General features: G+C 34.1%; 5 protein-coding genes and 1 pseudogene across 33 annotated transcripts; 5 read left to right on the top strand and 1 right to left on the bottom strand.

Moving 5' to 3' along the window:
- The first annotated feature begins 6463 nt into the window (after positions 1-6463).
- Positions 6464-45502, top strand: LOC143244180 (protein yippee-like 1). Of its 6 annotated transcripts, XM_076488398.1 has the most exons (10): positions 6464-6976; positions 7628-7727; positions 11401-11491; positions 13445-13512; positions 14625-14656; positions 15069-15199; positions 15565-23382; positions 24526-24612; positions 31703-31818; positions 31912-31950. In XM_076488398.1, exons 1-7 carry the CDS (start codon positions 6865-6867, stop codon positions 15682-15684), a joined length of 654 nt encoding a protein of 217 aa, XP_076344513.1. In that variant the 5' UTR covers positions 6464-6864; the 3' UTR covers positions 15685-23382; positions 24526-24612; positions 31703-31818; positions 31912-31950. The 6 variants fall into 6 exon arrangements, with proteins under 6 accessions (XP_076344513.1, XP_076344516.1, XP_076344512.1 ...); XM_076488401.1 differs by lacking the exon at positions 31703-31818 and having other exon boundaries at positions 6464-6955; XM_076488397.1 differs by lacking the exon at positions 31703-31818.
- A 4684-nt stretch (positions 45503-50186) lies between these two features.
- Positions 50187-89186, top strand: pasha (microprocessor complex subunit partner of drosha). Of its 2 annotated transcripts, XM_076488396.1 has the most exons (18): positions 50266-50284; positions 51091-51188; positions 55027-56844; positions 60088-60230; positions 61411-61528; positions 62396-62473; positions 68431-68500; positions 69887-69947; positions 72188-72269; positions 75002-75103; positions 76682-76780; positions 78889-78977; positions 79548-79648; positions 80873-80972; positions 82213-82269; positions 84564-84647; positions 86126-86236; positions 86872-89186. In XM_076488396.1, the coding sequence occupies exons 3-18, from the start codon at positions 55134-55136 to the stop codon at positions 86962-86964; spliced, it is 3099 nt and encodes a 1032-aa protein (XP_076344511.1). In that variant the 5' UTR covers positions 50266-50284; positions 51091-51188; positions 55027-55133; the 3' UTR covers positions 86965-89186. The 2 variants fall into 2 exon arrangements, with proteins under 2 accessions (XP_076344510.1, XP_076344511.1); XM_076488395.1 differs by lacking the exon at positions 51091-51188 and having other exon boundaries at positions 50187-50284.
- A 4740-nt stretch (positions 89187-93926) lies between these two features.
- LOC143244179 (fructose-bisphosphate aldolase-like) lies at positions 93927-100817 on the top strand (annotated as a pseudogene). The gene is made up of 7 exons (XR_013024938.1): positions 93927-94044; positions 94262-94381; positions 96724-96991; positions 97924-98084; positions 98901-99159; positions 99301-99500; positions 100270-100817. The product of XR_013024938.1 is annotated as a fructose-bisphosphate aldolase-like (transcript).
- A 6638-nt stretch (positions 100818-107455) lies between these two features.
- Positions 107456-180849, top strand: LOC143244175 (GAS2-like protein pickled eggs). 2 transcript variants are annotated; one of them, XM_076488392.1, is made up of 5 exons: positions 107456-108470; positions 134731-134838; positions 136991-137084; positions 137367-137445; positions 138748-140099. In XM_076488392.1, the coding sequence occupies exons 1-5, from the start codon at positions 107787-107789 to the stop codon at positions 139031-139033; spliced, it is 1251 nt and encodes a 416-aa protein (XP_076344507.1). In that variant the 5' UTR covers positions 107456-107786; the 3' UTR covers positions 139034-140099. The 2 variants fall into 2 exon arrangements, with proteins under 2 accessions (XP_076344507.1, XP_076344508.1); XM_076488393.1 differs by lacking the exon at positions 138748-140099 and adding an exon at positions 180717-180849 and having other exon boundaries at positions 107458-108470.
- On the top strand, positions 139039-140099 carry LOC143244176 (uncharacterized). The gene has a single exon (XM_076488394.1). It carries the CDS (start codon positions 139039-139041, stop codon positions 140053-140055), a length of 1017 nt encoding a protein of 338 aa, XP_076344509.1. The 3' UTR covers positions 140056-140099.
- On the bottom strand, positions 163516-236855 carry LOC143244174 (protein retinal degeneration B-like). 21 transcript variants are annotated; one of them, XM_076488372.1, is made up of 23 exons: positions 236720-236824; positions 231467-231540; positions 204130-204588; positions 196136-196268; positions 193559-193762; positions 192253-192510; positions 190797-191237; positions 189472-189579; positions 187017-187109; positions 186223-186559; positions 185306-185510; positions 182917-183245; positions 180682-180851; positions 180050-180220; positions 173519-173677; positions 173208-173356; positions 172310-172423; positions 171215-171331; positions 169946-170094; positions 169082-169231; positions 168236-168419; positions 167021-167149; positions 163516-166006 (listed from the first exon to the last, which is right to left on the bottom strand). In XM_076488372.1, the coding sequence occupies exons 3-23, from the start codon at positions 204205-204207 to the stop codon at positions 165764-165766; spliced, it is 3921 nt and encodes a 1306-aa protein (XP_076344487.1). In that variant the 5' UTR covers positions 204208-204588; positions 231467-231540; positions 236720-236824; the 3' UTR covers positions 163516-165763. The 21 variants fall into 21 exon arrangements, 19 of the variants coding, with proteins under 19 accessions (XP_076344487.1, XP_076344496.1, XP_076344489.1 ...); XM_076488381.1 differs by having other exon boundaries at positions 204390-204588; positions 236720-236798; XR_013024937.1 differs by lacking the exons at positions 231467-231540; positions 236720-236824 and adding an exon at positions 217266-217512 and having other exon boundaries at positions 167021-167163.
- Positions 236856-244850: the final 7995 nt, after the last annotated feature.

Here is a 244850-nt window from a genome sequence, read left to right as displayed (position 1 = left end):
GGTCAATCCCACTATTCGTTGGTAAAAGAGTAGCCCAAGAGTTGGCGGTGATGACTAGCTGCCTTCCCTCTAGTCGTACACTGCTAAATTAGGGACGACTAGTACAGACAGCCTTTTTATAGCTGCGCGCGAAATTCAAAAACAAAAGATATTGGATAATAATTTAAATATTCTTATCACATAAACATAATTAAAGTTTCCCTAACTGGCATCCGGGCCGTGTTATATATTATAATTAATCTCGGACGAGTCTGCGGGTTATTATGTTACGTATTAAGATTTTAAATAACTGGAAATTTAAATTTGAATTTAGAAGTTAATTAAATGTCAATGTGTATCAAATTTATGATTTTTGTCAACAGGATTGATACACTCAATTTTCTTTCTTGACACAAATACATTTCAATATATAAACAACGATACAATTTATAATAACGGTTATTACAAATAGTTATTAAAAATATTGATTTATATGCACGCGTTTTACAAACTATGCTGAGTCTTCTGATCTAGAACTGAATATTTTATTAACTGTCGAGGTCCATGACGAGCGAGTTAATTCTGAATTCATGTTGTTACACCTCTTTTACGCTAGCTTGCTTGGCTTGTCTCACGCCGCTTATAAGCTGGCTTTTTACCCCAGAAAATAGTCAAATTCTGTAGTTTTCCGCTTAGCGTTAACCATAAATTGTAGTTTCTGAGGCTTATAGTATACTACGTATAGCTAACGAACAATATTCTGTTATTGTCTCTTGGTGTCTTATGATGGCTTACTTTTATATACCCGTTAGGCGAGAATCTCGAAAGTTCAACCCTTAAGATATCCGTTGTCATTGCAATAACGTTATTTACACCCTCTGCCATAGTTTATAAGGTATTGGCTTTTACATACAGGTAGAAGTTTTGAACTACATTTTGTAATTAAAAATGACGTTATTAGAGGTATGCTATGTTACACCTATAAATCTTTATGAATGTTGAAGTTCTAAGGGTAATATATGAAATAAAAATATGTATATGTGATATTTAATAAGAGTGTATTTAACTTAATCATATATTATTGTACAACTGTGATTCTGTTTGATTTTTTGTATATATGCTTAATCTTTTTCACACCAACTAACGCACTAGACTTGTGGTTCCAAATTGAAACTGACCTAGGAAGGTCGAAACATTGTTCTCTCCTTATCAGTAAAAGTGTTAATACCCATACCAGCCGTTCTGAGATACATTTTTAGCTCGAGGTAGTTCACAGTTTCAACATTAGATCGAGCGACATTCCTTTCGATGACGTTCTCGAAAGTTTGAGATATGTTTTTATTTATTTGTACTTTTGGCTACGCCACTAATTTCTCGAACTTTCTCGTTTCTTAGGTTTTGTATATAAATACCTGTCGACTCTTCGAATCCGTCAGTAATTGAAATAACTGAAGGATGTTGTGATCAAGTGTCTGTGAGGTCTAGTAAAGTTGAGTGAATTATTTTGTTGATTTTTTAGTCCTTGTGCATAAAAATGGGAAGAATTTGAACATTAATAAGAAGTGTGGGAGTGAATAAAAGGATGGCGAACCACAGACCAGTGGCAAAGTTGCGAAGAAACGGAAATATTACAATAGTTATCTATATTTTGGTTTTACTTCGGCAGATGTCAATCATGAAGAGTGTCCGCAGTGTGTATTATGTCTAAAAGTTTTAGCTCCAGAGTGCATGCTTCCAAGAAAACTAAAACGCCGCTTAGAGACCAATCATCCTAACATGAGTAGTAAACCCCGTGATTACTTTACCAGAAAGTTAAAAAAATTGAAAGAACAAAAAGATACATTTTTGAAATAAACATCAATACCATCCTACAAGGTGGTATATAGAGTCACGAAATGTAAAAATCCTCACACCATCGCAGAACTGATTTTACCGGCTGCAGTGGATTTGGTGAACATTAAGGTTGGTAAATCTGCGGGAAGACTGCTTTCAAAGGTGCCTTTATCCAACAATACTATCAGTCGTAGAATCCAACACATGGCTGAAAACCTCAAAGATGAGCAAATTGAAAAAAATGAAAGGGAAAGAATTCGAGTGACATCTAGATGAGGTGACGAATAGTAACAAGGATTTTCATTTGATTTGCTACACACGGTTCGTGGATGGTGATAAAGTTGTGGAAGACCTTCTCTTTTGTAAAGGTATCACTGCAGGTACAAAGGCTCAAGACTTGATTGAGATCCTTGACACTTTTATGAATGAAAACAATTTAGACTGGACTCAGTGCATTGACGTCTATACCAATGATGGTCACTCTAAGTCCAGCTGTTATGGAGGATTGCAGGCACTCATACGAAGCAAAGCTCTTGATGCACCGTGTACCCACTGCATAATCCACGGGGAAGCCCTTGTGTCAAAGTACCCGTGTCCTCCACTGAACCTAGTCCTGGAAAGTGTGTTGAAAGTGGTGAACTTTATAAAAACTCGGCCACAAAAGGTGAGGTTTTTTTTAAAATGACTGTGTGAAGATATGGATCTGAGCACGCATCTTTGTTGTACTACTGTAGCTCGAGATGGTTCTCCCGTGGGAATATACCGTCCCGTGTGCTCGAATTACGACAAGAACTCTACTCTTATTTCGAAGTCGAAGAACACGAATGTACTAAAACCTTCTTGGATACTGAGTTTTGTCAAAATTAGCAAATCTGTGCGATCTCTTCGAAAAACTGAATGCGCTGAATCTCTTTCTGCAGGGAAGCAACACGCACATTCTGAAATTCGCAGAGAAGGTTTCAGCCTTCAGTAAAAAGTTACTACTATGGTGGAGAAAAATGAATGAAGATGGTGACAAAGACTGTTTCCCCCTGTTGCGGCAGTTTGTTACATCCAATGAAGTTGATTTGACCCACGAACTGAAATCTGTTTTTGAGGAGCACCTAACAGCTCAGTAACTGGTTTGAAAATTACTTTCCAAAAGATATGGAGATGTTTACATGGATCCAAGAATCATTCATGGCTAAGACACCATCTGAATTTACCTCTGCAGAAGAAGAAAATTTTATTGAACTTTCTTGTGACAAGACTTTAAAAACAAAACTTGGCAGCATGGAACTAACTGAGTTTTGGATATCAGTAAAAGATGAATATCCGCTGTTAAGTGCTAAAGCTCAGCGCATTCTAATTCCATTTGCAACGTCATATCTCTGGTAAGTTGGGTTTTCAACGATTGCTGTGATAAAAAGCAAGTACCGCACGAAAATCAATGTGGAACAGGAAATGAGGGTAGCGGTGGCCAATCTGGTTAGCCATTCTATTAGTAATTGTGGTTGTTTAAGAATGAAATAAAAATATTGTTTTTACTTTCAGTTTACGTGTATTATTCTTTCACACGGCTATTAAGTTGTTAGGACACAAATACTTATTAAGTGTTAAGTTGTTTGGACCTAACTACTTAATAAACGGAATGTTAGGTTTTTCTTCTTGCCTAGGGGCGCCGTGAACCGAGAAAGTTTGGGATACGCTGCACTAGACCTCAAACAAACCTACCCTAACCGTTACCCGATAAGTGTTTATTTTGAAAAATACTCGGTGGTTCCTATCGCTGGCCGTCCATAATTTTGATGTGATACACCGTCCACTGCTAGTTCTTGGGCTATTTTTTACTAACACAGAGTATGATTCACTGTCGTATTGTAATTCTCCCCATGGCTGAAAAGTCGAGCATATTTGAAAACGTGATTCGAACGTGTGACCCTCATATTACGGGTTGAGTATTTTAATCACTAGGCCATGTTAGCACTCGTGAGTTTAATGATTCGCGTACCTAAATGTAAAGCTAATACAAAAATGGCTAGAAAAAAAAAGTTTTTAAAATAGAAGATATAATTTATGTAATGGACTTGTATATCTACCGAAACGAGTCACTTTAAGTAATTAATCCACATTTTTATATTGTCATTGAGATTCAGAGAATATGTTTAAAACGTATTGTATATGGCTATAAGTGTGTACTTTCATCATGGACGTCGGCAGTTTTATCTCAAGGTGAATATGGGTGATATCATATTGGCTTAAGTCAGTTGCAGTCTAGTACATGGTCCATAGTGAGGCTTGTGTTAGACTGGAAAAAAAAAACAGCACATCAAAAAACAAAAGAAGTTATGAGATATGTATTTACAGCGCCATCATCAACAGGTTTTGAAGTAGTAGAAAAAAAAAATTTCGTGGCCATCGTGACGTGCCCTCTGGCGTCGTTCATGTGTGTGAGCATACTTTTTATTTAAACAATTATCTTAAGCCACTCACGATTTATCGAGAAAGGCAAAAATATTATTTATTAAAGTTTACACTAGTTAGTTCCAACAGAAATACAATATAAATAAACTGGTGATAGACGTGTAAAATCAAGTCCATCAGCCTCCTAATCAGAATTTTAAATAATGGTCCGCAGATAACTGGTGTGGTAGCATTGAATAACAGCTGTTGGAAATTATCACTTTCTATTACTTTTTAATACGATTTACAACGCTAAAATCAGGAATTCGATTCCCTTTGATGGGCTCAGCAGATAGCACGATGTGACTTTGCTATAAGAAAACACACACACTTTTTAATATACTATTGACGTTCAAAAAAATGCACGTTCGCTATATAAATTTTAGTTGAAAAGAAACTGTGCTTTGTTAATGTCTTTTTAAACTTTACTGCCATCTCTTGACAAACTGGTGTATACTTATCACACTAATATAACAAATGCGCAAATGCGAAGTTTACTTTGCCAGATAACAAATGAGTCAGCAAATTAAGGCTCAGTTTAAAATTATGTTTTTTCGAGTTGTTAGTTTTATCTTTTATATCCATTGATAAATGTGGGGGAGTTACGTACAATTCGATATTTTGCCATTGTTATTATTATCTTTAAATCTTAATTGTATCTTTTCACTGGAATTATTATACATTAATAAACTACAAACCTGCATATATCCTTTCTGTAAAACAAGAGACTCTTTGGCTTAAATCGTTACACCTTATTTTCCTCAAAATCCATCAAGATTCAATATTTATAACTTACATTATTGAATTTTCATTCTGAACGACATAATTTATGTGCATGTACGTGATTTAAAGCATCATAGGGCAAGACTATTCAACTTAAGAGAATCAACGCCTAATTTTAATAGAGAGGCATACGGGATTGGATTTACAACGCTACAATCAGAGGTAGATTCCCCTTGATTGATTCAGCAGATAGCCCAATGTGGTTTTGTTATTAGAAAAACACACACACACATACGGGATTTATCAATTAAAGCTATTCGATTGTATTGCCATTTTGTGTCCAATTAAAAACTATTGTAAATAGCTAATTTGATAGCATTTAACGTATTAAATAATTTAATTATTTGGAATTGCTGGATAAATATTGTTGGAAACTGTTATCATTAATTACTTAGGAAATGCTTTATTTTAAAATAAGAATATTGTACGTGAATTAGTTGCAATAATAAAATATGTAATTTGAACACATCGCGGGAACTTGCGTAATTGTTTGTTTGTGCGTGTATTCGAGTATTCATACTTTTAAAAATATATGATTTACTCAGTTACAAACAAATCTACTGTGACAACTCATAAATAGTAACAAAATTGATAGTATAAAACGTAAGTCAATTTCATCTTTACAGATGTGTTATAAAGTGTGTGATAGGAAATAAAGAAATGACATATCTCTATAAATATTGGTAGGCCTGGCATGGCCAAGCGCGTAAGGCGTGCGACTCGTAATCCGAGGGTCGCGGTTTCGCGCCCGCGTCGCGCTAAACATGCTCGCCCTCCCAGCCGTGGGGGTGCATAATGTGACGGTCAATCCCACTATTCGTTGGTAAAAGAGTAGCCCAAGAGTTGGCGGTGGGTGGTGATGACTAGCTGCCTTCCCTCTAGTCTTACACTGCTAAATTAGGGACGGCTAGCACAGATAGCCCTCGAGTAGCTTTGTGCGAAATTCCAAAACAAACAACTATAAATATTGTACCAGATACAAATTTCCGAATTTTTTATTTATTATTAACACCATCCAATATTACCTGTGTGTTTGTGTTTTTCTTATAGCAAAGCCGCATAGGGCTATCTGCTCAGGCCACCGAGGGGAATCGAACCCCTGATTTTAGCGTTGTAAATCCGGAGACATACTGCTGCCAATATTACCTAATTTTAATGATTCAGTGCTAATACAAGTTAATGTTTTTTTCCAGTTTTAAAATGCAAAGTAAACATCTGGATTTCATGCCTTTTCATAAATCTATTAAAATTTAATATACAATTTTAAACAAGTAATATCACGATCGATAAAGAAATATATTGTAACAAAGTTGTATAAATCTAGACATACTATATATATATATTATTCGACGAGATATATTTTTTACATTACCCATAACACACTGGTGATGATAAAAAACAAAGAACGTTTTCATTGGTTAAGATATACTGTGAGACACGTGAATGCGAGATCATTGAATGAGTTGGATGTAGGTTAATTTGTAACATATGCGTTTTACGTATGTGTACTATAGCAGTATTTTGTCTTAGGCCTAACATTAAGTTATGCGACTTTGTAACGTCCAATGTTCTAAGTATGTTTACAATCGATGATGTTATCACTTGGCTTATCTGTACGCTCGTGACATGAAGTATGGAATTCGTACATAATATATATATAAACTTGGGACTTTCTGGAACCATATCACTTCTACTGTTCTCATTAACCGTAATAGCAGTTGTACTTCTTTATGCATTTGTAGTGTACGTATATTGCCCTCAAAAATCATCTTTATCCAAATTTGGGAAAAGGTTTTAATTGTAATTGCCCATCCTGATGATGAATGTATGTTTTTTGCTCCTACCATTCAACAGATAAAATCAACTTCAAGACATCCAGAAACTTTTACAGATATTTTTATTTTGTGTTTATCTATAGGTGAGACAGAGCAGTTAATACGTAAGTTAGTGTTTTGTTATTTGTAACTGTCGCTCTTATTTTCTTCCACCTGTAATGTCAAATGTTTTTCATTTTGCAAATCTTATGACTATTTAAGTGTGCAGTTACAAGTTTGACATTTTAACCTTTTGGAACTTCTAATTGTTACTATTGCTAAATATGCATGAAATAAATTTGTATGCTAATAATATAAAAAAAAAAAAACATTTACTACTACCTTAAACTCAATACTAAGTTTGTCATGCATAGCATAATGTAACTGCCATGGAAATTGTTGATGCTTTTTAGCTTGGGGTCTGGCATGGACTGGTGGTTAGGGCACTTGAGTTGCAACCTGCAGATAATAGGTTAGATTCTTTGTCACCAAACATGCTTGCTCTTTCAACCATGGAAAGATTATAATGTGACAGTTAATCCAAATATTTGCTAGTGAAAAAATAATCCAAGAGTTGGCAGTTGATGAAGTTACCTAGCTGCTGTTCCCGTAGTCTATCACTGTTAAATTAGGGACATCTAGAGTGTAAAATTCTAGAAGGACAAAAGAAGATGATAAACAGGATTAATCACAGGAACTTAAATAAAACATGCCACCACTACTTTTTTTTTTTTTACCAAAATGTATGTATATTAACAAATGTTTCTTCACTTTAGGTGATTTCTATAAACAAGGTAATGTCAGGAAGAAGGAACTGATACAGAGCTGTAGTATTCTGGGAGTGCCTTTAGGAAATGTTTTCATTATTCAACATACGTATGTATTCAACAACATTCCATCAAACAGACTTAACGTAAACAATTTGTAAGAGGATTGTAATTCCTCAGTTTCTCTTGGCTTCACTAAACTAGATTATTTTCTTATGGGTAATTGTATAAAAATTGTTAAATACAAATGCTGGAATCTCCTTTTTTAAAGATTCTACACATGAAAATCACCAATGTGTATATATATTTCTGGCCTACATAACACATGACAAACAAGTAATCATTTGATCCTAAAAACCTACTCATACACTGCCCCCAATATTTAAAAAACAAAAGTATAAATTAAACCTTCCCATTATTATAGAGGAAATTACAACATCTATATTCTTGCAAGGTGCTTACCTCCACAGTTGATTATTGCTACTCAATTCATAAACTAATTAATTGTTTAGAAAACTTGAACTGTTGTTAACTGAATCATTGTCTTCTACAAATCCTGTGCCATTCTGTCCTGTAGTTTTCAGAACTCGAAGACCATCATCGTACCAACCTCGCAGATAATGTTGTAAATGTCAATGAGATCACCCCTACCTTTCTTTTTTCAAGATGAAATGCATTAAGATATCTTAACCTATTTCAATAAAATGACCTTTCATTGGAATTAACATAGTAATCCTACTCTGAACTGTCTATAATAAGTCAGTATTCTTATATATGTGGAGAGAAAACTACACAATAAGCCAAGGCTGAATTATGTTAAATGTGTGCACTTACTGTAATTAAAGGCCATTTGTCAAACTTACCATTTTGTAATACTTCAACATTGTTATTACAGCTGTAAACATCCAAAAGTATAATGCTATTTGAAAAATTTGCTAATTATGCTCCTTATAAGTTCCATCAGTGTAAATAAGGAATAGCAGATGTCTAGGTAGTGGTTCTCGAGGCACACCACTGTTCGTCTAAAAAACTACCAATAGCAATGTTTTGCACACATCTTCCTCCTGTCATTACAAGTTTTCATACAGGTTTTTGTGGCGAAAACGGTCTCACTTTATCTTTTCAGCTAGAATTGTTAATTTAATAATAATAATACATTATTAAAGAACTATTTAGCTTTATTTTGGTTAATGAAGAGGGCTTTCCTGGTTTGAAGACTCCAAAATTAACATATAATGCATGGTGTATATATAACAAAATTTAAGGACAACAAGGGATCTATTGGTCCATTTAGGCCATACCATCCACTAAACTAAACTCTTTTTATTAAAACCAAAACCAAAATATTAAAGCCAACCCTTATTGTTCAAGTATTTATGAGGCCTTTCCTTGTATTTATTGCACACCTCACATCAAAAAGTAACTCATTCCAATGGCCAGTTACCCCTTTTAGAAAAAATATAACAGTCTCAGCTGATAATTACTCCTACCCTGTTGTTTTATTTGAACCTCAGACAGAGTGGAGATGGTAGATTTCAGGACTTTTATGGAGCTGATAATTACTCCTATGCTGTTGTTTTATTTGAACCTCAGGTAGAGTAGAGATGGTAGATTTCAGGACTTTTATGGACAGCAACTATTTGTGGAAATAGAGGATAATGATATTTCCACTTTTATATTTTTTATTTCTAGTCCTACCATTCTCACCATTAAATATAACATTTTATACCTTAATAACAATCTTAAACACCTTAATCAGATTCCTTCTAGCACTTCTTAATTTGTTTCTCAAGATAAATCTATTTCTTAGATTACAAGTTGTCCACACTTTCTATCCCAGGCAACAACCCTCCTCTGAACCCTTTCCAATAATTCAATGTCCTTCCCAAGGTAAAAAACCCAACACTGAATACAATACTTTCAATGTGGCCTAACCAGTGACCTACACTTTAAGCTAACTTGAGTTTTCCAGGTTGAAATGAGGGTAGAAGTTAGTTTATTTTTAATAACCTATAAGAAAAACCAACAAAAAAATGTTTGTCATGAAGACAAACAATAGTCATTGCAAATTTAAATGACATGGAACAATATTAATAACACTTGGAAAATAGTTTATTTGCATTCTGTTTTGAGCAGAATACTTTTCCTCTTGTGTATTAAAGCCTCATGAAATTTCTTAAAATGGAACAGTACATGTATCATTACCCTCTCAAAAAAAGTATTATTATTATTAAGCCTCTATGTGAAGATTTTTTTCAACAGTCAGATAACTGAAATCATAATATTTGAAAACAAATTAGGTGTAAACGTATAAGTTAAGTGTAAAGATAACTCCAGGATTTAAACAAGTTATTCAAATCACATATCTAGAACTGTTCTTGATGTAAAGATTTTGTTGAACTCTACAAATCAAACCACAAGAAATGACTGTTTCTAAATGAGAAGTTGTTAATTATTTTTATTATTGTATTGACATTCCTTTTTTTTTCAGTTTAAAGTTTTCTATAAAATTCTGTTCAACTAATGAATGTCATGTCTTTGTATTATTTTCTGTAAATGAAAAATGTTCTTCAGTTTTATTGTGCTATTTTTTTCATCATTAAATCTTTTCTCAACTTTTAAGTAATTGTACCAGTTGTTTTTAAACCAACCTTTTCTTTACGTTTTCATTTTAAAATTATGAAAGAATGGATGATTAAATTCTGGAACAGTGGTTCTTAACCTGGGGATCGTTTGAGGTTTCTTGGGGGGTCATGGAAGGTTTGGGAATTATTGGGGAAATCACAGAGCAGCTTGTAATTTTTGTGGCAAGTGCCTGTAACTGCCCACCAATGAGAAACACGCTGAAGTGCGGCAGTTGAACCTTGTCGAGATGCTTGTTGTGCAACCACCTGTCTAATTTTGAGTAAATATTTTCATATATTGCAACATTTTGAATTGCATAAATTTTATTTAACTATATAATATTAATACATCGAAATTAAAATTTAAATATCAATGTTTCCATCGTATTTAATATATTTTCTCATTATATATATATATATATATATATCAATCCTCACACTGAGTGAATAAGTAGGTTTTGTATGATGTTCAGTAATTCCATGGATTTTGTATTTGTTTAGCACTTGTAGCATTTCTCAAGGTCATTTATTTGTAATATTTTCAATAAATTAGGATCTTTATATGGTTTTGATTTATTCTACCTTTACGCAAAGTTCACCATTACAAAAATTATTATAGGGGTCACAGTAATACTCTGGAGAGTCTCGGAGGGTAAGACGATGAAAAAGGTTAAGAACCACTGCTCTAGAATGTAGCATTAGGTTTTTATTTTATAAACAAGAGTCTAAAAAGATATATATTTGGGATGGGAAGACTCGTATATATCTGTTTTCTTCCCTTTCGAAGATATAAAGTAATATTTGGCATAAAACTAGCAAATGTTTGGATGAGTTATGTGTGAAAACTGTTTGATTTATTACAGAATAAAAAAATCTGTAAATATTTGTGTACTTGTTTCAATTACTGGTCAACAATGCTGCAGTAGAAAGAACTAAAGGTTTAGATGCAGTCACATCTTAGGTTTGTTCACATGATATAGTCACCTGAGTATTTGAGTTGTAAATCACCTTAACTAAGTTTGTGAGGCAGTCATATTTATAATGCATGCATCTAGCTGTGTGTCTAAAATAAAGACTTGTGTCTGGATGTAATTTGTTAAAATATAATAATTAATAACAAAAGACATCTCTTAAAATGTATTTTTTTTTTTTTTTTAGCAAGATGCCTGACAGTCCTCATTGCATTTGGAGAGATGACCTGGTAGGAAGAATCATTCTCAAATATACAAACATGCTGTCTGCAGATGTTGTAAGTAGATAATGTTTGGAGACTATTTTGAAAGCTTTCTGTCAGAAAAAAAAAATTAAAGTTTGCCTTGAATATGATTTTTCAAAAGTGTGAAAATTAACCCTGAAATTTTTTCAATTAAGAAACACTAAATATTATCTGTTACAGATCAGAGTACTTAAACATGATCATGTGGTGAATATATTTGTTTATCTCTGTTGAAATTACCTCTTTACTCCTAAACACTCGTTAAGCCTCACTTGGAATATTATGTACAAATTACGTCTCTTTACTCAAGAAAGGATAGTTACTTGTTGCTAAGGGTTTAAAATAGAGGTATCAACCAGGATGACCTCAGGGATGGAAGGATCATTTTATGGGTTAATCTAAGATCTATCAACTTATTTTCTTTTGGAAAAAGAAGGTACAGAATTGATCTGATCAAAGTTTACAATATTTCACAATCAGATTTTAAGCTTCAGATTTCTGCATACTGAATTTTGAAGAGAGTAAGACTTTAGATTAAGATTTGGATTGAGAGTTGAGTTTCCTTTTCAAGAAATATTTTATTATTTTTTTAACGGGAGTGATTAAAGTATTGAATGAGTTGTTGTCAGCAGTAATGGAGGGCCAGCATCTTGTGGGTTTGAGATTGACTGTTGATGATTGTTTGAAAATTAAAGGGTAGGTTTAACTTTTGCTTCTTTCTTACAATACAATTTTCATTTATTAGAAAACTATAAAGTAGGATTCCAAGAAACAGAGTGGTTATATAGTCCTGTGAAACAAAATGGGAACTTATGGTATAATGTTTTGTGAATGAAAAAGAACTGACATGTGCTAAAAAACTCGAGGACACTGGCATGGCCAGGTGGTTAAGACACTCAACTTGTAATCTGAGAGTCATCACGGGTTTGAGTCTCTGTCACACCAAACATGCTCGCCCTTTCAACTGTAGGGGCATTATAAGTGACGGTCAATCCCACTTTTCGTTAGTAAAAGAGTAGCCCAAGAGTTGGCAGTGGGTGGTGATGACTAGCTGCCTTTCCTCTAGGCTTACACTCCAAAATTAGAGACAGTTAGTGCACATAGCCCTCATGTAGCTTTGCACAAAAACAAACAAACAAAACATTTAAGAAGTTGATTTCTAGGCTCACCAGATGGTGTTTGATATTTCTTGAGTTCAGAGAACCATATTTTATAAAAGTTTCATAGCTTAAGCTCATGAATGCTCTTAAATATATTTATTTTAAACTTGTTTGAATTACTTCCTTTTTTCATTATTCCAAATAAAAGTAATATTTAGATTTTTTAATTAATTGATCTCAGTTTCAAAAGTTCATTTTCTAGACACTTATGTCGATCAATTTCTGACCCTAAACTACTGTTAATTACAAGATATTTTTTCTTTTATTTTATATTTAATAGGATGCAAGAAAGCAGTTTTTATAAAAAAAAATTTACTTAAACCATAATTAACTCAGAAGCACATATTTACTCTTGTAGGCCTGGCATGGCCAAGCACGTAAGGCGTGTGACTCGTAATCTGAGGGTTGCGGGTTTGGGCCCGTGTCGCGCTAAACATGTTTGCCCTCCCAGCCGTGGGGACGTTATAATGTGACGGTCAATCCCACTATTTGTTGGTAAAAGAGTAGCCCAAGAGTTGGCGGTGGGTGGTGATGACTAGCTGCCTTCCCTCTAGTCTTACACTACTAAATTAGGGACGGCTCGGTGCAGTGGGCTAACAACCTACTCTCTTAAATGCCTGTTGAAGAATCCGCAAGCGATTGCGGCCCTATGTTCCTTGATGGAATCTAATGGTGATAACTAACATATTTACTCTTATGTACATTTATATCTCAGAAATTTAGTTTCTAATTTTCTAGATAACAAACCATTTGTGCTATACCATACATTGTACCAGAATTGATTGTGTAAAAGTAAGCCATTTAGTGTGAAGTGTTTTCCCAATAGGTGATCTCTTTTGATGAACATGGAGTCAGTGGACATCCAAACCACATATCTCTATTTAACGGCTTAAGGTACTCACATTTATTAATTAGACCATTGTTACCTACAACCATATACATTTATTCCAGTTTTAATAATGTTATTCAATGTAAAAAACTTTGATTTAAGTGAGATTAATAAAAAGCTTTATAAATATATGAATGATAAAGACTGGTTTTTAATTTTTTTTTTTAATTAACTGATTAATAGTTTCAGTTTAGACGATGTAACAGCTGAGATGGACCAATAGGTCACATGTTGTTGCAAAATGTTATGTTTTGATAAAATAATTTTCAAGTATAATCCTGTGAAAAGAATAGTAGGCAACTTCCTTCATTAAAAAATTGTCATGCACATTAGATGTAGACATCAGACTAAGATTAAATAATGTCTCATGCATGTCCTGTGGATAGTGTAACTGAGGGAAGAAATTTCATTAGATACTACTCACTACTGGTTGTCTTGGTTAATAAACTCAGAAGATATTGACAATCTTTAGATGAGATGTGTATACAAGCAGAAACTACTGAATGTTTTCAGATATGATTCTTAAGTTTGTTTAACACAAACTGGAGTTTATTATGAGACAGTTCTTTAAATGTAAATAAAATTATAACCAATGTTTCCAGAAGGTAACTTTACTAGCTTAATCTTTTGCCGTTACAGCTTTATCAGGTGCTATTAATATCCTACAAATCCACTAATCTATTTAAATTTAACTGGGTTAGTGAATTTGTGGGATATCGATAACTCGCGAGAAAGCTGTAATGGTAAAAGGTTGAGCTAATAAAGTTACGTCCTCGAGTTGTAGGTAATGATTTTATTTACATTTTAATTTATGACCTTTATCAGATCAGAAGGTGTTAATGGTCTTCAGGTATTTACATAATTATTTTGATTGATTTAGTTTCTATTAATGAAAATTGAATTTTATGAATTCTCTTTTAAATTTGACTAAACATATTTTTGTACAATTTATCAGAAGTTTACTGGTGATGGTAGTATTCTGTGCAACTGAACTAGCCTAGAGGAATGACTTTTGAAACATTTTAAATATAAACTGATGCATAAACATGTACAAATTTATCAGTTCAAAGCTGTTATCTTGAAATTCTGATAGCAGTGTATTTGTATTTTAACTTAGTTATCTAACAGATGAAGACCTAGTACCTGTAGGTATGAATATCCCATTTTGTTATTCTCTGAGTTAGAGTAATACATATACATTCTCACTGATATTTTTTAAATAAGTAAATAAAGGTTTCAAGTGTTCCTCTTTACTATGTTTAATAAACTACAGATGGACTTAAATTATATAAGCTGTATTTATTACCTTACTTCTATTTATTTCCTGAACTTTAATTTGTAAATGACTGTTTCAATGAATTCGTAATCATTCACATATTAAAACTCAAGGTTTTTGATATAATTTTTGTAAAGATCTTTTAAATGCAAGAATACATATTAATATTTTGTATCTTTAGTTTTATTTGAATATGATTCAGAAATAGGTTTTTATTCTTTGTTTTTTTATCTCAGCATATTTTTAATTGAACCATCCATAACAGTTCCAGTTTATTTATTTCAGGTTGCAGGTTTCTTGTGCTGAAAACAGTGAATAAGCTGAGAAAATATTGTAGCATTTTTGATTTCCCACTCAGTTTCTGTGAAGATGATTGTGTCTTAATTTCAAGTCCCCTTTACATTCTACGTGCCCAGGTGAGAACTTTAAATATTAACATGGTAGTCACCAAATAACACCTGAGTGAGATTTCGAAAAGTTGAAAAATGGTTAGAACTTAAATAAAGTAGCTTCAGAAGCAAATTCAATTGGCTTGGGAAACTGCAGTATATGTATTTACATAGTAAATAATGTTATTATTGCTAACTTTACCTTTCTATATATACGTTTACCCTGAGTCGATAGGAATCTCTGGTTACTGTTAAAACTACTGGAAAATGACATAAGAAAAACAAAAGAAACTTGCAAATAATTTTAAAGAAACCTTGTTTTATCCTGAGAATATGTTACAACCTTGAGATTCTATTTTTTTACCAATAAACCCAAACGTTTCTTTTTTCAGAAAGCAATGACAGCCCATTATAGCCAGCTAGTGTGGTTCAGATGGCTGTACATCTTGTTCTCTCGTTACATGATTATCAACAGTCTCGTTGAACTAAAGAAGAAGAATAAAACAGATTAGCTGTACAAAAATTGTTTACCTAATCTGTTAATATTTTATTTTCTAAGCAAGGATTGTGTAAGGGTTTACATGCTAGAAACACATGAAAAGAGTAATTTTTTTGCTATGTACTAAGACCCATTGCACTTATCCTTAAGAGTATTTTGTATTTCATATAATAAATCACAGTTTTTGAAGATATACAAAGGTTTGCACTCAAGGTTCATATTGCCCATCATCCTCACAAGTGCTACATTTAAGTACCACTTATATTTTAAGCAGTTGAAAATTTAATTTTGTCTTAAATCAGTCTTTTATGATACATAATTTTAATTACATGTCTACATACTGTAAGTACAAGAAGTTCTTATGTATCTAGAAATATTCAGGAACTATTCCATAAATAAACTTACATTTAAATTTGCAAAAAATAGAGGTAAATAGCTCACTATATTTTCCTTGTCTTTTTATTTTCTAATTTATAACAATAAAAGAGTTGGAAAAATTATTGAAGTAGTTTTATTAGGAAACACGTAACTGTAATTTTATCTAAGTTTGTAGTGTTGAATTGTACAAAGACTGATGTAATAAATATTAAAGTATATATTATATACTTTAATAATACTTTTGACAAATGCTGCTTATTGTCATTACATACAGCCAGATATATAAATATATATATTTGTGTGCAAGAGACAGTGAATCTTAAACATGTGTGTTCTAAGTCAAAAAACACATTCATTTTGTGAAATGGTACAAATGTGGTTAATTATGAGTCATTGACACTAATATTTTGTGTAGTAAATAGGGTAGGTCAGTGTTTCTTAAACTCTTTTGTTTGCAGACGACCTGATTTTTTTTTTATTATTTATATCTCTGTGGACCATCACAGGACCTATATGGCTGCTGCTTCCGTTTTATTGACCACCTGAGAAAAGTTGGGGTAGGTGGTTAAGTAACTTCATAGAGATTAGCAGAAATGAACCATAAGCTGATGGCACATTACTATCTGGCCATGGTAACAGGCTACATGTAGCTGACCACCTGAGAAAAGTTGGGGTAGGTGGTTAAGTAACTTCATAGAGATTAGCAGAAATGAACCATAAGCTGATGGCACATTACTATCTGGCCATGGTAACAGGTTATATGTAGCTGACCACCTGAGAAAAGTTGGGGTGGGTGGTTAAGTAACTTCATAGAGATTACCAGAAATGAACCATAAGCTGATGACACATTAATATCTGACCATGGTAACAGGTTATATGTAGCTGACCACCTGAGAAAAGTTGGGGTGGGTGGTTAAGTAACTTCATAGAGATTACCAGAAATGAACCATAAGCTGATGACACATTACTATCTGGCCATGGTAACAGGTTATATGTAGCTGACCACCTGAGAAAAGTTGGGGTGGGTGGTTAAGTAACTTCATAGAGATTAGCAGAAATGAACCATAAGCTGATAACACATTAATATCTGGCCATGGTAACAGGTTATATGTAACTTACACAATTATTACGTCTGAATAAATGAGTAAAATATATAGTGTAATTAACTAAGTGCTGTATATTCAATATGATAGCCAATGTACCTGTTTAATGCACAGGGAATAATGTAGAAAGCCAGATCCAAACACACATGACCTCCCCCAGAAAGGGGGTATTAAAGCTACATTCTCTGATTAGAGTAAGTCATTCTGCAGTTTGACATTTAGAATTTGATACAAAATGCAGGAAATATATCAGGTTGAAACTCTATCCTTTTTATGTCACTCTATAGAGGGCATTAAGTGTGCATGACAGTTATGAGGACAATCAGTCTGGCAGTTCATCACTTGTAAGTAGACATACATACAGACTTTTGTCAAATAGCATTCAGTTCATAAGCCTAAAAATAGTTACATATGTTGATGTTTGTTAGCAATGGCCACCATCTAAATATCTGAAGTAATCACATATGTAGAATTTTTTAAGCAAGAGCCACCATCTACAAATCTGAAATAATCACACAAGTAGACATTTTTTTGGCAAGAGCTACCATCTACAGATGTGATTCAACTTAAATGTTATTTGTACAACCAACAAAGTATGAAACACACGTTTATACCTGTTGTGAATGGTCACTATGAAACTTGATGTTTTGGCATTGAAACTCTGAATCCATTAACTTTCCTAAAGTTCCTAGTAACAGTTCTTTGTGTAAGTCACTCAATGCTTGAAATGATTAGCCAGTTGGTTAGGTTTTTGAACTGAAGGTATATCAGTTCTAGCCAATTTTTATGGAAACTTTGAAAAACTTACCATTTGATTTCATGGCCACTAAAACGTCATTTTTTTGTCTTCTGTGCACTGTGTATTGGAATATTTAAAGCAATTGCTTCTATATTAACTGGACTTTTGTAGCTCATTTTCATCACATTCTCATGTTGTAAACACATTTTCCATTGTTGCTTGCTACAACAGAAGATCAAACCACATTGCCATTTCAAAGTGTGTAAATGTTTGATTTCATTAATGCTTAGTTAATGGAAACTGTCGTTACAATTGTCCATTTAGGATGTGGGATCTGTTTTGTAATTACATTCCACTGCATCTGCCACCTTAGTATACAGGTCATACCTGAAAATTGCTTCAAAATTACCATTTGCAATGTTTTAAAATGCTTGACCATAAATAAAACAAGTTACCGTTTAGATAATGCTATATTCGTATACTCATTGTGTGTGTGTGTATTCATAAAGGGATCATCGATATAGTCATTAAATACATTCATAATGAAACCACTAGTTCACGTTTAAACTTGTATCTGTATATTACATCCAGGCCATTTTAATGCAATTTATTGCAAAGACAAACCATCCTGTTAAAATAGTAAAACTGTCCAATTTGAATATTAATCCTACCCTACTAAAATTTATATCCTTATCTGACCTTATTCACCATCAAGTACGAACGTCGTTAGGATATTATCAACTCATCTTGAACAACTGAATCAGATAACCTGTAACTATCCTTGTTTAAAGTGAAAATAATTTAGTACTGCAGTTCATTCTGTTACCAGTATTGGTCGTTTTATAGCTGAACAAGGGGAGATTTTGATATCAGTAGTGTAAGTATTCTATTGGTAAGTTTATTATATCAAATATTGTGATTTGTTTATTAGATGACACTTGAAAAGACAAACATTCCATGGAATAAGAAACTACTTAAAGTGTCAATATAATCTTGAGAAGTATACTTAAACCTAATTGGGTGTTGATGTGATATAAACATTTAAATCGTTGTGAAAAATTTTAATCGATAATTTTACGTACATCTGTTGGTAAAAATGTATATATTCACTTGTGTTCAGAATTATTGAACAAGAAAAGTGTCCAACTGTTGTGTTTTGTTTTATATCCACCAGTATATTTTTATCCTATTGGTAATCTCAGCAATGTTCAAAATAGCTCTGTTTGTCTGGCCAGGTGGATATTAGGAGTGCCATTTTGACCTGGGGGTTACTTTATTAGATGTCCAGGAAATTAAGTCTGTGTGGTATTGTTGTTTTTTGAGGTTACAATGTAAACAAAGAAAAGTCTATTTTAACAGTATCTTGTCTGATGAGTTCCTGTGTTATTTAATAACCATGACATTCAAAGAGTCACTCAAACCACTCTTTTGTGTGTATATATATATATGTGTGTGTGTGTGTGTGTATTGTTTTCAAGCTAATGAAATGACATTATGCACAGGGGAGGGTCATTTGCCCCTATCTATCCACCCACCTGCCCTATTTAAAGGGTAACCGTCGTGAATGTTCTGTAAAATTGTTTCATAAATTACAGTTAATAAAAACGAATGCACTTTATTGAAAGCCTTTTACTGTTTCTGTTAATAGGTGTATTCATCTATTAAATCTTCGACAAACGTACAGGCATTATATAATCAAGTCACACTTATTCTATCCAAAACGTGAAAAATCATTAAATCTCTGACGGTCTCCGGTTAGCTTAAACTTCCGTTATTCGTATCCACCTAAAAATTAATTTGGGGTTTTGGTTTGAATTTTGTGCAAAACTACACCAGAGCCATCTGCGCTAGCCGTCCCTAATTTAGCAGTATGAAACTAGACGGAAGGCAGCTAGTCATCACTATCAACTCTTGGGCAATTCTTTTCCCAATGAATAACAGGATTGACCGACACATTATAATGCTCCCACGGTTGAAAGGGCAAGCATGTTTGGTATGACGGGGATTCGAACCCGCGACCCTCAGATTACGAGTCGGACGCCATAACCCACCTGGCCATGCCCGGCCCCGCGACTGTTTTATAGTATAGACTAATGAGTGTTGGTGGTTATTTCACTATTTTTCAAATGTCATACTAAGATAACTGGATAATGAATAAACTGTTTGTTTTACTATCAAAATATTGCTTGTTTGTATTGTTATTGTACAAATGTTTAGTAATATAATTACCGAATAAAAAAGTATAAACATTGGGTCAGGTAAGAATCCTAAGTATTGAAAAAGTTCTAACAAATTATCTGCCAATATTTAAGAGACAACTACAAATAACACTTCACGGCGAAAGGTCACAGTCGGTCATGCCATTTGGTGGAAGCTTTGTATCACCCAGACATCCAATCAGTACAGTACATAGATAAATAATATAGTAATACAAATACCCCCTAAATCGTAATGGATTTAACATTATTAACCCAGCTTGGTGGTTATTAAAAAATCTTAAAATATACAAGAAAGCTTATGTAAACCGTTCGAATTTCTTCTAAGCCACCAGTGGGCTTTCCTTTTTCTTTTTCCTTTTTTCAATAATAAAGCCTCTTGACTGCAATATATGGATCGGCATGAACAAGCGTGTTTAGGGGTTCGAGTTGTAATCAGAGGATCGCGGGTTCGAATCCCGGTCGCATCAAACATGCTCGCCCTTTCAGCCGTGGGAGTGTTATGTGACGGTCAGTTCCACTATTTCGTTGGTAAAAGAGTAGCCCAAGAGTTGATGGTGGGTGGTGATGATTACGAGGGCTGTTCAAAAAATACGCGGACTGTTTGCATTGCGCGGCTCCAGTTGGTTCTAGGGGAATCCGCTTGGTGTCGCTAGGTTCGCACAGATCAGCTGATTACGACGCCATTTCCCGATTGCAGATATCTTCATTTGTGTATTAGCTATGCGGTTTTAAGTGAAGTGCGATTTTTTCGTTTGGCGGATTTCAGAATGAATGACCTGAAGGAGCAACGACTTGCTGTGAAATTTTGTGTTAAACTTGGAAAATCTGCGACTGAAACTTTTGCTATGCTTAACACGGCTTACGGTGATGTGTGCTATGAAGCGTACGGCATGTTTCAAGTGGCATGAACGTTTTAAGGATGGTTGACAGTCCATTGAAGATGATGAGCGTCCTGGACGTTCTTCCACGTCAACTGACGACCCACACGTCGACAAAATCAACACCCTGGTGCGGGCAAATCGACGTCTGACTGTCAGGGAGCTTGCTGAAGAGTGTGGGATATTAGTTGGATCTTGTTACGAGATTTTGACCGAAAAATTGAAGATGCACCGCGTTGCTGCGAAATTCAGCCCTCAGAACTCGTGAGTTTTTGGCCAAACACTCGATCACTGTTCTTCCCCACCCCCCCTACTCACCTGACCTTGCTCCTTGCGATTTTTTCTTGTTCCCCAAACTCAAAAGACCCTTGAAAGGAAGAAGATTTGAAACGATTCCCGAGATTAAGGCAAATGCGACGAAGGAGCTGGAGGACATTACAAAAGAAGCGTACCAGGACTGTTTCAACAAGTGAAAACACCGTTGGGATAAGTGTGTGCGTTGGGTAGGAGAGTACTTTGAAGGGGTCCCAGACCTGTAACTTCTAAATAAAGTACATTTTGTTTTATGACGTCAGTCCGCGTATTTTTTGAACAGACCTCGTAGCTGCCTTCCCTCTAGTCTTACACTGCTAAATTAGGGACGGCTAGCGCAGATAGCCCTCGAGTAACTTTGCGCGAAATTTAAAAAAAAACAGACTACAATATATTAACTTAATTACAGAAATAACTGTCAGATTGATGAATTATATATAATTAGATATATTAAGAATAAATAACGTTCACTAAAGCAATGGTTTCTCTCTTTTGCCTCTCGCTAGTACGGCGGTATGTCTACGAATTTACAACGCCAAAATCAGAGGTTTGATTCCCCTCTGTGGGCTCAACAGATAGCCCGATGTGGCTTTGCTATAAGAAAACGCACACTCTTTTTTTTATTTTGCCCAGCATGGCCAGGTGGTTAAGGCATTCGACTCATAATATGAGGGTCGCAGGTTTGAATCCCTGTCACACCAAACATGCACGCCCTTTTGGCCGTGTATGTGTTATAATGTGACGGTCAATCCCACTATTCATTGGTGAAAGAGTAACCCAACAGTGGGTGGTGATGACTAGCTGCCTTCCCTCTAGCCTTACACTGTTAAATTAGGGACGGCTAGTGCAGATAGCCCTCGTGTAGCTTTGCCCGAAATTCAAAATAAACATTTTTTCTTTTTTTTACTACGTGTTTGCTTGTAAATAGTAAAATAATAATTTACGTTTCAAGTATTAGTAATTTACAAAATGTTTGTCGATAACGTATTTAGATATTTTGTTTTAATATTTTAGAAGAGGCTACCTTATTTGAAAGACAATATTGTTATTGTCTTGGTGGTTCGGTATTTTTGAAGGTATCGTAATACTCATGGGCAGAATATGTGTTGGGCAGGGAGAAAGGCATAAATATATTTAAACAAACAAGTTATCAACAACCTATTTCGTGATTTTAGATATTGTGTATCTTACTTTGATTGTACAAAATATACCAGGCTATTTTCTTGGCAGTTTTAGACTCGACTCCACGCCTATATGAAACTTATATCTCATTGTCCAAAGTTGAAAAACAAGTTATTTGTTTTTTGAAATAGGAGAGGGCAATTATCCTCTCCCTCTGTAATCCCATCACTGACAACATTCTATTGTTTTGTCTGTTTGTTTTGAAGTTCGTGCAATTCTACTACATTAAATATTCGTTAATTTGGTCATCCAAGATAAACTTACTGGCGATTTGTTTATTAAGCGCAAAAATTCACAATGAGCTCTCTGTAATATTTTCATCGCTGGTATCGAAACCTAATTTTGAGCGTTATAAACCCTCAAACTTAGGGGCAGCTCACACTTCAGGCCATTTTCAAAGAAATGATAATATTTCAATTCTAATATGTCGAATATATATATATATAATTGTAAATTGAATGCCTGGAAATAATATTTGAAAGTTGTAAAGTAAAGGATGACCGTTGACCCATCTATCTATGTTCAAGTGTGTTTACAAGTATATTAACTGTTTTTATAATCTTTTGGACCGTAAAGTTCAACGCCCATGAAAAGCTATGCAATTTTCATTTTGATTGGAGATAGAGTGACATTGGAGGAAGTTGCGCACTTGAGAAAAGCACACGCAGTGTTTTGGTTTGCGCCAGAAACAGCTGTTTCGTACTTGCTTTGTTCAATGGGAATGAACCACAACAGACTGCTCTAGCGTTATGTGACAAAGTGAAACAAAGAAAATAGCTGTAGACAAAGAGACACTTTTTATTTTCATTTTAAATGGTGTTATTGTCGTTAGCAGATGAATATTTACCAAATATCCATTTTTTATAATAACGAAAACTGGGTGGATTAAAAAACAAACAGGTAGGCCTAACAAATGGAATGTTTTTTAAAAAAATAGTTAACGTAATACTAGTCGTGGTAATAATATAGATAAAACTTGACAGATATCAGTTGTTTTTGTTTCATTTTATGTAAAATTATGTATCTGAATAAATAAATAACATTTTTCGAAATTATGAATCAGTATGTTATGCGACTGACTTAGTAATAGTAATACTTATTACAGTTTACTTTAAATTGTTACTATTTGTCTTTTCATTCAAATATTTTTATGGTTTATATTTCATACTAATGGGAAATGTTCATTCGATCAAAGATCAGACTTTTGATTTTGATTTCAAGTCAGCATTGGGGTAGCAGAAGGCCCACATCAGACATTTTTGATACAATTACTGATTAAGTATGATACGTGTGCTATACTTTATAAATGTATTTTATGGAATGTTGTAAAGATATAATTAGACTAGGTAAAATTAATTAATCAGTGTATGTTAAGAAAAAAATTAATGGTTATGCTGATACATCAGAAATGTGATATGAATATTTGGCACACGATAGTAGCTTCTAGTTCTGTTTTTGCAAATTATTATTAATTCTGCCAAAGAACAAATTTACATCTGGTCTTCTGGGGTCTAAATTTGTTGCTTATAACATTCTAATTGATTTCTCGTATTTTCATTTCATTGCTTAGACCATCTGAAACTAGAAACTAGAATGTCCAAACACATTACTACAATTATGACAAAAATTTCAACCCTTATAGGAACAATTTCAGATGTTTGGTTCCCCATTCTTCCAACACATTATTATAATTCCTAAAATGAAGGATCAGAAATTGCATGCATTACTCCAAATGATAAGTTGGTAGGGAGACTTGCATGCTATGTTACTTAAATGTTTTTTATAAACAAATTCCAGAATTCAAAAAGAGTTAATTGATAAGTTGTTTTTTCTGTTTTTTTTTATGGTAGAATTGCTCAAAGAATTAAAAGATAGACAATAAATATTGTCTGATAGTAGCTGTAATTATTCTGTGTGTATGAATAACAGTCTTCTGGTGGACTGTTTTGGATATCTTCAGAGATAGGAATACTTAGAGTATCACTGATTATTCTAAGATGCTGAAAAAAACAAATTTTGTATAAAATAATTTCTTCAACTTAGAGAGAACTGGACAGCCTTGCTAGTAGTTGAACACTCAGAATATTCCAAGATGACATGGCACACACAGATATAGAAATCTGTGTAGAGGTTAGAATTTGTCACAAATAATTCTTGTTTTTTTTTATATAGAAACAAAATATTGCTAATAGCAGCACCTGTTGATAAATTAGACTTATGTATTTAAGTAATATATAATAATGAGTGTTAAATAAATTGTGGGTTATTTGTTTGGAGTACATGAAAATTACATTTCACCAATTTAAAGTAGTTCATGCCATAACAGTTGTTGTTTGTGAATGTTGGTAAGAGAAGTAGTGTTTTAGCTATATATCAGCAGGCCTGATGAGTGCTAGTGTCAGCCAAAGGCCTTGTCAGTACTGGACACAACAGATATAGCCTGATTAACACACTTATGTTTCTGTAGAGATGTACTATTTTTCTATTCTTTCTTCTTATTCTGTACGCCTTTAAATTTACTACCATTCATTCATTTTCTAGAGGATTGGCTGGAAATTTGATAGGATATATCTTGATCCAATATGGCCAGACACCTTTTTAATTTATTTTTACATTCAACTTTTTAACTGTTTTATGGGATCAGAGGTCAATCCAAAAATGTACATCTTAGTGTTTGTATTATTGTATTTATAGAAATCGTAAAAATGAAATTGTCTTAAATATAAATTTCCATGTGCCCAATATATTGACCTGCAAAAGAATTGGATTTGTCATTTTGACTTCTTTTAAGAGGGGTGGGGTTGGGGGTGGAGAAGAAAAGTTCACACAAAAAAAAGCATAATATTGGGGCGTTTTGGTCAATTACTTCGCCATACTTTGACTAACTGACATGGGATTTGGTGCAAGTGTATACTTTAAGTTCTTAGCAGTGATTTATAGTTTTTTTTTCAAAGTTATATAAGTTGGAGTTTGTCCACTGATCTTATATTTATAATTTAACATTATAATAAATGTTATATTTATTTACTTTCAATTGTGAGTTGTTAGAATTACATACCTGAATGATGGACATTGAATAAAATTCTTTTTTTTTAATAATTATAATTAGGGTACATTTGAAACATATTTGTTGTTAACTTATATTTCTGGACTTTAATGTAGTTGTATAATGGTAAGAATTAAGTTAATATCTAATACCATATAATTATCAAGTCACTGCAGTTAGTATAGAACTTAAGAATTTAATCTAAGAGAAAATTTGAGTGAAAATGTTAACTCTAACCTAAGCCTCTTTCAATCTACTGAAAATATATTTACTTCTGAACTAATGCTTTTGAAAATAACACTTGAAAGAGGACATTTTTTTCTTTGTAATTTGCATTGTAAGCAACACAGCATTTATTTAGTGTTTGGGTCATTTTGTAATTTAGTATGAAATGATTTTATAAGTCTCTTTTAGTTGCTACAAATGACATTCATGGAATTGATGAAGTAAATACTAGAAATTAATTAAATTTACTCATTGTCATAAAGGTAATCTGTTAAGCAGCATTTGTTTTACATGTAGTTGCTATGAAATGAAGGCTTAGCTTAGAGACAATCTGAACTTAGGACTGGTCTTGTGACAACTTGCACTGTTAAAAATGTATTTAAAACAAATATATGTAGTAGATTCACTACAAAAAAAAGTTTTCTTTGTTTATGTTTACCTAATAAAGAAAAATCCATCCTCATAACAAGGATCATATCTCAGTTTTTGAGATTGTTTTGTACATACTAAAGTAAGGACACTAATTTAAGCCTTTACTATTGTCACCATCAAGTCTACAGAAATAGTCAAAAGCATGTTTTCTATAGAATAAATAAAGCAGTATTGATTTTTGAATTTAATACTTTAGCAAATAATAAAAATTGTATACTTTTATAACATATGATCCAGAGATGCCAACCATCACGATTTGAGCGTAATCATTACGAATTTGGTGTATACATTACGACTATACACTAACAGACAAATATTACGACTTGTTGCAACTCCCAAATTATTATATATTATATAGGCCTATACAATAAAGTAATAAATTGTTCCCCCAGGGCTTGAAAGGGGTGAAAAGAAAATTTCTAGTGAGATACAAGTAAATTTAATAAATAAAAGACATAGTCCAAATGGATACTTGCAATAATCATGTTTGTGCTGAAATAATAAAAATTATTTGCATCTTTGATGTTTACCAATAGTTTAAGTGCAGTGCTTCTCCATACCATACTGGGTACGTGGGGGAATCCATAGTTACGTCATCAGAGCTTGTCAGCCACTCAGCACTCACGTAGATGGGTATTTCTCGTTTTCTAAGCGGCATAGAAACACCAATGCGATCGTTCACAAGATAGAAAAAAAGAGGCCTCATTCACCAGATTGTCTTGTTTCTGGCAAATCTAAAAGGACTAAAACTGTGAATCAAATATTTAGGAAAGAGTATAGTGCAAAATATCTGGTCATTGCATCAAAAGTCAGTGACAATCATGGGTTTTGTACAGTTTGTCACATCGATTTTTCTGTGGTGCATGGCGGGATAAACAATTGTTCCAGACATACAAAATCAGCATCTCACCAACAAAAGGCTGAGGCGAAGAAAAAAATGATGCAGATAACGACATTTATGAGTAAGAATTCAGAATATGAAAACATAAATGCAGAAGTGATGTTCATGCAATTCATCATTGCTCATAATTTACCCCTAGCTGTAGCCAAATCATAAGGACATTTATTCAGAAAAATGTTCCCAGACCCTGATATAGCAAAAAAATATGACTGTGCTAGAAATAAAACTAAATCCATTGTACAAATGTTGGGTTGTGAAGATGACAAAATGATTTCAAGCATACTTATTAACAGTGTTTACAGTTTAGCCATGGATGGATCCACAGACATGGATGACTTAAAACTGTATCCAGTGGTTGTATGATATCTGTATGGGCTCTGTCTACAATCATTACGCTCAGTCATTTGAAATAGTTGATACCTCTGATGATCTATTTTATCACATTCTATCACTAAACTTCTCAAACATGCAGATAAAATATTTTGGGGAGGGGAGGGTGAAAATTAATTTTTTGAAAAATTTTATCTTCCAATCAATTTCCCAGTCACAGAATACCATTTGATTAAATATTCAATTCACCTTTTAGTCTTTCATACTTCTGAGTGACAGTTGAAACAGTCATCACATGAATATTTTATTCAGTAGAATATAGAAAGTTAGCAGTACAATCTTACTCTTTAATTATTATATGATGGTAAGCTGAACTAACTTTAATAGTTTTGAAAAACTATAAGCAACCAACAAGTTACTGTTACGGTACATGTGGTACCACATTAAGTTTTGAAAAGTTATTGTTTTTATTCCTCTACTGTTGTAGAATTTCCATGAGTAAAGCCTCTTCAGTGGATAATGTATGGGAGATAATTGACACCTGGTGTGACAAATTATTAAAAACAAATGTGTTTTGTTTTGTTTTGTTTTGTTTTTTGTGAAGAAATTATAACAAGAAATGCCAAAATGAGAATGTCTTTTATTGCTAAGCATCTTCAACATTTTTGTGCAGAATTATTAGCTTTGGTCAGAAGCTTAGAAACATCACACTGATGACTTTATACACTCAATATCTTTATTATTCAGTAGACTTCCATATAGCACCGATATTTTAGCATACTTACTTTAGACGTATATAACATGATAATGAACAATGACTAAATTTAATCTAATTTGAAATGGATCTGAGAATACTATAAAAATAGACTGTGTATCAAAAACCATCCAGCAGAAAGAAACTTCTTTGCATCTTGAAAACATTAAAAGATGAGGCTAGAGGTTTCGGGCCTGGCGTGGCCAGGCATTTAAGGCACTCGACCCGTAATCTGGGGGTCACAAGTTCGAATTCCCATCACACCAAATATGCTTGCGCTTTTAGTCATGGGGGTGTTATAATGTTATGAATAATCCCACTATTTGTTGGTAAGAGTAGCTCAAGAGTTGGAAGTGGGTGGTGATGACTGGCTGCCTTCCCTCTAGTTTTACACTGCTAAGTTAGGGACAGCTAGTGCAGATAGCCCCCATGTAGCTTTATGCAAAATTCAAAACAAACCAAACTAGAGGTTTCTAACATATATTTAGATTCTTGTGAGATATATTAAACTTAACAATACCAAGAGTAGTTCATCAAATTAAGTATGAAATGATAGAATGTGTAACAATAGATTTTAAAACCCCTTTGATCAAAGTCACAAAACTTTTCAACATTGAACATAGATAGTATTTAGTACATGTTATAGTCAAATGACTTTCGAATTAAAATATCATATTGTTTTAAGTTAATGTTATTGAAAATAAAACATTTATTGTTAAAATATTTGTCTGTATTTTTTCAATACTTAAAAGTTATTAAGTTAAGGACACACTATTTATAGTTCATAATTGTTTAAAAGATATTTGTCTACTTTTTTATTAATAAATCTGGCTACTTTCTAATTAACAGAAAAGTAACTGCTAGCTTCTCTTCTGGCTACTTTCTAATTAACATAAGTAACTGCTAGCTTCTCCTCTGGCTACTTTCTAATTAACATAAAAGTAACTGCTAGCTTCTCTTCTGGCTACTTTCTAATTAACAGAAAAGTAACTGCTAGCTTCTCCTCTGGCTACTTTCTAATTAACATAAAAGTAACTGCTAGCTTCTCTTCTGGCTACTTTCTAATTAACAGAAAAGTAGCTGCTAGCTTCTCCTCTGGCTACTTTCTAATTAACATAAAAGTAACTGCTAGCTTCTCTTCTGGCTACTTTCTAATTAACAGAAAAGTAGCTGCTAGCTTCTCCTCTGGCTACTTTCTAATTAACATAAGTAACTGCTAGCTTCTCTTCTGGCTACTTTCTAATTAACAGAAAAGTAGATGCTAGCTTCTCTTCTGGCTACTTTCTAATTAACAGAAAAGTAACTGCTAGCTTCTCCTCTGGCTACTTTCTAATTAACATAAGTAACTGCTAGCTTCTCTTCTGGCTACTTTCTAATTAACAGAAAAGTAGCTGCTAGCTTCTCCTCTAGCTACTTTCTAATTAACAGAAAAGTAGCTGCTAGCTTCTCTTCTGGCTACTTTCTAATTAACAGAAAAGTAGCTGCTAGCTTCTCCTCTAGCTACTTTCTAATTAACAGAAAAGTAGCTGCTAGCTTCTCTTCTGGCTACTTTCTAATTAACATAAGTAACTGCTAGCTTCTCTTCTGGCTACTTTCTAATTAACAGAAAAGTAGCTGCTAGCTTCTCCTCTAGCTACTTTCTAATTAACAGAAAAGTAGCTGCTAGCTTCTCCTCTGGCTACTTTCTAATTAACATAAGTAACTGCTAGCTTCTCTTCTGGCTACTTTCTAATTAACATAAGTAACTGCTAGCTTCTCTTCTGGCTACTTTCTAATTAACAGAAAAGTAGATGCTAGCTTCTCCTCTAGCTACTTTCTAATTAACAGAAAAGTAGATGCTAGGTTCACTTTTGTCTACATTTTTAACAAAACAGTAGCTGCTATTTTTGCTTTGTCAACTTTTTGTTAACTGTAACTGTTAGTTTTAGCTTTCATCTATTTTTTGTTAACAGTAGCTGCTAGCTTCTGCTTTTGTTTACTTTTGGTTAACATTAGCTGCTATGTCTATTATGTCCACTTTTTGTTAACAGTAGCTGCTATGTCTATTATGTCCACTTTTTATTAACAGTAGCTGCTATGTCTATTATGTCCACTTTTTGTTAACAGTAGCTGCTAAGTGTTTTGTCTACTTTTCTTTTGTTGATGGAATAGTTTTTGCTAGCTTCTGTTTTGTGCTGTTCAGTTTCATGTCTTTATGATTACAAGATTCTTATCTTTACCACATTGTAACTGATGTCAGAGCAGGTCAAGTTAATAAATGAGCAGTTGATGATAAAGGAAGTTGATTAAAATTCAGTTTAGAACAGCAGGAAAATGCAAAAGCCAACAAACATTTTATTAACAAAATAAAGCAGTCTGTAATACAACATAACTGAAGTTATTTTGTCTTTTTTTTTAAATAAAATCCCCTTTAAAAAAAAAATTCCATGATAGGAAAACACAAAAATATTATGGTAAAAAGAAAGTACTTTCCATGCTGTGTAGCAAAATCATTCATATACATAAGTGATGTAACTAATCACGTACACAAGTCCTTGTAACAAATGTTTTCAAAACACGACAAAAAATATTTGAAGATATCTCAAAGACCTTCACAGACTTTACACTCACCACAGTGAGTTGCATATGAAATAAACTATCATTACGTTGTAGTTACAAATGTATGACCAGGTATTCAATAAAATGAGTCTACATTAAAAAGAATTATAGAATTACATGCCTTGTCAATATTTTGTCACTCTCATCAGAGAATGAAGAATTGAAGGTGTTGGGTGACTCGGGAAAATTGTCTTGACATTTAAGACATGCTTTAATATGAAAGTCATCAGTATTGAACTACTAAGTATGTATTAAAGTTGGACAATGACTAAGGAGGCTTATACACCTCTGAAGACTTTTACCAGCTGATGAGTGCATTAATTAAAAAGGCTCAACCTTTAATAATAGTAATGGAGATTTTTTTTGCTAATAGAAAACTAATATAAGTGTTCCTTAGAACAAATTGTATCAATAGGCTTAACTGTGGTTAACTACTTTGGGCTATGGAATATGATGTAACTATTTTATTCAGATTGTATGTTTTAGAATTATTTTCATTCATTATATTAAAATTAACATAAACATGTTTTATTGTTTCTTACTTATTTGAAGATAATGGCATGTACTTTATTTAATAAAAGTTATTGAATTTGTCATTTTATTTTGGAAATATGAGAGTAATTTTACACCCATTCATTCTGTCTTCTGAGAGAAAACAAGTAACGAAAAACTACTTGTAATGAGAAGTAAAAATTATGTTTACATCTTGTCAGGACAGTTTCTCATTTAGTCACAAGTTTAAAAAAAAAATTAAATATTGAATGATTTAGGTATTTCTAATGTATATCAGAACCACTTTATTTTTGTTTTATTTTAACAAGTGTTTCACCTGTTTTTCATGTGGTATATAGAACTGTGGTTAAATGTTGCACCTTAAAAGTATTGTCATATATATGAAGTGATAGTCCATGTACAATTTGAAATCTTTTTTCAGCACAATTATGTTTTTCAAGACTGTGGTAATAGTATTTAGTATGTTGTTAATTACTCAAGAACTTTGTGTTACATCTGGCTGATCTTTGGGACTGTTTATTGGAGTGGGAAAAAATGGTGAGTTTATCGTTTCAAAATCAAAACTGTTAAGTAAACATTAATTACTTAAACAGGAAACAGATTGTATTCTGGACTTGTTTGATTTTATAGACCCTGCAATACAGTAATCATATGAAAAGAAATGTGGATGTGTCAAACTACCTACGTTCTTGGATTTTTCTAAAGTGTATTCCCTTCCTAAATAAATGAAGAAAGTATAGACTGGAGATACACATGTGCTGATAAAACAAACGGCATAAGAAGTTGCAAGTGAAAATAAGTACATGTACCATGGTGAAAAGGTTCCAGGCTTACCTACCAAATTGTCATCGTACATACAGTTGTATACACTGTAGAGCTCACTTAGCCAATCATGATGAGCTGATTTCAAAGGTAAAAGTCTGTTTAAAAACAAATTTGACTTGGTTGCACATGTACACTGTATATGGTGAGGTATAAGATAGTACTTGTGATTTTCTCTTTAAATTATAGTGTTCTATGTTTTCTTTCAGTCTGATGTTTCAACAAAATTATCATTAGTCTATTCATATGTATACAAAAACTAAATACAGATTAGTGTGATAAGACTAAATACAGATTTGTGAAATGTTAAATAATTTTAGACATAGAATAAAAAGCTGTTGTTCTTTCAGTTTAGTATTTCATAGTAATCTGTTCACTTACTTTAATCATCAAGTTCTGTTCTCTAAACCCAAGTTGTACAAGTACTTGTTGAAAATATTTGAAAATTGCTGTTTGTACATTGTATTTCCTGATTTTGAAATATATTTACTGTCTTTTTTGTTTATACAGCTTGGAGGTACTTCACAGTATTTATAGATGCATAAATGTTTGAAATCCAACAGCTAATACCAACACATGATGTATTAGGTCTCTATTTAAAAAAAAAACAACCACTTTTTTATTCAACACTAAGTTAGAGAGTGAATTATAATGCATGCATGTGTAAACATTAATGCACATCTTTATCAATGACTCATTTTTACTTAACAGTTTGAAGTATTACATAACATTTGAATTTTAATCAATAGAGAGTGTGGTTATAGTTATAAAGTCTGTATTTTGTATCCAATAATCTCTCAAACTTAAGACTTAAAGGGTTTGAAAATTTGTTAGTATTCATGTAATATGTACTGAGATGTACAGGAACAGAGCCAGCACTACAGATTTGGCAGGGGTCCCTTTATCGAAAACAGCTGGGGTCCTCTTCACAGAATATAGGTGATTTACCTTAACCTTAATAAACTTATGATTAATGAAGTGTTTATTCTTAAAAAAAGTAGATGCTTTTGGACATTCTTGATTGGAAAAACCATCTGAAATAAAGTACTTAATAGAATCTTAAAGTTAGTAACAATAAAACTGTAATCCAAAGAAAGGTTCTAAAACACTTATTTTGATAAAAAGAAACTAAAATACAGGTTTTGTGTTATAGATGTGTCACATGTGTGATTTCAAAGTTAACTTCTTTAATGTTCAGTTTCTTCTTAAATACTTACAGTTGCATATGTGAATAATTATTTCTTCAACATCTTAACTGTGGTAAACTAAAATATGATTAAGTTTACTGTTATTTAATAGACTTTTTCACATACTAAAAAAAAGATAATTTGTTTTACTATGTTTCATACAAGTGTGTTTATTAGGAATACAGCATAGTTGCCATGTTATTTATAAACTGTGATATAATTAAGATAATTTGTCACAGTTGACATCTTTGGACTCCATGGTATATTTGAAGTTTTAATTTGTGCATTTGGAAAAAAATTAAAACTATTTAATGTCTGGGGAAAGAAACAGTTTTGTAATTTCAAGCTGGGTATTTATAAATTTAATCTTTTTCCCATAGTCATTCCAAGGAAGCCAAGGCCGAGCCTATCTCTTCAATTCTGTGTGAGTACTTTGACTGGATTTGTTTTAGGCTTAAACATTTTTATCTTGTTTCTGGAGTTTGAAAGGTTATTTATTGAAAGTAACAAGAGCCATGTGTCAGTGAACTTTTTGGCTAAATTTATGACGTGCCTTTGTCATTTGAGTAGCTAAACCTTACAGAGTGTATGTGCACAAAATGTGGTTAAAACTAAGTTTTTGTAACCTATTGTATATATATTTCAGTATTTGATGCTGTAGGTTCTTGATGGAATCACCTCTTGGTTTTGTTTTCTTTTGTTGTTTTTTAAGTAAAAGATAAATTTTTATGCTTAGTTTAATATAGAAGCTAAGCCTTCACTTTGATAGGGATACATTATTTTATTAAATGCATTAAAAAAATCAATGAAGAAAACTTCCTGAAACTAAAACTTGATTTTAGAAGGGTTAAATATGTGAATATGATTAACAAATAATGTAGTTTTTAAAGTTAAAAGAATGTAAATTCATATCGAAATAGAACAAAAACAATTTGATATTTAAGGAGTGTTATTTCCAAAAGGTTAATGTATATTACAGACTTCAAAATTGAAATGTAAACACTCATTCCTTTGGCTTATAGACATTAGCTATCAAGACAAGTAGATAAGGTTGAATAAAGTGAATTTGCACATGTTGTATAATACAGAAATTACTGAACCTTTTTGTTTTTTAAGACTCCTGGTAAGAAGGCATTTGGATAAAAAACAGTTAGCTATAAATATAATAGCCTGCAAACAGATTAACGTGAAGGATATCCTTTTTGTTGTGGAAGGCAGGAAAAAAAGTTCGTTTAGTTAGTTCCTTTATTACTTGTTATATATTTTATAATTTACAGTGTTAATGTGGGTTGTGGACCGGCTGAAGAGAGGGTTCTCTTGACTGGCCTCCATGCTGTTGCTGACATCTACTGTGAATGCTGCAAGACTACACTTGGTTGGAAATATGTAAGGCCTTTAGTGAACTAAACTGGCTTTGTACTTGATGTGTTTTCTTAAGAATAATAACAATTGAGCCCCACTTTTTTTTTCCGAAACAAATGCATGATTACATTTTTTTAATAAAGAAAATATTTTTTCTTACAATTGATTTTTTTTCTGGTCAGTAGTTTCATCACTTAATTTTAAATGAAAGTTTGTATGTTATTAGAAATTCACTAGTGTTGCATTGAGACTTGAGAGCAGTGCCTACATGGAAGGAATACTATTGTGAGAAAGGAAATGAAGTGTAATTAAAGACATACGAAATATCATGAACTTTGTGTTAAATCAACAACAAAAAAAGGCTTCTGATGAACCTGGAATTTAAACAGTAAAAAAATGAATGAATATTAACTTTTCTAGTAAATCCTTCTGAATGAGAGAATAAGAAGTGGATATTTATACGTATTGAACTATAAGTGGAGGATTGTCATATTTATCAAATTGTTTAAGATAATGTTTTTCACTTGAAAGACTGTGCATCTACAGTTCAGTGTTCCTGTTTCTTTTGTCACTTCCCTTTTATCACTATGGAAGAAGCTGAGGGAGATGATAGTTTAACCTAGTCTCATTTACAATATCAAAAACCAACTGTAGCAAGTGTTTCTCATTTGCTTAAAATCCACAGAGGGAAAGTGTTGAAGAGCTAGCTCATTAAAACATTCAGGATCTGATGCACAGCAAGAGTGAAAGAAGAAGGCGGTGCAGAAACATTCCATATTCTACATCTGAAAACCAGTAAATATCTCAGTGTTTACTGCATTTATTAATAAGTTTTCCTGATTGTTCATTATAAACCCAAGTAAAGGGATAGGAATAAACTCACTTTCTACAAGGGGAATATTTTGAATATATGTGTTTAATAATGTGTTTTGTTTTGTTTGTTTTATATAGGTATGTGAAGAATTGTGTTAACATACAGTGCCTGCATGAGATGCTTATTTGAATAAAGTAAAATTACAAATTAAAATGCAACCATCTGTCTAGTTATGAATTTACCCAATGTTTTTTTATACACTTATTTGTAGGAATCTTTCAGGTGAGGGGGAGATTACAGTTGCATTAATATTTCAGATTAAATGGTGACTACTATACATGTACTGTATAAACAATTATTCTTCAATAGGCAGTAAATAAATAGATTTTATCATAAATTGTTTTATTTAAGAAAATAATGAATTACCGAAACTTGTTGTTAACAGGAACATGCTTTCGAGTCCAGCCAGAAGTACAAAGAAGGGAAATATATCATTGAGCTGGCCCACATGATTAAAGAAAATGGGTGGAATTGATGCTGGTACATTTATTGGATGGAGGTTCTATTTAAGGCAAAAGCAGAATAGACTTTAAGAATCCATGGACATGTATTGATTGTGCTGTTTATGTTGTTAGAAGAATAATTGGTGTACGTATCTGCTTTCTTATTGGAGGAGTAAACCCATCATCCACTCTTTTACAATGAGCACCAAGTGTATCATAAGTAACTTACCGTTAAGGTTAACAACTTCCAAGTTTTGTACAGCAGTCGAGCATGCTGCTGGCACTTTACGACAAGTGGTGTTGCTTTCTTTCTTGTTCAATTCTAATGTGATCTGGCTTCACCTTTCTAAGAGTTTTTGCAATATCAAAGTGTATTTTTTATTCAGGCTTTCAGTGCTTGTGAATGTCTAGCACTGTACATTCATCATCTGTAGATAGGTGTTAAAAAGTAGTCACACTGAGGTAATGAAAATCACTTTTTTGTACATGTCAGTCATCATGTGTCAGTGTATATCTCTTACATAAGGTTGTGTTGGTTCTATTCAGTTTTTTGTTGTTGTCTTTTTGTTTAATCTTATATTAAGTGTTATAAGTCGTATATTTTTTTAAATTGTAAATACATTTTTTTTCTGTGTGCATTTTTTTTATTATCAATTTTGCTCTGGCTTCCAGGAAAGAGTTTCATATTTTGTATGTAATTTCAAGTGATTTTCAATTGTTCATAGACAAATAGGTACTAACATAAGGTTTTGTCTTTCTATCAAGCAACAGGCAGTATATGCATCTCTTATTAAAAGCAGTCGGTATGTCAGTATCTCATAATGGAAACTATTATACACTTCTGTCATTTTGCTTAGGTTTAAGTCCCTGTCTTGCATTATGTTTAACATATCATCATCATATTAACTGTGTTAAGCCTTAAAAAATTTATAATTTTGGCAGTGTGTGTTAGTTTTTATATCAGTGATTGCAAAGCTGCATTGTTAACCATTTTTAGTATAAATACTTAGAAATGGTCCTCCAAGTTATCAGTTAAGCAGAACTGATAAAACTAAATTGATATCTGCCTACATTGAGTATTCAGGTTTTGTATTTAGACTGTTTGGTGGAATCAAAGCTATTATTAGGGATACAATATCAATAGTTACTGGTAGAGATATATTGTAAACTCACTTTGATTTAATGAGATTGGAATTTCAGCAACTTTATAATTATTTTTTCAACTTAAGTGAACTAAGATGCATATTCCAGTGCAACAACTTGTAAGTAAACTGATGCAGTTAAAAAAAAATCCATGCCAATTTATAATTTGACAAATATAGTCTTTTGGCAGTTATATTTCATTTACATTTTAACAGGATATATCAGCTTAGAAGTGTTAGTAGCCACTTATCTCTTTAGTTAAACTAGTTCACATGCTAGTGTATTAATCTGGCTTGTGTAATACGAGTCAAAGAAACTTAAACACAAATACTTTTATAAATATTAAAGATGAAAATTAGAGCTATTAATTTTTATTACTGTGTATAAAAGAAACTAAAACTTAAAAATAATATTTTGAAGTTGTGTATTTCTGAATCTCTGAATTGTGATACTTACTGTTAACAAAGTTGATTATTCTTAGTAAATTTATTAACCATTTCTGAATACCCAGCACTAAAACTAAAGCTATCAGTTTTAATCAGTGCATTTATTACTTATCTTCCTTTAAGATTTTGAACTTTTTTTATGCTTACTTAAAATAGGAACATACTTAGAGTTCATTATTCTGTTTTTTCTTCAATACTCTTTTCTTTGGTATGTTAAGCCTTATTAAATTTGTATCTTTGAAACTTTTATGCTTTTTTCTTGTAATTTGCAACATTTATTTTTATTGTTTTTGCAAATACTGGGTCTTTTTTTTTAATTATTACTTTCCAAAGCTTTGTTCTTTTGTTAGAAATTCTAGAAACATGCAATGTGGTGAGTATTGACCACGTGTCAGTGATATTTGTCATCTTCTAGGGTAAAGTGTAAAAAAAATGCTGTAAAGACAGGCTAAACTTTAGATACTTCTATGCTTGCTTTAGGCATTTGTTTACAGATTTTTGTGTTATTTATTTATGTAAATTCATTGTAAATGTAAAAACTGGAAAACATAGTGCTCAAATAAACAATACTGTAAATTACCGAACACAAATGAATTGTTATTTTTAACTGGATCTTACTTTATTTCTACTACACTATATATTGGGCCAAGTAGAAAATAAAATTAGTTTTGCTCACATTAAAAAATATTGGAAAACTTTATAACAAAGATCTTGTACCACTGAATAGTTATTGATGAGTGTTTCTATTTAAAACATGACAAACTGTTAAACAGTTTTCATTTAACTGAGCTATAAACCCCTTTCTGTTCTGTTTTTCTTTCAATCTTAATATATACAACTTCAACTATTAATGATAGACTTAATTCTGTAACAGCTACATTGTAAGGTTTTCATTATCACAACTTGTATAGCAATGTTTCAGATATTTCCCAGATAGTGATGGTGTCTCTGGAATAGCTGATATTATCCTGTTGCTATTTTTCAGGAAATATGGACTTTTGTAACCCATTTCTGGTCAATGTAACAATATAATCAAAATTCTGATACAGCTCACTGTATGTAGTGCAGGAAGTTATGGTAATTGTCAAAGTTTCAATAACCATGGTGTGTGAAAAATTAAACATATTTTCCAAAGACACAACTTTAATACCAAAATTGTCCACATTTCCTTTTGAAATCCTAATATATACACATAGATCTCTCCCTAAAAACATAATCTCTTGATCATTTTAATTTTTTCCTTTACATCATAAAGTTAATATTTTGGTTTCTTGCAAGAAACTGGTGAAACTTGTAGCCATCTAAGATCAGTATTGTTAAGGAACAGTTTTTGTCTTTTGTTTTGGTGTAATTAAGTTTTGTTTGAATCTTCTTTTTTTATATAATTATATACAGAACTAGTGGTACACATTACATTATCTTGATACCAATAAAATTTGCATGTTTGGCAAACATTAAAGTTTAAACTCTCTGAGGACAATTATGAATTTTTATATATCTTCAGATATTCACACTTCCATCTACACAACATCGAAAGTCATGGTATCATTTGTCTAATACAATTGTTGAACATATTTTGAGCAAAAACTAATAAATGAAAACTTCCACAAAATATAGGGAATCAGCCATTAAGCCAGGTAGGGGTGGTCAAGTTACAATGTGAATATTTTTAATTTCTTGCTTGAATCTTTTTTAATGTACTTTTGTATACCTATTCAATGACCAGGTGACTAATCAGCATTCTTCATCGATCAGTTGACTGCTGAACAGTTCATTCTGGCATTATTGAATTTGAAACAAAATATCAGCAAAACTACTTAGTTTAGGCTTGTCCTCATTCGTAAATTATAAGTTTGTGAATGAAAATAGAAATTAGTATATTCATTAATAAGTTTTAAGCTTAAATCCTCACAAATCGTAGCTGTTAATTTAATTTGGAATGTAAGATAACATAATTAGCTTGCTACTGAATCTGTTGTATGTATATTTACACTAGATTTTATAACATCTTGTCATGTTAATTAATTACCCTTTGCAGTGTTGTTAATGAGTGTATATTCAGTTTTATTCCTACTGCTCTATGTTGGCATGGAAGACTAGTTGGCATAAACTGGAGATAAATACATTTCTCAAAGTTCTTTCTTTAATCAGTCTCATGGTATTTCAGTAATATAATGTTCTTTTTAACTTTTAATTACCATATTTGCAGATAACTCTCAATGCCAGGTTTTTTTTAAGATACACAAATAAGAAAAGAGAAGGGTGCATTTTGATATTTATTTATCACAAAGTTGAATGAGGAATAGTTTTCATTCAAGAAGTTCAAAACTTCATTATAATTAAGCAGTAAGTGCACTAAAGGGACGCATGTTCCTGATGACGGACGAATTAACAAATTAGAGTAGACTAAATTAACTTTGTGTTAAATACACTTTATGAAAACGTGTGTTTATTTTTATTAGTTTAAAGTCTTATTAAATTGTTTTCAAGGAACTTGTATGTTTATCAATCATTGTTACATGGAAGAACCCAACCAAGTTGTGTGAATATTACAGCAACAAAAATATTTTGATAAACTAATAATTTATTTTGAAAAATGTATGCAAAACTATATCAGATTTAACCCACTGACTGCCGATTTGCTGCTTAGATGTTGTATGTATTCGACTTAGCAGTTTCAGTGTTAAGTGTTCATCTTTTTTGTGCACATCCTGTTAAGTATTTCAGATTTTTTTTTAACATTTAATTTATCTTTTTTTCCAGTGTTTTTCTCCTTGTACAGGTTTAAAGTAAGTGGAATAGTATTGTTACCCTTGATGTTTGTCAACCATTACTGCAACATTGCTGGTCCACAGGATTCCATAAAAACAAACTCAAAGAATATTCATATGTAAATGTTACTGGTTTGTCATTATCTTTGCATTTTAGTGGTTTCCAACAATCCAGGTAGGCAGTGAGCCAGTCCCTTGTATCAAAAAACATTGAGAAACACTGGTTTTATAGTACAATTTGATACGTGTACTACTTATAAACTAGTTATGCTAATGATAGATTTGTTATTTTCTATTAAATGATTAAGTGTATCTAAAGTTTGGGGAGTGAAACCTGCATGAAGTTATTTTGAAATACTTCTCAAAATAGAATTAAAACAGTTCAATTATCTTTAGAATAACCTTTCTTCTAGTGGGATTACACCATGACACTTCATGCATCCTTGAACTGCAGAAATGTAGTTTATTCTATATTTATGCATGGATTGAACTACCTTCTCTGACTGTGTGTGTGTGTGTGTTTAGTTAAGGATATATTAATATCTGAGTGAACAGTTTGCTTTCAACAGATAGTTTTAAACTATTCATCTACACTAAAAAAAATGTGTTGTATGGTACTGATGTCATAATGACTCCACACTCTTTCTCTATATTATTATGGCTCTTTTTCTCTTTCTCATTATTATATATCTTTCTCTCTTTCTCCCATCACAAATGAGGTTAGTTTGTTCATAACACAAGTTAAATATAATAGTAAAATTTATCATAGCTAAAATTTTATTGTAGTGTTGAGATATATAAAACCTTAGCAATATTTGATAACTTTGTATGTTAAGTGGATCGTCTTTAAAATCACTAATTGCGTTCTTAAGGAACTACTATTTTTGTACTAGTTATTTCTTATTTTTACTTTACCTAATAACTGTGATGTAGTATTCATAAATAAAAAAAACTACTGCATAAATTTATTGAAAGAATAGATTAATTGCACCAATGTACAAGTTATGTATTAGGCCAAACAAATGTTGTATCTAGTAATGTGCAAGTTGAATAGAAGTTGAAAAGTAGGATTTTTTTTAAGGAAATTGTGTTGTTTGTTTTGTATGCCAATTGCTGGACAACAACTCTGGTGTTAAGTTTAGTTCTTTTTTTAAATCTCGTGAATCTTATTTTAAATGTTGACAAACAATTTTAAAGTCAGTGGCAACTTAAATTTCTTTTTGTACTCTCATCTTCATGTTATTTTTTATTTAGAATGAGTATGCTTCTAAAGTAGCTGTACACTCAAAGAATCACTTGGATTATTATGAGATGGATTTCAATATTACTTTCAAAGTCTCAAAACTTGATTACAGAATGGTATAACTTGAAAAATATTGATTCAAAATGGCCAACTCTATAATGTTTTGTAAAATGAATCCCTCAAATAATTTTATTTTTAACAAAAACTCAAGTTTAGAAAAGCACAAAATTAGTTTTGTGTCTTTAAGCCGAAGTTCAGCCATTTTCTCAGTTGCATACTAGTAGCCTGTTAACTGGCAGATGGTATGTTTTCTTTCCCTTTGCCAATAACAAATGAAATGTTGTTTAAATACTGTTTTCTATGAGGTCAAGAGCTAAGTTACAACAATTGATGTTTTCCCTTGTTGAATTATCAGTAATGTGATAAATAAATAAATAATAATAAAAAAAAGGTCCATGGCCATTTGATCACTTTTCTCTGAATACCTATTTTGTTGTTAACTTCACCATAACCTATTGAAATAATTAAAGATAGGTTTATAAACCAGACTTGGGTAAATAAAAGTTTCTTTAAGGTTTGCCATGCTTCTACAGTTTGTTTTACAGATGAAGGGTATTGTCCATTTTTGAATCTTTGGTCACCTCTGAGCACTGAGGTAAGTTGGTAAAATAGCTTGTGATTGTACCATATAGGGTATTCTGTCGAACTGTATAGGTTACAAAAAACTTGGTTTTGAAAGACATTTTTCTAAATAAAATACCAGTAGTTATTTACTGTCATATTTTCTGATAAGAAGTGTTATATGTCTTGTGCATCAAAGAAATTTCAACTGACAAGGATCATTTCCACTGGCATTTCATTATGTGAAGCCTTAACTCTGTTGAAATAAATTCATTTTCTGACCTATAATTTTGCTTATATGCAACTATTTCATTTTTATATACATCTTAAAAGGTATCTAATCTCATCTTTTCTAAATGCATGTATACACTTATTAGAGTTGCAAATAGCTAACTTGTCTGATAGTTTCCAATTTTGAACACTTCAAAGAGAAGTGGTTTGTTGTAGTAGGTGTGAAAGTAACAGTTTCATTCTTATTACTCTGTGATCTTTTGATCGTTTTGTAAAACTTGAATATTAAAATGTAAATCATCATTGCCTTAATTCAGATGTTTCATATTTCATTACCTGAATCATAATAATGGAACTGCACTAATAATGTTACTGAATTGCTGTTTTGCTCGTGAATGTAAAGTACTTTGAGAGAAAAAAAAAACTGCATTGTGATAAAAATATAGCCCACAAGGTATTCCATTTTTGAAGTTCAAAGCTGACTGGCACTTGAATATAAGAACTTACTTAAGAGTGAAAGATAGAGTTAACAGTTTTCGTTTCTGTGTATATTTAATAATGAATTAGCCAAACTAGCAGCAACAGGTATTATTATAAAATCCCCCCCTTTTTGTTTTTTTAATGGGAATAACTTGTGATTAGAGATAAATGGTGGTGCAACTCATAAGTTACGATGTGACACTGTGAGTATGTATTGGATCTGGTTCTACATTGACCATTCATAAAATGTTTGTTATTTCTAATATATTTTCACATTGGTAGGAAGTAACCATATCTCTCTTCTCTGTATGTGGAAAGTTGCTCTGCATGGAACAAAAAATGTGTGACACAGATATAAATATATATAGTAGAAAAAATTAATTTGTTTTATCACCAGAAATAAGAGAGTGCATTATTTCTGTGGTAGAGCTCTGGATTTTGGGTTGAAATCTATGATCTACCACAAAATATTCCCACACTTTAAGCTATGTTGTACAATAGAATTGCCAGTCAAACTTAGTGTGGGTGATGGGGTGCTGATGAATGGGTGCCTTCCTTCTGGTCAGTAGTTCAGAATTAGGAATATGATTGCAATTAGCTTTAGTGGATTTACTATAGATACAGAATATTTCCAATGGTAATATTTGAAAGAAAGAAAATCACTTAGATAATAGGTCTGTACGAACACAAATTACAAAATGAAGTCAGTTTATATGCCTTATTCTCTTTCTAGTTAATATGTATTGGGTATGAATTTTTTTAAAGAAGCACAGGACTTAGTGACAATAGTTTAATAATACAGTTAAGTCTGTTTATTTGTTTGCTGTCATATAAACCATATTTTCAAAGAACCTTTGTAATAAGTGTTAAAAAGATGTCCTTTCTCAGCAACTTGTACAACAGGCATCATTTGATTTAGGAGTTACTGTTATAAAAATAAACATTAAAAAGTAATATCAAATAACTAGATTTCAGTTTAACAGAGCAAAGCACCATTCTTAATATTCATCTAAATATATTTGCAAAGTGATATATTTTATGGATGAATTCGAAGTTTCACTCTCTTTTTTCTTTTTTTTTAACTCTATTTCCGTAAAATATCTAGTGAGTATAAAAATCAATTAGCAACTGTTTACATGACGAATAGGCCGGGTAAGCAACAACAACAAAAGCTGTCCTGGGATAAAGTTTTGTTCAAACAATTTTTCAGTAACATGACTTACTAAATATAAAAGAAAATTATAAAACTATCACTTTCAATAAGAGCAACCCCATTCGTTCCTGATGAAGGTTTTGCCTTTCTAACGTAATTTACCAGACTTTTGATCTTGCAGGTTTTTACAGTTGTGAAGAAAGACTTTTTAGGATGCCCCTAGTGGCAAAATATAGTATGTATGCAGACTTACAACGCTGGAAACCAGGTTTTGATACTTGTGGTGGCAGAGCACAGATAACCCATTGTATAGTTTTGTGCTTAATTACAAACAACTTTTTTTAGGATAGTAATCTATACGGTTTAATATTGTGGCTTGAAGTTCACCATCTTGGCCACCGATCGATTAATAAAGTGACACCCAGTTAAGGTATTCTTGGTCAAATATATAGATTTCTGAAATTGTTCGACTATACGGTGGTGTTGATGATGTATTATGACGTATTTTATGACATTTAGATTTTAAAAATCTCCAGTGTTGTTATGCCTTGTAGATCTGCATTGTTTTCATATTAAGATATAACAGAGTCTTATTTTTTTTCATTGTATGTGAGAAATACCTTTATTTGTAATTAGCTGGCATTTATAACTAAATATCGTTTGTTTAACACCAAACATCATAGCCAATAGTTGTTCTCGTCTGTTCTACAAGTAGATACTTCATCGATAAACTGTTGACTTTTAAAAGCTATCAATAATATTACAGTAAGTACTGTTAATGAACTGTAATCGTAATATTGTTTTAACAGATAAATAATGAAACTCGTGTTCAGACGTTTATTCAATTCAGATGACATCTGCCTTATCTGTGTCAGATAAGCAATCTTGTTTATTTGTTAACGTTTTCTTTCCATTAAAAAAATGAAGTAGTGTATAAATACATTTAATTTGTAAAAACTCGTTCTTATACATTCATTAATTGAGAATAAAAAATGCCTATTTCTTTTAGATGAATTTATGGAAGCTTTGTATACTGACACAGAAATTAATAATTAAGAGATTTTTGTTATTTTAAGAAAATGTTAAAACTTCTTTAGAATATGTTTTCAGTAATATGAATTGGCGAAATAATTTTTCATAAGAATTTACATTTTTTTTATTAATTCGTTTTATAATATAGAGAGTTTAAAGATTAAGGGCCCTAAGTTCCCAAGTATTTCATTGTCACGATACACAAGTATTATGTAATTTCTGAACAGATTGCAGTAAACAAGTTTTTATGTCACGTTTATAAATGTTCGTTATTATAAACCCTATGGAATAGTCATCAAAATAACTAAAAACTGTTTAATAAGCAATTATATGCTAATATAGTTTGCTTAAAGGAATATGTTATTTATTGACTGTCATTGTAAGTATTTATTGCCAATAAAAGTGTTTATGTATGTGCTGTTTTATTTTTATTAAGTTGATGTGAAATGCGTAACATAATTTATTTTAAGCTTTGCAACCACTTAAAAACATGACGTAACTTAGGCTATTTGTCGTGTGCGTATGACAATAATTCATGTTTTATCATATTTTACACCCAATACAGTTCGAGTTACTTGGTAAAAATAATACGAAATCCAGATCATGTAACGACAATAAATTAGTTTATTTCTTGCTTAACGTTTGTATTACTTGTTTATACTATATGTAGTTATAAGTTTAAGTTCACCAATAACGTTTTCGCTTTCAATGCGAATTTATACTCGCTGATGGTTCTCTGGTTATAACGTACAAATACTTACCTGTACTAGTGTACAATTTCACGGCTAATCGCTCGAGTAACTGAATATACGATTATACTAAATGCTGATTTAAATACTTCTCTGGATGACTAGTTCTATTAACTGAATCAGTGCTCCACTTATTTGCTTCTTATAATGAAGTCTTGTTTCACGATATTCCACAAATACCCAATCATTAACATTCTGGGACTATAAAAACGGCTCGTTTGGATTGAGAACATTTTTTACGTAGAGGAGTGAACAACGTGTCGACCTTCTTCGGTCATCGTCAGGTTCACAAAGTTACCCCTCTCTTTCTTTGTGAACCTCACGATGACCGAAGAAGGTCGAAACGTTGTTCATTCCTCTACGTAAAAAATGTTCTCAACCCAAACGAGCCGTTTTTACATATATATTTCTCTACAAGTGGGCTTTCTCGACATCACTGATTCTGGGACTAGGTTTACAAACTTTTATCTTAACTTCATGCGCCCTTTACTAAACACGTAAGCTAAAACATTTTCAATACATCTTACAACAATAATACCCAATTAAATGAACAGCGTTGTCTATTTCAAAGTAGAAGCTTGAGAAACTAAACTTCGAGTGTGATAGAGCGCTCTCTCAAAGGTCCTTAACGAAGCTTAAGCATCGTTATTTATAAGATTAAATTTTTACGAGTACCGAAATGGCAGTTGCCAAATCGCATATTCAAAAAATAAATTTAATTTTGAAAGCCACCCCCCCAAAAAAAAATGTTTCAAATTGTGGGGCTGTAATATATACACTTTAGAAAGAAGGTGAACGTATAACGTAAATCCAGAGTGCTAGTTGACATAAATACCACCCCTGACTAAATAACCTCGAGAGCAATTGATTAATGAGTGTACATGTCGAGTTGGTAGAGTGAAATAAATAATTTATTGACAGATCTTTCTTATCAATTCACTGTGTTCTTTCCTTGTGATGTAAACTAAGTTACTGATTAAGAATAAAAAGTTAGATACGAATTAAACAGTAAGTGTATTTAAACTACATTCGCTTCAAGTTTAAACCAAAAGCTCAAACACTGCGTTCACACTAAAACTAACGAGAGACAAGCCTTCTACAAAACACTATTCATTTTGTAAAATGAACATTAAAGTTAAAAAACACAACAGAGGTGTAAGAAGTAAATTAAAAGCGAAGGACAATGTTTATATGACCGAACAAACGTGTGCCACAGATGCGCCCATTACGACCGGGATGGTGGACGTTTTTAGATTATGGATTAAATTTCATGCATTATCAGATTGAAAAGTGTTACTTTACACCATTTCGAACAAAACTGAAACCAAGTTTGCTTACCGCACCCTCCTAACTCGGCTACAATGAAAAACACAGTCAAAAGTTAAAGGTCAACTACATTAATGGACAAGTAGCAGAAGTAAACAAAGTCTCTTCTGGATGCTAACGGAACAAATAATGAAATAACTACATGCACAACACACGTTTTGTAAAATATTATAAACGATCTCGTAAATTATTAAGGTTTATTACACCTTATGCACCTCTGTGTATGTTTTTTTTTTTTTAATTTCTGGCATTTTGCTCTAAAGTTTTCTGACAGGATTATAGAGATTGGTTCATGTGAGATCGACAGGCCAATTGGGAGTGAAGATCGAGGACGAGTCCATTCCGAACTCTTATCTGATTTGTCGACAAGAATAACCCAGCGAACGAAGTGAAAACAATGTTATTTTTGTAAGAGAGTCAGACGAGCTGCCTCTCAATTCTCACATAGCCTGATTGCTTACCTCTTTAGGCAAAGGAAGTTAGTAACTCATTTGAGTGTCGCTATATTCTAAAAGAGGAACTGTTAAAACCAGCGCATACACACACAATTAAAGGGGCAGAAAAGATATATAACTACACCACGTGTCCATTTTTCCATTGATTCTAAGTCAAAATATAGTAAAGCATAACTCTTGAAAAGTTGTCATTTATAGGTGATTTTTTTACAATAGAAACAGAGTTTCCTTCGTTAACTCTGAGATGAAACACTACGTGTGTGTGTGTGTGTGTGTTCGTTTTGTAATTGGTTTATTTCGCGCAAAGCTGCACGAGGGCTATACGTCCCTAATTTAGTAGTGTAAGATTAGAGGAAAGGCAGCTAGTCATCATCGCCAATTCTTGGACTCCTCTTTTACCAACGAATAGTGGGATTGACCAAAACATTATAATGCCCCACAACTTAAAGGGCGAGCATGTTTGGTGTGACGGGGATGTAAACCCGCGACCCTAGGATTACGAGTCGGGTTCCTTAACCACCTGGCCTTAAATGTTTGTACTCGTTTAATATTCGAACACGTTAATCACATGTTTATACTTAATGTTAATACAGTACATAGAAAGATAATATTTTATTACGTTCTCTCAATGAGAAATAATGAAAAAGATGTTTTCACTTATTTTGATTTTTTTTCTTTATTTCTCGATTAGGGACAGCTATGCACTAGAAGCACTTTGTCTCCCTTTGCTTGCGGCCCGGCATGGCCTAGCGCGTAAGGCGTGCGACTCGTAATCCGAGGATCGCGGGTTCGCGCTCGCGTCACGGTAAAACATGCTCGCTCTCCCAGCCGTGAGGGTGTATAATGTGACGGTCAATCCCACTATTCGTTGGTAAAAGAGTAGCCCAAGAGTTGGCGGTGGGTGGTGATGACTAGCTGTCTTCCCTCTAGTCTTACATTGCTAAATTAGGGACGGCTAGCACAGATAGCCCTCGAGTAACTTTGTGCGAAATTCCCAAACAAACAAACAAAACCCTTTGATTGCAAATTTTAAACCAAAAATTAATTATGTTCAGTATTCAGACTTGACGAACACAAATTTTTTCCAAGATGTTGCTCCTAATCAGATTCAGATAATATAAAGCATAAACAACAAATAAATAATTCGTGCATGAAATAATTTTCGAAATCGAGAAGTTTGTGAGAAATATTCCTTTGAGATTAAATACATTTAAAGATTCTTCTGAGCATTTTGCAATATGCATAATTGTGCTAAATCATGAGAATTAGTTTGCTTCTTAGATTTCGCCATTAAAAAGAAAGATGTGAAAAGTAAACTTATAATTTTGGAAAATATATTCTTATTTATATAACAGAATTATAAAAAAAATAAGTCATTCGGTACGAAATATGGCAATCGGTAAAACTTGTTGTGCATTGTGCACTTTATATTGTAACCTGTAACAAGAGGCGTCGCCAGGTAATATAACATGGAGCTCGTGCCCCGAATCCCCAGTTGATTTCTTAAAACATTAAAAAAAAAGCCATGATCAGTGTGAGAACTAAGAAAATTCCTCAATCCCGACAGCACTTAACGCCTCTGCTCATAACTAAAACTTTTTTTTTTATTTCATTTATGTACCTTGTCATTCATATAGCAACAAAACGTTTTGAAAAACATTACTGTGCTTGGCGCTATACACTTTAAATCTTGTTTTAAAACTTTGCGTTATTTTCATCTGCGACAGACGCTTTTCAGTTTCTGAACTAGCTACTTAGATGAATTTTCTCTTCTCTTTATATCTTAAAATGGTTTAAATTCATTTCCTTATAATGTTTTATTTTTTGGCAATTGTAATGGCATTTTGTTTACATGTTTTAATAAACAAAGACTTGTTTTTTTGACAAAATCACTAACACTGTTTATCGTCGTCCCTAATTTCACTTCGTAGAGGTAAAAATCGATATTTTATTATTTCTGGTGGGACAACACAAATGGATAACTCTAAATTATTATCCACCTATCAGGCGTGTAAAGCTTTTTTTTCTAACAACTGCTGGAAATAATCAGGGAAATACTTCATAAGGGAAAAAAGGACTGGAGGAAGGTAAATAAAGAAAATCGCTAGTAGTATTGTTTTTCAGTTTCGCGCAAAGCTTCATGAGGGCTATCTGCACTAGCCGTTCCTAATTTAACAGTGTGAGACTAGAGGGAAAGCAGCTATTTATCACCACACATTGTCAACGCTTGGGCTACTCTTTTACCAACGAACAGTGAGATTGATCGTTACATTATAACGTCCCTAAAGCTGAAATGTCGAACATGTTTGGTGCCACGCGGATTCGAATTAGGAGTCGGATGTCTTAACCCACCTGGCCACTATTGGGAGTAAGGGAGTACTTGTTAATGGTAAAATTCCTTATTTTAATATTAATTTAGCCCATTGTTCAATTAAACTATAAAATACATGTTTGAAGTGGAACGTGTGCATAAAGTGTTTTAATAATTACAAAAAACATCATAATTTATATCTTAATAGCCCATAAGAAGTACCGAACGTGTATGAAAGTAATTTATGTTTTGAAGCACAGTTTAATTTTTTGCCAGAGGGCTCTTATTGTATTGTCGCAAGGCTGGCGGAGGTTATCCATAGTTGGTGTTATACTTTGAATGAAATTAATTGAGGTAAGTTAGCACTGAAAGCCAGCAATTTATACAACTAAAGTCATATATTATTTGTTTTTAAACTTATACGTGCATCTTGCTTTCGTAAATCTTAGCTTTTCTCTGGTTTTTTTTTCTTCACAAATTATACTAGTTTTAAAACGTAGTCAAAGTTAAGCCTAACTTCCCTAAGGCTACAGTTATATTTGTAACTGGTACAACTACGTGTAGTTTGCTTTGTTATTGTCATTAATTTTCTGTTAATAAGTAAGGGCAAGGCCAGAGTTTTGGTAAAAATCTAATACAGTGGTTCTTAACCTGGGGGTTGTTTGAGTTTCTCGGGGGTCACGGAAGGTTTGGGAATTATTGGGGAAATCATGGAGAGTTTGTAGTTTTTGTGGCAAGTGCCTGTAACTGCCACTAATGAGAAACGCTGAAGTGCGGCAGTTGAACCGCGTCGAGATGTTTGTTGCGTAACCGCCTGTCTAATTTTGAGTAAAATTTTCATATATTACAACGTTTTGCGTTACTTAAATATTTTTAACTATATAATATTAATAATAGAACTTAAAATTCAAATATCAAAGTTTCCATTGTATTTAGTATATTTTCTCATTATATATATATTATATTATATCAACCTTTACACTGAGTGAATAAGTAGGTTTTGTATGTTCAGTAATTCCATGGATTTTACATTTGTTTAGCACTTGTAGCATTTCTCAAGGTCATTTATTTGTAACATTTTCAATAAATTAGGATCTTTATATGGTTTTGATTTATTCTACCTTTACACAAAGTTCACCATTACAAAAATTATTATACAGGTCACGGTAATACTCTGGAGAGTCTCGGAGGGTAAGACGATGAAAAAGGTTAAGAACCACTGAATTCTAATAGATGGCAATTGTAAATTGTATTCAAGGTGAAAGAACGGTTATTTTATTTTTTTGTTATCAATTATTATTGAACAAAAGCTGTGCTGTAGTGTAGTGAGAAATGTATATCTGCTCTAAAAATTTAAAATGCCTTTTTATTCCTATTAAAGTAGTAAATATGTGAACTATTCATTTGGATGTTCTCTTCGATATTTTATATATATATAACTTGGATTGGTAATGATAATAAAACAAATGTAAAGCATATAAAGTTTTTAATAATTCAATTTTTCCAAATCTTTGCACTCTCCCACAGTATGATGACCTCCTGTATCTCCTTAGTTTTCTATCAAGGATTCTTAACTGAAATTCCATGTTTTAGTGAGAAAAAAAATTCACAAATGAGTTATACAGGTTATTGATTGACAGTTAAATTTGTGTGTTATGTATGCTGCTATTGTCTTGGATGGTCGTAACTCTTTCCATAAGGGGTCATTCAGTTTGACTGACCTCATAACATACTTAAAACACATTAAAAGTTACAGGGTGGCTTGTAAATCCCTACCCATCCATATATCTTATGTATCCAGTGTATCTGTGTGCTGTCCCTCATTCTCTCTGCATAATATTATGCGACGTCATGTTGTGAGACATTTTCAAGGGTAAATGGGCTTACATTGGCCTAATTTCTCTGAAAAAAAAGAAGCACTTCTAATACATGTGTAATTGAATATAACATAATAACATATGGATGGGTAGTGACTTACGGGCCACCCTGTATCTTTGTAAAATTTGGCAAGCTTTCAGTCTTGCATACTTATACTAAACATTTGCTCAATATATGGAGTCAGTGTTGACTACTCCAACCCCAAAGTGATATTGATAATGAGATTCAAAATATTTTATCTGACAGTTTATCAAATTTTGCTTTTATAATATCTTAAAAACCTTGTAAATAAAAATAAAACAATTTTTGAGTAAAAATAGTTTTTTCTGTTATTTTCTTTTCTCCAACTTTATGTAATCAGTCAAGTTGACCAAACTTGTAATCATCCTAAAATATTCAAAATAAATTTAATTTACTCTTTTTTTCTTTCTTTCTTTCTGCAATGTTGCAGGTTAAAATAGAAAACAAGAATTGATTATTATAAATAACTTAAAGCATGTAAAAGTATACATCTGTGTTATGCTTATTTCTATTGTTCTATTGCCCTTTGAAGTGCACCTAATACCCCTGACACACGAGTAGTAAATCACTTGGAGAATGTGTACCACATTAAATGGTGTAACATATGAGCTACTCACTAGTATATATCATGTAACATTTTTTATTATGACTGTTTCCTAACTTAATTTCCTAATATTTTACTTTTGTAATAATAATATACATGAAAAACAAGAAACATCATACTTACCTTTGACCTTATTTATGATGATGAGAAACCCACTTGAAGTAAAAATGTATATCAAGACGGCTGGTATGGGTATTAAAACTTTTATTAAAATAAAGTACAGAATAACATTTTGACCTTCTTAGGTCATCTTTAAGTTAACAAAGAGAGTTTGCAATTGACCGTTGCTGAGCACATCTTTGGGAAGCATGTTTATGTAAACTGGTGTGGGGTGTTGCAGTTAAATGTGAGGCTGTTAATTAGTATAGGTATAAAGATGTTCCTTTATATTGGTATAATTTTGGTTTCAGTTGTTGTATAAGTAAGGCTTCTTTCATTTTGCATTTGTTTATATTTGTTTCTCTACTTAATATCTGGGTGTTTTCTATGGTTATGTTGTGTTTATTTGATTTGCAGTGTTCAATAATGTGTGCAAGTTTTTTTTTTTTTCTTAAATCTGATTTCCATTTTTCTGGTTGTTTTTCCAACATAGAAGTTGTGGCAGTTGTTGCATTGTATTTGATAAATGATGTTGGTGTTGTGTTTGTCAGTGTAGTTTTTACATATTATGGACTTTAGTTTTGTATAGGTATTTTGTACCTGGTTTTTGAATAAATTTGGTGTTTACTGGAATGTTGTGTTTTGTGAAGTTTTTATTCAAATGTTGGTTATTTTTTCACTGATGTCGAGAATATATGGTATGTAGCTGTGTAAAGTTTTGTAGTTTGTTGCATCTTGAGATTTATTTTTGTTTGTTTATTGCTGATCTAGGTGTGTGTGTATAATTTTGTTAATGGTTTTTTTTTAGGTAATTTGTTAATGTTGATCAAGTGTTATTTTGTTTTGTTGATTTCATCATTAATTTTGTCGGGTGAGCATAGTTTTGTGACTGTATTTATTTGGTTTCTTAATATGTTGAGATTTTGTTTTGTTTCATGTGCTGTGTCACAGGAAATGTATAATCCAGTATGGGTGATTTTTCTGTGGATTTTTGTTTTTAATTGTGTATTGGTTCTTGTGATCTTGAGGTTGAGAAATACTATTTGGTTGTTTTTTTCGTGTTCACAGGTGAACTTGGTGTTGGGGTGACTTGGTTAACGTGACTGAAAGAACTGTGTGTGTTCTGTACCAGTTAATCCAACAATTGTATTGTCAACATATCTGTACCAGTATCTCCTTATGAAATTAAGAACTTTATAACTTGTATACATTTGATGCCAAATTTAGTGGTATACATTGATAATAAAATAGTGTAAGTAAATGTTGAATATAACTCTAGAAAACTATGATGTGCAATTTGACCTAACCATTAGTGAGAAAGGTCATAGAATATTAATATGAGCATAAGAACAGTTGTCTGATAAATGCAGGTAAACATTGCCAAAATATCATATGTTGGATAGTGAACACAGTCATTGAAACCTGAAAATGAACAAGATTTCAGGATTATGTTTATTTGGAGGTGTAAAATTCTCTATGTCAAAAGTTTGTTTGGAACATTGTAGAAAAGACGTATTTAAATACCTTATAATATTTTGAATTATAAGTACTTTGACCAACTTACCACTGGTCTTGTTTCAGTCATTATATTTGATAAATTAATGATTGAAAAATTGAAGTCAGGTTGTGTACAAGTTCATGCTGATTTTGATGTAATTTGTCATTTATGGAATATGGAGACGTGAACTAATACTCTAAGCACTGATAGCCCTTGTGCAGCTTTGTGCAAAATTCAAACCAAACCAAACTAATAATCTAATGCTATTAGTAAAATATCTTAACAATACAATTTATATCCTATTTGATACGTAGGCCTATTAGTGCTAAATTAGTATAATGAACATTGTAAAAATTTACAAGTTTTAAAGGACCTGTTTTTTGTCTAATTGTTCAGAATGTAACCATTTCAGTTTAGTTATGTTGCATAAACAACTCATTATGATTTTAAAAGTTGGGTTACTTGACTTAACAGATTGGTACTGTTAATTCATGAAGACTGTTGAATCTCATTACATTTAAAGGTTTATTTAGAAGGAATTAAGACATTTTTTAAAACAGTTTATAAATTCTGTAATAATATCCAAACAATGAATTGTAATGAACCTAAAGTTCAGATGTGCTCTGTTGTGCTTATCTAACTGAATATAATTATAAATAAGACTGGCTTTGGGTTATGTAGCTCTGTTTTTGCATTATACTTGTAATTGTAATATTTAATTTAAAAAGTTGAATGTGGAGGAATTCATTTCAGTGGTGGTTAATGTTTTGATGGCCAACTTCAAGTGAATCTCAAAAGAGTTAATTGTCTTGTGTAACCAGTCTCCACAACTTTTAATGTTTTGTATTAGATTAACCTTGTTACTCTTTTTTTTTTGTAAATAGAGTGATTAATTTTTCTGGAAGGAAATATGAAATTCAGTGTATATAATTTAAGTTTTAAACCCATGACATGTTGTTAAAATGTGCCTAACTCTTGAATTGTTTTTACTTCTAGGTTGAAGCACACATAAGTTTGTTCATATCAAAGAGGACAGAGGAGTTGTGAAAAAAAAATTAAGAAATAGTTTGTTACTATTACTGACTTTTAACTGAAAAGAAGGAATGAAAAAAATGTCACAAGAAAACTGTACTTTTGATTATGAGTTCCTCAATAAAGCTTCACACCAAAATGATACACTGGCACATTCAAAATCTAAATGTGATAAAAATCAGCCTGCCACACCCTTGCACATGCATATGTCCAATCAGTTTTGTGATAGGTTGGACATTAGGCATGGTGGGGGTGAGACAGCCATAGCACAGAACTCACAATCATCATCAATATTTACTGACACTTCAAAGTTTGAAGCCACTGATTTTAAAACTGGATTTCATCACTGTCAGTCATTACACAATACAGGTCGTAACAGGATTATGGACAGGGAAGTAATGTTAACTACAAACATAACTCAGTCATGTAATAATATTAGTAGCAAAATTCAATCTGACTGGGATTTTAAAGATTGTGATAAAAAACAGTTGTGTGAAAACATTTCACGGGAAGCGGATTGGTGTAGTGACTCAAATGAAACATGTTTCCCAGTAGAAAGTTCTTCCAACACAAATCCCCTGAATTCAGATAATGGCTATAATCCTGACTTTGCCCCAAGGGCAACCACAAAATTAACTTTGAATTTTACCAAGGGTTCAATTTTACAGAAGTTTCAACTGTCACAGAACAATGAGCCTCGATCAATAAATAAACCGCAACATGAAAAGGAAGACAAACTAGAAGTCAAGTTATCTGATGTGTGTGACACTGTTTCTGGACCTCTTGACAACATGAAAGGAAAAGATGTTTCCCCTGTATTTTTTAGTATGTCAAAGAATAAAAGTTTAACAAATACACCATATGAATTTTCTTCTGGTGTCAAGGAGAGACACATGAATGATTCTTTTGATACGTGGGAAGGCAGTCATTATCATGTAGAAGATTGGGAGAGATCAAAGAATAACATAGATGGTGAAAACAGGGTGACAGAAAGAAAACATAAGAAAGAAGTAGGATTTGATGATGATAGTGATGCATTATGGTCAGTGGAAAGTTTCACAAACACGGATCTACTTACTCCGGATATAGCTACAAGTGAATTAGATGACAGCTATGGCCCAGATTCTGAACTGAGTAGAAATGCAACATTAAGTTTACATTTTACTAAAGATTCAAATCTGCAGAAGCATGAACAGTTGTTGAGTAATAAATTCCAACCAATAAGTGAATTACAACAAGAAAAAGAAATCAAACAGGAAATCAAGTCATCCAACAGGTGCAGCAATGTTTCCAGTCATGCTTATGAGATGAAACTGGAAGGTGTATCCTCTGCATCTTGTAGAATGCCGGAGAAAAGAAAATCAATAAACACACAGGATAAACTTTCTCCTTGTGGCAAGCTTAGACGTGTGGCTGATGCTAACAATGTTTTAGAGGGCAGCCGTAATCCAGGGCAAACAAATGATGAGGAGGGATTACGTGTGGTAGGGAATAACACAGATGGGGAAATTAAGGTGATTAAAGAAAAACATCCAAGTCACGAAGTGGAATTTGATATCTTGGATGAGGTTGATTTGGGAGGTGAAGATGATAATGAGGAAGTTAATGGAGATAGTCTTGATGGAAGTGACAGTGATATCTTGGAAGATGAGGTTGATGCTATGCTCGAACAAGGGCTTCAAGCTGCTCGTCAGAAAAAAATTGAAACCAGTACTGCACCTACTGAAACCAGAGAAGGAGATGACGTTGCCCACATAGAAAGGCATAAGGTGGTTTTGAAAGGTAAGAGTGAAAGCAAAACTGTAAGATGATTTGTATTCTCAAGACGGTTGGCATGGGTATTATAACTTTTATTAAAATAAAATACAGAAGAATATTTTGACCTTTTTAGGGCATCTTCAGGTTAAGAAAGAGGGAGTTTGCAATGATTGTTACTGGACATGTCTTAGGAACAAAAGTATAAATGGGTACAGGATTGTAGGAGTCATTGCAGTTGGATGTTAGGTTATTAATTAGTATAGGTATAAAGGTGTTCCTTTATATTGATTTGAGTTATTATATAAGTAGGGTTTCTATGATTTTACATTTGTATTTGTTTCCCTACTTATTATCTGGATGTTTTGTATGGTTATGTTGTGTTTATTTGATTTGTAGTGTTCAAAAACATGTGAAGGTGTTTTTGTTCATTGAACCTAGTTTCTATTTTTTGCTTGTTCCTCCAAAATAGAAGTTGTGGCAGTTGTTGCATTGTACAAGGTGATTTATGTGATGAAATGGACAGAAAGTTGTTTGATATTCTTCAGTTACCTTTCCTGTCCTGGAAGAATCTCACAAAAACACTAGGTACACTACCCTCCAGAAACCTTAATACTTTGAAATGTTATGAGACCTGCATAGGACCCTTAATTGATGCTTATAATTGCAGTAGGTGTAGTCTGTAAAAAACATAACATATACAGTTTTCTCTGAGACTAAAATCTCAGTTTTAAGCTCTGTCAGATTTTCACTATCATATAATAGATTTCAGGTCATATAGATGAGTTTTCCATTTTGGTAGATAACTCTGCTCCACTTTTTTTTTTAACCAGGAGAATGTATATAGTAATATGTGTTGTGTTAATTTGAGGAATTTTCATCTGAGACAAGGTGTCCCAGGTTGTTATTGTTGCTTCAGGAAAATCATCCATAATTGTCTATTCTTCAGAAACAGCATACGTGTGTAAGATCTGTGCATCAAGTACTTGAATACTACAAAAAAAACAACAACTGGCAAATGTAAGTGAAGAAAGATGAGTGGGAGACCAGAAAGTACTACAGAGTGTTAGGATAGATTATTGGCCAAGATGTTGCACAGTTGTGAATTGATTTTAATGTGTCCAATAATACAAGAAGAAGGCTGAATGCAGAGGGTTTAATAGGGAAAGTTTCTCTCAAGAGGACTTGTAAGTTCCAGCAGCACTGGGAAAGACCATTAGAATTAAAGTAGTCAATGGAAGGTGGTGCTATCACTGATGAGATCCAAAACCGAGCTGTTGAGTATTTCTCGATAGATGTCTATGCAGAGGAAGTACAAGTCAGAATGTCTGCATTGAAAGGTGAAGGAAGGTTTTAACATTCTGGTGTTGCTTCTTTGGCCCAAAGTTTTAGGAATATCGTAGAAACAAGCAGAGCCATGAAGAAGTAGGACTACTGTTTGATCTTAAGGAGATTATGGTTCTATGTAGAGGCTTTATGTTTCAGCACTCATCTGCAGGAAGCATCAGAAGTGGGTAAAACACATGACTGAAGATCACAGACACTATTTGAAAGTTAGTGTCAAAGAGATGACTAGCATCACTGACATGGTTCAGAAAGATTACCATTAACTATACCTATAATTTCTCACAATCCCAGTGCCCTCACATCCAGACAGAATATATAATTCTGACATTTAACAAAACCCATGTTTTTTACCCTGATTACCAAAGATAAATTTCTACATGTCAAGAATGATTACAATCTTAACATTAAACATGTTGTACTGTAAGTATGACTCCATAAAAGTATATCTGTATTCAGGCTTCTGGTGGGTACTATAAATTTACACAACATAGGCATACTGTGTTTATGTTAGACTGGTCTATAAAATTATTCAATAAAAGTAACAAAACTATGATTTTTGTAGGTAAAGATAAATATTCTTTCGTGGGTATAGAAATTTAAAAAATGTAACTCGTGTGCATCAAAAAACTTGCAACTGTTTTTACGTGCACATCAGAAACATTTTAAAGTTTCTGTTGTTGTAGATAGTATAGGCTGGAATTGATTTTTAAGATTACAGAATGTTTGGCTTATTAGGTAATAAAATTAATCCTAATTGTTTTTAAAGATATCTATAAATTATGGATAAAGGATATGAAAATTCTTTTGATGTTTTTGTAACAAGCTTTGAAAAATACTTTGAACAATAAACGAAGGAATTTGTACTCGTAACCCAAGTTGTAAATAGTAGTTGTGAAATTCTGTGTTGTATTTATTATCCTTGATCATTACCTTCTACGTTTTGATTCTGTCTGCTGTGTTGTATTTATCATCCTTGATCGTTACCTTCTACATTTTGGTTCTGTCTGCTGTGTTGTATTTATCATCCTTGATTGTTACCTTCTACGTTTTGGTTCTGTCTGCTGTGTTGTATTTATCATCCTTGATTGTTACCTTCTACATTTTGGTTCTGTCTGCTGTGTTGTATTTATCATCCTTGATTGTTACCTTCTACGTTTTGGTTCTGTCTGCTGTGTTGTATTTATCATCCTTGATTGTTACCTTCTACGTTTTGGTTCTGTCTGTTGTGTTGCATTTATCATCCTTGATCGTTACCTTCTACGTTTCTGCTGTCATTGTAATCATTTTGTCTTTTTTAACTTCCAACCCCAAAAGTTTTTTTCTGTTCCAGCTGTTAGTTTTCTTTGACCTCTTGTTACCGCAGACATTGTTTTAATAACTACAGGTTATAAAATCACTTGCTTCTCCTGGTCTGCCTTTTGTTACTCTAAACTTTCAACTTGCTTGTAGTAAACACCAACTGTTATAATAAAAAACATTAGCAATTGAAATCCCCACGTGATCATTTTTATAATATAAATATTTTTAATCATAATTTTCTTTAACCATTTATTTTGTGGTTTTAATCAGTATGAATAATGCTTGTAGCTAATTTTTAATGGCCAACTCTAATTGAAATAAACACTTAAGTCTGTCATTTGGTGAAATAACTCCTTCAGATTTGTTTCTGTTCTTATTTAAGATATGAAAGGGTATTATCTGTGAAATCAGATAACATAAAAACAGAGTTACTGAAACTATAAAACTATTTACAGAAAGAAACAAGATTTAATTAAAGCTAAGAACTAATCATGTTTTTTTAAATAAGTGATATTTAATTTTTTTCAAGTGTTTGTACTCGAGCATCTATGAAATATCTATATTATCAGAATAAAACAGTTTATTATAGTATGTCTTACCTTTTCTTGGACAACTGGTTTCTAGTGCGAGGCCATGACCATTTTGACATGCTTCCTGAGGGTTGGATTGAGGTTGGTCACAACAGTGGGATGCCAGTTTATCTTCACAGACAGACACGAGTGTGTACGCTGTCTAAGCCATACTTCTTGGGCCCTGGAAGTGCTAGAGTAAGTTCATTGTTTTTAAAAGTGTGTTGTCAACTTTTTAATCCATGGAAAACTTCATTACTCATTATTTATAATATTTTCAAAACAAGATCCAACACTCGAGCTTCTTTAATTTCCCTGTTTTTTGGACAGCACTGTTAAATACTGTAACACCAAGTGGTATCAATCTGGATCCTGGGGTGGTTAACCTTCCCAAATCTATGAAAATATTTCTAAAACTAAATTCGTGATTAAACTGTATTTCCCAATGTCTTTTGCTGTTATTTAATTTTAATTTTATTTCTGTTGTTCATTTTGATTTTATCTTTATATAAATTGTTTAACAATTCATATAACTGTTATGAACTTTACACAAATTTACATCTGACACAAACATCTCTAGGTTATGCTTGGCTACTTCTCAAGGCCAACTCATATCGAACATCAGGTTTACGTGACATCGACATCTGAGCCTATATATTTCGTCACTCACACTCATTAAATATAACCATTTATTCTTCTGAAGAAGAATAGTCAGCTATTCGAAAGTGCTCAAGTTTTGGGTCTTGTTTTAAAAATATTACAACTTTTGTGCATGATCCAGTGCACTAACTACTTAACCTGAATTACTTGTCATTGTTTAAGCTTTATTTCAAAAGGTCCAGATGGATCCAGGGAGACTATCATTACATTATCCTCACAAATAATGTAAAAACTGGAGTTGTTTAAAGCACTTCTGTAAAAAATTTTGTCCACACGAACCAGTTTATCAAAATTGAAATCTTTAATGAAAAAAGCTCTTAAGTTATTTTAAAAATTTACTTTCCTTGTTTTACAGTAAAGCTCTTATATTTAAACTTAGTGCAGTGGATTCAAAGAAGTGAAACCATTTTTACAGAAAACAATACAAAGAAAATTTTAATTGTAATAACAGATAATTGTTTACTAAGTATATTAATTAGAAAAATACTAAAACTCTTACACATTTATCAACCCATGGGTTGTAATAATAATAAAAAAACTCAAAATGTGTGTGAAAGGGTCATGAATAGACTCTGAAAAAAAAAGATTGAGAATTACTGCTATAGTGGAAGTATAAAATGACCAGTCATGTTTAGGATTATTGTTATATACACACGATGAGTTAATGTTAAATGTTTTAGAAAGTTGAGACTTTTTTAACATGTCTGTATTTGTGCAGAAACATGATATACCAGTCTCATCAGTTCCGTGCCTTCATTACAAGCGAGAACTTGAAAAAGAAAATGAAACATCTTTGAACATTAGGAGTGCTGGAAATGAACAAGATATTGAAGAAGGTTTGTATGTTGGTGGCTACGCAGCATTTCTTCATGAGGTTTAATCTTCCCTTTCTTAGTTTAGTTTTTCTTTTACATATACTCTGTTCTAAATATGTCGTCCAAGTATTGCATTGTATGCTTGGTACAAGTATGGTTCTGGGCAGAACTATTCTTGTCCCATGTTTATAGACACCAACTAAAGCTGTTACTACTTGGAGCAGTACATTCTAATCAACTACTGATTTTAATTGTGTTCTTTTCTCTCTCTCTCTTTTAGTTTTGTGTCAGTGGGCATAATTGGGACAAACAATATAGTAGAACAAAACTCAGACGTGGTAATCAGTATAGTTAATTATATATACTGATATTTATACTTATAAAGAATAGAATGCATTGGCTTATCAGTTGGGTACTTTATCTTTTAACAATATTTTTGGCCATAATCCCAGTAATATCTCATAATATAAGTTTTAAGCTAACAAAAAGTTACACTAATTGCAATATATTCTTAAGTTGTTCTTGTATATTGTTATCACAAATAATAAAGTTTGAGTGGAAAAAATTTTTTGTTGTGAAATAAAACTTTAAGATATTGAGTACTTATCATTTTTTAATAATTTAACTATTTTAGTACAATAATGTTTAAGATTTGTAGGTTTTTTGTACAGAAGTTTGAAAAGACTCATCTTGCAGCATTAAGTTAAATCATAAGCTTTATAAAGTCACTTTTATCATTTACTTGTGTGTCACATTTTACAATTCATTCTTTTTTATCCGGAACATATTCTTATGTACTGTTCATAGCATATCAGCTTTTGCAATTTTTTAAAATAATTATGTGAATTTAACATGATTTGTAATGTGAAATTTGATTGTCTATTTTAGAATCATTGTCAGCTGCAGAGACCATTCCAAGGGCCAAAGTGGAAAGTTTACAAGAAAGTAAAAAAGAGCAGTCGATAGGTAATAGAAACAAAAAGTTTACAGAGTTAGAAGTAAAGAAACTCCCAGTTTAAGAAAGGAATTCCTATTTGAATGTGATCCTTTACACTACAAAATAATTACATAATATATATAGAAAACATGTGTAAACATTTCTTAAGACCCAAGTCTTTACTCACAGAAAAATGCAATATGTGTAAAGGTACAATTATTGATCTAAATGTAAATCATGGTTTTAAGCTAGTCTTTTATGAAGTTTTAACTATAACTGTGTGAGCACATTAATGCTGTTAATATGAACAAATACAGCTTTTCATTATTATCAAACCACTACACAATATTTTCACATTTCTCTCAATTATCTGGTTAATGTGCTGGAACATGGGTACCTGTGGGTACATTATAATACCAGGCCTACTAGTAATAAACCTATTAACCCTGCAGGTTAAATTATGCATGTCACAACCTTTTACAGTTATATTTAGAATTTAATTAAACAACTAGCATCAGTGTATGTCAATAAACATGATATCAAATTTAAAATTTTAATAGCATAATTTCAAAATGAACCATTAAAAATTTTCTCTCTATTTTTCTGTGCATCTACATTCCAAAGTAGCTATTTAGAATTTGTGTGTATTCCTGTGTGATTTTCTGAGTGTCTAATTAGAATCAAATATTGCAGATACTCAGAAGCCAGAATAGAATCTTGAAGCATCCACTTTGTGTGACTTAGTGAGATATATAAAAAAGAAATGTGAATTCCAAATGACATGCCCATCTCACACCATTCCATATTTTTTCCAGTGTTACCTTTAAATTAATTATAATAGTAGGGAGAACAGTGTTTCTGCAACATTTTGTATGTTGTCATGCTTTGGTGCTCATTATTCGGTATTTAATCTGTTTTAATGTCTGTGATCATGTTTTTCTGCTCTGAGCAGCTAACAGAATCTTTTAACCCATGTTATAAAGCCAGTTAAGCTATAGTACTGTTAGGACATTCTGCTCCATTACTTTATTTTTTTTTTTTTTTCTAATTTAAAAATCATATTTGAAATGAGCATTAAATATTATGTGTAATCAATATAGCATGAAAGAAATACAGTATCTAAAGGAAGTGTGTCATTAAGTACAAATTACTAAAGTTATGCTTCAATGCCAATGTAATTCCAGAATTTCTAATTTATATTTTTATTTATTTTGGTATGGTTTTTAAACAGAAGTAACCAAAGTGTAAAATCTATAAACTTGTTAAGTTAGATAACATAAAAGTAAATAGAAGAAAAAAACTAACTTTATTTGTGATAGTAACTTTATTAGTTGTTCATGCTAAATTTTCCAGCTTTGATTGTCTCTCACATACTTGAGTAACAGTCTAAAGGGCATTGAAAAGTAATAAATTGATGTGAAGAAGATAGATATTTGAGATTGATTCTAATTTTATATTTTTGTTTCCTGGGTACATTGATGATTTCAGTGAAGTAAGTGTTAGAGAAAATAAGTAGAAAAGGACATTTCACCCAAACTTTTGATATTCATATAGTAATGAAACTGTACTACAGAAAGAAATATTTTTATTTTTGTCATGAAAATCACCTTTCACTTAGGTTGATTCAGTAAAGGCTTCATAAATTCTTGCTCAGACCCATAGTAAAACTCTGACTTTGTGTTTACAACAGGCTCATATTGTTTTATTTTAGAAGCTATCCAAATTTCATGAAGATGCATTTATTTATATATATAGCTGCACAGAAAGAGGGTTAATCAAATGGACTGATGTTGTTCACAGAATATTAAAGATTTTATTTGTAAGCTGATTCTGTTTTTTGTTCAGCGGGCATGAGCTACACATTTATATCTTTAAAAATATGCCAGAAACAGGACCTCAGAGAAAATGAGCAAGTTGTATTTCACTATCATAATAACTGGAACCTGTTTTGAACTAGACAGTGATTTTATGTATAGTCCAGGTTGGAAAATTGTTTATTTGTCAAAGGAAATTGCTGTGCAAAATCCAATTTCTGATCAGTGAATCTATATAAAAAAAAACCTGTATTTTCATATTAAAACCCATATTTTTAGCATATTTTTTCTTATAGATGAACAATGAGTACTATAGAAGTGACAGTCAAATCTCACTATTTGATTAAGAATAACCCTAGAGTTGGTTGTGGGTGCTGTTAACTAGCTGCTTTCTGCCAAGTCTTATCAGTTCAAGATTGGTGGAAAGGTTGTATAGATAACCCTTGTACAATTTTGAGTGAATATTTGAAACAAACATTCCTTCTATTTGTCATGGTTTCTTTCTGCAAATGCATGTGCAGAGCTCTAAACATCATTGACAAGAAGTGTCCTGTTTCCTTTTCAACCACTTCCTGTGAGAAGCAATAGCAGACAGGAGAGAGCATTAAAAACAGTCATTTTTCCTGATGTTTTGACTGGCCTAATGAAATCATTTCTAATAATTGTGTAGGTCTGTATATTATGCACTCATCCATTACCATTTTAATAATTTTAGCTTGGTGATATTTCATTTATTCCTTGTAACTGATTGATTGTTACTTGGGATTTAAAATTTTCCCATTAGAGTTGGAATACTAGTGCCAGTATATTTTCATATTTAAGTTTTCTATTCAAATTGGTATTGTCTATGCTTTAAAGTGGGAAATTTATTCATTGAGGTTAGGCTGGGTTTAGTCTGTTGAGTAACATGCAGGACTGATTGATGAAGGTCCAAGGTTTGAGTCTGTCATAAGCTGCTGATTATTTCCTCCACTTTTTTACTGTAGGCATGTTATAAAAGTATCAGTCATTCCTTTGTGTTTGGTTAAAAATAAATGGTATGTAATGCTTACTGGTTATCCACTTTTTTAGTCAGCAATTCCAAATTAGAAGCAAACATACCTAAATTGTGGAGGCTCTCTGACCTGGTTACTTATCCTGTTTGTCACATAAAATACTATTTGTGCAGAATGTGTCAAAATACCTTTGGACTCAAAATATTGATAATGGGGGTTAGAGACTTTGAAGTGTTTTTTTTTTTTTTTAATTTACATCTGCTCAAGGTCAGCTCCACTAGGTCAACTTCTTTTTGCTCAGCTAACAGTTCTCTTATGTTTTTTCATTGAAATTCACTGAATATTCCTATCACCATTAGATTTTTACTAAGATTTACTATTCTTGGAAACATAAGTTCTCATCATGTTTTCAACCAACTCTTTAATTCAAAAGAAAAGATTTTGGATAAATAGGCATCTAGTTTTTGGTTGTTTCAAATGTCATCTGCCATTTTGGTATATTTTTGTCTTTTCCACATGCCTATTTGTTATTTTTTTATAAACTTGGATACATCTGTATGTTTTGTTGTTGTTTTCAGTGAATTTTCCATTAAGCACACTAGCACCCATCTATCAAACACTTGGGTGTCATTTAGATTCCATTTAGTTTTCACTCACTTATTCTACATTATATAAAAATTATCTTTGTTTATACATTATTACAATTTATCTTTGTGTCAAAGCTGATTTATTGTAGACTGGGAATGTAAAAGACATCATACAATTCTGAATTTGACTTAATTTTTGCAGTGGAAACACATAAACCAACCAATGATTTGTAAAGCCAGTGAATGTCAAAATTATTTGATTGGCTAAATACAGAACCTACTTCAGAAGAATATCAAATTTATGTAAATATAACAATAATAAGATTGAACCTGTTAGAGTTTTATGGGACATGGCAGCAAAATGTTCACAGAAGAGCAATGCATTAATTATTTATTCCATATGTCATTGTAAAAATGAGACTGACTAATATGTGGAAATGTATCTAGTGTCTACATTGAAGAAACCTCTTCTTTTCTATCATTCAACTGTAATATTGTTCACATCTATAGTTTATGTAGCAAAACCAAATTTCCCAAACTTTTGTCAACCCCCTTTAACAAATGTGGTTTTCTGTGTACCCACGTCTCTCACTCTTTTTTTTTTTTTAATTGAATGGAAAAAATGTGTTAAGTGACAAGATGTATTACACAAATATGCATCAAACTAATGTGTTTATTAGTGATTATGCAATAATGAAAAAATATATTAAAATGCTTAATTCTGCACAATCAAGTATCTTACCCCTCATTGTGGATTCCTGTATGTGGTGAGGGAACCTCCTCTGGGATCTAAACATCCATGCATGTGTTTGCCATTGGTGACCCGTGAAGGGGAGGAAAGGATCCTGGTGGTTGAGGAGTTCACACCTAACACACCACTTTGGCCTTGAATTCCTGTAGACGAGCGGCCTTGGGGTGGCCCCCTTGGGTCAGTTGGCTGGTCCACTCAGGCTAGGATTAACCAAGTATCAGTGTTGGATGTTCTTAACAGGTGTTGTGGACATTGTATCTGATGCTGGTGTTTGGGTATAGTGCTGCAGTGTCTTTGCTTGACATTGTGGGGCTCCATTGTGGGTGGGGTCAGTGGGCACTGAAATTTCTCTTTCTTTATTATGGATACTCCAATTAAAAAGTTTGATAAAATAGTGAACAAACAGTCTATAGGTAAATGATTACATCTTGAAGATCCTGAGCAGCAATCCTCACCATCTGTACCATCTGTTGTATCTCATTTTCTTACACTGCATTCATTTTCAGACAAACTTTAGGGCAAATGTCTCTCTTTTTCATTCAGAAGGGACTAGAGGGATTTACTGACTCTCCAAAGTCAGTAAAGAAGCTTCGATCTGGTGACATATTTTTGGAAACATCCAGATCTTAACACAGTAAACTCCTCTTGCATTCAAAAGCAATTGGGGATATACCTATTGATATATACTTTAAATTCATAAGGAGGAGTTATTGTTGAGAGGGATTTGAAGAACATCCCAGAGTCAGATTCTCACTGGTTTCTCCACCCAAGGAGTTTCTGCAGTGAGGCGTATATCTTCTTACAAAGATGGAATTATGGTGCTGACCAGTGTCCTCATTCTCACATTTACATTACCATGTCCACCTGCCACCATAAAGGCAGGCTATCTTAATTGCAGAGTACAGCTATACATTGCAAACCCTCTCCGATGTTTCCAATGTCATCAGTTCAGTCACTAGAGGACATTATGTTGTGCTTACATTAATGAAATGAAATCAAATTTTCTTTAATGAAATGAAATCAAATGAAATGGCAATTTCATTTAAATACAAATTTATTAGCCTAATATTAATAACCTTTCAAGTTGCTCTGGGGCCTATTAGGCCCCACTTTTCGTAGGAGTGTTAAAATGCACAGTTCATCTAGTTTGATTTTTAATTAGAAACTATCCGTAACATTGAATAACTTGAAACCAGGACTGGAAGGGCCAACTTCAGGTGACTAACACTGCTGTTTGAATTACCTGTTAGTCATTGTGATGAGTTATTATTATAATTTTGCTACATGTTTTTTAAAACTTTTTTATTGCTTTCCTTTTTTAAAATGGTCATAATGTCAAATAACTCAGAATCAGGACCGGAAAGGCCAACTTCAGGTGATTGATGGTGGATTTTGTATTTGCCTGTTAGTCTTCCTGGCAAGTAATGATAATTACAGTTACACTATAGAAAGCCCTTTACAACTTGAATTACTGTTGTTTTTATCTTAACATTGTACACTAGATGTAAACATTGGTTTTTATGATATTTATGTTTTGTTTTTCCTTAATTTCCTTTTATGAATTTTACTAAATTTACTTTTACCTTTTTACTGAATGTTTGGCACAGATAGCCTAGCTGCTTTGTGCCATAAAACACTAAATCAACCAACCAACCAACTATCTTAATTACCCTCCTCCCCCATGCCTCACATTTATAATCCAGTAACAGTTATGGCAGTTCTTCATGGAGAAGTTACCAGTGAAGATCTGTTTTAAATTATTTGCTTAAACAATAGTAATTTTAAATTTCAAAATTAAGAACATGTTTCATTTTGTTTGATTGTTTTGTTCCTTTATAGACCCACAAAATCTTCATGAGTATTGTAGCAGACTTTTCCAATTCCAAACTATTACAGTTAGAAGATTCAGGTATGTGTGATTTTTTGTTTATTTTAAATATATTTTTTAATAATATAATTGATAAGAAAAGCATTAAGCTTTTCTTTTCTTCTATTCACAGAAGTTTTCATGAGTTGTTGATTTCTTTCTGCAAAGATGATATCCCACAAACTGAGAAAGTTGCAGATGTTTTCAGTTTTTGCACCCAAGTTTTTATACAAAACAAAGACATCTGCTTAAATGGTTTGGCATGTTCAGGTGGTTAAGGCACTCAACTCATAATATGAGGGTTGTGGGTTCGAATCCCCATCACACTAAACATGCTTGTCCTTTTAGCTGTGCAGGCATTAGAATGTCACGGTCAATCCCAGTATTCTTCAGTAAAAGAGTAGCTCAAGGGATGGCAGTGGATGGTGGTAATTAGCTGCCTTTCCTCTAGTTTTATCCTGGGAGATTAGGGATGGCTAGTGTAGATAGCATATTGTAACATAACAGGAGTGTTTGTAGTATGTGTGACTAGGATGTATCATTTTCAAGTCTGCTTCAAGAACACAAGTAACACTTAAGAATTTTCTTTGTTTCCTACTTTCAAACACTAAAAATATTTATAAAGACAGCTTTGATACTGCTTGGAAATGTCTCCTGGTATCATCTAGATATATATATGTGCACCCTGTGGTGACCTAGCACCATGGTGCCTAGAAAAATGATTATTTGCAAGAGATTTGTGAGTGCAATTCTCAATAAGAAAGGTGTTTTATGCTGAGAAATGATCACAACAATGTTCAAACCTCCAGAAAATGTTTTAATTACTGTTAGGAATTAGATTGTTGGCATTTGATCTCCAGTTGTTAAACACAGATATTTTCAAGACACAGCTGAGACTTTGATGAGGAAAGTTTCCGTAAATTCTACATTGCACAGAAAGTGTTGTTTCATCTTCAAAGCACTGTAGATATTAGATTATACAAAAGATAGTGTGTGTGTGTGTGTTTCTTTTTAAATCTATGTAAAATGCATTATTTGTACAAAACTGATAATTGGTTCTCATATTTTCTGATGGTAAAGCAGAGGTGACCCACCTTGTCCCTAACATTGTTAAGTTACCATTTTAGATCACATGATATATTACTGCTCCCAGATGTTAGAGATATTTGGCATCCCTTGATGCAATACATACCATATGTCTGTAATTACATGTTAATATCCTCCACTAGCCAGACTTTGAGAAAATAAATGTAAAGAAGTAAATTACAGAATTTTTTGAAAAATACAGTAGACCTTCCAGTGGCAGAAACTGAAGTACTCAAGTGATTTAAAGTTTATTTATGTTGACTTTAATATAAAAAGAACTAAATGCAACTGTCTTTAGCAGTGTAATGTTTCATTTCATTCCTTTATCTGTTATGATGACAGGACATGGGCTGGCCGAAGAAAACATCAAAAGATGATAAAGCAACGTGATAGACCGACGTTGGTATGTCCTTTATCAGTCTATTCTCCAATTTCCTTTTTTTTATTCTTAAAAAGTAAAGACATAATGACTTCTTCCACTTAATTTCTTTAAAAAATTACACAATTAATTTTTTATCCTCTCATCCTGAGTGTCTTTCACTGTGCATTTCATAAATCTTTAGTGTCTTACATTCAACATTTTATTAAACTGTTTCTTATTTATTTTATACCAATTAGTATAGAATAAAATCTTAGCTAATAATTCATATTTAACAGTATATAAGTTTTACGTTCATAATTCTACAAGGTAGTATTAAAAAAAATCCCATAGTTTTACCTTCCACCCCTTGAATTAGTATGAAATTAAACATAGATTACTCACTATAAAATCACTCTTGTTCAGGCAAACCATAATTTTTATAGTCATATTTTGTTTGGTTACAGAGCTATTGAATAGAAAATCAGACCTATCACATCTTCTCTCTTTCAGGGTTTGTTAATAGTTTTCTCTTAAGTTTATTTTTATGTTATTGTATAGTGTCCTGAATAGATAAGCATCAGTTTCACTCATAATGCAACTTTAGTTCCCACAGGAATTGCAATGGCTAACTTCAGTGAATTTTTAATGCCTCTTGTTACATAGTTAGAAAGCCAGAATAATTTTGAGAGTTAGGCTTTTTGCATGTTATTAGTCTGTGTTCTTTAGTGCATTATTTAATTAAATAAAAATTTAGTAAATTTCTACCATTAGCATAAAAGTGTAGGGATAATTGTCAGTGACAGTTAACAGCAATAAAAAAAAGATTATGTACTTGTTTTCATGTTTATTTTTAATATATTATTATAAAAGTAACAAAAATATAAAAATAGGAATCTTTTTTTTAAATTAGTTAAGATTAGATTAAGTAAAAATAAATCATAATAATATTAAGAATATTTCACAAGGCATGCACACAAAAGCATCTCATAGTAGTTTGTTCATAATGTAATTAAATGTCATAACATGAGCTGGACACGCCCTTCGTTATTTACAATTTGTAATGGGGAAGATAGTAGTTAGACATGGTTCAAAGGGTAATAAATATATTTATCTTAGATTAAAAAGTATTTTTCACACAGACTATTCAAAAGAAATACTCAATATGTTCATGGACAAATCTTTATTTTGGTGTATTAAAAATATTCTTTTGTATGCAAAAGATAATTTTAGCTGAAAGACTGCCAAATGTTGTAAAGATATGCATACTATATTGAAAGTTAGAAGTAGTAAATCTATAGTGTAAAAGAATACAAAAAGGTTACGTAGTCGGTCAGATTGACCAAGCCCATGTTGAGAGAGTTAGAGGATCTACAGTATTTAGTACTTTTCTTTACTCATATCTTTCAGTAATGTTGCTACTCAGTATTGTTAGGATGTATCAGTCAGCTATACAGTTCATTAGTGAATTAATGTTTGAGAATTAATTGCATCAACCACATAAAATTTAGTCATAATATGTTATAACATCAAATTAATAAATCTTGGTCCATGTTACCTTTCCATCATTGATGTACCAAATTGACAAGTTGACTTGAAAGGTCATCATACATGTTTCTTTGTGTTGTCTTGAAGGAGAAAAACAATATAGACATTGTCTGTATCTCAGATTTTGGTTTCTAATTTCTTAACCAATGTAATTGTTGTGTAGTAAGAAAAATAAAATGTAAACTGAGTAATGATACAATAGGTGGTGATATGTGACAAAAATATTTAATATTTTTATCCTTATGTATTTCTTTTTAAATTAAGAAATTAAAACGAATTAAAATTTGAATTATAATTACCTTTTTGGTGTAAGTTTTGTTTACATAATTAAATGTAAAGTTGCTTAATAAAATTATGAAAATAACTTTAAAAGATCGAGACGTACTCTTTAACCAGTTCTCACCAAAAGCGTTAAATGATAGCTGATTGGATAGTCAGAAACTGAGTTGTGATCACAGTAAATCAGCAGTGATTAAGGATGCTCACTTAATTCATTAAATAGTTAAACAAATACAAGTTTTAAAAAATATTTTTAGTTATTTTTCATTAATCTTACATAGTTGTAGTTCAATTTGTCATTAAAAAAAAATTAGGTCCATTTGAACATTATGTTCCATCTGTTGTGTACTGGCCAGTGGCCAATTATTAAGGTCTTGGATAATTTTTTTGACAATTTAAAGTAAGTAATCTGTATTTAAACATTGATTATATTACTGATTTTTCTGTTAAAAATTTAGCCAGAAGGTACAAAATTGATAACTTGTCCCCTGCCTTCAGCACCAGACAAAGGATCCCTTCAAACTAGTGGAACCAAAAGAGGTATGGTTTTCATGTTCAAGTCCCTAGACTCTTTAAAAAAAAAAAAAAAAAAAAGAGTAGATTAGGCTTAGATTAGGATTTTCTATAATTCAGCTATGCAGATTTCAAAAAAAAAAATTTTTTCTATCACAAAAGGATTTTTCATAAATTTGAAAGAAAGAAAAAACTTAGATTAAATTATTTTGTTTACCACAATTAATATCTTTTTTATTATTATGTTTGTTAATAAATATACAAATAAACTGAAGAAAAATGGAAGAACATTGATGACAGATCATTGATCCTGATTTTTTTTGTTGTGGAATATACAGCTTTCACTTTAAAACTACATGTTTGTGGTCATTCGTTTATGTATTGTGTCTGGAGCATCTTGTTTAAATGACCAGCCATTATGTTGTGGTCATTCTTTAACATATTGTGTATGGAGCATCTTGTTTCAATGACCAGCCATTATGATGGTGTTCCACTTTCCCTTGTACCTCCTCTCTATTTCCTTGATGTTTTTATGAAATATTTTCCTTGTTCTTAACTAGCAGCAACAAGATTTTCATAAGAAATAATCAGTATGTGAGTATAAGAATGACGTTTCAAGCTCATATTACAACCAACTTTTTATATTTATTGAGCATGTTATTGACAACATTTTAATAATTTGGGTCCTTATTGTTTTCTAAAAATCTGTCAATAGCATTTATGGGAAATCTATACATCTCTTTTTCAACCTTTCTTGTTGTCCTTTTGAACTGTTAATCTGAAGCCTAACAAAAATCCCTTCTTTGTTTATCTTCTCAAAGAGCTGGGAATTTCTCGCATAAATATATTCTTCAAAACAAGAAATGCAAAAGGGATATTTTTTTTATTTTAAAGATAAATACATGTAATAACATTACAAGCTCAGAGTATGTGATGTTACACATGTTAAGGCACTGATTGTCAGACCAAAATGACAATAAAAGTTGTGCACTTTGAAAACGGAGGAAAACATCGGATTTTTCGCCAAAACACATTAGTGTCCAATAAATTTGTTTGAGAGATCTGCATGTTCTGCAAGTGCAACATGTGCAAAATCCCTATAAAAGTGACAGGTTCTTGGTTTCCATAGCTCAGTGTTAAGCCACCGACACGCAATACAGTTACGCCAAGACTGACTGAAGCACAACGCAACAACGCCATTGGTCTCTTGGAAGCAGGTGAATCTCAATCAGATGTTGCCAGAGCTGTGAATGTCCACCCAAGCACCATCACAAGGTTGTGGAATCATCACCAACAACATGGATCAACTTGTGACAGTCCACGATCTGGCAGACCTCGTGTGACCACGCCCGCAAAAGATCGCTACATCTGGTTACGTCATCTTCGGGATAGGACCACCACTGCGACGTCTACTGCTTCAACCATACCAGGGCTGCATAGTATTTTCGATCGGACCGTACGCAACCGTCTACGAGATGCAGGAATCCGACCTCGACGTCCAGTTAGAGGCGTCATCCTCACCCAGCAACATCGTCAAGCACGGCTGCAGTGGACTCGAGCACATCGGGTATGGCCTCATCAACGATGGAGACATGTTTGGTTCAGCGATGAATCACGTTTTATGCTTCATAGGCAGAATGGAAGGACCCGTGTTTACTGTCACTGAGGTGAACGTTTTGCAGCAAACTGTGTGCAGGATGTTGACAGATATGGTGGTGGGAGCGTCATGATGTGGGCTGCCATCGCCTACAATGCCAGAACAGACCTTTTGCACATTTGAGGGAATCTTACGGCTCAATGATACATCGACAAGATTCTTAGGCCCCATGTGCAACCCATCATGGTGAACATCAACGACGATTTTCAACATGACAACGCCCGTCCTCACACAGCCCGACTCACCACTGTCCTCTTGAGACACCACAACATCAGCGTTCTTCCCTGGCCCTCCAGATCACCAGATTTAAACCCCATCAAACATCTTTGGGACGAGTTGGATCGACGTCTGCGACGGCGACAACCTCAACCGCAGACTCTACCTCAGCTTGCAGCAGCTTTGCAGGCTGAGTGGACAGTCATTCCACAGGATGTGATTCGTCATCTCATCGCTTCCATGGACAGGAGATGCCAAGCAGTTATTGATCCTCACGGGGGGCATACTCGTTATTGACTTTGAGTGACGTTAAACTTCACCTAGTGAGCGTGGACTTTGCCTTTGCAGACTTTGGATGTTCAGCAGTGAATGTGCAAAGTTTCACACATGTCATACAGAACTACCGGGAATAAACTTGTTAACAGTATGTCTCAAATTTTGCCTGTCATGAATCTGAATACAATGGAGAAAAATGGGTATTTTCAGCATACAAGAATTAATATAGAATGTGTAAAAATTGTAAGATGATAAAACCGTTGCAGGCCTGTGTAATAATATCTAAATTGTTTTATCTTCGGTTGTAATTATTTCTCACAAGAAATCAATGCTGCCATAATTTAGTTATTATTTTAAAATTCAAATGGTTTTTTTTTCAATATATATGGAATGCAGAATTAGTTTATAATTATTCATAATATTAATGTACCATTTCATTATTTGCCACAGTTCTTTAAGTACATAAGTAAGTCTTTGTTTTTACATAAAGTTTTGTAAACCTTAGAGAGAAATGAGAGAGGGTAAAATTTGCCTATATTTTGCTGGTGCATTTATGGAATATTTTAAGAAGTTATTTTAAAAAAAGCTTGTCACTTTTACTTATTTGCAGAATTTATAATGAATCCAAGTGGAAAATCCTTCATTTGTATTCTTCACGAGTATGTTCAACATGCCATGAAACTTCAACCTCGCTATATCTTTAAAGAACTAGGTAGGTAACTGCTTGTATTTTAATCCTTTGTAGTTTAGAAACTGACCCAAAGTCTTATATTATAAATATGTATTGTTGTCCTTTATGAGAATTATTCTGTTTTCATTCAGTATTTTCTAGCAGTAAAATTAAGGCCTTGCATGGCTTGGTGGTTAGGGTTTGAGGTCTGTAAGTTTGAATCCTTGTCACCAAACATGCTCATTCCTATGTGATTGCTGTCCGGCTTTGCCATTAGAGTGTAAAAATTCTTGACTTACAAAATTAGTGGATGACTTAAATCAAATTGGAAATCAGGTCGATATAGAGAAGGTAAAATTAATGGTATTTGTTGCTGAAAGGTTTTAATATTTGCACACTACTTTTTATGAATGTTTTAGTTATGTTTTGTTACTTTTCCTCTGAAATAAGGTTTCTAAACCTTTTTCATACATTATTTTCTGAAGTTTGGCAAGCAGTTCTCAACACTTTGATGTTTATCAAATTAAGTTGAAACTTACATTTTGCGATAACTGGTACATACTGATTCTTGTTTCCAGTTGTTAATGAATCACATGAACTCTGTATGGGTGTGGGTCAGAGTGCATAAGCCATGACCTTTTTATAAAGTGCCATTTGATAAGGTGTTGTTTATTTGATGTCAGAGTTATGAACGATTTATTTTATGTTCTCAAGACAGCTGGTATAGGTATTAGCACATAATTAAAATAAAACTTTTAATACCCATATCAACCATCTTGAGAATGTATTTTTACTTCAGTTGTGGTTCTCGTCATCACAAACTATGTATTTTGTGCAATATAGCTGATTTAGTATCAGTTTGTGGTGGAGGGGAGTACATGATCAAGTAAATATAAAAGGATATTGAAACATTGTAAATATGGACTTTACAGATGACACAAATACAATACATAAGCTGTACAACAGACAAAAGTACTTTGACATGAATGTCACCTTTTGAGAGTCTGAGCCATCAATTTACAGATGTACCTTGAGTACAAATACATTTATAACACAAATGATTATCTGTGTGTAATAGACTTGTATATTTTGGTAAAAGATTGTTAACTTTTATATAGATTCGTTAAGCAAATTCCAGTTCCGTGTGAGTCCAGTGGACAGGCCCCATGTATGTTTGGTTAACATAAATATTGTAATTAATTACAGGTGTTCCTACAAGAGCTCTTATTTGAGACTAGAATAGCTTATAGATTTTTTTCTTGATTGCCTTAACAGTGCAAACTGTTATTTCAGAAACAACTACCTGTTACGATCAGTACTTCCAACTTTATAGTCACACTATGACTGTAACTGTGTGTAATATAATAAGCATACAGTGTAACCACTGATACAGTAAATTAGTGTTTAATAAATATTTTTAGGAAAAACCATTTGATTTTGACAGAATTATTTTTGTCATTTGAAACATGGAGTTAGTAATAAGCTTAGAATGAGTGACAATATGGGCTACAAACCAATGTGATGAAATAAAATAACTGGTCATGAAACATAAACACTGATGTTACTGTAGACATTGTTTCAAGTTTTCTTCAATATTTTCTGTTTGAATAATTTTGGCAGAGAATGCATCTATGCCGTATGGTGCCACAGTGATAATTAATGACATGGAGTATGGAACAGGTTATGGAAGTAGCAAAAAACAGGCCAAATCAGAGGCTGGTGAGTGGTCATCTTTGTAGATTCAGTAATTGTAACTTGTATTACCAGTAGTGAAAAACATTAACAGACAATTTTTTGTAAATCACTTTTTGTGTGTGAAGATTACAACCTGACACACAAGCCTAATTGTGAATTTTTGATATGCCATCCATCTATATGTAAAGTGAGCCTATATATAAATCACATTAATAGTATCAATGTATTTTGAAAAAAAAAGAAAAACAAACTACAGTGCAGTTATGCAGAGTTTAGTTTCCAACATTTTGGTTTGTTTCTTATGACTAGTCACACAACATGCACTTTTAAATAAACTAACACTTTATTTTAATAAATACAGTGTAAACTAACACTTCACTTTACTAAATACAGTGTAAACTAACACTTCACTTTACTAAATACAGTGTAAACTAACACTTCACTTTACTAAATACAGTGTAAACTAACACTTCACTTTACTAAATACAGTGTAAACTAACACTTTCTTTTACTAAATACAGTGTAAACTAACACTTTCTTTTACTAAATACAGTGTAAACTAACGCTTCGTTTTACTAAATAAAGTGTAAACTAACGCTTCGTTTTACTAAATACAGTGTAAACTAACGCTTCGTTTTACTAAATACAGTGTAAACTAACGCTTCGTTTTAATAAATACAGTGTAAACTAACGCTTCGTTTTAATAAATACAGTGTAAACTAACACTTCACTTTACTAAATACAGTGTAAACTAACACTTCACTTTACTAAATACAGTGTAAACTAACACTTCACTTTACTAAATACAGTGTAAACTAACACTTCACTTTACTAAATACAGTGTAAACTAACACTTCACTTTACTAAATACAGTGTAAACTAACACTTTCTTTTACTAAATACAGTGTAAACTAACACTTTCTTTTACTAAATACAGTGTAAACTAATGCTTCGTTTTACTAAATACAGTGTAAACTAACACTTTCTTTTACTAAGTACAGTGTAAACTAACACTTTTACTAAATACAGTGTAAACTAACGCTTCGTTTTACTAAATACAGTGTAAACTAACGCTTCGTTTTACTAAATACAGTGTAAACTAACGCTTCGTTTTACTAAATACAGTGTAAACTGACACTTCATTTTACTTAATACAGTGTAAACTAACACTTCACTTTACTAAATACAGTGTAAACTAACACTTCACTTTACTAAATACAGTGTAAACTAACACTTTCTTTTACTAAATACAGTGTAAACTAACGCTTCGTTTTACTAAATACAGTGTAAACTAATGCTTCGTTTTACTAAATACAGTGTAAACTAACGCTTCGTTTTACTAAATACAGTGTAAACTAACGCTTCGTTTTACTAAATACAGTGTAAACTAACACTTCACTTTACTAAATACAGTGTAAACTAACACCGTTTTACTAAATACAGTGTAAACTAACACTTTCTTTTACTAAATACAGTGTAAACTAATGCTTCGTTTTACTAAATACAGTGTAAACTAACACTTTCTTTTACTAAGTACAGTGTAAACTAACACTTTTACTAAATACAGTGTAAACTAACGCTTCGTTTTACTAAATACAGTGTAAACTAACGCTTCGTTTTACTAAATACAGTGTAAACTAACGCTTCGTTTTACTAAATACAGTGTAAACTGACACTTCATTTTACTTAATACAGTGTAAACTAACACTTCACTTTACTAAATACAGTGTAAACTAACACTTCACTTTACTAAATACAGTGTAAACTAACACTTTCTTTTACTAAATACAGTGTAAACTAACGCTTCGTTTTACTAAATACAGTGTAAACTAATGCTTCGTTTTACTAAATACAGTGTAAACTAACGCTTCGTTTTACTAAATACAGTGTAAACTAACACTTTGTTTTACTAAATACGGTGACAAAGAAAAATGATCTGTGTACAGTTCTTTATAAATTATTATTAAAGCATTTATTGTCTGCAGGAGAATACTAAATGCACACCTTATCAGACTGTTAAAAGATAGTAGTTGGGAAGAAAATGATAATAAAAATTAAGCCTTATGAACATTACTCTTTAGAAAAAATAAAATCTGAGATTTATGACCATCCTTTTCACTCTGTTTCAACAGCTAGAGCTACACTAGAAGTATTAATCCCGCAGATGAAACACGTAACTATTGACAACAAGAAGATCGATCAGGAACAACAGGATGTAGCGGTAAGGATTCAACAATCTTTCTAGTACTAATCTCTGACTTAAGAGGACAGCAGTGATGCATATGAATTCTTTGAAGCAACACAGAGTACCCCTGTAAACAAAAATAAATGTTATATTTTTCTCAAACTGCGTACTCTACTTAAATTCTTGTTAGGTTTTAAACAATCTTATCCATACATTTATTTTTGATATGAGATATAATAAGAGCTACTTAATTTGTTGCATTTTTCAGTGCACTGTTGCTTTAGAGTTAATAATATATTAAAATGTGTCAGATATTACACATGGTACTTAATACCATTTACAAAACAGCTTCAGTTGAGAATCATTTTTCACGTGACATGTAGACTCATACCCATGACCAGATATTTTTATTTTCTCTTCTTTTTAATTTTACTTTCCCAAAAATTGATAAGGATATGTAAAAAAGTAACACTTAGAAATATAATGTTGGTTGTGTTCGTGAAACACTTTTGTACATTAATGAAGGGAAAATTAATATAATTTCTATAGTTTTATAAAAAATAAGAAACTACACAGCAACATTTGTACTGTCTTTGTGTTGTGTAGTTCTTTGATGAAATTCGGATTGAAGATCCTAGAATTAATGACTTGTGCGTCAAAGCTGGCCAGCCTTCTCCATACCAGATCTTACTTGAATGCTTAAAGAGGTAAGGAGTAATTCATATTCCATTCCTATTCCTGTGTGCTGTTAGTTTACAATGCTAAAATTCAGGGTTTGATTCACTACAGAACATAGCATAAATACCTGTTGTGTAGTTTTGCACTTAAAAAGAAGTAAAAGTATTATATCTTATGCAATTAATACGTGTATTTCTTCATCAAAAGAGAATATTTAGAGTCAAAATAAAACCTTTATTTTTTTAAATTTTAATTAGTATGCAAGCTTTAGGCTCAGTTACAGAAGCCATTGAGTCAAAAGCTTGTGCACCACTTAAAACAACTAAAAAATTATGGTGATGGTCCAAATAAATTATTTAATACAGATATGAGTATTCACATTGAAAGCCTGAAAAGAGGATTATCAGTAATGTTTTGTCTGACACTGTTGGGAAACTGGTCAGATGTGTGTTAATAGAGCAAAGGAAGAGACTTACTGGTGAATTGAGACAAATAAATGAAACAAGAGTGAGAAACTTGCCAAAAATATTATTTTGAAGTATCCATTCCAGTCAAAAGGGTGAAAAATGTTCTACATTTCAGTTGTGTTTGGAAACAGTCTGGTTTGTATTCGTTCTTGAAAGATATCACACACTTCTGATTTTAGGGTTAGTACTTGGACTTTTTCTTAGTGTTTTTAGCTTCTCGCTACATTTGCCGAAAAATAATTTATCTTTATTCTAATCTTATGCATTTCTACCAACATAAAAATAAGTGTTCTTTTTAAAAAATGTATGTTTCTTATTCATTTCAACTTGCATTATAAGCTGAATACATTGCATCTTTATGACCCAAATATCAGTATTTGATTTGACTGACCAGAAACTTTAGTCCACTCTTGTTGTAACAAAACTAATTTCTTATGCTGATGATAAGTTATAACATATAAAGATAAATTATAGTTGTGAGGTGCAATAGACTAAGTAATTTTCTGTTTTTCAACTTGTGTTTTGATGAAAGTTTTAGTAAGATAAATATTAACTGCTCTCTCCTGGACCAAAACTTATTAATCCACCAGTGAGACATGAGTTTCAAGCAGACATCTACAATATGTATTAGCAGAATTGCTACTGTCATCTTGATTTGGTGTTTGCAAAACATGTTACTCAAGCATCTTAGAAAGGGTTTACTTTTAAAAAATATACTTTTTAAACAGGAAAGTGGTTCTGTTCTAAATGTTAACTTTAGTCATTAAGTAATTTATGGTTTTTCAGGAATTATGGGATGGGAGACACCCAGATCAAAATAGAATTGAAATCATTGAAACACCAGAAGAATGAGTTTACTATGACAGTGGGGAAGCAGAAAGCAACAGTATGTTGAATTCTTTCATTTCTTTTGATAAAGTAATTGAGGTTTGAAGTTATTTTGTTAGTTTAACATACACCCTTGTGCAAATTAATTGAAATAAGACGGAAAATTACGATTTTTTCAATTTTTTATGTTTTATTTCTGAAAATCCAAAAATTACTCACAAATTAATACATGATATGACTGCCTTTATTTTTCAGAAGATCATTAATCCTCTTTGGCATTGAGTCCATGAGTTGACTTCAGTCTTTACTAATTTTTGGATCACGGTACCACACCTCAATTAGCTTATCTTTTATAGTACAGTCTTTTCCCCAAAGTTTCTTTACAAATCGCTCAAAGATTTTCAATAGGATTTAAGTCTGGAGAGTTTCCAGGCCAGTCCAGCACCTTTATTCGCACTGTAGTCATAAAATTTTTCACAAGTTTCGATGTGTGGCACGGAGCCACATCTTGCTGAAAAATGCCAGATCCATATGGAAATCTTTTTCAATTCTGGAACAACTCTTCTCTGCAAAACTTCGATGTACTGTGGTCCTCGCATCATACGATATGTAAGCCTCCTATGCCATAGTAGTTGAAAAAGCCCTAAAACATCTTATCCAAGGAATGTTTTACGAACTGATTGATGTGAGATTTTTGAAGTTTCTCACCTGGAGATCTGCAAACATGCAAACTTCTTTGACCCTGTACAAATAAATGAGTCTCATCACTGAATAACACCTTCCTCCACTGTTTTTGCATCCAGTTCTTGTATTTCAGACCCCATTGATACAGATTTTTCTTCATTGAGTTGGTAAGAAGTTGTTTTTTGACTGGTCTCCTGGCCCATCTAACGCAATTTCGAATGACGTAATATTCCTCAAATTTTCATCATATATCCCAAAAATAGATCGACCGTACTGCAAAACACAGCTAATGACACCATCTGTGTGAAAAAATGTCTGTTGAAGGAAATCAGCGGGTCCAGCGAGCCTACACCGGCTGCCATGCTGAAAATATAGTAAAATGACCATTTGTTTCAATTAATTTGCACAAGGGTGTATAAGGAATAGGGATAGTATGAATTAACACCAAAATTATGGAATTGGAGTTTGGTTGGAATGCATGTTATTGAAATTAAGAAAAGTAGAATTTTAAAAAATGCATTCAAAACTTCATTCTTACAAAGTGCAGGAAAACATTTGTGTGAAATTGAACTTTCAAATTTAATTGAAAATCTTGTTTTATTTTTTTTATTTAGGTCTTATGTAAAAACAAGAGAGATGGGAAACAAAGGGCCTCACAAGCCATTCTTCAGGTGAGGAAATATAGGGTATTCTATCAGCCTTTTCAAGGGTTGCTTTGGAAGATAAACTAGTGTGTTACATGCTTTCTGAGTGGCTTGAAATAGCTTGGGAGAACAAACTAATGCCATATGCCTTCTTATTGTGTGATAGTTGTTTTGACAGATCTGAGGTAATCTTTTTAGAAATTTCCTCACAACAACTTTGCTGTTTGATAGTTATGACACCAAGAGTAACTAGTGTAAAAGGCTTGGTGTGCATCTGATTAATCCATTCTGGACTGGACGGTTTTACTGATTTCCCATAATAATTTATTTCTCATATTGTAAATACTTAACCAAGCAGTTTGAAACTTAATTTGAACTTACTAAATAGTATTTATTTGTAGTAAAAAAAGTTCAGATAGTTTGATTTACTGTATTTACCCAAATGTAATGCAATTGTTTTTCCCTCCAAATTCCCCCTAGAAATATTGGTTGCACACCATATTCCCACACATTTAGTTTTGTTAGATATTTTACTATAAGCTACCACCAGACATCATTAAAGGTTTCAGTAAACATTGCATAGCCAATAGAATGAATGGTACAGAAGATGAGGTGATGTGGGAATCAGAAGAAGCGAAGGTACAAGTAAGAAAATCGAATGGTTGGTAGTTATAATTCTGTTGATGAAGACTTGTGTAATGATGAATACAGTGTATTATCACATATAAACTCTTCAATACATTTTGTAAGATTGACATGTAAAAAATATTAAATAGAAGACTTCCAGAAGTGTTTGATACATTGATAGTATTTACTGTACTTAGAAACTACATTTTGTACAACTGATGTGTTAAAAAAATCAAACTTCAATTTAACCTTTCAAAACTGTATGCACATTATATTTGGGCAAATATAGTAATTCAAAATTTTCTTGTGAGAAACTGTATTGAAAAGACATTAAAAGTATGTTGTTTCTTCCTAGAATCTAAGTATGTTTTTGTTTGCACTTTATTTCCGAGTAGTGTACCAGTCACTCCTTCTGGTATTAAATCATAAAAAAACAATAATGGACAAAGATTGACCTGTGACTTGACCTTTAAAATTAATATTTCCAGTTGTCTTTGTCACGGCTTAGTAACTGTTTGTATTTGTGATTAAAGTCATTAAATAATACTTTACTTTTGTACCTTATTTGGATATGATGAACTTCACAGTAATATGAAGTAAATAAGAGTTTGGTTCTCTGTCCTTACTGTAATAAGTATAACAGATGTTGTAATAGAATACAATTCTCATACAATTTAAATAGAAACCAAAAATAACTGGTGCTAATAAACACATCAGTCTGTGGTTTGTATCTATGTCTTGAAATAACTGGTGTTAACAAACACATCAGTCTGTGGTTTGTATCTTTGTCTTGTGAACTTCTCATGAGATTCCTCTGGTTGTTCCCACCAAGAACTCTTGAGTTGTTGCTTTACCACAAGGACACATCACTTTACTAAATCTACATTAATGTGAATAGTTTACAATCTGCTGTTTCCATTTGTATTTAGAAATATTGACTGTAGTTATGTTCAAAGCTGTGCTTAAATAGTTATTGTTTTTTGGTATAATGTTGTTAAAGGATGGAAGTGGATGGCTTTAATTAAAAAAAAACAACCAAGATACTTGTAGAGAAACTAAATCATCTGATAAACATAGCCTAGATAATTATATTCTCAAAGGGTGGTGTTATGGTACCTATACCTTGGAACTAGTCTAGGCTTCCCAGTAATCTGTAAGTATGTGAGACTTTATGCTTCTTATGCAAACATTAATTTCTACTGCAAGCATTATTACAACCATTATTTATTAGATTTCAATGACCAGTAAGTTGGAGTTGGAACTGTTTACTCGGTGTTGAGTAATTTGAAAAAGAAAATATTCATTTACCATAGTTTTTCTAGACTTATCTAGACATTCACTGTCTTAAGTACTTACTAATGTAACTTTTTTATAGTGTTACTTACGTTTTTAGGGTAACGTTTGAGAACTAGCAGCATACTTTTCTTCAGTTTTCCAAATTTAACTCTTTCCTTGCAGCTTGTGTGAATCTGTCCCCACCTCCCCCCCATGTACAAAGATTTGCTAATTTGGGGGCAGGCTACTCAAAATGTTGCACAAAAGTAATTGCATCATATGATGCAAACTACAGTTCAAGGGTCAAGGGGCAGTTTAATTTCAGTAAAATATATAAAAAGAAAATCCCTGTATATTTTTGAATAAAGGTTTCAGATTAACTTTTGTTTTTGTATGGTTTTGTTTCTCTCTCATTGCAGGGTCTCCATCCACACATCGCTTGTTGGGGTTCCTTACTCCGTCTTTATGGGATTGGTTCTTGTAAAACATTAAAGGAAAAAAAGGTATTGTGACATGTTTTTACTTTTTTGCTAATTTCAAGTTATCATAATATGTAAACGTTATAAGTTTATTCCAGAATTTTTATTATATCATTCATAAGTTATTTGTATTTGTCTAATATTTAAAATCAAATATTAAGAATAAGAATCTTTGTTCAAGATGATATCAATTCTGTAAATGTTGGTAACGAAAGATACATGCCAGTGTTATTGTCAGTGTTTCACAGTTATAAAAAGATATTCCATTTAAATTGGAAGCCATAATTTGGAGTGTAACATGTATAATGTTAATCTTTTTTAATAGTTTCCTTTGTGTTTACCTTCCTTTTTCTTTGTTAACCAAGAGATGACTTAACATTGAAACATTGTTCTCTGTTTTAATAAAAGTTTTAATTCACATACTAGCTATCTTGAGATACATTAATGGTTTCTTTGTTCCAGCTTATTCTAAGCCTTCAACTCGCACTGAACAGTTGTTGACTGGTTATTAGGACAGCTGGTCATTTATTACTCAAAATCACCAGTTAATTGTTTTTTTAAGCAACTTCCTCTTCTGTTTTTCAGTCTTACTAAAATCTTGTTAATTATTATTGTCACGTATTATATTTAGCCTACAAGCAAGCCTTAAAGTTTAACTTCAAAATTAATGTGATTATTTAGAAATTGTTTAATTTTCAAAATACAACAGCCCATCTTTATTATCTTAGATGATAATACATACAGAGTAATTACCTGTTGAAGTACAGACGATTTGTCTAAAATCCTGGTGAGGTTTCTGAGGTTGTTTTTAAAGTAGGCTTAAATGAATCTGTTTTTATGATGCAGAAATTTGCTGTTTTACAGAGTTGCACTATCTAAACAACTCAACTTTTTATTTCTGAGTAACTGAAATCTTGAGCAATGTTTCCACATTTATTTTAAAGATTTAAACAAGTTGTTTGTAAAGAAACCTCAATGAATGTGTGTTTTCACTATTCTGTGAAATAATTTCATCAAGTTTGGTTTCATAATCAAACAGTATCAAAACTGTTATTTTTGTGTTAGTGGAATCACAAAGGAAGTGTAATTTAATTTGTAAGTTTTGTAGTTTTATCTCATAATGTAATTAAACAATACAGGTTTTCTATTGATAATTGACTTTAATATATAGCACATGAAATTTTGCTATGAACACTGAAATAAAACATTTGTAAAGCTTTTACTAATCTATATATTTCAGAATGACTGAAACAGTGATTCCTCTCTTTACGACTGTTGTTAAGATAATGTTGATTGTACTTTGAACTTTTGCATGTTTATAAAAGCTTCATCAGCCCCACTTCCCCAGAGTAATATTATAGTATAGCACATTATACTGTGTTGTGGGACATGTAGACAATTTAAGTAGGGCTCAGAAATTGGTGTGAGAAGTTTCAAACTTTAAACATATTATTTTTTCTTGAGAAGTCTATGGTTTATTATGCTTATGACTTGTTTTACAGGAGGAAGAACAAAGAATCACTGAACTCCAGAGCAAGGCATGTGCTCACAAGCCCAATTATTCTATTTTGAACAAACTCAAGCAGGAGATGTTGAAACTGAAAGCTCGAAGGGTACGTCTTGTACATTACTGACAGCAGCTAAATCTTTCTGAACATGCAGGTTTATTTTCTCACATTATTTTTTTTTGTGCCCACCTTGTTGAATTTATTTGAAGGTAGACATAGGAAAGGGGTGTAGATAGCCTAGTTGTTTTGTGCCATAAAATGCCAAATCAACCAACCATAGGAAATGAGACTTTACAGGTTCTGGGATTTCATATCAGTTATTTTTATTGTTTTTCGTTTATTGATGGAAATGTTATTTTATTTTGCTATTGAATAAATTAGTTGCAGTCTTATTAATTAAATATGTTAATGAGAATGCTAGTCAGTTATATTGGAGCTCACATCTTATGGTCCAACTTCCAAAACCTAAATGTTCTTTCTCTTTGTTTTACACATATATTTAAAGTAAGTTATATGTTTTAAAAATACTGATTTGTATTTTTTAAACAATCTAATGTACAATGTGAAGAACCAGAGTGTAAAACACCCTGTTAGGTTAACAATAGCTTTGAAACTTATTATAAACCTGTGGTATAGTTATTGTTTCTTTTATCTATCACAATCCACCTTGAGATTATTTGTTATAGTGTATGTAAGTGAAATGGTAGGTTAACTGGAAAACTGTTGCTCTTTATTTACAGGAAGCTGTCAAGCCCATTGGGAAGTTTATTCCTCAGAATTTAGAAATTCTTCCATCTCCCTCAACTTCAAACTTGAACAATGTCGACCTGTAGTTGAAATACACCACATTTAAATTGTGATGTCATTTATTTCTTTTATTTTTTATTTTTTTGCTTTTTTTAGCTTTTGTCCTGGGGTAAAACAAATCAAGCATTGTGGTACTCTGAATAATTAGAGAAATAACTGTACTGATAAATATTCGTTTTTGCCCTGTAATGACTGTCTTGTGTGTGTTGTATCCATGTCTACTGTGTTAGGGAATCACACATGTCTGTTTTTATGTGTGTATGTTTCAAAAGTCTGAGTCCTTGGAGAAAAAAAAAATGGTTGTATTAGGATAAAAACTTGACTGAAGTGAAAATTTAAAAATATAAGATTTTGTTGTATTTTACCTCCACAACAATTATGTTACTGGCATTCATCATAATGCTTGATGATGTACAGATTTAAGTTGCTGATTTAATTCTGTACAACCCTAATTTTGTTATAATGTTTCACTTCAACATATTCATGGGTATTTATATCTACTGCAGAATCATGGAATTTGGATTAATTTTTTATTATTATTGTGATGTTTTATGTTCTATAGCTGAGACCTGCATTTGGTGATGTATTAAGGTATTACCAGATACTGTGAACAGTTGATATTACTAGAACATTATGGAATTGCATATCGTAACTACTATTTTTTTTTCCTTTCAACAAGAATAAGACCCCGAACCCATTGGTTAATCTTATCCACTGCTAGGAGCAATTTTATGTTGTAATATTTTGGTAAATTCCTTGAATATCTGACACATTTGTGTCAAGTTTTCAATAACTTTATAAGTAGATTTTCCATGAAATAAAAAGCACACATAAAAATATGGAGAAGGAGCTTCTACAAGTTTGTAGTGAGTTCAAATTTGTTTTTCCATTTTATATTTATCTCAACTGGTGACAGTAAATGTGTAACTCTCTTCAAGATGACAAACCAAACTTTGCCCTTGTTTTATCTTTAAAACGTCGATTTTACGTATTAACTTACCAAACACTAGGTGCCACAACTTAAACTGTATTGACCGTCTGGTACTTCTTGATCTGATTTTTGTTAGTAACACTTAATAAAAGCTAGGTTTGGGTTATAGTATAAAGTTTATTTAGTGGCATTTTCTAATAGATCTGTGAATTTCTTTCTATACAAATGCCAATAACCTTAATATAATCTTACTGAAATATGCAATATATTGCCTATCTCAGCCAGAAAGATTTAAAAGCTGTAATTTTTTTTATATCTAACAAAACCTCCTTGATAATAAAAAAATTGGTAACTGTATCTCAATTACTGCAGTTCACCAGGGCTCTGTTGTTTTGTAGATGGCGTTTAATACAGGAATGCTGTGCCATGTTGTATAATGAATCAGGCTGTAACTCAGTACTTTGTTCAAACCATTTCTATAGTTCATTGCAGTAGGTACTATCGTAAAAGACATAACTGTAAAAGGAATGAAATTAAAAGAATGGTAGTCAAGTTTTATTTAGAGACGTTGAATGTTTTGAAATGTTATTTGCTTCACATTTTGATTAATTTGTAATTATAAGATACTTGAATTTTAAAATCTATTCAGTCTATCAAAGCTGATGAAACTTATTAGTGCTGATACTTTTTAAACTTATTGGAGAACTTTACCACGATTGCTATTCTATTGTAGTTAAATTTTTGTCTGTCTGTCTTTTTGTGAGGCTTAATTGTGAAGACTTGTAAGCAACTTAAGCTTTAATTTCACCTTGTAACAGTGTACGTATTTTAATTCGGTTAAAACCTTTACTGTCATATATAAAAACAGAAACCTTATGTACAAGGAACATGCTAATCAAATTTAGTAATGGCTGTTAAAATTACAAACTATTTTTTTTTATATCCGTTTAGTACATTATGATAACTCTTAAGTTTTCTACTATCTGAGAATGAGTAAATCGAATCATGGAGATTTATAATTGATTAATGAAGTTTGTTTAATCATGGAGTTGTTATTCACTAAGTGTCAAATTTATGTTGCTTTTTAAATTTCTTTATTCAGATGGTTGTCTACAATCTAAAGTAAATGAAAAAATCTGACGTCTTAATTTTTATTTTTAATGAACTAGTTTATTAAACCGATCACGAAATGAAGTAAAATAATTATTCTTTGATAGCATAAAAATATTTTGTTTTTTAAAAAAAAACCAAATTATGTATAACCTTAGGATAAAATTCTATGCTAAAATTAAACTTATTAAAGATTTATTTTGTATTTATGTACTTTTCTTCTGCATTGAAATCACTCTCAGTATCACCTTTTTGTATAATTATTACATCCAAAAATACTCTACAAATACGAAATTATCAGAGAAACATTTAGACCTACACGGAAAGGGGTAGTGGGAACACTATCTTGTCTTTACGACGAACCTTAACACTAAAAAGTAACATTATGTTTATCAGCGATACAAAAATCAACCGTAGGCAACAGATTCACGTTGCCTTTAACCTGTTCAGTGCCGTAGACGAGATAACTCGTCCAAGCCGATCGGTAACACAGTGCCACGGACGAGTTGATTCGTTCTCAATACTGTGTTCTCAATGTGTTTTAAAAGACATGCATATGACCCACTTACAAAATGTTTCACTTTAGATCCAAAATGGCGTCACGAAAAAGTTACAAAATGAAGAAGCATTAGAGTTGTATTTTGGACTTGGTTCGGAGTTGCCGTAGCAGCTGAAATACTTGACAGTCAATAGGTTCATTCAATAAATTCAGCGTATCCTGGTGAATGATGTCTATTTATAAAAGAAATGCACCATCAAGCGAATTCTGTATTATCTTGTGTTGTTCATGAACATTGAAATTATTGATTAAATGTTGTGTATTGAATGTGGCAAGTATCGTGTGAACTTTTATCCATTTCAAATACACAATTATAGATCATTTTTTGCTTTAAGTTTTATGCCCCACAAGTCATTGTCCATGAAACTTTTCATTTAATGACAGCGCTTTCTATGCGTTTCTGATTTTGAAACCAAAAACGTAACAAAAAGAACGCAAAGCTTGCATTTACCCGATTTTTGTCGCAAATTTTAGGCCTATTGGCATTAAGCCGTATTTTAGACCGAGTTTTCAAAAAATGAATTTCTTGATTATCAATGAAAGACGTATTCAGTTCACTGTTACCGTATGTTATGCCTATGGCTGAAAGTGGCCAATTTTTGTAGATCTATTTTGTGAATATTTTTAGGGTGATAGTTTGTTTATGTAAAAAGGTGTGGGACTAAATTATTGTCATGCTTTTTCCATCTCCTAAGTATGTTACTATTTTAAAATATGCTTTATATCGGATATTATTCATTACGCCAAATTTAATTATACAACTTGCAATTAACATACTTTCACTTGAAGCACATTTCCCCATATAAATATATATATATCATTATCAAAACTTTATTTTATAACCAATAAAATTAGGGCCGGCTAGCGCAGATAACTCTCGTGTAGCGCGAAATTAAAAAACAAACCCCAACGCATAACTGGAATATATTACGAAATACACCTACTGAGGTAAATAATGGTTAATACATTCAAAGTATATTTAAAATAATACTTCGCTTTATAGGTTCTTCAGGATTACTTTTTCAACTTCGAGAGCAAAATCTGGTATTACAAATCGAACTGTAAATGAAGATATTGAGAAATATATACAGAGGTATGTCTGCGAGCTCACACTGCTTAAAACTGGGTTTTGATACCGTGTGAAGCTTTGTGTTTAATTCCAAATAATCAATCAATCCATATATAATAATTTAAGTTGAAATTGTATGAATACATACTATTGTAAAGCATAGCGACTAGATGGCGCTAGATAATTGTTTTTAACGCTTCAGATCGTGCAAACACCATTTGTGAAAAATTCTTACTAAATGTCGCCTCGAGAAAAAACATCTGAACTTGTAAGTTAGTAGTAATACATAAAATATATGTTGAAATAAATAATATTATGTTGTTAATTCTTAATCTGAAAATTTGTTTACCAAATGAATTAAATTGATAATAATTCCAATTCACATTGTTAATGTGGTTTATACCATACCAGTCGTTATTCATGAAATATATTCAGTATCTAGACCACTAGACGCTATGTTTGCCTTATCCGAGTTAATTTTTATGAGTCATGGTACTAGGAGAGGGCTTCGGCAGTACTGAGTATGGTATATTTAGTAATATTCTTTGCTTTCCATCACGAGTTCTTAAAATTAACTTTGATTCCTTACAACTTGAGATTGAATAAACATATTCAGAATCCTGGTAAGTTATACTTTTACGCGTTCATTGGAAAACGTTAAATTTGTTTCGGTTTTGATTAGACATAGATTAACAACTCTTTATAAGTTTATATACAATATAAAAACCCCAAGAAGACTATTGTGAATCAAGAACACGAGGCCTAGTGATCGTGGTTTGGGAATCTGAAAGATTCGTAGCCTGTTGTTGTAAAAAACGTGCTCTGCATTTCAAGGCCATGGATGTGTTATAAGAACAGCATTCAAATTACAATTTAATCGGAAGAAAGTTAGCTTTGGGTGCTGTTGACATGTGAGTTAATAATTAATGAAAGGACATGTCGTAATTGTAAAAACACGAAAAAAAAAAAACTCCCATAAAAACTGGAAACCGCAAAACTGAAAATGTATGTGTATCTCCCATAACAAATTTGGTGAAGATCCAACCACATCCTGCGAAGTAGTTACATGAACGTACAAGATAAAGCACTATTATATTTATGGAGATTCCTGTGAAATACAATTTGGCAACATCGAAATGTGCAAAATTGTATTACACTAGTATTGTGTTCCAATGTTGAGCGCGTATATTAAGTAGGTGCGACCCGCAAAATTTTGCGGTAGTTATTATGCCTTCTGATTGATTTTTTCTTATTCTATCATTTTCACTCATGCCATTTAAAGTACACTTTTTTATAGGCATTGTATGTTAGATCCATAAATTTTTATCTATTTCAAAAACATTTACTCGGCTTGAAAAATTCACGTAGATGTAACTGCTTGATTAAACTACATGGAAACCATGAAGTAATGGTGTTTATAATAGTGGATAGAGTATGAAACCGTTATGAAAGTGGCCCGGCATAGCCAGGTTGGTTAAGGTGTACGACTCGTAATTCGAGGGCCGCAGGTTCGAATCCCGGTCGCACCAAACAGTATTATGTGCGATCAATCCCACTATTTGTTGGTAAAAGAATAGCCCAAGAGATGGCGGTAGGTGGTGATGACTAGCTGCCTTCCCTCTAGTCTTACACTGCTAAATTAGGGATGGCTAGCGCAGATAGCCCTCGACTAGCATTGCGTGAAATTAAAACAAAAAAAAACCGTTATGAGAATTCAATGTATTACACAGTTTTGCGAGTTGAAATAAAGAAACTCACATAAAAATAAACGAAGAATAAAACCAATCGTAAAGAGAAAAAAACTAAAACGTGCTTATAGCAGTCTATGAAATGAGCAGAAACTAAATTATTGCAAATTAAAGTTGCAATGGAGACATATATACACAGGAATGTCTGAAAAAAAAGTGACAAACATATGGTTTTGAACGAGCTGCACATGCGTAGTTTAGACCTAAATAAGTCGAGAACGTTCATAGCAATTGTATCGCGTGTAATGTTCATTTTTAAGGAAATTACTCGAGGGTTAAATGTTGTTTGTGATAATACTTTGTAAAATAAAGTTGAAATTGAAGCCAGGAATCACGTGATGACATCGACATTGAGTTCTTGTGAAATATTACATAAAAATGTTTGACCAAGCAAAAATACGTAAGCTAATTCTGAATGGAAAAGCCAATATGTCAGCTGGACACAGACGAAGGTCTTCCTAATGATTTGAGAGATACAGCATTTGATCAACGTATTTGCGAGAAAAGTTCCGGCCAGATAAACGTATAAATTTCTTTATTTCTTCATCGAATATTTGCTACAACCAAGTTCACTTGTGAGCGCACATGCATAAGCTTTTCAACATAAACTTTAAAACTAATGTAGGCCTAACGTACTAATATCAAAAATAACTTTCAGTATTCAATGGAAAATCATAACCCTCGCTTCAAACACTGAATAATTTTCCCTACTGTTATATCGTACTCACGTTTCTTCAAAAATCACGAGGCTACGGGATTATTTAATTTAATTTAAAGCATTAAAATATAACTTACAATATTTCTACAACAACAAATAACGCACAAATAAAATATACATTATTTCTTAATGTAAGTTTTGATTAATTTAGTTGATACTATGTTGCTTATCCTCTGTAATCTGATAATAATTATATTTTACTTTTAGAAATGTTATACATAATATTAAATGAATATATTTCTATGAACTATTTATGGGCTGCTGATTTCGTCTAAGTGTAATACTATCGGTACATTTTCGAACGTGCATAGAAATACTGCTGAGCCCCTGTTAAATAACGTGAAATGTGTCACGTGCGCGTTGTGACGTAAAGTAGTTTTTCCGATAACTTCAGTGTCGATCCGTATAACGTTTGTCGGATTGTTTCACCGGAGGTACAGTAGACGTGTTCTGGTACTATGTAAGTCAGATTTTTTCGTAAAATTGAGGGGCTAATGTGGTTCTTATTAAAAAGGGAACACATTTAACAGTAAAGAATTTAATAAGTTGCTGTTTTGTACAATGTAAACGAACTTGAATATATGATTTTGGAAGTTGTAAAATATTATCGAGACCAATAATATACAATATAAGTATAATACTAACGGTAATACTATCATGTCACTAGTACTAATAGTGTATGTGATATCAACTTGTACTGTTTGGTTTTAGACTTTGGTTATATTTAGTATTATGGGATTACAAGAGCTTGTAATTGAAAGTAAAGAATAATGTATAATAATTTCAACCACACTTTCTACTAATACCATATCTAGTGCCAGCGACGCCTTTTGTTAAATACTGGCACTTTATAGGCTGGCTGTCTAGAATACGACATCAAAGGGTGTTATTAGTACTATTACTTAATATTTAAGTTATTTGCTGAAAGCTTGAAGATAACTTGGAATAAAAAGTTTGATTTTTTAAAAAAAGTATATATAATCTTTTACATTTTAAAATTGAATTGAAGTGCTAAATAAAGAAAATTTACAAGTAGTTTTAAAATTATATTTTGTGGTATTTCTAGGTTGATACGTCGCTGCTTTATAGATAATTTAAAGAAACTTAATTTTATATTTCACTTCCTAATAGACAAATTTAATTATTTGTTACTAGTTTAATTGTAATACATAGTTTTCTCTGTTTAAGATTAAATAACAATGGTTCACTTCAACTACCTGACTGAGGAGGAGCAGGCCAAGTTGCGACAAACAGCTGAAGCCATTGTTGCTCCTGGCAAGGGTATATTGGCTGCAGATGAAAGTACCGGTTAGTTTTATGCATTTTACACTTCATATTGATTTTATTCAGTATGTTATGGTAGTGTTTTTATAGTAAGAAAGTTAGGTAAGTATAGCTGATGAACTACAATCTTAAGAGAACGAAAAGTGGAGTCCAGTTTTTCCATTTTTTATCATAATTTAATTAGTAAACGTGTCTTCTGTTTTGATTGGTTACTTAAGACGAAAATACGTAGCAATGTGTCTACTATATTACTACAAAGTTCAGGTACTCAAGGTTACGATAAATGTCTCGGTTTTAAATTCAGTTTTACTACCCAGTTACATTTTTCTAATGTATTCTGTATTAATACAAGTTTAGTGACACATCTACTTGTTAATATGTGTAGTGTATTTCATTATGAAGCAGTTTTTGTTTTGTTTTTACTAATTATACATGTTTAATACAAGTGAAAAAAAGCAAAATAAATAGTTAGGATAAGGAAATTTATTTCCACGAAATACTTTAAAATGCCCTTGTAAAGGTTAAACGTGTTTTGGCATTTAGCCATTCGAAGTGAAGGAAAGCAGCATAGCTAGCTATGCTAATAACAGCTACACAAAGTGAAAACTGCTTCTGAGGACTATTAATAGAAGAAAACAAAGTTGTCCTCTGGAAGGCACCATGACTCTGAGCAAGGACTTCAGTAAAATATGGTAACATTCTAGAAGTTTTGTCTACTGATCTCAAGGTCAAATAGTTAAGAAAATTAACTTCCGACAGTGTTTTTTTTTTTAAGCTGAAAATAATAACACTATACAATTTAAGCACCATATAAGGATCTTATTTAAGTGTTGTTTTATGCAGAGAATACATACAAAGATAGTTTGACAAATTAAAAATGTGGGAAGTAGAAGAAATGCTATCATTTATTTATTAGTATCTATAAACATTTTGTCTCCTTTAGACAGGGAATAAACGTTAAAAAGAAACAACGTAAAACAGGCCCCTAAAATCATTTGAAAAATTTATAATGTATTCAATGATTTATTGTATTATCCTACTTTATAAATAGAAATTTGTAGAGAAAAACTATTGCAAAAGAAATCATACCTGACAAAGAAATGCTGTTTTCTATTTGAAAATAAAAAGAAGTCTCTCTGTTGTAGTGGCTCAACTATTTGGATAAACAGACCCCTGGAATTGATAGTTACATCATGAAAGTGTATTATCAAGTATAATATCAAGTATAAAGATATAACTAAAGTGTGATTTTTTTGTAAGTCATTCTGCATATCAGATCATGTCCTGTTTTACTGAAATTCAAATTTAAGAATCACATTCATTGATCTAATGCTGTGATTTCACATCATTAATTTTCAACTTACGTGTACTATTTTAGTTGTATAGTTAAACTGTAGTTTAAAGGATATAAAATCTGTTCTATAGCTTTTCAGAGGTAGTCCAACATGTCATATTCTTCTAATAGTTGTACATAACTACTTGACAGTTGCATAATAATTCCCAAGGTTGAAGTAAACACAAAATAGTATTCTAACTGAATCCACAGTGACCCAGTGAGTTTTTTTTTTTTTAAATCAGAATGAATTTTGCAAGAAACATAAAATCATTTTCTCTTTCTACCCAAATCTAGAACAGCTCAGTTAATTAAACAGATTAATTACCCATGAGTGTCAGTCGCATAAAATTATTTAGTAATAAAGTTCATAATATATCTGATTTAACCATTTTAAAATTTGTTTTTTCAAATATTTAAACGATCAAATTAATGAAAATATCGCCATTGTTTTTCTATTAATTTGAGGTTATTCAGCTCGCTATACTAGTGTCTATGACTCATGTAAGTAACCATCTAATTGAAGTTAGTGTCTAATTATTACTTTACTTAATTCTTCCAACTACCTTAATCTCACATAAAATTCTACTAATCATTTGATTCCATCTGAAGGAACAGATAACTTGTAAGAAAGAATTATTCTAGTATACCAAACATTTATGTTTCATTATTAAATAACGCTGAGCATGTACGTTATATTTTGGTATTGGCAAGTTTTGTCATTTTTTTAATTGGTGAAGTCATATTAAATAAACTTTAACATTTCTGGAGTTTAATATTTTAAGTTTTAATGTTTTAGTTTGTTCTTTGGCAAAGGTTGCAAATTTTTTAAACATTTTTTATGTATGAAAAGTATTCTATTTATTACTCGCGGTTCACGTGACTTAGATTTAAAAGTATAAATTTCAATACTTTCCATAATGTTCGTATTCACTTCTTAATCTATGTTAATGTGAAATTATGAGAAGGCTGACATGTTTGTTATAAATATGCTTATCTTAAGTTCTAATCTGTTCATTCTACACATTATTAGCCACGATGGGTAAAAGGCTTGTAGGAATTGGTGTGGAGAACACAGAAGAGAATCGGGAGGCAGTATCGCCAGCTTCTGTTTACAAGTGACCAAGTAATGAATGAATACATTAGTGGGGTCATCCTCTTTCACGAAACTGTTTATCAAAAATCTGATGATGGAACTCCGTTTGTTCAAATCCTCAAGAATCGAGGCATCATTCCAGGCATTAAGGTTGACTTGGGTGTTGTGCCTTTGATGGGTACTGATGAGGAATGCACAACCCAAGGTAAGTTGTATTTTTTTACACCTAGCAACTGAAGTTGTATAACCATCAGCAGTTTTGTGAGTAGTGTTTGTTGTAGTATATCTCTGCTTTATTCAGCTTGAAATAATATAAATTAAAGAGTTAATTATTTTTCATAAACCCAAACTGATTACTAGAAAGAAAATGTTTTCCCCATTCTTTTCGTTAGATATATAGATGTAGTTTTGTTTTTTTTTCTTTTTTCTCTCTTAGTATCTACAGATTTTCTCAATCTCTTGATATATTGTTCAAAGTGTGCACATGTGTTATTACTTAGGACTTGTAGTAAACCTTCCTACTGGCTGTTTTAACAAAGATAAATTCTTGCATTGTTATTTTTCAGAAATATTAAATTTACACTTGTTTTCCATACCTGTAATGTCCAAATTGTCTAATTGAGTTATGTTTCAAATCTCATTGTTGATTTGTTTCCTTAGAGAAAATCAAACTGTCAATGCAGAGTTCTCTTGGTGGTTTAAAATACTTTTTAATATTAAATAATTAATAATTTTTATACTTCTTTATTCCAAGTCTAATTCACACTGTTATCTGGTTAAGTTTTAGTAAGCTGCTGAATGGATTAATTGACCACAAGTTTGCTATAAGAAACTATGCTTATTAGTGTTTAGTTCTGGTCCAGGTGGGTCGCTCAAGTGGATCAAAAGTTGTTTATTTTATGGTTGTCTACACAAACCTAGTATTTTAGTGGGTTTTGTTTGACTTTAAAAATTGTGATGACATTTATTTTGTATTTTCAAAAAAATTGCAGCTATATATATCTGTATTTCATTTTAATATATCATTATTTACACTGAAGCACAGTACAATGAGGTTTAAAAATTCTAAAGAGAACACCAATGTGGTATTTGTTGCTGAGAAAGAAACTTGGAAACATTAAAACATGTTTGAAATAGGTTTAGATGACCTAACCAAGCGATGCCAGGAGTACAGAGAGCAGGGCTGTCTGTTTGCTAAGTGGAGGTGTGTTTTAAAGATCCGAGAGCACACTCCATCTCCCCTGTCCATCTTGGAGAATGCTAACGTCTTGGCTCGTTACGCTACATGTTGCCAACAGGTAAACTAACACTTGTAACAAGTTTGTATTTGACATTGAGTAAGTCATTTGTGAATGGGATTGTGATGTGTCATGTTTCTGTCGATCGGTCACTTCATTGTTACTGCTGAATAGTTAATATGAATTGACACGTACGTAGTTTTGCACTTTAATAATGTCACGTTTAGGATCAGAAATGGAAGTGGAATTGAATTTATTTTGCCACTTCAATTATCAGTAATTTTTTTTTTTTTTCATGTAGCAGATATTTTGTGAAAAGTTGAAACATATTAGAGAAAGTGAAGTGAGATAGAAGATGATTTAACACGTGTTTTTAAACTTCAGAAAACTACCAATATGTTTCTTTTATGTCACAAAAAGGTTTAGTACTTATGAAATAACATGATTTGTTTGTTTTTTAATTATGGGGAGTGTCAAAGTAGGGCAAGTTGAAAGATATAGAAAATTATAGCATTATTTTTCTTTAATCTTAATGTTTTAATTTTTAAATTAAGCAAATGAATTTACAGTAGGTGAAACAGATGATAATAATAATAATATTATCTTCAAACTTTATATCATTTTTTTTTTTTTAAAGTGAATTATAAATACATTCTAAGATAATTTTGTAATAAAGTAAAATGGAGATTATTCTTAATAAAAGTACCACTTTGGTACATACAAGAAGTTAGGCTTAGTACATTCAAGAAGTTAGGCTTAATGACTCGTCTCGTCTCTGCTTATATTCTTTGCTTGTTTAAATTTTTGCATTAATGTAGTTAATCAGATGTGACAATATAGGCTTGTTTTTCATAAATAAACCTTATAAATTTGTAGGCTGGTATTGTACCAATTGTTGAGCCCGAAGTTTTGCCTGATGGTTCCCATGATCTAGTGAGAGCTCAAAAGGTCACAGAAAAAGTCCTTGCTGCAGTTTACAAGGCCCTGAGCGACCACCATGTTTACTTGGAGGGCACACTCCTTAAGCCCAACATGGTGACAGCTGGTCAGAGCTGTCCAATCAAATACACTGCTCAAGATATTGCTAAGGCAACTGTAACTGCCTTGCAGCGAACTGTACCAGCTGCTGTACCTGGTGAGTAATAAGAGTAACAGATAGCACATGTTAGTCACTGATAATTTTATGATTTTTTTTAATTTTTTCTAAACCTTTCCTCATTAATTAGAAAAAAGAAACGTTTAATCATTAAAGTTAATAAAGAAATGTATAATTCAGGTGTTACCTTCCTGTCTGGTGGACAGTCTGAGGAAGAGGCATCTGTCAACCTGGATGCAATCAATAAATATCAAGGGAAGAAACCTTGGGCCCTTACATTCAGTTATGGACGAGCCCTCCAGGCAAGTGCACTGAAGGCTTGGTGTGGCAAGGCTGAAAATGTGAAGAGTGGGCAGGAGGAATTCTTAAAAAGGGCCAAGGTTGGTGATTTTTGCTTTTGTGAATTTGCAGGATACACAGTCTTAACTGTTGCATAGGTGACTCTGTAGTTGTTTTTGAGAACTTTTTAATTATTGTTTGTGCTTAAGTACAGTTTTCTGGCAAAGTTGTGCCACAATTTTAAGGGAGTTAAATGCAAGATTGACTGGTTATGTGAAATATTCTTTAAGTTTTAATATTCATACTTCATTAATTCTTTAATTAAATAATACATGTCTGTTGAAGGTAATCTTTACTAATAAGCAATTTAGGTTTTAATTGTGATTGGACACGTATGTGTCTTCTGATGTTGGCAGCAATAAGTGATGTAATTATTCTGTAGATCTGGTGCTTGTGAAGTTAAAATGGGGTAAGTGTTTATGTATTTGCACATTTACAATGATCAATTAGTCACACATTAGCTTATTGAAAAACAGTCTAGAATATCCTAAAACTGTAAGAGTTTGGAGGAAAACTCAAAGGTGGAGAACATTCTTAAAGATTTCTATTTAATTCTCTAGGTTTCCATTTTATTTAAAGAGAATCTGTTTTTACTTTTTGTTAGTATAAAGCATATTACAACTTGTGCTTAGCTAACTTGTCTTTTATCCTGGACAAAACAAAGGTTTGTATTCTTTGTTATTTCTTTGCTCTCAGAATGCAAGAATCGCGGAACACAGTGGCCTTGTTTTGTTGATCCGACAAAAAGAAAGGTAGATTTATTCCAAAAAAAAACGTATTAATTTTCATACTTTTGTTGCTCTTACACAGGCAAACAGTGAAGCATCCCTTGGAAAATACACTGGTGGCGTCAGTGGGGCTGCAGCTGGAGAGGTTTTGTTCATCAAGGACCACGCTTACTGAAATGAAAACCTCCTTTATAGAATCCATTTTAAAACTTCTTCCCCTTATTATAACTAGTACTATATCTCCTAATATGTCAAATTTAGACAGTTTGTGATAATTTGTCCTTAATTTTGAAGAAAAAGTCCTTTTTAAACTCTATTAAATTATATCCCAGTGTGTCAGATATGTCTCCTCTCTATCACTGTAGTCCAGAATACCTCATATATAATTAAACAGAATTACTAGTAGTGTTTAGTGTTTTTAAAACAGTTTTCATCCAACTGAACTAAGCAATAATTGTACAGTGTTTTAAATTATTTAGTAACTTAAAGTGAGATTGTATCAAACATTTATCAGATGGTTTAGCAATTGGTAGAATGCTTTGTTTCATTACTAGCATACAGCTGTTTTTGTTTGTTTTTTCTCTTACTGTAATATCAGAGCATGGTAATAAACCTTATACTCCAACCAGATATAAGAATGAACTTCTCTTCAGCTCTTGATAAAGACATGAGTGACATTAACCTTCTAGACACCTATAGAATGATACATCTGCCTTTAGAATTCTTTATTAAAATATTCATTGAAAAATATGTAACTTAAGATCCATCTCACTTGCTCTGTTATCAGGATTAAAACTTTAGCCCACTATAAAGTTTTGGTTGCTAAATGTTGGGAGGGGGTTTATGAGGTTTGGTATGTTTTAAACACTTTGATTCAAATATCTGAATTTTGGGGGGCATAAAGGGTAACTGAAAATGTTAAGAGGGGTGCATATTTTGCTCAACCTCCCCGATATTTGATGAATCTGTGTTGTAAAGTTATGACTGTTTTTGACTTGGTCGTAGTCGAACTTCTAACTGTGGCAATATTAATTGTATCATAAAAGAACTTTTCCCTTAACTGTTGTTCATATCTTGCTTTTACTCTCTTTTGGGAATTTGGTATAAGATTACTTATTTTTACGCCACGTGCATTTTCAGAACAGGTAAAAATGACTTTTTATCCCCCTTTTAAGAATTTTATTAAACATCTTAGACATTTCTGTTGTAATCGTTTCCACCAACTTTTCAGTCGACACGTACAAATTAAGAAAACGTTTTATACTTTCAGTTACAAAGTTACTTTCCTATTGCTAGTAGTACTTATTCTTACATGACTTACCAAATTCACCAGTAATAAAACTAATCTAATATTGATATCATATTAGCTTTTTTTTTAAACGTGTATGTTACTTTTTTTTAATTATTTTGTTTTCATGTGTCTGCTGGGTTGCTTGAACTTGTTTGTATTCTGGTCTTTAACATATACTTTTAACGTTTTTTAAAACTTTGGTGAAACAGGCAGAAATAATTAACTTTATTGTAAGATACATGGATTCCGCTAGTAATGGAAATTAAAATGGATTTAAATATTGCTTTGTTAAAATAAATGTTTCACTGTCTGTTACCACTTGAAATACAATAGGCAATAGTCACACCAAAACATAAACTAAAGATTTATATCCCAGTCATCTACTGACATTGTTATTGAAGGTAAGGAAGCAGTTTCCTTAATTAAGTGTTTATATGGTTTGTTCATCTATTGAGTTCATTCTCGTGTAGTATTTGACTTACAATGAACCCACACAAATTAACAAGGACTAACAGCAGTGCCGCCCCTCGGCCTAAAACTAATCTAACACTAGTAATACTGATGAGATGTCGTCCAAAAGCAAAAATATTCATAAGAAGCTTTATAGAAAAAACATTTTTATTCTTTAAGTCGTTAACTAGTGTCCTTGTTCTAAGTTGCCGAGAACTGGTAGTTTTTTACACTTTTTAACCTCAGTATTCTCATGGAGAATTAAAGCACAGACTGTGGAATATTAATTAATGTAATGCAGCAAACTGAAAATCTTTGGTTGTTTTTTTTTTTATCGTTTCTCAGTGTATTAACCAGACGTCGGAAAACCCAGAACTTGTATGATATTTCGTTTAAAAATATATATTCGTGTATATTCATATTGACACATCTCGCGTTCGATGTAGATCTTTGAACAACTTCCTTCATGGTCGGTTGTGGTGATTCTAATTACCATTATTATGTAACGTGGGTGAACTTTGTTTGGTCTCTGTTTTGAATAGAGACCTCCTACTTGTTTTATTGGACTTTTCACCTACAAAATACTTTCCCGAAAGACCAGGTTTTGATACCCGTAATGGGCACAGCACAGATAGCCCAATGTGACCCTGCTCTAAAACCAAACGAACGATACACTTCAGAACTATAGCGACATCTGCTGTCGTATATCGGTTGCAATGAATCTGAAGTCTATCTTCTAAGACTCTAAGTATTGTTTAGGCCAGGTGGGTTAGGCGTACGACTTGTAATCCGAGGGTTGCGGGTTCGAATCCTGGTCGCACCAAACATGCTCGCCCTTTCAGCCGTGGGGGCGTTATGAATGTGACGGCCAATCCCACTATTTGTTGGCAAAAGAGTTGGCGGTGGGTGGTGATGGCTAGCTGCCTTTCCTGTAGTCTTATACTGCTAAATTAGGGACGACTAGCGCAGATAGTCCTCGTGTAGCTTTGCGCGAAATTAAAAACAAACAAACTTGTTTTGTGAAAATGATTCACACATGAACATAACATTCAAGAGCTTTTAAGTTATAAATGGTCCGTGTTCCGACGGAAGTTTTATCAAACCATGAAAAATGATATATGACTTTATATATAAAGCTTCGAAGATGACGTAATAAGTAATAATCGATTCAGTTTTACTTCTACGTTGAATAAATATCTGAATTTTATTGTAATAAATTACAATTATAAAACAAGCAAGCTTAAACATTTAATAAGACGTCTCTAAACAGATTATCTCACCTGAAAAAGTCCTTAATAAGTTTAATTGTTGGTAAAATTTGATGCACCTGACGTCGTGCAAGAAGGATTGTTAAAACAATTCTTATGGATTAGCTGAAACTTGTACATAAACAATATAGGAGATGAAATTACCAGCGGAAAGTCAACAATGCCAATGATGAACAATAATTCAGAGTCAACAGTAGCACAAAGAATACTTAAATATTAACAGTACCACAAATGAAGAATAATTAAATGTCAGCAGTACCACAAGTAAAGAATGGTTAAATGTCAGCAGTGCTACTGATTAACAGTAATTGTAAAACTAAATACTGCAACTTTCTATTTCAGTATATAAAACTTCATATCTTAAACCAACAATCTGTATGTCAAGGATTAGAAATCCTGCCCGATTTGTTTTTCAAGGATGTGAATTTTTTAGACGCCATGTTTGAATGACAGGGAGCTTATTTCTGCTCTAGAGCTTTGCTCAAACTTCGTCATCGCGTGTCATAAACGTTTCAACAACCTATATACTATACATAGGAATTTCAAAACTGACTCAACCTGTTTTCACAGAATATATTGGTGTCATTTTACAGCATCCATAGATTTCCCAACAGTTTTGTTTGTCTGTCACGTTAGGTTATCTGCTGCGTCCACCGAGAGGGAGATTGAATCCCGGATTTTAGCATTTACAGCTCGTAAACTTACCGCTGCGTCACCGGGGACTTTCCCGTATTCTAATAACCCACTGTAAAGTAAACGAAAACCGTAGTGAACCAGTCTGGTTACACATGTTTCATCATGGAACGTTTTTCCACCTCAATGACCAGTTTTTGTTGCATCACAGCTCTTTTGGTTTTGGTGAGATGACACGTAAGGCAGACGTAGGCGGTTTTTTTTTTTTTTGGAATTTCGCACAAAGCTACTCGAGGGCTATCTGTGCTAGCCGTCCCTAATTTAGCAGTGTAAGACTAGAGGGAAGGCAGCTAGTCATCACCACCCACCGCCAACTCTTGGGCTACTCTTTTACCAACGAAAAGTGGGATTGACCGTCACATTATAACGCCCCACGGCTGGGAGGGCGAACATGTTTGACGAGACTCGGGCGCGAACCCGCGACCCTCAGATTACGAAACGCACGCCTTAACGCGCTAGGCCATGCCAGGCCCCAGACGTAGGCGGTGGTAAGTTCATTTTTGGTATTGCTTGTCTCGACCATGACTTTCAGTTCTTTCATCCTTCGCCACTTCTGCGTAATCGGTGAACTGTCACGTGATTATTTACAGAAGCAGCGAATGTTTACCTTGAGTGATTATTTTGTTGTGGATTATATCGTATATAAAACAGAGTTATATAACCAATTTGTTTGTTGTTAAACGCAAAGCTACTCAATGGGTTCTCTGTAGTGTGTCTACGACGGGTATCGAAACCTGAGTTTCGACGTTATAGGCCTTCAGACTTACCTCTACGTCGTTAGGTGAAATTTAAATGAGGCAAATATAAACTGGACTTCTCTCAAGAGTTAATGTTAGTTTAATGTACATGAATAATTTGTAAGTAATCCGAATCGCTAGATTCGAATTTAAATTGTAGTATTATAAACTAATTAAATTCTTTATTTTTAGCATATAAAGAAAGTAAAAACCCACAATAAATACAACGCGAAAAACGTGTGTAATTAAGCCTATGTTTTCTATACGCGTGTGTTCTTCGGTTGGTTTGTGTAATTTTTAAGTTTTCACTTCGAAGGTCAGCTGTGAAACCTGTATGATATTAAAAAAAAACGTTTCAGGTTTTTATGTTTTATAGTGTATTAATCTCTGACACAGTGACTACTAGATTATTTTTTGATTGATTTATTAAGGTGCTTTCTTTCCTAGTGTGTGTAGCTCACTCTGTAAAACTCGGTTATTTTTAACCTGATACAATAAGTTGCTATGGTGACAAATTATTCACTTTGTTGCTATAGTCACATGTCCATGCGCGTGCCATCTAGACAAGACGCGTATTTATGTGGTTTACGTTACTCACAAGAAACGTATGATTAAATAAATTAAGTTGATTTTTTTTATCTGAACATTTACTGGTACCAGTGCTATTGTATTACGGGATACATTTCTTCTTATCTGTCACCACTTCCTCTGTACGTTCATTTTTAATGAAAACTCTTCTATCGACTTAAATGCGTAAAGAAAAACAAGCAAGAAATGAAACCCGGGTCATCACAGAGAATCTGTTAAGGCTTTTTGTGCGCACAGAATGGTCGTGAGTACAGCAAGCAGATAGGTACGTTTCGGTTCTTCATTTTTTGCCATCTACAGTTAGTTTATGCGGAATGTGATTTTCGAGTATACATGGTTCGCGTCCCATTGACAAAATATCGCACTATTCACTTAGTGCTCATGAATGCGCTGTAAGAGTAACAGTCAAATTTCACAGTTCTCTCGGACAAGACTAACTCAAAACTGGTGGTGGGTACATTTCAAAACTAGGGAGAGCTTTACACAGATAACCCACGTGGCATGCGTTGTACAGTTTTCAATCGCTATCGTACGCAACTCCTAAAGTTATGCGTAGCTTTATCTCACTTAAAATAATAGTACATCTACGGTAGATAAGTGTTAAACTTAAGGACTTACAACTCTAAAATCCGTAGTTCGATTCATCTTATTTAAACAGCGTGTGGATAGCGTAGCCTATCGTGTAAGGACTATTATTTTAAGAAACATAAGGCTACACTTAGCAGTAAATCCTGTGTGATGGAATACGTTACATAGGATACTAAATCTAGATAAATATAATTCATCATGAGTCATCGATTCACTTGGTCTTCAGTTGTTGTTGTATTTGCATTTAGAGGATACACGTGTTTATTTCAAACTTAAAAGGTAAAAATAATACCCCTATGTATAGCGTTATATATTACTTCCCTCTCATTCTTAGGTCTTGCTGGGTTTTATGTGTCCCATATCCTAAATACCTGACAACAACTTAGATGAGAAGAAACGAACATTAGAAATGTCGATCGTCGAGAATTAACCATCTGGGATGTTCGAAGATGGATTTAACTTTTTTCCTTTCTGCTATCGATAATTATTGCTTATCTGTGGATTATGTACATTGACTTCAGTGGAGGGATAATTTGGAGCGTCACAAGTATAATATTTTAATGCATGAGGCAATTGATGTAGGCAAAGTTTCGGGCAAGATCGAGGAATAAACGAAACAATGGGAAGTCGACCATTAACAAAGGGGTCTGTAAATCCAAACGCTATGACTGGCATCTATAGATCCAATATCTGGTATTTTGGTGTGTGTGTTTGGGGAGAAAACCCCTAGAAAGCCCGCTTTCAGTGAATGGGACTGAATTAGAGCCCTTTCAACACCAAGATGATTTGTAGATTTGTTGGGTTTTATGTAGTGTGTTTCTTTGTATTTTATACACGTACCCCCCTGTAGTGTGTTTCATGTTTTTGATAATAGTATGTTTACTTCAAGATTAATTGATTTGTTTTAACACATGTGCTAATATTTCCAAAAACTATTTCTCACTCTGTAAGTAAAGAGATGTTTATTGTGTGATTTCTAGTTTGATTTTGGGCACAGCTACACTAGGACTATCTGCGATAGCCGTCCCTAGTTTAACACTGTAAGACTAGATAAAAGGAAGCTAGTCATCATCAACAACCGCCAACTCTTGGGCTACTCTTTTACCAACGAATAATGGGATTGACTGTCACATTATAATGCCCCCACGGATGAAAGGGCGAGCATGTTTGGTGCGACGGGGATTCGAACCCACGGCCCTCAGATTACGAGTCGAACATTACTTATGTGTGTATAGATACAGAAAAGTATGTCGTAGTTTAACGCAAAGACACATTGAACTATCTAATTTAAATACACGTATGTACTCTGTATATTTAACTGTAGTTTTATTTTTAGAGCAAACTGAAAATGTTGAATTCATTTAATTTTATGAAAATAAGCTGAAGTTGAAGTTATGTAATTAATTGTAATAAATTTATTTATATTTATTTATTATAAATTAAAGTAAAACTCTTGCGCGAGTTAAATAGTTTATATCATGATACAATTTAACTGATTGTAAGTTTTCTTTGTTGTCGGTAGATAGCGCTAACGTTATCTTCCAGAAAAAAAGCACTATTGCTCAATGATTACATAAAATGAAAATTATTCACGCGCGATCACGTGATAGTTTCTGCCTGTCCAATTAGAGTGATTGACTAACTTTATATGGGGGGATTCTGGAGATGAGTTGAAGCATTTAAGTTCGAGCAGCGAAGAGATGGAGTGACTGTTGAGAGCAATCACAGTGACGTCATTGCTAGTCCCTAATGACGTGATGAGACGAATGTGAACTAGGAACGTGAGTTAAGATAACTTGTAACAACGAGAGTGGTGGTATAGTACATATTACGATCTTGAGAAGATATCGGGAACTTTGCTGGACTTAGTAATAAAGGAATATTTTCTGCGTCGTTGTTGATTTAACAACTGACTTTACCTATTTCTGTTTTGTGTAATCGCATCTGTTTAAACAAACGAGGTATTTGTTAAGTCTGCTCAAAGATGAGTTGTGAACAAGTTGTTGCCACGACTAACACGGCAGTAGATGACAGTGGTCAAACTGCAGGTCCCGAAGATGAGGACTTCCACGTCATGCACTTAGAACCCCGACCTTTCCGTCCTTTCAAAACAAGCGAGGAATATTTGTATGCGATGAGAGAGGACTTGGCAGAATGGTTAAGAGCTCTGTACGATATTGACATCACGGTGGACGATTTCTTAGAAAGACTGGAGACTGGAGTCATTTTGTGCCGACACGCCAATAACGTGCTCCGCATGGCGCGGGAGTGGCACGAAGCTGGGCGGAACGGGCTTAATGTGACTATCCCGGAACGTGATGTAATGTATCGCAATGACGTCCAGCCTGGTACGTTTCAAGCTCGAGATAACGTTTCAAATTTCATCACCTGGTGTCGCAAGCTGGACATTAAGGAATGTCTGCTCTTTGAAACTGATGACTTGGTGCTCCGGAAGAATGAAAAAAGTTTCATACTGTGTCTGTTGGAAGTGGCTCGCCGGGGGTCAAAGTTCGGGATGCCCGCTCCCCTCCTGGTTCAGATGGAAGAAGAAATCGACGCTGAATTGGCTAACGAAGGCTCAGATTGCGAAGACCCAGAGGACTCTAGTTTCTTGATAAGTACCAAACCGCAGGTCATTACTAACGATCTGAGGAGCCTTCATGAAAGGGTAAGTGGCTTTATTTCCAAGTGTGTTCTCGTGTTGGCAGATTCATCTGGAAGTCTCGCTTTGTTTCCCATTTTGACCTGATTTATATTCGTTTCTATGCTTTGGCCCATTTCCCGCTCTTGAATTAAATCTCTTCGAGAGATAAAATAATAGAACATACTCTCAGAATACGGGGGCGAGAAAATTGAAACTTTAAGAGGTGATGAAGAGGTTCTTCGAACTGGGAAGATAATCTACTTATCGAGTGATAATGTGGATCATGCGAAGGATATTTTATTTGATGGCTGAGTATCTGAATTAACACGCATACGTTTTATTTATCTATGCCTCTCTATGTTCGTTCCACTCTTGATACAGAAATTTGAGAGTACCTGTTCAGTAAGTTTTCTCCTCGGCGGGCCCTGACATGGCCTGGTGGTTAGGATGCTCGACTCGCAATATGAGTGGTCGCGGATTCGAAACCCCGTCACCGAATATGCTCGTCTTTTCAGGCATGGGAGCATTATAATGTGACGGTCAAGAGTTAGCGATGGGTGGTGTTGACTAGCTGCCTTCCCTCTCGTCTATCGCTGATAAATTAGCGACGACCACCTCGGACAGCTCTCGTGTAGCTTTATGCCAAATTCAGCAGTCTCTCCATAGCAGGGGTAAGGCTACTAGTTATATCTACTTTCAACTTCTGATGCCTTTCCCGATGGCGCTGCCTGTTTGTATTTTTTTAGCTCAGACTTGACATCGATTTTGTAATAGTAATTCGTGAGATTATTATCAGGCTTATAACGACGTTAGTCTTCTGACAGGACAAAGGTAAGTTTATAGGCTTTCAACACTGAGGTCCGAAGTTCGATTCTCCGTGGTGGACGCGGAAGAGAGCGTAATATGTTGCTTTGAGCTTAAAACAAACAAACTATTAATATTTTGGTATCATCACTGCTCGTTAACTATGTTTAATAAAACTAATTTTTATTAAATAAGGTTTAACTGCAATGGTAACAGGACATGGTTTTCCAGTCTTAGAAAACATGTTGGGGTCATGTCCCCCGCATGTTAACTTTAACAGGGTGAAGTTTCTGGAAATGAGTCGTATATTTCCAGCCAGCGGTTTGTGATGTTATATTATTTGAGTTTCCACGCACCACTTAAAAAAACACTGATAAATTAACGTGTCCTGTTGACTTTGTAAACTGTAGTCCTAAACATTTAGTAAGATAAAAAATGAAAGATCAAGCATAACAAATCAACAACAAAAATTGGCACGTAGCGACTTGCGCACGTTACTTGAAACATACCTATCCTATATTGTCCAAATTAACTCAAAATATTTACTGAGATTTTATATCAATGTTTTTGCTGTCTCATATTCATTTCATTTCGGGTACTGCATCCCCCTCCTCCAGCGGTAAATGTGAAGTTTTATAATGCTAAAACCCGGGTTTCAATACCCGCGATAGGTACAGCGGAGATAAGTGTAGCTTTGCACTTGTCTGTTTCTTTTAGAGCAAAGGCACATTGGCCTATCTGCTGTGTTTGGCCACATACCGCAGCTATTGAGTATTCCCTCTTGTTTCTTTCGAAACATTAAACTTCCCTTTTAAAACTTAGCTAGCTGAACAATGTATAACGTGAAAAGAAACGCACACTGAACTCGCAAGGCTGTAAATAAGTTTCATCTAACTTTTTCATTTTATTACCTTTCAGAAAGTAACTGAATATAACAATTTGGGTAATTCTTAAAGAATGCTAGAATTTCCGTTTTTATGGGGTTAAGTCACTTGACGCTCCTGAGAACCACAAATTCTTTTTTTAAACTCTGTTGAAGAGTTTGTAAACACAGAGTGAAGATCGGTAGTAAAAACTGTACCGTTTAGTGGTGAGATTTGTAATAAAGTTTTATCTATCTTATCAGATTATACAAGGTAATTTGTGAGACCTTTCGTTTCGGATTATATACAGTCCTTGTTGTAGTTAATGTCGAATTGTTTCGTAATTAGAAGGTACAAGACACTTAAAGATCGTATTCACAAACTGCCTACATTTGTTTCAAATTTAGGAGTATTGTACTTTATTTCGTGTTTTTGTGAATTTAATAAAACTTTATTGGATCCACAAACGGTATCTATTAATAATAGTCTTTTGGCATATTATTTATGACCAATAAAGCCATGACAACATAAAACCTTACTTTACAAAATTTCAATACTGGCTGTATCGAAGTACTCCATATGTTGAAACGTACAGGAACTTAGCATTAATCTTACTTCGCTGTATTCGTGTATCAAGTTTGACTTGAATGAAATATTGTTACGGTAGGTTAAAATGTTTCAAACTTGTGAGGTTTGGTTTGTTTTGAATTTCTCGCAAAGCTACACGAGAGCTATCTGCACTAGCCGTCCCTAATTTAGCAGTGTAAGACTAGAGGGAAGGCAGCTAGTCATCACCACCCACCGCCAACTCTTGGGCTACTTTTTTACTAACGAATAGTGGGATTGACCGAAACATTATAACGCCCCCACGGCTGAAAGGGCGAGCATGTTTGCTGTGACAGGGACTCGAACCCGCGACCCACAGATTACGAGTCGAGTGTCTTAACCATCTGGCCGTACCGGGCCACGTGTGTGAGACTTAGCTTGTATAACGTGTCGCTACAATAGGTTATAATGTTTCACACTTTTGACAGATTTAACTGGTATAATCATTGGTTCAATAAGTAAATATTGTACACCCTTTTGTCAAAGCTTAATTGGAATAAATTATCATAATAATAATAATAAAATTAAATTTTACACATGTTTTCATCTGAACGTAGATACTAAACAAACCACTACTGTAGCTGTTGACAAACTGGGATGTGGGTTTTCTTTTGTTAGGTCAAGATGGATGATATTCACTGAATGTTTGCACAAATAAACTGACACAATTTTACCCACTGACCTACTTCCGTCGGCCAACAAATGGGTCATCATATCAACTATAACTGATATTAGTTAAGTATGACCTGTAGTTATATCCTTCAATTCAGCAATTTTATCCACATTAGAGGTTAGTTGACCATAATAAGTGAATATATGTTCTATGAATATGAACTACATTCATAAGTAAGGTAAGATCGAGAACGATTGCAAAAATTAAAAAAAACAAACAAAAACCAACCATAAAACTCTCGCTTGGTCTTAGAAACAAGACCAGTTCCTTAGGTACGAAGAAAACAAATGTGTATCGATTTTGGATTACTTGTTAGTTGTTTTCGATAAGCGCAAAGCTACCAGTTCAATACGTATAAATACTAATCCCACGGAAACTGAACCCCGGATTTTTAACGTTAAGTTTTCGAGCATACCCGCTGAGTCACATAGGGAGACGGTTCTAATAGTTATATCTATTCCCTTGGTAACCAACGTAACAGCTCGTGCTGAACTTTGTATCTCTACGTCATTATTTTTGTGCTGTTTAAACACCGTAAAAACTGGTCTTGATGAGTAACTATTCTTGGGTATAAACACATGTGGTATAGAAATCGGAGAGAATACATAAATATGTATATATTGTTAAGGTTTGGTTTGTTTTGAATTTCACGCAAAACTACTCAAGGGATATCTGCGCTAGCCATCCCTAATGTAGTAGTGTAAGACTAGAGGGAAGGCAGCTAGTCATCAACGTCAACTTTTGGGCTACTCTTTACCAACGAATAGTGGGACTGACCGTAACATTATAACGCCCCCATGGCTGAAATGGCGAACATGTTTGGTGGGAAAATGTGGATTCGAACCCGCGACCCTCGGATAGTGTTAAGGTTATGAAACTAACAATGCACGGCTGTACAGGAAAACGGAGTGCTACCGAACTTTGTACATTTAATATTATTCTTTAAACTTCATGCTATCTGTTTTGTTAAACTAGGGGACGTGAAAGGGGCAAAGGGGATTAGTGTGCTGGATTATGGAGCTGCGGTTCCGTGGTTTGCATCCCGTTAACACCCAAAAATAAACTATAGGGGGGAAATTGCATTCCGTACTTTGTGGCCGTTATTGCGCTATAACAGTGGCAGTCATATCCACTGGAGTAACCACGAGCTAGTGGTGAGAATTGTTGACTTCCCGTTCATCCTCCACTTTGTCACTTCAAAATTTAGACAAAGCTAGGGCAGTTAGCCATCTAGTAGCTTCGCGCGAAATTCACCAAATAAACAAGTTTCCACTCAGGTCAACGTATAGGAATTTTATTTAGTGTTAAATGTTACCCAGAAACAAAAACAAACCCGTTAAAGGAGTTATTAGCTGGCAAGTAGTAATGTTGGAGCTTTGTTTTATTGCGCTTCAAAAGTTTTTCAAATGAAACTGTTTTTGCGACTGAGATGATTCGTTAATAACTTAACACATTTCATAATAAAATATTTTTAGTTCAGATTAGCAGTGTTCAATTTTTTTTACACTTCATTTTGAACACTGCTTTGAAGTTTTCTATTTATTTTTTTATTTTTGCTTATTGAAATATTAAGCTGTAATCGAGGGGTACCCACTACACGGTGGCATCAGTTTTTTTTTTTTTGGGGGTAAAGTTATGTTGGCATATCGAACATATCTTTTTAATGCGCTCGTTGTTACGAAATTTCGATTCTGTAATATGTGATTTACATTGTATCCTGCATAGTCTGTGGATTGATGTTTGGGGGGACTACCCCCTGGCTTCACGTCAGATGACGTCCCTGTTATTACACGTGCCGTATTGCACAGTTTGCGTGATTTTGTGTTTTTCTTACAGCAAAGCTACATCGGGCTGTCTGCTGAATCCACCTAGGGGAATCGAACCCCTGATTTTAGCGTTATAACTCCGTAGATTAATGCGAGACCGTTTCTTCTGGCTACAGCACTGGCTCATACGTTATAAGAAGTAGCAAAGAAACATTGAAAACGGGTGTAGCGGGATTGGCTGTTACTCTTATAACGCACCCACAACTGAAGCAATCCAACCTAAAATATTGCAAGAACGATGGACCGTGTTTCTATATCTGAGGACATACCAATATTGTTGTAACACTTGTGACGGACACAGTTTCGCCTCTTAACAGTTAAGAAACTCGCGGTCTCTCCCCAACGAATTGATTGGGTTTTAGTCTGTTCTGAACGCTTATCACAAAACCCCTTAATTTGCACGATGATAGTTAACATTCAGAGCGTAATATAAACCCAATTTTTAGCGTTAAAAGTCCTTTATCTATTGCTGAGGCACTAGAGGACTCTGAGCAAAGAATAGCTTCGACACTTGCCAGGATTATTTTTCTCTCTGGAGTCTAGTTTGACGTATAAATTGACTTCACTTGTGTATCGATGTTTGGAACAACACATTCAAGATGCTGACATTCGGAGCAACACACCAAAGACTAACAAGGTGTAAGTAACATGTATGAGATGTTGAAACATTTCTCACAAAGCCACACGAAGGATATCTGCAATAGCCGTCCCTAATTTAGTAGCGTGAGGCTAGAGAGAAGGCAGCTAGTCACTACCACCCACCGCCAACTCTTGGTCTACTCATTTACCAACGAATAGTGGGACTGACCGTTATTTATAACGCCCCCACGGCTGAAAGGGCGAGTGTGTTTGGCATGACAAGGGTTCGAACCCACAACTCTCACATTACGAGTCAAGCGCCTTAACCACCTGGCCATATAGGGCCACACTTTACTGGGATTATGTATTTAAACATATGGATCTTTCTGATAGCTGTACTTTATAAATTTTTTTTATGCAAAATTATCTTTAAACATTTTATTATGAGATGAGATACAGGTGTAAGATATCGAAAACCCGTTCGATTGAACTATTACCTTTATTGTAACAAAGTAAAGCTGGTCTGTTGGCTGCTACTCTTCGTTGACTGTTACTAATTCATTATAATGTCAACAGCTTAAAACATACAGGTCCGCGCCAGATAAGGGTAAGAATAGGTGGAGCTTCGTGTGAGGTTGGCGTATATAGTTTCCCATCAACGCCGTGTTAGGTTTGGTTTGTTGTGATTTTTGTGCAAGCGTATTCGAGGGTTAAAAATCGAGTTTTAGTACGTGTTGTAAGGCACGGCTCTTTAAATCTATTGTGTAGTTTTACTTAACAATAGACAAACAAAGCTGCAATGTTATTTTATTTTTTCAGAATTTGACTTTTGACCATTTAAAGTTTTTACTCAAGTAAACGAATGCACTCTTATGTTATCAACGGTTTTAAAAATTAAAGTATGTTGAGGTCATGAGGATAATTACTTCTTAAATTCAGACAAAAACGGCGACGTCAACATCTCAAAACTCCTTATACACCGTTCTCGGTAACAAAGTAGCTAAAAGGTTAGTTGTGTACAATAACTACTCTAATAATTATATAAGGCTTTATAATTTGCCAAAGGTAGTTTCGAGAGATAAACCTGTTTGTTGGCAAGATACACAAAGCAGATTTTAACACCATCTAGTGGCGATATTCCAAAGCGAATGCATTTTAGTGTTTTAAATGTATAAGGTAATTATAAAGAAAACTCCTATATTTAGATGTATATTTCTTGAAGTTATGACACTTTTCTGACAGCAGTGGTTCACAACCTCCTAATGCCGTGTGTTTTCAGTCACACTTCTAAACCCGCTGGTGGAACACATTAGTGATTTTTATCAAGATTACCTTTAGTTTTGAGGCGTGGAGTTTATTTCCTTTTTAATGCTTCCCCTTCCTCAAGTTTCTCGCTTATTCCCAGGGTGTTCATACTGTAAGTTTGAGAATCACTGTCCCGGGGGATGACTAAAACTTATCAGGAGCACACTGAGAGTTGCAGCTTTCATTGTGAAGAGTGTTTAGAGGTACAGGATATTTCAAATCGCACATTTCAACATTTTTAAGCACTATAATTTTCAAACTTATCCCTAAACGAAGCTACTTTATGCGTCACATTCGATGATGAAAAACCCGCTCTTTTTCTTTCGAAAATAGTTTCGAAACGGCTTAAGCGAATAGTGACAAACTTTCTAAGAAATGTACAACGTTTAGTAATTTACATACGTTTGTCCGAACGTTGTACGTTTGTAATAAACTTCTGTTTTTTTCACTACCTATTCAATCCGTTTCCAAACTTGACTCTAAACGTCATTTGTTGTAATTAGTATTTCTTGACCTCGCAATGTAAATCACCGATACTCTTGTTTTGAAAGAACAGACATAAATCGACGGAACTTCTAGGTAAAAGTGATTTAGTATGGTGTTAGGAACTCCCTTCACCATCTTCCGTCTTGTGTTCTCAATGCATGTACGACAAGCATGTTTTAAGATACAACGCATGGAGTTCAAACCGGTGTGTGGATAGGGGCAGGAAAACGAGCCACCCAATTTTTTTTTTTAAACATTTTGTAGTTTTACCCGTTCCCTAGCTCCTCCTTTTTTTAAATAGAGATGAGACCACGTGGTGATTTAAACGTGATACTTCTATTATGTTCACCATCTACTTACTATTAGCTGGCGTTGTAAGGCAATGCATATTTAAACAGTAAAGAATAAGTTGTACTGAGCCAGGGAAGCTTTGGTTTGTTTTTTAATTTTTAGCAAAGCTACACGAGAAGTATTTGTGCGAGCCGTCCGCAGAAGGAAAACAATCAATCGCTACCACCCGCCGCCAACTCTTGGGCTCCTCTTCTTCTAATGAATATTGGAACTGACTGTAATATAAATACCCTCACCCGACATGGCTAAAGGACCGAGCACGTTTGGTGGGATGTGAATTAGAACCCGGGAACCTCAAGTGACCTAACCATCTGGCCATGAACTTATCAACTTGTATTTATAAATGCACAAACAAACAAGCTGGAATATGCGAGTTCAATCCTCGCATCCCAAAATTGTTTGGAAACTATAACTGCAGCCGAATGACTCACTGAGTATTGCAAGTTTAATGCAGATGTACTCCAAGAGGTCCAGCTGCAGAGGAAGACAGGTGGGCACAGGTGTTTGATAGGAGCTAAAATCACCGAACAGGATGTGGTGAGAACGTCAGCTCAAGCTGCAGGTGACTCTGTATATGCACGTGATAAACAGAGGGCTCGTGCACAGGAATGAGGTAGACTCAGCCTGTAGTCCAAACGTTACAAAATGATTCACCAGATGTATTCATCACATGTACAGTCTCGGAACAAGGCACATTATGGAAAAACACGTAACACGATGGACAATACTTGTATCTAAAATGAATGGTGGATCTGTTTGAAATGAGAACCAGTTTAAGTTCGATATTTGGTTGTTATTAAGAGTAAAAACCACCAACCCGGCATTCTTCGATAAAATCCTTAATATTAGTTACAGCTAACCGTGCCTTAAAAAAAATCAAAAAAAATCGGTTTTTACGTGTTTTTTTTAACTCTTAATACAGTAGTAAAGTTCGCCTTAAAATAAACTATTTAATCTTTATCATGGATCTTCTGAAGGTCAGGAGTGGGGAAAGCAATCCATTTTTGCTCTAGATTGTGGGTGAAATAGAAAATGTCTAATACTTGGGTAGTGGTTATACCCTGTGGAGTCAGGTTCATTCGGCCTTTTTCCTTAACTTTTGTGAACGCTTTTCTTGAATGTTATTGTAGACACCACACGAGGGCTATAGTAACTGTCTAACATTCGCACAGGTTTGTTTGTTCTGAATTTCGCCCAAAGCTGCATGAGGGCTATCTGCGTTAGCCGTCCCTAATTTAGCAGTGTAAGGCTAGAGGGAAGGCAGCTAGTCATAACCACTCACTGCCGACTCTCGGACTACTCTTTTATCAACGAATAGTGGGATTCACCGTAATGTTATAACTCCCCACCGCTGAAGGGGGGGCGAGCATATGACAGGGATTCGAACCCGCAATTCCTTAGCATTAGGAGTTAAGCACCCTAACCACCTCGCCATTCCGGACCATATTCTAATGTAAACACCATGTAAGAAAGAGGTAAATTTATCATTCCGAAATAAAAGGTTTTATTCTACAAGAAAGTATCAGTGCCTGTATTGATATAAACCGTAATTGTCACTACAAAATTAAAAGGTTCCTCAAATTAAACATGAATGTATATAACCACAAAAAAAAAAAAACTATTTCCTTCTCGTGGATCTCAAAACAGATCACGTGCACGAGAAATGACGACAAACGTTTTATCTGTGTACTTCAACTCCACAGGTACATCCACCATACAACTTCGGATTCCTTATCTGGTAAATAATGTAATATTCCCTGTTTTATTCATAATAACCGGCAAAGATTAGCCGTTAGCAATACAAGGGGAGGAAGAAAGCAATTTTAATTTGTTTAAAATCAACAAAAGATAAAAGACTGACCTAGAAATGGATGGGCAGGGTTTAAATAGTTGAAAATCAACAATGGATACGAGACAGACACAAATGTTTAAAAATGCTTAGAAAGAAAGGAATACGTGACCTAATGCTAATTAGGTAGTTATATAGATGTGTGAATATTTAATTAACTAAAGTGGTGTGTAACCCCTTCACAAGGATGCACCCTCAACTTTGATATCTGGAGTTTTTGACGTTTTTCTGTGATCTTTGTAGTTGTTGTTTTGAATTAAGCACAAAGCTACACAATGGGCTATCTGTGCTCTGCCCACCACGGGTATCAAAACCCGGTTTTTAGCGTTGTAAGTCCGCAGACATACCGCTGAGCCACTGGGGGGCGTGATCTTTGTATCGAATCACACTGGTTTTCTTTAAACGTCTTGTAACAGAAATATAAAATAATGCACTAATGTCGGGTTAAAGTGTAAATATTAATATTGACACGTGTACGTTTGGTAATGTATTTGCATAAATGTTCCCTGCTGGTACAACACTAAAATCAGGGGTTTGATTCCCTTCGGTGGACTCACCCGATAGTTCGATGTGGCTTTGCTATCAGAAAACATACGTACATGCATACACTTGCGTAATAATACAGTTTTAAATATACGTACATGCATGATTTATAGGTTTTGGAATTTCGTGACGAAAAACAAAACTGGCATAGTGAATTTAATAGTTTATTTCGCCCGTTTCTCACAACAATTTCCTTTCTCCTCAGTCCTGGCATGGCCTAGTGCGTTAGGGCGTGCGCTTCGTAATCTGAGGGTCGCGGGTTCGCGCCCGAGTCGCGCCAAACATGCTCGCCCTCCCAGCCGTGGGGGCGTTATAATGTTACAGTCAATCCCACTATTCGTTGGTAAAAGAGTAGCCCAAGAGTTGGCGGTGGGTGGTGATGACTAGCTGCCTTCCCTCTAGTCTTACACTGCAAAATTAGGGACGGCTAGCACAGATAGCCCTCGAGTAGCTTTGTGCGAAATTCCAAAACAAACAAACCTTTCTCCTCCAGTGGCACAGCCGTAATGTTGCGGGCCTATAACGTTAGAAACCGAGTTTCGATTCTCATGGCGGGCACAACGCACATGGGGCCCCCTGCGCTTAACTACAAACAAAACAAATTATTATCAGGATAAGACTATTAATAAATAAATAAATGCATCCCAAAAGTGTTTAAAACTGCGTTTCTATACAAGTGATGGGCACAGCACAGATAGCCAATTGTATAACTTTTTGCTTAACGACCAAACAAACAAACAAAAATATGAATTAAAAATTTCATTATCAAACTTCCTCCACACCCCCGGGATGCACGTGGGATACAAAACAAAGTTGTTTACTTTTTGTAACTTTTAAAGGAGATATTTCCTGCGTGTTTTGTCTGTTTGTCGTAATTTCAGTTTCAATTCTAAACATTTTTCTTTGCTATAAAATCTACGCACGTGCTTCTTATGCTTATTTTGTTTCTTTGGTTTGTTTTCAATTTCGCGCAAAGCTACACGAGGGCTACCTGCGCTAGTCGTACCTAATTTAGCAGTATAAGACTAGAGGGAAGGCAACTAGTTATCACCGCAAACTCTTGCTAACGAATAGTGGGATTGGCCGTAACATTTATAACGCCCCCACGGCTGAATGGGCTAGTATGTTTGGTGTAACGGGAACCCGTGACCTTCGGATTACGAGTCGAGTGCCTTAACCACCTGGCCATGCCGGGCCTTTTTATGCTTAAAGGGCGCGGCGTCCTTGCTCTTAAGACGGACTTTCTGTTAATAACGTTGCAAGGGCACGGAACTAATGATGCTGGGGTCACTGAAGCACCCAGTAGGGAGGTTCTACACAATTGCTGGTAGTTTAAAAAGAATGTTAATTTTAACACTTCTATTTTAAATTGCACGTTTTATGGACATTCCACTCAAAGTATGAACTGATTTTTGTAAAGATACAAATCCTAAAGTTGCAAGTAGTATTTCAACGTCACTGTTATAATTAATAACTTTATAAAAAATATGGCATTAGCGATTCCTGCACAAATTGTATACTTATTGTTTCTTGTATTGAAGTTAAAACAGTCGGTTAACTAATTAACTTTCTCTTTTAACATTTTATGGTAAGCCTAACGTAACCACTGTAATTAGGACTGTGGTTATAGAATTTTTCTTGTATAAATAAACACGTAATCATGCTGTCTGTTTTATTAACATGTTTTAGTATGACCCAAAAGCGCGCTTTTCGGCATGTATGATGGTTACAGTTTTCTCCAATAATTTTTAACACCCCCAACCCTCCTATAAAAACTGCTCCAGGGGCAATGAACAAACAAATGAATTCACACATATAACCAAAGCTTCTATTTCGATAAAATAATAACCACCAGTTGTTACTTACATGTACATATCCAAACACATGAAACTCGTATTTTTGTGGGTTTTTTCCCCTTGTATTAAAACGTGTAGTTTTGTTCATGAATCTGTAATTGGAGGACTGTTCATTTTGTTTATTACTAGAGTAATATTATTTTATTAAAAGGATGGGCCCTCGAAGATGGACTCTCTTGACCAGGAATTATCTTCAAATATTCATTTATTCTATGATGATAACTTTGTTTTTCCTGGTTCAACTGTTGTTTCACAAATTATTTTTCGGTTTGTTTGTTGTTAAACGCAAAACCACCCAATGGGCTATCTTTGCCCTGCCCATATGGGTTATCGAAACCAGATTTTTGCCGTCGTAAGCTAAGCCTTGACGTTATTACTTCCACGCACTTCTACCCAGTCTAAGATGAATGCCTTGTCTTTATTGGTTTTTATATAAACCATCCTATGTTCTTTTTCCACTTTTTTGGAAACATCAATCGCGTTTGCTTTCAATCATAAACATAATTGTGACAGGGGATGTGTTCCTCTCACTTTTCCTGAATTGGGATGCTCCCCTACTGTTGGTTGTGCAAAATTTGTAACAATCAACTTTCACTCCACCTCCACTTTTGGGTCCAAAGTTACATCTCTACTTTTATTTCTTTCATAGTGATGCAATATAATGTCTAACTATCTTTTCAAAAGCTGAGGATTGCCCCCAAATATCTGAACAGCAATAATATTGCGTAGTATTACTTGTCATTGCAAAGAAAAGGAATATGTAAAGGCTGTTTCCAGTAAATTTGAAGTTAAACAGATGGAAATCTTGAAGTTTCTAAAATCGTGTAATCGATTTCTGCTCCAGGGGTTTAGTTAATATTTTGTTTTCTTAGTACGATTTACATCTGAACCATTTTTTGTCACACATGAACTTGTAAGAAGTGATCACGTCATTGCAAGAAATTCTTTACGCCATTTAAAAACTGAAATGGTTGAAAAATGCCGTTTGTTTTTAGATAATCTCACCAGGTGTCCACCTGGGAATCGTCTGCGACTGAGATAAACGCCTTTAAAGTAAATGTCACGTGATAGAATAACATATGCACGCTGCTTTCGAACATATACGAAAAAGATCCTTCTAGCTTACTGAAATTACGTTGTTTTATATTTTCTGTTATACTGTACTTAAAGGTTTAAGAAATTTAAAAACAAGACCGACTCAGACATGGGTTATTAAAAAAACAAAAAAAAACATCCGTCGCGACTGTCAGTTTTTCTCTCTTCAGTACTAAGCCTTAAAACGATATCTATATTCAGATTAAGCTGATAATTCCTGTTTCGGTTAATACTTTCTTTTAAAACATTCATTGTCTTGCTTCTTAAATGAGTTCAAAAAACGTCACGTTTTTATTTCGCTTTTTGACAAACTACTTTAATTTATCGTGACAACAAGTAGTCTAACCGAAGTAACTCTGTTAACAAGACAAATTTACACATTGACGGCACCTCAGTTCTCTCGGAAAAATCATGGCATGAGTTAACAAGTCCTAACTCTAATATTTCTTAACTCGTTGGAGGTAGTGAAACCCTAATTTAATATAAGGGGGGGGGGAGGTGAAATATAAAATTAGATTATGTGACGGCTTTAGCTTTGAGGAAGGCAACGCCATTTCAAGGGGTTGTCCCTGCAACCCCCTGTTATTTAGCTCCTGCCCTGTTTTCATCTGCATTACTTAGTTTTATTGAAAATTATTACAAAGTGTAGTTACTTTTAAATAGTTTGTACTGACGCTGCGCGTGCTTGTTTAGTTTGAAGATGGAAACTACAACAAACGTAGTAGTGTCACTATATCAGTAGTAGTACAACTGAGTTTTATAGGCTCGTATCAACACTTAAGACAGGTGTTATTTTTGTTTTCAAAAATCATGCAGTAACGCTAAGGTTTCTCATCGCACTGCTTTTTAGAGAAGTTAGATAATTACCTTGAATCACCATGATCTAGTCAATAATGTAAGATGTGTCACCCTTTCACGTGCACGTGCCTAGAGAAGCGTGGAAGTCTTGCACAAGTTTAATTCAAGACCTCCAGCTGCGAGACAGAAGGGATTTATCCTAATTCCTTGAAGATTGTTGAATCAGATTCAAAGAACCTACACCACCATGAACTATAATTTTATTATTTTTCCAGTTTTAATAGATTTAATTAATTTAACAGACCTACACTACCAGCCATCTTATATTAACACTAGTCCGCCAGACGTCTGATTCCACGAAGTCTTCCAAGAAGACCGTCTCTCACTCAGTTAGTTTGCTCTGTCTCTGTAAAATTATGTTCTACACACAGAAATATTATAAATAGACACTAATTACATATCTAATTGTATGTCTATCTGTGTATCTATATAACTGTTTGTCTGTTGACATATATTAATGTTTATCTCTCGTCTTACCTCTGTACGTACGTGTCTTTTAGCCATATATGGTCTTCATTCAACCTTGCTTTATTCCTTATGCTATTGTAGGCAATGAAAATGCATTATCAATAAACGAATTTAGTAAAAGATTGCAACGGTTTTGTCTACGTTTCTCTCTTTATGACGCATTTCATAGAATCTTGGTAACAAAACAATCTCTCTGACAATTTACGGCGAGTTGGAACATTTTCTAAGGCTTAGTACTTATTAAGTTATCTTTACAGGATAACAAATCAAATAACTTTGGACAGGTTTCACGGTTTGTCTCTCTGGTGGGGTACTTACTGGGGGTTTTATGGCCCCTTCTCTTCTGGTGGGTCAACGGTAAGTTTACTGAATTACAACACTTAAACTGACGGTGAAAGGTGGGTAGTAGCGCACGTAGCCCACTGGGGAACTTTGGACTAAAAGCAATGAAATCGACGGATTTTTTTTTCTTGTTACTAAACGATTTTTGTTTTTTATGGTGTTGAGAAACGTGCGTATGTTTTTTATATTTTCTCTTCTTATTGTATTTATACAAACTTGTAAAAATCCTATCGACTGATTCTTTCCTTTCCGTTGTAAGCTTAAGGACTTGTAACGCTAAAATTCGGAGTTCGATTCCCTGCGGTACACACAGTAGATAGTATAATGTGGCTATGCTTTAAAACCAACAATTTGCCGTTTTGTTTTTTTAATCTTTGACAAGGTCGGTCCACTATTTGTTTTCAATTCGTGTCATAAAGTGCCTGGAAAGACTTGAGTACAGGTCTTATAAGTGGGAAAAGTAAGTAATAAATATATATATTCTGATAAAATGGGGTCGAAGATTCCGGGAAACTTATTTCTTTCTTCTTGTGAGTGGCCTAAGCGACGTTAATAAAATCGTTTAGTTTAGTTTTTCGGGTGTCACTGTTTGAGTCGCACAATATGTAATCGCCTATTTTAGTTTTTGTGTATCTCCGAGTTAGTATTATTTTCCTCTTTATTATATATTAGAATATTATCACGCTTTTCGTACAGTTGCCATGGGCACAGAGCGAGATCTTAGCAGTCGTCATAGCTACATAAAATCATTTTCAGCATACTGGGTAAAACGTAAACATTCTATCGCAAACAACTGCTGTAGTTGCATATAGTCAGATCCTGTATTCAGTTCGAACGTAAACATTCGATCCGAAGCATTAAGTACACAGCTCTAATTGTGACAAGTAGTTTCAATTCCAGACGCTAGGGGCCTAGACGTCCTGCTCACTATCTCCTGCCCTGGGATGACCTCAAATCCTGTTACATAATACTGTAAATACGAATTAATCACACGCGCCCATAATCAACACATGAAATTCCAAAAAGACTGCGCGTATCGTTATATCGCTACTCTCGCGCGATTCGTTGCGTCATCCAAGAGTTACATACGAAATTAGGACTGTCGCCACCTAGTGTGAAAGTGGCATATTTTCCTTCTGGTCAAGGGTAGAATATGTTTGTTTTATTATTGTTCTGGAGCTATATTGTATCTAACAGAGGACTCTTATTGGATCCTTTCTCCTTAAACGACAGTCTTGACACGTTTCCTACTTGTGATATTACACGTAATATTCTCAACGTCTCTGCTGGTATTTTGTGCACCAAGAAGAAACATGAAATTATTATACACTATATTTACTGTATTTAAGAAGTGACTTTTGATTTCTGACCAAGTAAACATAGTATAAGACTCAAGATTACGAGGAATCCATTTGAAGTAAATAAGTGTATAATGAAGGCAGCCGATACAAGTTTATAAAACTTGTATTTAGAAACACAAAACAAGTATCAAGGTTGGGTATTTTTTTGAAGGGACTACTTTAGGGTTCTGACCAAAGAAATATAAATAGCTTCTCAGCATTTTGAATATCTGCCAAGGTTAAAAGTGGATTTTAAATACGGCTGGCTTGGGTATTAAAACTTCAATTAAAATAAAGTACAAACAACGTTTCGATCTACTTAGGTCATCTTCAGGCTAACAAAGAAAGTTTGAAACTGTCGGTTACTTTCGCTTTCCGATCTAGCTAACGAAAGATAAAACTGCTCCATTCCAGGTTTAAGTATATTCACGAAGCTATTTAGATTTCAGTAGAAGGGAATGTAAATTTTTTTTATTGTAGCAGTTCATGAGTTAGCGGTTAGTGATGTTAACTAGCTGCCTCCCCTTTAGTTTATCACTTCTAATTTAGGGACAACTAATGAAATTTGTTATCGAGTGTCTTTGAACGCAATTCAACCAAACAGTATTAATAAAAATTAATCTTAAACGGATGTTTGTTTGTTTGTTTTTAAATTTTGCGCAAATCATATGAAAGGGTAGGCATACTGGGTGAAAGAGTTTCGAACCTGCGACCTTCAGAATGCGAGTCGAAAGCCCTGATCATAGGCCATGCTGGGGCCCGAACATAAAAATATAGGTATCATGTCGAATACCTTGAGGCAGATTCATACTTCGGATACAGGAAAGATGGATATTAAAGATATCAGATATCCTATGAAGTTACTCTAACTTGTTTTATCAACTATTAAGGAACTTAGTTGGGAACTGAAAACATGAACTCGAATCCGATTGTACTTTTGTTAACTCATCAATAAGTGATCAAGTCAAAGAGGAAAAAACATCTCTAGAATTGGAGCTAATTTGATTAGTTTTATAATATGTCACAATAAATAACTAGTATTCATTCACGTGTACCAATCTCTGTGCAGTCGTAAAGGAAATTAGCTTCAATTCCTCCTTTGGGTAATCTGTAACAATATGATAAAGAGTTTGATTAATTAAGGACTAGAGAACTAACCTAACACTTACGTAGACTATCTTAGACTAGGACTACCATGTCCCCAAGAAGTTAATAAAAATGTCAGAGGTTAGTTGTGGAGTTGCTACTGACCCCCTGATATATCTATGACACAAAGGATGCTGGTCATTAACATGTCTATTTGCTGGTCTCGATGTTTGTTTATTACTTGTTATTTCTAAATTTATTTGACAGTTCATCATTGTCTGTATAACATAGTTACGTAACAGTTTATCATTATCTGTTATCTAGCTATATGACTGTTTGTCTGTCTGTAACCTAACTACGTGACGGTTTGTTAATATCCAGTTCGAGTTGATGCAGACTGCATACTTGGCTGTTTGTGAACATCCACGTACACAGCTGTTAAAACTACTGCTGTGATTAAACAACCAAGAACTTGTTCAAGAATATCTGTTCTCCGGTACGTGATGTCTATGGACACCAACTCGAGTATTGACTGGACACTAATTCTTCAGAACACTCAGTACTGTGAAGGGCCCCTCGATGTAGATTCCTGAACGTAGTGAGGGGATCTCCCAGAGAAGGTTCTGTTCTTACAGTTTACCTTCTCTGTGATCTAAACATCCACCTGCGTGTTTACCGTGCGTGGTAACCCGTGAAGGGGAGGAGAATCCTGGTGGTTGAGGGGTCCAACTCCAACACACCACTTTGGTCTTGAATTCCTGTAAACGGGCGGTCTTGGGGTGGCCCCCCAGGATCAATCGGCTAGTCCATTTGGGCCAGGGTCAACTGAGTACCAGTTTAATTTATGAATCTGTACAGCCTAACTCGCCACTTGAATCTGTCCTGCGATTCCTAATTTTGCATTCCTTAAGTGACAAACCTCTAGGACAGATGTCCCCATTTTTTATTTAGAAGGGGATTGCTGGCTCCCCTAAATCGGTAAAAAAGCTACGTTCGGGAGACATCTTAGTGGAAACATCTTTATCACAGCATTCCAAACTCTTCCTGACATCAAAGACTTTTGGGGACATACCCATTGAAGTTACTTCTCATTCCACTTTGAATACTTCCAGAGGAGTCGTAGTTGAAAGAGATTTAGGGAATTTCCCCAAATCGGAGATCCTCACAGGTCTCACCAGTCAAGGTGTCACAGCAGTATGCCGAATCTTCACTCGAAAAGATGGAATTCTGGAACCAACAAATGTTCTAATACTAACATTTACTGTACCACGTCCTCCCCCACAATAAAAGCAGGATATCTGAATTGTAAGGTACGACCTTATATTCCAAATCCTGTAGGATGTTTCCATTGTCAACGATTTGGTCATTCAAAACAACCTTGCCGTGGTTCCTTGATCTGTGCCCGTTGTAGTGGTAAAGACCATAATGTATAAACTGTAATGGCACTCATCCTTCTTATTTTATCTATTGCCCTAAATAGGTAGAAGAAAAAGTACAACGTCTCAAGACCGTTAACAATCTCATTTACACAGAGGCTCGAAAATTATTACCTATTTTGACCAGAACTTGTGCTGCTATAACCCGTTCTACTACTACAGTAGGATTCCAAACAGACCTTACCTGATCCCCTACACAATCTTCACCAGCAAATCTTAATGAAACACTTCCCAAAATAACAGTTCACGAATCAGTGTCTCCTTCCATCTCTGTCCTGACCACACCTTCCAGTCATTGCTGAACTTCACCTTCTTCAAGTCAAGATGTTTCCATGGGGTCTCTCTCTTGATATCCCAAAAATTAAACAAAAAACTTGTCCGCGCCCTCAATCATTAGTACGTGTACCAGTAAATTCAGACCCGACCATTTGAGCTAGAGCAGGATCCATATAGGGTGATAGACCCACATCCAGTAAAGAAAAACAAATGCGGTCGTAAGCAGGACTCTCTACCGTCTTCTCTGAAATAATTACACATGGCCACACTAATCCAGTGGAACTGTTGAGGTTTCCAGTCAAATGTAACTGACATCTAAGATCTGATTGACTTTTATCATCCCATATGTCTTTCTTTGCAGGAAACATCTCTACAGCCTACAAATACAGTTACTATCTGCTACTATTCATTATACCGGAATCACAGGCTATGTGTAGGACGGGAACATGGGGGAGTTGCATTGCTGGTTGATCAGCATGTGCCCACCCGGTCCCTGTCACTGAACACACCCTTGGAGGCTGTATCCATCCGTGTCTCCTTGAGTTGTACCATCACTACTTGCTCTCTATACCTTACACCTAAAATACATTATAATCAATTAGACATCGATACCCTCATTGAGGAACTGCCTACTCTCTTTTTAATCTTGGGAGATTTCAATGGGCAAAATCCTCTCTGGGTTGGCTCCCGTACTGATGAGAGAGCGCGCCATAGAGCATATTCTCCTGAACTACAACCTGGCTCTATTCAATACTGGCTCTTTCACATATTTTCATGCACCCAGTCAGTCATTTACAGATATAGATCTTTCTGTCTGTTCCCCTTCGCTACTCACTCACTTTTCCTGGGAGGTTGACATCAATCCACGAGGTAGTGATCATTTTCCCATCATATTACGAGAGATTAACCGTAATTAATACCATCCCACCCATGTACCTAGTTGGAAGTTGGTCCAGGCCAAGTGGCCTTCTTTCACTATTCTCTCGGAACTTGAACCTGCCATCTTATGTAAATCATCCATAGATGATTGTGTAGCAGCAGTAACCAACAGTATTATACAAGCTGCTACTCGATGCATCCATAAAACCTCGACATGTAACCTACAGAATCCCCGCCCTTGGTAGAATTCTGCCTGTTCTATAACACAGAAAACTCGGAAGCGTGCTTGGGATAAATTTCGAAGATACCCAACGGTCTCAAACCGCATTGCATTTCAGCAAGCCCATGCAAACACTCAGCAAGTTAGACGTCAAAGCCAAAAGGAATCTTGGATTGAATATGCCTCCAGCATTTCTTCAACCACCAGCACAAAAGTTGTATGAGATAAGAGCCGGAGGGTGAGTGGAAGATATACTTCTGTCCCTCTCTCTATCTTAATATCTGATGGCCACGAAGTTGCAGATGCCTAGAGCATTGCTAATACTCTTGGGGTCGACTTCTCTCGTGTATCTAGCTCTTAGAAGTTATTCCCCCTGTGTTCTGAGTGTCACACTTTTCATTCTGAAGATTAATGCCATTAGTGAACAGCTATCCCCTACAGTTGCAAACAGTCTTTTTGTTAATGACTTTCACATTTCATATCAGTCATCAAACAAGAGGTTTATTGAACGGCAGCTACAAACTACAATCAATCGGATACTGAAGTTGGCCACGGCAAATGATTTTTAAACTCTCGCTCTCTAAAACCCTTTGTATACATTTCTGCCGCAAACGGGGAACCCATAGAGATCCAGAACTCCGTCTTGATGATGTACTTTCTGTCGTCCGTGAGACAAACTTTTTAGGTCTTATATTTGATTTGTAAATTAATTTTATATCGCATATCAAGCAACTTCGTATCAAATGTTTTAAAGCATTAAACATTCTCCGTGTCCTCTCTTCTTCTTGGGAAGCAGATCAATACTCCATACTCAAAATTTATCGTGCTCTCGTCCGATCCAAACTTGACTATGGGTCTGTGATTTATGGTTCTTTCAAACCTTCAGCACTGAAAATGTTGGATCCTGTCCATCACCAGGGACTTCGGCTTTGCATTGGAGCTTTTCGTACTTCTCCCTGCAAAGTCTGTATGTGGAATCTCATGAACCCCCTCTATATATTTGCGGTTTGCAACTGCCTCTAATGTATGTTTCCAAACTTCGATCCTTACCACAACATCCTACCTGGAGTTGTTTCCAACCACAATGGACCGAACTTTTCCATAGCAGAAAATCTGCCATTGTTCCTTTTAGTCTCTGTATCCAGACACAATTAGAAGAATTGGATTTATCCTTGAATAACATTGCAGTTTCTTCAAATCAGCCGATTCCATCATGGCAAATTATTGTCCCCAATTGTAACCTATCTTTGAGTCATCTGAGGAAAGCAGATACACCCGATTGGAAATATTGCTCTTTCTTTGCTGAAATAATGTAGACTCCCCCTACAGTTCTGTTCTCACTGCCGAATTATATGCCATCTCTCTTGCCCTAAATCATATTGAAATAATGCAATATACAAATTGTACAACATATACGGACTCACTCAGCTGTCTATTGGTCCTGGAATCATTCTATGATAGTCACCACCCTCTTCTCATCAATATTGAAAATAAACTGACCCATCTTTCATCTGTCTCTGTCCAGTTCTTTTGGATACCAGGTCGTGTTGGTATTTGTGGGAATGAGCTGGCCGACAGAGCAGCACAGTCTGTCTGTTCTGGATCTATCATCCCAGTACCCATTTCATACATGGACTATGGTTCAGTTATCAAATCCAGACTGTACACCAGATGGCAGGCAACCTGGAATGAGCAACACAATAACAAGCTTTTTCAAATTAAACCTTCTCTAGGTCTTTGGCCCTCTTGCTTCTGTAAGGATCGAAGAGAGGTTGTTTTGGCAAGGCTACGCATTGGTCACAGTTTTTTAACCCACCGTTTCCTTTTATCTGGAACTGTTGCACCATTGTGTGGTCTGTGGTACTCGGATCACAATCGTCCTCATTTTATTATTATGCTGTTGTTACAACCTGGAATGACAACACCATTTTAAAGATATTTGTAAGGCAGGTTTACCCTTGACTTTGGCCCATGTTATAGGTGATACTGCCCATCTCACTCATGTTTTTACATTTTTAAGAGCCATTGGTCTTTTACACTTAATTTAAGGTTTTTTATCAGACTATATAGTGTTTCTGCATGATTTCTTTTACACATTTCAATTTTTATTTTGACTTGAACCCAGGACTGGAAAGGCCAACTTCAGGTGACTGTTTGCAATTTTAATCTTGTTGCTTCAGTCTTCCTGGCAGTTCCTAAGTTTACATATTTTACTTTTTACCTTAATTGCCTTATACCTATACTGTACCACATCTTGTCTGGCACAGATAGCCTTGTAGCTTTGTGCCAATAAATATTGAATACCTACCTACCTACCTACAGTGAAGGGTAACATCAAGGCGCTAATGAACAATACATTATACCACTAATAAACAGTATCTTTTTCAGCTCTGGTTCTCGTGGTTTCGACATTCTAACACATCCTTCCGTCTCATTAATTTCTTTTTTTAATTAATATGAAATTTATCCTTTCGAACTAGTTGGACAATAATTATATCAAGGACGTCTTACTAGCCCTACTTGAATGCTGGTATTATATTTCTAACATAAATGTTTCGCTGTCCATGCTCCCGATACAATAGACACACCGAAAAAATAAACTACTGCATATTAAAAAAAACAAAAGAAACTCTAGCGGCAGGTTACTGTCGACCTGAAATAGAAACTTTATTTGCTTATCTCCCTTCAGATACATGTTTGTTTTAGTGTGTATAGTTTCTTTGTATGCCTATTAAATTCTCTGTTATCTACGTGTAATATTTGGCCTACGATGAACACACACAAGATATAAATTAACAAGAATCGACTGCAGCACCATCGATTGCTTTAAGACTAAAAATGGTAATAGCTGACCGTCTGTTAATATTGTTGAAGCATATGTCCAAAATAAGCTTTAAAATACTTTACCGGTAACCGGTATACTTTAGGTGGAGTAAACACTTCACCAACCATGAAACATATCTACGAAAGTATAAATTTGTTGATGCAAGTGTTTGATAAAAATGATGCAAAAATACGAAATGATAAGAAAAAAAGTGGACGCAAAAATTCACATCTCGTAAGATTTTACGACGACTGTAATCCTACAAAATGGAGAGATTGTTTTTAAGGCCTAAACATTCAAAGTCTGAATCCATTTTTGTTTACGCCTTGTAATTTGTGTTTACTCCAGATAATTCAGTAACGTTAGTTGCACCCGGGGCCAACGAAATTAGAACTAGGTCGCGTGAATTCGGATGCAACACATTTTTTGACATGTCATTCGAAAGTTATGGCTATTTTAGATGTTTGAAACGTGACGATGAATAGAACCTTACGACTTATTCCACTTCGAGTTATTGTCTGGTATAGACGTGTTGATACGTTGTTTGAACTCTAGAATACTGAGAAGAGATAATTCATTAGTTGGAAATGGGGTTGGACTGTTAGTATTTGGTGTGCTTTGTGTGTACATGTTTGTATATAGTCCTCGCTTTAGAAGCTTGCACTTGTATGCTTTAAAACTGATGTATACAAAATACATCATTTATACAAAATTTATCTCTGAATGGGTGGTATGGGTATTAACACTATTATTGATAAGCAGAGAACAACGTATAAAATACGTTATATTACATACCCCCTGTGTGTTTGTTTGTTTGTTTTGGAATTTCGCACAAAGCTACTCGAGGGCTATCTGTGCTAGCCGTCCCTAATTTAGCAGTGTAAGACTAGAGGGAAAGCAACTAGTCATCACCGTCCACCGCCAACGAAAAGTGGGATTGACCGCAACATTATAACGCCCCCACGGCTGAGAGGGCGAGCATGTTTGGCGCGACTCGGGCGCGAACCCGCAACCCTCAGATTACGAAGTGCACGCCTTAACGCGCTAGGCCATGCCAGGCCCCCCTGTGTGTGTGTTTTAATACACGATAGAGCAAAATGGGTGGTACTCCAGTCTCGTTCCTAAAGGTGCAGCAAGACCAGGTGGCTAGGGCGCTTGACTTGGAATCTGAGTGTCGCGGGTTCGAACCCCCGTCACGCCAAGCATTCTCGCCCTTTCAGTCGTGAGAACGTTATAATGTTATGGTCAATTGCACTATTCGTTGGTTTAAAAAAACAAAAGGCTCAAGAGTTGTCGGTGGGTGGTGATGACTAGCTGCCTTCCCTCTAGTCTTACACTGCTAAGTTAGGGATTACTAGCATAGATAGCCTGCGTGTAACTTTGCGGAAAATTCGAAAAAAACAACTCGTACCTAAGGCATGTGTCCAGTAATGGTCAGTTGCAAACTCTTTCTAACCTGAAGATGACCTAAGAAGACCTAAACGTTGTTCTGTACTTTATTTTAATTAAAGCTATTATACCCATACCAGCCATCTTGAAAATACAAACTGGGTAGTACAAAGAAGTTAATGACAAACAAACAGGGTTAGAGTTGTTATAAGACAGAATACACAAATAGCAAATCATGATAATAAGACAACCCAGTTTGAGTTAATAATAATAATAATAAAAAACTGGAATAAATTTAAACTAATACACAATCTATTCGAGATGTATATTCCCAGGGAAGGCTATAGGACCTCATTGTTGGGAGGGAAGAACCATGCATGTGTTTATAGGACGCTTGGATGTCGCCCATGAAATAACGCGCGCGCGCACACACAAAATCTTTGGAGAACCGCGTTTCGGGTTAGACTACCCCTTCAATTTATAACCAATATAAATGATGAAAATTTTGAAATATATGATACAGTTGATGTAATGTTTCTTGTGATTTTACTAGAATTTTGGGGCCCCTTGATAACAACTAGGGATATCCCCTTCCCCTAATAACGTCATTTCATACCTAGCTTTCTTGCCTGTATTTTGAAAACACAAGGTAGTATAAGATAGGTTAATCAAATTCAGTAATATGAAAACTCGTGGATAGCTACACGAGGACTATCTACGCTAGCCATACCTAATTTAACAGTGTAAGACTAGAGGGAAGGCAGCTAGTGATCATCACCCACTTCCAATTATTAAGTTACTCTTTTATACAACGAATAGGGGGATTGACCATAACATTATAACGCCCCCATGGCTGAAAGGGCGAGCATGTTTGGTGTGACGAGGATTCGAACCCGCGACCTTCAGATTTCGAAGCGCCCTAATCATTCATTATCGATTTTATCGTTAAAGCTCCTTCTGCTAGTGGCATAGTTAGATAGGGGCTAGAGGGAGCTCAATCCCATGGACCATGGTCTTTATGTGGACCTAATAATAATTTTATTCCATGTAAAATTACATGGGATGTAAAGCTCGCAAATATTATTAGCCCCCGTCCCCCATAATCTTAAATCCGCCACTGCCCTCTACTCTATACATGGACGATATCTATTAAAAGACTTTCGAACCTGTTATGGTTCCTTTTAATAAGATATAAGACATCTTTTGAAGAAGTAGAACAAGGGACCTGAAAGAGAAATTGGTTAACATTTTCATCCCGTTACTGTCGTGTGAAACCTGTTATAACTGAAACATCGAGAAAGTTTGGTTAACGTTAACCCTATTCTTTGTCTATGTCAGAGGATGAATTAGAACTGTGGTAGCGAACAAAGAAGATCGAAAACACGCAGCTTGGATTATTATAGGATTATCATGCAGTTTAATTAAAAAAATTTAATGTTGGAACAGATTTCTTATTAAAACATTTAGATTGCTAAAACTGATCATTGAAGTCTTAGTTTATTTCAAAGAAATCACAGTAACTAACATCTCTCGTCCTGATGTGACGTCTTTGCTTTGAAAGCTGCCATCTCTAAAATTAAAGTCTGCAGTCTTGGGGCGGAGGGATCAGAAACCAAGCTACACAAGTCTGATTTATGTCCTGAAGGTATATCTGTTTTGATTTACCAAGACATCAACAGCTACTAGAAGAAGGTTTCTCTTGTAGGAAGATTCTATTTTATGAGTGACTGAGTTAGCCATTAACAGATATGATTTAAAAGGGAAATAATTTTGTTGAAAGGGTAAATCACTGCAATAAAATCATTTTGTTCCATATATAATTGAAGCTATATATCTAATTATTGTACTTAAGTTATTCCTTAATTATATTGTAGCCGCCCCATCCCCCAGTGTCAAAGAAGCATTTATTCGGATTTACAACGCTAGAAACTGGGTTTCGATATTGGTGGTGGGCAAAGCACAGATAGTCCATTGTATAGCTTTGCACTTAATTATAGAGAAACGTAAGTAACATACAATATTGTTCACGTGCCTCATGGTCGTATTAAAAAAAATAACGAAGGTAATTTTTTTCCTCTATATAAAAAAAAAAATGTTTTACAATGCCTACAAAAAGTCTGGATTAAAGCTATAGCATCCTTTTGGAAGTACAGTTGTGAAATGTTAATATTGACACTATCCCCTAACGGGTACATCTTTGTCTGCAGACTTACAACGCTAGAAACTGGGTTTCGATACCTGTGGTGGGCAGAGCACAGATAGTTCATTGTATAACTTTAAGACCTAAAGCTATGAGTCAAAGTTCTAATTTTTGTTCTGTTGTTTCCCAGGTGGTGGATCTGCTCAGCAGATGTACGTGTCCTTCTCAGTTTCCCATGATTAGGGTGTCTGAGGGTAAATACAGGATAGGCGATTCCAAGATATTAATCTTTGTGAGGGTAAGTTCTTTAAGACTTTTCTTAAGATGTTTATACTTAATGTTTTTGATTAAATGTTTTTGTTTTCGAATATATATATATATATATATATCCATTAACTTACTATACCTTAGCCTTTCCCATCCCTCTTTATCGGTCTTGACCTAGCAGTTAGCTTCACCAGCTTGTGTCAGAAGGTCCGAGATTCTAGACGTGATGCTGTTGAACAAGCTACGCATTTTCAGCTGTGAACGCGTTGTTAAAGCCGCAATTAATTCCGTCAGTTGCTTGTCAGAGCTAAAGAAATATATTTAAGTCGATACTTCTATCTTGACACTCTTCTTCTGGTCAGCAAGCTAAAATTAAACCTCAAGAGAGTCTCTGGTTTGACCGTTTAATTCAAGTCATTCTCGCCTTTCCCTAATTTTTCTTTATTCTTTTTTTTTAAATAAGTTATAACTGTTTAATTCATGAATTCATTTAAAAAGGCTTAGCATAGCAATAAACACTTCCAAAAGTTCATAAACTAAGTAGCCAAACATAAATACTGATAAGAAAAAGAAGTTTAATATATAACAATTTGTCTTTCGGTCATCATTTAAAACAAGTGTTCCAAAGTTATATTTTGTGTGTCTCATGAATAATATGTTAGCTAAAGCAAGGCAAGACTATTGTTATGAAAAAAAAAATTCAGTCACTACCTCCTGGGTCCCTATTATTCTAACCTTGGACGATACGATATAAAATTCAAATGATTGCTCATTTATCCCATGGTTTATAGATACAAGTTTCACTCATTATTTGTGTTAACATATATCTCAGTTTAAGGTACTCCAAGTTGTTTATAACCAAGGCTAGGCCTCAAGAAGACAGTCGTGTTTCAGTGTGTCGGCAGATTGTGGAATTACTTCTGACTGTATGTTACACTAATCAGGACAGGGTCAGACCAATATCCACAACAGAAGCAGGCGATTGCTATTTGTTCATTCTTGCTCGCAGAAAATGTAGCCGTGGGCACCCGCTCCGAGACTGAATCTTTTGCTCACTGATGCAATTGAGCACCATGCCACTGGATGGAGGAGCAGATCTCACGAGGCTCATCCGTGTGCGTGCGGAACACCTAATAGAACACATTCTGTTCACTGTAAAGTAGAAAACTGGTCTAGTGACCCCGACCTACTAGACGATATAAGACATGTGGTGCTACAGACACTTCAATTGAATAGCGACACGCGTTGTCACGGACTCTCCAGCGGACCAACGACATATGGAGCAACAATTTTCCTTCCCCCTGTAGTCCATATAACAAGGTATACTTATTTGGACAGCATCTGGTTCCAGGTCCAATCTCCTTCTCGTTTATAACATTAGTGGAAGGTGTGATTGAGGCAGGAGTAAGCAGTGGTGGACGTATATATCTCCACCTTCCATGGACTAGACGGTGCATTGTTGTACCTCCATACACTTGTAAATTGGATCCTGATTTTAACATAGTGAATTCTAATGTCTTCCTGCGCTGTGCTGAATGGATTGGTGGAGTTATTGAAGAACAAACTTTTCTGAATATATGAAATTGACTCTCGAACCACGAAGATCTCTCCTCAGAGGTACAGTCGAAGATAGATTCTTCCTCATTCTTCTCAGAATACTAGCAGATGTCTAATTATTTCTCCGTAGGGTTAGTAACCATAATCCACACCTTATATAAGGATGTGTTCTTGGTTTCAGGATATAAGAAAGTGACTGTTTGTTATTATTGAGATCTCAAAAATGAACAACAGACCGCTATATAGACATATGTTAATGATGTTAACTTCAGTACACAGTAACTGGCCAAGGATGAATCATTTTTATTGGTCCTTTGACATGTTGAGTTACACAATAAAGACAGACAGAGGTTTTTCTTGTTTAAGTTAAAACTCTAAAATTGTAGGTTTGTAACCAATGTTGGGCATGGTACAAATAGCACGTCTTGCAGCTTTAAAGTTTATGCTTAAGTGACTGCGTGAGGCCAGATTTCTAATTAGTTGTCGCAAGGTGATAAGGTTACAAGTGGGGTCTTTTATATTTCTCTGAAAAAGACTTAGTCATGTTATTAAATTATATTTTGTGACCAATCGTGTCATGGACTGATGTCTTTTTATTTGTTTATAACATTTTATGTTGATGATAGATACTTCGTAATCATGTCATGGTCCGTGTTGGTGGTGGATGGGATACCTTAGAACACTATCTCGATAAGCACGACCCCTGCCGGTGTAAATCAGGTAAGCCTAAGTAAGAAGAATGTTGATTTTTTTTTGTAAAAATACATAAAATGGCATTAAAAACACATTTATTGTAATATGATATCAGACGTAAGGTTCTTACAATGATGTCGATAAAACGACATTAAATTCTACATTTTAATGGTATAATGTACTGGTTTTTCATTTAAGTTCGACATAAAATAATTTTTTGTTTATCATAATTTTATATAGAGATTCATCAAGATGTCATCATTTGTTTTGTGTTAATCTATTGTGATATCAAGTTTTGATATTTCGCAGGTCACCGACTTTCAACATCAGCAAAACTGACCATGTCACTTGCAAAAGGATCCCCCAACATGCAGGTCACTTACAACCGGTAAGTATAAGTAAAAAGACCTTTTCTGAATCGCTAGTGTACCAATTAGAACGAGAATAATTTCTTAGTGAATTATTTTTGTCTTAAATAATTGATTAATCGCGCGCGACCAATACATAACAACTCGCAAGCATATTGTTTGTATTGTTTCTACATACACATTTCTTGTACTGGTTTAACTCTACCTCTGACACACCGAGCAAACGAGTCTAATTATGTACAAATTGTAAAGTTACTCCTAATATTGTTTCAATATTTTTTATACCTATGTTACATAGTACGTTTACCATAGATTTGAGTACAATTATTACATATAAGTAGTAATGGTTGATTGTGCTTATTTACAAATAATCAATCAAAGCTACAAAATGGGCTACCTGTGCTCTGCCCACCACGGGTATCGAAACACGGTTTCTAGCAGTGTTAGTCCACAGATATACCACAATGCCAATGGGTAGCCTTAAAATTGTATATATTTGTTGTTTTATTATCATTTGGACACAACTTTTCGAACCACGTCTTTAGTATTATATTAGCAAACAATTTTTTTTTTTTCAGTTTTCTTTAATGGAAGTAATAATGGAAGACAACATTAAACAACTGCTCTAGTGGTGTCTTCTGGTAGCTTGCACGAAATTCGTCAAACCAAACGCGTAACAAAGTCATTTAGAACTTCTCATTTAAAAAAAATCGCCTTGCTACATTTGTCATTCTTGCTTCATGTGCGCCAACTTCCAGACCTTGCTTCCAAACCGAGTTAGGTCTTCACGGCCTCATAGACAAGTATTAGTTTTTTAGCTCAAGTGATTTTATAATGTAAAATCATTTCTTTAATCTGCTATAATACGGTACAGTATTCTATGAGATATGTTTTTCTTCGTCAGACTTGGCATGACTAGGTGGTTATGGCGCTCGACTCGTAATCTGAGGGTCGCGGGTTCGAATCTCCATCTTTCCATCAAACATGTTCGCCCTTTCAGCCCTATGAGCGTTATAATGTGACGTTCAATTCCACTATTCGTTGATAAAAAGAGTAGCCCAAGAGTTGGCAGTAGGTGGTGATGACAAGCTGCCTTTCCTATGTTCTTACACTACTAAATTAGGGACGGCTAGCGCAGATACCCCTTGTGTAGCTTTGCGTGAAATTCCAAACAAACCAAACCACAATTGTCAAACTTAATGTTTTGTTTAATATTTTTAAACGCATAGTAACAATTATCTAACCTCTTCTTCACTTGTGTTAGATGATATACCCATTGTAAAATATTGTCGTCTTTTAACAATAGATAAACTTCTTTTCAGACCTCCTGAGTCCAACCTTTCTGGTGTCAATGTTTCCAACTCGCGGAATCATCCTTCTTCTCCACAGACACGTCGTCGAGTGTTGACTCCACATCCTTCTCATAAGGACTTGGACGGTTTCTCCAAGGAACTCTCAAAGATTTCCACGAACTATAGCGAACTTCCATCTTTGGATGTATGCGACGAAACTAATCAGTTAACCAGATGCCTCAAACCACCTGATACAAATTTGAACCAGATCGACGAGACCAGCGTAGGAGAGCGAGATAAAAGGTCGATCCCATGAAGATAATGAAAATGGGAGATAGTGGGAAAGAACCCGTTATCACAGAAACACAGCACGATAGTGATCTAACAAATGGGTTCGATTCCTTGTCACCAGAAGGGGACTGTAAGGAAACTACAGATAGGCGTGTAAGTGCTCCTCAAGTTTCTAAAACTCCTGTGCATGGACATGGTGTTAAAATTACAACACCTAGATCAGAAGGAAAGTCCAAGATTCCATATCTTCCGGACCACTCTGTCAAAGCCTTAACCGTGAATCAAAAGTCTCCTAGCTCAGATAACGTGTATAAACCTCGAGCGTCCCAATTAAATAATTATGCTCCTGTACATATCGCTAGAAACGGAAGGAGGTCATCTGACTCCTCCAACTATCCTCCTAATATCCATAGAAGCCGCTCTCCTAGTAATGATTCTTTAGAAGAGGGATCGTTTTTGAATAGAGGGAGTTTAGACAGGCATTCTTATAGGAGTCTCAGAACTTCTAACATTTCTCCAAAAGTAGACACAGGCTACAAGACTTGGGCATTCCGCCAGCGCTCGCCTAGGTCTTCCCTAAGCTCTGACCTCTTTAGACCACCACCACCACCACCTATTGGATCTCAATATCCTGTAAGATCGTTGGCTCCCAAGACGAGGACCATCCTTTCTAATCCTAAGTGTATTCCACAGAAGAAGAAGAATTCTGTTAAAAAGCCAATTTTGTCTCCAAATAAAGTACAGAAACTTCTAAAGGATGTTGACTTTGATACGGGCCAAGATTTCTTGGCAGAAATAGAAAAATTCATCGAAAGCTACAAATCAAAAGTGGAAAAGAAATTGAGGGAAGAGAAACTAACGACAAGTTTTCCTGATGAAACTCCAACGTTAATACATGCTTCTGAATCGCTTAGAGCTCTCTCTGATGAACGACCTTCTGGCCGTTGGGATAACTCACTTCAGCCCTCTCCACCAAAGTCAAGGTCTCACAGCCTAGGCACTTCCAAGATCCCAATGTCGGTCAGATATAATAAACGCGTATGGTAACTTCAATACGCTGCTTCTTGGAATAAAGGGAATAGCGTATTAATACAATTGTTGTTTTCTGATTAGTTAGTGTGTTTCGTTAATATTCCAGTCGAAACAATACCGCAGTAGAGGGCGTTTCTCAAATAGTCACTGTTTGTAGGCTGATTTTTTTTTTTCTTCATTCGTGTGAGTTACTTCCTAGCAATAGTTAAAGATATTTAAGCGACGACTCAACCTCAGGAAAAAAGCATTCTTTGATTAAATAAACGGTCAAAATAAAACTAACATTAGTTACCTTGGTACCATCTGCACATTACGTACAGTGACGTCAACAAAGCATCCAATGACTTTCGTCATAATCTGACTTTAAAGTCTAAAGTTCTTCATACAAAGTACATATTCTGTCTACATGACACAAGAACTTCGTGATGCTTGAATTTTTAAAAAAAATTATATAAAACGAGAAAAATGACGGAAACGACTTAGTTCTGTTTATTCAAAGGCCAGGTGTGATCCAGCGGATATCACGTTTGAACTGTGAGTCCGAGGATTTATGGTTCTCAGCTCGTTATTACAAATACACGTTTTCCGCATTTTGGGGCCTTGGTTGCAATATAAAAGCGGCAGCTAAATCTAACTGTTCGGTCATAGAAGAGGCACCCAATAGTTGGTGGTGTGTGCTATTCACTAGCAGCCTTTCCTCTAGTCTTTCAGTTCAAAACTGGGACGGCTATGCGTATAAATCCTGAAACAAAGAAACATACCTTCTGAGTAATTCACCAGAGAAACGAATTATTTTCAGGCAACTTCATGTAAGCTTTGTGCTTGTGGCACTTCTATTTTTAATCAAGTACTCGTTAATTTTTAAGAGAAAATTACAATTCGAATAGTTTCTAAAATTAAGAGTAATCCAGAACGGTTGTGGAACAATGTTATTACACTGTTTAGCAAATTAATAAATGTACAAACCGGAAGAGGATAAAATAATAATTTAATATAATTATTATATATTTTTCTAACACTAATGAATTATTTTTTCACTCTAGCCTTTGTGAAATTTCACATCTTTAAATTCTTGCAATAATTTCAGAAATAATTTATTCGTTTGAAGTTGAGTATAAAGCTACACAGTTGGCTATCTGTGCTCTGCCCACTACGAGTATCGAAACCCGGTTTCTAGTGTTGTAAGTCCGCAGACATACCGCTGTTCAGTAACGCCAAAATATAAATATTTTTAATCGTTAATAGTCTAGATGTGGTCGCTCTAAAATCAGGAAGTCTGAGAATTAACTTTATGATCTCATAAATCAAGGTTTTAAACTCTGTATAGATTTGTTTGAAATGCCCGTGATCTTATTGGTTACGTACTAAAGAAAGTATATTTTAATATTGGTGGTTTTTGTGAGTTTACACGTACACGCATGCACGCACAGAGGGAGAGAAAAAAAAAATTGTATTCTTGGTTAACAATTATTAACATTATTTCGATACAAAACAAAACTAGTGAGACATTGAATTACAACAAACATTAAACTTGTGTGTGTATATATTTATCCTTTCGGCTACGACTTGAGTTTGATACTCGCCATCTCGATAAGAAACTCAGTCACAATTATAGAGGTCACCCAGAGTCGTTATTCTTGGAGAAACGCTGCGCTTCAGTCTTCATTTTCAGTGATATTGAAAAAAAACACACACTTTTCCATCTCTCGGATTATCTCATCCTATGCTGTTTCAGCGATAACCTTCGGAGCTTATAGCGCTAGAATTGCGAGTTTGATCCCGCAACGGACATAGCTTTGGGCTGAAACAAATAAGCGCAGGTAAACTAAGCCTAATCGAACATCGTACTCATGTTGTTATGATTGGCCAGAAGTTGGCAGCATAGCATTAATGAACTGCGCCATTTTACTTTTATTTTTTCCAGTTAGACACCATGTTGAGTAATATTATTAAACCTTGTATTGTCGGATTTCAAATCGTATTTGGACGTCGAATCTGTTTTTTTTTTATTATACTTTTGACATTTTCTTCATCAGTGTACCTTTTTAAACAAATTAGTGCTAATTTTCATCTTCCAATTTGGGAAATTGTATTTAATTTTAAAAAAATCTAAATATGCGGCCATTTACTGGTTAGCACACAAATAACAGAAAATATTTTTTACTACTTTTATGAATGTGGTACGCATTAAAATATAAAACAAAATACTTTCCAGAAATTCTAATTTTGGACAGTTTAAAAGAAGCCATGTACATGGTACAGCGGAGTGTCTGTAGACTTAAAACGCTAGAATCCGGGTTTTGATGCCAATGGTAGGCAAAGTACAGATAGGTCATCGTGTAGGTTTGTAATTAATTACTAAACAAATAAAACTGAAAAAGTTACATGTATAGCTTACTGAAAAACTATTTTGTATTCAATATATGACGGTTATGAGCAATCATTCCAACGAAAACGTTTGTGGTTGTTTCCAAATGAAAACTTGCGAACAATATATTTTGATTCTTTCTAATTAATATTAACTTTCCTACCCGTAAGATTATCGGTTTTTACTTCTTGTTTCTAATATGTTTAATATAAACAATTATAAGAGTATTTCTTTTAAACACTCGTAAATAGCAGTAATATCAGATTGAAAACAATACGACGTAACACCTTGTATTAATATTTGACATCAGAACCTAAGTTCTCTTGTGATGTCATACTGTGTAAATATGATTTATGCTTTTAATAATTAAGCCTTAAAATTTTGCGCTTGAGAAAAAGATAATTTGTAGCAAAAATACGCAAAAAGGAAATAAATAAATAACAATTTGATGCGTAATTGAAATTATCTTAAAAGTTGAAACAACAAAAAATATACGTTACATTATTCTGATTTGTGACTTAGAATTATTAAATTGACCTACGAGGGCTGTTCAAAAAATACGCGGACTGACGTCATAAAACAAAATGTACTTTTATTTAGAAGTTACAGGTATGGGACTCCTTCAAAGTACTCTCCTCCCCAACGCACACACTTATCCCAACGGTGTTTCCACTTGTTGAAACAGTCCTGGTACGCTTCTTTTGTAATGTCCTCCAGCTCCTTCGTCGCATTTACCTTAATCTCGGGAATCGTCTCAAATCTTCTTCCTTTCAAGGGTCTTTTGAGTTTGGGGAACAAGAAAAAATCGCAAGGAGCAAGGTCAGGTGAGTAGGGGGGGGGGAAGAACAGTGATCGAGTGTTTGGCCAAAAACTCACGAGTTCTGAGAGACAAATTTCGCAGCAACGCGGTGCATCTTCAATTTTTCGGTCAAAATCTCGTAACAAGATCCAACTGATATCCCACACTCTTCAGCAAGCTCCCTAACAGTCAGACGTCGATTTGCCCGCACCAGGGTGTTGATTTTGTCGACGTGTGGGTCGTCAGTTGACGTGGAAGGACGCTCATCATCTTCAATGGACTGTCGACCATCCTTAAAACGTTCATGCCACTTGAAACATGCCGTACGCTTCATAGCAACATCACAGTAAGCCGTGTTAAGCATAGCAAAAGTTTCAGTCGCAGATTTTCCAAGTTTAACACAAAATTTCACAGCAAGTCGTTGCTCCTTCAGGTCATTCATTCTGAAATCCGCCAAACGAAAAAATCGCACTTCACTTAAAACCGCATAGCTAATACACAAATGAAGATATCTGCAATCGGGAAATGGCGTCGTAATCAACTGATCTGTGCAAACCTAGCGACACCAAGCGGATTCCCCTGGAACCAACTGGAGCCGCGCAATTCAAACAGTCCGCGTATATTTTGAACAGCCCTCGTATGTTTTTAATGAATTAATAAATGTATCTTAAATGGATTACCTTTACGTTTTTATACTTGTTCTTGAATTTGTTATATCATGAGACGGGTTATGTGTTTATAAGTCAGTTATAAATATATATATTTTTTTAAATCATCCCTTTGTCCTATGTTTAAAATGTTTTAAAGTACATTCCGCTTGCCAATAATATTGAAGAAACGTTGTATACCTTGTGCTGATATCTGTAGTAAACTATAAATATTATTCCAATTTTAAAACATATTTTAAAGAAAAGTACAAAATAGCTTATAAAACTATATAAGAAATGCTTCTTTTCCCAAAATATACACAACATTTTCAAAAACGTTAAAAGACTTATGGAACATTTATAAATGTTCTATTTTTATATGAATGTTATACCAAACCTTCAGAAATACTTTCTACGGCCAGTTAGGAACCGTTAAGACTAATAATAATTAACACAGAAATTTAATTTATAATCTGTTTTAAGTTGTAAAGGTTTCAGATATAATCAGTTGAACGTCCAATTTTTCATTTTATTTTATAATGTAAACTTCAGGTGGCTGCTTCGAAGACGTAAATTTGATGTAATTTTTTTTTTTAGTATTTATGCCCAGAAAATAAAATTAAAATGTATGGTACTGAAAGTAAAGCCTTGTGTGGATTGTCTCAAGAAGACAACATGAAAAACTAACCTTTAATTTAGTGTCTTAAAATAATTAATTTTTCGCAATAACTACTCGCACAAAGTTCTAGAAGAAAAATCTTCATTTACACTTTCAACTAGTTTGGTTTGTTTATTTGTTTTTGAATTTCGCGCAAAGCTACACGAGGGCTATCTGCGCTAGTAGTCCCTAATTTAGATGTAAGACTAGAGGCAAAGCAGCTGATCATCACAATCCACCGCCAACTCTTGAGCTACTATTTTACCAACAAATAGTCGGATTGATTGTAATATTACAACGCCCCCACGGTGTTTGGTGTGACAGGGATTCGAACCCGTGACCTTCAGATTACGAGTTGAGTGCCTTAATCACGTGACTACGCTGGGCCCAACTAGTTCGGACTTTTTCTCTTAAAGTTTAATCTCACCTAAGTTAATTATGTTGTAACAAAACGAAACACCTTGACGTTATTGAAAAGCAAAATTATCACGTAAAGCTATTAATAAGAACTTTTACACATCACAAAAGTGTCTTTTTAGATTAAAAAAGACTTTTTCACAATTCTTACTAACTTTGTTTAATAATGTGAATAAATGCGCTATCTTTGTAGGGGACGAAAGAAAAATGTTGTTTGGAAGTGTTGTATTGTAAAGTACTCTAATGGCTTTGCGTCACTCCAATCATTTGATGATTTAATCAATCTCTGTTTGTGACAACTTCTTATCGCAAGACAGTGAAAAGTCGTATGCTAATCTTGTGATTCCAATGCCTAAAAATTTTGTATGATCCAAATTGTTTTTTGAATAAATGAAAGACTGAGTGTACAAAAGACTCAAACTGCTGCTACAATGTGAATCACGTGTATAAAGTAAGCAGTTCTAATACTACAAATTATATAACTGTTTATAAGCCATCAAGTCAGCACTAATATATACCAATGATGGACATTAGTATAATAACTAAAACCGAAATGCCTATTATAAGATTCTAACCTTAAAAAAGTTTAATATTCCGTCTACTGTCAGTACTTTTCATTATTTATTAATCCATAACCGAAAATGTCTGTAGTAATAGCACTTAAAAGCGTTTGGAACATTCCATCCATCAGACATAATTCAGACTCAAACGTTAAACTAGGTAGCCTCTACGGAAGGTCAAAAAGAGGGGTTAGTAGTTGACAGCTTTAACCTACAAAGTCTCTACTGCTACTTATTGACTTTCACTATCTGTCTGTAGCCAGTTGTAGGAAGGCAGCCACTCTAACATTTTGACATAAGAGGCATTTGTTACAATAACTTATTAACAGAAATAAACCACCCTATATTTTTACATTTGTTTGATTTCTAACCTACGCCATTTAAACCATTATCTTAAAATTATAGTAATTGGAACTACAAATTCCCGTGATTATAATATGCAGTTAGTCTTTCTTAAAAAAAAATGTTTAAAAAGCTTTCTCATATTTGATGGTCTGGTGTGGCCATGTGATTAGGGTGGTTGACTCGCAATCTGTGGGTCGCGGGCTTTAATTCTTGCTAAATATGCTCTTTCAGCCAGTAGGGCGTTGAAATGTAACATTCAATCCCCTCTTGGTTAGTAAAAAATTAACCCAAGATATGATTGTGGTTTGTGATGACTAGCTGCCTTCCCTCTGTTTTTCACTGCTAAATTAGAGACGACTAGCGCAGATAGTCCTTACGTAACTTTGCGAACTTCAAATCAAACTCACATTTGTTCTACCAACCTAAAGCAGTGTAGTCCCGTATGTACATCAAAGAGAATACATACAATTAAACATATATTCGATTATATGTAATAATATAAATTTTTATAGGTAATGTTCAATTACTGGAAAATAAATTTTAGAATAATGGATATAAGGATTGGGATATCATATTTTACAAGTTTGTTTATAACAATGTTGCAACACGTTAATAATACGTTTTGATAAATAAAATTATTACCTTTCTGAAATCATATAGAGGACGCTAGGTCTTTCAAAATTTTGTAAATAACCAGACGGCTTTGAAAGTGATATGTTTAGTAAATCTGTTGGAGTGGGATTGTGTGAGTAGTAGTGTTTACACAGAATATATGCTAATAAGTTTGGTCGACATAGGAATTTACGTATTTAATTAATTATTACTGAACTATCAAGGTAAGTATTTGTAGCTCTAATTGTCGTCATTCTGGAATAAGTACTAAAGAGAGGGTGTTGGAAGCCATAGAAGTATAGAATTTGTTTTTGCACTAACTAGGCTTAAGATTATTTTGTCAAGGTTGATAGGAATAGATGGGCGTGGTGGAAGTAATGATGGAGGTAACAGGAATGGATGAAGTTCAACAAAACACGGGAAAGCAAGACAACAATATTAACGAATTTTTCACAGTTTCAAATATAGTGGTTAGAATGAAAATAAGATTTCTTTTTTATTTTGAGTAATAAAAATGTGAGGTCTTAAAACACTTCTTTTTTGTTTCGTAACAATTTTCATACACTATTAGATGTGAAAATACATCATGAGTAAATAAATTACTAGAAACGTTTTTCCGTCTTCTGGCGAGATTCTAAACTTTTTTTTTATTATTCTTGTCGCAAGGTTTATTTATTTGAAACACTACATTCTTTATTCTGTCACTTGGGACATTTTTTGAGAACGTCCGATAATATTAATACTAAATATTTCTACCATACCATATGACACATCCGCCGTATCTACAATCAACTACGCATTTTGTTACACTTTTTAAAAAGCATGGTAAACGTAACAGCATTGTTTTGTAACAAATATTAATATAGACTAGCTCTTTCAGTAATAGGCTTTCACACTATAATTGTTATTCTGAGAAGTGGTTAATAAATAGTGTTCTGACCATCATTTGGCTTCGCGTGCTCTAAATTGAACGAAACCAATCGTTAATGATGTCGATGTTTGGTAGAGATGTTGTTCCACACTCTTCTTTTAAGAAAAACCTTAAGGAACCGATTAAACAGTGTAATGTTTGGAATACATTGATATTCTAATACTAATTGTCTTATAACAAATATAATTAATTATATCGTACTTAACCATCAAAAGTCTTTCACACTATAATAATTGTTATTCGAATTCGGAAATCGTTAGAGAAGCGCAGTTGTGTTATTAGCCCTTATTTCACACGTTACAAACGTCTATAACTTGCAAAACAAAAAACGAATCAATCCAAGTGGATTGATTGTTTCCTCTCTGATTAATAGTTCAAAACTAGGTACTGGAATCCGTGGGGTTTAACCTGATCGTTTAGTCCACGTGCCATATAGCTGATAAATTCCATCTCCAGAATAACAAAAAACTAGGTTTCAAAAAGTCTAGACTTCGAAAGCTCATTCCTCGAACCTTTTTCTCTCACGTTTTTGAAAACTTCTTAGATTTTCTATAAACATGCATAATTTAACAGTAACAAATAAATTCCATAAGTACACAGTTTTTACACGGAACAACATAGGAGTTAGACCATAAATTTATTGCTATTACTTGGGCGATTGGTATTTTTATTCTGGTACCAATTGAAATAAACCATTCTCCCGTCAGATCAAACACTTGACTGTCTTTTTAATGTTTGCAATTGATTCTCGGTTGAAGTTTGGAAAATTCAATGAGAAATATTGTCAAATATAACACTTTTATTGAAAATAATTATTTTTTATGAAAACTGGACATTTACAGTCCCTGTCCCCTGTCTATCATCGATACATTTACAGGGCTAAAATCCGGGGCTTGAATTTTCGTTGTGTGCCTGTTATGTAATTTTGTTTTAAAAACAAACATTGCTAGTATGAAAAGGCTGAGGAAGCTTGTAGATTCTGTCAACTGTTTGGATAAAATATGTAATTAACTTTGATTTGGTAGTCATCATTTTGAGCTGTAAATTCGTACCCAAAATTTAAAAAAACTTGGTAGTTATTTTACTTATTTAAGAAATTGTTTCTGGATGTTTTATAAAACGTATTTGGAGTTCAGTAATTAATTATTTCATCTCGCTTACTTCATTTTCATGAAAAACTATATATTCTTTTAAGTTATGAAGTCTTTGTTTTAATATCTGAAACTTTATATTTGAGAAAACAAGTAAAACTGTGCAGCCTTTTTGACATCTAACTTTTAGTAATATTTATTAACGTAGTTGCCCAGTTTTGTATACGATTCTTGCACAAATATCACAAGTAAGACGTAACGAACTTTGACCTCTTTCTTAGCAGTATAACAAGTGATATTGAATAACTTATCTTTACCGTTCTTCACAGCTGTCAAAATAAATTCTGTTTGTTTTTTTATTTCTCCCAAAGCTACACGAGGGCTATCTGCGCTAGCCATCCCTTAACACTGCAAGGCTAGAGGAAATGCAGCTATAGTCATCACCACCCACCATCAACACTTGGGCTACTCTTTTACCAACTAATAGTTGGATTGACCGTGACATTATAACGCCCCCACGACTGAAAGGGCGAGCATGTTTGATGTGATAGGGATTTGAACCCGCGACCCTCAGATTACGAGTCAAGTGCCCTAACCATCTGGCCATGCCCGGGTCTTATCTATATGACCGACTAGATTTGTTTTGTGGAGATAAACTGTTATCTAATAAACAATAGAATCGAGATACTATGATTTCTGCCAACGCTGTAAATTATTTTATTTAGAACTTCGGAGATTCAAACTTTCTTGCTGGATTTTTAATCTTTTGATCATTTAGGGGATTAGACTTTCGGTCGAGAGTCTTTCCAACTCCTCAAAAAAACAACAACTTTTCAGCTAGAATGAAATTAAAAGGTGGAATTAATGTACTTCCACTCCCACATCAAGGCTGATGTGTCACAAACTGAAACCAAGTCGATAGATTCCAAAGTAAAAAAACTAAGTCATCACATCCTCAAGCCAAAGTTGTGCAGGAATTTCTTGAGGTTTTAATCGTGTGCAGCATACAGTATCTCGTACTCGGCGGACATGAAAGTGTTTCATACTCTACCACACTCGCATCCGGCTGATCAGGATGTTCCGGATTATAAGGTCAATTTTTGATGCAAAAAAACCTTGAACACTCGTTCCTGCTCGATGACCAACGTCCATTTGTGGTCATTACAGGTTCTTCCAGAAACAGGTGTAAGATTTCACCAAAATCCTGCTCACCTTTGATCTCTAATGAACTCGCGGTTTATAGTTACCTTGACAACAGTGAAAGCAGGCTGACTGCACTGGGACTAATATTAGTATTTTACAGAAAACGATGACAAAAGTGGACTGACTGAAATAACACGAAAAAAACAACAATTACCTAGCCGCAGGCTCTCGAGGTCCAGTGAGCTTTTTTACTTGCCCACTACTAACGCCCCTTAACCATCTCTACGATCAGAATTTCCTATGCGCAGACTTGTACAAATGTTAGTATGGGTGTTCTGTGAGGTTGCTGACAGCCTCTTTACCCGAATGTAATCGCCATGGCTGTTATGTATTATAATAATTTATGTCGGATGAGTCTCTTGATTTATTATGCTACGTATTAAGATTTCAAAAAGCCAGAAATTTTAATTTGGAAGTTAATGTTAATACGTATCAAATTTATATTTGTCTATAAGATTGATACGCACAATATACAAACAATAAATTTTTAATAATTGTTATTACAAATAGTTATTAAAAATATTGGTTTATATACACGAGTTTTACAATCTTGCAAACTATACTGAGTCTTCTATCTGGTCTAGAACTGAATGTTTTATTAACGGTCCGAGTCCACGACGAGCAAATTAATTCGAGGTTGATGTTGTTGCATCTCGCTTACGTTATCTAGCTTGGCTGGCTTCACGCCGCTTATAAGCTGACTTTTTACCGTTTAAGATATTTAATGCCCTCGTAGAAATACTAACTTCCGAAGTTAAGTCACTAAAGTTAAACGGTTTATAATGTTCAAAATCTATAAACGTTCCTGGTCAAATTTAGTTTTCCTATTAATAAGCATTAATCAGTTATAGCCTCCGAGGCTTGTAATATATTGACTGTAGCTGACCAACAATATTATATTGCTGTTTCTCGGCTAGGCGAGATTTTCGAGCGTTCAACAACATTCAAAGATACGCTAGTGTTTTCGTAAAACATATTTTGTTGATTCTTACTCTTGAAAATCTACAAATTTTGACAACAAATGGGAGTTGCGCAATACACATCCAACAGTATATGTCACATGCATCAAACTGAAACAAACGTAGATACTAAAATGTATAACAAAATTCGTTACACGGTGTATTGAAGTTTGCTTAACCCTCAAATTACGCACTCGTTTTTATATCTTACACTACCGATCGGGTCCATATTAATATTACATCATATTTAGTATTTTGTGTATTTACATGTTACAACACTGATATAAAAACTACCCCAAAACTGAATGAAACTGTTCATTTTTTTACGTAAAATAGAAAGGGAACTGGAGGACTTATAATAATAATAATAATAATGGAAAACCTATGGTATTTTTTGTTTACATTGTGTGTGTGTAATATATGTTGTTATGGATCCTTTAACATAAGCGAAAAATCAACAGTTTTGAACAAAATAATAAAGTTACTTGTTTTAAAAACAGATCAATTTCACACGGTCATCACCGATAAATATAAGGTTAAACTTCAATTACTAAATATTTAGTATAAGTAACGTAAAATTAAACGCCGATTTTTAATTTTTTCCAATGAATATTTTTAATAAACTCGCTTTTTCAATCGTGGGGCGTTATAATGTTACGGTTAATCCCATTATTCGTTGGTAAAAGAATAACCAAAATATTGGCTGCTGTTTATGTTGGGTTTAGAGGATGTGCAACCCACGCAATGGCATGGAGGGCTTCAAAAGGTCCAACTCGGGCCCAAGGCAGTAGCGAAAGTTGACTGTCTCTCTATTCTGTCGGTAATTGAGGGCTAGCTAACCCATAGTTCTCGAGTGAATTTGTGTTAAGTTAAAAAAGAAATGTATAAGAGAAGTAGTTATTAACTGGTATACACGGGATTCAAAACTTGTTTTATATTAAGAAAATTCTACATAATGGAATTACTCAATTTTCTACATATTTTGAATTTGATATATTTTTCACCAAATAAATACGTCCTCTTCTTCCTTACAACTTCTAAGCAAACAAACACATTTGAAATTTAAGCCAGAATTCAAGTTTCAGAGAAACAAAAAACAATAGACTAAAATATCCTTTTTTTTTTCTTCTTACGTTGTTAGACGGAGTAAGATGGGAACCAAATCGGGTAAGCTCCAGGAAGGGCAATCAGATACTCATTTTTCAAAATGACTGACAGTGACGAATGTGCAGTGCGAATCATACGCCTAACCAAACTTTGTAAATAAAAGACCAATGTTAAATCTTCATCGTCAACATGTAATTAACTTTGTCAGTTTGCTTATATGGTTTTCAAAACAATCCATTATTTCTGTTTTATTTGTTTTGAAAGTATAAGAAGGAACTAGTATTTTTCACTATAAAAACACGCATGTTTCTTAAAAATAGGTTTCCCTCAGGTAAATCATACCTAGTTTATCTAGAGGGCTGTATAATTTAACAGTGAGTAATATATGGCTTACCATAGCGACTATCTGAAGTTCTCGACTTATCTGCGGCTTGATGGGTACCATAATTACAATGTACGTTGACTTCGGTCCGTAAGAAAAGCAAATGGTGAAACTGTTGGAGACATGGCGGTCTAAAAAGGTTTTATTTGTTCTTTAGAAAAAATAGAAAGAGTTAACTTGTTTGCTTTCGTAATTATTCTGACTTCTTAAAAAACAACAGAAGTGTCTCGAAATATAGTGGGATATAATATTCTCACCGACGTAACAGTTTATACGATCATTTTGATATAAGTTAAGAAATAAACGATTTTTACACAACAAATAAAAATATTCTTATTTAAACCAACGTATCACCTTTACGGCTTATATATATATATGTATCTTATAGAATCAATTGTAATACATTTATCTTTTTGATTGTATGAAACAAAACCCGACATAAAAAACATATTTTCTTTTTCAAAGTTTCTCACTAATTTTAAATATGGTTTGTTTGTTTTGGAATTTCGCACAAAGCAACTCGAGGGCTATCTGTGATAGCCGTCCCTAATTTAGCAGTGTAAGACTAGAGGGAAGGCAGCTAGTCATCACCACCCACCGCCAACTCTTGCGCTACTCTTTTACCAACGAATAGTAGGATTGACCGTCACATTATAACGTCCCCACGGCTGAAAGGGCTAGCATGTTTGGCGCGAACCCGCGACCCTCAGATTACGCCTTAACGCGCTAGGCCATGCCAAACCTTTAAATATGGACATAATTTATCAAGAAACGTTTTGTGTTTATATAAATATTAATAAACCTGTTGCTAGTTTATCCAGTGGATGTTATGATTTGGATCAGATTTTGAGTCAAAATCTGTAACAGCACAAGGCACGTGTGTGTATTTTCACTTAACAACTAAAAGTTTCATCTTGTAACCAAATGTATTTAGAAACAAGTCAAAATCTGCATTGAAACCTTGTATTTGGCTTTCGTACATGTAGCTGTTGTTAAGTAAGGCTTAAAACTGAGTTCGTTGTTACGTATAGTGCAAGTCAAGCTTGTTATGTAAGCCTTAACTGAAGATGGTTATTGTGTAACGTTTAATTTGTTTTTTTTTTTGTGGTGCAAATATTAGGTTATGTTATTTATTACCTAAATTCATACAAAGGATAAAAAGTGAACTGACTGAAATACACTTGGTTTGAATAATTTTTTATAGTCCAACCGATTTCTTAGGTTTTTTAAATGTTTATTAATAAAACCATGTTAAAGTTTGTTATTTAAGCACAATCGATGTAATGATTTATGATCTTGTTGTAGGTCTATTATTTTAACATTTAACAGTTGTATTTTTTTATTAATAATAAAAGTAGTTTTAGTAACAAACTTTGATAATTTCTCAAATGTGTGTAGAACTTATTTGATGTGTGTTTGTGTGTTTTCTTATAGCAAAGCCACATTGGGCTATCTGCTGATCCCACCGAGGGGAATCGAACCCCTGATTTTAGCGTTGTAAATCCGTAGACATACCGCTGTACTAGCGGGGGGCAACTTATTTGATCTTTACGTCGAATTATTTTCAGTTTTTAGCAATTTTCGTCATCGAGAGAAGAAATATCCCCACAACACACAAACGTGTATCTCGATATATTTCTTAAGAACAATCCCCATTTTGCGCTTTATCCATTGAACATAAATTATCAATAGACGAGCACGCAAATGCTCTTTGAAATTAGGTATTTTCACGCAGCTTTATGAAATTCAGTTCCGTTTCGTATAGACACTTCTAGCGCAGATAGTCCTCTAGTAGCTTTTGCGCAAAATTAAAAAAACAACAAAAACAATACACTTCTTTTACAGAGAATGGTAAGTAATTCGAAAACACTATCAGTAGTCCCCCGGTGGCACAGCGGCATGTCTGCGTATCCGCACCGCTAAAAACCGGGTTTCGATACCCGTGGTGGACAGAGCACAGATAGCCCATTATGTAGTTTTGTGCTTAACTCTAAACAAACCATAACAGTAGCATTTAGAGAATTTAAATTATGATGTTAATAATTTTAAGGTTTCGATCCATCGTATCGAGTCTTCATGAGGTAAGGTGATTTGTCACACAACAAAATGGGTTAAAACGTTGTAATCATTGTACTTACAACTAAGTTACTGTTAGTGTGTTTAAATTAATTAGTTTAGTTGGTGTAGTTTGTCCCTTGCTAAATACGAACAGTTTGTTTCTTTTGAATTTCGCGAAAAGCTACACGAGGGCTATCTGTCCTAGTCATCCCTAATTTAGCAGAAGACAAGAGAAAGCCAGCTAGTCCTCACCACCCACCGCCAACTCTTAGACTACTATTTTACCAACGAATAATGGGATTGATTGTCGTATAATAACGCCCAACACAGCTGAAAGGGCGAGCATGTTTGGTGTAACAGGGATTCGAACTTACAACCCTCAGGTTGAGTCCTGCTTGCCCAAATATGAATATCAGTTAAAAATACTCGCGCTATAATCAGTTTCAGTCTTTTTTTTCACCTTGTGATGAATGTTGATTTTTCACTAATATATTAACACTATTCCAGCATTGTTAGTGTTTGTAATCCGAGAACAAACATTTTTTTTAGAAATAAGGTATCTTTACTCGCAAATCACAACTACCTTGATATTCTTCAAGGTTCTAGCCTACTGGAGGCCCAACGAACGAACGTTTGAAATAATTGATCCATATACGTGCAACCACTAGCTATATGATTTTATTTTTACAGTCAATGATATTTTGTCATGACATTTCTTTGTGATACAAAATAAACTCGACCTTGTAATGCTAAAATTTCTATAAGTCTTGTGTATACCCGGCAGGAATACTTTAACCTTGGATATCTCATGTTTTATACAATGTTCCAAGTTTAAGAACACAACCATTACAACAATTTTTTAAACATAGAAATCAAATGTCTTTTTTGTTGCTACAATGATTTTCATTTGTCGAAAAAGATTCGGTAATCTATTTTCTAAAGGTTTTTATTTGTCGTCAGTGCTCGGGTTTCTTTATTTCTTACAATGATTTCTATTTGTCAGTGGAGCTCGGCCACTGTTTTCTAACAGTGGTTTTCATTTGTTGCCAAAGCTTTAAAAGAATTTTAACTTTTAACAACAACTTATATTTGGCAACAGTTTGTTTGAGCGCAATGCTGCACAGTAGACTAAAAGAAAGGAAGAAAAATAAGTTAGCGATATTTGAAGAACAACAAAGTGGTTGACTTAACGCTAAGCGACTTAGCGTTAAGTTTGAAGGCTTATAACACTCGAATTCAGGTTTCGATAAACGTCGTTGGCGCGTATCGAAGCAGTGCCATTGTGTAGAGTTCTAACGAACAATTTATAAACGGGTACAAAATGGTCATTTTCTAAGAAAGATTACTTTTAACAGAAACAGTCATTTTTTTATTTACTTTCGTTAGTGCATATTGGTGTATAGTATACACATTACTACTCGCAATAAACGACCTTATATAACACCAAAATGTTATTTTTATTTAATTAGACACCCAGCGTTTCGCTTTACAATTTCTTTGAGAGCGTTTCACTAAAACACAAACTGAAACTGACACTACAAAGCTTCAAATGGCTTAAATGTTTTGTTTTTTAGAGCCCAGTAGTCAAATTATAGTTGTGTTTATGTACAAGTGTTTTGTACTTCTAAAACCCAACAGTTCAATTATAGGAATAAACCATTTGATTTATGTTTCAGTAAAATGCTTTTCACGAAGATGTAAAGCGAAGCATTGATTGTCTAATTAAATAAAAACATTTTGGTGTTATAAGGTCGTTTATTCCTAGAATTAAACTCATTTTTAACAATAATCTTTATTTGTTGTCATAGGTCAGCTTGCTTTCTAACAACAGCAGCATGGTTCTGTATTATTTCGTATATAATACGACCCAATCTCTTCATACTATCTCATGAATTACACAAGACGGATCTCTAAATCCATATTAAACACTGTCGTAGCAAAAACCCTGGAACAACTTACAATTTGAAATTACTAATCTTTGTTATCCACGTATATTGGGGGGAAGGGGGCATAGTTTAATGTTTTTCATGCCCGAACGGTGAATCCGAGGATTCATGGTTCGCATCATGTTGCTACAGAATTGCTCTCCGCCTTCTGGTGGACCTTGGGTGTGTTATACACCACTATTCAATTAGAAGGTCCCAATAATTAACGGTGAGTGTCTTTTAATTTACTTTAACAGCTCAACATTAAGGACGGTTAGGTCTGATGGCCCTTGTGCAGAGTCCGGCATGGCCAGGTGGTGAGGGCGCGCGACTCATAATCTGAGGGTCGCGTGTTCGAATCCCCGTCACACCAAACATACTCGCACTTTCAGTCGTGGCGGCGTCATAATGTGATGGTCAATCCCACTGTTCGTGGGTAAAAGGGTAGCCCAAGAGTGATGACTAGCTGCTTTCTTTCTAATCTTAAACTGACTGCTAAAGTAGGGATGGCTAACGCAGATAGCTTTCGTGTAGCTTTGCGCGAAATTCAAAACAAACAAACAAACAAACCCTTCTGCAGCTGTGAAAGAATATTCAAAATAACTGTTATTTGTTGAATGCTGTTACTCTAAATTGCGTTTCACTTAACCTTCGCTAGAGGACGACCGCCATTTTCACTCGTGTGACGAATATGTTTGTATGCACGCTGTAATATTTATTAAAGCTACAGATATAAATACATACACGGAAGTTGAAGGAAGGTAATAATTTACGCTCACCAGGTGTCGGGACATGAGTTCCTGGACCTTCATGGAAACGTCGAGGTTCCCACGTAAGTAATTATTGAGAGTACCACTATAGAGTAATGACGTTATAAATAAAATCGGGGCGACCATTACTGATTCTTCGACAGTGTATTTGCATAAAGTAGAATATGAGGTCACAAGCTTAATTGGAAATGATCTTAAAAACAAAACAAGTTTAAAAAAAAGCAGGTAAATCAAATGCGAGCCTACATGTCTCGAGCATTTACATTGCAATGGATAGCGACTGTGACACTCGTGTTTTCTGTTGCTTATATGTATGCATGTACAAAGTCTGAGTATTTAACCACATAAAATAGTGCTAACACATTTATAGTTTTCGTTTTCAATCATGGAAAATGGCAAGTAACGACAACGTTTTATCTGTCATCTTAGTAAAACTGTTAACCGATCATCGATGCTGTGACAAGCTTGTACCGATGATTCTATTGATTAGATTATCCGATATGGGTTCGAACCCAGTTCGATCTTAGTTTACATCTTTTTAAATCATCTGAAGAATGAAACGTTCTATTCCAACTCTAATCACTATATACGGTTTGTTTGAATTGTGCATAAAGGTATTCGAGGGTTATCTTCGCTAGCCGTCCCTAATTTTAAAGTGACATAGACTAAATAGAAGGCAGTTAATCAACATCGCTCACTGTCAACTCTTTACCAACGAATAATGGACTTGACTGTAAGGTTATAACGCCCCTTCGGCCAAAAAGACTAGTATGTTTGATGACGGGAATTGGAGCCCGCGACCCGTAGATTGCGAGTCGAGCGCCCTAACAATGAAGCCAGGTGTAATACATGATAATCGTACATGAAATTTAACAAACACAGTAATAATAACAAAAATAGTACCATAACTCCTTAAAGGGAAAGGCGAAACCATAAAATTGTGGCTTTTATCTATAGTTCTCACTTTGCATTTTCACAGGTACTACTTTTCCACTTATGGTAAAGTAACAGTTGTGTAAAATCACATTTCACATTTGGAAGGGATAAAAACTAATTATTCTGTTTGACAATGGTTTTAACTTTTAGCTTTTCGTTTTAAAAACACCATTAAAATTAAGTTAATTTTAAGGTTGTGATGTTCATCTGATTTCTTGTAATATTTATTTTATCTGATTAGTTGAACACCCTTAACGTTTGCATGCTCCGAGATCGGAGCAATACGACGAGAAGTAAGAAACCAATACTTTAGCTTAACAATAGGAACGTTGATTCTTTTTATGTTTATTCATCGTTTAGTAGACGTGAAACTATTACTTTGGAACAAAGATCGAGCGAGAGTTGGATAGTTAGCGTATCGACCTCGAGGGTCCTAGACTCGAACACTGACACCATCAAACAAGCTCGGAACTTTCAGCTGCGAGTGAGTTAGAAGAGTGACAGTCAATCCTACTGTTTGAAATTAGTTTGATTCGCTGCAGTCGGCGATGCTGCCAAAAATTAGTGGTGGCTATATTTGTACCAGAAAGGTTCCTGATTGGGTTGTTTATCATTTTTTTTATAAAACTGTTGGGGTAAACAAATAACCATTACAACCGAGCTGACCAAATATATATACTGGCAGTAAAATCTCGCGTAATTTTATGTAGTTCATAATTTATAAGTTACATTAACTGTATTAGTTGTAACTATCATCGGTAGCTTAGAAAACAAAACCTTCCTCAGGTGGCTAAATCCTTGTAAAATATCATTAGGCTTACGGCTGAAGCTTTCGTAAACCAGAAGGGTATTGAACTAAAGAAACAATGAATTTGAATCTTTATAATTTACAGTAGTAACAATAAAAAAATGTAATCAGCTGTTTTGGTTGGTTTATTAGTTTTGATCCAAGTAGACAAGAATTTCGGTACTTAATTTGTATTTACACACGTGGAAGGCCGCTTTCTCTCAGCTGCACACGTTATCTTGTGTGAAATATTCGCCACTGTCATGTTCACCCACTTCTCACAGCTCCTTGTAGCTTTTTAATTATGTAAAGCGAGAGTTAGGACTGCATATAAGTTCCTTATATATTCGTGTATATTAATAAGGGTCACCTTCACGGTATGAGTCAGGCTGATTCCCCATTTACTTATGTCTTACCCCTCACCGTTGTACCGAAATTTGAAGTGGTTTACGGCTTCCATAGTCGTACATAACCTTGACTGGCATCACTGTTAGAAGGCTGCTTCTTAAGTAATCCATTTATCACTGTGACTCTTCCTTTTAATGGGCGAAGTTAATCAAGTATTACAAAAGTAGATCCTCTTGATGTTTAGTTAATGTTCGTGCTTGTTACTTAGCATGAGTCCATGGTTGTCTTAGTTATTGAATCACACGAATGAGCATCGTGTCTTCTTCTTTGTGGGTATTTGGGTATGTTGAATTTTTAAATACCCAAAAGGGTCAGGTGCACAAGACCTCTTCCTCCATCCTTAGCTTTCATGTCGGCTACTATTATGTTGTTGTTGTAGTGCTTTTGGGCCAGAGTATCCCACAGTACTCCATCCCTTTTCAAGGCAACGTCCATGTATTGTCTTGATTTCCCCCCCTTTTTCCATTCTTCCTCTTTTATTCCCTTTTTAATTTTCTTCTATATATTTATAAAAACAAAAAGAATATTATACTAGTTTCAAGTGTCTAGTGCATGGTGGCCAGCTTGATTTATATTTATTAAATATATATTCATAGGAGAGGGGTACTTAGAACTATGTTCATCATGTATGTAGATCACATAATAAATCATTTTATGCCAATTTTTATTAAAATAGTTTAGTGCATTATACAAGAATCTTACAGATACTGTCTCTATGTTTGCATACTTTTGCACGAATGTGGATGAAGTACTACGTGGTACTTTATAGGCTGAGGTTAGGATTGAATTTTTGTAGTTTCTGTAATTGTTTTTGTGTTATGTTTATAAAGGCTGGACATAGGTATTCTATTATAGGTCTAATGTATGTTTTGCAGATTTTTATTATATTATCAGGTGATGTACTTTGATTTTTACCTGGCAAACTTCTTATATAATTTGCTCTTTTCCAGATTCCAGTCAGGATATTGTTAATATGTTGTATCTACGTTAATTTGGTATCGTAAGTTAATCCTAAAAATTTAGCCAAAGTAGAAGTCTGCAAAAGTGATCCGTTCATGTATAACTTTGGTGGATGTTTTTTTCAGTTTATTTACTCTGATGAATAATATTAGTTGGGTTTTCGGATTATTTATTTTTATTCTATATTTCTGGCAGTATTCAGGACTGGTTGGAGGTTTGTTGCTGCTATTGAAGGAGTGGGGGCACGTTTCCAGACTGCTACATCGTCAGCAAATTGTGATGTTAAACCTAAATGTAGGTCCGACAGTGACATATTGGTCACATACATGATAAATAATATAGGGCTAACTAACCTTCCCTGTGGGACTCCTGCCCCAGGTGAAAAGGACCTTGAGTGGGCTCCATTCACATCTAATTTACACTTTCTATTGTCCAGAAAGTCAGCCAGCGAATAATTCCCTGGGATAAATCCATATCCGATAACCTGTGGCGTAATCCGTTATGCCAGACCGTGTCAAATGCTTTCTCAATGTCAAGAAAGTAAGTTACAGTGCATTCATTTTTGTTAAAACTGTCTGTAATTGTTTCTGTTAATCTGAGTAGGTGGTCTGTATTTTCCAAATCCATTTTGAATTTCGGGTAATTTTGAATTTACTTCCAAGTATGTTAACAGTCGGTTACTAATTATTCTTTCTAAAATTGTTCAGATACAACTGGTTAGACTTATTGGGCGGTAATTGTTTGATTTATATGCTGGCTTTCCTTCTTTCTGGAACATTAATATTACTGCTTCCTTCCAAGAAACAGGGATATATCCGGCTTATAATGATAAGTTAAATAGAGCTGTTAGGTGTTCATATAACTTCTGAGTACCATGTTTTAGCTTGTACACCATTTTCTCCAGGAGCTTTGTTTTTGTGTGTTTGATAGCTGTTAGTACTTCGGTTACTGTTGTATCTTTTATCAGTTGATGAATGCTCCAGTCTGTTTGTTTCTCTGGTTTTATTAATGTGTTTACTGGGTTTTTGGCATGTATATGGTTTTGTTCTGTTCAGTGAAGTTATTGACTTTATTATAGAAGTGTGTGTTCATGTCTGGTTCATGGTGTGTTTTGTAGGAGGTCTTCAAATATATCTGCTTTTTCTAGGTTAGTGTAAGCGCATCGTGGCTCTACGTCAGTGAATGATCGTTTTAAAATCTCATTCAAAAGGCGATGTTTAACAAGTAGTGACATCTGTCTTAATTTTAAATTAACTTTATTTTTCGACTGGGGTAATATTTAAACTATATTTAAAAAAGTCAAAGGACCTTGCTATTCCCAAATCACGTATAAAGATTAATATATCCAATAGCTTATATCATCACGTATTAACCTGCTTGTGTTCATTTATTTCTTTTCTCTGAAAACTTCCAGTAACAATACACAATGAGATAAAATATGAAATTGAGAAACCTTAAAAACCATACTTAAAAGGCTGATGTGTTTATCTACAGTTACGACAGAAAGTGTTTGTACCCCTGCGTCGTGAATAGTGTTTCCTCATAACTTAAAAAGTATCACGATTAGGATAATGAAAGTATAATATATTATAAATATTATACTAACACACATCTACATAAATGTTTATGTAAATTGAACGACAAATAAACTGTTTATAAACAAATAACCAAACATAGGAGGGGTAGAAAGTGTTCGTGCGTCTACTTTAATGGTCAGTTGTGTAGCCTTTCAGGTGAATTACTTGGCGCAATCTTTCCTCATAGGCCTGCATGATCGTTTGACAGTACTCGACTGGTATTTTCTTCCATTCTTCTTTACAGAAGGCCTCTAACTCTTGCAAGTTTTTCGGATGATGCTGATGAACCCTGGTCTTCAACTCATGCGAAACGTTTTCAATTGGGTTGAGATCGGGTGACTGCGATGGCCACTCCAGAACGCTTATATGGTTCCTCTGCAATCAGGATTGCACATATTTCGATGTGTGCTTAGGGTCATTGTCGTGCTGGAAGATCCAACGACGCCCAAGCCGCAAGTTCCGAGTATCATTCTTGATATAAGTACATAATATATCAACGAACTCTTCTTTTTTTTCATGATTCCGTTGACGCGGTGAAGGCTGCCTACACCAGAAGAGCTGAAAGAACCCCATAGCATGATCGAGCCACCTCCATGTTTAACTGTAGGGTCGTTGTTCTTTGGAATATTTCCTTCCCCCTTCTTACGGAAAATATTGCGAACATCATTGTGGCCGAAAAGCTCGATTTTAGTCTCGTCTGACCAAAGAATACTCTTCCAATAGGTAAAGGGTTTATCTACATGCTTTCTTGCATACCTCAATCGTGCTTCTAAATGAACAGGCTTTAAATATGGAGTTCTACGAGGACGGCATGCTTTGAACCCAGAAGAGCGTAACATGTTCGTAACTGTAGAGGTGCTTACTTTAACCCCAGTTTCCTTTACCAGTTTCTGTATGTCATTACGTGTTAAACGAGGGTTCCTACTAACTTTTCTGAGAACCTTCCTCTTGGTTCTCTCTGGAATTTTGGTGGGGCGTCCGGAACGAGGGAGGTTAGTAGTTGATCTTGTAAGCTTAAACTTGACAATTATGCTTTGAACAGTAGATTTCGCCACATTAAGTTGTGTAGCAATACCGGAAAGAGACACAGGAGACCTGTAGTTTACAATAATTCGGTTTTTTTAAATCACCGGACAGTTGTTTTCTGTTCGCCATGATGACCAAGCAGATAATGACGGAGATGGCGCTAAATTGCCGGATGTACATTTTTTGCTGGCTAAATTCCAATAACTATGAACCCAGTGTCTAGTTTATTCGCCAAACTAAACAAAATTTTTACGGGAACATCAGTTTTTTCACACGTTCTGAAATGTACGAACACTTTCTGCTCCTCCTATTTTTGGTTATTTGTCGTTTAATTTACATAAAAATTTATGTAGATGTGTGTTAGTATAATATTTATAATATATTATACGTCTATTTGTCTAATCGTCATACTTTTTAAGTTATGAGCAAACAACTACTCGGAACGCAGGGGTAAGAACACTTTCTGTTGTAACTGTAGGTGTTAATATAGTGGTGGTTACAAATTATTTCAGCATGGGAACATTATTATAGACTATACATAAGTACCTATGGTTTGTGGGGAAGGGATATTTCCACCAGGGTAAATACTTGTTTGTTTTGGAATTTCGCACAAAGCTACTCGAGGGCTATCTGTGCTAGCCGTCCCTAATTTAGCAGTGTAAGACTAGAGGGAAGGCAGCTAGTCATCACCACCCACCGCCAACTCTTAGGCTACTCTTTTACCAACGAAAAGTGGGACTGAGCGAAACATTATAACGCCCTCACGGCTGGGAGGGCGAGCATGTTTGGCGCGACTCGGGCGCGAACCCGCGACCCTCAGATTACGAGTCGCACGCCTTAACGCGCTAGGCCATGCCAGGCCCTCGGGTAAATACTAAGCAGTGGCTAAAATTTTTACCAAAGAAAAACCTTTTTATGTAGTTAGACACATTAAAAATATTTCGTTCAATTGTACATGTAAAAATAGTTTAATTGATCCGAATTTAAACTTTTTATTAAAGTCAACAACGTACACAGCCATAACTTTTATTTTAACTGAGAAGACAAACCCAGTACTTTCAACATAAAACTTTACAAACGTATCATAATAAATATTTCTCATATTTTTGAAACTTGTTATAAAAATGAAGAAAAATGATAACAAAAAACAATTGATTTTAAAGTTTTAGCTTAGAGACTGAGTGGGTGGCAATCAACTCTAATTTCACTTCATTTATTAAACTTAAGTTTTGTTCGTACATTCGACTAAAATAACTTTTCTAAATCTAAGCGATTTTAGTTTCTCATATGTTGAAAATACCATATAAAAGAACTAAAACTATGAACACTAATACCAATCTTGGACAAAAACAGTTTAAAATTAAATTTCTTAAGAACGTCTGTGTAATAGTAGATTTTTAAAGCACTAACACTGTACCACCAATCTCTAATTACAAGGATGCATGCAGGAATGTATAATTATTAGATCTAACCATAACATGAAGGAATTTTCTTTTTTGTCCCCAGTTTAGGTTAAAAAAGAGAAGTGGTAGCTAGTGATTGTTCTTGTTAAAAATATATCCTCTGGATATTTTGGTAACCACAAGCTTAGCAGAAGAGTGATTTGCTTGAAGTCATAGCTGGCAATGTATCTTTCAATCTTCTGTGTGACAACCTTAACATTAAAGCTGCATGTTCATGTCATGCTGACTGAGATACTGTTTACCAAGTCATCCTACACTTTATGGATGAACATTAACCAAAACTTTGATCTACATCCAGTCATCAAAGATAAAATTCAGAAAGTTGCAATGAATATTGTTATGTGGTATTTCAACAGTAAAGTGTCCGTGATTCATAAGCAATAAGCATATTTACAGAAAAAAAACGTGTATAGCATATTTCGATAATGTTAATAGTGTTGTTGCCTCTTCTTCATAGCTTTGAGACTAGAATAATAATTTTTGGAAGTAGATATAAAAATTGTGATTCGTTTTATGTATATCTACTGTGAACTGGTACTATTTCAATCAATATTAACAACCAGATTTCTCTGTTCTGATGAGCAAGCAATTTTTAGCCTTCCAAAGTGGACTGTTCTCATATATAAGTGTTGGCTGATCAAATAATTTCAAACCTCCTGAATATTATAATAAAAATACATGTATCCTGTAGGTTAAACAACTTGAGAACAGAAAAGAAATTTCTTGCACTATTTAAATCTTAATTCAGTTATCAATCCCAAAATTGGACTTAAAATAAGAGAAACTTTTACAAACTTTTATTAAAAAAAAAAGACCGTGAGAATAGAAATACTAAGATACAAATATTAAAATCATAAGGCTGTTATAAAGAATAATTTGTATCAAAATAAAATTTCTGTTTCTTGTATATAGAATGAATGTAGCAGTAGGTCTAAGGAATGTGAACAGTCAATAGGAGAAAGAAGTCTAATCATGACTTACTTGGTAAAGAAGGAACTGTTCCTTACTGGTTTCTATTGAAGTACCAAAAAACATGTTTATACAACAATTTTACAAACTTTAATATCTATTTGTCATAAATACTAGAACTCTTGCTGGCCTTTACATCAGAATCTGCTTGACCTAAGTGATGTGAACCATATGCAATAAACCTACTGACAAGTTTACTACAGCAGTCTCAAACACTAAAATATAGTAATGATGACATATACAGGGTTAACAGCTAGTTGACATCAAATAACATGTCTCAGTGAACTTAACAGTTATGGTTGTTGAAGTTTTCTTGTGAACAAACTTGCAAGTCTTTGTGTGATTAGAAATGTATCTGATAAAGAAATGGACAAAAATGGCTTATGAAAGACAATGGCAAGTAAATAATTCACCCATAACAAAACAATTCTCAAGATGTTTTTTTTAAGTAGCAGAACAATGGATTCCTACTTTGTGACAATGTTTGGTAGGATCTCAAAGTTAGTTGGTGAGGTGAAAGTGATTCCACCTAAAACAAAGCTTGTATTAGTTTTTACAATGTGACTGAATAAATACTTTCCAACCAAGTGAAAAGTTCTGATAACAGTTAAGGGTTCTAAGTAAGGAGCAAATGCCACCTTAAGAAATCATAATACACTGTCAGATAGGAGGCCAAGTAATGAGAAGGAACTGTTCCGTGGCACCTCACTTTTAAAACGTACTGTAATATAGTTTCTCATTGTGAAATGGTTAAGTTTCTTCAGATTACACGTTAATGGAGGTTGGTTTACATGAAATTGCCCTTGTTTTAGAATCTATAATTTGGGCAGACGAAGGATAAGAAGTTGTCCGTTTTGCAGAGTGACGCTGACGTAGACTACCAACCCCTTGACATGGCAAACCAAACACACCTCTTGGGAGAATCATACGGGCATTACCTTGGGCAGGGCGGGAACCACCATGGGCCTTGAGATTGCTAAGATGTGCAGCATAGCCATCAGTGAGGACCTGAAATGCATATTATTTCAAAAGTTTCATTTAAAAAAAATTATTAAGATGGCGGGAATTAGAAACACTGCCTCTAGATTTGTAATATAACTTGTGCAGGTGCCAACATAATCATCTGAAATCAAGCTGCCATAGAAAATGAAATTCCTTTAAAAACTTACCTTTATATAGAAATTGCAGTAAATTTAATATTAATAGCAATGTACGTATATAGACTAAAACTTGCATTTGGTATGATGACCACTTCTACACTGTGGCAAACTTAAATGTTTTTTATACCAGTAAGATAAACATACACTTTTGACTAAATTAGCCAATCAGCCAGCAGATTATGTGACTTATAAAACTCTGAACATCCATATCTCTGTAACTCATCCTGTATTGGTAGCATGACATGGCCAGTGACATTCTACTATGTAACTTCCATATATGTAGCCAGACAGGAAACATTAATTATGACTAGAGTTCAAATTAGAAGACAGTTTGTGAAAACTAAACATAAATTAACCTATAGTCAGATAATAACAGAAAGTTAGTTGGCTGTAAACATCTTGAAGTGTCCACAACATACAGTAGCTAGAATATACGTAAACAAGTTATGAGGCTACAACTATATTTCCCTAGCAGGGGACATCTGGAAGTAAAAAAGGCAGAATAAGATGTAATGTGTTATCACCTACAGACAAACAAATATACACATAATTTAAAGACAACAAGGAATCTCTTGATCCATCTGAGCCATTCCATCCATACTGTGTGTAATTTAAATCACCAAAATTCAACAAAAACAAGTTGTAAGTTAATACCATAACAATATATCCTGTTCAATCACTGAAACAGGATGAAACTTAATTCACTGTTTCCTCCATGAACAATCAGGATATTGTCGTTTTTCATACTTTTTATTCCATAAGTTCTACTGTCTTTGAACTTGTACAAATAACCACACACTTCTAATTTTAGGAAAGTCTACAACTTTTCAACTAATTGTGTGTAAAGATCCATAGAACTCACCATAGCCATGGAATGCTGTTTCTTTGATGCTTTTCCCACGATGAAGATTTGTTCTCGCTGTAACCCCACAGAGGAATACACCCAGATGTCTTTACTTGAGCCATAGGCCACGTGGATTATGATGTCCACCTTTAAAAGATGTTCTGGTGGTATTAAATAAGGTTATTTCATTTCTTGTTCTTTGTTGAGAGGAAGTTGAATATATGAGGTTGTTTTGTATTTATGAAGGTCTAGCAAAACCTGTCACTACCCAAAACAGTGGTCCAGTATAAAAACTTGAGTGAATGCAAAAAGGAGAATGTTAGTTTTGATCCACACTACATCTGCACATTCAGTGTATATGAGGCCTTTTTACCCATTACCAGGGCTGATTGGGTTTGGTACTATGTATGCCATCAACTAAAGTAAGTGGGTGACAATTTTATTTAAGTCATTTTCAAAGCAGACTCTCAGATTAATAACACACTACTATTCACTTCTAAAACTAATTATCTTATTATAAACTTTACTATCCTAATGACCACATGAGGTTCAGAATGTTATAACAACAGCTTTAAAGGTAAAGCTTAGTGTGTAATCACACACTACTTTTTTACCAGCCAAGTCCAGTCAGTTTATTCGCACTGTACAATACAATGCATGTGAGACTAAATGTAAAAACCTTTTTTTCAAGTTCTTGTTTGAAAAGCCATCAGTACAAATAATGGCTCTTCAACATCTAATGTCACTGTCATGGAATAAATCACTATTCATCAGTTAACCTGAGAGTATATTCCTAGTGGTAATAGTAATAGTAAATAAGGTCTGAGATCATAAAGTATTATAGAAAGACAATTAATGTTCATTCTAAATCTTAAGTACAAGATAACTAAAGAGTTTTGATAAGTTTTAATCAGGTCATTTATAGAATTAATTTTGTACAATCATTACAACTAGTTAACATGATCCAAATAAAAAAACAAACTATTTCAGCCTTTATAAGGTTGGAGGCCGTCAGAGGAAAAGAAAAAGCTCTAACACTAACATCATTATTTGTAAACAAAACAAACTGCATTTCTCTCTAAATGTGAAGTAATTATTAGTGTAGTATAACCATGGAGAATGTTTAAAGGTTAAGCAACAAGACAGGAATCCTGTGGCCTTCATGTTAAACATAGTAGGATAACTTCTGGATTACATATTTACTGGTTCATCTAAATGCATGGTTACACTTACATCTTCCTTCAAGTGACGGAGATGTCCTGCCTTGTGACGCAAAGGATCGGTGGAAAGTCCCTCGGCAAAAGAAATTAACCCATGTGGAAAGTTGTGTTGGGACAGCCAAGACACCACCCTCTGTTGTTGCATGTCAGGACGACCCGTTATGTAGATTATCAGATAACCTAGCTCCTGCCAGTGTCTGAATAGGACGATAAACATGACTAATGACAGCAAATTTACAGAGCTTCAAGTGTTGTTTTTTTTCTGTATTTCCATTGTTTTAACTGTTCAATGTTTACAAACTTTGTTACAAATATTAAACTAAATGCAAGTTTCATTAACGAAACAAAGTAGAAAGGATGTTACCTCTTTGGGCTGTACACATTTTCCAATTATTAATTAAATTGAAATTCTGGTAAACCTTTCTATTGAGACTGTTTTTACAATGAGATAATTATTTGGAATTTGAACTACTGTTAAAAAACAAACAAACTAGATAACATTACACTTTATCTACCATAATAACCTTTATGACAAAGCTAATCAAGAGTACAAATTATTTGGAATTTTAATCTTTATAAAGAACAAAAACAGCGAAGCTCAATACATTTTAACAAACGTTTGAGGCTTAAGGAAAGTTAAAAGGCTAGAAACAAACATCATAGCTAAATTTTTTGTCATTGAAAAATGTACAAAGTTTTACGTCCATTCTAAATGTTTAATATAACACAACGTGTTGCTTTAAAGGTTGTAAACTGAATAATTAAGTGAAATACATTTCAAACCTTGTTCGACTTCACCAGTTTACTTTAAAAAGAGATGATCAGATTATTAAATAAAGTCCACAGACAGCTAAACTACCTGACCACATCCACAGCACCAGCTCGGACCTTTGGATCTCTTCCAGTGACAGACACACTGGCCGTAAAGGAACCATCAATACTAAAGACGACACACTCGGTTTTTGGTGGAACAACTGCCAAGAAAAAGTCTATGCAAGTGTGGTCACCTCTAGAAAGTTAATAAACGTTTTTTTCAAAGTTGTGAAATTTCTTAAAACAATTAAAATACGTTATATAGATAAGTTTCCAACAAGTTAGAGAAACCTATACTACTTCATCAAGTGAAGGTATTGTTCTAACAAGTTAATTTTTACTATACTATGACATCTGTTCTAGTAACAGTTAGAAGTTGATATATAATGTAGAAAATGGTTTTCTTGTAATTATTCGACAAGAATTAATAACATATTCAACATTTTACGGTAAACATGTACACGTCTTGTGACTATCTGGAATGTCAGTGTGGATGTTGTCCTAAAATGGAGACCAGAGTTTGTGAGTTGTGTAAAAAAGGCATGCTCTTCATGTGTTTAGTGTTCCTTTCTTTAAAATGGTTATAGAGTTACCATATCAAACTTTATTTTAATTTGTCATTCATTATTACAATATTATTATAAAGGTTGGTAGTGCATTGTTAGCTTAATATGTGTACTTGGAACTAGTATAAATCTAAGATGGCTGAACTTTGTGAGATGTTACTGGGTTTACACCTGAAAACATCATTCACAGTGAAGGTATCTAGCTGGTGAAACAGCCTAGTTATACTTATGGCCAGTTTTGTTTTTGTTTGACTTATTCTGACTGGAGTGAAATCAATATTTAATGACACATCTATAAACCTTTCATAACAATAAACGAGTTGAACTTATTTGACAAGACACACCTAACAATCATTTTCACAGGAAACATTCCATAACCTAAAGCTTTCTCCTTTGGAAGGGTGTAGCAGACTCTACCATTTTTATCTGACGACTCTGTCGTAAGGAAGGTCCACTCACTTGAAGGTGAATCTTTCATCATGTAGATATCAACCTATTGGGAAAATTTTAAAACAATTCAAAGTTGAAAATTTACTACAACTCACCTACGTACAAGAGGGATATAGTATATGCTGTGTGACTACCAGCTAAGAAATTATAATTAAATAATTCAGGACAGGGTTCCTCTATGAAGGAAATTATGTGGTTTTTAACATGAGAAAAACTAATATGAATTATTTTCAAAACAAAGGTGCTGTTTAAGTGGAATGTTCATACATCACACGTAATTTAGATGTTTGAAATAATTTTAAGACCCTTAATTAATCCCTAAGGTATGTGATAACATACAAATATGTCTTGGTTAAAAAAATTACCACTTGAAGAAAACGTGAATAAATTCTCCTTACACGACTGAATGTAAAAAAATCTATCATAGGCCTTTTTGTTTCTCCGAGGAAACTGAAACTGTTTTATAAAACCATATAGAACACACTATCAGTTATTTTGTCAATATTTGTTTCTTATGTTATTGTTATTTTTAAAATTCAAATTATACGATAAAAAGAAGTAGACAATAGAATTACACATGGTAAAACTTAGACACACAAATGTTTGGCACGGCATGTCCAGGTGGTTAAGGTGCTCGACTCATAATCCAAGGGTTGCAGGTTTGAATCCTCGTCACACCAAATATGCTCACCCTTTCAGCCATAGATGCGTTATAATGTGACGGCCAATTGTGCTGTTTGTTGGTAAAAGAGTTAGTAGGAGTGGTGATGACTAGCTGCCTTCCCTCTAGTCTTGCACTGTTAAATGAGGGACAGTTAGCACAGATAGCTCTCGAGTAGCTTTGCACAAAATTCAAACCAAAGATGGATGTTCCTATCAATAACTTGATAAATTCTTATGAGAAAAAAACATCTGACAACAGGGATGTAGTATAAATAGATATATAGGTTAGGTGTTGTCAATAAAAAGTTTGGAAACCATTGATATAATATAATAAATACAAACTGAATTTAGTAATGTGCTATGATCATTATCAGATGTGTACTAATTATTTAACATTTTGATTACCACATTACTTCAATTCTAATAAAAGTTTTTATTTTCTAGGTGTGAACAGTTAGTTAACTTGAAAGGTAGAAACAATACATTTAAAACAGAATAACCTTTTCTCCTGTCAATGTAACCATGTCCAAAGGACCATAGAGGAACTTTGCACTTAAAGTCTGGGGGTGACCTTCTTTAACAATGACATCATTAGCCCTGTGATTAGCAGTCACATTCTGGAAATTAAAAAGATAAAAGGTCAAAACAGACAACTAGAATATGAAATGCATTCAAGAAAAGGTTCAGATTCCAGCAAAAGATTTTTAACATAGAATTCAGGAAAAATGTTTCACTGATAGATGCTGTAAATCAAAGTAAACTTGCAACAACCAGAAACTGTAGCTGGTAACAAAAACACAAGAAATAAATAAGTTACAAGTAAGGAAAAACTTTTATGTACATTTATTTCTAAAAGATGAATCTTTGCACTCTACCAAATTGCAAAGCTTTACAATCTGATGAAATGCATTAGCTCAGAAGCTATTTTCCAGAAGTAAATATATCATATTTTTGGTGATTCATAAACTTACAACAAGCTCTTGGATTACATAACAAGTTATTTTGTTTTAAGAGTGAAGACTGAAACTAAATTATTTACAGCTAAGACTAATAAATACAGATTCAAACACTTTTTTTATGAAGTAAAAGTGTCTCTGAAATTTTGATCTTCCAAGCTATAACTAATCATTAAGAGACATTTTTGTAACTATATAGGAAACTAGTGATGCTCATAATGTTTCTGATTTTAGTGAGGAAGATACCCTCATTAAATTCTCTAGCTTTCAAAATGAAAGTTACTTGAATTGTATGACAATCTTTGTTCATGGAATTTTGTGCTAGTAACCTAATTTAGATTGTGAATCAACTACCAGGCTAATCTCTTACACCAGTGGTTCCCAAACAGGGGTGTGAGATAGCATTCCAAGGGGTGCAGGATAACATTTGTTTTGGCCACCTTCACCTTTATTCTTAAATAAATAATTACTGTGAGGGGTGCAAGAACATATTAAAATTTTTTTAGGGGTGCAGGGCATAAAAAAGTTTGGGAACTACTATCTTACACTGAAACACATTTACATATTATGTTGTTAATACACTCATTCTTCTAATTTCCATAAAATCTTAAGAAATCCAATGATTGGATAGCAGATTACCTTAATTTTCATGGAAGTTCTCTTTCTCAGCCATTTCTCACGAGGCTGAGAAGGAATAAACAGAGAAGCTTCCTTCCCTTTTTCTCCTTGGGATAATGTTTCTAATCTTGCAACCTTTCAAAGAGCAAAAACATTCATGTCTGTGATAATGAGAAACCCACTTGAAGTACAAAATGTATCTTAAGACAGCTGGTATTGGTATTAAAACTTTTATTAAAATAAAGTACAGAACAATGTTACGACCTTCTTAGGTCATCTTCAAACCTGAAGGTCAAAACGTTATTCCCTACTTTATTTTAATAAAAGTTTCAATACACAACCTTCATGTGTTTCATAGAGTGAGTTAATATTTTTATTCATAATGACAATGATTCTGTTGAGTTCTACCACAAAACATTTTTATAAAAGAAACCAATTGTTGCAGATTAAAACACTTCTGTATTAAATAAATCATAATAGTAACATCTTTATAACATGATACTTCTCTAAACATGGTTAGTAAATATTTCATTTAACACAATTATTAGGAAAACAAGTTTATACATTTTGAATGAGTATAGCCAGCCACAATTGTAAGATGTGTCATGTGACTAAAGGCTTTAAAAATGGAAGCACAAACAAGTTGACTCATTAACAACTGCAACAGTTGAACACTTTAAACCCTGCCTTTGTGTTTCAATCAGTCCTAATATGCACATATATCTAACCCAAAATACATGTCAAGAAATTCTAATCTCAAAAAGTGTGGTAATTTAATAATCTTATGGAGACACCATTTTCACTTACTACAGTTACAGTACAAGTTTTCCACAAGGTATCTGTTTATTGAACAGGTTAACACAGTACCATACTCTATTCTTCAATCTCAGAAATGTGAAGATAAATTATCTGTACGTACCTGCCTTAGTATAAAAGCAATAACATCAGTTGATTCCCAGTAACTAGCATGAAAGAGATGAGGTAAAACACTTGTGGGGAAGTTTGCAAGCCCTTCTGGACAGTACAGTGCATAATCCAGTCTCTTACATCCCCACCACTTCTGTGTCACTGGAACAAGGAAACAGATTGCCATAACTCATTTTACCTTTTCTCACAGTTACAGATACTAGCATTATGGGCATGCAAGAGAAATAGACTGATTTACTGAAAGGAGCAAAGCTATATGTAAACTTTATTTATCAAGCATTAGATAAATATAGATATGCTCACATGTAGATATGGTTGTCAAGGGTACCATTTCAGTAATGCCAGACATTGTGCTGGTGACACTAGCTTCACTAATTCTCCTGCCCATTGTACTATACACACACTGGGAAGAAGTGATTCCACCATCAGTAAATAAGTAAGCATAACTCTGAATGCACTCCACTAAAGTAGAAATACAAAGGCAGAGGAGACAGAAAGAAAGAGCGTTATTAGTGACACATACCACAAACATTCACTTACAAAGGTCCATATATTCAACAAACCACCTTATTAGTGTGCATTTCTATATGCAAGGTTATATAAAAGAAATATATACTTTCCTAGAATCTATATACCATACGTAGAACTAGAAGTTTGTGAAGGGAAAAAAAATAAAATAAAAATGCCTCTAATTTTGATTCAGAATTTAGTTCCTCTTATCTTAGACAAATCATCTTAGACCTTGGTGCACTGCTACATTTGTGAATGCAAGGTTTCGGCTACCAATAAGATTAAAGGGTCTGATGATATTAATTTAACTAATCTGTAATACTTGTATTTCTTAATTAATATTACATTCATTAAGTACTTCCAAGTACATTAGATACACTGGCATACTGTAACATTTATCAATATTAAGTTTGTATTTCCTAGTCACAAGGAAGCTCACTATGGTTCAGACATCAAAAGTTGTAATTTACTTTCCAAGAAACTCATTAAGTAAACAGTAAAATTGATATATATTTATTATTATTATAATAATGGTTTTGCTTTTTCTCTCCTAAGGCTCAGTGTCTAGGCCTTAAAGTGTCTTATACTACTGATGATTATCTGTCACTATTCTACTTCAGTAGGATTTTTTATACCATACAATGAGACAAGTATTTTTTCCCCTTCTATTTACATCTCTTCTAGAGCCCATCATCGTTGTGTGGATGACATCACCTGATGTCTGCAAATGGCAAAGGATTGGTTTACATTGTATCTTCTCAAGGAACTGGAGGTTTTGAATGCATATGTGGCTGGGTGCTTTGTCTTAATAGAATTGTAACTTACTGACATATAAAGACAGTATTTCCTAACAGTGTATTAATTTTACCGTGTGAATCGGACAATGTGCAGTTATCATCTTGGCAATTTTTTGGACTATCTGGATGTTTAACCTGTTGACTGCCAAGTAATTCAGTTGCTATGGCAGCTCCTATGCTGGTTTTTTTTTTCAGCAAAATTGAGTAATTTTTAAAACAAAGGAAATAAGCAACAAATACTATTTTTTCTCTATGCCAAACTTATAGTAGTACACAAAATGAAGAAATATATACAAAACATGAAACAATAATGCACAAAATGTCATTTTTGGGTATTGAAATACATGACACATTTAATAATTCACTTTTGTGTGAAATCTTTTGAAGCAGGGGTCAACACAAAGAGCCACTTTGCAATCGGTACATTCATATCTGCTTTCCCTCCTCGTGGATTTGTTAGATCACACTTTACACTTTCTAGTGGGGTACTTTTTCTTATCCGTTTGGGGAATAAGTGTTGGGAAGTAACGTTCTGTGAGGCAAAGGGGTTTTCCAAGGAAGGCCGGCCTCCGGTGGATTTTGGGTGCCGGGTGTGGTAATCTTCAATCAGGGTACGGATGACACTGAGTCTAAACTACAGGAGAGACTGGTTGTTTCCCAGTGATTTGTAAACTACCAAAGCATTGTACACTGCTATATCCATCATGTGAAAAAATACTTTTTTGTACCACTTGACAGTCTTGCACATACTCAGATAAGTATGCAACACACTGTCATATAAGTCAACCCCTCCCATATAACAAATGTAATCAATGACACATTTTGATTTTACAATAGCTGCACCAATAGCACGATTGATCTTTCCAGTGGTTTGCATGGTATTGTCATGTATTGTACTCAACATGAAAATGTCTCTCTTATCCTTCAGGTGAAAAACACCAATACTGTCTTTTTGTGCCACTTCTATTTCTCCCCTTTGGATATTTGTGAAACATTTTGGCATCCCAATTCGAGTATTCATTACTGTCCCACACAAATAGGTGTCACGATCAAGCAATGACTTTGCTAAAGTGGGACTTGTAAAAAACAATCTAAATAGAGCTTATAATTTTGTCCAAAAAATGGTTCCATCAATGTGCATACAACACTTTTGCCCTGTCTGCCCTCTTTAGTGCTGTACTGTGTAGTAGCACCAGTGTAGATGAAAAAGTCCCAAACATAGCCTGTTACACTTTCACATAGCTCATAACTTTTGACTCCAAACCTAGCCCTTTTAGATGGAATGTACTGTCAAAATCCCACTCGACCCTTCCATAGTATAAAAGATTTGTCAATACAAACATGTTCATTTGGTACATATGAGGTTCTATATTTTTCCCGTAAATGGTCAATAATGGGCTGTATCTTATGTTGTCATTGGTCAACAATATTTTCCTGGGTATTGTCAGCAAAGTGTAGCATTGATAGCAGCAAAAGAAACCAGATTTTTGGCATGCACTGACCAAAAATGGGTGTGGCAAGCAAAGGGTCAGTACTGAAGTAAATGGAAATAGTTGGTTTTCTTTCTATGCCCATTAGCATTATCAGACCCATAAATTCATAAATTTCCTTCTCATTAGTTGGCTTCCATGATTTTACTCTAGAATTTTCCTTCAAATCAGTGCGGACCATCATAGTTTCTGCATATTTATTGGTCTCTGTTACAATATGGTTGACAATTGTGGGAGGGAAAAACTTTTGAAAACAATGAAAGGGGTTTGAGTCTTAGCTCAAATCATCATACTAGACACCATGATTTCTTGAGAAGGGGTTTATAACTGGAACAGCAAAGGATTCAGCATTCCAATCATTGTCATTAGGGCACTTTTTCTTGGAATTGTTCTTACCATGACTTGCAATTTTACGTTTACTCCCTGCTGTTATCGCCCATTTACCAGTGCTGGTTGATGGCCAGTTATCATCATCTCCACTAACATTTGAGCCTTGTATTTCCGTATTTTTCAAAGAATCTTCAAAATCTGAATCTTCTGAATCACCACTGCTATCTTCAAACTCTGAACCAAGTTCAAAATACAACTCTAATACTTCTTCATTTTGTAACTTTTTTTGTGATGCCATTTTGAATCGAAAGTGAAACAATTTGTAAGTAGGTCAAATGTATGTATGGTACTGACATCTAGCGTTGAAGTTAGATATTATTGACAATGATTTAACTCGTCTGTGGCACTGTGTTACCGATCAGCTTGGATGAGTTATCTCGTCTATGGCACTGAACAGGTTAATCTGCTATCTTAGTTGTAATGTGCAACTATCATAAGTACTCCTGGAAAAACTTGTGATATTCTTTATACCACTACTGAAATGTATTAGTAATAGGGCTTTATTTAATTACCCACAATTAAGCAGAAAAATTCTTCACTTATGAACACATATCCATTAATGAACCATTTCACATAGCACATAATTGGTTTGTTTTAAATTTCGTGTAAAGCTACACAAGGGCTATCTGTGTTAGCCTTCCCTAATTTAGCACTGTAAGACTAGAGGGAAGGCATCTAGTCATCACCACCCACCACCAAGTCTTGGGCTAGTCTTTTACCAATGAGCAGTGGGATTGGCCATCACATTATAACAGCCTCATGGCTGAAAGGGCAAGCATGTTTGATGTTACGGGGATTCGAACACACAACCCTCAGATTGTGAATTGAGTGCCTTAACCACCTGGTCATGCCAGGCCAAAGCACATAATGCCTCTACAAATGGGCTTAACTAGTTGGATAGTTGTGTTAGTTACTATTTCAGAATCATTTAGAAAAGTGGAATATTTAACAGTTGTACTGATACAGTGTAAAAGAATGTGATGAAAGTCTTTTATTACAGGTAATTGTAAGTGATAATCCTTTTAAGGCCACTACAGTGTTTTGTTGTGAAACTGAGTGTATGTGTGTATATATATTCTTTGACAAGTATACCCAGAGTAAAATAGCCTACCAATAAGTAAACATACATCCAATCCAGAACAAAAACTGCCTCTACAAATGGGCTTAACTAGTTGGATAGTTGTGTTAGTTACTATTTCAGAATCATTTAGAAAAGTGGAATATTTAACAGTTGTACTGATACAGTGTAAAAGAATGTGATGAAAGTCTTTTATTACAGGTAATTGTAAGTGATAATCCTTTTAAGGCCACTACAGTGTTTTGTTGTGAAACTGAGTGTATGTATGTATATATATTCTTTGACAAGTATACCCAGAGTAAAATAGCCTACCAATAAGTAAACATACATCCAATCCAGAACAAAACTGCCTCTACAAATGGGCTTAACTAGTTGGATAGTTGTGTTAGTTACTATTTCAGAATCATTTAGAAAAGTGGAATATTTAACAGTTGTACTGATACAGTGTAAAAGAATGTGATGAAAGTCTTTTATTACAGGTAATTGTAAGTGATAATCCTTTTAAGGCCACTACAGTGTTTTGTTGTGAAACTGAGTGTATGTGTGTATATATATTCTTTGACAAGTATACCCAGAGTAAAATAGCCTACCAATAAGTAAACATACATCCAATCCAGAACAAAAACTATTTCATATAAATAAACAAGACACAAAGGGCACAATATGACAAGCAGTTTTTAGTAGATCTGATATTTGGATCTGCAGGATTATACAACACTCCTTCTGATGAACATGGATGTCAGTGTCCCAAGAATTTAGCTGTTTGATGGGCTGCAAATACCCAACAGGTGGTTAATCTAGCCATAAGAAAGTCTTTGTCTTTACATGAGAAATCAAGCCATTATTTTAGAAATTTGGTTTAATGAGCAAAAGCCCAACTTGTTTGTAAAATTGCCTCATCTGGTAAACTGGTCACTGGTTGATAGCACAAAGCACTGGCAACAGACAGGTGTGAGACCTTACTTACAAATGTGATCTAGTAAGTAGCAGCATCCTTTCCTTTGTAATTCACCAACTGTGGTTACCCCCATCTGTATAATTGATATCTCACACTATAACAGTAATACTGTTAAACTTTTTTATGACTTGAAAACAGTTTAACTAAAGCTCCTCAGAAAATGGTAACCAAACATATTCATTGTCCAAAAACTAACTGTGCATATCTAGATTCTTCAGAAAAATTTACAGTACCCCACAATACAGGAGAGTGTGATGACAACTGTGATGCCTACATCTTCTGATGTAAAATACTGTATGAATTGAAGAATTACTTCCATCTAGCTACTCTGCCATCGTAGACCATAACTTCTGGTGGTATTGGAACATACTTTCACCCATCCTACAATGGTAGTGGTTGGTTGCTGTGGGTTATCCTTTCCATTCCTTCTCATGCCACATATCACTTCTGTTGGTTTTAGGTGCTTGGGATGTGCAGAAACCATTATTTTTTATATATAAAGAAATTGCATCATGACTGTTCACCACGAACAGTGGTATGGCAATTGAGTTGGCAATTTCTTGCCAACTTTAACCACCCTCCCCAGCCCACTATGCAGCCTTGGAAAAACAGTTAATTTCTGGAATCCTCTCGTTCAGGGACGTTTTATGTGATCTTTATCAAGCTATACATTGGAGTTGTCTCTGTGTGTTATTAAGGGAAAATTGAAGTATATTTGAGATGTACATTTACCCATTATATTGTAAGCTGTGAATTTTTAAACATGCATTACTACTGCATAGGAATAATAAAAACAGAGATTCAAAGTTAAGGAATTGTTGAGAAGAACTAAATATGACACTTTCTCTACAATTGTCTTGGACTGTATCATTCAAATTTGTATTTGTTACACAAAGAAAACTAAGGAACACAGTATATATCAAGTATCATTTGGATTCAGAAATTGATAAAGAAAATAATTTATAATTATTTTGTACAGATAGTTAATAATAGGGCTTAAACTAAAACAAATGAAAAGAGACACATATAGTGTTAAATCTTTTCCTAACTGGCTACATGAGGGAATTACAGATGATCACTTTGAAGCAAAGGACTGATAAACTGATGACAAAGTCCTTGAAGCAGGATCATATAGTACACAGATGTACATAAATGAAAAAGCTGTTATAGCCACATGATGGACTAACTGAATAAAATATCAAATGAATGTATACAGGAACTACAACAGAATAATTTAAAATTAGCTAAAGTTGCTTTACATAAACGTCTATGATGATGAACATGCGTTTGTCTACAGTTCAGTGCTGCAAAAACATGAAATAAAGAATTATGGTCACTAACTTTCAAGGTCAAAGTGTAAAACTGTAGTTTCTTCTTGGTGGTTCAACCTTACCTAACCCCTTAAATTATTAACAAAAAAATACTTTAGCACTAGCTCAGAATACATTAAGTCATTGTATCATAACACTTACATAGGTGTAACAGAACAAGTAGTCAAGATTTAACTGTGGTGGCTAAACAAGCTATAATATTTTATGTTGAGTAGTATTAATTTGTTCCCACAGTGGCTGTCTATATATAGATCATATTTATTTAGAACAAAGTACTTACACAGTTGGATGGAGTGGCCATCTCCAAGTGGATACTTCTGATATCGTGGCACATTAACTGGGGGGAGCTGAGAAAACCTTGCACTCAAAAGAGGCTCAATCCGAAGAGCCGATGGATCGGAAGGATGAAATAAATTGTAAACTTGATTGCAAAATGGGCGAGGAGGTGGTGCTACAACATTAATAAAAACCCAAGTTTAATCACCAATACACGTGTATAGACGTATGTTTATCTTGGCACAAGTTAAGTCTAAATGACAGTGGTTCTTAATGAAAGATTAAAGCATTTGTTAAAATCAAATTAATCAGAGCTAAGCATAAGATATTAATGTATGAAATGTTTAAATACAACTTCTGTATTAAAAATAATAAAATGTAATAATATGTAGTGGAGAAGTCAATACTATATAATTCATCTAGTATTAAGAAAATTTTTATTCTTAGCAGGAAATTTTCTATGCTCTTTAGCCCCTAAGATCTTAGTGTGGCTTTAAAAGAAACATAAAAAGAAAAGCAGGTATTGAAATTATGGAAAACAAAAACCCCATAACACATTGAAAATAATCTAAACTGTTTTTGCAAGATTACTTTGGAATCAAACATTTTTCTAACTATCTGATGTTCTGGACTTACTATTTTTTTCATCAAATGACATCATTTTCCTATAGGCCATTATCATACCCAAAGGACTGCCAAACATGAAGAAGTCACTAACTTCAAAGTCAAGCTTGTGTTGACTGCTCTGATCGCTAGAAGTCGAGCTGGAACGACGAGGAATAGGAGCCGAGAGAAGCCTGGTGTAGCTATACAAGTACAGAATAAAATGATTTTAATAGAAATAAGTTGTATATTTTCTTACTACGTTCAAGAGAAGCTGAAAATGTACAGTGTATCAAGAAAGTGAAACAACCACAAATTACATAATTTAAATGTTTATGTGTGAGACAAAATTTAAGAAAATTAAAATATTATATGAGCAATGTGTATAGAATACATCTTTTGACATTATATGGTACTTATTACTAATGTGATGAATTTCATTGCTAAGTACGAAATAATTTTCAAATAACAACTGATAAAATTAAACACAAAATAAAATAAAAAGATTGCTAAAGAACATGACAGATTTTAAGACTTGTGGCAGAATGTGCTACAAGAAGAGTATAGCTGTATTGAACAGTTCTGATCTGTTTAAAATATGGTACACAGTTAAAACACCAAGTTCTATACCAAGTATTATTTTTGAAAAGGTCTTCACATTAACAACTATCCACTAAAGGCACCACATATGTACATATCACAAATTACAGTTTATAACATTTATTGTTAAAGAAAAATAGCTAAACAAAGGTTGAAAACAGTTTTAGTGACATATCTTCCCAGTATAGAAACCATGATTGTAGCTAGCTGAGGTCATATCTTTGGTTGTAGTTTTTGTTTTGTTTTTAAATTCTTTCATCTACTCTCTCTAACACACACATATACAATTAGGAGTTACAACTTGTCACCAAAGTCTGAGCTTAGTACAATATTAACTCTGGGTACGTTGATGAATGGCACACATATTATAGTTAATATTATTCACTGATAGAGAGTATAATATTGTTATACTGACATTCTAACTTACTGAACACAAGTGAACTTTATTCAAGTTACAGAACAAAGTATACTATCATTTGAACAACACCTACTGCTCACTTCCAGAGCTTTTCAAGCCTATAACATACTAAGCCTCAGCAGAAACGGTAATTACTACGGTAGTTTATGAAAAGTGATTAAAATTATTACCAGTCATACATGATTTGACATCATACAGTATGAACTAATGGTTCATGCTTTGACATTTTACAGTATTAGTAAATGATTGCAATTAAACGGTAAGACTAAAGCATAATATCAATTTACATAACCTGAATCAATCATACTTCAATACTGTGCTACCTTAGACAAATGTTGAAGGTTCTAACTTGCATCATTAGAAGCTGCAATTCAAAATATTTTAGCCACAAAAAACTTCCTTGTTTCTAAAACATTTGAAGTAACATAAAAAAAATCAGTAGTCCACCAGAAGACCTTGTAAATCTTCGACAGTTAAATGTCTTATTTCCTTGTATTGTAAAAATAAATAAATACACACTAAATATTAAATATTCATTTGTTTATTACATTAGACTATCTTCATTCTCCCAACCTAGTGTATTAAAAGTGGATTTTTATCATTACAAGCCCACAAACTTACTGCTGGGTCTATTGTACAACAGCAATAGAAGCAGAACATGGTCCTGTTAGATTTTTTTTACTTACTTTAGAACCAGGTAGTTCATAGTGCAAAACAGAAAATAAACTTTTCAAGAAAAGTTAATATTTCTGATCAAAACAATCTGTTAAAATAGATTAAAACTAAAAATCAATCAGTAAGGAACACAGGTTATTTAATATATTGTTCTTACATTATGGAGAGTAGAATATAGTGATTCATCAGCTAGGTACTCCTGTTAGCAATGTTTTCTTCTGTACCCAAACATTGTTTCACAAGGTTTGACTGAGGGAATTTACATTACACACAAATATATGCACTAAGCTAACTCTGAATTAAATTTTGAGGAATGTAAGCATAGATAAAACAACATACATGCAAGTATGAACTGTTTAGTAGTAGGTTCATCAAATGATCCATTACTATTCTATGACAAAAAGTTCTACAACTTTTGACAGATTATTGCCATTCTTAGATTAGTTTTGTAGAAATACAGAGAGAAACGTACAGTGACCAATTCCTCTAGTAAAATCACTTTCTGAGTTAATTAGTGGAAATATATTTTAGTAGATGAAAATATGTAGGAATTAGAATAAAAACAAGCAGCTTACGAGGCAGTGTCATAGTTGGTCAAATCAGCATCCTTTGGGTGAGAATACGACTTTCTGTAAGTTCTGATACCTGGTCTCACACTTCGTGACACATCACTAGTGTCTTCTCCATTGCCATCTCCACTTCTATTGCTACTGGAAATTAAAGGATTTGGTCTACTCATGTAACTAGGGCTCTGGGGTCTGTTTTTAATGTCTGCACTTTGCTGGTTAGTGAGTTCTACCTCAGTGATGCTGCCTTCACTTCCATAACGGCTATTTAACTGGGATGTCCGACACAGCGCATCATAGAGCAGAACTGCTCCCATACTATCTCCAATGACAACAACCTGATACATGTTCATAAGAATATATACAGAACTAAGTTTCTTAGGATAAATGTTCCACATGAGTATACATTGTAATGTTTAACACACTTCTTATTTGTGTTACTTGTACTTTTATGTACTAGGTGTCACTACAGACAAGAAACAATTTTGTTGCAAAGTGAAAGACCTTTGTATCTCATTAAATTACAACTCTTACAAAGTACCTGTATATGTTAGAATTGATGTGGCAAAGTAATGCATCAGTATCATATAAGTAATATTTCATACTCTACTTTGCTTAAGGAGTATATTGCAAAGTAATTGCTTTAATATCATTAAAAAAATAAAGATATCAAAAACTGTTTTACTGAGAATGTGTGTGGAAAACAACTACATTAGGAAATTTTGTATTCTTAGGATGGCTGGTATGTCTTACACTCTCATCTCTAAGGCGTGCCCAGCAACAGTCAGTTGCAAATTCTATCTTTGTTAACCTGTAGATGATCTAAGAAGGTTGAAACATTATTCTGTACTTTATTTTAAATAATGTGCTAATACCCATACCAGCTGTCTTGAGATAAAATTTTTACTTTAAGTGGGTTTCTCTTCATCATAAGTTAGGAAACTTCCTTTAATTGTACACTAAAGTTACTGAGAACATAGAATAATAAAAGGAGAACAGTACCATTGTCTACTTTATAAACACCAAAGTTACTAGATGAGTCTACTACTACACTCAAATACAAAATAAATCAATTTATAAGTTCTAGTTATAAACAGAAAATAAGATGTTTTTTTACACAACACAACATACAGATTATCATAAAAACAAACTAGAATACAGGCCGTTAGGGACTTGCCTTATCATTAGGAGGGATTAAGCAATATGGTGACAAAACTGATAAGTATCATAACAGATATTGTGAAATTAGAGATTGTAATAGAGCCCAGATAATTGTAAACAGAAACTGCAGTGTGTATAAACACACACAAATAGGCTAGAAGTTAAGACAAAGTATGCCACCTATCTGTACTAATAGTCCTTCATTATGAACTGATAGATTAGACACAATGCTGTGGTTGTCTCATCAAACAGAGTGATTTGACCATGACTCTTATAGTGCACCCACAACTCAAAAGTGTGGAATACATTTTTGTAGCAACAGGATGCAGACCATAAATCAGTTTAGCTATATTACAATATTCTCTAAACCATATTCAATCCTTGTTGATAAGGAAAGACTAAAAAAGCACAGATATAGTTGTATGGGATCTTATTCTTGGTTAATCATTTATTAAATTGATAATATTAATAGCTCATAGATCACTAACATGTCTGTCTTATCTTAACTAATCTGATTAAACTTATTACTGGGCAAAAGGCCTCATCAGCACAAGATATAACAAATGTTATAATGTCACTGATTAGGTCACATCTGAAGTAACATGTTCCATCTTAGGCTCCTTACCTTACAAAGGACATTGAGTTATTGGAAAGAGTTCAGAGGAGAGCTATAGGATAACACCTGGAATGAAAAGGTTATACAAAAACAAGTTAAGCCCTCTCAGCTTGACTTCTCTTTACATTTTGACAGGTTAGGAGACATCTTCAGATAAGATAGTTTTATTTTTCTAACAGGGTGGTCAGCCTTGGGAACACATTGCCTTTAGATGTGGTAGATGTAATTAATTTAAAGGAGTTTAGGGGAAAGGTTGATAAATATTTGAAAGGTGAGAACTATTTTTGTTTTTCTAGCATTTGATTTAGTGGATACAATAGCCTATATGGACCTTGTTGTTCTTTAATATATTATGTTTGGCATATTACATATTCTTCTTTGCTTTCATTCGTAAGCTACTCATTGAAATAAGTGCATTAATTACAACATTCAGTCTTGTCACTTACAGGGAAGAAGATCTTCATGGTAGCACTTACATTTTGTACAATGGTAAATGTAGACATCATGATACTAGTTGAATACAAGTAACATCAAAACAACTACCCAAGGCCAATCAATACTCAATAGTAATATCTAACTGATATGCAGATATCTAACATACATGTAGGTAATATTTCTTACTTGGCCAGAAAACCCATGGCCTTCATCAGACTTAAGAAATTCATGGTAAGTCTGGTTGGCAGCTGCAACTGCTCTAGAAACATACTCTTGGTACTCCGGAGACGAGAGGGCAAAAAGTGGCATACAGCCAAGTGGAACTGCATCATAAGTGCGTGAAATACCATCGATGGCAGATGGAGATGATTGAAAACTATATGGACTTAGACTGAAATACCACAAAAAATGTAAAATTAACAATTAGGATAAGAGAAGTACACACAGTGTCAAGTTTACCTGAATCTTTCAAAGTTAAACTAAGGCCATTTGGAAAACTAATTAATTCAAAAGTTTATTATTTATTCAATTAATATTTTAACTACAGTTTAGTAATAACATTAAGATAAAGGAATATCTTGATTTTCAAACTATTTGACTAATCTTCCAACTACAGTTTAGTAATAACATGAAGAAGCAGGATAAAGGAATATCTTGATTTTCAAACTATTTGACTAATCTTCCAACTACAGTTTAGTAATAACATTAGCAGGATAAAGGAATATCTTGGGTTTCAAACTATTTGACTAATCATCCAACTACAGTTTAGTAAAAACATGAAGAAGCAGAATAAAGGAGTATCTTGAGTTTCAATGTAAAAAAGTCAACAAGCATAACACTTTAAAAAGTATCCTGTGTTTATTACTTCATATAATACTGTATGGTTTTACTGAAAAATATTATTTATATCAACTCACAAGTAAAGGAATAATGAGACAAATAGAAAAAACAATAAAGATTTATTAGTATTTGTTTCAAACAGATTTCCTCAAAACAGTTTCAATGCACCTCTTTTGGGCTTGTTAGAAAATACTTATTACTATTCATCCAATTTTAGTTTGGCATTTACCAAGTGGAATATTTATTTAAAGCTATAGTCTTACCTAGATAAAACTGCTAAGGGTTCTGAACAAACTGCAGGACAAGGTATCAGGCGAATTGCTATATGATTCACCAGCATGGGATAGTGTTGACGCACCAGGTTCTCAAGAGTGCTACGAAAAGTACTTATGTCCGATTTTTTGGAGCTGGGGTCAGTGCCAGTGTCTAGAACACTACCACAATGAAATACCATTATCAAAACAGTAGTAGAGCAACTTTGACGGATGGCTGAAGTGAAGAGGCTTGGCGGCAAGCAGGCATCCACACTTCCACTTGAATCTACTGATGAATAGACTTTACCAAGCTGCCCATTTTGAACTTTCTTAATGTAGATGTCTGCTAAGGAAAGGTTAAGTTGGGTTATGAAGATTGAAATATCAGTCAATATTAATGCAGGAAAAATAAAAAAGTATTATAACAGACATGAGCAAGTAGAGAAAAAAAATCTGTCATAAAATAAAGTCTTTAAGCCTAAATCTTATTACTTCAAAATTGTGCACTAAACAACTACTGTGAAATTGGTATAACTTGGATAACACACTCTTAAGAACATGTCATCTTACTCACTTTTTTTACTTGAATATAGGTGGAGACACTGATGTACCTTAAAATTAACTGTTTTTAAATATTTAATTTCATAATATTGTTTTTAAAAATAACCACCAATGCTACAAAGAACTAAACAATGAATAAAAATATTCTCAGACATTTCTCTGTAAGTTATTATTATTTTTCTAATGACTACTACAACACATTTTTAAACTCTTTGTCTTCTTGAAAGACAACATATGCTTACCTCCTTCGATATTTTCTGTAACTTCTTTATCTTCCTCAATAGGAAGAATATCCAGTGAGCTCCATTTTACCAGACTCATCACTTCTGCTTCATCTTACGAGAAAAAGGAAAGTTATAAGAGATTCAAAATTAAATAAACTAAGATTCCTTTATCATTTCTGAAAGCCTAATGAATAATTCAGAGTTAACTTTTCTGAAGACAAGTTATTATCACATCAAGGTCACATAGCAAAATTTCATACACTACGAGGATAAAAAATTTATTGTCTTGAGATACAATATATAAGTGCACTAGCTAAACAAAAGTTTGTTCAGTGCTAAAATCATAATGTATTTTACAGACTCTAGGATTACAGATGGGGTTCGATATAGATCCAAGTCAGCTTCTGAAATGTATTTTTCTACACTATTTATGTACAAAATTGTTTGAATTTTACTCAGACATGTAGTGTCTTTATCCAATACATTTGGTTGTTTCTTTACAGTGTGCATTGTGACAAGTGAAAATATATAATTATTCAGTATGACACAGTGGAGGATCCCAGTTAATAAATGAAATAAAACAAAGTTGGTAATTTACTGGTTAAGAAATTTGGTTGCTGAGCTACACTGAGCGATCTATGCTCTGCCAACAACGGGCACAAAAACAATAATTATAGCATAGTAAGCACACAGACAAACTTCCAGGCTACTAGACAGGCTGGTTAAAAAAGAAAACATTCCTCACGTATACCACTAATTTTCATATCCTGTCTTGTTTTAAATTTTTCACAAGCTAGAAAATTTCTCAACAAAATGTAATAACACTATGTAACAAAATTTTTACTTTTTCTTGTTCCTGGGCAGAAAGTGTTATTTTCCCGAACATTACAGATAGATTCAGTGCTGAATAGCTGATAGAGAATTTTCAACCCATCCTCAGAAGAGAGTAACAAATCAGAGGAGGAGGTTTACATTAAAGATCAGGTTACAATTTCAGAGGTGCAGTTAGTGAGAGAAATCTATATTACCCCAACCAAAGAGACCTCAATGACTTGATCAGAGATCTTAGTCTAACAAATTCGAATGCCAAGCTTTTGACATCTAGACTCAAGGAGTGGGATTTGTTGGATGAAAGTGTGCAAGTCGCAAGTCAGAGGTAGTGTCAACAACATTTCTCAACCTTCTTCACTCGTCAAGATGGGCTCTGCTTCTGCCACAATGTATCATGTCTGTGCAAGGCAACTGGAATTGCCTGTAACCCGAATGCATGGCACCTCTTCATTGATAGCTCATCCAGAAGCCTCAAAGCTGTGCTGCTCCATAATGGGAATAAGTATCCATCTCTTCCCCTAGCTCATTTGGTGCACCTCAAAGGGGAATACAACAGTGTCAATACCTTGCTAGAAGCCTTGAAGTATGATGAGTATGGCTGAGAGGTTATTGGAGACTTCAAAATGGTGGCATTCCTCACAAGTCTCTAAGGAGGCTTCACCAAGTTTCCCTGTTATCTTTGTCTTTGGGACAGCAGGGACACCGTAGCACACTACAACAGGAAGCATTGGCCACAATGGACCAAGTTCTCTGTGGGGAGGCAAAATGTCAAGTGTGAGCCACTAGTGGACCTCCAGAAGGTGTTGTTCCCACCATTACACATAAAATTGGGTCTTAAAAAACAAGTTGTCACAGCTATTGGTAAGGAGTCTGCAGCCTTCAAGTACCTTCGAGACTTCTTCACTAAGCTATCTGAGGCAAAGATCAAAGCTGGTGTCTTCGTTGCACCACAAATAAAGAAGATCCTGGAGTGCGCAGAATTCCCCAAGAAGCTCAGCAGGAATGAAAAAAAAAGCGTGGGGCAGCTTTGTCGCGTGGTTCAGAGCTTCTTGGGCAATCACAAGGCCAAACATTATGTGGAACTGGTTGATGCTCTGGTGAAGAATTAGGGTAAAATGGGCTGCAGGATGTCACTGAAAGTCCATATCCTTGATGCTCATCTTGATAAATTCAAGGAGAACATGGGAGCATACTCAGAGGAACAAGGCAAGCACTTCTACCAAGATATACTGGACTTTGAATGCCACTACCAAGGAACGTATAACAAAAACATGATGGGAGACTATATTTCTGGGCTGATACATGAAAGTGATTTACATTACAGTCGCAAATCTCAAAAAATTACTTATTTTTGTTAATTTTTGTATAACTTTAATATAAATACATGTACATCTTAATTCATATGTTGTTTTATTCAGACCTTATGTGAATGAAAATGTGCAAATTTGCCTGTTTTTACATAGAAAATAGGTTAATTTTTAAATTTCATTATCCAGGCCACAAAAGCAAAGTTTGAAGAGAATAATGGGTACTTTCTGTACTTTTACAACACTAACAATTAAAAAATAACACATACTATCCAGGAACAAAATTTGTGTTACATAGTGTAATAGGTCGCTCACTTGGTTTATCAAGTTCTTACCTTCAGCATCAAAGAATTCATCCTCAGAACTAGAACTTGAACATCTTCCAATACTTTCCATCCTCCAGTTAGCCATCTGAATATCCAAGCTTTTGTTACAGTTGTCATCTGTAATTATACAGACAATTTAAACACACAGGTGAATCAGTCAAATAGACTTTATGGCTAGAATTGCACTATAATTACTATAACACATTGTCAGTAAAATGAAAATTTTAATATTTAACTATCAGAGGTCAAATGAAATTCATCAAGGATCCAAGGCTGATTATGTCTCTTTGGATCTAGATGTCTTACGGTTTCCTGTGAACAAATTTCCTGCAACTTAGAGAAAGCATTTACCATTCAACCCAACTATACTTCAAGCATCACCATCACCTCTTCTGATCAGTGATCTACTAAACAACTTGTAAAGGATCACGTAATCAAAGTTTTCCAATTCAAAAAGTTATTATATACGTATAAAGCAGAGTTATCTGTCTCTGTCAGCCTAGTGTCACAACTTAATGTGACAATATAGCTGAACCTACTTCAAGTAAACATTCATAAAGGAACTTGGGTAGACACTCTAAAGATTGACATTAAAGGGACAAGTAATCCCATAAATGGTTCATTTTTATGGTTTTGATACTGTGAATGAAGACTCATCTGAGCGATGAAAGGTATGTAACAAAATACACAAAGTGTATATGAAATAAAAGGGGATTTTATTGCCGTAATTAGTAAGAGTACCTTTACTTTGGACAAACAGTTTTTGTGGTATGGCACAACTTACTGGAAGAGATGACACTTCATGATTATTTTTTAAACCCATCACTGTTGGATACTTTTACTGGTAAGTAGTAAGTCTGTCTGTCAAGTATCTGGAGGATCACTGATGAGCTATATATATAATAGACTGATTTAAGGAAATCACTAAAAGATGTTAAACATCTGTACACAATTATGCAACTCTGGCATTCACTACAAACAAATGACAGTAGGCACATACTACAGTTTTCAAAACTTTAGCTTATCGATAAAAAACTGTGAAGTTTTTTAGGCTTTGTTATTTTTTAACTTCAAAACCTGTTAAAATTTTCTGATCTACTGTAGGAAGAAACAAAATTAGATTTTTCAGTAAAGGTTATGACAATTAACAGAAAAGATCATGTTTTAAAACTAAGAAAGTAGAAAACCTTAGTTTCCATGTTTAGGACTCTAAGCACTACAACCAAGGTTAGAAAATATTAAAGGATCATGCAATCTGGCTTCTGAATATATGGATCATTTGGTTTCAAAATTAAAAATGTTTGTTTAAAATCAATACAACATCAGATGCTAACCTGTTAAATAAAGAGCTGACTTTGAACTGCTCCTTGACCATTGTTTTATTCTTCCACGTCTATCAAGTTCTGTATTATCTAATTCTTTGGATGTAGCTATTTCTTGAGAATTTGGGGAAATGGGTCTTTTATGGGGAGAAAGGCTTCTTGTTCTTGGAGGGCAGGTTTTCAAGTTTTGGTCCATAGTAATATCATTATCCTTGTCAATGACATTCCAATCTACTTCTTGTCCAGAAAAGCTTGAAGGACTGGTATGTAGGGGATTCTCTGACTGTAGTAAGCCTGAACCATCCTCCTGTCCAAGTTCGCTTGACATAGTTTTAGCCAAGATTTCTTGTGTTTCTCTCTCCATCTGACGAATATCTTCCATTGTAAGACCTACCCACTCATCCTGCCACACCCAGGCCTGTTTGTGTGCCCTCAACATAGTTTTTCTCAGAGCTAGAAGAGATATACCACGACTTTAAATGTAAAACAGAAGTAAGTGTGGAAGTCTTATAAACATCCCAAAGAAAATCTATGAAAATCCTATAGAAATAGTCAAAATATCTCAATTTATAAGATGAAAAGTATATGCTCTAAAAACATCTTCAAAGTATTAAAAGCAACAAATATTAAAACTCTGAAATTCAAATTAAACAATAATCAACTTTGACAGCATTTCCTATTAACTTTTCACACAATTCAAATGTAATTAAAAGAATCTGTCATCCCACGGTAAACATAACATCCAGTGATTGAGAAAGCAAGTTAATTCTTAAAACTAGCACTACAGATATCTAGGATTTAAAAAACATTAAACAAAATGTTTTTTGCAGAATGTCACTTGCTCCATGTTTCAACAATCACAATTTTTTCTGTCGGATAAAAAGTTAAAAAAAAAGATTTTATCATAATGGGAAGAAACATGTAGTGTAGAAAGGTAGAAAATTTTTATTTCCTTTTACTTGTATCTGACATTAATAACAACAACATAGTTTAATATTACAGTAAAACAAGTTTCAAATACCAACACCAGTCTCAGACAGAGACAACAGAAATGTTATAATCAGAGCCAGTATTAGTTTGTTTTTTAAGGTATGTTGTAGTTTTTCTTACTTTTTTGAGAAGAAGTATAGTCCAACATTGTTGGCTTAAACTTGTAACTTCCTTTTCTGTGTGTACCATAAAACAAACATACACTGCTTTACAAAAAGTAACATTTAAATATTTTTTCCAAAGATCACTTCCACTGCATAATTTATTTCACCACATTTTATTGGCTAGAGCAAATTAATTTAACCATCAAAATTTCATTCCTTTTGTGATTTTGTTAAAATAAATAACAGAATCGCCTTGAAAAATAAACTTTTATTTTGGTTAGCAATGCACAGTACAGAAAGAAAATTAATTTTACTTATTTTGACTAATATGAACAATGAACTGATGACTAGTACATTTTTTCACAGCTACTTGCCTACATCATGAATAAACTTTTCTATCTTGCTCTGCATTCCCCAGTACTTGAACTCAACTCGACACAGTTTATATGCACACATGATGGCTTTTTTATCTGGAAGAGGAGTTTCCTTATCCTTACAGGCATCCCAGTATTCTTTGACCCAATTTTCTGAAAGTGGACCCCGTCCTGTAAGCTGGGAAACATAATGTTTCGGGTCTTCTTCCCGTTTATAGTCTAACCCCTGAAGCTGGTCATTCATAATATCAATATAATCTGAAAACACACAGGAAATTTTCTAACTACAAACAACTATTTAGAACTATAATTGAGTGAAATTTCAAATTATACTGAAATGTAATTATATGTTTTATTAGAATGAATAAATTATTTAAAAAAAAAAACAGACAGCCCAAATGCAAAAACTTAAATAATATCCTCTATCAACTATATAGTTTAGTTATTATCAGTTCTGTTTTTATTAATATCAAGGAGTACAACTGTTATTGTATCAAACACTGCAGTTGGTAACATTCCTGAAAAATTAAAATACAGCTTTAAACATAAATGGTAGACAAAACAAGGTCCCATCTATAAACATAAATGGTAGACAAAACAAGGTCCTATCTATAAACAAGGCTACGAAACTGTAGTATAGTCATATAAAATAATCCAAAGTATTACCAAAGTATTACTTGAGTCTATATGGGAGTGTTGAGTTGAAGAAAAGTAATCACAAACTTCTATGTAATAAAACATGTTTCTGTGACCACCTAACATTTCACTAAAATAATAAGTTTAGAAATTATGTCTTGGTGTTTTGCTTAATACCTTACGAAGAATTTAGTTTTGTGTAACAGTATTTGATGTGGGTCATTAGATTACCTTTAGTGTACCTCATTTATTAATAACAGTCACATCTGAGTGGTACAGAATGATTTAATACACACTTGTTCAAGTAAGTCTTTTGGTGTAATTTCATTACACTTTCTTTTTAAAGAAAATACTTCAACAAGTAATAAATATTTTGCATAATTTACAAAATGGTGCTCAAGGTGAAGGTATCTGTGATTCATGTCATTCACAAACCTAACTTATGAAATTACTGGTGATTTCAATCACACACTTCAGAAAACAATTTTCCTAACTGTTGGTGACCTGTACTCCAACAATGATCAACAAAGCCTAGTGTAATTTACTATATGCCAGTCACACTTTACTGAGAAGCTGTGCACATCACAGGATGTCACACCTAATGTCAGATGATAGGTTTATCATTCTTTTCATCAAAGCAACTACGAGCAATAATATAAAACAGGCTCACCAACAATTCTGCTGCGTGCATCAGCAGAGGAGAGATTAAACACATTTTCCTGATGTCCTGCATCATTGAAGTACTTGGTTTCAATCTCCACATAGAACTTCTCAACAAATGGACACGTGTAGCGAGTCTTGGTGTACGGATAAGCATTCCACGCCTCTTCCTCGACCGTCAAGGCAGACTTGGGTAGCAAAGCTTTTAGCCAACCTGAGAGTAACAAAAGAAACAAAAACACTTTCAGTTAATCGAGACAATGGTGGGAAACCTAATGTATAAAGATATAAAAAAAGACATGTCTTTTGTAACTCCATGATACTTTTGAAAACAGAAACAGATGTATATTTTTTATTTATTTATTTACAAACACACACACAGAAATATATATTTCCAGGTTTCCCTTCAAGATGAATATATCCAGAACAAAAATTTGGTAATTTCTCTCACAAAGTATACTCTCAGTAACTTTGAAAAACTGCTTTGAAAAAATGTTAATCAGGAGAAATGTTTAAATAGAAATTTAATCTGTAGTGCTACAAAAAATGGTTTAAGAAATACCATTTTAAAGATAAAGAAAGAACTATAATTCTGTTATACACAAACAAAACAAAACAGTACAAAGTTGTCACTTATGCACAAACACTGCAGGCACACGTATAGCCAGTCTCTTTTGACAAAACAGATAATGTTCTGGATTGCAAAGTATGAAAAATGAAAGAACAAATAGTTGTTTAATAACAGCAACAGAGGATGTTACATACATTAATAAACTGGGCCCAAGCTTAGTAATAAGAAAGCAGTAAAATAATTTCAGCCTTTAAGATATTCTAGTATTTACATAAAAATCACAGATGCATGTTAACACAAAACAGGTCTACCAATGATACTGTTGCCTGAATCATTATAGTACCTGGTGTAGTAAGTTTGTTACAAATAGTTGGCATTTAACTGGTTTAAGATATAAATGTACATGTATCTAGAAGCACATACATTAATGACCACAAAACTCTCCACCCTTGTATCTGTTATGAACATTAAAACATTTGATGGTAGTCTTTAAAAATTAATAGTAAAGAACACAATTAAACGAAGTGGTTACCAGTTCACTTAAAAAGTTTGGAATTCAAAGATCATATCTGGGTACTTCCCTGATGAATGTGAGGAAGGTAACTAGTTAGAAAAACTTACGAAGCAAAACTCTTCAGAAAATCATATATGTACCACTGGTAACCATCTGTAATAAACTGTTTTGAAAAACATACAATAAAACTTTCTTAAAAAACTAAGAAAATTAACAAGAAGTGTACTAAACCTTCTGTTGCTTCTGGGGATGTAAAGTTTACAGAAATTTGGAAGTACTGTTTATGTCACTATTTTTTTTAAATATACTAAATTAGGCATTTATCTACTTAAAAATATAAATTAAAATGCAAGAGAAATTACAATTATGATAAACTTATAAGAAATGTGTGTGTGTGATTTTAAAATGTAATCATCCCACTAAAAATATTATGAAATCAGTTGGTAAGCAACAAAACAACTATAAACTATTTAAGCACAATTTAAAACATATAACCAAGTGATCAAGTTTGGTAGTGTTTTATGTTACTGACAAGTGCTGTAAAGGATCCATAGCTCTACAAGCACAAATTTACAAAATACATAGTTTATTACCCTGACTAGATTCACTGTACCCTTGAAAATGACACACACGGTATGTCAGGATAACCATCTACATATCTTTGTAAATATGAGTTTATTTTTCGTTAATTCGTTTGTGCTTAGAAAGCTGTTTATTTTTACAACATCTATACACAAGTAATTTTAAAATTGAGACCCTTCTACAATGACTGACTGAGGTTCAGAAAATGGTAAGCAGGGGTTCTTTTAGGGGTGACTTAAGCAGACTGAAATGCTGCTGTTTTTCTTGTGTAAAGCTATGTAACAGATTATCTTGCACTCTGTTTACTATGGGGAATTGAATACCAAAATTTAGCATAGTAAGACCATAAACATAATTCTGATCAACTGGGGGATAAGTAGGTTGAGAAAATGAAATGTAGACAGTCTTCCTTCATGAGGATGAATTGAATGGGTTGAAAAAATGATAAATAGACCTCTTTTAGGGATGAATTAAAAAGGATGGAAAAATATTAAATGGGTTTTTTCTTCTCTGAGGAGTGATAAAAACATTACTCATACTTATTTAAGGTTGAGGTAAGCAGGTTGAGAAATTTGGTACTTTCTTTAGGGTTAAGAAAATGTTAAATAGACCTTCTTTCAGGAGTATGATAATTGGCTGAAGAAAATATGATAAACTGATAAAATTAAAACACAAGTAAGACTTCTAATTTCATTAAATAAATTACAACAGAAATGTGAAAACTACGATAGAAACAAATGGCTTAATCAAAGTAAGGAAGGCTATATTAAAGGTTGGATGAAATGGGAAAGAGTATTTCTGTTTTATACTTGTGTATAATTTGATACAATTCTACTAAACATTTTGCAGGTTTTCCTGTAATGGCTGAGCTTTCAATAGTTTAGATGTATATACGAAATGGTGTGAAAAGCTGAGCTCACCAGGTAAATGGCTACCAATGTGATAAACTTTGTGGGTGTACTGTCCACTTCCACCATTGCCATCTGTATAAGGTTTGTTCACCAGGAACTCCACACCACTCCCAGCTCCCTGACTTTCCTCTCTGCTTTTTTTCTGAAAAAACAAAAACATCTTTTTATATTGTACAAACACCAATATGTATGTTTTAAACAAGGGAATAAAGGTGCTGGACTGGCCTGGAAATTCTCCCGACTTAAATCCTATTGAAAATCTTTGGACGATTTGTAAAGAAAGACTTTGAGGAAAAGACTGTACTATAAAAGATAAGCTAATTGAGGCCATAATTGAGGTGTGGTACCACGTCCAAAAATTAGTAAAGATTGCAGTCAACTCGTGAACTCAATGCCAAAGTGGATTAATGATCTTCTGAAAAATAAAGGCAATCATATCATGAGTAATTTTAGGATTCTCAGGAATAAAACACAAAAAATTGAAAAAAAATCGTTATTTTTCGTCGTTTCAATTAAGTTGCACAAGGGTGTATGTTTTAACAAGGGCATTTTGTTTTAATTATACACATAAATATGTATGTTTTAAACAAGGGCATTTTGTTTTAATAATATAGGTCCACATGTATGTTCTGATATTTAATTATACACACCAATGTGTAGGTTTTGAACAAGGGCACTTTGCTTTAATTATACATACCTATACATAGGTTTTCAACAAGGACATTTTGTTTTAATATAGGTTCATAATACATATGTTTTGAACTTAATGATACACCCCTATATGTATGTTTTGAAGAAGGGGTATTTTGTTTCATTTACATATATCTGCATGTACGTTTTGAACAAAACGCATTTTGTTGAATTACATAAATTTATATGTAGGAGGTCCTACACAAGAGGATTTTTTTTAGTTATTGTGAATTTGAATAATGATGCTGTTGCACATGTTAGTGACTTCCTTAGTTAAGGTATGAACATTTCCTGATGGGTTTGTTTTGGACATTTTTCAAATGTTTCATGAGAGCCACTAACCCTAACTGCCCCTACTTTTGATATGTTTGGTTTGTTTTGAATTTCACGCCGAGCTACATGAAAGCTATCTGTGTTAAACGTCCCTAATTTAGCAGTGTAAGACTAGAGAGAAGGCAGCTAGTTATCAACACCCACCACCAACTCTTGGGCTATTCTTTTAACAATGAATAGTGGAACTAACCATCACATTATAAAGCCCCCATGGCTGAAAGGGCAAACATGTTTGGTGTGACAGGGATTTGAAACTGCAATCCTCAATTTATGAGTCAAATGCCTTAACCACCTACCTATGCAGGACCCCCTACTTTTGAACTCAAAGACTAAAAGAACAGCAGCTAATCTATTGCACAAACCACCAACTCTTGGTCTACTCTAACTGAATAGTTGGGTCTTATTGTCAACATTGTAATGCATCCATGGCCCCAGACACTCAGATTCACAGCCCAACATGCTAGCCACTAGACCATGTTTAAAACTCTATCTAATGTGAGTTGATACAGTACTCATTCAGGTGAAGATTCCTAAATAGCAATTGATTTATCAGCTGATAAAGAATATAGAGAAAAATGTAGTATACCATGAAACTCTATTACGACCACTAACAAAGAACTGGATATTATTAAAATTAAAACATACATACTATTAACTGTGTAAGCCTTTATATTCTTTTTAAAACAATACCTAACACACATTTCTTTTACAATTGAGAGTGTAAGTTGTAATAAAATGTACTTTATCAGTAACTAAACTTTAAACGAAAATATGTAGCAAAAAAAACGAAAGTGTATCTCAAAAGAATTAATATTTACTTTTCATAAAAAAAGCTGATTGGCTAAGACCTGTTATTTGCTTTTACATGAAAGCTACCACAAAAATACAAGACTTGTATTAATTAAAAATGCAGAAAAGCAAATTTCCACAAAAAATATACAGTAGGGTAAAATATACATTACAAGATTAAAAAAACGTTTAAAATTATGCTCAAATGCTAAGATAATTAAAAATGAAATATAATCATTTCAATAAATATAATTTACGCCACTAGATGGCAACAGAATGTGCAGATAAAAGTTGATTGGGTTGGTTTGTTTTAAATTTCGCTCTAAGGTACACGAGGGTTATCTGCACTAGCTGTCCTTAATTTAGCAGTATAAGACACGGGGAAAGGAAACTACTCATCACTACCCGCCGCCAACACTTGCGATACTCTTTTACCAACGAATAGTGAGATTGACCCATCACATTATAACGCCACCAAGGCTGAAATGGCGATCATGTTTGGTGTAACGGGCGAACTGTAAGTGTTATAAGCACAAGCTTGCCACTTAGCCAACGAGATGTAACCCATAAATATTTATAAAAAAATATAATTGAAATTGCTTTAAGCGTACCAATACCATTACGAAACATGAGCAACCCATCGATACATTATTGTTATGGCCCGGCATGGCCAGGTGGGGTATGGCGTTCCACTCGTAATCTGAGGGTCGCGGGTTCGAATCCTCGCCGCACCAAACATGCTCGCCCTTTCAGCCGTGAGGACGTTATAAGTGACGGTCAATCCCACTATTCGTAAAAGAGTAGCTCAAGAGTTAGCGGTGGGTGGTGATGACTAGCTTCCTTCCCTCTAGTCTTGCACTGCTAAAATAGGGGCGGGTAGCGCAGATAGCCCTTGAGTAGCTTTGTGCGAGATTCAAAAACAAACAAACAAACTATTGTTTGTAGTTGTTATTAGTAGCATTTAAATTATGTCGCTTAAATTAATTGTTAAATATTCGTGATAATCAAATAATTGTATTTATCGGGATTATACCAATAAATACATGCAATGTTTCATTTCTCAAGCAGTCTACAGAAATAATCTAGAACGATTACTAAAGAGCTGTATATTTAACACTTCTTACGAAGCTACTGTATTTTACCATAGAAATGACTCCACGTATAATTCCAATAACAAGATATGTTTTCATTACTTCGCATTCTTAAAGACTCAAGCTTTAAACCTTTAATGATTTTATACAAAACAGAGTTAGTAAGTCTTTAGATATCAAGACCTGCAGTTTCTAACATGACTAATGAGTTTATTTCGTAACTCCTGGTTATTTACACTAAGGTTAGGCCTAACTAATTAACCTTATGTTAATAATAACACTTCCTTCATTGTATGTATTATTTACGTTAATTTTCCATCCAAAACATCCGCTGTGTATAAATTATTTCTAAGTATAATATGTTGTGGGTGATTCTTCGTACTTCCTGTTCACATGATACCCTTAACCAAAACCGTAGAACAATTTCACCAGTCTTTTACAGGGGCGGCAGTTAGGAGAGCAGCAAGCTTGGGCTGAAACTACCCCAAAATGTGCTTTATGTTATTAAGTCTGGTTCACTTTATAAACACTACAGTATGTGTACCTGCAAGATGGTTCGATTGTTCCTCACTCCCTCTCATCTGTAAATTTAATCATCTGAAGGCTATTTCTCTAAATGTTCTGCATCCACAAATTAGACATCAGTGAATGTATCAGTACGATGGAAGATGACCCACGGTAACCCTTATTCTTTGAAGATAATTTATGAATTAATGTGCAGGTGTGTGTGTGTATATTGGGATGATACAAGGGCAGTTCGCCCAGAGCCGTCCCTAATTTAGAAACGATAGACTGGCGGAAGGGTAGTTAGTTGTACTCATCGAAGTTCTTGTCTGATTGAACAGTTAGATTCGACCGTCACAGTGTACCCGTGTTTCTAACAACAACGGGTTGCGACCACGATGAATTACTGCTCGGATTAGCGATATGGACACGTTAACGCCTCCCGTCGCCCAGCTTCTAAATTATTACAGTGCTTCTCTGTGGTTTCACCCTAAGCATAACAAATTACGCTGCGAAATGAACCTCGTCTTTAATTATATACGTCTGTGTATATTCTGAAAAAGAGCATTTTGTTTTCATTATTGTGGTTTTAGAAAAGCGATGCTTTTGCACGTGTTTGATACTTCCTCGTAAGGAATATTTTCATAGATACATATTATTACAACTTCATTACACCTTGAATATCACTGCTCCGAGATCTTGGCGTATTGCCAAATAAACACGAGAAGCCACAGATTTAATTAACCTATGGTGTATTTGAAGCACGAACCAACTCCTCCTAACTACAATCAACTGAACCCCTTTAATAATTAGTTCAAAACGTTTAAAGTAATGAACCTGTTTATGTAGGGCTTCAATGTATGTGTCACGATCCCTCTTGATTCTCTATGTTTTAAGGGTACGTTTGTTATCGTAAATTATATCCTATATTACTATTTTCTTTATCTCTTTATGGCAGTTTAATTAAATCTTTGTTGGCTTACCAAGCCGATTACTGACAACCGAATTGATTATTTTGAAACAAGCCTCGCGTGAGCAGACGTTCGTTCTCAAGACAAGTAACTGGCTTGTTTTGAATTTCGCGCAAAGCTACACGAGGGTTATCTGCGCTAGTTATCACTAATTTAGCAGTGTAAGACAAGAGGGAAGGCAGCGTGTCATAACCACCCACCGCCAACTCTTGGGCTACTCTTTTACCAACGAATAGTGGGATTGACTGTCACTTTGTTACGCTGAAAGGGCGAGTATAGTTGGTGGTGGAGAGATTCGAACCCGCGATCCTCAGACTGCGACTCCAGTGCCACGATCACCTACATGGTCAAGACAAGTAACAGACACAATTTCGTCATTGGAAATAATATTCGCATCATGAAAATTTTAGTGCATTGTCCAATTTAGATTCTGCGCCCCCTTTCAATTTTCAGGTCACAAATTAATATACAAAGTCTGTGACAAATTAGAAAGTAAAATAACAAAGGATTAAAGCTGAAAATAATAACAGTGCTAAAAATCCAGGAAAACTACATTCGTGAGAATGTTTCGTAACAATACATTTTCATGTGACTTATTAATTAATGTACAAGTAGGTTTATTAGTAACGAATAAGAGATACCTGATTTCGGCTACTTTTTCCAAAATTAACCTCTCCCACCTCCCATAATGCACGCAGTCACGGCCGTCACGAATGGAATTTGTAATAAAAAGTAACGACAGTTGTTTACAGTAAACAGAAAACGCGGAACGCTGCAAACAGTGTATTATATACGTTTACACAACGGTCATGCTCAAACACCAGACCTGCTTTGAGAGATATCGTAATTTGTATTATACAATTAAAGGAAGTACTCTCTTCTAACCAATTACTGGAACAAGATATAAATATTTTGTGTAACGTTAAAAAGGACTTAGAAAATTATAGTTTAAGAGGTATGTTAGAGGTATCTTAGTAGTATGAGACTTTCTCTTGTTCAGTGAAAAACTACAGTAAACACAACAAACTGTCAGAAGTGTGAAACTAGAAAAACTAGTTTCGACACATTTGTGTGTCCCCTTCAGTCTCATGTTTTCTTCTGGCAGGAAAATTCTGGTTAACAGACGTCTGCGTGACTCTTAGCCTTGGGATTTCCTTAAGGGCACGTGAAGTAAGGAAGTTGTTAAATTTAGTGACCTTGGAAGGTATTAAAATTAGGCAGGCTTTTATTTATCAGTTTTTCCTGCCAGTTATAAATGTGAGACTGGAAGGGATGAAGGAATGTGTCACTAGTTTCCCTAATATCAGGAAGGGATGAAGGAATGTGTCACTAGTTTCCCTAATATCAGACTATTGATGGTTCAGACTACTGTACTTTTTTTCACAAGCTGCTACACATGATAGTATTCTTTTTTCCTGTTTGTTGTTAAGCGCAAAGCTGCACGATAGTGGATTTTGCTGTATTGTACCCACTTTAAGAGTCGAAACCACATTTTTTCGTTATAAGCTTCCAAACTTATCACCGATTCACTGGGGGCGCTATCTTTTTGTATCTCTTTGTATCCAGTACCGACGACATGACGTAACCACGTGCTTCCTCCAACATGCAGGAAACTCAGCATGAGTTTGATCAGTTTCGGTGTTTTTGTTTTCCTTTTGTCACAATAACGGCAAGAAACAACAACGCCCAAGTACGTAACGTGATAATTTTACACGAAAATGTAAATGATTGCGAAAGTTAGTTGAAAAGTTGGCTAACCACGTGCTATAGAATACACATGTGCGTATGTTGTAACTGTTAGCAACAGCGACATCACTATCGATGACTTAAAGTTATTCGATAAACTTAAATTTGAAAACAACACATTATATCAATACACTCACGTAATTAATAATTAAATACTATTATCTTGTGCTGAGTTTCTGGTGTTATTACTATTGAATTGGTAATGCTAGTTTTTTAGTGCACGTGATTTTCAAGGAAAATCACACAGGTTAAATTCGCACGACTGAGATCCTGGTGAATAATAAAGCTTGGAATGTACCGAAACAAAATACTGGGTCATTTACTATAAGATCTGGTTTATTTAAGTGCAAAGCAACACGACTGGCTGTCAGCCCTCTGCCACCTGCGAAGAATCTAACCCTGGATCTTATTGACGACTCACCAAATGTGTTTGTTTGGTTTTTGTTAGGCACAAAACTACAGAATGGACTAACAGTGTTCTGACTACTACGAGGTATCAAAACCCAATATTTTAGAGTTGTAAACCTTCAGACTTGCCGCTGAGACATTGGGAGGGGCATTACCATAACGTTTCAGTCTCCAAGCAGTGACTTTTCACACCCTTCACGTGAAGTTACACAGAGGGCTAACTGAGCATAGTCATAGCTAATTTTGACCTGACAGAATAGAGGGAAAACACTAGCCATCTACAAAACTTCCAAATTCGTAGGACTGTTTTGCCTGACCGAATAATAGGATTTAACCATCATTCCTATAAGTCCACCTATGGCCACAATGTGCAGAACCCAGTTTCTTGCGGCAGCGGGACGCGAATCCGGAATCTTTGGCACATTAACTCATAAGTCACGCCCGGGTCCTTATCAGTAAGTATTTCGGTCATATGATACTAATATAACCTCACTTACTCTCTGACCCAACCAAAAAAAGGAAACCCACAAGAAACTTAGTGCATAAATAGTTCTCAAGTGTTTAATTAAAAACTGAAGTGTTGACCTGTAACGTCAATAACTAGTCCGCTTTTATTAACATTTTAAAACAAGTCAACTCTCACGTCTCCCAATAAATAACATATCAACATTAAACACGTTGTTAAATTTAAAATATTTCAAACTGCCATTTTTGGACGTTTTTCTTCTATGTAATCAAACTGTGATAAAAAGACTCAGACTTGATTATATGCAAATTTTTAGAGCTTTTCTAATGTGTACGTTAATTCAGTTTTTGACCTCGAAAAATTGTCATTTTGGTTATAATTTTTTGTGAACTTTCAAATACAAATAAAATATTCGTTACCGCTCGTCAAACTGACGCCAATTATGAGGCTTAGATGCAACTTTATTTGCCAAGTTAAAGTGTAAACACTGTTCTTCAACAAAGGTGAAACTCCTAAAAACCATAAACGGTAAATGAACATCTATCTATTCTTCATATGCAACAGGGCACTGGTTCTACCGACACCAGATCTCTCATTTTCTAACAGCGCAGATAACTCTCGAGTAAGCTCTGCGCAAAATTCAAAACAAACCAAACCAATCATTTTCTAACAGTTTACGAGTCTTCCTTCGTATGCGTGAAACACCCGTTATAAAACAATGTACCATAATTAATTTTTAAACAAGTACCAAACAAAATATTTTACTCATAAATTGAAAAATCAACTACTGTTTTATTCTTCGTTGTTTTTGTTATGATTTTAGTTATGAATAAAACGTAAATATGTTTCAGAAAAAAAGATAAGATTTGAAATAGTAAATTTTTTCGAAAACACTTGTTAACAAACTAAGTAAATCTTAAATGTAACTTTGCTAACGAACTAAGTAACACTAAATATCAGGGACACACAATAAATAACACTAAATATCAGGGACACACAACTTACAGCGATCATATACAACTGTGCTACACGGTACTCGCTCACAGTGAGTGGAAGAAGTATCCGATATTCCTTCACCAGCATGATCAGAGCAGGGATTAAACTCCACTATATTTCTAGATGTCTTTACGCGAGAGCTGTCTGACAGCTGCCACTAAAAATGGAACTATAAATGTTCTAGCACCTTCACTGTAAAAATCTCCCTCGGAAGTTGCCCATTTTTTAGAATGAAAATAGTTTTATAACCACCAAACACGAACACTTACTTTGATTTGTGGCTTGTTGTTCCCTCTCATATTAAAATAAAAGTCAACTAATGGATTAATATGTGAAAATCTGCCATGATACTATACTTTCTGCACAAAGTCCTGTGTGTCTATCCATCAAACAAGGTGATACAACTCCAGGAATCGTAACGAGAAACCACAGGAAGGAATTTTCGTGTCGACTGGTCGACTTAAGAACCTGCAACGTATCAACACAACATCAATAAACCACAGAGACAAGAAAATCAGTATAATAACAGACATTTGATAGAAGTAATAATACAGCAGCTGGTGTGCACATAAACACTTACTAAAACAATTGCTTCAAAACTAATATTGGGCCGTTCTGTTCCTCGTATCTTCATTTTCTAAAACTGTACTTTGTTTAGGGTTACAAGTAGCCAACGTCGATAGACAAAACAAAAACAGGCTGGTAAAGAAAAGTTCAAACAGCCGTGTAAATATTACCTTGTCTTGTTATGGTATAGTTTATGGAAACTAAATTTTACTGGAACAAAAAAATACAGTTTGTTTTGTATTTCGCGCAAAGTTACACGAGGGCTATCACGCTAGCCGTCCTTAATTTAGGGATGTAAGACTAGAGGGAAAGCGTCTAAGCACCACCATCCACCGCCAACACTTGGGCTACTCTATTACCAACAAACTGTGGAATTTACCGTAACTTCATAGCGCCCCCATGGCTGAAAGGGGGGATCATGTTTCTTGCAACGGGAATTCGAACCCGCGACCCTCAGATTACGAGTCGAGTACTCTAACCACCTGACCATGCTGGGCAGCAACATATACAGAAATAGAAATTTTAACATTGTTTGTCAAGTAATTATTACATCAATATAAACATAACCTTCTAAAAGAATAACAGTAACATAACAACGTTGTCATCAACACAGATCGTATAGGGAATAGTCTGCTAATAAATGACTTAGCTCAAGTTAAGACTACAAACAATAGATAAAACATTAACCATAACCACAAGGTTTAATAAGAACATTTTAATTTTTCAATATGGTGAAAATTCCTGGATCACGATGGTTTGATTTCCTCTTTTTTGTTCAACTAATACCACTACTATTATCCTTTCTCACTTGAAACCCGCACGTCTACACCCGAGTACCGAAACATAGCACGTAGCAAAATGTATATTATATAGTTTCTTCACGAAATTAAGCAAACAAATAGCTATGCATGCGTGGTTATACCTAATTTTAAACTGACAGTTTTGTTGGTTTGTGGTTAAACGCAGAGCTATGCAATGGGCTATCTGAGTTGTGCCCACAATAAATATCTAAACCCAGTTTTTAGAGTTATAAGTCCTCAAACTTATTGACGAGCCACTGAGGAGTTGAGCTGACAGACTAGAAGGTATAGGATTACTCATTAATACCTACTACCAGCTATTCTCATCTCGTTACTGTCAGTGCATATAGCTTCTTAATGTGTGAATCGATACGACTTTTTCTTGTGTTTTTCGACAAAGACGAAATGCCTAAATATATTCACGAAAAACTAATATACAAACTATTTCAACAGTTACTGTAAATTTCTGTGACAATAGGATTACCTACCTTTGAACAACTAACCCGAAACACCACCAGTTACACGTTATAGGTAACTGTCATCTGCAAGTAACACACAGAAACAAACACATCTAACGATTAACTAACGTGAAAACAAAATTCGGGCCCTTAAAATCCCTCATCCGGTCTTCTCAGAAACTAAACTCTAGTCCTTATACGTCGTTCTATAATACACAGGAACACGTGAGAATCCCACCTACAGAGTGAAATATGTCCTTCAACATACCAAGAAGTCTGTACAACAAATCGACTTCCAGCATTATAGATAATTTTACCCCTCCAATAACCCCTTACTTTCGATAATATATCTTTCAGGCATCATTCGTAGAACTAGAAATGTTTCCAATGCATTACTGCGGTTATATATCTAAATGAAACTAAGCTGTTTCGTTTTCTTGCACCTATATGCGAAGCTGAAAACCTGGGATTGTATAAAATCAGGGTCGGTATACATTGTTCTAACGCAACTACCTCAACAGTTCTAAAACTGAAATAGAAACCCTTATAATCCTGGTAAGAGATAAAATTTACCTGGAGAAGTTTGTCTGGGTATCAAATACTGAAAGGTTTCAACAATTTTAATTTTATCGTCTTTGAGGAGTTATTTAAGTTTATCAGTTATGGTTTTAATAAATTCAGTTGTAGGATCATTTATTGAAGATGATTATTTTTAAGAGTGCGCGAGCTCACGAACCGTGGATATGACCTTTCCACTCATAAAAATCAATTGTCAATACGGAATTTTTTCTAATTACTTTGATTTCAGATGTATGTTTAAAAAATGAACATAAACACAGACTTAGAAGAAACAAGGGGAAATATTATTTTAAGAAGCATAGTGTCCCCAAACGAACACTACAATATTTGCATATAGTATGATTCTAATTATCAAACAGCTTTTGTATAATCGCGATCTAAACAACTTACGATAAATAGCGTAATGAGGCCCGGCATGGCCAGGTGGTTAGAGCGCTCGACTCGTAATCTGAATGGTGCGGGTTCGAATCGCCATCGCACCAAACATGTTCGCCCTTTCAGCCGTTATGATGTGACGGTCAAGCCCACTATTCGTTGGTAAAAAGAGTAGCCCAAAAATTGGTGGTGGTGGTGGGGGTGATGACTAGCTGCCTTCCCTCCAGTTTCACACTGCTAAATTAGGGACGGCTAGCGCAGATAGCCCTCATGTAGCTTTGCCCGAAATTCAAAAACAAACAAATTGGCGTAATAACCTGTTTGTTAGTTTCAGAGCAAGGCTACACGAAGGTTATCTGCCGTGTCAACTGGAAGGAATCAAACCCCGTAGCTTAGCGCTGAAGGTTCGTAAGCCTTACTGTTGTACAACCGAGAGACCATAACTTATGTAACGTGAATGTAAATTCGAATGACAGCAGAGTTAGCGAAAACGTTCAATAAATTGAACAAACTGTCAGAAGCCCAAATATTACAAACACTAGTTTCGACATAACTGTTTGTCTTCTTCTGTCTCACGTTGTCTTCTGGAAGGAAATCTTTTAAACAATGCGTGCTTGATCCTGGAACTACGAATCCCCCTTAAGGGTACACGAGGTCAAAAGGCTGTTACACTAGTTTTGACACAACTGTGTGTCTTCTGTCTACGTTTTTTTCTGTCAGGAAATCTGGTTAACAATGCCTGCTTGATCCAAAAACTCCGAATACCCCTTAAGGACACATGAGGTCAAAAGGCTGTTCAGTTTACGGCGACCTTTGGAGTGTTGCAATGAGGCAAGCATTTGATTAAGCAGTTTTTGATGTTTATGCAGAGCTACTTATAAGTACGCCCACTCTCTTAATTAATATAACATACCATGGCAGAAGTAGGCCTAACAGAACTACAGTAAGTTTTCTCACCAGAAAGAGGCCTAAAAGAACCACAGAAAGCTTCTTCACAAAAAAAAAGAGAAAAAAGTATTCCTAACAGTACCACAGTACGTTTATTCACCAGAAAGAGGCCTAAAAGAACCACATCAAGCTTGCTCACAAAAAAAAGAGAAAAAGTATTCCTAATAGTACCACAGTAAGTTTACTCACCAGAAGGAGGCCTAAAAGAACCACAGCAATCTTGCTCATAAGAAGAAAGTAAGCCTAACAGAACCACAACAAGCTTGTTCACAAAAACTAGTCCTAACAGAACACAGGACAAATGTACAACATGAAACTTCCACTAGTACGCAATTATTTAGCTAGCTAACAAGTAACTTCCGTAATTACACAGTTGTTTAATTAGATTGTAACTATTTAATAGATACTTATTGAAATGCATATATAACTTTCATAATTACTTGTTGAAATGCACTAAACGTAACTGTTTCTGCTGATTGTAAAGTCAATTTCTTACTCTAACGTCCAAGTTAAACTGAAGATTTGTATCACTTGTGAACAGTTAAAAGGGTAGACAATCGTGTTACACAGTTCACAAAGTAAAATATTTCACCTCTGTTTTATCTCAAACCTATACAGTTGTCTACTCAAGGATCGATCCCCACATTTTAGTGTTATAAGCAATAAAGCTCGTTACTCAGCCACCAGGAGATCAGGTGTTATAAAGAGAACCATGCACAGCCCTGTTGTTAAAAACGTTTACATTTTTGACTATAAAACAATAGACGATTACTCAAGTATGTGGTAAATGTCATAAAAGTAACACCTGACGGTAGGCAGTACTGTCCCCACGTACTCTTTATCGAATTAACTGATTGTTACCATGTGAAATTTACAACCGTAACTGGCACAGTATTCATACGTATGGAGTGACGCAGGGGCCACCTGCTTCGTGTAATGACAGAGAAATACGTTTTCTGGCATAACACTTCAGACGTAGTACATGTATCGGTAAAACACTGTCTAAAGATCAGTCTGTATTTGGAATGCACTATCTAAAGAACACGCATAAAAGAAACGTATTAAAGATATACAATAAATCCAAGTCCAGGACACGGGGGCTTCTCCAACTCAAAAAAACGATTTGATTATCATAGTAGCAGTTCCAATAAAACTGGTATATATATTATATATATAAACATTATATATATCAGAAAAACATATAGGTTCAAGAACTCTTGATGTAAAATGATATTAAACCGTATAACCCGAGCACCTCCAAAACGTGGACCTTTCGAAAGTGGTCGGGTTATAGAATTATTATTATATATATATATATATATATATATATATGCGTGTCTATACATGAGCATACATAAATACAATATACACATATATATAAATATATATCCTAGACGCACGATGTAACACTTTCGAATTACCCCTATCCGGACTGGAGGGGTGCGACCGATACTTTTTCATTTGATGATAGGATGTACTCCATATACGATAATATGCTTATTGTCCGTTAAGGCTTCACTTCTCTTATAGATGTGTTATTAATTTACTAACTGAATTTCTTTGTAAACAGCTGTTTTGTTAAACGTAAAACTGGTGTATCGTAAAAAATGGAAAAAGAACAACTGTGCTTAATCAGGTGCTTTTTCTGTTGTTGTTTATCATCACTTATGCAGTAATGTTTTCTGGTATTTCTATAATGCTTTAATTTTGTTTCTTTAGAGATAAACTTCTGAGGTCCAACATTACTTCTAGACCTTTCGGATACCTACTGTAAAGAATCCAAGCCCACATACATGAATTCTTGACAAAGAAGCTATCTAGTGTGTTTGCGTGTATCTATGATTTATTGAAGATAAATTCGTACAATATATAGACAGCACACAATCTACTTATTTTAAAATAAACATATTCAAAACAAGTCAACGTATGTACAAAAATTCTTTACACCATAGGAAATCAGAGTTTTAGATAAAACTAAATCATCCTCTTTCTTGTCAAAATCCACATGAGCCAATTGAGTTACTTTAGAATTCACTGACAAGATAAATTGTTTTTCTCTACTCTTAACAGTGAATAATTCACTTACGTTGCACAGTGAGTTACCACAGTTAAATTTCGAAGTACAAATAATTGTAACCATTTCGTCAGAATCCCCACAGACGTGTACAGTTACTTTAGACAAAACAAATTATTCCCCTTACCTCTATTAAACTATGAAACTTACTTTAATATATCGCCTGTTATGGCTAATCACGCACACGGCGAATAATTTCACGTTTTCTTTCGCTAACTTTCTAACTGAACAGCACTTTCACTTCTTCTTTACGTCACCTGGTCGCCTATATTTGTAAATTGTTCATTGAGGCCTCGAACTTTCTTAAACAAGACGAGCGGCGATATAACATGCCAATAACACACAGTTGACGTAACGAGAAAATTACCAAAGATTAGAGTAACGTGACATCCACGATATTAGTAAAGCCCAAACAGCAATATAATTGCAAACACAACGTACGACTCGTACAGTTACGTAAGGAAACTTGTCACACCTAACACTTTTAAAACAGTCCATCTTCAATACTTCTGCTTAAAAACTAAAAAAAAATAACCCATTAAATATTAAGTAACAAAATAAACTAAATAATAACACCTATGTTAAACAGTCTTGTATATCATACATTCTTCTTCTGCCATCACACATGATAGGTGCTTGTCTGGGATATGTGCGCAAAAGCTACACAAAGAGCTATCTGCGCATACTCGTCCCTAATATTGAAACGACAGATGAGACACAAGACATCAGTCAACAGCAACTGCTATCATCACATCTGAGACTCACTCGTGTCTGATCGAACAGCGAGATTTTTCACTACAACTATTGTAGCACAACCACGGCCTCAAAGTATCGAGTGTGTTTTTGCTGCAACGGGACGTGAACCAGAAATTATAGGGCACACATTTCTGGGCAAGCTAACCAATATGTCACGCCCGACAAAACAGGCACTCATACAGATGTCTGTGATTTTGTATAAACAGTAAAGACAGTCCAGAGTAACTTAGATCCTAAATTACGCTTTTGTCCAATGACAGTTTACAGTAACTTAGGTCCCAAAGTTATGTTTTTGCTAATGACAGTCTGTAGTAATTTAGGTCTTAAAGTTTATGTTTAATAATACAAGAATGGTATGAGAAACTGGTTAACTTTAAACAGTGAAAGTACTTACAGAAAAAGTAACATGATGTTTACGACAAAATGTTCGTCATTACAAGATAGAACTATTAATTTTACAGAACGTTTCTATGGTATTTATTGACTTGCGTTTACTTGTGCATACATAATTCATGTTCCAAACTTCTTTGAACGGCTCAGTAAAAGCAGCCCTTCCTAAACAAGATTAGCGTCGAGTCAGACAGAGAAGCTCTCATGTAGGAATAGCAGTAGGTAACCAAAATGGTGTGAACTTAACTGGCTTCTGAACCGGACGTCAGTTTAGGGAATCTCTCTGTTTAAGAGGATTTGTAAAGCTATTAGGAAAGCCTGTAGTTCGCGTCAAATCAAACGATTTTTAAATGTTGACATCAGCAATCTCGAAACGTTCCTGTTCTAAATTAATTATAGAACTTTATGTAACCACATCAGATTTCCCGTTTTCATAAATTAATTATATAACTTTATTTAACCACGTCAGATTTCCCGTATTCCTAAATTAATTATATAACTTTATTTAACCACGTCAGATTTCACGTATTCCTAAATTAATTATACAACGTTATTTAGCCATGTCAGATTTCCCGTATTCCTAAATTAATTATATAACGTTATTTCGCCATGTCAGATTCCACGTATTTTTACATTAATTATATAACGTCATTTTAACACGTCAGATTTCACGTTTTCCTAAATTAACAAAAACGTCATTTAACACGCAATTTCCCGTATTCCTAGACTAATTATATAACGTCATTTAACCACGTCAGATTTCACGTATTCCTAAATGAATTATATAACGTTATTTAGCCATGTCAGATTTCACGTATTCTTAGATTAATTAAACAGTAAAACCTGTCTAGGGCGAAATCGCACGGAATCGAGTAAAATTTCCGGCTTAGACAGTGAACATGGATTTCCTTAATTATATATAATTTTTGATCAGAACGTTACACTTGCTTGACTCAAGGGAAGTAAGACGTTTGTGAATAAAGTTATTATACTGTTTATGCTATATTTATTAGAATAAGAACAAAAATAGACATTCAAAATATACATAAGTACACAAAATTTTAATTACATTTATTTGAAGAAAGTGTCCAATTTCAACTGTTTCGTTTTTTTCAATGGTCTTTCTCGTGCGGTTAAAAGAGAACGCTAATTCTACGACCTTTCCAGGAAGTTCATTTTCCCCCTTCATTTTGGCATACAATTTGATAGTGTTAATATATCTTAACTCTTACGATGAAGTACGAATTTCTATTTCCTCACTATCTTTTCCATTCTGTTCATCTTCTGAACCTCTCATACTGTTACTATCTTGCGATTCTACTACAGATTTTAAATCAGTTTCTGTTAAAACATTCTTGTCAACGTTCACAAAACTTTCCACGTTCACAGAATCATCTGCATCAATTTTCTCAATCAGAGTTTGGATTTCACTAGAATCGTCATAACAAACAACTTCTCCACAATCTTTGCCATTATCAAGAATAAATCCACAGTTTCGAAAGTAGTTTATTACGTATTCATCTTTTACGCATTTGATTGAATGACTTAAAAATGCAATTGCATCTAACACGTCAATTTTCATGATCATTTCAGATGTTCTCTCACAATCGTCCATGTTTGTAATAATATGCTGAAGCATCAATAATCTGTATTTCAATTTTATACACTGTATAATTCCATTATCTGGTGGCTGTAGAACTGATGTTGTACATGGAGGTAGAAAGACTAAACAAACGTTTGAAAGTTGAACTTTTGGGTGACAAGTTGTATTATCTAGGAAAAGTAGAATATTCCTATTTTATTGTTCCATTCTTTAGTTTAATATAACACTTGTCATCCACACTTTATTATTAACTTTCCATTCCACAGGAAGTTTATTCTTTATGAAATTTTTGAAACACCGCGGATTTTCACTTTTACTTATTACCCTTATTTCCATCAGCAAATGCGACCAAAAGTAGTCAATCGTTTTTTCGAATAGCGACCTTCAGAATAATGACGGCAGAAAAAAGAACAAATACTTACTGCAACAAAATGACCGAGAATTTATTAATGTTTAAACAAATTATTAATTAAAAAGAATTTATTAATATTTAAAGAAATTATTAATTAAATAAGAAATTAATATTTAATCAAAAACATTTTTTTTGCGTTACTCAGGTTCTAATCCCACTTGATATCAACAAGTACGTGAAAGATAGTTTTCCGTCCGCGTTACGCAGGTTCCACCATATAGAGGGCCGTTTATAAGAAAAATCTTATGATAATGCTGCAAAATTTTGATATTTCCAGCTTGTACAGGTTTCCGACTTAGGTTTAACTGTATAACGTTATTTAAAAGTGTCAAATTTCACGTATTCATAAATTAAGGTCTGGCCTACTTCTCATGTGCCGCCTTTGTCTCGCTCTCCTTTCTCACCCATAATTTTCATACTGTCCCACCTCACTTCATTACCTTAAACAAGTCAAATACAAAATACAGGAAGACTCCCACGTAAAAGTAAATAATCCTCCATGAGCAGGGACGAAGAGGAACTCCAACGTTTTTGATCACCCCTGCTGGGATGGGAAGAAAATTCATCAGATTCCTCTCTCTCTAAACTGAACCCCTGCTAAGTTCGTTTCGTTTCCTGAATAAATTATATAACGTTACTTACCCGTGTTAGATTAAACCGAGCTGGAGTTACACAGACTAGAGAAAACTACTCGAAAAAAACAATCCATGACATCAACACGTTTACAATTTTAATATTTGTATAATCAAGCGGTATGTAGGTATATGTACAGAACATTAAACTCAGACTGAAATAAAGTTTCATACATCCTTCATCAATTTTTGGGATGAGAAATAATTAGACAGAAACATACCGTCAGACAGTAACAAACAAAACGTTAAAAGAGCATTATTCGCACACTCATCCTTCCCAAAGGTCAAACGCCGTTAGTGGAAACTGAGATGTTGAAAATTTATTTGCTTCGTTTGGGTCACTGGAAATATTAAAATGATTCAGTATTCACGAAAGTCTGTGATGTGTTACACACTGAGTCATTAAGTACGGTGAGATAAACTATGATGTCAAGGTTTTTATATAACGGCTTTAGTTAAGCAACTTCAAGAACGAGGACACCAACTAGTAACTTGAAACAGCTTTAGTTAAACAACTTCAAGGGCGAAGACACCATCAACTGGTAACTTGTAAAGGTTTTAGTTGAGCAGTTTCAAGGACAAGGACACCAATTAGAAATGTGTTAAGTAACTTCATGAACGAGAACCCCAATTAGTAAGTTATAAAGGTTTTAATTAAGCAACTTCAAGGACGAGGGCACCAACTAGTAAGTTGCAACGACTTCAGTTAAGCAACTTCAAGTAAGAAAACAGCATCAACTAACGACTGTACACGGATGTATAATTTAGTAACGATACTACAGTATTTCCGATTTAGCAGTATAGTTAAGCCTAAAGCAACGTTTCTATATCGTCCTTATTCTGTAGTTGTAAAAGTAATTTCTGAATACGATATAAGTTGCTCGTATGCTCGTGCACTGGATTACACAGTTATTGCACAGTTATTACAACATAAATAAGCTAAGAACACTTTCGTAACATCAAGCCATATATCAGTTGAACACATCTGTTTTTTGTTAAAAACAAGTGACTAATTTTACGCTTAAAATGTATAATTTATTATCAGTTAATCCTATACTTATGAAGGTTGTGTTATATAAGCACACAAGGAATTCCTAGTTTTCTAAGTTTCAAACAATTTTCGTCCATGTCATGTATCTCTCTTAACAGATATGCGCACAAAGTTGAATTATTTATAAAAAAGTTAAATCACTGTCGTGCCTTTACAATGCACATGGGGTCGCTAGTTTCGGTCTATGGTTTCAAATAAAACAAGCGGGTAAGAATAATGGCACAATGCACCTGGACAGGATTTCAATCCATCGCATATTAACCTTTCATTTAATATCCAGATACCCATTATACAACTGCGTAGACTGGAATACATGGGATAAAGAATTTTGCTCAAGGACATAAGAGTACAACGCGGAACATCGCGAATCTATCGAGCCACTAACTAACGGATAGTGTACTGACATTATCCTGAGTGGGAAAAACAAGGACGCCCTTATTAAAGCGATACAAAAGTCATCTGCATCTCCTTCTCCATGAGTCATCAGTTGACCTACTTGGCACAGTCGGTCTATATCCAATGTAAGTGCCGCTTTTCAGTTATCCAGAGCGTCCCAAAGTTGAAAACCGGCGAATAGATTTTTTATTTTCGTTCATCATCATTCTTCAACAGGCCTAGCGCCTACCTTGTTTTAGCAATAACTACAACTTTTATTATCATTTGTAAAGCAAAATATTCTTCACAATATCTGACTACTTTTTTTTAAATTATTATTCTGTGTAAAATTTATAAAACTTTAGAATACACCTGATAACCTGGTAATCGACGTAAGCCTATCTTATAAAAAACAGGAGTCAAACAAGTATTAGGAAAAATTTATCGCTGAATACAAGAGCTATATAGGGCTGGTTACTGGACTCGATAAAAATGGAACCAAGCAAGTTTAAAAGGATGGAAGCGAACATATCACTTAATCCGGCTAATGATCACATAGCAGACTAAGGTCTTGATATAACACGAAGAATTACTGTTTTTTTTTGTGAGATCCAGTATTAAATTTTGTTGTTGTCGTTGCTGAGTGCAAGGCTATATATATATAATGGAGTATTTGCACCGTGACTATTGTGGGTATCTCAATCTGAATTTTAGCGTTATAAACCTTCAAGTTTATCGATTAGCAATTGCAAATTCGAACATATCCCCTGTAAAGGATGAAGTGATAGTGGTTACACAGTTATTTTATTTACAAAGTAGTTTACTGCCTAACTGTTATTATGAAACAGATAATCATTTAATTGGTTTCAATTGTCTTTGTATGAATTTCTTTAGCACAAACCAAATTCACTTCGTTTTAAGAAACGTTTTACTTTTCACTTTTTTGTAATTAAAACATAGCTAAAAAAAGTTTTTTTCTTCTCCTTTATTGAATGATATGTATGTGGTATAAATTCTTTTTGACAGTTTGGTCCCCCCACACTAAATACTACATCATGAAGTGATTTTGTGAAACATAAAGTAACCAAATTGTTAATTTTTACTTTGGAAGTTTGTTGCGAAGGGTAATAGCACACAACTGTAGTTTCCACGGCAACCAAAAAGATTAACGCAACACACACATCTGTTAGGTACGTAAGGTGTGAACCGCAAGGTGAAAAACAAACTTGAAGGTCTTATTTCACACGTACGAAGGAATAAAACACTGATACCGTACACTGTTGGTGTTACAACTCGACAGTGTGTGGCACCTATCAATCGTGCTAGTGAAAATTTCGCCGATATAATCAGAACAGTGTTTCTAACAGCCCAACTTTTGTTTGCTCAGAGATTTCTGTAGTGTCCTGAGATTTAAAAATATACATTCATACTTACTAAAAAGTCCCAAAATTTATCTTTATTGTAATCCCAGGTGCATGTTTAAAGAAATTAAAATCTCTAGTTCAGACGTAATTTTTCTTTTCCTTTTTTTGCAGTAATTTTAAATTACGTTATTGGTGCCGCTGTTATTTCATTACTAACAAACACCCGACTAAAACAGTATAAAGGATATGAATAATTACCTCACGTTTTACGCACTTACATGTATGAGTTATCATCTCGTACGTACGAAATACGACCTTTATTTTCTTTTTCCACCACCTTGCGGTTGGGGACTTCCGCAGTGAAGTAACATTTTAAACACTTCACGTAATCCATTCCACGCACATGTGAATGGACATTTTCACACCGAACTTGTTTAGTAGCTCGTCGTTTAAGTCAGCTGGCATCAGCCATATTCCCCTCCCTCTGTGATCCATATTAATGTAGCAACGTTGTTCCATCTCATTCTAAACCTTTACGTATAATACTAAGTTATCTATATAAACAAGTATGTATCGTTGTCAATGTTCTTACGGCATCAAAACCATTAGAAAGTTGTTTTTATCCAGTTGTACACATTCTAAAATATCCTAAACTTAAAATGCCTTTTTTTATCTTCAGCACTATAATACAGTATACGGCAGACTTTTTTTATGCTTTGAGTAAGGTATACGACACATAACACACCACTACAAGTGCTTACCGTCTCAGGGCCTTTACGAAGGTGTTTCCAGTAGTTTCTATGAACTGACCGTTGCTACTTGCAACAACCAGATCTACCTTCATTCGTTATTTATCCAGAATGCTGGATATTATGATCTGATGAACATACAAGATCGCTACCACGAAGCCATGTTGAATAAGCACTTGAAGCCTCGTTTGTTTCTCCATCTTAAATCTATTTCATCTCGCACAAGCCTGACGAGCGCGCACCCTCCTCGCGCACCGCGAGTCTGCGCTGCGGGTGCCAGCGATTCCTATAGCACATCTACGTTATCGATAATTTTATAACCTACTGCGTCTATGCGTATACGTGATATTTAAAGACGTATATAAATATACAGTTAAAAAGAATACAAATTCAAACGCTTTTCAAGTCCCATAACAATTAACATAACTCACAAATACCAAGTTTTAACAGCCACTTTCTTAATTTAGCCTGAAATATTTAGATCTACCTAAACAACAAACAAGCTACTATCTTTATGTTAGGTAGGCCTGGCATGGCCGAGCGCGTAAGGCGTGCGACTCGTAAACCGAGGGTCGCGGGTTCGCACCCGCGTCGCGCTAAACATGCTTGCCCTCCCAGCCGTGGGGGCGTTATAATGTGACGCTCAATCCCACTATTCGTTGGTACAAGAGTAGTCCAAGAGTTGGCGGTGGGTGGTGATGACTAGCTGCCTTCCCTCTAGTCTTACACTGCTAAATTAGGGAGGGCACAGATAGCCCTCGAGTAGCTTTGTGCGAAATTCCAAAAACAAACAAAACTTTATGTTAGGTATATTTTTTATTGTTTTCCCTACGAACTTTAATTAAAATTCAGCAGGTTTCCATAGCATGAATTCACTTCTTGTACCACATCACTATATGCACATCATTTCGAGCATACCTGGTCGGGCGTGGCCTATTAGTGGTTAACGTGCTGGACCGTGAACATTGAGGTCCAAGGTTCAGATTTCGTTATAAAAAAAAATTCGCTTCGCACATTGAAGTCATGCATGCGTTATAAGAATGGCAGTCAAATCCAGCATATTCGATTACGGTAGCTGGTGACAGCGTGTGTTTTTGCTCAGCCGATCTCCCTGCAGGTCCATCAACTTAGAAATAGAGACGACAAGAAAAGTCCATTTGTTCAGAATCAGAGATGGTAGCGCATATAGCCTTTACGGAGTTCTGTTAATTTCTGAAAAACAAACTAACAAAAAGCAATTATCGAACACAGACTCACCCTTCAGGAAGCTGATTCAAATACGTTTCGAGCACAAGTCAATCCGATTTTAAAACATTTTTATCACTGACTCACTTCATGTATCTCGATCATAGACCTATTTCAGTTATTTTTTATTTTAAAACGTCTTTGCTGGCTGTTTTTTGTATAATCAATATTTCTCAAACGGTTCAGCGGAAGGTTAAACTAGGATAATTCCAGGGCTGGAAGAATGTTACTGGATATGTTCATAACCTATTTTCTTTTGGGAAAGGAAAAGCAGGAGGAAATCGTACTGAAGTTTACTGGATTAGATTAAATAAAAAACATATACCTTAAGTTTCTTTATGCTACATTCTGGGGACAGTAGAACGAGGAAATAAAGATTTATTGCTTATTTAGTATTTTCATGCAAATATTCACAAGGTAAATTTGCGCATAACAGTCCTTAATTTTGAAAATATAGATTACAGGGAAGGCATTCACCGTGTTGGACCGATTATTTGACTGTAAAATTCATAGCTTATAATCGCAGCCGACCATTGGTCCCCTTATCCTGTTCTAGCCTGTCATATTCTGGAATGAACAGATGTCATGCGCACCAGATGTTCACTCAAGTCATCGCTAATTCTTGCAACTAATCCACATGCAGGCTGTTCAGTTATAATGCAAATTTTGCAGACCTAAGAAAACATGTTATTACACTTTTTTCCTTCACGTCATTTCTCAAAATGTGGGTCGCCTTATATTCGAGATCGCCCGAAAATCGGGTCAACATGGTAGTTAACAATTCCTATTATCAAGTTTTGGATTACTATCTGACTGAATAGTGGAATTTAATCACCACCCACGCATAGAAATTCGCAGCGAGTTTTTGTTTTTTAAATCAACGTGACGCGAACCATGGAAACTCAAGTTCATAGTCCAAGCTTGATAACTATAGGTCACGCCCAAACCAAGTTTAATATTTGGAAGGGAAATGTTTGGCTCCAGTTAGTAAAGATTTTTTCGACATGGTAATTAATGATTACCTTAGCAGCATTGTGGACCGAAACCTTCAATGTAAAAGAAGGGAATCGTTTAAATAACAGGTGGATTTGATTACTATTTCTATTTTTTCCATAGGTATATATACACTTTGGTTGGTTGGAATTTCGCGCAAAACTTCGGGAGAGAGGCAATATGCGCTAGTCGTCCCTAATTTAGCAGTGATACACTAGAGGGGAGACATCTAATCATCCCCCCCGCCAACTCTTAGATTACTCTTTTACAAACAAGTTGTGGGATTGACTGTCACATTATAACGCCCCAAAAGCTGAATGGGAGAGCGTGTTCAATGTGACAGAGATACGAACCCATGATTCGCTACAATCACCAGGCACATTGGCTTATCTGAACAACGAAAATAAACTGCCAATAATGAATTTGGGTTCAAAGGTACTTATTACGAGCATAACTTTCGTTTAGAATATCTTGTTAAACATTCTGCTGATACTAATTATAGTGCCTCTTCTCCAATGGCTAAGTGGTAAGCTCGAGAGTTTACAAAGTTAAATTCGCATTTTGATCCTTTCGGTGAATGTACTTCATTGTATAACTCTGAGCTTAGCAGTGATAAGAAAAACAACTGCAGAGCTAATACATTATAACTAATCATATCGAGTATTATCAATCGTATCATATTTATACTGATTTCATGTGTAGGATGTGCAATAGCTAATGGTTGTAACGCTCCATGCACCTGATTATATACTAATCCAATCACCAGCTTTAGAAACACTCTTTTTATTATTAGGATTATCCAAGTCTGTAATAACAGGTAATATTCGACCATGTAGAGCAACACTGGCGGTCTCCGAGCAACTAAAGTGTATGTCAATCATATTCGGGCAGGAAAGATCCCCTTGGTAACATTAATTTTACCCACTTAATCTGTTACCTGCTACACAAAAGCAGTGAATGTCTTAATGTATCGATACGTATAGTTTCTGGGTTATAAGTCCTAATTAAACATTCTGGAGCACCTTGCCAACTGACTAAAGGACTGGTTCGTCTTCGCTGAAAGGAATTTTTTAAAATAAACCAACCACTCGATCGAAACCTGTTGTTGACTTTTCTACTTAAAAAGTCGTTAATGCAGACTAAACGCAGAGGTTTGTTTACTTGTTTTAAGGCAAGGACTCATAGAGCTAACTACACCGCGAGGTATCGAACTCCCAATTTTAGCGTAAGAACGTAGACTTACTGCTGTTGTTGTTTGAAGTTATGTACAAAACTATACAATTGGCTATCTGTTCTCTAGCGTTATAAGTCCGCAGACAAACCGCCAAGGCTATCGATGGAAAAACAGAGTCCTGGCATGGCCAGGTGGATAAGGCACTCGACTCGTAATCTCAGGGTTCGAATCCCCGTCACACCAAATATGCTCGCCCTTTCAGCAGTGGGGACGTTATAATGTATCGGTCAATCACACTACTCGTTGTTAAAAGAGTAGCCCAAGAGTTGGCGGTGGGTGGTGATGACTAGTTGCCTTCCCTCTAGTCTTACATTGCTAAATTAGTGACAGCTAGCGCAGATAGCCCTTGTGTAGCCTTGCGCGAAATTCAAAACAAACACACAAACAATGGAAAACAGAAACAAAATCCTTTATAAAACATTTACACAATTACTAAGTAAAACTTTGAATAATTTATTTCCACGCGTCCATCAAACGAGTCACAATTATTGACGAAAAAGTATACACACATACAAAACACGGAAAAACAGTGGCTACATTGTCATCAAATGTTATCGCTGAATAACAGGCTCATATAACAAAACAAGTGTTCAAATGTCCAACCTAGAAGTCCTGAATAGCTCACGAACATCTTTGTACGTGTATTTTAAGCGGTGTTTTCAAGGTAACTCCTGGACAAACATACGGCACCTTCAGTACTCTTAACAGTGACTTAACACAAAACTCGGGGCCACTTTAAGAAACCAGAAGGATATTTGTATATGAAAATGTCAGATTGAAAGTTTCATCTTGAAAGACAACTTATGCTCAAGTGACTAAGCAAGACATTCGGCTGGCTTTAACAGGTGTAGCCGTCCTTAGTTGTTAAATGCTGATCACAGAAAAAAAGACAACCAATTAGTAGTGGTACCAACCGTTGCAATGTCATTGTTCGCTCTTTCGTCCTTACGTCTCGAACCCTAGACCTGTTGATCACAGTAGGACACAAAGTTCTGAACTCTCTTGCATCTCTTGTTATTTATTTATCATTTAGTGGCTTTATTGTAAATTAAACTCGGTTTAGTTACACCGATTTGTACAGCAGGGAATTATGACTTTAAGTAATTACGACGTATTAATAAATATTACTAGGTCATCATTATCAGATGAGATTACCCAGATTTAACTCTTACCTTATGATGATTCAATACTATGGGCCAAAACGTCTTTAATTCCTAGAATAAGAAGTTACCCACTATAAAAATTATTTCTTTAATCAACTTTTCGTGACTTCTATGGCATCACTTGTCTTATAACCATGAGAAACAAAGTTCTGGACCCACAAACAAGTCGTTGAGTAAAGAGCTGTGATTGACTTGTTAAAAGAAAAATTGTCCTTCGTCAGAAGTACTAAGTTACTTACCAAATGTTAAATGGTTTCACTGCCCAAATGTTTCAGTCCCCGAACATTAACAGTAACAGAAGTCTCCACTTACTAACTGATTACCATAATGTTACTGTTAAACCAGGAAGTTAGAAAAAAACTGACGCATTCCCCTTTTGGTTCCACTGCTTGGACGTTATCATATTACTACACCGCGTCAAGTCCAGTGCTCATTATGGTTAACCTCGGAGAAATAAGAAACTCTACATACGGGTCTATATATTCATTTACGGGTTCATTATGGTACCCTGGGGAAGCTTAAATTAATTTCAAACAGACGTTGTAAATACAGGTAGTATATACTCTGCACGTGCTCAAATTCATATTGTGTATGGTATAGGGGAAAAACTAATTAATATTACGTCTTTCGAAGTAACTAGTTTAACTAAATACATACATATAAAGAAACTTATACACACACGACTTCATACACTTATGTTTACTCGATTGTTTGCATAACTGTAAATATTTTATCTACCTACTTACTCCCTTTAGATCCTAGCTCCTTCAACTGTTTTCCAAATTGTTTGGATTTCTAAAGGAGCAACATCACTCAATCATTTTCTAAAGTTATAAGTTAAGCCTAAAGTGTAACACCGAATATCAAACGTACAACCAAATATTCCACACTTTGTTTAATGCGCAATACAAGAACTGTTATATCATCATATATAATGATTTATAAACGTTAAGTGTATGTTACTCACTATGTAGGCGAGGGCACTAAGTCACATACATGAGAGAATGCAGGGTACTTTTTTGAATAACTCTATCATACCTCTCGTTTAAAACTCATGTAAACCTAAACCACAGCTCTGGTGTGTATAAAATACGACAATCTCATATATTATACAAGGTTCTATAAGACTAACAGTGTGATTCATGGATAGTATTCTGCTGTTTAAACATTTAAACAGTACTTGTCTGTTACCAAACACCTTTCTGTTGGAACATAAACATTGTTCTCAGGTTTCTAACTAGTTTTTACGTTTACAGTATGACAACAGTTAAATCTTTCCCAGCTTACTGTAGTTACAAAAGACAATGACAATATTTTGAGTACTGGGCTTACAATTTGCAGGTCGCGGGATCGAAATCCGTTACCGATCACGTTCGTTCTTTCGGCCATGAGCGTTATAAAATGACAGTTAATTCCACAGTCTTTGATAAGAGTAGCTCAAGAGTTGGCGATAAGTAGTGTTGCTTGATCTCTTTCTGCGCATCTCTAATTTTTAAGGGATCAAATAATTTTGAGACAAATTCACCTGACAAACAAGACCATTTATAACAGACTTAAAACAAATTGAACATTTCTGTTTACAACACGTAACCAACAATCAAACTTTAACCCTTTCACAACCAAACAACGATTCAACCTTCTTATGTTTGTAGCTAATCCAGAAAATAGTTCGGATTTTATCCGTTTAAAATAGACCAACAAATGAGACATTCCTGTTTAGAGAAGACCTACTTTCAGAACTCTGGAAAACTTTGCTATTATCAAAAGATTCGGAACTCATTTTTCTCAGGAGTTTAGATTTATATCGCGATGTGATATACACAGAAGTGGCTCCACAACAAAATACCAGCAGTGTATATTAAAAATAATCTCCAAATTGAAGGGTTCGGACGTCGCTTTGCAGTTAGCGTACCAGACTGCTGTTCAAACTACAGAGAGAGAGAGAGAGAAAAACAACAAAAACAAAACAAAAAAACTTGTCCAATCAAGAGCTTTCTGCCTTTCTCTTAGCTGTATTAACCAATGAAAAACAACCTACAGTGGTACCATAATAAAAATTTTCAGAAAGAACAAGAATTCTACTAAGTTTTTACATAGCCAATGCAATATATGAATCGTATTTCCTTCCTTGTCCTACGAAGGGTCAGCGGCAAAACCATGGATATTAAAGCACTTAAAATTCGGATTTCTATTCCCCCACCCATTCCAGTGGTATGTCTGCGGACTTGTACTACTATAAACCGGGTTTCGATACCAGTGGTGAGCAGAGCAAGATAACTCTATGTGCTTAATAGCAAACAACTATTTCATTCGGTGAACAAAGCACAGATATCTCATTGTGTAACTTTGCGCTAAAATAAATAAACCTTCTAATGGTGCCGAAGGTTCTGCAAATTTAGCACTGGTCACTTTTATTCTTAATCTCCAACATGCCACCTATCAAAAAAAATTGTTACTTGTTCAGTATAAATAATTCAGTGGTAAAAGCGCCGCGGTGTGATTATATATTGAATTTTACATTGATTATCACTTTAAAAAAAAAAAAAATTGTACTGCTTCGCCCAATCAATTTACAAGTCTTTCAGTTTTCAGCTATAATGTATATTACTGACTGCTTAAACCTGATATAGATTTTCCTATGCGTCAAATATTCAGGGTCGTAACACTAAAACGATCTTAAGAAAACAAAATGCATTTATTTTTTTGAATTTCGCACAAAGCTACATGAGGGCTATCTGCGCTAGCCGTCCCTAATTTAGCAGTGATAAACCAGAGGGAAGACAATTACGCAACATCATCAAATACCAACTGTTGGACTATTCTTGTACCAACGAACAGTGAGATTGATCATAACATTATAACGCCCCCAAGGCTGAATGGGTTTGGTGTGACAAAATAAATTCAACACAGAAATTGTTGATTTTAATCTTTACACGCATTTTAAGCGCAACGAAAATTACGGATACGAAACTTTGTGCGTTCCTAGTAGTCGTGTCCCTGTGGGTCAGCTGTAATTTTAAGGACTTAAAACAGTAAAATTTCGGGTTATATTCCCATTGCCATCCGATACCCCGCTGTGTAGCTTTGAGCCAAGACAACAGTCTCATGGCCAAAACAAACCTGGAAGTTTTATCTGTTCTTTAATTTTTTTATCACATTTTAAACTGTTTTACAATCAACTGTTGTTGCGCAAGCGCCGACTACTAAATAGTGTTGTACAACGGATAGGTTAGATTAATTTGTTATTTGGTGTATGAACCTGAAAGACACGTGGACTGAAAAGACCAGGTCAGAGAACTCTAGCATGCAGGTGAAGCGGTTCTAAATCGAAAAATGGAACTAACGGAATGACACCACGAGCCTTGGGCCTCTCGACCCGTCAAATGGCACACTTAATAATTAAATCATGCTCGGCCTAATAAATTAATCAAATACACATACACCATATGCAAAAAAAAAAAAAAGAACGTCAGCATTTAACTAAATAAAGTAATTCTTTCGAGCTTCCAGGAACAAACAACTTCATAAACATGCAGTTAGTATTTCAGTGGTAAAAAATTAACTTGAGCAGAAAAGTCCGTGATGACAAGAAAACCCACTTGTAGAAAGTCGAAACGTTGTTCGCTCCTCTACCAGTGCTTTCTCTATCCATACCAGCCGTTTTAAAATATAATGAGCAGAAAAGTTAATCAGGGCTTATTTCTTGTTTCTCTTATAAGTCAGTGTAACAGCTACTTATACAACTGTTTGAAGACAACAACTACACAAATCTTGTGTAACTCAGTGTAACAGTTACTTGTATCACAATTCTGAAGACAACAACTACACAGATCTTGTGTAACTCAGTGTAATAGTTACTTGTATCACAGTCTGAAGACAACAACTACACAAATCTTGTGTAACTCAGTGTAATAGTTACTTGTACCACAGTCTGAAGACAACAACTACACAAATCTTGTGTAACTCAGTGTAATAGTTACTTCTATCACAGTCTGAAGACAACAACTACACAGATCTTGTGTAACTCAGTGTAATAGTTACTTGTACACAGTCAACAATTACACAGATCTTGTGTAACTCAGTGTAACAGTTACTTGTATCACAGTCTGAAGACAACAACTACACAAATCTTGTGTAACTCAGTGTAATAGTTACTTGTACCACAGTCTGAAGACAACAATTACACAGATCTTGTGTAACTCAGTGTAACAGTTACTTGTATCACAGTCTGAAGACAACAACTACACAAATCTTGTGTAACTCAGTGTAATAGTTACTTGTACCACAGTCTGAAGACAACAATTACACAGATCTTGTGTAACTCAGTGTAACAGTTACTTGTATCACAGTTTGAAGACAACAACCACACAGATCTTGTGTAACTCAGAGTTCAGTCCGGTTTAATCTGTAATATAATACTAGTGGCTACTCTATACTCCTGTTACAAATATTATGTAAACTCTGAACTACAGCACCATAAAACTGAATACAGATTTTTACATCATTAAAATTATATTTTTTGTAAGATTTTTCACAATTAAATTTTCTGAGTTTTCACAAAACAAAAAGATAAAACATTACTTTTTATTTCGTGTAACCACAAAGCTGTGTGCTCCAGCTCTCTCTCATTTAGAAGTAAAAGAAAATAGCGAAGACAGTTCGCCAAATCCATCTACCTCCAAATCTTGGGCTACTTGTTTAAAAACGAATAGTGGAATTGATCGTAACTTTATACCGCCACAAAGGCTGAAAGGGGAACATGTTCCGTGATGGGGTTCGAACTTGCGACCCTCAGCTTGTGTGCCGAACCTCCTTATATCATACACACGACGTACACTTCTAGGAGGTGAAAAAAAAGGCGGCTTTTACTAAAACAATCAACTTACCAAATACCCGGATGTAGTGCAGTGTATTATATTACTGACATTACATGTTATTATAAACATATTACGTATTACTCAATAATACACGTTGAAACACACAACCGACTGATAAATATAACTGCACAATTCTGTAACTGTACGCCCTTTTCCTAACTAACTCTGACTGTACGTACTTTCTTGATCAGAGATCACAATTCATAGGTTAAAAAGAAAATACGACATACGACATCACAGAGTAATTGACGACAAAGATTCGTTGCAGTTGACATTTCAATATAATAAAACTGATTTCAGAGCACAAACAAAATTAACATTTATATTTAGGTAGAATAACTACACTCTGAAATATTTTTCAGGGCGAATCTGTTGAGCATTTCTCACGCATACTTGTATATCTTTACGCTGTTATCACGTGCAAACTTCGGTGTCATTTCTCACTAGTGCATGCATTAGTAAGCTTCCTCCCTTGTTTCACGTCACAGGTGCGCTGTCGAAACAAGGTCACGTACAAGACTTCCTGAACACTTGGTGATCGTTCATTGGTAAAAAAACAACAACAACAACAACAGAGACTTTAAATACCAAAGGTTAAACTGCTCTCGCATACAGCAGAACATGACATATCCATTGGAGGAGCGGGAAGGAGGAGCCACAGCTTCCACGTCACTCTCACCCTTTTAAATACAAATATCTTCATATTTACAGGTCTCGGTGATAAGGTACCATTGTAATAAATTGTTTAATATACTGAGGAAGAAATATTTACACTTGCAATTGCCTATAACCTTAACTTAATCAACTTTCGCAACTTCCCAGACTTAACAGCGTCCTGACTCTTGGTGTTGATAACCAGCACCAATAACAAACGTGTTAGCACAGAACTGAAAACAAACATCAAAACAGTGATACTTGGTAACCAGCACCAATAACAAACTTGTTAGCACGGAACTGAAAACAAACATCAAAACAGTGATACTTGGTAACCAGCACCAATAACAAACTTGTTAGTATAGAACTGAAAACAAACATCAAAATAGTGATACTTGGTAACCAGCTCCAATAACAAACTTGTTAGCACGGAACTGAAAACAAACATCAAAATAGTGATACTTGGTAACCAGCTCTGATAACAAACTTGTTAGCACAGAACTGAAAACAAGGTTTCAATACCCATGGCAGACAGAGCACAGATAGCCCATTGTGTAGTTTTGTGCTTAACGACAAACAACCCAATAAATGTTTTAAATATTACCTAACTCCTCAGTATTTACTAAATACAAGGGAAAATATGCCTACATATATTAAAGATATGTGATATATATATATATATATATATATAGACACACACACACACCATATACTACTTGAAACACATACAGAGAAAAACAACATTCAATGTTAAATCAAACACAAGCTATTTTAACTGTGAATGATAATAGAAGGAAATGCTGTACAACTTGGAAAAATATTCATGGCAAACAGTCTCCTGTGCAGAGCTCTAAGTATCAACAGGAAAGCCTATAGTTAAACTGTTGTATCAGCTAAATGAAAGATACTTTCATGGACAGTTTTGTTATAACGATATTATTTGAGAACTAAATAAAATCTACCAAGAACAATTCTTCCATCCTGTTTTTTAACACTAATTTCTCCACTAATTTTTTAACCTTTAGAGTGTTAACTTTCTTGAAAGAAATATCTGTAATTATTCTTAAGGTGGCATTAGTGCATTCTTCCTCAAAAAATTAAACCAATTTGTTATGCTTATAAATCATTGTTTGACAGCTTATTATTATTTTAACATAATGTGTTTACTTACTCAAGTATTCTCACTAAAACTGTTTTTAAAAGTGACATTAATACACAAGGAATACAACAGTTTACTTTGAATTTTGAGCAAAGCTACACAAGGGCTATCTGTGCTATCCATTCCAAATTTAGCAGTGAAAGACTAGAGGGAAGGCAACCAGTAATCACCCACTACCAACTCTTAGACTACTCTTTCACCAACAGATAGTGGAATTGACTGTAACATTACAACACCCCCACAGCTAGAAGGGCAAGCATGTTTGAAATACAACAGGAACTCGGTAATTATGTACACTGTAGATAAAAACTGTATATATGATGAGTCGAATTTGTATTAACTATGTATCACATCATAATGTATAACTAAACTACACGTAACTGTTCACATACACACACACACACACACACACATATATATATAAACTGTACGTAACAATGAAAAATGATAAAATATCAGAAAAAGAAAAAAGAACAGAGTAAACAAGGAACTTTAGACAATAACTACATTTTCATGATGGTTAAACTAAACAATGTTTATGTAGTGACTCTCAATAATTCATACGAGAGTAGTTAAAGTAATGATAACTACATTTTCATAATGGTTAAAGAAAACAATGTTTATGTAATGACACTCAATAATTCATACGAGAGTAGTCCTGGACAAATGTCTTATGTTAAAATAACAATAACTACATTTTCATGATGGTTAAACAAAACAATGTTTATGTAGTGACACTCAATAATTCATACGAGAGTAGTTCTGGACAAATGTCTTATGTTAAAATAACAATAACTACATTTTCATGATGGTTAAACAAAACAATGTTTATGTAGTGACACTCAATAATTCATATGAGAGTAGTTCTGGACAAATGTCTTGTGTTAAAGTAACGATAACTACATTTTCATGATGGTTAAACAAAACAATGTTTATGTAGTGACACTCAATAATTCATACGAGAGTAGTTCTGGACAAATGTCTTGTGTTAAAGTAACGATAACTACATTTTCATGATGGTTAAACAAAATAATGTTTATGTAGTGACACTCAATTCATAAGAGTAGTTCTGGACAAATGTCTTACGTTAAAGTATTTACAGTTACTGACTTTTCTGACTTCATTATTATGTGTCTGTGTACAAGCACAGAGAAAAGACTAGTTATACACCATTATTCTGCTTGTAGTCATGTTTTTTTTTATGTTTTCAAAATGGTTAAAGCCTGCACCAATATTTAAACCCTACATTTTTCATAATTCTTGAATATTATAAGTTTAAATGTTTGTAATCTGTGAAAACAATCTTTGGACAACCTTACAACTGTACTTTTTCTCATGAAAACAAATCATCACACCAAATAGTTGTAGAAGTTCTAAACATTTGAATGAAAAACTTAAATGAACATAAGACTGTAAGGCAACACTCTTACTTGCAGTACAAATTATTAGTTCATATTATCACTGAAGTATTAACAAAAAATGCTAAAAAATAAGGCAAATGTTGTTGCATAATACTATTTTATAGATACTCAAGAAAATAATAACTTCCTCCAAAACCTAACATTATCCAGGTCTATCTTCATTCAAGCTTTATTAGTTAATCAAAACTAAACTTCACTCTGGAACTGACAGATTTACTCCAAACCTAAAGCTTTGATTGGAAAAGTTAAAAATACAGATATTTATCTCCAATTAATCATTCCAATCTACTTAAAGAAAAAAATTATTTGTACACAACATTACAAATCTGTCTGCTAATAAGTGGGAAATTATTGTGGGTTCACCTTCCAATGAAGGAAGTTGTAGTAACACTAGCCACTTTTACCAAACATATTAAACAGGCCATCCTGCTAAAGTCTTACACATTGTATTACTGTTACTATTTTTCATCTTACAAACATCTAACATGGAAAATCACAAAGAATGTTCACTATGATCACTCCATCATAAGTTGTTTTATATAAGTACATAAATTTCCATTAGCCACAAAAAAGATGCAAAGCTAATTTAAATTTAATTTCATTGGGTAAACAGAAAATAGTTTAAGTAAATATTACAAATTGAATGTCAAACTCATGTGTCACGTACTACTAAAAAAAATGCAACAACAGTGAAGAGGGTTAGTTTTAATCACCAAATACAGAATACAGTGTAACATTACCCATACAGTTAGGGTGGATAAAACTTAGGGCTGGTGTTACTGGTAATGGTAGTGCTATAGTTTATCAACTATACCTAAAACTAGTTGGGCAGTTAAGACATGAGCTAATATCATCAAAACAAAATAACAGTTCTTCAAACCTTAATTTTGTTAGAAACCTAATATAATTATATATGAGGGTATTGTGCTACATAAAACAGAATAACTATATAAAAGTTAATTATCTAATATTTGTATTTTTTTTTTAATTTCATTTTCAAATGTTAAAAAATACCACCCCAGAAATTTGTATACATCATGTATCATGAACAATAATATAACAACAGATAATTTAAACCTCAAAACCCCAAACAAAATCTGAACTTGAGTAAATATACAAACTTGGCTAATTTATTGAAAAATTCTTACAATGCACACACACACACACACACACACTTGTATGTATCATTTTAAAACCTGTGTTAATTGTAAGTTCATATATGTATGTTTAGAAAAGATTTAGTTTTAATACTGATAAAAGATATCTTCCAACTGTCTGTTCTTTAAAATAATTTTATTTCTAAAATACTATGTTTCAGTTAAATATTTTTTAAATCACAATACTGTATTAATAAATATGAAACTATTGATCTAATGCAGCATTTGAACATCGTAGTTCAGAATTTTCAGAAGTTTAGGGAGATGTAACCTAGTGGGTAAACAGATCAAATAGAAAATAATCACATACCCCTGGCTCCAGGACCATGGATAACTTACTGTTTTCTTTTGGTAAAGGAGAGGGAAGGCTTACACTGGACCTACCTGTCCATAGAAGTGTGAGAAATGCAAAACTTTTCACAAAAATGCAAGTTTAGGGTCATTAGGTCAAAGACAAGTTATATACAGTAAATAAGTGAACAAGTAGACAAGTTGTATTCACATTAAAATCTGTAACATTACCAAACTGCTGAATGTGTATGGTTTATTGGACTGCTAATGTTGACAGCAAGAATACTAGATCCAAAAGACATGAGCAAGAAACATTAAGAGTAAGAATCAATAGAAACAAGAAATAGAACTTTGGAAATGCCCCATTTTTACACACAAGCAAAGCTTTTGTAAGATATTACACAAATCCACAAGTTTCTATATAATTCAAAATCATCCAGAGTGAGACTTCTGTATTACTTGTCTGATGTGCTGTCTTTCTAGACATTCCTGGAGAAACACACATTAGCTTGAGACTGAAGAATGGTAGTATATAAGTATTAGCACATGCTTACAACCTTTGGACATGTGGCCAATATGGACATAAATATATACAGAAGTTGCAAGGAAATTTAGAAAAAGTACATCCATATACCTAAATAAAGATGTACAGTAATTATGACAGAGTGAATTTAGTAGCTTTTCCAGCTAGGACACCAGTAACTTTAGTTAAACTTTAACAATGTATTTCTCTTACAAAAAACACCTATACATCAAAATTTCATATTTCCCAAATTGAATTATACATCGTTGATGTTCAGAAACTAAAAGCATCTTGTGCTTTTATACTGACCAATCATACTATATACTACTTATCATTATCACAAGTCCTCCACCATTTCTCAGTGTGTCCAGAATGTGTTAAACTTAGGTACTGATTCAACATGAAACATGGGCTTAATATTACCCAGATTGCAATGTCTTTATTGCTACAAAAGTATAAAAACCTTAAAACTTGAAAAAAGTAAAAAAGTCAGGTTCTTTTAACACCATTATTGATGCACATACATTACAACAAAACCAGTTTTCATAGTTGGGAAAATTTCTATAAATAAAATAACAGTAAGACATTGTGCACAAGTTGCTTCTCCATGGTCAACAGTACAAAATTAGTGATGACTACACACTGACAAACATACTGTCTAAAGAAAAGATACTGTGAACTAGCCAGTTCTAAACTCCACCATGAAAGATAAATTATTCTCTCAACCAAATTTATTTTACAAAAATGTATATGTTTCAATTCCAAACAAATATTTGACCAGTTCATTTTATATTGTGTATGTTGAGTTTACTGCATGAAACTTGTTTTTAAACTAAATCATTCAACAAATATTCTATTCTTTAACTTTTATATAGTGACAACCTTATATACAAGTTTTAACAGAAATTCTGCACTGTATTAATTATTTTTATGATACAAGTTTAAAATAAATTAAATCTACTTATGAGATTTTCAAAATCATAAATTAACCATCTGAAAGGTAAATTTAAAATCATGAATTAACCCTTTTACAGTATGTTTGAAATTGTAAATCACATTCTTAAAGGAAGGTTTTAAATCATAAATCACATCTTTTTAGAAAAGTTTGAAATCATTCATCAGATATTTTAAAGTAAATTCCAAATGACAGATGAGTATGTTAAAAAAAAACATAGCACAAACTGTTGACTCTACCCAGATAGTCAAGGGAATTAAAAAAATAAATAAATAATGACCAGTTATACATGAAACTTATGATTCTATCTTCTTGTTGATGTTTTTAAAAGATATTTTGACTTATAAAATCCTTATTTTTTACTTGAATAGCATAAAAATATTTGCTATGAAATAATTCAAAACAATGAAATACACAACCTTAGCAACAGACCATTTAGATGTTGCCTTTCAACAACCATTCATGATACAGGTTACAAGTGTCTTTAATATTACCCCTGCTAAGAGATTACCTTGGCTGGTAACTTTACCACTGCTGACTAGACTGAGTAGCACTAAAAGCTTACATATATATCAAAACAATACCTTCTAGGAGCCATCAAAATGAAAGACTGAGGCTTGAAGTTGACCCCACCCCCTCCCTGAAGGTGTTGCAAATGGAGGTTTCTGTTTCGAACTGAAGAGAACTAGAAGTATTAGTCCAGAAAAGAAAACAGCAAGTGATTATGAACCAGAAAAAGTGACTGAAATTCACTAGAAGTTTGAGCCAATAACAGGAGTCATTATTTCACCTCTCCGTCTATATAATATAGTGTTCTGTGTGTGTAGATAGTAAGAGAATAATAACTAAGGAAGATGAATGAAAGTACTTGTGAATGATATTATGATATTTATACTCCAAAAAACAATTACCAACAAAGCTTCTATGAAGGAAAATCCTAGACTAGACTGGTAAATCCATTATTAGTATTAAAATGTGCTACTATGAGCCAAGTTAACCGATCATTTTTTATATCTGTGTATTTAGTAAAAGATGTTTCTTAAAAACTACGGCATGAGTTGCGTCCAATGTGCTGTAATTCATCACTATTGTTATTGTCTCGCTCAATAAAGTTACAACTGTTAACCTGACACATTACTTCAAAAATATTAGACAATTTTGATTAGAAATAACAGAAAGAAAAAATTTAAGTGCTAACACTGATAGGAGCACTCATTCGTACAGTAGTTAGAAAACAACTGATTTTCACTGCATTGTGAAAAACATTTGAAGACCTATTAAATTAACAAGTTACTTACTAACCTGAAGCAAGACCATGGTTACACAAAGCACAACCCTTCTTGAGCTTAAGAAACAGGAAACATGATGCTAAAAGAGCCACATCATAGAAGATACCACCTATTATAGCAGGTGGATTCCACATCATATAATCTTTAATATTGTGGTTCTGAATGACAAAATTCAGCAAAGCAGAAGTAATTAATGGGCTTAATATTCACCACACAAATTACTTTTCACTTCAGATGTTTTAATTTTTCTTAGTATGTCTATACCAGGTTTCCAAATAGAAACATCTAAAAACAGTATTTCAGACCTACTTTTTGTCAGTAATAAGTCATCACTCAAAATGTTTATTTTGTTCTATTTCACAGCTTATGCTACTAAATGAAAACAGTCAATGGTCAATTAAGCTATTTTTTAGTTCTAATACAGTGCCTATTACAATCACAGTACTTTGCTACAGAAGTTTTTGTTAACAATAAAACTTAATGTTATACAATGAAAGAAACAAAAGTTTTTGACACAAGAACCAGAAGAAGAAAAAAAACTTATTAAGACAGTAGCCTGACAGCATCTAATAGTTTGACTCATGAAAAAAATAACTCATACAAGCTTTCTCACATCTGGTATTTAGATATAGAAATTACACCTATTAAAATAAATACATCTCCACATCTTCCAAAATTTATAAAAAGAAAAGGATAAGGTCATTAAGGCAATTAAGACATATAAGAACTATTATCTAAATATGTTTGTTTCTATTATTAGTACTAAGTGTCTACTGTGTTGGTTGTTTGTAAAATGAATTAGTTTAGGGAAAAAAGGGTTACACCAAAAACATGTTTATTCACTAAATAAAAAGTGAGTTTGTGGAAAATCAAACATATTTTATCATCTTGTTTGTATAATATTGGTTATAAAAAATCATGACAAGCTTTTAATAATAAAAACCTAAAAGACACATCTCTAATTTCTGAAATCAAGGAATGAGCTCTGATTTCACTGTAAATCCACTATCATATATTTTACTTATCACTGCAGAAAAGATAATTAAATATTAAAGATTTAAATAAGTTATTACAAGAATAAATCCACTATTCAACTTGATTCACAATTATAATATAAATAATTAACATTTAAACATATAATGCCTTCCAATTTCATTGGTACAATTAATTTCAGACGAAATAAGTTTACCCCCCTTAACTTTGGGCATATTTTAGCAATTATTTTAAATAATTTGTAGACTTCAAAAACTCCACAAAAATCAAATTATTTAAGGTGTATAAGATTTAAATGGTTAAAAAAAACACAAATTTTAGCACCACCCTCACTACATAAAGAATCACAAGGTATTTTTACTGAAAACTTTCCTAATTAAGTTTGAATGAATAATTCCCATTAAGTAAGAATATCTATACATTTTGATATTTAACATATTGTATAGCATATGCCACAAACTGATCAAAGATTGAACAGTGTGTATATCATCTGATTATCAGAACAGTGCATTTTCTCTATGACACAACAAAATCATAATTTGTGATATAAAATCAGGCAAAACTTTTCAAGGGAAATGTTAAATATAATGATATATTGACTTACTCTTATATTTTAAATCCCAACTTTCTAAGCATAAATGATTAATAACAGTAAACTTTATTGGTAGAAACAATATGAATGGCATAATTTTGACTTAAAATTGGTTGTTTTCTAATATTAACAATTTCAAACTGTTTTTTTTAATAAAATAATTTCACGCACATAAATGACAATGTGAATGTTCATTAAAAATCACTTATGCAAATTATACAAAATGTATGATAACTGATATTACACTACAACTATGACAATTTACGAATTTCTAAAAATACTAATAAAAGAAAAAATAAATAAAGTAAGCTTAGAAATAAACAGCAAATGTATTTTTACAAAACACAACAAGGCCTAAGGTAAGGCATTAAATATTTAATGAGTTTGGCAAACACATTTATATCAATAAACAACAGTAAGCCTAACTTTATATTTTTTTGGTTTGGTTTGTTTTGAATTTCACGCAAAGCTACTCGAAGGATATCTGCGCTAGCCGTCCCTAATTTAGCAGCGTAAGACCCGAGGGAAGGCAACTAGTCATCGCCGCCAACTCTTTTACCAAAAGAATAGTGAGATTGATTGTAACATTATACACCCCCACGGGTGAAAGGACGAACATGTTTGGTGTGATGGGAATTCAAACCTACGACCCTCAAATCACAAGTCCAGTGCCTTATCCACTTAGCTATGCTGGGCCCTACCTTTACTACGTACTATAAGTGTTGCAGGGCCATGAAGTTTCACTATCGTGACGCTATTATTAGTATTCCAATCATTACAAATTGCTTTCTTCAACTTTGATTTTGATAGAACTATTATTAACTATTTAAAACGTGCAAAAATTTAAGTAACAAAAAAATGCCATAAATTACAAATTTAAATAATGAAAATTAAAGTACAAAAGAAATATTGCATCTTACGACGGAAAAAGGCTTAGGACATATTTTTTTCTTGTTAATTCTGTTGAATTTCCCTATTACTTGCAACACTCGACTGTTATATCGCCAACCCACACTGACACTGCCGTTGTTGACACAACAAAATTTTCCGAAGTTTAAAACCTGGAACCTAAAAATCGATGTTAACATAACAGTTGCATTTAATTATTACCATACAGAACATAATTTTTTTATGTGCTATTATTTCAATTATAACATTACACTAAATATAAAATTAATATCATAATATTTAATAATAATTATATATAACATATTACATATAATGATATAATATTTATAATATTCAAAATGCCCCCCCACTAGCACAGCGGTAAATCTACGGATTTAAAACGTAAGAATCAGAGGTTCGATTCCCCTCGGTAGGCTCAGCAGACAGCCCGATGTTGCTTTGCTATAAGAAAATACACACACAAATACACGATATGCACAACATTACAATTAATTTCTATTCAGACGTCATTATTTCCCCAGTAGCTTAGCGGTATGTCTGCGGACTTACAACGCTAAAAACCGGGTTTCAATACCCGTGGTGGGCAGAGCACAGATAGCCCATTGTGTAGCTTGGTGCTTAATTCAAAACAACAACAACATTAGACGTTATTTATTTGTGAAATTAGGCCTACCGTTAGTTACATGGGACTTGTAAAAATTGTATAGGCCAGGCATGGCCAGGTGGTTAAGACCAGCGACTCATAATCTGAGGACTACAGGTTCGAATACTCGTCACACCAAGCATGCTCGCTCCTTTTAGCCGCGAGGACGTTATAATCACGGTCAATCCCACAATTCCTTGGTAAAAAAGTGGCCCAACAGTTGACGGTGGGTGATGATGACTAGCTGCCTTCCTTCTAGTCTTCCACAGCTAAATTAGGAAAAGCTAATGTACCTCGTGTAGCTTTGCACAAAATTCAAACCAAACAAAAATCTTTATTTTCAAGTAACACCAGTTAACAAATTTTAAAACTAATTGAAGCAAAAATGAAAAAACAGACGATTTTATAATTCATTTGAAGTCAAAACTGGCCCTCGTATATAATCTATTGTTACCTTAACAAATTAATGAAAACTGCGAAAACACCCACAACTGATACGCAAATACAAAATAGAGCCATCCAGTCACAGCGGCATGTCTGCAGACTTACAAAGTTAGAATCCGGGTTTCGATACCTGTGGTGAGCAGAGCACAGATAGCCCACTGTGCTGCTTTGTGCTTTATTACAAACCAATAAACAATACCAAAAATTATTACCTTTGTATATTTGGCTAAAAATTCTGTTAAGTTAAAGGGTCATAAATTATGACAAAAACGCAAATATTAACAGTTTGTTCTTCATCAAGCAGAATTCTACATGTAGTACTTTACGCGCTCTACTGAAAACGGGTATGAAACTCAGCTAACTACCTAAATTTATTGACTTATCTTAGTTATAGTATAATGTTTTCTACAGAAAATTATTCATGATTTAAACTAAATACTCTTGGTTAAAGGATTTCTGTGTTTGTGACGAAAACATTCCACATTTATTGCAATACTTTGCTGATGCATTGTGGATAAACCAATTACAACAGCTTATTAAAATTTCATTCATTAAAAAACATTTCATATGATATTATCAAATACAAAACAAAAATTGAAATTTCTAGCTAATACTTCAAGTATATTAAAAACTGCCTACTAGCAGTCAGTAATGAGTTTGACGGTTTAATGTTCAATCTAGGGTTTTAAAACCCGCCGTGAGTAGAATACAAATAACTTACTGTGTATCTTTAAATCAATTACAATAAATGTATTTAAGTTCGGGACGTTTTGCCGTTTAACCTATTGTTGTTGGTCCCCAGGTTGGACAGCGATAAGTCGACGGATTTACAATACTAAAATCAGAGGTTCCATTCCTTCGGAGAATACGCGAGCTAGTCCGATGTGACTTTAATATAAGAAACATACACTGAGGACTCGCTTCTTTTTATTCCGTAATTCATAAAAATTGTGTTGAGATTTTTACGAGGTCTATTAAAAAAATACGCGGACTGTTTGAATTGCGCGGCTCCAGTTGGTTCCAGGGGAATCCGCTTGGTGTCGCTAGGTTCGCACAGATCAGCTGAATACGACGCCATTTCCCGATTGCAGATATCTTCATTTGTGTATTAGCTACGCGGTTTTAAGTGAAGTGCGATTTTTTCGTTTGGCGGATTTCAGAATGAATGACCTGAAGGAGCAACGACTTGCTGTGAAATTTTGTGTTAAACTTGGAAAATCTGCGACTGAAACTTTGCTATGCTTAACACGGCTTACGGTGATGTTGCTATGAAGCGTACGGCATGTTTCAAGTGGCATGAACGTTTTAAGGATGGTCGACAGTCCATTGAAGATGATGAGCGTCCTGGACGTCCTTCCACGTCAACTGACGACCCACAAGTCGACAAAATCAACACCCTGGTGCGGGCAAATCGACGTCTGACTGTCAGGGAGCTTGCTGAAGAGTGTGGGATATCAGTTGGATTTTGTTACGAGATTTTGACCGAAAAATTGAAGATGCACCGCGTTGCTACGAAATTTGTGTCTCAGAACTCGTGAGTTTTTGGCCAAACACTCGATCACTGTTCTTCCCCCCCCTACTCACCTGACCTTGCTCCTTGCGATTTTTTCTTGTTCCCCAAACTCAAAAGACCCTTGAAAGGAAGAAGATTTGAGACGATTCCCGAGATTAAGGTAAATGCGACGAAGGAGCTGGAGGACATTACAAAAGAAGCGTACCAGGACTGTTTCAACAAGTGGAAACACCGTTGGGATAAGTGTGTGCGTTGGGGAGGAGAGTACTTTGAAGGGGTCCCAGACCTGTAACTTCTAAATAAAGTACATTTTGTTTTATGACGTCAGTCCGCGTATTTTTTGAACAGCCCTCGTATAATATATTTAATATTAAAGTAGAAATATCAAACAGCACTTTAGTCAAAAGTATTATTTCTACTTTGATTAAGAACGTACCTGTGTATGTTTTACTATGTTAAGAACGTACCTGTGTATGTTTTACTATGTTAAGAACGTACCTGTGTATGTTTTACTATGTTAAGAACGTACCTGTGTATGTTTTACTATGAGCTTACGATCAACGTCTTGGGTGTTTGGCAGCACAACTCATAGAATCATTTACAAATCATCCCAGCTTGATTACAATCATTATAAAACTGCAGTTACTAAAGATAACATTAAAATGTGTGGAAATATACATTGTGGTCAATACCGATTTAGTTTGTTATTACGTTTATTTTACTGTTTTGGTGTTTGTTTGTTTTGAGTTTCGCGTAAGGTTACTCGAGGGCCATCTGCGCTAGCCGTCACTAATTTAGCAGTGTAAGACTAGAGGGAAGGCAGCTTGTCGTCACCATCCACTACAAACCTTTGGGCTACTTTTTTTTACCAACGAATAGCGGGGTTGATCGTCACATTATAACGCCCCCACGGCTTTTCAGCCGAGCATGTTTGGTACGACCGGTATTCGAACCCGCGACCCTCGGATTAGGAGTCGAACGCTTAACACGCTTGGTTACGTCGGGCCCCACGGTTGTATATATGATAGCCACCAAAACATAACGATTGCCGAAAGGGAAAAAATCGTAACGTAAATATGGATTTTAGTGTCATCTGTTGTCTAAAATTAGAACTTTTAAGAAGTATTTCATGGTTTCCAAAAACAGATCTTTTGAAAAGAAAATGTGATATCCTGTTGGCATTGCTCAGTAACGTGTTGAATGTGTTTTATGATAAAGCCATTGATTCTATACCTTTCAAACCATCGCCATTCTATTAAAAGATAAAAAAAAAACATTGCTCAACAACAGAGAACAAGGTCTACCATTAAAATTTCAAAGTATGATCATGTTTTCTCACGACCCGATGACGGTCCGAGACTAGACCAAACGTTCGTTAAGAGTTATTCACGAATTAATAACAAGTACTCAATGTTATGATTTTCAATTTGTTTTTCACATTTTATGTTTCCAACTGATATTTGCATATTTTAAACTTTTTCGCTGTTTCACAGGCCCGGCATGGCCAAGCGTGTTAAGGCGTGCGACTCGTAATTCATCGTTAGTTTTATCTGGTGAGCATAGTTTTACGGCTGTGTTTATTTGGTTTCTTAGTATGTTGAGTTTTTGTTTTGTTTCATGTGCTGAGTCCTAAGGAATATATAGTCCAGTATGGGTGATTTTTCGGTGGATTTCTGTTTTGAATTGTGTGTCGGTTCTTGTAATTTTGAGGTTAAGAAATGATATTTGATTACTTTCTTCCTGTTCACATGTGAAGTTAATGTTGGGATGTATAGAGTTAATGTGATTGAAAAAATTAAGTATGTGTTCTGTAGTTTTGAATCCCGCAACCGTGTCATCTACATATCTGTACCAGTATAGTGGTGGATGTAATGCTGTGTTAATTGCTTGTGTTTCAACTTGTGTCATAAAAATATTGGCTAGAACTGGTGATACTGGGTTGCCCATGCTTAGGCCATTTGTTTGTATATAGTTGTGGTTATTGAACATGAAGTTTGTCTTTATTAGCAACCCTCCTAGAATTCACCACGAATGGTAGAACGACCCAGATCTATAGAAAAAATATGGTTTTTTGTTAGAAATGTATAGTTCTGTATATTCCTTGAAAGTTAGTATTAAATGATGAACCAAATCTATATTTCGAAACAATAAAACAGACAGTCTGATAGGAGTTTAGGTAACTTGTAGCTCCTTACCTTCTTTAATTTCAGACTCGACATGAGGTATTCTCTCCTGGAGAATGTGTTGGTGACTAACAAGGTTGTCAAAATCATTGTTCAAATTTCATCTTACTGCAGCTAAAGTTCAGTGATCCATCCCGAAAGTGAACAAAGTACGGATGTGCTTCACAACGAACTAAATCATTTCATGGCTTTGGATAAAACAGTAAAGACGGAGAATTCGACCATCTGTTTAAAACAACAACAGAACAACAAAAACCCGATCATAATCTTTCTTTAGTAGATAAGTTTTGATCTCTTTTATTTTGTTTGTTGGTTTTAGCACAAAGCAACACAATAAGTTTTCTGCATTATTTATGACAGAAGGAAGTGTTGCAGTAAAAACCATCATTAGACTTTCATACAAATGCTCTTCATGATTATTACTACTAAACGTGTAATTGTATACAAACCTTTCATTACCAGATCAATATTTATAATATTACATTAACTAGAATGCATTATTAATAATGAAAAGTTGGAAATATGGTTCACTAATGATCATCTTCTATGGACGTTCTATATATATATTATTAGAAATGGTACCCTGAATATTATGCCTTATGTCAGGTTTCAGTAACCACTTTCACTAGTATCACTGGCCCCAATTTTATTTTAACAGATGAGAACACTCAGATTCAGGACAATGTCTCACCTCCATGATTACTGAGTCTCACTTTGAAACAAACTAACTCTTGATGTTGCATACTCATTCGTAAATACAAAGTTTTGCACACACAAAAAACGTCTTTGTTACAAACACATCAGATTTCACTTGTGTAAACTCTTAAACTTTCTAAATAAATTTAAATATTAATGAAGTTTAAATTTGCAGGTCTTGTAATATTCAAAGAGTTAACTACTCATCATTACTAAATGGTATTAAGTATCTAAGATTTTCGTGGATTCTTCCTTTATTTATATTTAACGTTAGTGAGGAAGAGAGAACTTCACAACTAGTTCACCACAACAATTATGATGATATAGTTCTATGTTGTTGATATATTTACGTTATTTCAGGTTGCTAATGGTGAGTACAGGAATACATCAAATACTGTACATTATCTAATATTATCCACATTACTTTAATTGTTTAATTGTTTAGAATTAAGCACAAAGCTACTCAATGGGCTATCTGTGCTCTGCCCACCACGGGTATCGAAACCCGGTTTTTAGTGTGCAAGTCCGCAGACATACCACTGTGCCACTGGGGCATCCACATTACAATAGATCGACTTTTAAAATGAGAAACGTTGTTTGATTCGTTTTATTTTTACTCCCTTTAAACATTTTAAAGCAGAAACATTTATTTGATATTGGCAAATTCATTTACTTTCTTCTGTTTATACTGTTATGTCATGAAAGACATTCATTAATAGTACTGATTTTTATTATTTATTTTATTTGCAATTAATAGTTTGATTTTTGTATTTAGTACATTTATAATACTTTATTTCTCTTTAAACAGGTTTTTATTGTTGTTATTATTGTACTCGTGTTGCAGTATCAGTATTATTTTCTTTTTCACAGCATTATATTTACAGTAGGTTGCTGTTGCTATTTTGAATTAAGCACAAAGCTACACAATGGGCTATCTGTGCTCTGACCACCACGGGTATCGAAACCCGGTTTTTAGCGTTGTAAGTCCGCAAACATACCGCTGGAGCCACTTGGAGGCATTTACAGTAGGAAAAGTCAGTCTTCACAGCCTGACGATAGACGTCAGTCTGATACGTGGTAGGCCCGGCATTGCCAGGTGGTTAGGGCGCTCGACTCGTAATCTCAGTGTCGCGGGTTCGAATCCCCGTCACACCAAACATGCTTGCCCTTTTAGCTGTAGGGGCGTTATAACGTGTCGGTCAATCCCACTACTCGTTGGTAAAAGAGTAGTCCAAGAGTTGGCGGTGGGTGGTGATGACTAGCTGCCTTCCTTCTAGTCTTACACTGCTAACTTAGGAACGGCTAGTACAGGTAACCCTCGTGTAGTTTTGCGCAAAATTAAAAAACAGACAAATATTCGAAACATCGTACAAAGTAAAGCATAGAAAGTTTTGATTGAGAGGTATCAATTCATTCTTTATTATCATTTATCTGAGTTTTTCTTCTCACGTCTCATTTAACAAAATTCATTTAAAAATTATAACAGCTTAATAATGACGTCAAATGGAACTGTGCGAGTATTGTTTCCTGGCTTTTTAAACAGTGACAATGTATTTTACTAAGCATTGTTTAACGATACGTTCCAAGTGAGAATTTCAAAGTTGTTCTATCTCAGTAGGCCTGGCATGGCCGAGCGCGTAAGGCGTGCGACTCGTAATCCGAGGGTCGCGGGTTCGCGCCCGCGTCGCGCTAAACATGCTCGCCCTCCCAGCCGTGGGGGCGTTATAATGTGACGGTCAATCCCACTATTCGTTGGTAAAAGAGTAGCCCAAGAGTTGGCGGTGGGTGAGTAGTGATGACTAGATGCCTTCCCTCTAGTCTTACACTGCTAAATTAGGGACGGCTAGCACAGATAGCCCTCGAGTAGCTTTGTGCGAAATTCCAAAACAAATCTATCTCAGCAACGTTAATGTAAGAACAAGTTTTCGGAAAGTTAGTGAAGTATATTACACAGTCCACTAAACTTATCAAATCATATATTATAGAGAGCGAATTACTTTTGAATAGTTGGCGTATCTTGAATAATTTTATTCACTTTAATTATTGTTAAGTAATTTCATTCGAATTCTTAGCTTTCACTTAGAAAATTTTTATCAACAGAATATTTTATTAACGAGAATTTAGGGTTAACGCCACTTTAAATGGCTCGGCAGGACCAGATCATTAGGCTGCAGGACTCATAATACAGTGAAACGTGTCTAAAGCGGAATCAAAAATATTCAAAATATACATAAGTACACAAAATCTTAATCAAATTTATTTGAAGAAAGTGTCCAATTTCAATTGTTTAGTTTTTTTAATGCGCTTTCTCATGCGGTTAAAAGAGAATGCTAATATTATGACTTTTTCGTGAAGTTCATTTCACCCTTCACTTTTGCATACAATTCGATAGCGTTAATATAACTAAACACTTGTGATGAAGTAGGAATTTCTATTTCCTCACACACTTTTCCAGGCCTGACATGGCCAAGCGTGTTAAGGTGTGCGACTTGTAATCTGAGGGTCGCGGGTTCGCATTCCCGTCGCGCCAAACATACTCACCTTTTCAGCCGTGGGGGCGTTATAATGTGACGGTCAATCCCACTCTTCGTTGGTAAAAAAGTAGCCCAAGAGTTGGCGGTGGGTGATGATGACTAGCTGCCTTCCTTCTTGTCTCACAGTGC

Source organism: Tachypleus tridentatus, chromosome 2, assembly GCF_004210375.1.
Source record: "Tachypleus tridentatus isolate NWPU-2018 chromosome 2, ASM421037v1, whole genome shotgun sequence".
NCBI classification, from domain to species: Eukaryota; Metazoa; Arthropoda; class Merostomata; order Xiphosura; family Limulidae; genus Tachypleus; species Tachypleus tridentatus.
Note: the sequence above shows the minus strand (reverse complement) of the source record. Positions and strands in the feature narration are given on the sequence as shown.

Excerpts from the sequence above, each read along its gene's own strand:
- LOC143244180 (XM_076488400.1), top strand. The coding sequence starts at position 6,865 with ATGTTTTTTGCTCCTACCATTCAACAGATAAAATCAACTTCAAGACAT. Across the intron at positions 6,977-7,627 it reads TGAGACAGAGCAGTTAATAC|GTGATTTCTATAAACAAGGT; the intron begins GTAAGTTAGTGT and ends TCTTCACTTTAG. Across the intron at positions 13,513-14,624 it reads TCTCTATTTAACGGCTTAAG|TTATCTAACAGATGAAGACC; the intron begins GTACTCACATTT and ends ATTTTAACTTAG.
- pasha (XM_076488395.1), top strand. The coding sequence starts at position 55,134 with ATGAAAAAAATGTCACAAGAAAACTGTACTTTTGATTATGAGTTCCTC. Across the intron at positions 72,270-75,001 it reads AACTAGTGGAACCAAAAGAG|AATTTATAATGAATCCAAGT; the intron begins GTATGGTTTTCA and ends ACTTATTTGCAG. Across the intron at positions 79,649-80,872 it reads TTACTTGAATGCTTAAAGAG|GAATTATGGGATGGGAGACA; the intron begins GTAAGGAGTAAT and ends ATGGTTTTTCAG.
- LOC143244175 (XM_076488392.1), top strand. The coding sequence starts at position 107,787 with ATGAGTTGTGAACAAGTTGTTGCCACGACTAACACGGCAGTAGATGAC. Across the intron at positions 108,471-134,730 it reads TGAGGAGCCTTCATGAAAGG|GTGGTGGATCTGCTCAGCAG; the intron begins GTAAGTGGCTTT and ends GTTGTTTCCCAG. Across the intron at positions 137,085-137,366 it reads CCCCTGCCGGTGTAAATCAG|GTCACCGACTTTCAACATCA; the intron begins GTAAGCCTAAGT and ends GATATTTCGCAG.
- LOC143244176 (XM_076488394.1), top strand. The coding sequence starts at position 139,039 with ATGAAAATGGGAGATAGTGGGAAAGAACCCGTTATCACAGAAACACAG.
- LOC143244174 (XM_076488374.1), bottom strand. The coding sequence starts at position 204,207 with ATGCTGGTGAAGGAATATCGGATACTTCTTCCACTCACTGTGAGCGAG. Across the intron at positions 193,763-196,135 it reads CATTGGTAGCCATTTACCTG|GTTGGCTAAAAGCTTTGCTA; the intron begins GTGAGCTCAGCT and ends TGTTACTCTCAG. Across the intron at positions 166,007-167,020 it reads AACAGCATTCCATGGCTATG|GTCCTCACTGATGGCTATGC; the intron begins GTGAGTTCTATG and ends TATGCATTTCAG.